Genomic DNA, 251916 nt, shown 5'->3' with positions numbered 1-251916 from the left:
CTGAGAGAAGAGAGAAAAAAGATATGTCTAGAAGGCTAATAAATCTGTTGGCTGGCAGATCAAAGGAAAGGGGTGAATTCCAGAACAGAGCGACTCTCGCAGAGAATGCCCTACCAACAGCCCCTCTTGTGTGTAAAGGGGATCTTCCACGGTAGATCACCTCCGTCCCAATCTGCTTTCTGAAAATTTGGTATCTGCAGAGGGAGTAGGAGGGGACTGGGATAAATGGAGAGCAGACCTGTAATGGTTGGGGCTGGAAGAATGCACTTTTCGAAGCTGTCACCTCTACCCCCAACCAACTTTGCAGATAGTCACCAGGCTCAGGCTTTATTCATTTTCCTGCAAAGATCTCTGCAGTGAAGAGTCCCCAGAGCAGCAGTGGTCAGTGCGAGTCCCTGTTAGCATAGTCCCACTAGAGCTGGGCTACCAGGAAAATGAGGGGCTGTCAGAGAACAGACTCAATTCAGAGGCATAGAACTTCCATGCTACTGAGCTGGTTTCCCACAGATCTATGGGGCTTGAAAGTAGACCCCCAGCTCATTCTGTAAGGATCAAATCCCACCCTCCCATCTGAATGATGGGGGAGAAATTCCGTGAGGGGATTGTGACAGAGTGTGCAAAACTCACACAGGCCAGGAACGAGTTAATGAACTGCTACAAGCTCAGTCAGTCCTACTATGCTATGCCTGCAATACATGCCAGGCTTGGAAGGAGGGGTAAAAAGGGGAGCTGAGCACATAATTTATTTGGTGGCTGAAGGGGAGCACACTTGTAAGGCTTGCTCTATGAGAAGTGTGACTGGGGCCAGAAACTAGAGCGTACTGCCTGCCAGAGCCTCCCCGAGAGAGTGTAGGCCTGATGCAGGACTCTTGGTTTGATTTGCTACCTTGTCTTGCCTACTGATGTTGAGTAAGACTGCTGCAAGAGTTGCCCTGCCAGAAGGGGGCAACAGCCAAATAAAACCTTTTTGTCTTTTGTGCCCAGCTGGGCATGCAGCAGTGGTTTTGTGTGAGCTCATGTGTGATGGTGGCAGATGACAAAACAAGGAACAATGGTTTCAAATTGCAGTGGGGGAGGTCTAGTTTGGATATTAGGAAAAACTTTCACTAGGAGAGTGGTGAAGCACTGGAATGGGTTACCTAGGGAGATGGTGGAATCTCCATCCTTAGAGGTTTTTAAGGTCCGGCTTGATAAAGCCCTGGCTGGGATGATTTAGTTGGGGTTGGTCCTGCTTTGAGCAGGGGGTTGGACTAGATGACCTCCCGAGGTCTCTTCTAACCCTAATCTTCTATGATTCTATGACACTGTCACAGAGATCTTCAGTTTTCCTCACCATGGACCTCTTTCTCATGGGAAGGAGTGATTCAGTCCAAGGACAGCAATGTATCATTATCCAAAGGAACTGGTGGGACAGGTGATGAAGAGGATGAAATTAAAGCCTTAACTTTCTGGCTGTTCTCTGACAGGCATATTCTGTGCAAGATGCTGTGATTTTATCCCTGAACTTTCATAACAGTTATTTAGACAAATGAAAACTTGACTCAGTGATTTTAAACATTTTCAGTGTTATTCACTACAAGATACTGGAAATGTTTTAATACAACCTTTACACTCCATTTAGCGGCTGCTATAATGGGGCTGGTTTGATTATTCTAGCGAACATAACATTTGCAAGAAAAGAATGGAAGAAAATAAGCTACAGATCTGTCAGAAAAAACCTTCACAACAAAGGCCCTCTTTCTTCCTAAGTGGGGGGTGGGGAGAAGCAATAAATGTCACTAAAGCTTAAAAATATGGCTGCTTCCTTGACCTTTGCTGACCATAATAGGGTGTTAATTACAAGAGATTAGCACATTTCATGATGAATCATGCAAGACCCCATCCAATTAACAGATGGTGACAAAGTGCTCCTAGAATCTTTAGGAATCTATTGGTTCTTGGTGAAGCATTTAAGCATATGCTTAATTTAGATGTGCGTAAGTCCCATGAACTCGAATGGGACTTGAGCACATGCTTTAAATTAATCCCCTTTTGAAATATTTTGCTAAACAGGGATGAATGAACTGAGGCTAAAGAGGTACTGGAAAGAAGAGGTGAAGGAGAGAATGGGAGAAAGATAAAGGAAGCTGTTGAGTGATAAATCACAGAGAAACATAGATAGAAAATAGAGGTGTTGGATGAAAAGGAGCAGAAATGTAGGTAGTGCTGGGAATAGACTTGTGCAGCAATGTTAGGTGTGGATTAGGAACTGTCTGTAAGGCCAAATATTGCGCCCTCCCAGGTACAACAGTCAAGGGAAGGGCAGCAATGTCAGGAAGTCATACAAGGTCCTTCTCTCTATGATGGTTGATCAGTAAGACTGCAGAGTCAACTCCAGCCATTAGAGATAGCTTCTCTAAGTAGTGTCTCTCCTCTACAGCTTGAGTGAGAGGATTCCTCCATAGTCAAGATTTACCCATAGTTAATACACAATATCTGAGATACCACTGTTTGCTATTCCAAGTGTAAGAAAATATTGTGCTACCTGAGATATTACTGCTTAGGATAAGGTAACTGCTGAGCATTTAATAGTGACTTCTTTATGTATTTTTGGTGCACTTTTAGGGGAAAAAATATATATACACAAGATGGCAAATCTCATCAGCCCAAGTAATTGCCACAGTTCTGACCACTCTGTGAATGTGACTGGTGAAGCCTGCTTCCTCTCGGTGACTGACCTATTCTGTGGGCTGCTGCAGGGCATGAAGAGATTGGGCCATGGGATCAGGTGAGCTGAAGGACTGTGATTGTGACCAATTTCTGAGCTGGGGGTGCAAAAAGGGGAAGCGGGCAATAAGCCTTCTCTATCTTATACACTCACACCATGAATATTTGACCCTTATACTTACATTCTAATAGGAAAAATAATTTTCCATTACAGTAAACTGTGCCATTTTGTGTATGTGTTCTGTAAGTGAAGTGTCTTTTCTAAAATATTATCAATCTCTATAGAAATCAACTCTGTCCTAAAAATCACACATCCACTCATTTTTCTAATAGTGTATTGCGGCTTTTAGACTTTATTTAGGATTCATTCTATTTTGATTTAAAGTCACATTTTTTACAAACCTGATGTCTACATCCTCAAACTTGCACTGGGCTACATGTACTCTAAGGCAGAGGTTCTCAACCAGGGGTCTGGGACCTCCTGGGGGGCCATGAGCAGGTTTCAGGGCAGGCCTCCAAAATAAACCAGAGAGCAAAGCCAGCGTTAGACTCCACGAGCCCAGGGCAGAAAGCTGAAGCCAGAGCCCTGCCATGTGAGGCTGAAGCCAAAGCCTGAGCAACTTGGGCCTCCTGTGGCTCCTACCCTGCTTGCTACCTGCTAATGCTGGCTCTGGCTTTTAATCTAGAAAAACAGTTGCTGTGGCACAGGTGGGCTGTGGAGTTTTTATAGCATGTTGTGAGGGTGGGCCTCAGAAAGAAAAAAGTTGAGAACCCTTGCTTTAAGGGATTTTAGTGCAGAATTGGGATCTTTGGTTCCAGATCATATTTCAATATACAGCACCAGATTAATATGAACTGAGAATCCTCATTGGTCCTATGCATTAATTTACTGAATTCATTCTATGGCTAATTTTACACCATCATAAGAGGTTAAATTTGCTAATGTAGATTCCACTGCCTAGCTTTGCTAAAAATTGTAAGGCTTTTGAGTGGCATTTGTATTCCAAAATGCTTTTAAAATTTTCACAGAGGATTTTTAATACTGCCTTGTAAACGTACTCCATGTTGACACTGTTTAACTTTTATAAATAATGACATCTTTAGTGTATTTTGGCTCCTAATTCTGTTTCATGTTTGGCCTGTTGTATATACTGTACTGGACTTATGTACCCAAAGACTTCATTATAGTAATCTAATGTAATGTGGCTTGGGTAAGCAATACAAGATTTAATCTAAATTGTGGAATACATATGTGTAGTATTTACAGGCTGATTTAAAGCCAAATTCAATCAAATGGGGTCTTTTCATTGACTTCAATGGGCTTTGGCTCAGGCCCTTCCCTTTTTATGGTTCTCAGGTATCTTTCCTGTTTACTACATAATGGCTTGAAACCTAACACATGCACGTCTATAAATAGTGTATTCAGAATGTGCCAGGACATCTGAGTCTGGAAACATAAAGCCCTCTGGTTTATGGGATTCTAATTTTTATTTTTTATTAACCTAATGTGGTATAGCAGTGACATGTGTAATTGTACCAATCATTTAGGTGTGGTATGCTCCCACACATTCATTTTATCTTTTTGTGTTTATCTTTGTGTGTGCACTCAACTTGCTTAACTATAATGAAAATAAAGTGGGGGGAAAAATAGGCCTGTATGATGGTTCTCTGCGTTTCCAGGACTGCAAGTCACTGAAGTACCGCCTGCCTCTAGCAAGATATACCTTTGCCTGTAGCGGCAGCCCTCATGCCACCAGCCTGTTAGCTACTCAAGCACTCTCTTTTGGTCTGTGCTAGCCTGTTTTTGCATTACAGGTGCACCCCAGTCCCTGAATCCCTTTGAAACTTTCTCTTGTAACAACTAGCCCTTGGGTTTGGCTACTCAGAGAATTCCCAGATCCTCTGCCACAAAGGAGCTATATACCCCAGTTTACTACTTTTACCTTAAATCATCACTCCTGTGTAATGGACAGCACTTATGAGCACTTATAATAGAACAAAGATTCATTTAAGTGAGAACAGAGGTTCCACTAGAAACAAGATAGCAATAGAAACAAAAGGCTACAATACAAAACAAAATAATAAAACAAACTAGGGCCTATACTTATTAATAGTTACCTTTCTTATCTAATAAAGTAGGGTCTCCCCCAAAGTTCAGTCGGTTGTAGAGCTTGCTGGCTTCACAGGAACCAGGATCCAAACTTTCATGGAAAACTCCTGCTCCACAAGATGTTTCCTCAGTGAATGGATGCAGAAGACCTCTCCCTCCTCTGTGATACAGAAACAATTGTTTTGTCTGTATTCAGAGACAGGGTGATCTCATGGCTATTGTAATGTCACTTTTTAACCTCCACGTGGTTTTGATTGTTTGCAGTTGTCTCTGATGGTTTCCATTGATAGTCTTGGGATAGAGCAAAGCTACACAAATGAGCCTTGCATTACATCACTGGCTAACCAGGGAGGGGTAACATCTCCCTCTTTGAATGGGCCAGCACCAAGGCATATTATCCCCGGTGACTAACTTTTACCTCAAGACTATAAAGCATACTTTCAGTATAGTTATGTTATTCCTTAAATATTACCTGTACATGACTGAGTTTTGATAAGCTATGAGCTTTCTGCAGTTACCTTACATGTTAGCCCTTATGGGTTTGGTGTAGTGGGTTTGTCATGTTTAAAACAAGAGTTGTTTGCATAGAACAAGGGATCCTTCGCCAAGGGATCTCTGCATCACAGCCTGAGTCTGTAATCATTACTCACATGGGCCCTTATACAGGAAAGCACTTTAGCATGTGCTTATGTCTTAATGATTTCAGTGGGACTTAAATATGTGGTTAAAGTTAAGCATGTGGTTAAACATTCTCTTCCTGAATAGGGATGATTTCCAGAATCAGGGCCATACATTTCAGAAAGGCTGCTCATGGGAGTAAAGATTAGGCCCAATAGCCTTGATCTTGCAAACTCTTGTGTACATACTTAACTTTATGCTCATGAATAGTCCCATCGACTTGAATACTAAGCACGTGTGTTTGCAGGATTGAGGCCTAAGTTTGTCCTTGTCACTTTGATATTTGTCAAAGAGAATCACATATTACTGAATAAAATCTCTTGGCTTCATTCAAAATTAACTAAATTGTGCATTCCAATATTTTATTTCTGCTCAAATACCCAGGAGAAAAAGGTATTCTGTTACAAAATACTTACGTTACACATACTGAAGTGATGAACAAACAACATTTGATCATCAAATTCAGAATTGTCTCTGTTAATATCATAGGCCTTGATCCTACAAAGATTTCTGCGTGTGCTTAATTTTAAGGATGCAAGTTGTCCTACTGAAGTCAGCGGGATTACTCATGCTTAAACTTAATCATGTATAAGATTTTTTTCAAGATCGGAGCCTTTAGTGGTTTTTTTTAAAACTGGATCCAATTGAAAAAAATATTCTACACAAAAATAATTTCCACAACAGGCATTTCTCAGGTTTAGCTTCTCAAGAAAATCCAGAAGAAGAGAATGTTTGGTTTCACTTTTTTCCTGAAAACTAAGATTCACACCATTTAATAAATGTACTAATCAGCCTCCTTTGTTGCTAAAAGTGATCCACAAAAATTCCATTGTCAACAATATTAACTACAAGTAGAAAAATCCAGCAACGTTTTTTGGTTCTTATTCAATGGTTCCATCGTGGTAACCTTTTAAGACTTGAGTTTCTTCTACTCTCAATAAGTGTCATTCAGGAGTATCTTGGTCTTCTCATCTTCCTTTTGGTAGCCTGTCTTTAACTATGATGGCTTGCTGCTCTACCTCTCCCCCTTCAGCTGGCATTGCATCTCTGATTACTGGATTGTTCTACCACCAATGGAAACTTAGCAAAGTTGCAGAATGGTGCAGAATGAAGAGGGGTCCCTCCCCTAATTTCCTCTGATGGATTGGGTTCTGGCCACTGCTGGACGTAGAACAGTGTAGGTTTACCAGAGTAGCCATTAGATGAATACATGCTGTGAAATCAAATGAAAACTCTGATGTCCTTGCAGCATAACAGATTGCTAAATTATAATTATTCATAGCAGCATGCATAACCATTATAGTTTGTGACCAATCTGTTAGGACCTCATATTCAAATCTGAGGGTGAAAGTTTGGCAATTATCGCACTGTTTTCTTGTTGGCCTATATAGTGCCCTGGTCTTGGAATCTGGAGGTCCTGACTTCAGGTCCTGGGCATGCACTGGCCACGGGGAATACAGAGGTGTCCTTAATTTTTTCTGTGAAGTCCAATAAGCAGTTAGCTATTGCTATTGATTTTTTTTTTAAACATGGAAGGCACTCAGATACTATGGTGACAGGTGGCAGTTTAAAAGCCTGAGACAGAGCATGCAAAATGCAGTGATATGCTAAAGCAGGAGTTCCACAGATGGAAGGCTTGCAGGATCAGATCCATTCAGTTGATTAGAAGTTCAAGTGACAAATACTCAAATCCAATGCAGAAGATCCCAGTCCAGATTTTATTCTGTCAAAACTTTTTGAAGTCAGTTATCTGAGTAAATAAATGAGTAAAATTTCAGGATTTGACTCTAATAATACTTAGAATGTGTGTAGTACTTTTCCTACTCCAATTGAAATCAGTGGGAATTTGTCTAATCAGAAGTAGAACTGTAGAAACAGATGTACTCTTAATGGCCAGTCCTCAGCTGGTAATACTTGAATGGAGTTACACCAGTTGAGGACTGGGTCCAAAGTTTCTGTTTTTATGCAAATATTACTAATAAGAAATTATGGAATTAAAACAGAAAATGAATTACAGAGAAGCAGAACACATTCTGAACAGATTTTTCAGTTTACCATCAGGAAGCCAAACTGGTAAGCCTTTAAGCAAGAATTTAAAGGAACATATATTCTCCCTATATCTCACCAATGGAAAAATAAGTTTTGTGTGTTTCCTATACAGATTACAATTGTATATTTTTCTTGGACTGAATGTAGACTTCTGACTGCAGACAGCACCTTTCTTTTAGCAAAGTAAAGTATGCATAGCTCTTTTTGGCACATCTAGTTTGGCTGTGTTGGAATGATATTCTAATGTTTTGTTAACCCTCTGTCTTTAGCTGTTGTTGGGGTCTGAGTATTTAGGTTAAAGAAATGGTGTTCTTTAAAGTGCTTAAAAGAACAGGGTATGACTTTTAAAAGGACACACATTGGTTTACACAAGAATGTAGAACTTAGCACAGACTTCATTAATCTGAAGTGTTTATTGTAAACAAAATGCTCCACATTTGTCCTACAGGAATGCACAAAGTAACATGGTTAGGTTTTCGTATTTTTTAAATAATCAAATATGAAAATTAGCTGCTATGTTTTTTCTGAACTACACCAAGTTTGAAAGAGCTGGGCTAAATTCATTACATCATAATGTACCTACAACTTGCCTGTGTTAAAACAAATTAATATAAATTTCAGTTATTTTGCATTACAGTAATGTCTAGAAGCCCCAGTGAGTACTGAAGGGCCCATTGTACTAGATTCTGTAACAACAGACAATCCTTGAGTTCAGTGGGACTATGCAAGTGCAGTTATGCAGGTCCCAAAGTACTGCAGAATCAGGCTCATTATAGTACTGAGTAATTTAATTTTTAAGCTATTAAATAAATACCGCAAAGAATCCTGTGGCACCTTATAGACTAACAGACGTTTTGCAGCATGAGCTTTCGTGGGTGAATACCCACTTCTTCAGATGCAAGACTGTTAGTCTATAAGGTGCCACAGGATTCTTTGCTGCTTCTACAGAACCAGACTAACACGGCTACCCCTCTGATACTTAAATAAATACCGTATTCCTTAAATCTCTGTATCAGGTTTCTTCAGGATTATTCTATGAAAACAGCCAAATGGTTCTGTTTGCTATCTATTCAATACTGGCTGTTGTTGTTGTATTTTTATTGTGATGGCCTCTTAGGGTATATCTACACAGCAGCTAAACACCAGCAGCTGGCCTGTGCCACTCGACTCTGGCTCGGGCTACAGGGTTGTATTATTGCTGTATGGAGACTTCCTGGCATAGTGTGGAGCTTGGACTCGAGGACCCTCCCACAGCGCCAGGTCCTAGGGCCCAGGCTCCAGCCAGAGCCTGGAAGTCAACACAACAATGACACAGCCCCGCAGCTCGAGCCCTGCCAGCCTGAGTCAGCTGGCATGGGCCAGCCGCGGTGTCTAGTTGCAGTGTAGACATACCCGTAGGTCCTAATCAAGGATGGGGGCTCCATTGTGTTAGGCACTATACAGACATATACCTTAGACTGTAAGCCAGAGATCGGCAACCTTTGGCAGCGGCCAGCACATCCCTCGGCCCGTGCCACTTCCCACAGCCCACTTTGGCCTGGGACGGAGAACCGTGGCCAGTGGGAGCTGTGACCAGCCAAACCTGCAGACGTGGCAGGTAAACAAACTGGCCTGGCCCGCCAGGGTGCTTACCCTGGCAAGCTGTGTGCCAAAGATTGCCGATCCCTGCTGTAAGCTCTTGTTATGTCTACACTACAGCTGGAAGCATGCTTTCCAGCTCAGATAGACAGACCTAGCTCAGCTCAAGCTAACATGGTAGAAATAACAGTGTAGCCTGGCAGAGCATGGGCAGGTATATGTACGTACCCATGAAGTCTGAGCAGGTTTATACTCAGGTGGCTAGCCCAAGCTGTTGTCCGTGCTACCCTTGGCTACATTGCTACTTTTAGTGCACTAGTTCAAGAAGAGGTAATGCATGTCCCCAAGATGGAAAGCATATTCCCAGCTGCAAAATAGGTGTTCTCTAAGTATAAGAGCAGAGACAATAGGCAGAGACAAACAGCACAAGATAACAATGAGGTGAGGTATTTAGTGATCACAGCCCATCCCCTGCTTAATAATAGTCAGACCTGCCACAGTGGCCTTAAGGTCTTATGAATCTAGCCTCTTCCTTGACTAAGGCCCCCAATCCTGCAAACATGCACAGACTTGGATTATTCACATGCTTAAAGTCAGTCAGCCTGTTCATGTTTAAGATTAAGCAGGTGCACAAATGTTTGCCTGGTTGGGACTTTACTACTTTAGAGATGAAAAGCTAAAAATGTAACTATAGAGAAAAGAAATGGGGTTCAGCCTGGAAAATTCAAGCTAATACACACAAATCATCTTATACATGGGCATTCTATGGGGGGGGAAAACCTACAAATCAGTATTGCCACAAAGAAAAAGAAGCAAGTGAACCATTAATAATGCTTATGTTCCTGATCCAGTACCACTGGACTACATATGTCTTTGACTTCCATGGGCTTTGAATTAGATTTAGGACCCTGATCCTGCAAAGATTTATGCACGTGCGTAACTTAATACACGTGTGACCCAGTGAAGTCAATGAGACTAGTCAAGTGCTTAAAGTTAAGTACATGAATAAGCATTTGGAGCATTGGATCCATTCCCTCTTTCCCTGTTGGTAAATGTCTAACAACTTACAATTTTCTCAGCTTTATACTTCATTCAAAATTACTCACAGAAGTTGTGACTAAATATTGGATTCACATTACTGTTGCAAATATTTTAAGCACACTTTAAAATTTGTAAATGTGTCGATGCCAAGAACATTCCTTCCAGCAAACTATGTATTAAAGTATCTGCAGAAATTGTACATGACTCCATTCGAAGTCAAATCTTTTAAACACTAGAAGAAATATCTGCAAAAAATATTTTTGCAGTATTTACATATCTCTACCTACAAATGATTATGCAGTGGATTAGGGTATGTCTACACTACAAGAGTAATTCGATTCAACTTAATTCGAATTTGTGGAATCGACCTTACGAAGTCGAATTTGTGTATCCACACTAAGGACACTAATTCGACTTTGTGATTCCACACTAACGGGGCCAGCATCGACTTTGGAAGCGGTGCACTGTGGGAAGCTATCCCACAGTTCCCACAGTCCCCGCTGCCCATTGGAATGCTGGGTAGAGCCCCCAATGCCTGCTGGGGGAAAAATGTGTCGAGGGTGGTTTTGGGTAACTGTCATCATTGAACCGTCAATCACGCCCTCCCTCCCCGAAAGCGCCTGCGGGCAATCTGTTCGTGCACTTTTCTGGTCAGTGACAGCGCGGACACCACAGCACTGCAAGCATGGAGCCCGCTGCAGTTATGGCCGTTTTCACCTCCTAGCACCTTATCGTCCACCTCTTCCACAGTCAGCTGCTGAGAAATCGGGCTACTTTTCAATGGTGCTGCAAGCACTGGTGGACCATAGGGGACGTTTAACCAACATCAACGTCGGGTGGCCAGGCAAGATTCATGACGTGCGTGTTTTCAGGAACTGTGGTCTGTTTAGACACCTGCAGGAAGGTAGTTTCTTCCCGGACCACAAAATAACTGTTGGGGATGTGCAGATGCCTATAGTGATCCTCAGGGACCCAGCCTACCCGCTAATGCCCTGGCTCATGAAGCCCTATACAGGCGCCTTGGACAGCGACAAGGAACTCTTCAAGTACCAGTGAGCAGCGAGCAGCGTGACCTGTGACTGTTCAGTTTCTTTACAGAGAAGCTGAACCTGCCCCTGTTTCTTTACCCAGTTACTGTTGACTATCCTCTGCAGTTACATACCCCGTTCACCCCGTTTCCCCCACTTCCAACACACGTGTAAAAATAAAATACATGTTCCATTGTTACTTAACAAACGTTTCTTTATTAATGACTTTGAATTAAAGGGTTGAAATTGGGACGCAGACTGTGCTGCGTAGGGTGTGCAGTGATGTAAAGACCGCCTCTAAACTCGAGGAATGACAGGCTCCTGCTCCTAGAGCGGTCCGCAGTGCCAGACTGGTTGTTTCAACGGAGCCTGCCATCCCTCCTTTTTGGGATTCTGTGTGCGGGGGCTATGTGACCTTGTGGCGGAGGAGGACGGATATAGATTCCTCTGCTGCGTGACTCTGCGGTCCAGGACAAGGACCGCTGCATAAGATCTGTAACCGCCCTCCCCCGCTACAAAGTCACGTCCCCCCACACCCACACAGAACCTGGAAACCACCTCCCATACTGACCAGGGTGCCTACTGACTGCACTGTGTGTGTGACCTGCTGCTGATCCTGCCCCCGTGTCTGTACCCTGGTAAAGGTGACCGTCCTATGCAATTACCAACCCCCTTCCCCACCCCCCACCCCTTCAAACACAGTCTTCTGTAAAAAAACATGACGGAAACAGTAATTAACAGCAAAGTATTTTTAATAATTAACTAGACAGTTAGGGGATGAAACTGGGATTTGGGCTTGGGTGAGTCAGGAAGGGAAGGACTTCTCAAAATTTAGGCTATGAGAGCTTTTGGGTAATTGAGCACTCTGCTGGGGTGCAGTGACAGTTTTCACGGCTCCTGGCGCCCCTCCTTCTGGTTATTTTGGGTGAGGGGGGTATGGGACTTTGTGGCGGGGGAGGGCGGTTGCAGATACACTGCAGGGGGGCTCTGTCCTCCTGCCTGTGGTCCTGCAGAACATCCACAAGGCGCCGGAGCGTGTCCGTTTGCTCCCTCATTAGTCCAAGCAGCGTTTGAGTCGCCTGCTGGTCCTCTTGACGCCACCTGTCCTCCCGTTCGCTGTGTGAGCGCTGGTACTGAGAGAGGTTCTCCCTCCTGGGGCATTTCCTGTGTGGCTGGTCAGAGCATCCAAGCTCGGACTGCTGTCCAGAGCGTCAACAGAGTGGTGCACTGTGGGATAGCTCCCGGAGCTACTAAGGTTGATTTCCGTCCACACCTAGCCTAATTCGACATGGCCATGTCGAATTTAGCGCTACTCCCCTCGTCGGGGAGGAGTACAGAAGTCGAACTAAAGAGCCCTCTATGTCGAATTAAATAGCTTCGTGGTGTGGACGGGTGCACGGTTAATTCGAATTAACGCTGCTAAATTTGAATTAAAGTCCTAGTGTGGACCAGGCCTTAGATATGAACGTGCAATGTCACATGATGGCAAGAAAAGTCAATGCAATTTTTGGAGTGTGGACAGATATATTCCATCCCATGAAGGTGATAATTCTTCCCCTGTACAACATTGGTGACCATGAACCCACAGCATGTTGTACAGGTGTAAGTATCTTGGAGTCAGTAAATTAGAGGGAATTCAGAGAACAGTGATTGTTTTACAGGGAAATATTTAAAGAACTAAAAAAAGTCAATCCCTCTAGATATAGAGCCTGATCTTCCCACTTATTTTATTGAGAATTGGTTGTACAAGTGTAAGTATCTTGGAGTCAGTAAATTAGAGGATTTTCAATCTAGTACTTTTTTTAAGGCATATAGTTCAGAATTTAAATAAAATGCATGAATACAGTAACAAATTTTATCGTGAGGTTCTTGGGCTCCATAATTATCATCTGTGGCCTATATTAGTCAGATCCTCAAATATGGCTGTGGTGTGATATAACATCAGAGATGCTGTACAGAGCTTTCTTTTGATTGAATTACCTGGAAAACTAGGGCCTGCTACTGCTGCTTCTCCAGCTGAAGTCTGTGGTCTGGTTTGTTGCTCTGATATGTATCTCTGTAGGTGTTACTCAACTTCAACTCTTCTGTTTTTATATAATTTGAGTTCACATTAAGGGCAATAATCCTTTGAAGAAAATTCCTCATTTTGTCTTGAAAATCAAATGAGGTTGAGATCCATCTATTGTGGGCAAGACCTCCAGGACTCTGATTTTCACCTTTAAAAAAAATAAAAAAATACCTTTTGGTGTGGAGTAGAGTACAAGTGTGCTCACATCACTAGAGGGTAGTGGGTGAGTGGTTATTTTGTGCAGTGGTGCCCGTATATTATCGAAAGAGCTTTCATGCTGGTTCTGCATAAGCCATCACCGAGGGCAGTGGGCCAAGAGAAGCCTGGAGTAGGCCTCACAGGATGCAATGGCACCAGCACCCCTACACGAGGTGCAAAGAGGCTGTGGTCGCTACTCCAACCCAAAGGATGGATGAGGGAAGGAGTGCTGCATTTAAACCCCATGCCCTGCCTGGGTTTACAGAATGGTTTTCACCTCCTAAATCACCTGCACTGTCACACACAGCCTGATTACTTTGTCTTTATTATGCAGAAGTGGAGTTCCTTCTAAGCAGAACGATCCTCTGGTTATCAAGAGAGTTTTCTGATTTGTAAGAGTGTGTGCTGTTCCTGTGAAGGCAGGCCTCAAATCCTTCTGTGCAGGGTTTGTAGAATTGTCAATCCCAGGGCTGTTTGGGATTTGAGACATAGCAAGAAACACTGGCAAGGACTTCTGTGGAATACAGAAAGCAGTCTGAGGGGCTTTTGAAGAAGCCAGGGAAAGGGCTTGGGAAGATGCTGGAAAATTGAATGGCTGGTTGGGTAAGATATCTCGATAAAGGGATGAATATTAAGAGAACCAGCTTCTGAGAGGGGAATTAAGGGACTATGGCAGAGAAGCATTTTGAAAAGGAATGACTCTGACTTTTTTTTTTTAAAATAACTGAATTCTTGGCTTTTTTGAGAGAAAAAAATGTCTCTGCTCTTCTCCAGTGCCTTTTACAGTGGTAAAGCGTAAAGAGGATAGAAGTAGGGGGGAGGGGGGAGTGAAGCAATGTAAATTTGCATGCATTTTTTATTTTCAAAAGGCCCCTGTTTTTAAAAAATGGCTGTAATTGCCTCTGGGTCAATTCTGCCACCCCTTACTCATGCTGAGTAGTCTATTATTCACCAAGTTGTTCCACTCAGTGGGATGGCTTGTGGAGACAGGTACGTGAGTAAGGATGGGGAAAAGCTGGACCTCTGTTTTGTACCATGCTGCACACTCTCAATTCATAATATTCTTAATTGGACTATTAACATTTTAGAAACAGAAAATATTGTCAACCTCTGAGCAGTCCAGGAGAGTTAGGACAGAGAGGGTGGATTATTTCCTTGCTGGGGGAGAAATAAGTAGGCTTCAGTTCAGAATATTCCTTCCTACTCCATCTTTATTTACAACTTTGACAAAGTGCTAGAGTTCCATCTCAAATGGCTCTGTGGTGTGTTCCAGCACTTTATCCAAGCTGCTTGTCTCACACAAACTGTCTCCAGAGTCCAGACGTTGCTGTGTTTCTGCCTTAACCCCAGGGACATTACAATCTCTTATGTTGAAGCATTCAGTCAAAAACCACTCAGCCAGGCAGTTCGTGTCACTAAAAAACACCTGGGGCTTGGAGTCACTAGGTCTGTAACTGTGGTCTGGACAAAGGGAAACCATTTTAACCTATTACAATTCAATAGGAGCATCTGCTTTTGAGAAATGAGATGAACCAATGTGTTAATAATTAGCTAACTTCCCTGCTCCAGTGCCTCAAGCAATGAGTCACTACCCTAACCTGTTTGGACACCTTGAGCTCTTCTGCAATGGCCCTTATGTTTACCTTTCTTTGGGGAGGCTTGTCTCAGGTGTTTTTTATAGCATTAACACTGCTGAGTGTTTTACAGAAAGGTATGAAGATGGGCCTGTCTCAAAGAAACTCTGATCTAATCAAATACTGCATACATGTCGGGAGAAGGATATTTAAATATAGTTATTGATTTAATGCTTTCTCTGTATTAGCTATGATAGTGTATTGAAAATTCCAATACACAAAGATGTCCACACTCACCCCCTTGGTACAACAACTCCATTGATTTCATGTTCTGCTCTTGAGAATTCCCTCCCATTTTGCAGACCTGGAGAGCCTCAGATATGAGGTTCAAATGCCAGGCTAATAGATTCTGCTATTGCATACCAAGGAAAAATGCTTTGGATGAACTCCTGAAATTTTTTGTTGCTTAAACAGGTCAAAGCTGTGAACCTTTTGTGGTTCCCCTGTCACTAAGGCCTTCTGATTAAAGAAACAAGCCTTTCAATTATCAGAGGGGTAGCCGTGTTAGTCTGGATCTGTAAAAAGCGACAAAGAGTCCTGTGGCACCTTATAGACTAACAGAAGTATTGGATGAAGTGGGTATTCACCCACGAAAGCTTATGCTCCATTACTTCTGTAAGCCTTTTAATCTTATTCCCAAACAGACTTCCTGTTTGATTTTAAGTAAACTTAATTTATCAATGTTAGTACAGTGCTTTGAGCTGCTGTGATGTAAGGACCCATAGGACTGTTAAATGTTCTTATCAATAATAGTATTCAACTGTGTCTCCAATTCCTCTTTTGAGTCTAACCTAGAAAAATATGAAACAGAATAAATGTATCCTTCTCTTGCTAATCTCCTGTTATGCCTATTGGTCTCTAGCCCTGTCCAGCTTTCAATTCCCATGCTGTACAGTTCAAAGACCACCCATGGGTTTGGGGAATGCTTTGAGCAACTCATTGCTGAAACTGTCAGCTGAAATCAGTGTAAAGGACACCAGGCAATCTGCAAGAAGCAGAGCTGAACTGAACAGCATTCTGAATGGTGGCTGAGAACACAGATTGGCGATTATGGTTGAGGGGGGGAAGAGAGGAAAATGTTCATTATAATAGCCATGAATTCTGCTATATGCAGTGTTGCTGTAGTCATGTTGGTCCCAAGGTGTTAACTGCTTATGTTAAAAAATCTGTTCCACGTTTTATTTAGTTGTGACACTCTTTGAGTACATTTCCCAGACCTAAAGGAGAGCTCTGTGAAGGCTCAAAAGCTTCTCTCTCTCACCAACAAAAGTTGGTCCTGTAAAAGATATTATCTCACCCACCTTCTCTCTCCAAATTCTGATGTCAGTTAGATCAGCATAACCCCTTTGAAGTCTATGACTTTGCACTGGCGTAAGCTGGCCCATAGGGAAGGATGTAGAAAAAGGATGGGCACATTCCCAAGGAAGGGTAAAGTAAGTTTAGCTTTTCATTAATTCAAACAGAATGGTAGCTTTTTGAATGAGAAGGCTGCCGGGGGAAGGAAACAGGAAAGGGGGATGCAACGGAACTACTGGTGATATTATTACCATCTTGTATTCAGCTGAGCAGTTCTGCAGGGAAAATCTGACAGCAGCTCTGGGTTTTGAAAACTTTGGTTTAGTATAACAGTAATAATGAGCTGATCTTGTCAGTTACAAGAGAGCAAACAAATTAGAGCCACAAGAAGATGCTGAGTCACCTTCAATAACTGCAAGTAAATCTGTAGTCAGCCTTCATCTGTGTTGATATAAATGTTCCTTTGTTTAGTGCATATGTGTTTTTTATGCATATACATGTTTTTCTTTTGACAAAAATAACATAAAACATGCCTATCCCAGAGTCTACAGTCATCAGTTAAAAATACAGTCCTCAGGAATAAAATCAAAATGGCAACAAATATTACCTATATAGAGGAACTGGCCAGAAAGAAAAACATTGTACAACAAAATCACCCACACCTTCAACATTCCCCACATGACTGTTAAAATTTAGTTTTGCAATATGCCCTGAAACTCAACAAAGATCAATATATATAAACTTTTTTGGATTAAGTGTGTGGGTAGTGAATTCCAAAGCCATAGCACCCTTATGGAGAATGCTAGCAACTCCTTCTCTATATACCGAGGACACTTCATCTCCAGCACCCCCACTGATTTCACCTTTTGCAGTAGGGCATGGAGAAAAAGGCAGTCTCTCAAGTAGACAAGTCCCAGGCCATTTTAGGGCTTTGTAGTCAACACCAACCCCTTAAACTTCACCCAAAAGCCAACAGGTAGGGAAAATCCCAGAGAATTTAAGTCATGAACTCATGGAAATACACCAGGCTGCTGCATCCTATGCTATCATTATTTGTATTACTGTAGCACCTAGGAGCCGTTGTCATGGACTAGGACCCCATTGAGCTAGATGCTGTATAAACAGTAGCAAAAAGATGATCAGCTTTAGTTTTTGAATGGATTTAAGGTCTAGGCCAACCTAGAGATGACAAAGGCCTGGATCACAGTAGGAAAAACCATATCTGTTAGGAATAGGCACATTCTAGTAGTCAGATGAAGGGAGGAGAAGCCATCCTGGTCACTGTTGCTGTTTGATTTTCTAGAAGCACGTGACTGTCTAATAACCCCAAATTGCAAATGCTGGTGATAAATGATGAAGATAGAACTACAGGAAACCAATATAATCAGCCAAATCCTTCTGTTGCTTCTTTCAACTCCCCTATTATTACTTTAGTCTTATCTGGATTGAGTCTTCAGATATTCCCTGCAACCTGCAGATAAAGAGTTAATCAAAATATGCTCAGTTTTATCTGCTAAGTAATACGATATTTCTTCACACCAGGAGGGACTCACAAGCAAGTGGAGATGATGTAGGTTAACCAGACTGTCCATAACAAATCTGCTGATTGACACTTTGCAGATGTTATGGTGGCAAAGACAAGTTTCTTTGCCTCATGAACAGTTGAAGTATAGGAAATAAAAAAGAATCTGACAATCTATAATTTTCAGTGTAAGACTTCCTCTGCTAGCACTCTGTCTTAGGTGCCTGAGGGAAAAAGGCCATTTTTAAATGGCCTCAGCCCACTGATAATGGTCTGATGACACAATATTCTGTCTTAGAGGCCTCTGGAAAACCTCAGGTTCCATTAGCCTTCAAAAGCCTGCACCCTGACATCTCAAACAGGAGGCAATGATTGCTCTGTAATCCTGAACTATACCAGACCCAGAATGTGGCCAGCTGCATGAGATGAGCATGCACTTGCCTGGAGTAATACCATTGATCATACGGTGGCCACGAAATCCTGGCTTGTTAGAATCATTATTACTTACATGTTAAAATATCCAAAGTCCATCAAGGCTTGATGACTACAACATCACTGCAATGAAGAGCTTCATCAGTTCATGCAAGGACTTTGCAGTGCAACAGTGCAATCTGCATACCAGCACTAGTGCCATTTTAACTCTGTCTTGGGACTCTCATATGAAGTGGACTAAGTGTGAGTTTTGGGGCAGGAGACCTCCTACAGTTTAGGTTGGATATAAACAACACAGCTACACAACTCTTTATGTTGAAAGCGAGTTTCTTATGGCTTCTCAGCATGTTCTCTTTTGTTGTCAGAACTAATGCACTATACTACCTGATTATCATTGGGCCTATTTGCTTAGGCCTGAATCTTGGCTCCAACTTAGTAAGTGGAGGAGTGTGAACAGCTTTGTATCAGTCTGACTGATCCTGGGGGTGATGGTCTGAGGAGGAAGAGGGACTCCCTCTGTGGTTGGGAACCCGGGAGCTTCTTAGCAGAAGATGCTGTTCTTGGCATGATGAGCATCTCATTGCCACTGTCCCCACCACCTTCCTTCCTTCTGCAGATTCTGTCTCTCTTCTTTACACACAAAGCCTGTGGATGGAAAAAACCCTTCATGACATTACCGGTGCTACAGTGGCACAGCTGCAGCTATACCACTGTAGTATAGACATGTATTACAGCAATGGAAGGGTTTTTTCATGTTGCTTGAGAGGCGGAAGCTAATCTAGACAGAAGAACTCTTCCACTGATTTAGCAGTGTCTGTACTGGGGCTTATGTCAACTTAACTGTATCTCTCAAGTGTGAATTTTTCACACCCCTGAGTGATGTAACTAGGTCGACCTAAGTTTTAGGTGTAGACCAGCCCTTAGTGTTGTGCCTTTGAGGATAATCTTCAGACCATCAGCATTTTGTCAGTGTCTGCAGGGGTTTGGCTTTTGACAGTCATCTTTTTTTGTGTTTTGTTTCATAAAAGATTGTATAACCCAAATTTAACAATCATTCTTGTAAATCATTTTCAAACTGTTTAGGTCTTCCTGTTTCACTTGGTGTTGCATAGGCCTTAAAAAAAGACTTATCAGTAATATAGTCTGTATCATTTTAAGACCCTGATCCTGCAATTTAATCATGTGCTTAACTTTATACATGTATGTAGTCCCATTGACTTCTAATCAATCTCCATTAGGGCTGCTCCTAACATTCCAGACTTCTGAGAAGTTTTCAGTCTGCTGACTTCATAAATAAATTTAAAGAGCCAACAGAGGAATGTTCTCTTTTCTTCATATGTGGAGTTCCCTCCTCAGCTCCTCCCCTCAAACAAATTAGGCTGGTCAGAGATGCAACTCAACCAGTATCCCTCATGAACTATATATATGAATAAACTATGTAGATACACTCTAACCTTGACCACATATACATGTATTTTCCAGAAGAATAGAATACATGAGGCATAGGCTGATCTAAATATTTTACTGGTATGGTTTTGGATGAAGCTATGAATAAGATATATAAATCATCCCAAACAGGTCCTCATATTGCATTCTGTCATGTTAAAGAGGCTATTTTAGAAATATCTTGTAAAGATTAAAATAAAATATTACTCTCCTGCTGCTTGAGCTTATGTGGGTGAATAGTTGTGAGGAGGAAGGCATGGTACATCTCACGAGGGATGTGTGTGATCTTTCTTTCTCTCTATCTGCAGTAAAAGGGGTATTGGTCCTGTCTTAAGGTACAAGCTAAAGAAGCCATAAGGCTGCTTAATTGCATATGTTGGTGATAACCTACAAGGACTTCAACTAAGTACCTGGCTACAAGGGGGTGGTATAGGAGCTATTATCCCACCTGGGCATTCTCTCATGTTGACAGTAATAATTTAAGCTGTATTTACAGCTGCTTTGCACTGGTTAACTGCACCACAGCAGCTCCAGGTTGGGGAGCATTGTAAGTTGTTTAGAAAATGGTTGGAAGTGGCAAAGTAGTGAAACTTGTACCAATTTGGCTGACTATGCAAAGTGAATGTAATTGCCATATTAGGGTAATTTTGTGGTGATCAAATTCAGCCCTGGTTTAAGCAGGTCCAACTCTCTTTGAAGTCAATTGACACTGTTTTTCTGACCTACTTATACCACCATTTTATATCACTGACAAATTAGTATGTCTGGGCGTTAGGCTCAACACCTGCCCCCTTCACCCCCCCCACACCAAAAAAAAAGCTGTGTGACATATACTGTAGGGCATGTGACAATGTTATAACCAAAAAGACAAAAGCAAAACATACATCTGCAATATTCTACTTGCCATACGGCCATTGGATGTTGCCACAGGAATTCCTCCATGGGAGGGATTCCAAAGCAAATTGTTGTTCTCTCCTTCAGTTATCATACAGAAAATCCTGGCTTCACTGCAACAGCTAAGACACTGAAGGATTAATCACTAAGAGGGGAAGACCTCTGATGATGAGTCCGGTGTGTATGTGTTAGAAAGGAGAGGTCAGTGCTTCATAGGTAATTTTCTGTTTTAATTTTGGTGTTTGGACATACACAGTGAGGGAAAGTATATCTGAATCTCTTAGGCAACTTCTGGGATTTTGTCTATCAGCTGTAGAGTGCTGTATTTCACATGTTGGTTGATTACACATTACAGGGATCATCAGAACTCTCCTTTTTGTTGTGCTACTCTTTGATTTCTGGATGCCCTAGAAAACTAGTATTGTGGGAATAGCTATGCAGCATTTGAAGGGAACAGAATCCACCCTCCAACCCATAGGCAGCTGCCCAGCCCTTCTGAGACCATTGTTCCAGCCCTTTTAAAATCAAAACTGGAGGAAGCAACAACTCCTTAACAACATTTTTAAAATTTGTTTTTCCCTTTATCAGTTTCTTTTAAAGGATGCAATGTCTTTTCTAAGAAATCCAACATGTTGATTACAAGATCAGGCACCAGTTAATCACATTAATCATAGATGACACTATCTTGGCCTCCAAAAAGTATAATAATCCTAACAGCAGGTTCCAGGAGAATTGGTTGCAAAGTTAGTCTCTTGGATGACAAGATAATTTTTCTGTCAATCAGTGCTGCTCTTTGTTACATTTTGGCCAGTATTGAATTCACCTTAGTAGATGACTAATGTCATGCTTTGTTTGAAAATCTTGGCAAGCAGCCTATTACCTGGCTATCTGATTACTTAGCATTGTTGAGGAGCCATGAATTCATGTGATGAATCCACAAAGGTAAGGCGAATCTACATTTAGATTTTCCACTGAATGTAGAAATAATGTGTGTGTTTTATAACACATCTATGCACCATGCTACAATATTCTTCCTCTTTTTTTAATTGACATTATTTGCAGTGCAATAGTTAGATGAAGGTTCTGTGCATGCTACATTTGAAACTAGGATATTCATCATGTTTAAACACTCATGTTGTGGCTTACGCAGTTGTAAGTCAGTTTCCTTCAGTTTACTCTTCTGAGAACTACACAGGGAAGAGGAGATATCCGCAGACCGAGTGTCCTCTGTATATGGATCTTGGGGTATAACATCAAATCCTAAAGTCCTTACTTAGACAAACCTACCATTGATTTTGGTGGGAGTTTTATCTAAGTAAAGCCAGAGCAAAGTGAAGAGGCACTTGGAAAGCAAGCTGCAGTATATGACTCTGACTCAAATTTATGAACTATTATTTCCCCTCTCCGGTGGCTGAGGTAAACAAACGTTACATATAAAGCCTGATTTTTGTCTCAGTCAATGGCAAAACTCCCATCTTCAATAGGAGCAGCACAGGGCTTACAATTTATATTGGGCTTAATCAATAGGGGCAAATTAAATAATGTACCACAGAAATTACTACAGCTTTCACTGACTCTCTTATAACCTAACATAGCTATGGCTGGCCAAAACATCTCTCTGGATTTAGCCAAACTATTTGCTTTTTACATCAAAATGGTCTAATCCTAGACCAATAGACAGGTTTTATAACTTCCAAATAACGTCAGCATGAAGAATTCATCATTTCAATTTCTCATGACGTTTTTGTGAACATTGGTAAGCTACAGGCTGTAACCAAGTCAATTACCTAATAAAAATTGTCAAAACTGATTAAGGAAACATTTCTCAGCTGCTCAGGGATTGGTTGTTTTGTCAGCAGTTTAGTACTGAGACATGCTATCCTGACTTTGGCTCCATATTAGTCTTACACTTTGTATTATAACCACTTGGCACTGCGAATACAATGAAGGCATTCCATACAGGACTGCTATGGCTATGGGTTTGTTGGTGTGTATGTTTATTTCAGTGGTTCTGTATAACAGGACTTCCACAAAAGTCTCACTACAAACTTTAAAACCCACAAAGACTAGATGAGATGGCCGAAAGCTGTTGAGACCCATTTGTTCTAGAAAATATACAAACATCTGTTTTTGTATTTGTAAAGCTTTTCCATCAAGGGTTTTTCATCCGTGCTTTCCAAAAAATATCTGGGCACTTGCCATTACTCACAGCAGTATGATAATGAAATAAAATCAGCGTTTTGTTGTTGATATTGATTAGATCAGATTTTTCTTTCATTAACTTATTGGTTTCTGTGTTTTCTTTCCTGAAATGGCAAGGATAAGGGGAACTAACCCTTGTTTCCTCCCATGGCTAGAAAGGTAGTTGCCTATACAAATATTTGTAACCTAACAACATGCATAGGGTCAGATTCTGCCACTTACTTGGGTTGAATAGTACCATTATGCCCAGGTCCTGCAAAAACTTAAGCACATACTTAATTTTATGCACCACAAGCACTCCAGTTGACTTAAAGTTAAGCCTGTGTGTAAATCTTCCCAGGGTCTGTACCATATTTCATAGGCAGTACCATTCATTACAATGGAACATCTCATGGAGTAAAGCACTACTATAAGCCTGGAATTTTCAAAAGAGCCTAAGTTATGATTTAGGATCACTAGTTCCACTGACTTCTTTGCAAATTCCACCCCAAGTAAATAATGTTGTCAAAATCTGGCCCTTAGATACTAATAATAATAAGAGAAAGATGGGAGTCAAAATAGCATCTTGAAACTTTTTTTAAATGCCAAACATAATTTCAGACTACTCAAGTAAAAAAGGATATTGATAAATTGGGATGGGTTCAGAGAATGGCCACAAGAATGATTAAAGGATTAGAAAACATGCCATATAGCAGGGATCGGCAACCTTTGGCATGCAGTTCGCCAAGGTAAGCACCTTGGCGGGCCGGGCCAGGTTGTTTACCTGCTGTGTCTGCAGGTTGGACCGATCGCGGCTCCCACTGTCAGTGGTTCACCGCTCCAGGCCAATGGGGACTGAGGGAAGTGGTGCAGGCTGAGGGATGTGCTGGCCGCCCTTCCTGCAGCCCCCATTGGCTTGGAGCGGTGAACCATTGCCAGTCGGAACTGCGATCGGCCGAACCTGCGGATGCAGCAGGTAAACAAACCAGCCCGGATGGCCAGGGTGCTTACCTTGGCGAGCCATGTACCAAGGGTTGCCGATCTCTGCCATACAGTGATAGTCTCTAGGACAGGGGTCGTCAACCGGTGGCTCGCGGCTCGCCAGGGTAAGCACCCTGGCGGGCCGGCCCGGTTTGTTTATCTGCCGCGTCGGCAAGTTCGGCCGATCGCGGCTCCCACTGGCCGCGGTTCGCGGTCCCAGGCCAATGTGGGAGGCAGGAAGCCGCGGCCAGAACATCCCTCGGTTCGCGCCGCTTCCTGCCTCCCACATTGGCCTGGGACCGCGAACCGCGGCCAGTGGGAGCCGCGATCGGCCGAACTTGCCGACGCGGCAGATAAACAAACCGGGCCGGCCTGCCAGGGTGCTTACCCTGGCGAGCCGCGAGCCACCGGTTGCCGACCCCTGCTCTAGGAGATCAATCTTAACAAACGGAAGGTTAAGGGGTGACTTGATTGCAATCTGCAAGTACCTACATGGGGAACAAATGTTTAATAATGGGCTCTTCAATTGTGGAGAAAGTTGAAGCTAAACAAATTCAGACTGGAAATAAGGCATACAATTTTGCTAGTGAGAGTAATTAACCATTACAACAATTTACCATAGATATTGGTGCATTCTCCCTCACTGACCGTTTTTAAATCAAGATTGGATTTTTTTTTCTAAAATATGCGCTAGAAATTATTTTGGGGAAATTCCATAGACTGCATTATACAAGAGGTCAGACTAGATTATCACAATGGTCCCTTCTGGTCTTGGAATCTGTGAACTGTGTCAACAAAAGAGGTATCTCAGTTTAAATCTGTATTTGCTGTCTTAAAATACAAGGTATTTCCTACTTTCCTTCTCTGGAATAGCTTTGATTTTGGGATACTCTCCTAAATACAGATCTGGGTAATGGAAAAGATTTGGGCCACCAGGTTTCTTCACCACTGTAAGGTTATTTTGTATGCATATTAATCTAAAAACCTAAGGTGCTGAGTCCCTACAATGCCAGTAGACTTCAGTAGAAACTTAGGATGCTCAATATCTGTGAAAATTGATCTCTAGAAGATTAATCTATTTTTGCTAGATTAGCCAGTTTAGGTCATGACCTTTTAAAATTCTACAATAACTTTACACACACTTTCTAAGGCTCTTCCTAAATAGGAGGAGATAGTGATGCAGAAGTTGCATAGAATGCTACATGTGTCTAAAGGGGCATGTGGCTTCTTGTAAAAGATGCCATTTAAAACAACAGCAGTAATGATAGTCTTCAGACAATAATGAAGGCTTTGAAATTACTCTGTTTTCCCTACCAAGGCAAATGTAGAATTTTGCTTCAGGGCATCGGCTTTTCTGGCTGTCCTTCTTTTCTGCCTTAGAGATGGCTGGTTTAGTAGCAGTTTCTCTTTCCAGCAGTAATGAAAATAGCATGTTGACAAAGGACTGCAATAAAGGATTTTGCAGATGGATGATCCTATCTTTTGAATTAAACATTGAGCAGCTGTGTAGCTTCTTATCTTGTCCATTCAACTCTTATTACTCAAAATGAAGCATAATGTCCTACTTTCAGCTCTGATTTTTGTGCGTGTGGCAGAACTGTCTGATCATACTGGTGGTAGAATATTGTGTTCAGCCTTCAATAGCAATATATACAACATAGTGTATAAGAAATATTATTGATGCAAAAGGAGGCTGTGTCTTCTATTGATCTTGGGCTTTTGCCTTTCTGATTCCATTACACACCTGTAAAATAGAACTGTAATGCGGATGTGTCAGAATTTAATTTATAGCCATGGTGCTCTTGATTTGAATACTTCAGCAAATATAAATACCAAAAGATCAATACTCCGTTATTGGTCTGCTACATCAGTCAATGTAAAACAAGAAAGGCAAAGTCTGGCATTCAGTCCTTTCCAAAGCCATTTCTTTGGGTAGGGAGGGGAGACTCAAAATAGTGAGTTAAGGATGAAGGACCCAGTTCTCCCTTTGGTTATGTACACACAACTAGCTAAATTTAATGGGAGTTATACTGAAATATCTGTGAACAGCTCTGGCCCCTGAGCATTCACCTTAACTCTCATAATATTTGGCTTGTTTTTTCCTCTTCAGAAAGTGGCTTCCTTTTAAAAATTATCTGATGCCCAAGAATTTATTTTTGAGGCCTAGTGTAATCCTCTTTACATATGTGTGAACGAAATAAGGTTGACAAGAAATCTTCAAAAAATGTAAAGGAAACTTCCTTATCCTCTTGATCTACCTATAAATATGTCCTCCTATAAGTCTTTTTTTCTTTAAAAAAAAATTAATGCTGGTGAAGAAGACTTCATGAAAACTTTTTTTCTACAGCAAAATGAATTTTTTTCCAGAAAGTTCCTGTTTTCCTCAATTTTTTGTTCTTATAATAATCAATAAAAAGAGAAATGTTGGTTGCCAAAAAAGAAAATTTTCACTTTTCAGCCAAACTTTTGCTTTTTAATGAAGTCAAGATTTTCCACTGAAATTCAGTTTGTTTTAACTTTTTTTCATTTTTGTCTAAATCTTCTGCTGGAGAAAGGGAGAGATTTCCATTTCTCACCAGCTGTAAACATTATGCATTATTAAAGTCTAGGGAGATTAAAATTGATCCAATTCTGCTCCAACTGAAATCAATGCTAAATCACCATCTGGTTCAATGGAAACAGCACTGGGCACAATAAGTATAATTCTGCTTGCTTTATTCTTGTATGTAGTCCCTTTGGTATCAGTCAGATTACTCATAAGATACAGGTGAATAGGATTTGGTCCATTATCTTGTTTAAGAAAAAAATCTTCTTAGGATCCAATCTTGCATTCCTTATGTACTATAAACTCCCAATGATTTGGATAGGGGTACACAAGTTTGGGCCTTAAATTTCCTTTCAACTCATTGATTTATGATTGGTCTACAGTGTTGATACAACATTATTCCAGTAAGACCAGTCTTGTTCCCATTGATTTCAGTGCTAGCAGGATCATGCCAATAATGACAAATGTGTTAATGTGGAAAGCAGAGAGTATGGAAAACATTTTGGGGGTTATGGTGGATAATCAGCTGAATATGAGCTCCCAGTGCAAGGCTGTGGCCAAAAGGGCTAATGCAATCCTTGGATGAACAAACAGGAGAATCTTAAGTAGTAGTACAGAGAGATTATTTTACCTCTGTATTTGGCACTTGTGTGACTGCTGTAGGAATATTCTGTCCAGTGCTGAGGTCTGCAATTCAAGAAGGATGTTGATAAACTGGAGAGGGTTCCGAAAGAGACATGAGAATGATTAAAGGATTAGAAAACAGACCCAAATTGCTCAATCTATTTAACTTAACAAAGAGAAGACTCAGGGTGATTTTGATTACAGTCTATTACTACTTACATGGGGAGAAAATATTTAATAGGCTCCTCAGTCTAGCAGAGAAAGGTATAACATGATCCAGTAGCAGGAAGTTGAAGCCCGACAAATTCAGACAGGAAATAAAAGTGTATATTTTTAACACTGAGGGTAATTAACCACAGTTTAACATGGGTTGTGGAGGATTCTCTGTCACTGGCATTTTAAAAATCAATATTAGATATTTTCCTAAAAGATCTGCTCTAGGAATTTATTTTGGGGGAAATTCTATACAGAAGGTCAGACTAGATTATAACAATGGTCTCTTCTGGGTTTGGAGTCTCTAAATCTCTTAAAATGTTACATGAATAGGATTACTGTCTACAATCTGCATTACTTACATCTCTTTTTGTTTGTTTTTGTACTGTCTTGGGGTAAATAGTTTTATATAATTCATCATGGATAGGGAACTGAACCTGCCAAAACTTGTATATGTGAGTAAGTTTATGCATATGAGTAACAAGGCTGAACTCAGTGAGATTAATCAAGTACACAAAGTTAAGTGCATAAGAGGTTGCAGGATCATGGCCTATGAATATGTATGTAATAATAGTGTAGAATGTTTAGGTTCCTATTTATTTTAAAATCTTTAACAGATACTCTTGAGCTATTATATGCTAGTCTATGGATATGTAACTAATTATTTTTGTTAATCTCGGTGTCCATGAGAGAGTTTGTATTTAGAGACATTTTAAACACACAATATCCTGATGAGATTTTAATGCCCTTCCGTATCGTATGTAGCCTTTTAGGAACTTGCTTTATTTACCCAGATGACTGTAAGGCTCTGCATGTATTTAGTAATAAATATCCAAACAATTATATGAAGCACAAAACATTCACAATATTTTTTTTAATTGATGTGGAGGTTCTTTTCTATCCTGGGGTTTCAAACTGCTGCTCATCACAGTATCTGACCATCTTTCATGGAAGATCAGTAGTCATAGCATAGTGTAGTTGAATACTTGAAGTCTATGGCACTTCTTCCTTTCCAGGATCAGAACTCTGTTTAGGATATCGTTTTTTTTATAAGCGTAAACTAAGGGCAAACCAAGAGGCAGGCAGGGTGAATTACCAGGAGATCAGCAGCAGGCTGTAGGAGCAGGTATTGCATGGGAAGCAGTCTGAAGAGAACCCACTTGCAAGGACAGCTTCCTGTTCCTGAACTTGAGTTAAATAGAGGGTAGGGACCAATCAGCACCCCCAGAGTTCCACCAATCAGATCCCAAGTCTGGAGTCCTCTGCTAGAGTTCAGCTGCTATTCTGGCAGCTACCAGCAGCCCCATGTGGGCCAGGGTTTGAGACCTGTGGTCCCTGACATCCTTGCCCCCTGCTGCCTCCAGCAGAGGGGTGTACTGGAAATAAGGAAAGGTATGGGCAGAGTGCTCTGGCTATCCTCCACTAATGCACTGTCCACTGGAGACTGTTGCCTGCTGACAAACATTACAGCTCCTCTCAGACTACTCTAGCATGTATTGGGGAAGTGAATTAGAAACTTAAAACCATATCCCTGATGTGTGCATATGTAGGAAGTGGTGCCCATTGACTATGGGTTGCAATTGTTTAATGATACCCCATATAGGTTCTGGTGTGGGGTAGTGTCTGACAATTAGGGTTGTCAAGTATCAGAGGGGTAGCCGTGTTAGTGTTTAGGGTGCCACCAGACTCCTCATTGTTTTTGTGGATACAGACTAACAGATTCATTTGGACATAAGCTTTCATGGGTAAAAAAATCCCACTTCTTCAGATGCAATTGGGGCTGTGTGGTTGGACGGGGTTTTGTTTCAATATTGAAACACAGATTCTCTCGATATATTCAGGTGGCCCAGTCCATGATGCAATCTATTTCTCTAGTGGAGTCTCCTAGTTTGGTGAAGGTGGTTTAAGTGTGAGGTGTATATCCTAGATTGTCTCCTTGGAGCACGTGCTGTGGTATCTGAGTGGCTGGCTGTAAATATCAGATTTCTTGGCATGGCTACTGGATCTGTGAAGGTAGATGTAGTGATCTGTGGGTTTCTTGTGTATAGTTGTCTATAGGGTTCTATTGCTGAAACTGATTATGTTGTCCAGGAAGCTGATGCTAGTGTGGCAGTGTTCTAGAGAGAGTTTAATGAAGGGGTGGTGGTTGTTGAAGTTGTGGTGGAAATCTGTGAGGGAGTTTAGGTCATCTGTCCAGAGGATGAAAATAATACATTGATGTATATCAGTGGTTTCACGGTGCATTTATCCAGAAATTCTTCTTTGTGGTGGCCCATGAAGAGATTGACATACTGGGGAGTCCTCCTAGTACCCATGGTTGTTCCTGTGATTTGGACAAAATGTTTGTTGTTGAATGTAAAATTATGAGGTGAGGATGAAATGGATGAGTTTGATGATGTGTTTGGGGTGGATATCTGAGGGCTGTCCATTGTCTTATAGATATTTGAGGCAGGCAGCAATGGCATCATTGTGAGGGATGTGGGAGTATAGGGAGGTGACATCCATAATGGCAAGGATGGGGTTCTGAGGGAGGCTGTTAATGTTGCAGAGTTCCTGGAGGAAGCTGATTATGATGTGAAGGGAGCTGGCCCTTTATGTTGTGAGTGGTTTGAGGATGGTTTCCTTCAGTCAGAGTGTTGTGGCCAGATATGTGGGTCTACCTGGGTTCCCTTGTTTGTGCATCTTGGGAAGCATGTAGAAGGTTCCTGGGGTGGATTCATTGGAGTTGGAGGTTGTAGAGTTACTCTTGAAGTTGTTTGGGGAAGAATTTGATGATCTCCCTAAATTCCTGGGTAAATTATGGTATGGGGTCTTCCCTGAATTGTTTTTTTATAGTAGGTGGTATCAGAGAATTGTCAGTTGGCTTTGTTAACATAGTCATCATGAGTGAGGATTACAATGGTGCCCCCTTTGTCTGCTGGTTTGATAACTATCTGATGGTCGGATGTGAAGGACTGAATAGCTGTCCTCTTAGCAGTGGAGAGATTGTGGTGGATATGATGTTTAAGGATTTCAGTCAGTCAATGTAATGATAGAGAGTGTGGTCTGTCTACTGTGGGTTTCCAATCAGATGGCATTTCCCCCCTCCCCAATCACTGTTAGCAGGGATATGGTAATTTGGGCAATGTTATTGTTGTGAAAGAATTCTTTGGGGTAAAGTCAGTGGCAGAATTCTAGTTCTCTGCATGTTAGAATGGTATCAGGTTCTGTGGAGGACAGAAGTTCAGTCCTTTGGAGAGTACAGATAATTCAGCACTGTTGTCTTAATAAACTGATGTTGGGGTGACATGTAGCATCTATGTGGTGGGTACTGGTTCCAAAGTTTCTCATGGAGGTGGTCATCTGTGGATTGTGGAGGAGTTGTAGCAGGTTCCACATTTTGTTTTTGTGTTGGACGACTGTCATCAGGTTTTTTTGATAGTTGTTTTGGGGGTTTTGCATGATTTCCAGGTACGTTTCCTGTTTGTTTGTTTTTTGTTTTTGTTTTGTTTTTTAAAATTCCACTGTGTGGAAGCATGTGATTTCTTGTTTGTGGCAGTCTCTTCTGCATATAAAATAGCTTTTAAGCAATCTTCTGAATTTGCATTATTGTTTCCATTTATATGTACATTTGGACAAATAATATGTTTAGTTAGAGCAGTAACTTGTTAGGACAACTGTTCTTTACTGATTATTTGTCTGCCTTTGCAATAACACAAGCAATCAGGTCCAGGAAAAGTGCTCTTATTTATAACTAGTTGATAATTCGATTGTGTCAATCTGTCATTTCCTCCCATTAGTAAAGTTAGAAAAGCTGTTTTTATCTCCTCTTGGAGATTTATAGCTGTGGAGTCCAAGACAAGTCTGATCTTCCTTCCCATGGTTTTCCAATTATATATGCTAATGACTGTTCATGTCCATAGACGGCAGCAACCTCCTCAAGCTATTGTTTCAGAAAATTACATTCTTCAGAGAACTGATGACAGTTAAAAATTCCACCTTTTTAATTAAAAAGCTAGCGTCGTATTGGTAATGTGAGCTAATGCTGACAAAAACAATGCAAATTAATAGGAAAACTTAAGAAACAAGTACATCACCAAAAATAATGTAGTGCACATAATGAAATTTTATTACAGTCATTCAGATCAAAACACATGCAGGCTGAACAGTATGGCAATTGTTGCAAAATGTTGCAAACAGCAAGGGCAACAGAGTTAGGCCACTCCAAAAACATCAAATCACTTTTACCTTTCATAAGTAGAAACATAACTGTTGCCTTAAATAGCAAAATCATATAGAATGAAGGTTTTGTTAACCTTTAGGGATATCAGTTAGAGGCCTACAGAAATTAAATAAGAAAAGCAAAACAGCACACAGAGAAATGCATTCATCCACTATCGTATATTCTGATTTGTATATTTCTCTTCCAAAATAATATGTAATGGACTTTAGTCTACTCTCCCTACGTACCTCAAAGGAAGATGTGGGCAAAGGGGAAGGAATGTCTATGGCTCTGATCCAACAAAGAGCTCCTGTTGGTGCAGGGTTCCACCCAATGCCAGTAAAGTGCTTTTGGGATCTACTGATGAAAAGCACTGGATAAGAAATATGTATTATTTGTAGTGCTTACAGTTAGTTATTTGATGTTTTTAAAGAAATAATGGCAATCTTTACACCAAAAGGTGTGTGTATATATACTGCTATATTTCAACATCCAGGTATTGGTTAGACATTGATAATTGACTGTAGCAATTCCTTAGGGCACAGCCCTAATCAGGGGTTAGTGTGTAGCTGCACAGCCACAGGACACCATGTTTCCTAGAGTTCCTGGAGAACACAGCTACAATGCTACCCCTTTAGAAGAGCATCGGTATATGTTTTCATCTGGAAGGCAATACAGAAGCTGGGTGAGTCCATGCTCCCTTTAGGGCAGGCTAGCCACCTTGATAGCACTAGCTCTGTACAGTCCTTCTACCCAAGGACTGCAACTGTGGCCAGATCCTGTGCAAGGGACACAATGGGTGAAATCACCCTGTCAGCCCTAATTTGATCATTTGCACAGAGCTAGCTGCAATCTCATCTTATTTATGTAGGAAAATCTTTGATTGTGTGAAAGGTACATGTCATTTACATGTACATTTCCAATTAAAATATAGCATCACAAGTTAGGTCTTGAAGACTACAACTCCTCACTCCAGATGACCATGGCTATGAGCCTCACTGTAGCATTCCATGTGTTGTTTTTCAGTGGTTCTCAACCAGGAGTATATGTACCCCTGGGGCTATACAGAGGTCTTCCAGAGGGTACTTATCATTGAATCATAGAATATCAGGGTTGGAAGGGACCTCAGGAGGTCATCTAGTCCAACCCCCTGCTCAAAGCAGGACCAATCCCCAGACAGATTTTTGTCTCAAATACCTAAATGGCCCCCTCAAGGATTGAATTTACAACCTGGGTTTAGCAGGCCAAGGCTCAAACCACTGAGCTACCCCTCTCCCACAAATAATATATGGAGATATACCTATCTCAGAGAACTGGAAGGGACCCTGAAAGGTCATTGAGTCCAGCCTCCCTACATCAACTCATCTAGATATTTCCCTAGTTTTACAACAGTCTACATAAAAAACACTAACTAAGTCAGTACAAACTAAAATTTCATACAGACAATGATTGTTCTACATACTATATCTACAGTTCTCAAACTGTGGGCAAGTTTGTTTTAATGGGGTCACCAGGGCCAGCGTTCGACTCGTTGAGACGCAGAGCAGAAAGCTGAAGCCAGAGTCCCACTGTGCAGGGCTGAAGCCAAAACCTGAGTTTTTAAGTGAGGTGAAACTTGGGACAAATCAGACTTCTGAAAGGGTACAGGAGTTTGGAAAGGTTGAGAACCACTGCTGTATTTGACCCAATACTGCTAGGCAACACCTTGATCACATCAGGTATATCCAGTTTGAGTGGTGGAAGGCCTATTCAAAAACGACTTTATCATGAATTTGAAATGAGATAACTAAATTCATTTGTGGGCCTCAGGGAACAGGTGCTGGATTTCTTGAACTAGGATTTCCTTTATTCCTTCGTAACTGATCATGTGTGGCATACTTAATGAGAGTGCATTTCAGATGTCTCGCTCTTGTGTTGCCAGTCTAAAATTAAAGCAATGCCTGCTTTGGGTTTAATGTCAGGAAGCTCAGGAGGATTCACAATTTTTATTAAACTTTCTGTTCATTGCTAATTTATTCCTCGATCCTCGTGGATTAAAGCAAATCATTAATCCCGTAAACCACCCAGATCTCAGTAATGGTATTCTTAATCATTCTTCTGTTCTATGTCCGGGTGCTCTGTGTGTCTGTGGTAAAACATCTGGGAGGTTTCATGGCTAAGCTTCTGCAGTAAGTTGATTATCTTGGGGCAGCAAACTTATTCTTCCAGAATATAGTTTGAGATCATTAGTAATTTCAATAAATTGTTAAATGAGAAATATTCAGCGGGCTAAATTCTTCTGTGATTTATAGCACCCTCTGTGTAACCTCATCGTCTTCAGTAAATTTGCACAGGGCATAACTCAGGGCAACAAAGGATCCAGTTTGCGGCAAGTAATTTATAAATTCCCCTTGACTATGATATACATTTGGTATGGGGCAGGCTTGCAGGATTGGGCCCCACGTTCTACTGTGTGTTTGCTTTTCTGAGTCATTTCATGTAAATTTTGTATTTTCAAGATGCAGCATGCAGTTCACATTCTTTAAATCCAAGGGTTTTTTTTGTTTGTTTGTTTGTTTTTGAGATTCAAGTTTGTTTTCAAGATGCTGTGGCTAGAATTAGATGTGCATGACCTTTACCGAGAGGGTGCAAGTATCTTAAAGCTTTTGCATGCATGTCTAAAAATTGGGTGGATGCTAAGTAGAGCTAGCAGAAATGTAAAATGTAGAATTTACATTTTTCTCACTTGTCAACCAGAATGAGACTTCCTAAAATTACAGAAATAACAAAAAAACATTCTCAACACTTTTACAAGGAAGTTGGATTGAGAGCTGTGAAACATTCTCAATCACGCTTTCTGTAAAGGTGTTTGGAAACCGTCCTGTCTCATCAGAAGTTAAATCATTTCCAACATCAGTTAAGAGAAGGACATGAGGATTCATTGTCAGCAACAAACCATATTCTTAGTATAGATTGATCCTAGGAGTTTATGTTAGAATAATTGTTACAAGGATCAGGAGGCAATTCATGGGGCAATTTTTTTGGCGGGGGAAGAGTGGAGGAAGGAGGCGCTCAGAGAAACAGATCAGATTTCTGTAAGATGTGCAGCCAAATACAGAGGCCTTTTCCTTACTCGCACAGACCTTTTAAGCAACATGCTTATTTTACACAATATTAGCTCTAAGTTTTCAAAGAACCAATTGTGCGTACAGAGAGACAAAGGACACATATTGTGCCCCCAGAATGGCTGTTTTCAGAAGGCAGGATGAAACCTAATCCATACAAGAGTATATCCAGGATGCTGATGTTCACAGATTCTAGGCTTTTGCACAGCAAAGGTATTTTGAAATAGTTTTCGAAGTACCAGGTGGCTATATGGACAGTTGTCTTTACACCTTTTCTGCTCACCCTTGTCCTAACAGGTCCAAGAGCAGCTGAGGCACTTATGAGGAGACCTTTTAAATTAATTTTGTACTTATGTAGCTATATATTTTTCTCCAAATTTTGAAAAATCAATTATAAAAACAAATAAACAAGGACCTAATAGTGTGTGGGTAAAGGTTTCCCATACCAATGGGACTATGAGCATAAGTGCTCACCAAAGTTAGGGCAGTTGTACAATCGCACCCCAAAATCTGTTCTGACAAGAAGCAGATTTCTAATAAAACCACATAAAGACACTTTAAAAATCAGACTCTAAATCTGTACACCCAAAGCCTTGCACCTAAGACTTTTCAAGTCCCAAACTCTGACTTGCCCAGCAAATGAAATTTGCTGCTGAAAACTGGGTAGATAGACAGATGTCTGACCACTTAGCTGATCCAAGAATTCAAACACTGTTTAGACTTACAAAACTGAGTGCAATGAATTAGATGCCCCAAACTGTGTACCCACAAATTTGATGCCAAGACTGAGCCACTGTAAAATTGTGTCCCTGTTCATTAATTCAGCAACTCTTCTTCCATATGGTGTGGTTGGTACAATTAAAGTCGAGTGCCATCTTTAAAATAAGTTTAATTCTTTTGGTGCATTCTAGTCATATGGTAAATTTTTATAAGCGACAAGTAATGGTGCTTTATTTGCTCTCCCAGTAGGGCATGGCTGAGAGACAACAATATTTCACAGCAGGGTTGTCTTATCCCACAAAATATTTCACTGTGTCTTTGGAGACATCTCTTACTAATCAGATTTCCCACCGATGTGCACACCCATCCAAATCAAATGTGGTCAGTAGAGTTGGTAGGTTAACATTCTCGGAGCAGTTTAATGAATATCTAGCCATTTAATTCTGCTGAAGAAGAGCCAGCAGGGTGGCCAAACAGGGTAGGATTATTGCCTCTGCACCCTGTTGCTCTGAACTGTGGGTTTTAATTCACCATGCTACAATTTGAGTTGGTAATTGGAATCCCTGAGAACACATTTGATCTTGCTGCTTCTGGCAATGGAATCCCAGGGAGGTCCCTACTCCCAATGAAGTTTTTTTAAGCATAAATATTGCATGTCATGCAATAAGCATATCAAGCTAAACTACAACAGCTGGCATGCTGAGGATATATTCATTTGCACCCTTCTGCACTGCCTTAAGCAGAATATTGCTGTAGGTACAAAGAATGGAGAAAATGACAGATTAAAAAACATTGTTCATAGAGACACAGTTTGTTTCCACAGCTGTTTTCAGTTCTCTTCTCTTATGCCCTGTCTTCATGTGTTTTTAAATTTCCTTTCATTCCAGCTTCCAGGGTGGCAATAAGATTCCTCTGATATATGGTAGCATTCATTACAGAAGACTCCAATCTAAATTGATATTTGTTTTAGGAACCAAGTGTTAGGTCATTATTATTTATATGGTGCTCAAAAGTGTGCCAGACATTCTACAGGCATCTAATTGGACAGATCTCTGGCCCAAAGAGCTTAGAATCTAAGCAGACCAAAACCAGATGAGGCATAAAAGAAGGGGTAAATTCATGCAATGAAGGTGATAGTAGGCACAAGTCACTCATTCCACTATATGTGTAGTTTCTTTCAGCAATCTTACCAGTATTCAAACTCTCAACCACTACATTAAAATACCAAATACTTGGTGTGTCACCAATACATAGGGCTAAATCTTCTGCCAAAATTGAGGTGAAAGATTCGTGTCTGTATCATGTATTAGTGCTTGAAACTGTGACATGTAGTTCCAGGATGGGGGATCATAAAATATACCTCTTCCACAACTACATGCATCAGCCCATCCTCTGTGAGATGCTTTTCCAGCTCCATTAGTAACAAGCCACTTGGAGCATCAGCATCTCCAAAACAAGCCACCCATGTCTGGCCCTTGCTAGCTACCAGTCCAGATCTCCTTGTACCTTCCCCTTTTTAGCTCTATGACTTATTTCAGGTTAAATCGAAATAAGTTACACCACTTGCTGGCTGAATAGGAGGAACTGCATGTGTGCAGCCTGAGCATGGGTGAAACATGGCTACTTCCTTAAAAATCCTATCCCTTTGCTGTTTGCACAAACAGGCCACCGTGGTGATTCCTGTCTCCTTTGAACTTGAGTAGCCAGGCACCTGGATGGACTCCTAGACATCCACCCTGTCCCTTACACAATACAAGGCCCCTCAGCAGCTGGCCTGAATTGTTTAGGAAATCTAAATCCTATTTATGTGACATGAGGGTTTTTGCAATTGTTTTCCAATTTAATAATTTTAGGATCCAATTCTGCACTCAGTTATGAGTGTAATTTCCATTCAAGTCCCTAAGATATGTAGTCAGCTAACTGAAGGCAGAATTTGGTCCCGGGAGACTAGAGCAGAAAAGGAGATATGGCTGTATCCAAACAGAGTGAAAAATATTCAGATGAGAACCCACGTACTAATCACAGATTCTTCTAATGCAATATTAAAAATCACTTGGGATGCATGTGGGGATTTTTTTAAACCTAAAGTGAATTACCAAGAGATGCAATAATAACTCCTTGTTTTTTGTGATTTTTCTTCTATTTATATTCGATAAAGTTACGCTTCCTTCCACTCTACCTCCTATAGTGGTGGGATTTCAGGAACGCTACTTTCCAAACATAGTTCACAGAAATGTCTTTAACATACCATGTTGTGAATACAACACTTGCTTTGTTCATACCTAACCAACCACAATATGAAACTTTTCAGTATGGCTGTGCTGAGACAGGATCTTGGGCTTCACCGATTGCCAGGAAAAGTGGTGTTCAAAAGCAGCATGAGTCAAATCACAAAATAGCAATACACACTAACTGAACAGCCAACTGGTCCCACTGATGCTGTGGGACTAACATAATTGGACATTCAGGTGAGAATCGCAGAGGAACTGTGTGTTAGTCACAACAGAAAACAAACACATCCTTTACACAAATTATAAATTCAGATAGGAAACCCCATAAGCCAATGTTAGTTATTAATGATTTTATATTCTAATATCCACCAGTGCCAAATCACTAGATAATTATTGTAGCTTTTTGGAATGTGTCCGTGAACAAGCTCTCTTCAGTGGACTGTCCCATCATTAGGATAGGAGTTTTGCCTAGTTGACAATTCCCTTAGACTGTCATGACAAATCCCTTTGTTTCAAGGGCATAGCAAAAGAAAGGATGCTCCATTGGTTTGGACATTAGCTTAGCACTTGAGAGACTTAGGGCTGGTCCACACTAAGAAGCGGGGTTGAACTAGGGTACGCAAATTCAGTTACGTGAATAGCGTAGCTGAATTCGAAGTACCCTAGTTCGAACTACTCACCCGTCCAGACGCCGCGGAATCGAAGTCCGCGGCTCCAAGGTCGACTCCGCCACCGCCGTTTGCAGTGGTGGAGTACCGGAGTCGACCGCGGCGCTTCCGGAGTTCGAACTATCGCGTCCAGATTAGACGCAATAGTTCGAACTCCGAGAAGTCGAGCTCACCGCGTCGACCCGGCTGGTAAGTGTAGACTAGCCCTTAGGTTCAATCCTTTGCTCCGTCACAGACTTCTTGTGAGGCTTTGGGCAAATCACTTAGGTAACTGAGGCTCAGAGAGACTATCTGTAAAATGGGGGCAACAGTACTTCCCTACCTTACAGAAGTGTTGTAAGGATAAATGCATGAAAGACTGAGTTGCTCAGATGCTATGGTAATGGGGACCATATGCCTCCCTTAGATAGACAAGCAGCAGCATGGTAGCACTAGCCATACAGAGCAAACTTGATGGGGGAAGCTGGTGTGTTCTCTGATGATTCCTGAGACAAGCTGTGTATTCTTTTGAAGGCAAATGTGTAGTTGCCGATGTTCCATGATGGTGTGGTTCCACTGTGCAAGAGAACAGGGCAGGATTTTGCAATATGTGAGCACTGAGTTCAGTTCTCCCCTTGGGCTTGTTAGCCACAGGGCAGATGGAGTGATGTGAGTTGGCCGATGGCGGGGGAACCTGTAATGATAGTGGGAACCACTGTAGCCTCAAGACTGCAGTAATGGCCACGAGTGGTTCTGAAGCTGGTCTGAGTCCTCAGGGAGGGAGAGATCCCCTTCCTCCACCCAATCCTCTTGCAGAGCTACCCCATGCCTATTACTTCACTAAGATTGTGTATTGCGTGCGTTTGCCTAAGAAGCTAATCCTAACTTCATAAAACTCTGTGGTTTTACCATTGCCTTCATCTAGCCCTAGGTCACTTAAATCTGCAACTTCTTTCTAGCAAACCTGCAAGGAAGAAACCTGAATATATTAAAAGAAAAACTCTGCTACTTCATTCTCTATTTTAAAAAATACTGTGTGTTTTGGCATAGTTATTTGGAAGGTACACAATAAAGCAATACAGCTGGATTTCAGGTTGGTTATCATGATGCCTCCATTTTGGCTTGACAGGGACCTCGATGCAAAGCAGAGCCACATCTAGGAGCAGAACTTCAGATCAATGCTATTGGTAGTTCGATCAGAATTACCCCTGATTTAGAAGATGAGAGTTTCATAAGTCAAATTTTGGAGGTGCACTGTCAATACTGAGAGCTGCAAAGGAGAGAACAAGATGGGTTCCTAACATAATCATAATAGAGTATATATTGGTAGGAGTGAGGTGGTATCCTCCTGCACTGATTGCCACCCATAGTCTCCTGTGGCATCCCATTTTGGAACAGTCAGCTGGGAGAGTGCTGTTGTTACTATAGGGTTCCATTCTGTCTCGCTGACCATTGGTCAGCTGGAGAAGAAACTGACCTCACAGGGAGATAGTTGGCTCTGCAGAAACTCGTTTTCCCTGGTATCATCCTCCATTGTATTGATAGGGCAGAAAAGCTTAATTGACTCTCAATGTCACAAGCAAGGCAGTGTGAGAGCCACCTGGAAGGGAGCCCAGACAGCAACTCCCCAACAGCTATGAAATGGTCTGGAGTTCCCTGCAAAATTGATCCACCTGGGGTCATCACTTCATCGATCTCAAAAACCGCCTGTGAGTGGCTGTTAGGGACAGACTTGGAGTAACTTGTGATCTTTAAGAAAAATCAGTGGAAAGCTTGCAATGCAACTGATCAGCTTATATCATCTTTGTAACAAAAAGAGTTAAATTTAAAAAAAAAAAATTAATGAGATCACTGTAGATGTTTCTGGTCCCCCACATCAGGGGGCTCCTCTTTGCCACAAGTTCTACAGCTCTAAAATCTGGCTTTACTCAATATTTTTGGTTACAATGCTAAAGCAACTTGGTTACCCCACTATTCACCAGGCAGTTATGTCTCACAGAGAACAAAAAAAGTTTTAACCAGTTAATGAATATGGTGAGACTGTTCATTGTCTTGTTTTACTGAGCTACTCCCGTCTTGCTCAGCCTCAAAAGAATACAAGAAAAACTTACTAATATATTTGTTCATGAAAGAATAATTCTTTAAAGAAAATCACGGCATTGCAACTGAAAAAGGAAAATAAAGATCTTTGGGGAATGGGAAAATAAAAAACATTCATGGCCTAGTTAAGAATCTCTTTTTATCTAGTGCCCTCCAACCCTAAACCTCAGGGTTGGAGGGCACTAACTAATATGTTAAATTTCCTGGCACTGGGTAGTTGCTCATAACAGACCAGCCCAGAGTATATTTCCTGTTCATGGAAATGCTGAGCTCCTGAAAGAAATCAATAGTAGTTTTTGTCCCTTAGGACCATTTTAGAAAGGACACCATTGAAGAGATGCTGTCAAACCTGAATGCTTTGCTTCTCAGAGCTTAAAAAAATACTGTTTATAATTATATATAACATCAGGGGGTTAAAAATAATGAATACCAAAAAAAATCCCCTTCCTTTTTCAAGAGGTAAGATGATGGCAAGTGCCTGGTTATGTATGGGGTCATTGTGATGTGGTCTCCATGAACAGAAGGAAGTTCACAGAGCCAATATACAGAAGGACGGCAAGCTTTATAGCCAAATGCTAAATTCTCTGTACAACATCCAGACAAATCCTGTTCTAAGCTATTGGGCCATATAGCAATAATACTTTGTCCTAATCTAGTACCTTCCTTCTGAGGATCAGAAAGTGTTTACTAACATTAATGAATTAAGCATTACCTCTCTGAGAAGCAGATGGTTGGGATTTTCAGGGTGCCATGAGGAGTCAGGCACCCAATTCCCATTGCCTTCCCATTGCTTGAGAGTACACCACAAAGAGGGGAAAACTCAAAGAACAAGTAGTAGTAGGAATAAGTAGCATTAGTTGTGGATATCACAGACTCTTGTTCTAACATTGTAAGAGAGGGAATAATGTGAGCAAGAGCTGGTGTGTGGAGTTAGTCAATCTGTCTCTCTCTTTCTCTCTGGGCTTGATCCAACTCTCATTAAAGTGCACGGAAAGGCTCCCATTCATTTCAGTGGCAGTTGGGTCTGACCCTTACTGAAGGCCTCTGAAACTCTCATGTTCAGGTAGGAATCTAACACTGGTTCTCCAGAGTCCTACCACCACCCTCCTCCCAGTATGCAGAGCAATAACCATTGGGGAAAAAACAAACCTTTACAAGCAATTTTCAAGAGTCATAAATCCTGGATCCACACACAACTCCTGCTGAGTTTAGGCATTAACAACCCTAATGAAATAATGTTTAACAAGGAAACACAGGATTATCAACCCCATGCTGAAATTCACTCATTTAAAAGGGATTGTTGAGGATTAGAAAACAACTGATATAACACCATCCTTTGAAAAAACTATCAAGGGGTAGACCAGGAAACTGTACTCCTTCATTGTTCTTGCATTTCACTAGCTAGACTTATGGAGAGGATATTTTTCCTTCTTATTCGTATCTGAAGGCTTTTAACATAGCATAAATGCTCTCCAACCAGCTGTCATCAGACACATAGGTTGTAACCTCCCTCCCTACCTGATTGGTATGAAATGACACCATCAGTCTTCTCAGAAGGATCCCTTGTGCTCTTTATCCTCCAGCCTCATTGTTACCATAACTGTCTCTCCATATCTTATAAACCGCTGGAACACAGCATTTATCATTTCATACTAATAAATAATCTTGTTACCTTACTGGGTATCCTCAGAGCAGGATGTTGTTGCTAATCAGGGCTGGATTACCCAATAGGCAGACTAAGCAAGTGCTTAGGGCACCAGCAAAGCAGGGGGCACCAAAAAAAGGAGTTGTTTTTTTTTTGGAAAAAATTTGATATTTTGATATTTCAAAAAAAGCATTGAAGTAGTCATCATGGGAAAAATCAGAAATTTGTTAGACTTCCTTACACTCCACTACACACTCTTCCCCCGTTTTTCTGTTCTCTTTTTATTACTTATCCCCACCTAAACCAGGAGGACATCTTACTAACGTAGATCAAAATAATGCAAGGAAATCAGAGACTGTGACTGATCATCCTACTCCTGGTGGTAAAACAGATGTTGTTCTATAAGGTGTGGATGTGTCAGAGACTGAACCTGCTAATGCTGTAAATATTAGGAGAAAAGATCGTGGTATGTGGGTTGATTTTCAGTACTGATGATGTAGCTTACTGGATAGATCGTGGATCAAATGACGGTCAACACCACACTGGGCCATTTGAGAAATCACATCGGACTTTTACCAATGGCAAACAAACAAGATATTGTCCACAAAAAATATTTTTGGCATGAAAGCAAATGGTGAAAAATACACTCGAGAATGGCTACTGTATTCACCATCAACAGGGTCTGTGTACTGTTTTGTTTTCAAACTTTTTGCATATAAACCTTAACATCCCGGTTTGCTGCAGATGGATTTAGTTACTGGCGGAATACTGTTTTAATTGAACAACATGGAAATAGCACTATTCACAGAGATTCAATGTTGACATATTTAAATCGAAGACAGGGCTTTGGATTGACACAAAAATTGGAAGAACAAATTAAAGGGGAGCGTGAATACTTGCAACATGTCTTGCACCGTGTTATAGCTGTTATTCAAACATTAGCTGAACGTGATCTGCGTTTCTGGGGATCAAATGACACATTTGGATCATTGCAGAATGGAAATTTCTTGGGATTGTTGGAGCTTGTGGCTCAGTTTGACCCATTTTTAGCAGGCCATATCTCAAATTATGGGAATGCTGGCAAAGGTAACCCATCACATTTATCCAAGACAATATGTGATGAACTCATTGGTCTAATGAGTGACAAAGTTCATTTAGCTATTGTGGATGAAATAAGTACTGCTGGGTACTTCAGTTTATCTGTCGACTCTACACCTGATCTTTCACATATTGATCGATTGAGTATTGTACTAAGATTTATGTCTCCCACAGATGGAAAACCAGTTGAACAATTTATAACATTCCTCAATTTGAAAAGCCACACTGGTGAAGAAATGGCAAATCAAATACTGCATTATCTGTGCCAAGTTTGCAAAATAGATGTCTCAAAGTGCAGAGATCAATCTTATGACAACGCTGCCAACATGTCAGGGCATTATCAAGGAACGCAGAAGAAGCATTTAGAACAGAACAAATATGCCATATTCATACCATGTGCTGCACACATTTTTTCAATCTTGTTGGCCGCAGTGTTGTTCACTGTTGTCCAGTGGCAGTAAGGTTTTTCTCAACAGTCTAGTTACTTTATACATTTTTCTCTGCCTCAACACACCAATGGGCAGTTCTTAAGACCTATTTGGGCAATGATAGTGTGTTGAAATCTCTTTCTAATACTCGCTGGGAGGCACATGCAGTAGCAACAAGTCCAATTTTGGAGTCCTACTCAAAGATTGTGGATGCATTAGAAAGTATAGCTGAAGACCAATCACAAGGGGGAGAAACTATACGAGAGGCAGAAAACATTGCAAACAAGATGCAAGAACTAGAGTTTGTATTCATATTGACCATGTGGAATGAAATTTTACAACACTTTTACCACACAAGTCAAGCTCTCCAAGAAAAAGAATTGGATTTGAAAACATGTGCAATCCCACAAGCGAATCAGGAAAAAAACAAGCAAATGATAGCAGTGCAACAGAAACAGCATTGAATCCTAAATTTCGTGTATCTACTTATTACGCTATAATTGATACACTTGAAGCTCATATGAAGAGGAGAGGTGAAGTGTACAAAGAAGTATCAAGTAGATTTTCTTTTCTAAATGATATGAACTTATCTGATGAACAATATTCACAAGGTTACCAAAAGCTAGTTGACTCATATCCTGTTGACTTGAACATGAATCTCTGTGGAGAAGTACGGCAGTTCCACTGTTATATGCTTGCAAAGTTTAATGAAACAGGAAAAATGAAATTCAGTCACATTGATTTTCATGACACAATGTTGAAAGATGGAATACAATGTGTATTTCCAAATGTAGAGATTGCACTACATATTTTTCTAACATTGATTACTAACTGCTCCACAGAACGCTCTTTTTCTCAGCTGAAAAGAATAAAAAACCCTCAGAACAATGTGTCAGACTTGATTCACTTTCCCTATTGTGTATGGAAGCGGACATGCTTCATCGAGTCAGCTTCGATTAACTTATCCAGAATTTTGCAATCAGAAAATCTAGAAAGAAGCTATTTTAATTTCAGCATACATGTAAGTTTTGTGTCATTTCAAAAAATAGAATTTTATTTTATGGTATAGTATTGTTTTTATTTTGAATTACATATGGAGGGGGCACCATAATCTTTTAACTGCTTAGGGTCTCTAAACGTCTTAATCCGGCCCTGTTGCTAATAGATTCCCTTGAGCATTTTCAATCTGTGTCCTTCATTAACTGGATCCTAGGTGTCATGCATGTAAACATCTCATCTATAATTTCTTTTGTTGGCTAAGCAATCTCTTAAGTCCTCAGTAAAAACACAATACATTTTTTGTATCACTTCACTAGAAAAGGCGCTTTTTTTGTGTGTGAAGGGTGCTTATCAATTACTTAGAGTTTATTAATTGTGTTTCCAAAAAGCTGACAAGGGACTATGATGATAAAACTAATTGGATGGATTATTTTTTAAATGGGCAAGGGAAAATAAATGACACCTGCTTGACACTGTTTGTTTATTAACAGAACCTAAGTAATAGGCATTCTTTTTTTCTGAGTACATGGTAATTTATCAAAACCAGATCAACACTGCTTGGTAACTTCTAACTAAGGTAATGCATCAACTGTAATATGGGGAATCATCACATTTCATATCCAGTGTAGATATAAAATTATATAAATGAATCCCTCCAATTCTGTAAATATTATTCAGTAATTACTGAATAAGAGATACTGGCTATTTGGGGGCCTAATTCTGATTATTCTTGCATACTTAGAAGTTTTGAGTGCACCAAGAAAGAAAGAACTAGCTCAAGCTCTTTATTTACATAAAACAGACAAGATGGTTGGTGTATCTGTACCATGCCATCCTATGACCATTTGGACATCTGGAGATTATTTTAAAGATGTTTGCTTAGCCACACTACTGCATCATGAGCCCTGGGTGGTAATTAAAGTATCTTTCGTTTATGTGAAAGTTGTATAAGTAGGTTACAAGAAATTATCTCATGTACATAATTAATAGTCTCTTCTATGCATTCTATTAGACTGACTTCATATACAGTTGGATTGTTGAAGTCGGTCAATCACCAACCTTTTAACTGATCAATGACTGTGTACTTTCAAATATGGTTAGTTATTTCAGAAAACTGCATATTAACATACATACCTTATTACATGATTTCAGTCTGTAACATCATATGCAATAATAAGGGCTAGATTCATTTAGCCCTGACCAAAGGGTGTGCATTAGCCCAGGCAGGAACCACTGTGACTTTCTCACCTCTGACGTCAGTACTTTGTTAGAAAACTTCTCATTTCCAGTCTAATTTTTTTTCTTCTGACTGCTCTGCCAAACGAACCCTGGTTATTGAGAATTTTCTTTGCATTTTTAAGCAGCACTACCCTGATTCTGAATGGCCCAATCCTGCAATCTTCACTACGTCAAAATTGCCATTGGCATCACAGAGGTCTTTGGCTGAATAAGGCAGGTTGGATTGGGTCAGGTGTGTTTTTCGTTTTGTGTATTGTCATGCAGATAAGCCCGCCAAGGATGTCTCAATGAAAGGGCCGTGGCTGCTGAAAAAATCAAGGTTCTTGCTTAAAATACCCTAGACTATCCAAGTAGGTTGGCCCCATAGTTCAAGGGTAATAAGACCATGTTTTACCAGCAAACTTCATGAGAAAACTTACATCCTGTTTATCAGACACACTTTGCTGTTCAGAGCCAGGCTCATACAATTCAAAACATGAAACATTTGAAGTGGGGATGGTATTTTTGAACATTAAAAATCTTCAGGAATAAAAAAAAAACTTCTTTGACTCTGGAAAAACTCTATCTCTGTTTCATTGTATCACTGCTTTCTTGTTTCTTTTGGTCTGATGTCATCTAGGGCAGCAATTTTTCCCTTGATAAAACATGGCTGTGCTGCTGCAAAAACATCTTTCTTTGGTATTAATGGAACATGGTCAGTTTCTTCATGCAGAAAATACGGGCTAAATTCTACTCAGAGTAATGCTAGAATAAATCCAGAGTAACTCCTTTCATGCCAATGGAGTTACATTGGCGTAAGTCTGGAGTAATGATGATACTATAGTAATGGGGCCCGTGTAAAACAGATTGAAAGGCTAAGGACTGAATCAACTGAGAATGAATTATCCCTTTTCCCCATAGGTGGTTCTTCTAAAACAAGGTTGATGCTTATTTGAGCAGTGAGGAAAAGTTTACACTGCTCCCTGTGACCATGCTCTGCTTGTTCTGTGAAGAGATGGGCCTTAGGGAAAGAGTTCAGATTGGGATTTCCACACAGTGTGGAACTAGAAGTTTAGGCCCATCTCTAAACAGGGGGACTTCATTTTCCAGACCTGTCCACCTGACCACTTTGATGAAACCTAAATTCAGATTTTAAACTGGAGCCAATTGTTTACACCAGGGATCGGCAACCTTTGGCGTGCAGCCTGCCAGGGTAAGTACTCTGGTGGGCTGGGCCAGTTTATTTACATGCCGCGTCCGCAGGTTCAGCAAATCGCGGCTCCCACTGGCTACGGTTCACCGCTCCAGGCCAAAGGGGGCTGCAGGAAGTGGCGCGGGCCGACGGATGTGCTGGCCCCCTTCCTGCAGCCCCCATTGGCCTGGAGCGGTGAACTGCGGCCAGTGGGAGCTGCGATCGGCCAAACCTGCGGATGTGGCAGGTAAACAAACCAGCCCGGCCCTCCAGGGTGCTTACCCTGGCAGGCTGTGGCCAAAGGTTGCCGATCTCTGGTTTACACAATATAGTGAGCATGGGCTCTGGCTGGAGCGGGGCACTAGGCCTCAGGACTCCTGGGCCCGTATTTCCCTCTAACAGGACATTGTTAATTCTCTCATAGAAGTCATAATTGTTACTTGAATCTTGAGAATTGGGCTCCTCCTGAGTTTTATTCCTGGTTCTTTCATTCACTTATTTGACCCTGGATAAGTCACCTAACTTTCTCTATGCTTCATTTTCCCCATTTAGGGCAAACAACTTAATTAGTTTTAAGAGAGAGCGGGGACAAATTTATGAGTGCAATTGTATGATAGGGTTGCTTGTGATAGTGGGGGGCAGGGCTCTGATTTTATTGCTTATGTTCCTAAAGCTCATGCTTCAGGGTTTCTCCTGGCCACCAGCAGGAGAATATTTTACCCCTAGTGTGTTCTAGGAGTGTTTTGTTTTCTTCCATTGAAGCATCCAGGATGGCCACTTTGGAGATGGGGAGACAGGGTGGGGTAGGCCAGGGCTCTGAGGTGGCACCAAGCATTCTCTGTCTCAGGTGCTTGGCTGGCTGGTTCTTGCTCGCATGCTAAAGGTCTAACTGATTACCATATGTGGGGTTTAAAAGGAATTTTCCTCCATGTCAGATTGGCAGTGTCCTTGGGGTTTTTGGGTGGTGGTTTTTTTTGTTTGTTTTTGCCTTCTTCTGCAGAATGGGGGTGTAGGTCACTTGCCAAAATTATCTGGATATATCTCACTTAATCATTTCTCTGCTATTGCACTGTGCACTTTGGTCCCTCCTATTCTTTGCCTGTGGCACAAAATAATCTAGTCTCCAGTGGGTCTTATATACTTTGGTCTCGTTTCCATTGTTGGGGTTAGTGTGTGGGTGCTGGGTAGTGGTGGTGGCTCGTGGTATATAGGAAGCCAGTCTAGATGAACTAGTGGTCCCTTTCAGCCTTAAACTCTGACTCTATGATTCATAAATAAGGAAGACTAAGATGTACCTGCCTCATGTCATAGAAGGGAGCGGCAAGATTTATTATTTTTTTGTAAACTGATTGAAGGTATTGTAAAAGGGTGAAATATTTCATTAACAATATAAACTATATATATTAGGGATGGAAGAATCCTATCTCTGCAAGCAATGAATCAAAAAAAATTGTTTTCACAGAAAGGGCCCATAGTTTTTTGTGAATGAATAACTAAAGGAATGGTCAGTCTTACTGTATCTACTAAGAATGAAATTTGGCTTTCCATTTCATAACTTAAGCATGGTTTTCTTATTATATTATGACTGGAACTTTGCAAACAAATCCAGAGATGTCTTCAGGGAGTGAAAAATAAGAGTGTTGGCATAGTCTGATGCTCATAAAAAAGCTGGTTTTTGCAGGTGTGCCAGGTCAGGCCATTGAAGCTGTCAGGTTACAGAAAACTAATTTCTGGACTGCACTTTGCCATGGAGTTGTAAAAAGCACTTTGATGTTCACAGGGCCTAGTTATATGGATTTCAGTTAGGTACACAGATAGGCAGGAACAAGAATTGTTCAGCTGTGAACTAAAGTCAGTTGTGAACCAATGACTTGTCGTAAATCTTCTGACAAAATAATTAATTTTAAAGGCCTTAGACATATGGAAGTCTTAACTATGGTTCTCATCATGATACATCCAGAGAATTTCCAAACTATAGAAGATGGAAGGATTTTTAGTCTGTACTGAAATGCTACTTCAGTTTGTTAGGCAAAGCCTACAGTAAATAAGACAAATAAGGGCTTGTCTACACAGCGTGACAAAGTGTTCTAGAGGGGTGTGATTTGTAAAGCACTCTAATGTGCTGCACTCTTAACTGGCCTGTTTAGACCCTGCTGGCACACACTGAAGGGTACTTAGTTTGAATTAATGTAGTTCCTGCTAACACAAAGTAGGTACCTTTTAGAGTGTGCCAGTAGCGTCTACATAGGCCAGTTAGAATGAAGCATGTTAGAATGCTTCACAAAGCACACCCCTCTAGAGCACTTTGCTGGCACCATGTAGACAAGCCATTAGAGATTTTTGTGACTTCCATCCCACATTACTATCTTTTTAATATTTTTTTATGTTTCCTGGATTTACTGCTAAATGTAAGGGCCCAGCCCTGCAAACACTTACACACATGAATACCTTTTATTCACATGATTATCCCAACTGACATACATTCTCTGGGTGAAATCCTGGTCCCATGGAAGTCAATGGGAGTTTTGCCACTGATTTCAGTAGGCATTTACCCTCTGTGTACAGTGTGGAAAGAATGACTGAAGACATTTTAGCTAACTCTCTGAGGCAGGACAACAGCATCTCATAGTCAATTACATGAAATGCAGCTGAAGTCCAGCAGTATGAGTATGGATGTGAGGTAATAAATGCATAAACCAGTCCCATCAGCTTGTAGTAGTTCTCTATCAACATTCATATAGTACAGGTATTTACAATTGCTTTAGCAACATAAGCACTGTCCAGCATTCCTCATTAGGCAGAAATACGACACACCTTCTTTTCTGTGGGGGGTAGGAAATGCATGCAGTATTCCTTGCTGTAATTAGCTATATGCAGCAAGTGGCTTTCTTGGGAGGAAATTTCTTTGAACATTATGGCAATCACCTTATGCCATGATACATAAGATTTGATTGCCTTTATCTCTTGCACTTTGGATGGGAAGATGCCGACAGAAAAATGCTTTCTTGAGAAACTGCACAAAACTTTCCTGTAGTAAGATTGAAAGTCAATTATAATAACTTCTCTTTATGCTTCTTAACTTCCCCGGGCAGGGCTTTCCTTCCTGGACAGAGCTCTTCTGCATCTTGATTTGGCTTGAACACCTTTGAATTGGGTTTCTGTCTGTCAGCTTCTCCAATAAACGGGGAAAACCCCGTTATGCTGAAAGCCCCAGTCATTTCTCCACACTCACTAACCCCAGTTTCTCATTCCCTGTCATATTTCCAGACATAGCATAAATAATCTACACAAATAAGTTGCACAAATACAGCCTCATTCTTCCAGGGCCCTCATATGCTTTATGACAAAGTTTATTTGTCATAAAATTATCAAGCCTTATGACAAAATGCAACTACAGTATTTGATTCCACATCCTTTCCTTTTATTTCTTGCAAATTTACCAGACATTCATTTCATTTCATGAAATTATCCACAAAAACACCTAAGGCTGAAATTTTCAAAGCTGCTTTTTAGAGATTTGGACTCCCGATTCCTATTAGAGTTAATGAGAATTGAACATCTACACCTCCCTGGGCAGCTTTGAAAATATCAACCTAGTTTTTTTTCCCCCTCGAAAATCCCTGCAAATTCAAGACCTAATCCAAAAAATAGAGAAGTCAGTGGAAGGACTCTGACTTCAATGGACTTTGGATCAGACAGTCAGAGCTCACTTGTACATACATGAAGTGTAGGCTTCTGGTCAATGTGTACTGCCTTACCCTATGTAAGTTGAATTTTCATCTTCTGTTATGTTGCCCAATCCCTCTTTTACTCTCTGACCCAAAGACTATTTAAGTATTTATCCACCGTGGAATGGTCATTGTACCAGAAAGACTCTCAGTCCATGTGTTAGGGCTTCCACCTTGGAAGTGAAAGACCCTGGGTCCAGTTCCCCTGCTCCAATGCCTTTCACTATTTATCCACAGTGGAACAGCTTCAACAGGCATATCTCAAAGCTCAGTGGCTAGTGCACTCTCCTGAGACATAGGATTTGAGCAGGGCATCTGGGTGCCTAGAGGAAGAAAGCAGTGTGCATGCTCAGAGGCCGAAACAAAGGCACATAGGGAGCTCTTACTGCAGAAACTTAAACACTGAGTGAGTTTAGGCAACTGCAGGGCTCTGCAGGAGTTTTGTGGATCACAGTGAAGCCAAAACTGGGACTGGGATTTAGGTACCTAAACTCCAGATTTAGGGGCCTAAATCTGGAGTTTAGGCACCTAAATACCTTTGTGGATCTGGACTACAGTGATTAGAGCTGTGTGTGTATATCTTTGGGTACATACGAAGCCTCTCAAATCCTTGGAAGTGATGTATTTTTATTACAGTCTTTGTAATCATGTACATTATACTTGACCTAGACTATGAATCACAGAACAAAGTACCCAAGGAAGCTCAGAACTGTTAACTCTTTATAGTACAGTCTATATTCAAGTTCACTGGTGATTACGTGGATTGTCTTACTGAAATCAGTCCAGTTTAACTAAAATATGAGCCAGGTTTTAATGGTAAAATGTTGTATTTAAGATATAAAATATTCAGTATTGCAAATCTGTAGTACCCAAACATTGGACACTTGGATGTTTCATTAAACTGTTCTTCACTGAAGGAATGTAATGGCCTACATTTGCCTAACAAAGCTGCAATAATTATTCTCATCTGCTAAAGATATAAGGGGATTACTGAAAAATTCATTTGAAAGAGGAAACACTCTATTATGTCATTAAAGAATTGTCCATATTAAGTAATTATTTATTTCTGGTAAGCTAAGATTTGAGAGATCCTACAAAGAAAAATATCCTGCAGCAAATTACTCTTATCTTCAGTTGGCAAATACAGAACAATGTAATTAGAACTTGTCTTCATAGAAAACTTAAGATCCCTCATCTTCTTACAAGAAGGATGTGGATAAATTGGAGAGAGTCCAGCGGAGGGCAACAAAAATGATTAGGGGGCTGGAGCACATGACTTATGAGGAGAGGCTGAGGGAACTGGGATTGTTTAGTCTGCAGAAGAGAAGAATGAGGGGGGATTTGATAGCTGCTTTCAACTACCTGAAAGGGGGTTCCAAAGAGGATGGATCTAGACTGTTTTCAGTGGTAGAAGATGACAGAACAAGGAGTAATGGTCTCAAGTTGCAGAGGGGGAGGTTTAGGCTGGATATTAGGAAAAACTTTTTCACTAGTAGGGTGGTGAAGAACTGGAATGGGTTACCTAGGGAGGTAGTGGAATCTCCTTCCTTAGAGGTTTTTAAGGTCAGGCTTGACAAAGACCTGGCTGGGACGATTTAGTTGGGTTTGGTCCTGCTTTGAGCAGGGGGTTGGACTAGATGACCTCCTGAGGTCCCTTCCAACCCTGAGATTCTATGATTCTATGATTCTATGGGAGGCCTCTCCCTTGCTATTCTGGTAGTCCCAGTTCAATGGTGAGGTAATGTTGGCTTTCTGGTCCCCCCATTTCCAAGTTTGCAGTTCATGCATGATGGAGTTACAGATACTGAAAGTGTCAAGTGTAATGAGCCAGTGAACTTTTGTTATATACTGGCTATCCTGTGCACCGAATGAAGCAGGGTCCCTATGTGGAAAAAAGTGGTGATCATGCAATTAAAGACTATCATGAATAGAAACAAGGGAGTTGAATAAAGGCTGAACAAACAATCTTAATGTTGGCGTTTCCTAACTTTTTAGTGCTCGAATTTGCAACCTTGACATTCTTTTAACATTTTTTTTGTGTGTGTAACCTCATAGGTTAAAAAAATCCATCATGTAGCATTATGTTGACCTCACATGGGTCCTCAGCAGGCCTGGAATCTTTCAATCCACTGTGTAGATATTTGTGCAAAAGTGTTTTTCAAAGGAGAATGGCAGCAATAGAAGGAAGGATCAGCAATTAGAGAACTGGAGAGAGAAGAAACTGAAGAAAGCAACTGGCAGTTTGTGACCAAGAGGGGAAAGAGAACCAGGTGGCTTTCATCCCAGATAGAAGTATTGAATCACTATCAGATAATCAGCAAGTCAACCATCAAGGAATCTCTTTCTGTAGGAATGGAATAGAAGGCTCCAGAGGATGTACCTGATGGGTGTCCTTGCTACTGCTTGAGTCATGCTGCAACACTCTGAGATGCCATTCCATCACTTCCTTTGGGAGCCAGAAGGTCATCTTATGGCACTTCCGGTACTTCTTGAGTGCTGACCTCCTCCATTGTGTCCTTAAAGTATGAAGTGAGCAGCTACAGAGAGAAGTCCTTCAATCTTCCTGAGAAGGAAAGCAATTGTCATTGGTGACTCCATACTAAAATGAGTGGACTAAGAATTACGGAAGGGAAACAAGGATGGTGTGCTGTCTCTCTGCAGTGAAAATCTGAGATAGAATCTGTAGGATGTCAAAAAATTGGAAAAGGTATAGAGAAGAGCCCCCCAAATGATTTGAGGACTGGAGAAAATGCCTTACAGTGAGACTTAGAACTCAATCTGTATAGTTTATCAAAAGAAAATTGAGAGGTGACTTGATCCCAGTATATTGGAAAAAACAGAAGGTGTATTTATTTTTAGACGTGTTAAACCCTCCTGACTGTGCTTGAGATAATCTCCCTATTTCTACAAGAACGCTTTGGCCTCCTATACTTGCTGGAATTAGAAAAATAAGTGAGTTGGAATGTAAGCATACATACCAAAGGGATAAGAGTTACAGTTAACAGTCCAGTGACTGTAGATACATTGTGGTTATTCTTTTTGATAACTATAATTACCACTAACTTATATAGACAGGTTAGCTAATGATAGAGAAATTACAATGGAAATATAGTGTAGTTAATGTACCTGAACTCTAAAAATAAATATATTAAGTGTGAAACAAAGAGGCAGCACGGTTAACCTTCTGATTGTATGGATTGACTAATCTGTAGGAATCAAAAAACATAACCACACTGTAATTGAAACACACAGACTAGTTTGCTATTTACTGTATTCTGTGCCTGGCTAAACAGAGAAGTCTTGCATTGCTCTTATGCAACAGGCCTCTGTGAGGTCACTGCCTCTCTGTGTATACGTGTAGGATTGCTCATTTGCCACAGGCCTTTGTGAGCTCACTGTCTCAGCCTCATCAGGAGCACTGTGTTTGGTTGTGTGTGTCTCCCTCTCTCTTTGCAAAGGAGCTGTGCCTCTCTCCTTCGTCTCTCTGCCCAGGGACATGTATTAAGGTAGATGCTGTGTTGGTGCTGTGAAATGGTTTTGTTGCGTTTTTCTGTGATTGAGCATTATTAATATGATCTGAATCTAGAGACCAAATAATAACTAATACTCCCATACTTGTTTGGGCCAAAATTTAAATAATTTGACCCATGCATATCCATATAATGCAGCAGCATGTCTACATTAGAGAGAGATTGGAATGAGAAGTATCAGAGGGGTAGCCATGTTAGTCTGGATCTGTAAAAGCAGCAAAGAGTCCTGTGGCACCTTATAGACTAACAGACGTATTGGAGCATGAGCTTTCGTGGGTGAACACCCACTTCGTCGGCTGCATGTCCGACGAAGTGGGTATTCACCCACGAAAGCTCATGCTCCAATACGTCTGTTAGTCTATAAGGGATGCCACAGGACTCTTTGTTGCTTTTATTGGAATGACAGTAAATCTCAGCAATGTCCCTAATGGACAATATAGTCCTCACAAGCACCAAGACTATGTAAACTTTCAGCATGAGGACTTGGTTTGCAAGTAAAACTCCCCACTTTTCCTTTCTCATGGAAAAGAATGTTGTTGTTGTTTTTTTTCCCTAGGTGACAATTTGGTTACAGATATTCCCTTGAACCTCTTTCATGAAATGTGCTGTGTAAATGTGTCCATTTCTTTGGATTGGTTATCATTTTCAGTATTTATTTTTTAAAATAAATTCTCTGACCTTTTCATGAGGCAGTGAATCATGCTGCATTGCTAGTTTTTATAGAGATGGACTAGAACCACAGAGTTCTGATCCAGATCTGTAAGTCTCCAAAGTTTTAAGGGGTCCAGATTTTGTGGTCCAGTTCAGGTTCATTGATGTTTTAAATATTTTTTTAAAAGGGGGTTATACCTTCAGTACCCTATGGGTGCACAAAATGCTGCTGTGTCCTGCAGTATAGCTGTAGGAATGTACGTCATTCTATAGCCTTAAAACAAATATTATATCACAAATGTACACCCCTAAGGAATGCAGAATACATCTGCCATGTTTTCCACATACGTTTCTCATAGATGACATTAGAACTGGTTGAGTTATTTGTTGTGACTGAGAGTCATTGAATTTAGCCCCTTTTTTCCGTTTATGAATGAACCTGATTTCTGTTAATATGTATGTGGTATTCGTAGAAGGATACAGACAACTTTCACCCTATGATTCAGTTGCAAACTGTTCTCTTTGATCTTTGGCAATTTAGTATTAGAAGGGGCAATGGGTAATTGGATTTTTTGAGTTGCGTGGTTTGCTGGTAGTGGGTTATACTGAATTATGCTGCTGCAGTTTAGCTGTTTGGGAATTAATTTTGGTGTATATGTCAAGAATGCCGAGAGCATGTAAGTCAGTGCTTGTGTGCTCGTGTGTGTGTGTGTGTGTGTGTGTGTGTGTATGAATAAATCTAAAAAAAAAATCATGTTTGGTCACTTAAATCACATGATGCTGTTTATTGATTAATAATTATTCTAGGGCTGTCAAGCGATTAAAAAATTAATCACGATTAATCGTGCAATTAAAAATAATTAATGATTAATCACATGGTTAATCGCGCTGTTAAACAATAATTGAATACCATTTACTTAACTATTTTTGGATGTTTTCTTCATTTTCAAATTGATTTCAATTACAATACAGAATACAAAGTGTACAATTCGCCACCTCATGCAAGTACTATAGTGCAATCTCTTTATCATGAAAGTTGAACTTAGAATTATGTACAAAAATACTGCATTCAAAAACAAAACAATGTAAAACTTTAGAGCCTACAAATCCACTCAGTCCTACTTCTTGTTCAGCCAATCACGCAGACAAACATATCCCTTGAGTGCCACCATCTCCTGCCAGACTGCACATTAATAAGGTGCTTAGCAGGAGGAAAAAGGGAGTGACCTAGCCTGACAATGCCCTGCTCTGAATGCCCTCTGAGCCAGCAGAGAATAGAAAGACCCATCAAACAGACTGCTTTGAGTTCAGAAGAGTATCTCTAACCAGCCTATCTACTGAGTGGATGGTCAGTAACTATTGCAGGAAGCCATGGAGCCTCTATTTCTGGCCATAGGAAGGGGTGCTGTGTAGGCTGGCAGGCCGAAAGTAAAAGCAAAAATATAGCTCCAAATTAAAGAAGCAATGAATGATTTCCCTCTTACATTTCTGCCCTTGGGACTCATAATAAACCAATTAAAATAAAGAATGAGACCCTAGAGAGTAGGAGTTAGGAATAAAGAAATAGTTGCCAATAAAGCAGAATGGATCATAGCATCTTGTTTGCAATGCTTTTGTTAAGCTTGTCTCAACTGTTCTGTGCATTTTATTGGTGGATGTAAAGGGTGAATTCCTGGCAAAAGTCCCATTGACTTCAGAGGGGCCAGGATTTCGCCCAAGAGGTGACTCTGAAAGCGAAACTGGCACGCAGGCTTGCAGCTGGTCAGCTCAGCTTTTTTAAAACTGTGAACAAAATCCATCCAAATGGCACTGTAAGATCTTTGGGAATGGGGACTGTCTGCTCAGTGGGTTCAATATGGTTCCTATTTGCACACTGCAGGTAGAACTGGTTAATATGACACCTGGAGCCTGTCCCCACTTCAGGAGAGGGGGCTGTGATAGAAATCACAGATTCACCAAACTCCAGCCAAGCAGAATACCCCAGGCTAAAAATGTGGCTCTTGGACATCCAAATCTTAAATGCTGCTTAACGTTGTCTGAACGATCGCTACTTAGACTTTGCCCTCTTTTAAATGACTGTATTAGAATAAGTACAGACATGTTTGTTTTACTTTCCATAAAGCCTGCATCCTAGTTATCTTGGTATCTCTGGGCAAATCTGGTATGGAAATGCTATCAAGTCTGAAAGTCTTCTGGGGAATTTTATTGGCTCCTTGTTCTATAAATAATAATTGCATTGCTTGGATTAGACATACATGTTCCTTTGATATCTGCTCCATCTGTAGAAATTGTAACATCCAACACAGGATCTCCAGGAGACTTATATGATAACAAGATTTACCACAAGTTCATTCTTGGGAAAGCCAGAAACTCAGTTATATACCACAGCAGAGGGTCAGTGGATAGGCATCCAGAGGACACTTGCTGATAGTGTTGATGGCAAGTTGGTCATATAGTGCTGCCTCTGCTCCTTGCTTCTAGCAGCTAAATTTCATTTAGAAGCAGTTGAAAATACAATAAAACTGTCCTGTTATGATTTTTCCACATACACAATTCCTGTGGTTGCCAGAGATTCTTACAAGATTACCAATGTTCCATATATATGTGAGGTGGTTCCTCAAAATAGTCCCTTTAAAATGTGGCCCACACTTAATGCAGATGTTTGAGAATCCCTGGACTGTAAGGATTCTCCTGCAGAAGTGCAGCAGCTGGAAATTCTCCAAACATCCTGCTTAATTAGCTGTAACAAAATCTACCAGTCCTCTGACCCTAGCATTCATCCAGTCATCAAACAGCTGTTAAATGTGTGGCTGTCAAAACCCTGCCACCCAAGGAAGTCTGTATATTGAAGCATCTTGTGTGCGTGAAATTGAGTCAAGTAGGGCACATCAATCACGAGCAAAGGAACCAGGAAAAATAAGAGGTAAATGTAGAATGTTGAAGTTATTTAGCTCAGAGGAGACATGCTGAGTTCTTTAAACAAAAAACAATAATGCAGTAAGTATATACTGAAACCCTGTCATCTATCTTCCATACACTGTAAGTTCCAGTTAATTCAAAACCTGTGGCCATCCAAATTCCATTAGATTCAGAACACTGAAAAAAAGAATAATTGATTTAACAATAACTAATAATGGCTTCAAAGCCACAGTATGATTATGATATAGAATCACTATGTTTTAGGTTTTGTCAGCAGTTCCAGTGTGCAAAATCTTATTTGCAAGGGTTTGTAGTTTTTTCTTTTAAAATATAGAAAGTGTATAAGGTTCAACAGCTTTTATTCACACCCAGTAGCTTAAAAACTGATTCTTCTTTTACCACTGTATGTTGTCTACTTTCTCCTGAAAGCAGCCTATAGTGAATCTTATTGCTCTGCATATAAAAGCCCTTTTGTTGTTCCCCTTCCCTGATGTCTGTCTGTCCAAAAGTCTAAGCTCCTCAGGGCAAGTACCCATCCATTCCTATGCGTCTGGAAAGCCCCAGCATATTGGGGGATTACCATAAACAAATCAATGAAATTAATAAGCATTCTTGGGTAGGGGGGTTTTAAAGACTTTTTCCTCTTTAAAAAATATGTTTAAAAAGAAGGGAGACAATCTTACAATGTGCTGAATGCCCTCAATGGCACTGAATGTCAAATGATTGGATGGTACTCAGCAGAGCAGGAGAAATACGATGGGTGGGGGTTATTTGTCTGAATAAAATCTTTAATTTGACTATATTCAGAACTCCTTTCATTCACTTTCTGTAAATGTTTATATATTGTTACAATAATTTATTATATATCTATTTGTGCTGCAGTAGGGGCCATAATAACTGATTGTGCTAGGCGCTGTACAAATACATGACAAAAAATCCCTGCCCCAAAGAGCTTAGTGTAAATATAAGACAAGAAACAACATGTGGATACAATAACCAGACGGAAGCTAAGAAGGAAATAATGGAAGAATGCTGCTCAGCAGTCACAGCACATCACTTTCCCAACCACTGTCAAGTCCTTTATATGCACCACGGCCGAGAAGAGCTTTGGTTTGTGAGAATGCCCACAAAAAGGAAAAAGCGCAGGGACTACACAAGCGATCCAGGCCTGAACTATTTGCAGATCCATCTAGAAAGTGCCTTGTCATTTGAGAGTCGTCTAGTGAGGGAGTAGAAAAGAATGTCACACATGATTTAGGTGACCAATCACACAGCCCAAATAGTGAATTACAAACCCCAAACACTCAAAGCCAGAGCAGCCATGTTGGGTAACTGGTAAGGGAACATGAACATAGGTCTCTGGGGTACTACCCTAGCCAGCCCCCAAGCCATGCCGCTCTGCACTTGATTTCTAGCACAGCTGGGGATGTTGTCTTTTCATATAATTCAAGGGTACAGTGGGTCACAGCACTGTAACAGCAGCTTGCACTTCTGAGGATCAGCTGAGAGACTGTACATGGCAGATTGGCTTCTGATTTTCTTTTTCCATTCATTTTTGGCCATAAACTTAGCAATTTAGAAGTTGTGGGGTTTGTGCGCACAATACAGACAGGTGGAAAGTCTACTTAAACAGATCTTATTAAAACCCTTTTGAAGAATGGTGGTGAAGATCAAGTCATGGTTAGTGACATATCTGCAGTGTGACAGTTAAGGTATTCAGGAGGTCAGAGTCTGAATAGCAACATTAAAATGTATTGCTGTGTACACCAGCAGGCAAACTCACAGGCCAGTGAGACTCAGACCACTCTCACCAGGCACAGGGATTCAATCCCTTTCTTCCAAGTTTTATTTCTCCAAATAAAACAGTGCAGCATATAAATCATGGCCTTTCCATTGACCCAGGGGCACCTGCAGGAGACCATCTACTCCCCTCAGATATCACTTCTCAGGCCATCCACCTGGGCCTCTTGACTCCCTTCTCTTTCTTAGCCTACTCTCTGCAGGATTACAGCCCCCAAGCCATCTGCCTGAGAGGCACATATAAACAACAAAAAGAACAGGAGTACTTGTGGCACCTTAGAGACTAACAAATTTATTTGAGCATAAGCTTTCGTGGGCTACAGCCCACTTCATCGGATGCATGGAATGGAACATATAGTAAGAAGATATTTATACATACAGAGAACATGAAAACCTCTCCAGCGCATCATCAAAGATTTACAACCTATCCTGAAAGATGATCCCTCACTCTCACAGACCTTGGGAGACAGGCCAGTCCTCGCTTACAGACAGCCCCCCAACCTGAAGCAAATACTCACCAGCAACCACACACCATACAACAAAAACACTAACCCAGGAACCTAGCCTTGCAACAAAGCCCGATGCCAACTCTGTCTATGTATCTATTCAAGTGACACCATCATAGGACCTAATCACATCAGCCACGCCATCAGGGGCTCATTCACCTGCACATCTACCAACGTGATATATGCCATCATGTGCAGCAATGCCTCTCTGACATGTACATTGGCCAAACCAGACAGTCTCTACGCAAAAGAATAAACGGACACAAATCTGACATCAGGAATCATAACATTCAAAAACCAGTAGGAGAACACTTCAACCTCTCTAATCACTCAGACACAGGTGTTGGGCAATTTTGCAACAGAAAAGTTTCAAAAACAGACTCCAACAAGAAGCTGATGAACTTTAATTAATATGCAAACTAGATACCATTAACTTAGGTTTGAACAGAGACTGGGAATGGCTCAGTCATTACACAAATTGAATCTATTTCCCCATGTTAAAGTATCCTCACACCTTCGTGTCAACTGTCCAAAATGGGCCATCTTAATTATCACTCCTAAAGTTTTTCTCCCCTGCTGATAATAGCGTCTCTTAATTAATTAGCCTCTTACAGTTGGTATAGGTACTTCCACCTTTTCGTGTTCTCTGTATGTATAAATATCTTCTTACTGTATGTTCCATTCTATGCATCCGATTAAGTGAGCTGTAGCCCATGAAAGCTTATGCTCAAATAAATTTGTTAGTCTCTAAGGTGCCACAAGTACTCCTGTTCTTTTTGCGGATACAGACTAACAGGGCTGCTACTCTGAAACCTGTCATATAAACAGTCTTTCCTATGAACCAGGGTCTCCAGGAGACACCTGCCTACTTCCTGCAGATCAGACAGACAGCTGAGCAGCTTGTTGGTCTTTTATCTGACCACCTGGGAGGCAGCTGATTAGTCACAGGTGGGAACTAAACCAAACTCTCTCTTAAAAGCCAATCCACCCTATAATAGGCTGGGATTTGGTAAGTCACTGTGAATTATGATGGCTTCATTATTAATTTCACCTGCTGCCAAGCGCTTGTTTGTTTTGCTTTTACTTTTCAGCCCTATTTTGCATTTTGGAAAACCCACCATACAGAGGTACCAGAATTGGCTGGAAAAGGACAATTTTATTTTTCATTCAAATTTATAATTTTTCTAAACTTCCCATAAAAATGTTTTATTGTTTGCTTGGGAAAAAAACTCCAGAAAAGTTTTTTGTTTTTTTTCCCCAATGTTTGTTGATTAAAATGTAACAGCTCAAAGGACAATTAGTGTCTGGCAGGGTGAGAGACAAGGGGATTAAAAGAGGTGGGAGTGAATGAATTAAATTCTGGGAGTTGGGAGAAATGGGCTAAGGTGGCTTTGCAGTCTGTCCTGAATAGCCTCATTCTGGGAATAGCAGCTGTGGTTCTTCAAAGGCTGCCTTAAGGGAACCAGAAAGGCTGAACAATTGCTGGGGATATGGAGGCTTTGGGTCCCTTGAGCCTAGGGTAATAAGCCGGGGATGGACAAGGCAGGGAAAAAACACATGTATGGCATAGTCCCAAGTGAAAATGTTTAATCTTAGCTGTGCTGCTCTTGCCTGTAGTGAATGCTCTCAAGAGGCAGAGGGGTTGCAGACAGAGCCTTGTCTTAGCTCCATGCTGTAAAATGCAAGATTAGTGGCAATGAAGTTTCAGCTATTCAGGATTTCATTAGAAATGAGGCCCCTGATCTTCCTTGTTTTACCCAAACTTGGTTCACTGACATTCTTGGGCTGGCTTGGCACAGCTGGTTCCAGCTGCATATTCAGTACAGTATCAATTTGGCCAGGAGGTGTAGCCTTCTACCGACACACACACACACACACCAGCAGCTGGCAATTAGCAGGGATATCTTCACTTTGCCCTCTTTCTCCTGGCCACTCTCCCCACATTGGTGGCTGGGAGGGAGGCAGCCTAGAAACCACTACAATGGCTCTATACCTCCTCTCCCTTCAGGATTCCCATATGCACTGGAGTAGTGCAAAGCTGCTGCAAGCACTGGATAATCAAACCAATACCTTATAAAGGAGATGAAAAATACCCTCCAAACCCAACTGAAACCACTGAGGTTGGAGGATGGAAATGTGATATGTATGGGCAGGGTTGCAATTTACTTTTTCTGGTTTCCTGGCCATCCAAAATATTCCACCTGTCTGTTACTCCTGAAGCTTACCTCACATCTCTGGGCAAAGCATATGGGTGATCAGGAAATGATCTCCCAGAGACCTGAGTTTGGAGAGCTGTTCCCCAGAGTAGATGAGACAGTGGGCAATATTCTACTCTCAAATACACTGCTGTAACTCTGGAGTGACCCTGTCTAGTCAGCAATTGGATTCCAAGGAGTAAGAAGAAAGTTTATTCTCAGGGCCGGTGCAACCATTTAGGCGACCTAGGCGGTTGCCTAGGGCGCTAGGATTTGGGGGGTGGCATTTTCTTTGGCAGTGACCGTGGCGGCCAGATCTTCGGCCGCTCTGGTTGCCACCGGCATTTAGGCGGAGGGAGCTGGGGCAGGGGAGCGCAGGGAGGGACGCCTGCAGCAAGTAAGGGCGGGGAGCGGCATGCAGGGGAACTCCCCGCCCCAGCTCACCCCTGCCCCGTCTCCTCCCCGAGCACGCCGTGGCTGCTTCACTTCTCCCACCTCCCAGGCTTGCGGCGCCTAAGCTGATTTGCTCCGCAAGCCTGGGAGGCGGGAGAAGTGAAGCAGCCACGGCGTGCTCAGGGAGGAGGCGGGGCAGGGGTGAGCTGGGGCTAGGAGGATGGGGAGCTGCCATGGGGGGGCGCCTCAGGGCAGGGGTTCAAGGACGGGGGAGGGCACAAGGTGGAAGTTTCACCTAAGGCGCAAAACATCTTTGCACCGGCCCTGTTTATTCCATATTTACATCAGTGTAGCAGAGAGCAAAATCTGGTCCATAATGTCCTTGCCCAAATCCCACTCCATAGGCATGAGGGGAAAGGAAACCTTTCCCTGACATCAGAGGATTAGCATTATGCTCTGATATGTGAGGATGGTAGTACTTATGATTATATCCTGTTTGGTGCAGCTTCCAATACTTTTCTACTAAGTGCCTAATCCTGATCTCACACTTTTACATTGACTATAACATCATTGGTTCAATGTGGTTACTAATATTTTGCACCAGTGCGAGATCAGAATCAGATTCATAAGTATCCAATGGGGTCCACGTGAATTTCCTGACAAAGAATCTACGTCTCTCATAGCCTGGAGAGTGTTTATAATGAAGAAGTGTATCTGCCTTGAAAATCAATAGTAAAACTCCTTTCATGATTCCATGAATTTTTGGAATAAAGTTACTGCAATGGGAGTCCATATTGCATAATGCATGCTGGGGGGAGGGATAGCTCAGTGGTTTGAGCCATTAGCCTGCTAAACCCAGGGTTGTGAGTTCAATCCGTGAGGGGGCTATTTGGGGGAATGGTCCTGCTTTGAGCAGGGGGTTGGACTAGATGATCTCCTGAGGTCCCTTCTAACCCTAATGATTCTATGATAAGAAAAGCTCAAGGAAAACTAAAACTAGCACATGTGAAAAGTCATTTTAATGATATAAAATGAAATAGTTTTTCTTAAAGCAGTGTTTGGATGATGTTGCCTTTTCTAGTGTTGACAAAACAGAATACAAACAATACAAGTAAAATAATTAAAAATAAATGGTGGTCTGGAATCATTTTTTCAGACATTTATTTTCTGAAGGAGAAGCTATTAATAGGCATAGCTCAGTTCAATTGCAGCATGTGGTTTTCAGTGTGAGATCCTCTTTACATAATTTTCCAGCCATGTACAGTCACACACAGGTGATTTTCCCAAGATCTCACAATGATTTAATGTCTCAGATTAAAATCCTCTTCGTTTCCCACCTTGCTCTATCTGCTGTACTACATGGTCTGCTTAATCATATTTAATTGTAATAGTGGATTGCATTTAGATGCACATTTATGGTTATTTTGATTAGAAAAATATCACGCTCACTTGCACTGCAGATCTAGATCAAAAAGGTCCTTTCCTAATTTTCACAGTGCTTTACTCTTTGATATAGCAAGTAATAGGCTGCCATCTAGTGGCAATCAAAATTATTTCAAATTAGTTTAAAAATTTATGATGTGAAATTAAATTATGGTTGAAGGCATTTTCTCTTCAATGAAACTGCAACCTCAGTAGTGCTGGTTTGCAGAAGATTAATGCAAATGCATCCCCTGATTTTAACTCAGCATGCCTGCATGATCTTTCCTTCAAAGCCAAAACCTTATCACACATCTCAGCTGAAACTGCCAACTTGGTTTTGGGTTGAAGCCATGAGAAGCTGCATTTTGCTTTACTATCTATTTATATAAACACTAAACAAAAATATTAAAGGACAAAGGTCCTGCCTGCCTGGATGAAGTTACAATCTAATGGCCAGATTCTGATCAATTACACCAATGTAAATCTGGAGCAACTCCACTGAAGTCAATGGAGTTGCTCCAGATTGACATGTGGTAAGTCAGAACCAAATCTGGCTGTTCTTTTGGAGGTGTGCTCTGTGTGAGAATAATAAGGCCAGGGAAATGGTCACTCAGTTTTGGTGGTAGCACAGCTGGATGTCTCCATTATGTTTTTGGGATTTTTCACCCCCAGTTGAGTCCGTTATGAATAGACTCACTGTAGTTTTGTTTGGTTTCCTCCAAGAATAAGAAACTACCAAGGTTTACCAAGGTGAAAGCCATAACTCAGACCAGTCTTGCTCAAAGCTTGGCCTAGAGTTGCAATGTTTTCTGGGGTCCTGGCCTGAGGTTAAAATTTGCACTGAAATCTGAAACAGGTTTTGTAACTAAATGTTTGTACCATACTTGGTTTTCCTATGTGAATTAATCACAGGACATCAAGGTGGGCAGGCATTATAATGTATTTATAACTTCACACTTTGTCATTGGCAATTCCTTATGCTGAAGGCATGCCATGAGCACACATTGCAAATACTCTGTGTATGGTGCATGCGTGTGTGCGCATGTTTGCGTGTGTGTGTGTGTATTTTTCCTTAAAGTTATATAATCTATAAAATTGTAGGATAGTGTACTTTGGAGGGTGGGGGGTGGTAATCAGTAAATGAGTTAGACTAGTTACCAACTGAAATACAAATGGAAGACTTGATACTCTGTTACCCTGCACCTTATAGTCACTTACATCAGTGAAAAGTGAATGTTATATTGGTGCAAAACATCACCATTCTCATTCACAGCTGCATTGCACACACTGTGCACTACTATATGACTAAACAAGGTGCAGAGCAGCAAAGATTCTGGCCCTATGTTTCCAGAAAAAAGTGTGTTCAGCAAAATTCCATCGCTTGACGCCATACAAAATGCCACAGATCTGCTCTCCTTTCAACTTGCTGCTCTCTCCCCCTGGATCATATTTCCTTTATAATATCTTTGTTTTCTAACATTTGAAACAATTGCAATGAACTTGTGGTCTTGTTGCTAGGTTTCAAGTTTAATTTTATGCAGCCAACTGAGGCACTATTTTCCTTTCTGAATTCTCAATCAAGCCCTGAGGCGAAATTAGCCTGTTTCTTAGCAACCCAGATGGGCAGAGCCAGATTATACATTTGAGCTCTTTTGTACAACAAAAGAATAAATAGTTCCCAGAATAAACATGTACTGTGAGTTCATCTCTTTGCTCAGCGTCCCCTAGCACTGTAGAGAAGAGAAGCCCGGCTGTGTGATACAACACGTGAAGCTGGGCAGAGAAACCTGACTTTACAGAGTGGTGAGTGGTGTCTCTTAACCTCTTCTGTTAAATGCGTCTCTTTGGGGCTGCTTTTGTGGTTGTCACCACATGTATGAATCTGTGTGCACCCGGCGATTAGTGTGTCCGTTTCTAAGCTACTAAAACATGCACTGTAAACAGGGCCGGCTCCAGGGGTTTTGCCGCCCCAAGCAGCCCAAAAAAAAAAAAAAAGCCACGATCGCGATCTGCGGCAATTCAGTGGGAGGTCCTTCGCTCCGAGCGGGAGTGAGGGACCCTCCACCAAATTGCCGACGAATACCTGAACCTGCCGCCCCGCTCCAGAGTGGCCGCCCCAAGCACCTGCTTGCTAAGCTTGTGCCTGGAGCCGGCCCTTACCGTAAATCAATAGTGCAGACTTTGCAGAGCCGAGAGGGTAACCACGTTGGTAAGTGTGATAACTGTTTCTTTGGTGAAGTTTATGGATAATCCCAACCTCTTCCTTTTGCCCAATTAAAGCCTAAAAACAGGACCTAGAAACACTCTGTGGCTGTAATACACAAGGAGATAGTTCTAAGTAAATGAATAATCTAGGAAGAATTTTGTTAAGTATTAAAAACAAGTGAAATATACATGATGGTTACTCATCATGAGGCAAATTATCTATTCTCCTCCTTGTTTCTCTTCCCATAGGGCCTGCCTGCATGCAGTTCTATTGGGCAGGAGTGGGGCAGGACTCTGGAAGGCCACCAGAGGGGTTGCAAACCTCCTGACTACCATAAGGCCTTGCTGTGAGGGGACAAGGAAGGCTGGTTGAGGAACAGGGTCAGTAGAGCCATGACAATCTGCATCCTCTTTCTAGATGATAATGGTAGAATTATCAATAATAATGCAGAAAGGGAAGAAGGGTTCTATAAATATTCCTATTCTGTGTTTGGAAAACAGCCAGATGATGTAGACATCATATGAGGATGCTCTTTCTGTTCCAATAGTAACTCATAAGTATCCTAAACAGCATTTAGACATTTTTAAATTAGCAGTTGTGAATAACTTGCATTCAAGTGTTTTAAAAGAGCTGACTGAGGAGCTTGCTGAACCATTATTGCTGATTTTTTCAATAGGTCTTGGAGTCCTGGGGAAGTTCCAGTAGACTGGAAGAAAGCTAATGTTGTGCCAATGTTTAAAAAGGGTAGACTGGGATGACCTGATAAATAATAGGCCTGTCGGTCTGACATTGATAATGGGCAAGATGATGGAGCAGCTGAAATGAGACTTCTTTAATAAAGAATTAAAGGAGGGAAATGTGATTAATGCCAATCAACATTGATTTATGGAAAATAGATCCTGTCAAACTAACTTGATATTTTTGAAGAGATTATAAGTTTGATAAAGGCAATAGTGATATCCAATATTTAGACTTCTGTAAGGCGTTTTACAAGGTACCACATGACATTTTAATTTAAAAAGCTAGAATTATGCAAAACTAATATGGCACACATTAAATGGATTAAACACTGGCTAACTGATAGGTCTCATAATGTAATTGTAAATGGGGAACTATCATCAAGTGGGTGTGTTTTCTATTGGGGTCCTACATGGATTGGTTCTTGGCCCTATGCTATTCAACATCATTAATGACCTGAAGAAAACATAAAATCATCAGTGATAGTTTGCAGAGATCACAAAAATTGGAGAAGTGGTAAATGAAGAGGACAGGTCACTGATACAAAGTGATCTGGATTGCTTCGTAAACTGACCACAAGCAAACAATATGAATTTTTAATATGGCTACATGTAAATGTGTACAACTAGGAACAAAGAATGTAGACCATACTTACAAGATAGGGGTCTCTATCCTGGGAAGCAGTAACTCTGAAAAACATTTTGGGGAGACATTGTGGATCATCAGCTGAACATGAGCTCCCAGTGTGATGCTATGCCCAAAAGAGCTAATGCGATCATAGGGGAATCTTGAATAGGAGTAGAGAGATTATTTTTACCTCTGTGTTTGGCAGTAGTGGGACCTCTGCTGGAATGCTGTATCCATTCTGGTGCTCACAATTCAAGGATGTTGATCAGTTGGAAAGGATTCAAAGAAGAGCCACGAGAATGATTAAAAGATTATAAAACATGCCTTAAAGCAGTGTTTCTCAACCCTTTTGAAACCAGGGACTGGTTTTCTGCCTTCCTAAACTATATCAGGAAGATCTCAGGGTCTGGTGCTGGTCCATGGATCAGTCATTGAGAAACACTGCCTTAAAGAGATAGACTCAAGGAACTCTATTTATTTACCTTATCAAAGAGAAGGTTTGATTATCAAATATTTGTCCCCATGTAGATACTTACAATGAGCTCTTCAATGTGGCAGACTAAGGTATAATAAGGTCCAAATGGCAGGAAGTTTGAAGCTAGAGAAATTGAGACTGGAAATAAGGTGTGTACTTTTAACAGGGAGGATAACTAACCATTGAAACAACTTAGCAAGGAACATAGTGGATTCTTCATCAGTGACAAAAAAAAATCCAGTCTTGATTTCAGATATGCTCTCGTTCAAAATAATTATGTTGGGGAAATTCTATGGCTTGTGTTATACAGGAGGCCAGACTAGATGATCACAAATAACAATGGTCCTGTCTGGCCTTTAAATGTATAAATCTCTTTCCATTTGCCCTGCAGAGTGGAGAAAGCAAAAGTTGCAAGGGCTATTGTAGGCTTGAAGAAGCAGCACTGCTGCTGCCTCATGGCCTGATGCTAGGATTCTTCAGCCCAAGCCTCCAGTAATCTCCCAAGCCCAGAACTGGGTACCTAGGTAGTGCACTTGGGTCAGGAGTTGCTTCATGATGAGTGTTTGATATTCTGAGGATAATTTGATTGTGGTCAGGACATAAATCTGAGACCCAATCCTGCATTGAAATGAATATTAACTGGTCCACTGGAACCTGCAATGAGACCACTCCAGATGTTGGAGTCTAGGAATTTCTCTTACCCCACTTCCTAATGCCCTGGACAGTTACGTTAAGATGAAACTTTAGTTGTTCGGGAATTCATCTGGCCCCGCTACTTATCCTTCACTTGAAGTTGTAATTAGGTATGTCTACATTAAGGAAACCTACACTGGAGCAATTTACACTGGTGCAAACCTCCTAATGCGTAGGTCTGTACTAGTGCAGAGCATGACTTTTGCTGGTAAAATTTTGCTCTCATAGTTATTCATTGAAGCCATATCAACATAAACCATAACTGGCACAGCATATTTATGAATTTCCTTAATGCAGATAGAGTCCTGAGGGTGGGCTCAAATCACACTGAATTGACTTTGCAGATGTTCAGTTCTGGAGTTCAAATCCAGATGCATACTACCTGTAAAATTCTGACCTGGCTTCAGATGTCAAATGGCCTCCAAAAATTTTGGGGTGGGGATTCAGCTCTGGTGTTTTCACTTGGGCCATTCTCTACTCATAATCCTCTGTGATCTCATGCAGATATGTCCACAGTAACAAACTGTGATGTCATAGAAGATTATGACTTCAAAGAGATAAATAATAAGTAGCAAGAACAGATGAACAGCTAAGCAGTAAGGTTCCAGTTTTTATGTAGGCTTCCTTAGTAATATTAAAGAAGGGGCGGTGGAGAGGGGGAAATCTTAACATTATGATTTTTTGGTATCCTAATATGTTAGCCAAGTTCCTGATGTAATGCCATTAAAAACAAATGCAGTTTTTCAAAACTTTGCCTGAGACTCCAGGAATTCATTAAAAACTACTTTTAAAAATACAATGTAAAACGAAAAGGAAATTAGCTATAGAACTGTCTTTGAGATCAATGGGAATTCCTCTGTGGATTGAGCCAAGCAGTATGTAACTAGGGGGACTGGGATAAATTATCTATTGCCCGTCGTCCGATTAATGTCGCTTCAGTGGTGTAAGGGGTCTATAAGAGGATCAGTTGCACACTACCCATCCTTGGCTGATGCAACAGTTTCTAGCTGGACATTGCAGCTGGGCACAAATCGGAGCAGTGCAGTGTGGGCAGATCCAAGAATGTGGAGAATCCCAAAGATGGCACAAAAGCCGCCTTTATCCTGCCCCAGTTCTGTTCCTGCACCAAGCAGGATGGAGAATGTGGCCATGGGCTTGATTCTTCTCAGCCTTGCACTTAATGTAGTCATTTATACTTGATCAAAGTGGGTGTAAAACTCTACCAACTCTGCCTACAGATCCTAGCTGACATCAAGGCACCATTGTGCTGGATGATGTATGTACACATACTAAGAGACAGAGGCTTCCTTGTATCCTCTGGGCTTGTCTAAATGAACAGGTAGTGCATGGCAGGCTGGGGTATAAATCTACAGTGCACTGCTATGCCATGCAATAACAGTCTGAGTGGACATCACTGCTGAGTACTAAAAGTTCCTTAGTGTGTTTCAATCTGCTTTGAAACAGGAGTACGTCAATACGCCCTTGGGTCCCCATGGAGAGTTAGTGTGGGGCAAGGCTAGTATAGGGTTACCAACTTTCTAATCACAGAAAATGGAACACCCTTGCCCAGCCCCTTCCCTGAGGCCATGCCCCTTTTCCTAGGCCTCGCCCCCGCTCTCTCCATCCCCACTCCCTCCGTCGCTCACTCCCCCCCACTCACCCTCACTCGCTCATTTTCACCAGGCTGGGACAGGGAGTTGTGGTGTAGGAGGGGTTGAGGGCTCTGGCTGGGGATGCAGGCTTTGCGGTGGGCCCGGGGATGAGGTGTTTGGGGTTCAGGAAGGGGCTCTGCACTGGAATGTAGGACCGAAGTGTTCATAGCGTGGGAAGGGGCTCTGAACTTAGGCAGGGCATGGGGTGTGGGAGGGGGCACGGGCTCTGGGCTGGGGGTGCAGGCTCCGGGCTGGAGCCAGAAATGGGGGGTTCAGGGTGCAGGAGGGGGCTCTGGGCTGGGGGTTGGGGTGCAGAAGGAGGTGAGGAGGCGAGGGCTCCGGCTGGGGGTGCGGGCTCTGGGATGGGGCCAGGGATGAGGGATTTGGGGTGCAGGAGGGGGATCTGGGATGGGGTCTGGGGTTGGAGCAGGGGGCTGAGATGTGGGAGAGGACTCAGGGCTGGGACAGGGGCTTGCGATGCAGGAGGGGGTCAGATGTGCAGGCTCAGGGCGGCGCTTACCTCAGGCTGCTCCCAGAAGCAGCTTGCATGTCCCTCTGGCTCGTAGGCCAATTGCTTCCTGGCCCATGGGAGCTGCGGAGCCGGCGCTCGGGGCGGGGGAAGTGCATGGAGCCCCTGTGGCCGCCCCTACACCTAGGAGCTGGATATGCTGGCAGCTTCCTGGGAGCCCACGAAGCTGGGCAGGGAGCCTGCTAGCCTCACTGCGCTGCCAACCGGACTTTTAATGCCTGATCAGCAGTGCTGATGGAGCCACCAGGGTTCCTTTTCAACCGGGTGTGCCAATCGAAAACTGGACACTTGGCAACCCTAGGCTAGTGTGCTGTAGACTTACACCCCAGCTTGCCACATGCTGTTTGTCTAGACAAGTCCTAAATAGACAAGAAAAACAAATGGTGGGAGAAGGGCAGCACTACTATCTCCATTCTAAAGATGGGGAGCTGAGGCACAGAAAGATCAAAATCCTGATCTTACAAGCTGACACGTACAGACGGATCCCTGTGCTCATACCTAAGGCTACAATTATGTGACAGAGGTCACAGAAGTCACGGAATCCATGACTTCCAGACACCTCTGTGACATTTTCCACTTCAGCCCCAGGGCGGCGGGGCTGGAGCTGTCAGCCAGCAGTGGTTCTGGGGCTCCCAGTCGCCACGGACAGTGGGGAGACCCTGGATTTCCCATCATCCCCAGGGGGGAAGGGAGGGGTCCACAGCTCTGAGCCACCAGTGGCACTGGTAGGATTTCAGAGTGCTCAGCTGTCCCCTTCAGCTCCCAGCCACCGCCCTGGAACTCCCAGCCGCCCCCTGGACTCGACCATACCCATTTTATCATGGATATTTTTAGCAAAAGTCAGGTACAGGTCATGGGCTTCTGTGACTTTTTTGTTTTGTTTTGTTTTTTTTGTTGGTTGTCTGTGACTTGTCTGTGATGTTTACTAAAAATAACCATGACAAATTCTTAACCTTATTCATATCCAGTTCACTTTAATGGGGCTGTAAGTGGGCTTTAGGGTTCACCTGTTCAGATCAGCTTACAGAATTGAGGCCTATGGGACTCATCCAGGGCAATGCAGCTACTATGGAGATTCAGTGAGGTATAGGAACCTATGTAGAATGGAATAGAATCTCTGGTGGAGCAAGAAGTTGAACCCAGCTCCAGAGTCCCAGTTTGGTGCCATAACTACAAAATCATCCTTCCCCGGTTCCCAGCTATAACCACCCAATGACATTATTCTAAATACTGATATTGAATGAAATGTAATGAAATCCAAAGTTTTACAGACATTCATTTATCTTAACTACAATAATACTGTGCAGCACTGGATACGCAGTCAGTGCTAAACTCATGCAAAACAATCATTAATCATATGCATTTTTTTCCAGGGGTTAAAATACCTGTGAGGAAAAATCCCATAATGCTCACCACTAGCTACAAAGGCAAACAGCCCACCTTCTCTTTTGAAAGACAAATCAAATTTTCTGCATGCCTGGATTTGGCCTTTGCACAGAATCAAAGTTTTGTGCAGCAGCTCCGACCCACCCCGCAGAGGGATATATGGCAAAAGCAGCCTCCCGATTTTAGCCACAAATTCTATAAATCTTCCAGGCCTTCACGAAAACCACCAGAAAAGGAAAAGGAAAAGGAAGATCTGAAGAAGGCCAATAGCACAGAATCTGAGACTAAGCAACAGCTGCCAAAGATAAAGTCCAGACAGTGCCACGCTGCTTTGGAAAGGAAGAAAGAGTTGCCCAAGATTGTCACAAGGTTTCCACACGTGGGCTCATATGAACTGGATATAATGTTTGTGAAGAATGGAAAATATAAGACTGGCATATACCAAGATCCCAAACCACATGATTTTAGGCAGGTAAGGTATGTAAGAGTATGTCATAGTGGTATGTCTACACAGCACTTTGGAATAAGTGGGAAAGAGCCTCCCAGCCAAGGTGAAGGAGAGTTGTGTGCAAGCTTGTCTCTCTCACTAGCAAAAGTTGGTCCAATAAAAGATATTACCTCACCCACCTTCTCTCTCTAATATCCTGGGACCAACACGGCTACACCACTCACTACATAGGCCACTAGATGTCACTCTTGCAACAAAAACTTTGACCAAACAAGGAAGTGCAGTAGTTAACATCTAACTTTGCTGTACCCAGCTGAATACAAGCTATAATTAAGAAAAAAATAGTCTCTGAAAAGCTTTGTTGAAAGCACAGGGGTTCCCTGATGAATCTAGCTTTTGGAGCTCTCCATGAATTTTGCATAAGAGATTGAAATTAAAAAAATGAATATGACTTGTTCATGACTAATTCATTCTCCCTTACCTTATGATTTTTCCTCTCTCCTTACTGGCTGCAATGTCTGGTCTCCAGCAGCAGTGCCTGAATTCCACAACTAACTGGAGGGGAAAGCTTATTCTCACATTTATTATTTGTATTTATTATTTATTTGCATTAGAGTAGAATGGGGTGAACATTTTCAACCAACCCCCACCCCCCCCAAAAAATAAAAATAAAATAAAGCACACAGATTCAGGTATACTGAAACATTTTGTGAATTCATGTCAATTTTGGCCAATTGCTTTGGTAAAAAAAAAAAGAATTTGGAAATATAGAAATGAATCATTTCAGTTGTTCAGGCTAGATTCACCTAGAGATTGAGATGCCAATCATAAAACAGACATTGTGGTGGTGCGGATGACCTAAGATCTATTCAAGTATTTTATACCAAGTGGAATAGCTTCAACAGGTGAGATTAAGGCCTTGTCTACACCTCAAAGTTTTGTCTGCAAAGCGACGACAGCTAGGAGTGTGGAAAAAATCAACCAGGAAAAATAGAAGATTTCTAAGGTGAAAAACAGCAACTTCCCCTCCTCTCTCCAAAACAAATTTTTAAACCTTTGTTATAATTAACAAAGAAACCAAAAAAAGCAGCATTTGTTTTCTTTGATAGGTCCCATTTATCAGGAAAACAATAAATAACTTTTCTCCAGTTTCTTTCAGTCACAGCTATAACCCCGGGCCAAATTCCTTTGCCAAATTGCTTTCACAGGAATTTATCTTCCCTATTCTTTGTGTTTACTCAGATTAACTGAAAGCTGATTCTCAGGCCCATGTCTACTCGGAGTATTTAAGTAATACTGGTCTCCTAGGGTGGACACAAATATATCGGCAAAGCTACAGTTTGTACCAGCATGCTGAAAGCACCGCCCATGAGTGAAACAAGCTAGACTGGTGAAAACACAGCTTTGCCAGTATAGCTGCATCTACAATAGGGGGCTTTGACAGTCACGGAGCGCCCCTGATCAACACAGTTGTGCTGGCAGAAGATTGTAGTGTAGACCTGGCTTCAGTCCCTTCTTGTTGGCAAAGGAACATTGTCTAACTGAATGCTGTCTCAATGGAAATCCCCTTGTGCTTCAACACCTTCATTCTACAGGAATCCTAGTGAAAAACTGATTTCCACTAAAATCCACAAATCCAAACTTTTCTCCTTCAACTAAATAGTTCAGAGAGGGAGGCTTTTTCCTCACACCTCTGCCTCCCAGGCAAAACTCTACCACTGACAGAAAGAAACCATATGCACCTAGCCACTCTGATTCCAACCTTGCACTGAGAGTCAGCTCATGCTAAGAGGTAAGTATCCTCAGCACCCATTGGCTTCAGGATCAGGCCCAAGGGTTGGTCCCCCACTCTAACAGGCCGAGGAATGCAGAACTAAGCATCTAAGGGTCTGTTTCAGTGCTTAATTTGTGCCAGTAAGCTTGCCAGGGCTGAGCCCCAGCACCTCTAGCGCTTGGCAGTTCATAGCCCCAGCACCTCTGGGCTTGCTGCATCTGTTACGAATGTAAAAACAATTGCTTGAGCCCCAGCACCTCTTTCATTACAAGGTAAGAACTGGTATGTTCACACAGCGGATGTGGGGAGTGGTGATTCCTAGCTCAGGTAGACATACACATGCTAATTCTACTCAAGTTAGTGGGTTCAAAATTATAGTGTGGCCGTGGCGGCATGGGCAGTGGCTCAGGCTAGCCACCCGAGTCTGTGCCCAGGGGTTTGGAGGGAACTGTACTCAGGCAGCCACTGCCTGTGTTGTCATGGCCATGCTGCTATTTTTAGTGCACTAACGGGAGCAGAGCTAGTGCATGTCTGTGTATCCATGCTGGGAATCGCTCTCCCAGCTGCTGAGTAGACATACTCCAATTGGCTAAACTTTATCATACCACCACAGTTGTCGCCCATTGGCAAACAAACTGCACAAGTCTAGTAAGCTCTAGAATATTTTTCTGGATGTGATGCAAGTTTGAGAGATACAAAGGGCTAGTCTGCCTAGGAAATTTTACAGGCACAATTATACCGACATAATTATACCAGTAAAAATCTCCATGAAGACAAGCCCTTACAATCTCAGTCCCAGGTGCTCCCCTGTGTCAGGACTGCTTTGTGCATTGCCATCAGGGCAAAGCTGCCTTTTAAGCCATGGCAGAATCAGACCAGCATAAACTGGTGAAGAGCTGTTTTAGTGGTTTAAAGCCACATTTGCACCCTGTTCTGCTGCGTTTTCCTAGGATCAGGATCAGGATGGTTAGGCCTTGTCCATTGATGTATCTGCACGAGTTTGGTAATGAGGTAAGCAACATTAGTGCAAGTCACTTTTTTACACCAGTGCAGTGCATCTAGGTTAAAAATGTGCAGGGGTGTAGTTATATTGGCCCCCAAACCTCCAGTGTTGACAGGTTCTGAGACAAAAGAACAAGGTACAAAATTCAGAGGTGAGGTAAATGTTGATGCAGATTATATTATAGTAAGTGGATGTAAATGGCTTTAATTTGGTGGGTTTTTTACACACTAAAAGCCCAGTTACCCTCTCTTACATGGTGTAACTCCCATTGAAATCAGTGGGAGTTGCACCCTGTAACTGAAGGCAGAATTGGGCCTCATAGGATTGGAAGCAGGTGCTGCTAATAGAGTTTAAGGTCATACTCCTATTAGTAGCTTTTCCTGCTGTCCTCCATTCTGACCCACTGATGTGTATATTACACTACATTCCATCAGTTCATAGTTTCACATCTGCTTTCATCAAATTACCAGCCTATTGTTTACACTGCCATTTAGGTGACCTCTGAATTTGGCCCTGGGACTATTTCTGCTGCACAAGCCCTCACCATTTCAGTTTTCACATGTCCAGTTAACTAAGGCATAATGTCCTCATAACTTACACAGATCATTAACCCAGATGCCACTAAACCTTGTGGTTACCAATTTTCTTCCAAAATACTGGATTACTCACTGCCTAGACACGGGTATGTTTATATCCGTTACAGCTTGTGGAGGTCTGAGAAACTTGTGAATTTGGTTTGTGTTTCTACCTAAGGCCCTGGCATACACTACAAAGTTAGGTTGATATAAGTCACCCTGTATCAACCTACTTGTGCACTCAAATTTGTCTCCAGCCGACATAAATATCCCATTACAGTGATGCTGTAAAATCATCTCCCCAAATGGCATAGAGACATGGTCAACCTACTGAAGTCAATGCAGTGCCAGGATACAAACTGTGGGACAGGTCTACCCTAACAGTCCTTCAGCAGCTGTCCCACAATGCTCCATTCCCTGTGACAGTGATTACTCTGACCATAATTATAAACTCCACTGCCCAGGGGTCACTGAGACAAGAAGCTATCCTCTCCGCACCCCCTTAAAGCCCTGTGTGTGTTTTTTTAAATGTCTTTTCCTGATTGCTCACCTTCGCAAGCACACTTAGGAACTCATTCTTGTTGTGTGCAACTGTCCAGTCAACCATGCCAGCAATCCAACTGGAAGCAGCAGGCTTCAACAAGGAAGTGTTCTTCTTCTTCCTAGTATTGCTTTCCACAGATCTCCAAAATTAAGTGAAAGAGCTTACCCTAATGAAAGTCTCTTTTCCCTGCAGACTTCTAAGTCCACTTTATTAGGGCCAAATCTTGTCCTATGCACATGAGGACTCTGTTTGGAGAAAGGTTATTAATTCAGACAAAAGCTGCTACCTTCATGCCCTCTTGTTGCAAATTCCAGGACATTTTGTTTGTTTATTTTAAATCTGATCTATTTGGAACCCAGAGTCTTTTTTTTTTTTTTTTTACTAAATACATCCTTTCGAATAAAGCATCTCTTTGAAGCTCCTTGGCTGCTTTGTTCGAGCATTGTTTCTAGCACGTCTTAGTTCTCCTGCAACAGGATTCTCTTAAACATGCTAACTGGAATCCAGATTACAGCAGCGTGGGAAACAGTTTCCCATTCTTTGAAAATTTTTGACATTTCCAATAATTTTCCCAATCTCCACTGAGACAAAACTGAGATGCCATGATCAGAAACCCCATTTTGGACCTGAGAAAGTTGCGTTGAAATTAAGACATTTCTGCAAAAAGTTTTGGGTTTCAATGAACCAGCGTTCTTTGGTTGATAAAGACCATTTTGTTTGAAAAATCCCTGACCAGCTCTAGTACAAGATGTCTATTCATGATGCTCCTTAAGTCAACTAAATGGGGTTGATGGAGGATGGTCCTAAGTACTCCCTCTGTACAGAGAACTCAACATATTGACTCCAAGACATCCTCATCCTTAGCTGTTTTAGGACCTGGACTCCCTTCTGTGGAAAAATGCTGCACTGCTATTATTAATTATACTGTGGTAGTGTTTAGGAGCCCCACTCATGGACCAGGATCCCATTGTGCTAGATGCTGTATGAACAGAATATAAAGATGGTTCCTACCTCAGAGAGCTTATCTCTGGGCAAATAAGCTAATGACCAGATGTTTAGCTGGTGTAGTGCCATTGGCACTATACCGATTTAGCCAGCTGGAGATCTAACCCTAAATCTTTTGTTTTATGAATTGAAAAGCCATTAAAGCTATTTTTGATGTACTGGTATATCTTGCCCTTTGTCTAATTTCAGCACATAAGGGCTTCTCTGACTCTTGGTTTTAGTATGATGACACGTCTGACATTGCAATGTTCCCTTGTCTTGTGCAGTATGAAACTAATATACCAGACTTTGTGACAAGTTACCCCAGAGACCCTTTCAATTTAAAGTTCAAATCTCAGCATTTAAATGCAGGTAAGTCTTTGCTGATATGCAAACTCATTGTACTGTAGAAGTTAGCTATTGATGTGGTAACTTCAGAGGATAGGAATAAGGCTGTGAGGTAAATGACCTTAGGGGAGGTTAAGTAGCCTCAAATGAAGCATAAGGCACTGAATGCCAATATGTCTGGACAATTAGTATACAAATTAAAGTTTATTCCCCTAATTAACATATGGGACCTGTGGCACAGACCTGACTCATGCACATCATCTCATTGTCTCAGAATACCTCATGAGGGCAGGGTCGAGTCCTCATCCTAGATCACTGGATTCTGGCAGTGGGAGTAGCATTCATATATGAAAGTAACAGCGGATGGATAAATTGCTTCTAGACATAGATTTACTGTAGATAGCAGTTCCTAAGTCAGCTAAATTTCACTGTTAGAGCTAGATTGTGCCTGACCCATGTGAAAGTGTATGGCAGGGGGAGAGGGCACAAGAGATCTTTGAGTCACTTGCATGGCCTGCATAATGGACAGGCACAACTGCAGTCTCTGCCCTTAGGGGAGCACAGGGTCTGATTGTTCTCTTCCACCCTGCAGGGGCATCCACAATCCTAGAGTGCAGTGAGGAAGCAGGGCCAGGCCTCTCTGCTCCTCAATACCAGCCCTCTGAATTAGGCCTGCTCAGAAGGGGTGCAAGCTGACTCCCTGGAGACGGATAGCTGCAGGTGTGCTTGCCTGCATGTGGGGAAGTTCAGGGAGGAATTCTTCAGGGGCACTGCAGCTCCACACGCTCTTAATGCAGGGCCATAATTACATGGCACAGCTGAGGCTTAGAATTTGAGATCTGTGGATTTGAACTCAATGTATGTGCTCTTCCTTATGCAAACTCTGCCCAGAGTTATCTTGTGCTATCTTATATTAAGCAGATGGAACATGGGAAGAGTGCTCTTACTGTAATTGCACAGCTTTCAAGTCATATGTTTCTTGTCAACAATTACACAATAGTTATGGCCACCATACATATATACCCTGTACAGTAAAACATTAATATCATCAAACATTTACAGCAGTGGGATGGGCAGGGCGTTCACAAGGGTTTTGCATTTACACATTTCACATACTCCTCTTTCTGGGACGCTCTCCCAAACTTCCATCTGCTTACAACTCCCCAAACCCCGATGATCCTAAAGCTCCTGGCGATAGTGATGTAAGATATAACTCCAGAGCACAGACTGCCTGTTTTATAACTGCTAGCATGTTGTTTACTTAACTTCTTCAGTTCATGCACTTCAGCCATTGAAAGACAAGCAAAAGGACACCAAGGGGAGATTCATTACGTACAAGCCTCATGAATGCAAATGGGAATCCAGGCTAATTCTGCCAAAGAATGCTTGGCCACCGAAGTCTGCTTCATTTACGGTTAGTTGAACCTTGAGCCAAGCTCCCTGTCTCTCTGTTGTACTCCAGTGGGCTTCAGATCAGGCCCTTAGGGACATTGTAGGTACACCTCTACCTCGATATAATGAGACCTGATATAACACGGTAAAGCAGTGCTCAGGGGGGCGGGGCTGCACACTCCGGTGGATCAAAGCAAGTTCGATATAACATGGTTTCACCTATAATGCGGTAAGATTTTTTTGGCTCCCGAGGACAGTGTTATATCAAGGTAGAGGTGTAGTTTTGATGCAGCTAATGAGGGCACCAGGCTGCTGGAGAGTTTAGGAGACTCAGTAGATAGATTGTCGGGTTCTCCCCTGTCCCTGGATGTAGTTTGTACCTGGTGTGGGGGTTAGGTGTGGGACTCCCACTGATCATGGTGGAAGTTGGGAGGATAATTATCTTGGGGTTGCTTTGAAAATTAAGCCCTTAATGTTAAATTATACAACACAGCACATGGCAATAGCACATACCCTTATATCTTCAAACTGTCAGGGGACCATGTGGAAGGAAGTTCATTACTGGGGTCTGGGGGTGTGTGTCATATTCTCTGTGCAAGACATTGACTATTTCTGAAGGTGTGGGGGAGGGAATGATATTGGGAAAGCTTAGAAACATAAACCAAGCACTTAAAGCTAAAATGTCTCTAAACGTAAAAGGATCTCTGCTCCCAGTGCATGCACTCAACTCCCATTAATGTTAATGGAGAATGTATTGAACACGGATATTGTTTGGGTAGCAGATGCCCCAAGTTATGAAGTTGTCCTCTTGTGTAATGATGAGAGACATTAGATCATCTGTACCAAATCTATTTGCAGCAATAGTTTTGCTATTTAAAAGTAATACTTGTAATATTTGCACAAGCAAATAAGGTGATTGCACATACAAATGTGCCTGAATAGACATTTGGATGCCCTATTCCCTGATTCAGATGTGTAAGCATGTCTGAGATTCTGGTTCTTTAACCCTCCCATCAAAGACCATAGGAGCATTCTCATGCCCTGTGTATCATTTAATTGCTCTAATTAATCCTTATTATTCTATTCCTAGAGACACAGAAGGCGACGTGGTGTCCACACAGCATTCCTAGATCGTGTGAATGAAAAGCTACGTACAATATGGCAGGAGGAAGTAGGTGGTGATGTTGTATTGTTCCCTATGGAGCAAACCCAGTGTCTCCTTAGGGCCACATGATGGTTGCTTGTGCAGGGGGTAGCCAGGTTACAATTATTTGTTCCTCATGAACTCCAGGAGGCAGGGAGTGCTGGTGCTGCCAGAAGCACTCCATACCACAGCAGGGGGCATGGCTGGGTAGAGTGAAGGAAGGTTAAACACAACAAATCCAACCCCCTCCTGGAGGATGGAGTGGAGAGAGCTGCAGACATCCTCAGGTGTTCACTTAGAATGTGGGATGTGCTCAGACCTGGACTGATACCAATAGTTATGATCTCACCCCTCTGCACACTGGCAGAGAAAGGGAACAACAAGGGCCACTGATGACTGTGCTCTGTAAAATGCCTGGGAGAATTCGAAGTGCCGTGGGAGATATTATGCCTGCTGCTGTCCTATACAGGCATGATGTCTCCATCCATTAACATGCAGGCAGTGCACCTCCTCCCTTCTTGCAGTGGTTCTCAGATCCATAACGGTGTGGTTAAAAAGCAGAGCTGGGTGACCTGCTGATTAAAGCAGGAGATGTATAATGAGTCACTCGTTTTCAGATGCAGAGTCACCTTCTGCCAAATTGCATTCTTCTATTTCTAGCCAGAATATGATTCAGAAAAGCTGCTCTCGGAGACTAGAACACTGCTGACATTAACTTTGCTTACATACGTGCATTCCAAACTGACAATGGGAATCAAATCCAAAACCAAGGACATCTTTTATATCCTAAAACACCGCCAAGCACTTCTTTAAATAGAGGGCACCTTTCTAGGGAAAGTTTAGTATTTTTATCTGATGCTGGTTTTGTGATTAACTCAATTAAAATTCTTTTTTTACTCTGTATTTCAGGTGGAAATTCACCCCAGTATTGAGGGCCTGCAAAGCCCACATCCCATTGTGCCCTTAACGTGGGTCTTGCATACTTTATAAAGCCTTATCCTATCCTGCTGGATAGAAGTGAATTTCACTCTGGTGTACTAGCCTCCCCATATTAGCTCTTGCAATCTTCTAAAACCAGAGCCACCCTAACCAGGGCCGGCTCCAGACCCCAGCGTGCCAAGCGCATGCTTGGGGTGACGTGCCGCGGGAGGGCGGCAGGCGGATCCGGTGGACCTCCCTCAGGCATGCCTGCGGAGGGTCCGCTGGTCCTGTGGCTTCGGTGGAGCATCCGCAGGCGTGCCTGCAGGAGGTCCACCGGAGCCGCGGGACCAGTGGACCCTCCGCAGGCACGTCTGTAGGAGGTCCACCGGAACCGCGGGACCGGCGACTGCCAAAGCGCCCCCCGCGGCGTGCCGCCCTGCTTGAGGCGGCGCAATTCCTAGAGCCGCCTCTGACCCTAACCTAGTGCTGTGGTGAATAAAGTGTCAGAAAGGCTGGTGGGAACTATCCTGCTAATGCTGTTCACTGCAGTCTCAGTGCTTCAGTGATTCTCTGAAGTGCCAAAATGGCAGCCCTGGGAGTTGTGCTTAGCTCCACGTACATTTTTGTCCTGATCAGTTAGGGCAGCAATGCAGCACTTAAAAAATCTGTCTCCTGAGATATTTCTCCTAGCACGCCTCTCCTGCTGTGTTCCATCTGTGGACTTTTTAGGAGTCTCCTCCAAGTTGTTTCAAGTCATCTCTGTCCAAATGGTCGGCCCCCTGGGAGGAACAGAACATTCCAACAAATACTTTGAATCTTTGAATGCAGCGCTTCGGTATTCCCACATAGCTGTGATCATTAACATTTCAAAAGCAAATTTTTGATCTTTCAGCAGGTGCAATCATGGAATCATAGCAATGTTGGACTGGAAGGGACCTCAGTAGGTCATCTAGTCCAGTCCCCTGCACTGAAGTTGGACTAAGTATTATCTAGAACATCCCTGACGAGGTGTCTGGTTAACCTGCCCTGAAAAACCTCCAATCACGTGGATTCCACAACCTCCTTACATAATTAGTTCCAGTGCTTAATTACACTGACAGCAGGGGTGGCTCTAGCCATTTTGCCGCCCAAAGCACGGTGGCACGCCGCAGGGGGCGCTCTGCCGGTCGCCGGTCCCGCGGCTCTGGTGGACCTCCCACAGGTACGCCTGCGGGAGGTCCACCAAAGCCGCCTGCTGCCCTCCCGGTGACCGGCAGAGAGCCCCCCGCGGCATGCCGCCCCAAGCACGCGCTTGGCGTGCTGGGGCCTGGAGCCGCCCCTGACTGACAGGAAGTTTTTTCCTAATGTCTAACCTACATCTCTCTTGCTGCAATTTAAGCCCGTTATTTCTTGCCCTGTCCTCAGTGCATAGGGAGAACAATTTATTAACCTCTTTATAACAGGCTTTTATGTACTTGAAACATGCCCCATCTCAGTTTTCTCCTCTCCAGATTAAACAAAGCCATTTTTTTCACTTTTTCCTCATTGGTCATGTTTTCTAGACCTTTAATCATTTTTGTTGCTCTCCTCTGAATTTTCTCCAATTTCTCCACATCTTTCCCAAAGCGTGGTGCCCAGAACTGGACACAGTTGAGGCCTGGTCAATGCTGAATAGAGTTGAAGAATTATTTCTTGTGCCTTGATTACTACACTCCTGCTAAAACAGCCCAGAATGATGTTTGCTTTCTTTGCAACAATGTTACATTGTTGACTCATACTTAGTTTTGTGATGCACTACAAAACTCAAATACTTTTCTGCAGTACTCCTTCCTAAGCAGTCATTTCTCACTTTTTATTTGTGCATTTGATTATTCCTTCCTACATGCAGTACTTTGCATTTTCCTTATTGAATTTCATCCAAGTTATAGCAAACCAGTTTCTCCAGTTTGTCAAGCTCATTTTGAATTCTAATCCTACCTTCCAAAGCACTCGCAACCCCTCCCAGCTTGGTATAATCCACAAACTTTATAAGTGTACTCTCCATGCCATTATCCAAATCATTTTTGAAGATATTGAGTAGAACCAGATCCATGAAGATTCCTGCAGGACCCAACTCAATATGCACTTCCAGTTTGAACCAGTGATAATTACTCTCCGGGTATGGTTTTCCAAGCAGTTGTGCACCCACCTCATAGTAGGTTCATATAGACTATATTTCCCTAATATGCTTATGATAAGATCATGTTAGACAGTATCAAAAGCCTGCCTAAAGTTGAGATATATCACATCTACTCTTTTCTCCCATCCTCCACAAGGTCTGTTACCCTGTCAAAGAAGGCTATTAGGTTGGTTTGACATAATATGCTCTTGACAAATCCATGTTGACTGTTACTTATCTTAATATTTTCTAGGTGCTTACAAATTGATTATCTATTGCTTCATATTTGTGCCTAAGGTACCAAAGTCAAGCTGACTGGTCTATGATTCTCAGGTTGTCCTTATTTTCCTTTTTATAGTTCAGTCCTTTGTAAATATTCTGTTCTTTGCTTTCAATTTCATGGGGTCTATTACAAACCCAATGCAGCCTTATATTGTATATTGCACTAAAGGAGACTGTCTTAATTTCACAGGCATGCCAGCCCAAATAGCAGGAAGAGGGAAAAGCAATGCAGCTGAAGTTTTCTAGCAGGATCCAAGTCATTGCACCAAGTCCAGCCTTATGAAATGCATAAACCTCAGCAAATCCTGTGAAAGATACTAGTGGTGCTTCGCTGCATTTCTTGTATGTCCTGTTGTGTCAGATGTCAAATTTCTGAGAACTCCAACCTGGAAAAACTACCTAGGGCTAGATCCTGAGCTGTTGTAAATCAGCATAGATAGCTCCATTGACTGAGGAGCTCAAACATCTTTAGCACAATGCCGCAGGCATAACTTTAAATTTATACCAGTATAAAATGGAAACCCTAAATCTACTACAGTTTTGCTAAGCTTTGTGTCGTCTTATCTTTATAACTGACCATGGCAACTCTCTCCCTTATGGAGTTTTTATTCCTGAAGGAATGAAGTGGTTGATACTATGACTTTCTCATCCCTAAGAATGTCTTTTTATTTTGCTTTCTCCTTCCTGCTCCTCAGTCTCTTCCCCTTCTCATTAACCCACATTCCCCTCATATTTACTTCCAACACTTTCCCAACACATCCACTCCCTCTTCTCTCTATCTAGGCGCCTCCTTTTTTATTTTCTCTCCAAGTTACTCTCCTTTTTCTCCAACATTTTATATGAAGGAAGGGAAGAGTGAAAGGGGATGAAGCAAGGGAGCACCACATTGCTCTTGTTCTCCTCTTAATGGCACTCAGTAGATTCACAGTCTGCAGCAGGGGTAGGCAACCTATGGCACGGGTGCCGAAGGCGGCACGTGAGCTGATTTTCAGTGGCACTCACAGTGCCTGGGTCCTGGCCACTGGTCCGGGGGGGCTCTGCATTTTAAATGAAGCGTCTTAAACATTTTAAAAACCTTATTTACTAAAGTCATAAGTAATCTGTGTAGTATGATACACATCAATGGTGATTTAGTATGAGAAAACTGCATGCAGGATTGAATTGCACTTTCAGGCTGATGACAATGCACGTGCTGCTTTGGAAAGACGGAGACTCCAATTTAACTCTCACCAGTGATACTCCCCTGTGCAATGATCTCACAGCTCTGCATGTACCGCTTTCTCATTAAGTGTCTCTCCAATACTTCCCAGAGGCAGAAGTGTGTATTAAATGACCTTTTACATATTAAACACCAACATCTGCCTTCATGTAATACCAGGCAGGGAGCAAATTCATTATATCTCCAGACCCTTGTCTGGTTTGAAATGTAGAGTTCACTGTGTAACTTTCAAGGGCTGAATCTCGACCCAGAATGAACCATATTCCAGGCATGTTTGTGATTTTTCTTCTTCTCTGTGTGCTGAATAGGAACAATGCCATTCCTCCTCATCCTTTTTTTTTTTTTTTTTTAACTTGCTTTGTACAGTTCTTAGCACTACAAGGCCTTGGTAAAAACTGAGTCAGGACATCCGGATTTGACCTCATGCTTTTATATACAATACTAGAACCTAGCACTCATATACCACTTAGCAAATGTGATCTGAGCCTTCTCAAACCCTGTGAACTAAGGAAATAATACATAGTATTTGTGGTGTGCCTAGCATTCCTCCAGCACTATAATCAAGAATCATTTACAGATGGGGAAACAGGCACAGAGACATTAAATGACTTGTCACGGCCACAGAAAAAATCCATTTCACATCTTAGATTAGAAAGTTCTCAGCTGTCAGGATTGTGCTCAGTTCATTAAACCATAAGAACATAAGAATGGCCAAACTGAGTAAGACAAATGGTCCTTCTAACCCAGTATCTTGTCTTCCGACAGTGGCCAATGCCTGGTGCTTCAGAGGGAATGAACAGAATAGGTAAACATCAAGTGATCCATTTCCTGTCTCCCATTCCCAGCTTCTGGCAAACCATAGTACTCTTTCTTAAAATATACCTTTTAACAGATCCCCTAAGAAATAAGGCTGAGATTTTGAGCCTATCTCCATTGCACTCCTTTGGAAAAATCCAGCTCAAATCCTTTTCTTGCTTTGATGGAATTATTACAGTATGTGAAGGAGTGAGTGGAAGAACCTGTTTCTATTAAGAACTCACTGGAAAAAAAATATAGAACTCACAAAACTTTCTGGGTTTTTTTCCCCCCAGCATTCCAACACCAGCACTGCTGTGCAATAACTGTGAGCTTGATGTGCACTCTGGATGTTCACAGGCCAGTAAACACACCAAACCTCCCACCTAGTATCCAAATTTTCATATCAACGTGACCAGAATTAATGGTTTTAGAAATTGAGCAGGCATTACCATGGCCAGGTGTCCAGCCATGAACACATTTAACTCTGCAGGACTCATCCAGTACACTCCAGTCATTTGATCTGGGGATGTGAGATTGGTATGGTACAACATACGACCCAAACACTGGTGCTAATTGGAAAGAGCCGTCCACAATTACAATTGGCAAAGTGCGGATAGAAGAATGTGCTGCACTCTACTGTTCAGCAGAATGAGAAAAAAGCATGATTTTTATAAGGTTTTCACTACTGCTTTATGATACAGGAAAACCACTCACATACACAAAGAACTGTGTCTGCTGTTAGGGTTTGTCTCCACTTACCGGGGGGTTGACATGCGGTGATCGATCCACCATGGGTCGATTTAATGGATCTTAGACTAAATTGACTGTCGATCACTCTCCTGTTGCATTGACTGAGGGCAGGGTTACACTATGGGGCTAAGTCAACCTAAGTTACGCAACTCTCCTATTGACTTACCTTATGCTTCTCATTCCGATGGAGTACTGGAGTCGATGGGAGAGTGATCAGCGGTTGATTTAGTGGGTATTCACTAGACCTGCTAAATCGACTCCTGGTGGATCAATTGCTGCATGTCGATCCCCCGGTAAGTGGATACAAGCCCTAAAACAGTCACTTTGTCCTTGTATCCTAGGTCTGAATCCACTCACAAAGCAAAAGATCCTGTGATTCCATCTCAAAAATTTTTGCCACTCAAATTGACCTCCATCTCCACTGACATGCTTCAAAAAGCCTTTAAATCTCAAAGAAAGTGCAGTATGTTTTGTGTAGCAAGCACTGGCTAGAATGTGTTGTTCTTATGCCTCAACAATCATTGGTGCTAGAGATTCTAGCAAAATCTTTTAATCCTTTTAACTTTTTCACTCTCTCACTGAGCAATGCATTTTAAATCTTGCCCATGCTGGGATGCAGTCAGCTGAAGTGCGAACACCATTTTGCACAGTGTAGGAAGAACAGTCAATATCCATTACTGTAAAATCTCTTTAAAAGTATAAGGTCTGATCCAAACCCCATTATGGTCAATGACCGTCTTTCCATTGACTTCAGTGGGCTGTGGATTAGACTCAGAAAGGATGAATTTACTCCTTTGTTTTGTTTGGGATGGTACAAGTATTATCCACATGGCATAAATCTGAGTTGGATTGCATTTTCTGGTATTTTTACACAGTGCTTTTATACAACCCTCTGCTGCCTCATTATACATGTATGTAGAGCAAATCTGAGAACTTTTGGTTTCAGTCCTTTTAAAACAGGTATGTGCAAACTTTTTGGCTCGAGGACCACATCTGGGTGGAGAAATTGTATACAGGGCCGTGAATCTAGGGCTGGGGCAGGGGGTTCGGGTGCAGGAGGAAGTGTGACATGTGAGGGGGGGTGCGGGAAGGGGCTCAGGCAAGGCATTGGGGTGCAGGAGGGGGTACGGGAGGGGGTTAGTGGGCTCAGGGCAGGGGGTTGTGGTGCAGGAGAGTTTCAGAATGCAGGCTCTGGCCTGGTTCCGCTTACCTTGAGCAGCTCCAGGGTGGCAGCAGCATGCAACGGGGCGAAGGCAGGCTCCGTGCCTGCCCTGGCCCCGTGCTGCTCCTGGAAGTGGCCAGCATGTCCGGCAGTGGCTCCTGGGGATGGTGTGGGGCAGGCGGCTCCACCGCATGCTGCCCTTGCCTGTCGGTACCACCTCTGAAGCTCCCATTGGCCGCAGTTCCCCGTTTCTGGCCAACAGGAGCTGCGGGGGGTGGTGCCTGCAGTTGAGGGCAGCACACGGAGCCCTCTGCCTCTCCCTCCCCCAGGGGCCACAAGGACATGGTGCTGGCTGCTTCCGGGAGCAGGGTGGGACCAAGGCAGGCAGGGAGCCTGCCTTAGCCCTGCTGCGCTAAGGGGCTGGCAATCCTGCAGCCTGGATTGAAAGCCCTGACGGGCCGGATCCAGCCCGCAGGCTGTAGTTTGCCCTCCCCTGTTTTAAAAGATTGAAGAAAAATAACTTCCAGACATTCACATTAATTAATGTTATATGGTATGAGCTGAAACATGCCCTGAAATCAGAGTGCTGAACAAGAGTATGGGCAAATCTACCTTCCAAGACAACTTGATATTTAAAAGGAAAAATCAGCAGGCTCATGGTCTATTACTAATACTTGACATTTAAATAGTATTTTTTTCTATAGATCTTAACGTACTTCACGGATCTTTAATAACTCCATTCTAGAGACAGGAAAACTGAGGAGGACAGATTTTAAGGCCTCTCAGTTCAGGAAAACATCCCTATTTAGGACAGTCCTTAAACACATGTTTAAAGTAAAGCATATGCTTAAATGCTGTCCTAATCAGGGCTGGACTTAAGCACGTGTTTAAATGGTTTCTTGAATTGGGGCATACGGCCCAGATCCTCAAAGATATTTAGGTGCCTAACTTCCATTGATTTCAATCAGAGCTAGGAGAGTAAGTATCTTTGAGGTTCTAGGTCTAAGTGACTTGTCCAAGATATCACAGCATGTTGGTGCCAGGGTCTAGATTAGAACCCAAATGTCCTGACTCACAGCCCATGTTTGATCCAATTTAACTATTAGAGTAATTTTATTGTTTGTACAGTATCAGTTTTCATATATAACTGCCATCTAGGATCACTTGAAAGAAATTTGCATAGTCTCCACCCATCTCAGTCATTTTATATTTAAAAATCAAAACACGTGTAAAATTCTGTTTTCTCTATTGCTAACTATCACCATCAGTTTGTTTGTTTTTTTTAACTATTGTGTATTGGTTTTTGTCTGTTCCGTGCTGGAGGACAAGCTGGCTGATCTCTCGAGATTGTATCCCTGTCCTAATACAGGAGAAGTGACAGCCTGTGTACGAGTCTTGGGCATGGCTAAGGTTACTGTCTTCCCTCTTGAATGGTGCCAGGAAAGGACCTGGGAGAATCATTGTGAGCACAATGGCCCAGAGCCTCAAAAGCATTTGTATCTAACTCCCATTTATTTCAATGGGAGTTACACACCTCAGTACTTTTGAGGATCTGAGTTAGACTAACCACCTGACAGTTCAAGAAGCCACCATCATTTTTAATTCATTATATAATTTAGCTGAGATAAAGAGCCACTGATCAGGAATCCTGAGGGCCTAATTTGCCAAAATTTGTAATGCTGGTGCACAGTTTATTGCAGATTTTCTTGGGCGGAGGATCAATGTGGCATGGTCCAAATCAGCATTTACTTTGAGCGAATAATATTGTAATAGTGAATGCTTTGTTGCCAGTCACTACTCTAGAATAGAAAATGCCATTTGTATCTCTCTGTGTTGTACACTATTGTTGCTGGTGTTTTCTTAACAGTTAACTTGTATCACACACAAGTATGCCAGATGCTTCCTGTAAAACAGGAAGGGAGATCCCTGCCTCAAAGAGCTTACTGTAAGAGGCCCACTCCTGCACTGAGAACCACACAAGCATGTCGGGGCAGAGCTCAAGGCAGGGTTGGGGCCTAAAGAAGAAATGCCTTGGGCCTGTGCCTCCTTTCACGTACACAAGTTTTACACTTTGTAACAACATGGACTTCAGTGGAGCTACTTAGCAGAGATGAGAACCAGGTCTGTTATTAAGACCCTCATCCCTAGAGCAGCCAGTAGGTATTGGAAATACTCTTGCTGAATTTTACATATCTGCATTGCAGAGGAGGACCTGTGCTGCACTCACTTGATGCACAAAGATTTATAAACAGACAAGTGCTGGGTTTCTTACAAAAACACTGATTCTTCTTAGTTGGAAAAATATGACAAGGAAATGTCTGTCATGTAGGTTGTACTAAAATTGTACTCAGTCCAAGGCACTTTGGTGCGTGCTCTCATTGTCTTTTTGTTAATCTTTCACGTTCTACATGAAAATTGCAGCAGTTTCTTTTCAATTTGCATCCTTGTTTAGCTCAAGAGAATTATATCTGCGCAGTGGTCTTATACTCGGTTTCCTTCTTTGGAACACAACAATCCCATGGCACACAGTGGAAAGTTAAATCACAATGCAGTAAACAGATACATTCTGGTGCATATTTTTCCAAAGAGGAAAAGTCCCTCCCATTGCCAGTAATGCACCTTTGTAAGAAAGTCCACTGTTAATAGTCAATCATAATTAGAACCAGACAAAGCCAAAGAACATAACAGAGATTTTTTTTTCAATTAAGGAAATATTCTGAGCTTGTGAAGGAGACTACGTAAAAGGAAAAATAGTGGTCTGATTTATCCTAAAGTACCAGAATGATATGTACACTGTCCATTGATCACGTCTATAGCATATGGGTGGAGGGGGGATTGTGCAACAATTTATGATTCCATTAACTCCTTGCATCATAGTCAGTGGAAGAACTTTCATAGAATTCAATAAGAATTGGATCAGGCCCTAGTGCATTAGCTGCATGACCTGGACCTGGGACCTGGGACACAGTCCATCCTCATGGTGTTGTGTTGTGGTTTAAGTATTGTACAAAAACACTACATAAATCTAACATGTGTATTTATTGAATTTGTTGGGCTCCTATTTTTATCACCTATTATCATAGTCATTGTCACTGACTGTACCAGAGTATCTGGGCCCTCTAACAGTGGGCACCACCAATCCCACTTTTAGTGGGAATTTGGCTCTTTATGGTGGAGGAGCCCTGGGAAATGTAGTCCTAGAGGGAAGTCAGTAACATCTGCCACTCCCTCTAAAGCAAGCATGGAGCTCAGTTTAAAAGTGATTTGGTTGGAGGTAAAATTTAGGGTTGGTTGCTTTGCAGGGCCTAGGCAGGAGGGCTTGAGGAATGGAGCCTGGAGGGCCCTGGGGGGTTAAAAGATAGGATGTAGAAAGACTCCTGGAATGGATGATGAGAAAAGAAAAAGGCCCTGGAAGGAGAATACAGAGTGTGTTCAGACATGAGCTGACACTTGCATTCACTTAGCAATCTGGGACATGGCCTCTGGTGAGGGTGAGAGGAAGTTCCTCTTATCTATCTCTGAACAAACAGGGCAAATGAGCTGCTGAGTTAGGGAAAGGAGCTGTGGGTACTATTCAGTGTGGAGGGGCGCTAAATCGACTATTGTAGCCTGGAGAAGGCACAAAGAGGAGCTGCAACCTGAGGAGGATGCACCCTATGATGACAGGAGTAAAGAACTACTGATGGCTAGGAGGCTGTTTCATGGTGTTGGGCTTCTACTTAACTCTAGAAGGGGTGGACATTTTGGGCTTTTGACCAGAGACCTAAAAGCCTATGGAAGACTGAAAATGGAGGAAATGAGGTGCAGGTATGTGATGGTTACTGTAGAGGTAAGTCCCTTGCTTAACAACCACAAATGATTAATTCTGGTGCCTAGGTACATTGGTAGTTGGGAAGGGTGCGTTTATATCACTGGAAAAGCCTTCACATCAGGGCTGTGCCCAGGAAAGCAGGGACGACTCAAGCAGGTATGTCCTTGTGTTGTGTTAATTAAGCATTCTGATATTTGTACCTGCTGGCTGGTTGTCAGCATACACAGTGAAATTGACAGGGAACAGTCAGAACAAAGGAGTTTGCTGAAAAGACAATTTATGCCCCAGGAGGTTTGTCTTTGGTAGAAAATTAGGTTGTGTTAGCATATGAGCTTAAGGAGATGTATCCACTAACACAAAGGAGGCAAACTACGGCCTGCCCGTCACATCCAGCCCACAGGACCTTTCTCTGGCCCCGAAGCTCCTGCCAGGGAGCAGGGTCAGGACAGGCTTGTGGAGGAGCCAGCCCAACTCTCTGCAGTGAACGGGATGGAGGCTAGCCCCGGCCCCTCCCCTTCTGCTCCCCTCTCTCCCTGCCTCCCTCGCAGTCACAGTTCCCCCAGCGCCTGGGCAGCATGGCTGCAGCTCCGGCCGGACAGCAAGGCTATAGGGTCACCAGACTGGTGCTCCAGGGCAGCACAGTCAGGGGGTGGGGAGCAGAGGGAGTTCTGGGGTGGCGGGGGAGGCGAGGAGCAGGGGGGCGGTCAAGGGGCCTGTCCCCAGCAGCAGGGCCCAGGGGCAGAGCAAGCCAGGACCCTCCTCCACCCCCAGCATGCTTGGCCCCTGTGCCCAGCAGCCAAGCCCAGACAGGGAGCGAGCCCTGCCCGACTGCCAGGGAGAGCAGCCAAATGAGCAGGGGAAACACACAGGGAAAGGACTGAGCCCCCCCACCCCACAGGTAACATGGGACGGGGAGAGCAGGGAGGGTTGGATTGAAGGCAGGGGGCCCAAAGGGGGGCTGTCAGAGGGTGGGGAGCAGGGGGGATTGGATAGGAGATGGGTGACCCGTGGGGATGGTCAGGGGGCAGAGAGCAGGGGTGTTTGGATAGGATGCAGGAGTCCCGGGAGGCAGTCAGTGGTGGGGAGCGGGGGGGTTGGATGGGGGTGAGGGTTCCAGGGGGCTGGATAGGGGGCAGGGGCCAGGCCATGCCTCGCTGTTTAGGGAGGCATAGCCTCCCCCAGCCTTCCCTACCTGGTCCTCCATACAATTTCTGTACCCGATGTGGCCCTAGGGCCAAAATGTTTGCCTGACCCTGCACTAACATGATGCTAACTGTGACCTGGCAGCTAGTGCAGATAGGGTTTGACATCTTATCAGCTAATCATGGGTAAATTGTGATTCCAGTAAAATTTATCTCCGAGAGTCTGACAGCGTTAAACATGATGGTCCCTGAATGCGAGACTATGCTTAACATAATGTTTCCCCTAATTTGTATGTTTTATTATTTAATTCTGGTGCATGGGCCTGGAATGGAGGATGGATGCATTTTGAAATATACAAATCAAAATAAGCACCTCTAACATGCCCAGTTGTCAGTAAAAATCATCTAGTGCATTTTATAAGTTAATGTGATATATCCTGGTGTCCCCATTTGTCCTTTAAGCCTGTGAAATAAACTTGAAAAGGATTTTATTTTGATAATGTGCCTTCCAATGTCAGAGCACCTTGCCCATGCTTCTGAGGGTCACTGGTAGTCAGAAAAGGGACAGGAAAAAATGTGCCATTTTCCACTAAATGTGTTTATCAGTATCTGGAAACAGGAACCAATCCCAAGCTTTGATTTAAAATAGACCTTCCTCTAGGTTTAAGTGTTTGCCTGGACCATATCCTATCAATAGGCTTGGAAGAATTAGATTTATATTGGTAAATGTCAATTTCATTGTACATGCCCAAACAAAGGAAAAAATATCTCCATCGACGATTATCAACATTTACAGATAAGCCAACATCAGAAAAATGCTGCTGGAGACCTTATTAGAGTTCGATTTTAAAATATTTACTTTGTATATTTTTACATGCAGTGTTGACAATTTGGGTTTGAATGGTTATAACGCTTTAACTTTTTAATCTCAATGACTTCTGTCATTACATGATTATTATCTGATCCCCCTCCATTATTTCCAGCAGCTGTGAAAAATGCTTAAAAATAAACATCTGTCAAAATGATTAAATAAATAAAGATTGACTTCTGCCAAGCCGGCCTATCAGCAGAGGTTTGCTTCAGACGCTGCTCCCCACAGCTCCAAGGAGCTCTGCAGAAGAAGAATACCCTTTATTGCTTCATAGAGGTACAGGAGGGGCAGTTTCCCTCTAAATTATATTTCAGGCTGACTTAACCTGAAAATGGAAATGTCCATCTCTGGACTTATCTATTCTGGCTGTGGCCCACTTTTGGGCCTGACTGAAAGCCCATTGAATTCAATGGAAGGACTCCCATTAACACCAGATCCTTGGTGTGGAAGGCTGATCAATGGGACTGAGCTCATTTCCTGTCTCAGTCCAAGTGGAATCAAAATCATCCAAAATTCAATGTGTGCATTCATGCTAAGAGACTCTCTTTTAGGAGAGCAGTGCTCACCAGAGCTCCTCTCAACAGGCTGTCAGCATCTTGGATATGTATAACTAACTTGGTTGTTAACATTTGTTTTCAGGCTGACACTAAACATCAAAGTTAATGACCCATCTCTACATTTTTAAAACAGTATTTTTAAATGTAGTTTGAAACCATTTTGACCTTTATTAGTTGAACATGGCCAAAACCACAGTAGTATTTAGTCAAACAAACATGAGTCTGAAACTAGCTTCTTTAAATACTGGGTGTAAGAATTCTGATGCCTTGAACAAACTGGAAAATGTTCACCCCTCTAGCCCCACAGTCAGCAACACACCATAAAGGGTTTATAAGTAACTTCTGCCCAAGCTCTCTGGACATAGTTGACACTGGTTTTATACCGACTTACTGCACTGACTTACTTATGTCACTGGATCCTGGAGTTACGCTGGTATAAAAACTTATGCAAATGATCACTGAGCCCATATTATTTGTGTTTCTAAAGAGATCTGCAAAAATGTAAAAAAACCTTCTAGATTTCAGAAAGGGTCACATTAATGTTTAGAACATCCCAAGTAAAATCTCTTCCCTGCCAGTGTGCGCTGTAGGTCTCATCATGACACATGCTTTTTTCTTGCTTGTCCATGAATTACTATAAAATAGAAGGATCTGTAAACTGACATTTCTATTTTTTTTTAAGATTCATACAAATGTTATGTAAGCAGAGTCTGAATGAGCTCTCCCCTGACATTTAGTGATGAGCTGTGGAAAAGGACTTCAGGAGCTGATCTCGTTTGCATGGGCACACCCACCGTGCCTAGGTGCTCAGCAGGACTGGCTTTATGACTCACGGGACCCAATTGGAATACTTGGCAGTGGTCCGGGGCCTTGGCGGCACTTCGGCAGCTGGGGGTCCACTCCGGGTCTTCCGTGGCACCAAAGGACCCTCCACCACCGAAATGCCACCAAAGACCCTCGGAGCGGGGTCCCCTTAGGCATGGGTGCAGGGCCCTCTTCGGCATGGGGCCTGATTCCAGGGAATCGGGGGAATTGGTGTAAAGCCAGCCCTGGTGCTCAGCATGATGGGATTGCTTCCCCAAATGATCACTTTTGGCTGGTGTTGGATTCCCAGTCTCCTTGTTATTGGGCCAGGAGTAATAAAGCATAGTTATCCTTGTGTAAATCGAGGACAGTAGAACTGTACTTGGCATGCCCCGATAGAGGGACTCACCCTCAACTAAACAGCTCTTGTAGGCATGAGACATGGATTCCAAAGCCCATTGAGTTGAGAGGGGGTGGGGATAGGTACCTATACCTGGTGGTGTGGGCCTTGCTTAAGGGTCTAAGACAGCATTTAATGCTTTTTCTCTCTCCACTGTGTAATAAAAGAGCTAATTTAGACTCAATTGAGAGTCTTGTAACATACTACAGAACTGAAATCACTGATACCTAGCTTTAAATATTAGACCTGATTGGGGACAGTGTCACTGATGCCAGAGACTGTGCAGTGTGCACCAGCAGCTGAAATCACTGAGAACTATTGTAAGTGGTGGGACCTGAAGACATCTGGGTGATAGGCTGGCAGGGCAGCCAGTGGAGAGGTATTGCAATTGGCCTGCAAGGCAGCAGGCAGAGAGGGCCAGAGCGGACCCCTGCAGAGAGGCATGGTGATCAGCCAGCAGGACAGCTAGTGGAGAAGAGTGGAGCCTGTGGTGATTGGCCAGCAGGGCAGTGGGCAGAGAGGTGTGACAAGCAAGTGCCTGGGCAGCAGAGCAAGTAAGGTGCTTTCTTACACCCCCCTCCACCCAGGGTAGGAGGTGAACTCTGCAGCTGCACCTCTGATCTCTGGGTCTGCACTGACCAAGGCCAGCAACTGTGAGTCAGGTGCAGAGAAGGGACGGGCATGTTAAAGGGACCTTGGGTTACTGGACTTAAGAACCTGAGGGAAGGGTGGGTTTTTGCTCATGGTTTGTGTTTATGGACCATGTTTATGGTGTTTCCCCAAATTAATGCTGAGTTAACTTACTTCCCTCCTTTTATTAAAAGTTTTGCTACACTCAGACTCTGTGCTTGCAAGTGTGGAATTATTGCCTCTTAGAGGTGTCCAGGGAGTGGTGTGTAATTGTCCCAGGTCACTGAGTGGGGGCTCAAGACAGTTTTGTGTTGTATTGTTGAAAAGGAACCCCTAGATACTGAACCAATTCTGCTGCTAACTCTGACTGGTAGAAGGGTTACAGTTACAAGGGTTAAAAACAACACATCAAAGACAACGAAGAAAAGATACATGTAAAATAAAATACAATGAAATCAAAAGCTAATTTAAAAAAAAATTTTTTTTTAACATTTAAGTGAAAGTTGCCGACCTCCGCTAGCAAGGACCTAACCATGTGTTTAAATGCCCAGAGACACCATTACACATTGGTTGCCCTATGTCTTTCTGGTGATGCAAAACAGTTTATTACCCAGTTCAGCTGGCCAGTTAAACTAAGCTTACAACTTTGCATCACCAGACCATAGTGGTGAATCTGTCTCAGACCTTTAAAATTGCAAATAAACTAACACAAAGAAGCTTGTTTCTTGTATCAGTGCCTTGGACCTAAATGAAACACATACTTAATATACCCTGCATTGAAAAGTGTGCAGACATTGATATAGCACTTTCATCCAGAAGGATCCCAAAACACTTCACAGAAAGTAAATGGGATAAGTCCAGCTATTACTGAAATGTAGCCACCTCTAGGGAGCATCAGTACACAAGAGTTTGAGAAGAGGAAGTGAAGAACAGCTTCTCCACTAAAAACTAAAGAGCTGTGTTGGCATCCTCCGTGGCTATTAGCATTGACACTAAGAAGTATGTTTCCCAGCACTTCAGGGTACAGGTGAAGTAAGAAATCTGATATTGTTTCTTTCCTGATAAAGGAATTAGGCTCCTATTTTTTAGTAATCTCCATAACTGCTAATGCTACACTCCACCATTTTAAAATTTTATAATACGGTGCTGAATCTTGGATTAGTCCTGAGTGTGACTATTTATTTATTTTTAATCATTTGAAAAAGCTTTCAGAGAAAGGGAGCTAGACAAGAGAGTTTATCATTATGATTTCCCTACAGCAAAATTAGATACAATTAGGATATTTTTCTGTAACTGTCTCTTTAATGCCACCGTATGGCTGTATCTCAAAAACCACAGTACTGCTGGTTGGAATGAGAGTTCATGGGCTGTTGCAGACTGTGAAGCAAACTGCTTAGTATTGGTTGAAAACTTTTTGTCAGGAAATATCGGTTTGTTGAAAATGAACGTTTTAATTTTCCTTTTTTTTCAAAATAAAAAATGTTAGGAAAAACTGAATTTTCAAAACTAATTTTTTAAATTTGTTTTGAAATGGAGCTGCTTTTCACATCTTTTTATTGTTTTAATTAAACAGTAAAAGGAGTAAACACTGAGCTTTTCTCCTCTTCCTCACACTTTCCCTCCCTTTTTCCATTTGAGAGAAAGTAAAAAATAGAGGTACCTCCAAACTCTAAACAACATATTTTAGTTTTTAGAAAAAACACACCTAAATTTTGTAGTCTAAATGAAATACCCTCCCCCCTTTGTTTGTTGATTTGTTTTTTAAAACAAAATGACAAATTTGAAATTTTTTGGTTTTAAAAAAAATTGGATAGGGGAAACTTTACCAACAAGAAAAACTCATCCTGGAAAAAGAAATCTCATTTTCCAACTTGCTCTACAGCTGCTGGAAAACTCCCAAGGAAACACATTGAATCTGTTAATGTGTGTGCCAGTAATATAAGCTGCTTGGGACAGAAGTTCTCTTAGATTCATTGTACCTGATGATGAAACTCTTTATTATGGATGGAGAAGGTTGCTATCTTTTTCATATTTAATGCTTGCATCATTACCAGGACTGAGTAAAGGTAAAGTAAAGCTTAGCAGACAGTTGATTTATGAGTATGATGGATATTGCATTGAATGGGCCTGGAAGAAGATTGTGCTTTCTGTAAATTGTTGTCGATTGCTGTGTAGTGTGTTTTCCAGAATTTCACTTGCTTTCCTAGGGTTTTTTCCTAGGGTAGTTGTTCAGTCTAATTCTAAAAAATGAGTTTTCTGGATGTTATTTTTATTTTGTTGTTATTTACATTTATTTATTTTAATTATCCCATTGCTAAAAGCACAGCAATGTGACAATTTCTCCTTCTCTAGTTTCTAAAGATTCAGACCAATAAAAAGAGAAATAATCAAATCTCTGTCAGCAGCACATCAGCACTTCTTGGCTCTAAAAATAACATTCAGAAAACTCATTTTTTCCTTTGCATAAAATACTGCCAATCTGATTTGGAATTTGCAGCGTTGTAACCGTGTTGATTCTAGGATATTAGAGATAAGGTGTGTGAGGTAACATCTTTTACTGGACCAGCTTCTGTTGGTGAGAGAGACCAGCTTTCAAGCTACACAAAGCTCTGAAGAAGAGCTCAAAAGCTGGTCTCTCTCTCACCAACAGAAGTTGGTCCAATAAAAGATATTACTTCACCCACCTTGTCTATCTGATTTGGTTTTTTACCTACGAAAGCTTATGCCCAAATAAATCTGTTAGTCTTTAAAGTGCCACCGGACTCCTTGTTGATTTGGTAATGTTACCCACACCTTGACTTGTCTGTTACACCTGAGCAAAGTACAGTTGAACCCTGTTATGTCGCCGGCCTAGGGGTTTGCCAAAAATAGTCGAGATAACCGATGATCGAGATAAACCCCTATCCACCCCCCCACCCCTGAACTCCCCTGCCCTCTCTCCAACACCCCCTCCCTGCCCCCTTACCGCGGTGCCTGCACGTGGCTGGATCTGGCGAAGCGGGACGGGGAAGCGGGGCCGGGCGGCCGTGGACGGGGACCCGGAGCCGGGCAGCCAAAGAAGTGGGACCCGGTAAGCGGGCTGGGCGGCAGGCGAAGCAGGACCGGGTAAGCGGGGCCGGGCGGCAGGCGAAGCGGGGACCGGGTAAGCGGGGCCGGGCGGGCGGGCAGCAGGCGAAGCGGGGACCGGGTAAGCCGGGCCGGGCGGCCGGGCGGCAGGCGAAGCGGGGACCGGGGAGGCGGGGCCGGGCGGGCGGGGCGGCAGGCGGGCGAAGCGGGGACCGGGTATGCGGGGCCGGGCGGCGGGGGGGGGACGGGGTAAGCGGGGCCGAGGGGGGACCGGGGAAGCGGGGCCGGGCGGGTGGCGAAGCAGGGACCGGCGAAGCGGGGCCGGGTGGACGGGCGGGCGGGCGGCGAAGCGGGGACCGGGTATGCGGGGCCGGGAGGGCGGGCGGGCGGGGACCGGGGAAGCGGGGCCGGGCAGGCGGGGACCGGGGAAGCGGGGCCGGGCGGACGGGCGGGCGGCGAAGCGGGGACCGGGTATGCGGGGCCGGGCGGGCAGGCGGGCGGGGACCGGGGAAGCGGGGCCGGGCGGGCGGGCGGGCGGGGACCGGGGAAGCGGGCCGGGCGGGGACCGGGGAAGCGGGGCCGGGCGGGCGGCGAAGCGGGGACCGGCGAAACGGGGCCGGGCGGACGGGCGGGCGGCGAAGCGGGGACCGGGTATGCGGGGCCGGGCAGGCGGGCGGGGACCGGGTATGCGGGGCTGGGCGGGCGGGCGGCGAAGCGGGGCCGGGCAGACGGGCGGGCGGCGACGCGGGGACCAGGGAAGTCGGGCCGGGCGGGCGGGCGGCAGGCGAAGCGGGGACCGGGTATGCGGGGCCAGGCGGGCGGGTGGGGCCCGGGGCAGCGGGGCCGGGCGGGGACCGGGGCAGCGGGGCCCGGCGGGCGGCGAAGTGGGGACCGGCGAAGCGGGGCCGGGCGGACGGGCGGGCGGCGAAGCGGGGACCGGCGAAGCGGGGCCGGGCGGACGGGCGGGCGGCGAAGCAGGGACCGGCGAAGCGGGGCCGGGCGGGCGGGTACGCGGGGAACCACGGGGCTGGGGAGCCGGGGCTAGGGCAGGAGTCGCGTGGCCGGGGAGGGATGCGGCAGGAGCCGGGCAGGGCCGCCGCCGGAGTTACAGTCAAACCCATTTATCTCGACCTCGGTTAGTGGCAAAAGCTCTTCTGTGCTCGAGATATTAGGGTTCGGCGAGATTAAAGAATCGACATAACCGATGAGAAACCGATAAGACAAAGAGGGAGTTTGGCAGTTCCACTACTAAAATGTCGACTTAATAGGATTGGCAAGTTAACCGAGGTCGAGATAAATGGGTTCGACTGTAGATCAGTAGCCAGTGGAGCCAATGAATACTGGTCCATGCCATATAATCCTGACCCATGTCATGTGACTGGAATCAGTCACTAAAGATCAGTCTCTTACTTGCTCTCTTGTCTGTTGCACCCTTATTACTCAAGTCAGTGGAAAATAAGGCCCCAGGTGACCCTTTGGTCAACAAATGAAGGGGAGGGGAAGCCCTCTCATAATGGGTCAAATCCTCAGCAGATGTAAATTGTTTTAGCTCCACTGACTTCAGTGCAAATATGCTGACTTACACCAGCTGAGGATCTAGCCTAGTGCCCTGAATCTTTCTCAAATCAGACCACTTAATTTTCCATTTTTCTCTATTTCCTGGCTTTTCTCCAAGTTTCGTGTTAAGAAACACTAGCTCATTGTACGCTTGATCTTCCCTGTGGCAAAGATCTCCAGTCTTTCCCCATAGAACTCCTGACAGCGTGCCCAAATGCAGGCAAGCAAACTCTAGTCCTGCTGGGATGATTTTGGTGAAAACCTTTCAAACTAAGTGCAGTTATCACCATATCTTCATGCACTATTTAGTATCAGGATAGGACAACTGAGCCAGAAACTTGTATGGTCTTATAACTTACTAGAGTGAACATAACCCTATTTCTCTGCTTTCATCTCAGGACCCCATACTTGTAAACAGTTTGTCCAAGAATATTTCTGTTGTCTAATGTCTTGTGACCATGTAATGAAAGACTCTATCATAACACATAAAAGCAAGGGAGGCAGATATGCTGGGAAACCAAGGCAGTTGTCTCTGATTCCTTATCTCTGACCTCTTGTGGTTTTAAATATTGGTATTAGCATGCAATTGAATTTGTTTTATGGGTTGGGTTGAGCACAACTGTAAATTATTAATCAAACTGTTAATGTAGGTATAAAATCTTCATCAAAACAATTCCTTGGAACAGGAGGAAACTGTATAAAAAGGCATTGCTATACCATATTCAATTCCTGACATTTCACTTCTCTCTGATACAGCATTAAAAATGTTTTATCCAGACTTAGATTCAAACTGTCAAATGGTTCACACTTGTGGCAATTGACATTGTTCAAATAGATGTAGTTTAAGATCTGATTATGGACAGTTGTGTTTTTTAAACTTTAAAGAATTGTATATACAGATTAAGGATCAAATTCACTTCTCATTAAATACTACGTAGCTCTTATATAACACTTTTCATAAATTGATCTCAAAGTGCGTTCCAAAGGAGGTCAGTATCATTATCTCCATTTTACAGATTAGGAAATTGAGGCAGAAGAAAGGAAAGTGACTTGCCCAAGATCACTTAGCAGGCAGCGGCAGAGCTGGGACTAGCACCTAGGTCTCCTCAGTTCCACTCCAGCACACTGTGGGCTGCAGCACCCCTAGTGCACGTCACCAAAGTCTTTGAGGATTGCACTGGGAGGAGAGTTTGCTCTTTTATACTGGTATAAATCCAGAATAACTCCATTGACTTCCAGGGATTTACCCTTAATCTACAGTGTAATCAAAAGCAGAAATTGGCCTGTGTTTTGGTATTTGGCCAAGTTCATACTCTTGACATATTTACTTAGTGTGAAACAAACTGTAAGGTGTAACCAATGCTCAAAAATGGGAAGAAAGAAGAAGAAGCTCATGTAATCCCACAGTTCAGATTTGGACTGTGGAGTAGAGTGAAGTGGGAATGTGGTGAAGTGGGAATGAACCCTGTAGAACAGGCCCCTGTAGACCCTTGTGTAACCTCTGTCTTAGTTCCTCCTTTTCTTAGCTTCAAATATTATTTCCTTTTACCTTCTTGATTCATCCAATGAATAGTTTTCCCTTATTCAGTGAAAAAAATCAACTATCTACCTATCAAAACAAAGCTTGAGGTGCTGTGATGGAAGAATTATTTTGTCAACCTAGCTGTGTTTACAGTGGGGGTTAGATTGACTTAACTGCAGTGCTCAGGGCATGAAATTTTTCACATCCCTGAGCAACATAACTAGGTCAATCTAATTTTTAAGTGTAAACCTTGCTTATCTTCAACAAGCCTGAATGGACTTTCTGAGGTAGTTTTGAAAACAGTAATGCAATTGCTAATGAGTAAAGTCAGCATGATGTGACCCATAGTTTCTGGAAAACAAAAGCTGATGATATAAATTATATGACCTCCCATATTGTTGGTGGCACGAATTACAACTAATTTTAACAAAGCCAGTGCTCAAGACTGTCTGAATTACATTTAAATGAGCAAAGAGAAGTAGCACAAAGGTCCAGATGTAGATGCTTACCTCAGATTGAAATCGATGGGAGTTAGACACCTTTGAGGATCTGACCCTAAGACTATAATCAAATGACAGTTATATATGATAGGAGGTAGATTGCAAAAGATCAGCCAGAAGGACTGAAAATAATGGTGGATATAGAATTTAGACTGTGGTGCAAGTAATCAAATAAATATGTGTGGCAATTGCGCTAAAAGTACTAATGGTTCCTTTACTAATAAACTAATATAACTAATTACCTGGTACCAGGGGCGGCTCTAGGTATTTTGCCGCCCCAAGCACGGCAGGCAGGCTGCCTTTGGCGGCTTGCCTGTGGGAGGTCCCCAGTCCCACGGATTCGGCGGCAGCCTGCGGGAGGTCTGCTAAAGCCACGGGACCAGTGGACCGTCCGAAGGCATGCTGCCAAAGGCAACCTGCCTGTCGCCCTCGTGGTGACCGGCAGAGCGCCCCCCATGGCTTGCCGCCCCAGGCACGCACTTGGCGTGCGGGTGCCTGGAGCCACCCGTCTGGTACTTAAACCTGCTAAGGCATATTTGTGTAAATAAACTAAAGGTCATATTCTGCCTTCCTTACTCACACTGAGCAATACCTTACTGCAGGGGTGGGCAAACCACAACTTGTGGGCCGGCTCCGGCTCCTCAGGCCTTTGGATCTGGCCCATGGGATTGCCCCCCGTGGTGCTGGGGGCCCTGTGCTGCTCTCAGAAGTGTCTGGCACCGCTTCCCTGAGGCCCCCAGGTTGGGGGGCAGAGGGCTCCATGCGTTGCTCTTGCCTCCAGGCACCACCCCTGCAGCTCCCATTGGCTGGGAATGGGGAACCGCGGCCAATGGGAGCTTCAGAGGAGGTACCTGGAGGAGCGGCAAGGGTAGTACACGTGGAGCCCACCACCCCCTTTCTCGCAGGGGCCGCAGCTTCCTGGAGTGGCGCGGGGCTGGGGACAGGGCAGGCATGCAGGGAGCCTGCCCTGGCCCCGGTGTGCACCGCTGCCAACCTGGAGCCACTTTAGATAAGCGGCGCCGGGCTGAAGCCCGAACCCTGCCTGCATTCTGCCCCCCAACTTCCTGCCCTAAGCCCCCTGCCGCACCCCTCACCCTTCCTGCACCCAACTCCCTGCCCTGAGCCCCCTCGTACACCCCGCACCTCTCCTGCACCCCTGCCCTGAGCCCCCTTCTGCACCCCACACCCTCCTGCATGCCAACCCCCTGCCCTGATCCCCCTGCCACAGTCCGAACTTCTCCTGCACCCCTAACTCCCTGCCCTGAGCCCCTTAACCCCCTGCCACACCCCTCCTGCACCCCAACTCCCTGGCCTGAGCCCCTTAACCCCCTGCCACACCCCTCCTGCACCCCAACTCCCTGCCCTGAGTTCCCTGCCGCACCCTGCACCCCTCCTGCACCCCTGCCCTGAGCCCCTTTCTGCACTCCACACTCCTCCTGCACCGCAACCCCCTTCCCTGAGCCCCTCATACACCCTGCACCCCTCTGTTACCCCAATCCCTTGCCTTGAACCCCTTCTTGCACACCGCACCCCCTCCCACACCCTGCACTCCCTCCCACACCCCAATCCCCTGCCTCAGCCCTGCATACAATTTCCCCACCCAGATGTGGCCCTCAGCCCAAAAAGTTTGCCCAGCCCTGCCTTACTGTGGGAGTAGTCCCATTGACTTCAGTCTTAAATCAATCAGTTAAAATTGCACTAGCAGATTTAATCTTGTTTATATATATTGTGCAGGAGGAACAAGCACCTTGTCAATGTTCACCAAAACACACCCACCCTTATTGAGGTCAATGGGGCTAGACACATGCAACTCAGAGCAGAATTTGACCAGCCATTTGAAAATTTTAAATAAACAGATCAGTTGGAATAGAAAGATGTAAGATTTGATTTCCACTATGTTAGGTTTTCTGGCTCAGTAGAATTCCCTATGTGAGTATAAACACCTTTATCTCTATACGCAGAACCAGGTAGAAGAGATGTGGGACTGTACTAGAGTTGGCTGGTTTGCTTTTCATCTTTGGGCAAAGACACTTCCAGTGTAATGGCAGCCAAGAGATAAAATCAATTTTCAGTTCATTTAGATGTAGAGAATGCAGCAAGTAATGCTGACACTGGCACAGGCTAACTAATATGAAGAAAGTGTTTTACTAACTCCCTTAGCATAGGCAAGTTAGCAGAAGTGCAAGGAAGAGTTGATATAGACAGGAAGTGGCCAATCTAAGTGGGAGCTAGATAAGCATGAAACATTGTTAAAAATGTTCTAGGATGTCAAACTGAAACTGCACTTGGTTGAATCTGTTGGCCTAAGAGTCCTAAAACTTTTCTATTTCTACCTTATTTCAAATGGTTTGGTGTCCCTGGGGAACTGCACGGTGAAGGAAACGGTGGAAAGATATATGGCTAAGAGGAGAGCACTTTACGCTGAGTCATAGTGTGGGTTTACTCACCAAAGAGAGAGAGACGCACCCGAAAGTAACCCAAATGCCTTGTATTGTTCTTTATATATTAGAGAGACTGTCCAGTGTGGTGCATTGGGCCAAGCTGAATCACTCAATAAGGAGTCAGACACAATTTCTGTACTATCTGTACAAGACAACACTGAGGAAGAGGGAACTAGAAACAATTCTGCCAGTCCAAGTCATGGGCAGAACAAGGGATCAAGTGTTTATTCCTGAAGTGATCGTACCAGCAGAGGAAGATGAGGTGAGTAACCCCCAACCCTCAGGATGACCCTAGAGATAGAGCCATGCAAATCTGCAAATATCTGCTTTATATCCGTGGATGGGGATATCCATGGAGCATGTTTGCAGATCATGGATTGGATGTGGATACAAATTTTGTATCTGCGCAGGGCTCTACCTAGAAAATTCACTTCTATCCATAAATATGACAAGCCAATGCTAAGGTTTAGAAGTGACTGAAAGTGATTTGATGGGAACATATGTTTGGGAACAAATGTTTTGGGGCATGTGGGAGCAGTATAATGGGTTTTGCTTTCCTCATGAGCTAGGTTGTATATGGGAGGGTTTAGAGAGATGGTGAAGGAAAGGAAAGTAAAAGAAAATGTTTTGAGGTGTGGTGTTACTTGTAACTAACTCTTTGGGAGACAATCACTGTCATCTGAGGGCTCTAGCTTCATTAAAAGACTGTAGGATTTAAGGACAGCGTGGTCTCACTTCATTCATACATAAGAACATAAGAATGGCCGTACCGGGTCAGACCAAAGGTCCATCTAGCCCAGTATCTGTCTACCGACAGTGGCCAATGCCAGGTGCCCCAGAGGGAGTGAATCTAACAGGCAATGATCAAGTGATCTCTCTCCTGCCATCCATCTCCATCCTCTGACGAACAGAGGCTAGAGACACCATTCTTACTCATCCTAGCTAATAGCCATTTATGGACTTAGCCACCATGAATTTATCCAGTCCCCTTTTAAACATTGTTATAGTCCTAGCCTTCACAACCTCCTCAGGTAAGGAGTTCCACAAGTTGACTGTGCGCTGCGTGAAGAAGAACTTCCTTTTATTTGTTTTAAACCTGCTGCCTATTAATTTCATTTGGTGACCCCTAATTCTTGTATTATGGGAATAAGTAAATAACTTTTCCTTATCCACTTTCTCGACATCACTCATGATTCAGGCTATGTCTACACTACAACCTGTGGTTGACACAAGTTTCATTGGTGTACAACTGCAGAAGTTTGTATATCACTCAGGTGCATGCATACTTGGCCGCTTGTATCAGCATTGTGTGCACTCACCAGGAGTGCTTGTGTTAATGCAAAGTAGGTATGAGTAGGTATCCCGGTATGTCACATGCCACTGTCCAGCACAATGACTTTGGGGAAATTTTTGCAATGTGTTGTGGGATAGAAATGACTCGCCTAAGCATTTCTGGGAGCTAGCAGTCAAGTTTCCAGCATGCAACTTTCTCCAGCCATAGTTCATAATTTTTGTGACTTTTAAAAAAACATCCCACAAACCCACATGACACTTTTTGCTGTTCGCCATCTTTGACAGAACCATGGAGCCCCCACAGCTCTGCACTATGCTCATTAATAGCCCAAGAAGGTAACACTTGTAGATCCAATTTCATATTTTTCCTTTTTGATTCGAATCCCTGACTTTTCGAATTGGTGCAAGACTTCTTTAAGGTGCTTGGCAAGTTCAACCTTGGATGATCCCATAATCAGGATGTCATCAAAATATGGTATGGTCTCTGGAATTCTGGGAAGTAGAGTTTCCATGAAGTATTGGAAAGTTCTCGATGCAATACAAATTCCAAACTGGAGACACTTGACTCGAAATGCTCCTCGATGACTGATAATAATCTGCGCATCTCTAGCATCTTCACTGACAATTAGTTGTTGATACACATGCGCAAGGTTGAGTTTTGCAAAGTCTCTTCCTCCAGCAAGCACAGTGAGCAGTTGGTTAACAGCAGGCACAGTGTAAGGGTGCTGTTTGAATTCCTCTTGTTCAAAGTGCACTTACAATCTCCACAGATTCACCCGTTGCTGTTTGGCTTGAGTATGGGTAGGATTGGTGTAGCCCATTTCATATGTATAACTCATTCAAGGATTTCCTGTGCAATGAGTTGCTCTCACTCTGTGTCAATCTTTTGATGTAGGGCAAAAGGTATACTCCTGACCTTCATGTGGATCAGTACTACTGTTGGATCCAGGTGGAATAATAGTGGTCCCTTGTGATGGGGATTTTCAGGGACCCCACATGCCTTGCCCCGAACTGTGTCCCAAGCTAAGCTAGCAACAGTAGGCCATGGCAGGCCTGCTTGACATTAAGGCATAGGCAAGATTTGTAAGAGCTCGTGTGGCACAATCAGGAGCCTGTATGGCTTAATCAAAAGGCCAACAGGAGAAAAAGGGAACCCATGCCTACTGGTAATTGGGTAACCTGACCTGGGATAACAGCATTTTAGCAGAAGAGTCTTGTACAATGAAAACTGCAAGCAGATGGGCATACAGTTAAAAAGTGCTTATTTTACAACTCTATTGGAAAATAATTGCATTAGGTAATTTAGTACTCCATAAGATATGCAAGAGAAGGTAACGCAAGAAGGAGGACGTGACAAAAGCAGGAGCCTCTAGGCCCAATAACAGGAAAACCCCTAGATGGTAAAGGATCCGAATCACGGCCCCAGAGGGGCTCTGATTGGCTTGCTGATAAGAATTATACCAAATAAGGCTGATAAAATTTGTAATGTATGATTACGTGTTGTGGTTTTTACCTTTATAAGCTTAAAGCTATGTGATTTATGTAAGGCGGCTGACCCCCCCTTGTATGGGGACTCGCCGACCTTCCCTTTATGCATAATTGAAATAAAGGTGCATCAATGTGTGTCTGACCTAAAATCAAAGGTGTGGTCAATTTTTCCACGACACTTGTAAGCTCCCAATTCTTCAGAAAACAGTCAGAGGGAATTCATCAGTAATCATTGTTAGTTGCTCTTCTTTGATGGCATAAATTCCTTGGATGCTGATTACTAATGGTGTGAACTAGTTCCTACCTAAGAGACTTTTACATTGACCTTTTGTGACAATGAGAAGCAATCTTGCACAGAAAGAGCCATAGCATGCATTCACATCACAGCTTCTGGTGAGGTTGACATTTTGTCCATTGCAGCCTTGAAAACTTGGGAGGATGATGTGAAATAAAAGACAATGTGTCTTCCTTGACATTCGACACTTCCAAACCAGAGTTGACTTTCATTTCACACTCATGGCCATTGATGAACACTGTCATGAACATTTCAGAACCTCAAGACTCCTTGTCGCAAACACTCAATGTGGTAAAGCTTCCTGACATCATTTTTGATGGAAGTGTCAAGTTTGCTTGATGCTTGAGGATGAGAATACTTGTCACAGTCTTTTTGCTTCATACTGTTGACCTTTGATTGGCAGACTTTGTTCAAGGTGATCTCTCCTGCAGAAATGGTACTCAGAATGTTTGAATATATAAGCAGAACATTGATGCCATAGGTCGCTGACTTCCCAAGTTCCCGGGTGGAGCTCGATCCCCACTTCACCCCCCTTCCCACCTCTTCCCACCCCCACCCCGGCCCCTTCCCACCTCTTCCTGCTGCCGTTCCTCCCCCTCCTCCCCAGTGCCTCCTGCATGCTGCTGAACAGCGATCGCGATGGGCAGGAGGCGCTGGGTGGGAGGGAGGGAGATGATTGGTGGGGCCTGCTGGCAGACAGAAGGGCTGGGGTGGGGAGGAGCTGATCTGCAGGGCTGCCAGTGGGTGTTGAGCATCCACTTTTTTTTTCTGTGGGTGCTCGAGCCCTGGAGCCTGATAAGATGTTGTGATGGTTAATCTTGTCTGTGGACACTGATGATTTTGAATTCCCATTGTTTCAATAGACATATTGGAGCATAAACTTTTGTGGGTGAATACTCACTTCATCAGATGCATTCACCCACGAAAGCTTATGCTCCAATACGTCTGTTAGTTTATAAGGTGCCACAGGTCTCTTTGTCACTTTTTACAGATCCAGACTAACATGGCTACCCCTCTGATACTTGACATTTATTGCAATGAATTTGTTGATGATGATCATCTTTCTGACTGTGGTGGAGAGTGTTCACATTAGTTACTATGACAAATTTCAAATTCAAGTCAGCATGGAGACAGCATTGAAGTGCTTTGTTGTAAACTCCACAGACAAGGCCATCTCACAGCATCTCATTGAGAAGATTACCAAAGTTACAATGTTTGGCGCTGTGACGTTGGTCGGCAACATAGGGAGCAATGCCCTCGTCAGCTTGTTGATTTTGTTTATATAACTGACATCTCCGAACAATGACAGATGGCATAGGAGATAAATATGCCTTCAGCAATGCTACAATTTCATTGCATGTCTTAATCCTTGGGCAAAGCAGGTTCAACAACGATCACATAATGTCAAATGTCTTGGTCCTGTAGACTGTCAACAGAAGGACCTGTTTCTGTTTGGGGTAGTTGATCTTATTTGCTTCAAGATAATAAAATCTTCTTGAATAAGAATCCCATGGTTCAGGGTGATTTACATTAAAGTCCTCAACATGTCCTAGCATAGCCATTTCAAGTTACAGGTGAACAACATTAGTTCAGATTCTGAAAAGGTGGCCTTCAAACTTGAATGCTTGCTGATTGTTTTAGATCATGATTTGCTGCTGGATATGGTTCCAGAACTCTGCTGCTTGCCTTAATCTTCAACAGTATCCCATTCTTATCACCCAAAAAGTAACATGAGGCAGGGAGAGTGTGGTGGCCTGAGCTGAGTGCAGGGAGGGTAGGTCACTAGGCAGAGGAGACACATGGAGGTCACATGTCCTCCCCTTTAGATTGTGCCCCCCCACTACGGGGAGGTATGAGTCAGTTATGACCCTCACTCTGCTCCTGCCTAGCTTTGCCTGAGGCCTGTCTCCAGCCTTGCATCTGCCTCCTGATCCCCCCGCCAAACCTTCAGACTCTGACTATCTGGTTTTGACCCTTGGCATGTATCTGAGTTCCAGCTTTCATATCAATTTGGCTTGTCTTTGGACTCTGATCACCTGGCTTCGACCTCTGGCCTGCACCTGGATTCTGGCTACAGTTCTGATTCTGGTTTCCTACAGGCTCTGATCTCAGTTTTGACTCTGGTCTGTCCCCGGAGCTTGGTTCCAGGACCACTGCTGGCCCAGGACCAATCCTACACCTTGCTGTGATCCATGCTCCTACCACTAGGCCTGAGCAGCAGGGGCAGAGCCCAACAACAAGGCTTGCCAGGTTCCTCTTCACTCAGCATGTCACTCCCTGCCTGACTACCAGAGTTAGCCCAGCAGGGACAACGGCTTAAGACATGCCTGGACTGTCTCAACACCAACCTATCTGAGGAATTGCAACACAAACAGGAACAGGCTTTGGATTCCTCCCTGTCACCATCTACCCTGCGTTCCTTCACACCAAAAGGATGTGTATTTGCTAAAAGTTACAAAGCTACACCAAGGTGGGTTGCTTCAACAATCATTGAGGGCACTGGAGCCATCTCATATAAGGTCCAGACTGCCAAAGGAAAAGTTTAGTGTTGCCGTATTGATCAGCTGAGACCATCACCCACAAGCAACATTGCCCCAGAGGAGACTTCAGATGCACCTACTCTAGAGCCAACCATTGATTCATCATCGATACTGCTTCTAGTCTCTGACACCCCAAGCTGATCTTTGGAGAGGACAGTGCTTCTGTCTTGGCTCGGATTCATGTTGAATCAGTCACCAAAGACACCTGCCATACTGAGCATCACCACAGCACAGGTGAGAGCACCCATGATGGCTGAGTGATTATGTTGCCTATGGAGTGGGGGTAGGGTTACCAGATGTCCCGATTTTATAGGGGCAGTCCTGATTTTGGGGTATTTTTCTTATATAGGCTCCTATTACCCCCCACCCCACCCCAATTTTTCACACTTGCTGTCTGGTCACCCTAAGTGGGGTGTGTGTGTGTGTCAGGGCTCTAATGTATGTATACGGAGTGCTTTAGTTTTTTGTGTGGGTGACTATGCTCACCAAGGATGCTGCTATTAGTACTCCTGTGAGTTGTCGGGGGGGAGATTCACTCCAGTTAGTCCCTACAGTGTTTCCTCCATGCTAGTGGGCAGTTATCTGTGGTTTTCCTGTTTGCTTCCCTCACCCCCGAAAAAAAAAATGAGTTCATTGTCACCACTGACTATATTGTGATTATGTGTGTTCCTCATCACACAAATACAACACTTTTAAACCTCTGAAGGAAGAAAAGCTATGGTATAGGAACTGTCCTGGACAGGGAGTAGTCTATTTTTTTCCTTGGGTTTCTTTGAGAAACCTTTGCCCCAGAACAAGCAAAGTAAAAGTATGGAATGGAGGGAAGATAGATGTGAGCTGCTTTCCAGGAATGCACGTACACATCCTGAGGAAATACAGCCCTGCAACAAGAGAAAGCTGTAAGAACTCTATGCACTCGGGTAAGAGTTGCTCACAAAACCAATCCTGATGTGAAATAATGATCTAGGCAAACAGAGCAGCATGACACCTATGATTCATGACTCAGTTGTATTTTGCTTTCCTGGCTTCTTTTTTTATTTACTTTCTTTTGATTTAGAATAAAGAAGTGCCCATACAAAGCTCGGAGCGCCATGCCAATTACCTGCCTTACATCTTGGCTGTGTAACTTGGTGGGTTACTGGGCATTCATGGTCCTTTCTTTGCCCCTAACTAGGCACTCCGGAGAAAAACCAGTCTTTACTGCTCCGTGTAATAGAAGCAAAAAGGCCTGAAAGATTCAGCTCAGGGCTCTTGAACAATGTGACACCCCCACTGATTTCCATGGGATAGAGGCATTATTTGACAGAGAAGCCAGGCAGGGCCACGCGGGGGGGGGGGAAAGTGAGGCAATTTGCCCTGGGCCCCACAAGGGCCCCCACGAGAATATAGTATGCTATAATATTGCAACTTTTTTTTAATGGAAGGGGCCCCCAAAATTGCTTTGCCCCAGGCCCCCTGAATCCTCTGGGCGGCCCTGATGCCAGGTGCACAATTACCTGCTGAGCGCTGACCTGAAGGTGTGCTCAGTGTCACACCAGGGCTTTGACTGGGCTGCCAGCGAGGGCAGGGTCAGCCCTGGAGCCTGGCCGAAGACTCCTCCTCAAAGACTCTCCTGTTCTCCAGCACAAGCTGCCTTTGACCAGCGCTAACCGCAGCCGCGGGCAAGTGGCCCCGGGCTCTGCAGGCGCCGCCCGGGAACCCCCCCGGCCGGCTGCCGAGCGGCTCCCAGCCCCAGCGGGGAGGCAGCAAGCGGAGTCCCAGGCCCCGCCCCTTGAGCGCAGCTAGGCCAATCGGGTTCGCTTTATAAAGCTGCCCGGCCCGGCCCCGCGGCTCAGAGTCAGGAGCGGAGCCGGAGCGGGACTTGGACTTTCTCTGGTTACTTGGGTCCAGCGCGGCGTCGCTTCCGCGTCTCTCTCTCGCCCGCCCGCCCCTGTGGCGTTGCCTGCCGGACCATGGCCCCCGAGCTGTACCACAAGGAGTTTGCCAGCGCTGGCCAGAAGAGTGGCCTGCAGATCTGGAGGATCGAGAAGATGGACCTGGTGCCGGTGCCTGAGAACTTGCACGGCAATTTCTACGTGGGGGATGCGTACCTGGTGCTCCACACCCTGAAGAAGAGCAACGCCACCTACTACAATCTGCACTACTGGCTAGGTAAGGAGGTGGGGGAGATCGGGCGCAGGGAGAGGGCTCGTCCCTGGTCCTGTCCCGGTACGCGGACCGCCTTTTCTGTCGGTCTCGCCCAGGATCTGAGAGCTGCACGTGATTTAAATGCCCCGGGAGCGCTCAGTTGTGAAGACTCCCAGGAGACGCCAAGAACTTGCTTGCAAAAAGTAGACGGGGAGAAGTGGCATTTGTACTTCGCTTAGATGCTGAAGGGGGTGGAGGTGCTGCCAAAAACTAGCTGGATCCAGCAGGAAACCGGTACCAAATGTGGGGCTTTGCAGTTCTTGTACCGGGATGTCTTGGAGTGCAGCTTTTGTGTTGGTGGAGCAGTAGAAGTAGCACTTGCTGGCTATTTCGATAATACACTTTCTAGGTTTGTAGCCAAAACTTAACAGGCTCGACGTGCCAGATGATCTCATGGTTGTGTTTGTAGCACAACAAAGTCTAAATTGTTAAGGTGGAACTGGAGAAGCTAAACAGCTTCTCTACTTAAGCAATGGAACTGGAACCAAAACCAAGCAGGATCCAGCTAGTGCCAGCTCCGGCTTGTTGTGGGGCTCTTGTGCCTGCATACCTTGGGATCCAGATTGCTTTAGTAAAAGAGGATCTTGCTGTTCACGGAGTATAAATTGGGATGTGGCCGGGAGAGAAGAAGAGAGGTGATGCGGTCAAAAGGTGGTTGGATCTAGCTACATCCAGGAGTGAAATCTTGGACCCATTGAAGTCAATGGGAGTTTTGCCTTCAACTTCAGTGTGGACAGGTTTTCTTCCCAGCTGCAGGGTCTGGGGTTTTGCAGTGCTGCTGCACTGGGATGTGTGAAGGTCTAGAATTATTTGTAGTAGAGCCATTAGACTTGGTTTCTATTTTAATGGTACAATTTAGAGAAGCTTGGGTGCAAAATCAACAGGATGTGACTACTATATCTATCTTTAACTCAGACTCTTCCCACTCTCCATTTTAGCATATCTGCAACAATTTCTTCCCGCAGCAAGTGGAACTGCTGGGATTCATGTCTGTCAACTCCATCTATACTCTCTTCCAGTAAAGTGTTTAGAATGAAAATAGGAGCCTAACATCAGGATGCTGGGATGAAGACGTTTTGTTTTGTTTTTGTGTTCAGGGTATTGAGACTTTCCCTCTTGGCCACCAAAAGGTCATCTAGCTTTCCCAGTTACTTGTGCAGCTGAATGAAAAGTTTTGCAGTGTTTCCCACAAGTTTTCTCTGAATTCACACAGACACACAGCTAAATGCAGACAAGTAAAATCAGTTTTAATACCAAGAATTAATAACAATTTTGTGTTTGAAGCTTCATTTCCCATGGATTCTAAATGCAATGATTGCATATGAGACACAAAATATTGATTTATTAACTGGTATTTTCGATATGTTGGATCTGTGTGGCTCCTTGGGAGGAAATTCCAAAGCAAAGTGGTGGAGCTTGGGCTGTTCACCTTCAGATGTTTGTGGAGATCATACTGGGCTCACCCTGGGTAACTGTTATCCAATCAGAAATGAGAAGTGTTGTCTGCTTGGGGTACTGAACAACAGGTGTCAGAGCCAGAAGTGTTATAAGAACTGAATGAATAATTGATTTTGCAGTAAAAAAAAAAGCTTTTTTCTGAACCAAACCTGCATTGTTTATTTTGTTTTTGTTTTTTGTTTTATCTCCCAAAATGAAAACCCGAACAAATGTTATTTGAGTCAAACAAAATGTTTCAACATTGCCAATAAAAAAAAATCAGTTTTTTTTCTGCTGTAACTGTTTTCTGAATTTGACCCAAATTCGCAAATAGTTTGTGTCCCCTAAAATGCATTTTTTGGCAAACCTACTATTTTCCAAAATTTTTTACCCTGCTCTGGTTAGATGGGAGTGCATTTTGGCAGATATTCACTGGGCTTCAGGCAATAGAGGTTGTTAGTAGAATGTGGTAATTAGCACCTTTACCAGTTAACTCTGTATTTTGTATTACCCATACTTTATCATTGATAGGGTGGCCAAAGTGTAGTAGGCACTTTACAGTTAAAGATGGAGAAAAAGTTCTTTCTGCCTTAGGGCTTACAATCTAAATAAGAATTGACATTCTAAAAACTAACCATTTGTGTTCTGTTTGTCAAACTTCCAACAAATGTAGGAAACAAATACTGTCTACATTGTGATGATGCTGTGACAAGAGTGTGGAGAAATTTTTATTTTCTATTAAAATGGAAAACAAATGAACGCTTAACACAAATACATGTTGCAGTTCTTGTAAAAGCTTGCCCCTAACAAGTGTGCTGACACTCATATGCTCTAGAAGATGACTTCAAACGGTGTAGGTCTACTTCATTTATGCAAATGAACATTGGACAGCAGTGTGTAGTTAGGTTTTAAAGCCCCCCCTTCCCCAGTTAGCTATTTTGAGTTTCTTGACAACAGGAAATGTTCTCTTGAGGTATAACTAAACAAAGTCTGTTTGCAACAGAAGACCTTGAGTGAGATCTTCAATGCTTAAATCACTTGACTTTCAATGGCAGTTTGGCACGTAATGTCATTTTTGCTGTTGAGAACCCCCCCATATTATAAGCAAATTAATGGGATATTGCAAGTAGAAAAGGCTACTAGTGTACAAAAGGATGGGTGTGTATGGCGGAAGCAGACAGAAATAACTTTATATGTGAGTTACTTGAGCTTCATCTTTCAAGCTGTGTTAGTGTGGATGGTGTTGTTCAGTAAAATATCTCTGGTTAGATTCACATTCCCGTCTTAAAAATATGCTACCCATGTAGTAAATATGCACATTATGCTTGCTTATTAGAGCTAATAGAATGTATCTGTCAGTATAATAAAGCAACAAAAATAACCTGGTTAACCTGATACTAATTTATTTTAAAATTGTGGGCTTATACAGTTATTGAGCAAATGGCTCCCTTGATCAGTTTGATTAAAAGCCAACCTTTAATAGCTAAGGTTTAATATTCTTGGTTTTCAGGTGTCTGAGGAGTTTCCATTAGTGTGCTGCAGTTGGTGGTTGGTAGAAATGTTTCTAGAGGTGGTTGTGAACAGGGCTGCCCAGAGGATTCAGGGGGCCTGGGGCAAAGCAATTTCGGGGTCCCCTTCCTTAAAAAAAAGTTGCAATACTATAGAATACTATATTCTCATGGGGGCTTCTGTGGGACCCGGGGCCTGGGGCAAATTGCCCCACTTCCCCCCCCCACTCCCCCAGGCGGCCCTGGTTATGAATAAGGTCTCTGCACTTGTAAAATTCTTTGTGGTCCTGTAAGTAAATTGTCATCTGTCAAAGCCGAAGAAATAATATGCTAGAGCTGAAATGGCCTGTGATGCACTGAACTTGCTTTTCTTTATTAGGCAAAACCTTCAACAAAAACATTTGTGTAGGTATGTCTTTTCAGAACAGTGAGCAAGTGCAGCTCCCCTTCACGCCAATGGAAGGGATACTGCTAAAACCCCAAAATGTATTTGAAAATGGAAGGCAGTTTGGGCCCTATGTCACCTCTCATTAAAGTCCGCATCAAAACTCCCTTTGACTTCGAGGAGAGCAGAACTGGGCCCTCTGCCTTCAGTGCTTAAGGAACAGTGAATTATAGTAAATTGAAACAATCTTCTCCCAGGGTTTCTATTAACAATAGAAAGAGGGATTTGCTCCTCTCGGGCTACTCAGCTGTGTGGCAAGGCACTTCCTCTGTCTCGCTGGACTTAGCACTTCGCCCTCTGGCAGTGGCAGGGCCTGGGATAAACCAGTCCCACTCTGGACAGTGTTTTGTCTTCCCCCTCTGTATTTACTGATCAGTATTTTCAAGGTAGGCCTGAGGCAGGCCCAATGAGTGTTCCTCCTCCAAACAAAAGAAACCAATTTACGCAAACAGAAAAAAGGGGGAGGCTACCTTTCCCTGCCTCCTCACTTGGGGAGTGTTGCCCTGTTGTTGGCCACAGGGTGTCAGTCCTTCCCTAAACAGGCACTCAGTTTTGGGTTGTTGACCCTGTAGAGAGAGGAGTAGCTCCTCACCCTAGAATAGTCTATCTTCCTGCAGCAGCTTGTCTCTCCTCCTCCTCTCACCAGAGGAAGAGTCTTTTAAAGGTCTGGGGCAGCCCTTAATTGGACCAGGTGTCCCTAATTGACCTGCTGTAGCTTTTTTTTGAGCTTATAGGAAAAAGAACCTTTATCGTTCTAGGGCTAACATACCCACCCTATTCCCGGAACACAATAAGGACCACTCTCTTGCAGCTACCCAGCCTGACTTTGTCACAGCTTGGGTGTGGAGGACAGTCCAGAATAAATGATATTATCTGGTCCTCTTATAATTAAGGATTTTTTAAAAAACCAAATAAACAAAACAGAAAACAACTCCCCCAAAAACACAAACCCAGAAATAATAATAATAATATAGAAATAAATTCCCTAACAGTAATTGTTTCTCTTTAGGGATTGGACATTTTCATCCTCCCAGCCATACATCTGTGATGATGTCCTGGCCAAATATAGTGGAATGCACACTTGTGTTTAAAACCCTGAATGAGAAAAATGAATGACCTGAAACTAGTAGCAACTGAAGGATGGTGTTGTGGGGCATATACTGCACTGGGATCCAGGAGATTTTAGTTCACTTCCTGGCTCTGTCACGGACTTCTTGTATGACATTGATCAAGTCACGCAGGCTATGTCTATACTGCCTGTGGCAGCGAGCATCCCAGACTGGGTTGACAGACTCCAGCTCATGCTGCTTCACAGAAAACACCCGTGTAGATAGTTCTTTTATGTTACGACTCAGGCTAGAGCAGGAGCTCTGGAGCCCACTCACCTCCCTAGGCTTCAGAGCCCGAGCTCCAGCCCAAGCTACAACATCTACAGTTATTTATAGCCCGAGCCCAAATCTGCTGACCTGGGCTGAGAGGTCAGCTGTTGCAGGCTTGTGTAGACATACCCCCAGGTCCTAAGCCATCAAAGAATAGTTAATGGGACTACTTACATGCTTAAAGTTAAGCACACACTTAAGTGGTTTACAGGATCATAGCTTTAATCTCTGCAGTTTTGTTCCCTATCTGTAAAATGGGGGTAATATTTCCTTTGTCCATCTTGTCTGTCTAGATTAAAAGTGCTTTGGGGCAGGGACTGTCACTTTGTTATCTTTGTACAGTTCACAAAGGGTCTGGGTCTTGGCTGAGGCCTCTAGGTTCTACTTAAAAAAAAACACCAAACAAACCAACAACCTTGGCTTATTTATATTAGTGGTTTGTTTTTGTTTTGTTTTTTTAAAGCATGGTGTTTAGTTCATAACTTTCCCATGCCTCAAGCTATTAACAAGACTGTGCTTTGTTCTCTCTTTTCACCAGTGTCGGATGTACTCTAACAAAAGAGTAGGCTTTCAGAAATAAGGAACTAAATAATAACTTTGTGGCATTTACAATATACAGGCTCTACTCAGCAAACGCACTAAATGTCTCTGGCTATAGAGGTCCCTTCATATCTTGGAATCCACAAGACTCATCCTCATTCTGGAATCAGATAGGTTTTGGTTTGACTGCAATGTTCTGAAAGGATCCACCATTCAAATATTCTGTCTAAACAAAAGTGTAATCCAATTTAGAGACATGTGGTATTGCTGTCACAATACAATTCTAGGAGAGGAAACTTCCAGCATTATGTAATTGGCCTAACCCTACCCTATGCCTCTTTTGCCTTAGAAAAACGTAAGCCCTGTGCACTCTAAAAACATGACTCTGGCCACACCATGTTAACATGGTTTATTCTTGGTTCCCTCGAGTCTTAACAGACTACCACAAACTTCTAATTTGCTTTTGGCATTTGTTTTGGGGGGTTTTTTTCCTCACCTTTTCCTAGCTGTCTTTGCTCTGCAGTTGTGAAGGCTTCAAGCCCATGTAGCAGTAAAAGATCAATTCCAGTCTGTTAACCCAAGAGCCTGTGAAGCAATGGAAAAGTGGAGCAAAGATGCTTGCCAGTGTATAAAGAATATTTTTGGTTCTGGGTAGGATGTCACTGTTGCCCAGTTTAGCGCTCCTTTCAGCAAGTGTAACACAGACAGAGCCTGGTTGTTGTTGGGCAGGATTGACCTGGGGACCTTGAGAGCTTAGTGCATGAGCCTCTACCACATGAGCTAAAGGCCAACTGGCTACTAGCTAAGGCTGTAGAGCAAACTCATTAATCTCTCTCTAAGTGGTCTCAGTGCCACTAGATGGGACAGAACACCACATCCAGGAGGTGTGTGGGTTACACAAACACCAGTTGTGGTCATGGTTACAGCTTGTGCTTGCTACTATGGGTAGCATAGTCAGAGTCTGTTTTAGGGATTAGCCATCAAACCATGCCCCATTAGGACATAGTTAAAGCCCTTGCATGCTAGCCAGACAGGTCTCTTAGCTCACCCTTCTATCTAATGGAAAATCTCTACCGGTTGCTGAGATCATGAGACTTGCCGTTTGTATGTGGTTTTTGTGGCAGACCTCCCTGCCCACCCCTTCCCCCCATTGCCTACCGGCAATGCTAATGAGAGGATTTCATAACTTTATAGTTTTAATATTCTGGGTTCTTAGTTATCTGGAATACTAGTCATCTGTTACCAGGATGGCACTCTCCTTGAGACCATCTTTACCAAGATTGCCATGGCCTCTGGTTTTTCAAGGTTTAGTTCTAAAGGCCATTTTGTTTTCCCAGAGTTGAATTATCTACACAAAAATGGATGAGCCAGAATCAGCCCTGAGGTAAATCCTCTGGGCCCGATTGTCTTCTTGCTTGCACTTGCTTTAACGGAGCCATTCCCAGCATACATGTGTGTATGAGTGTGGAATCAGGCCCACTAGCTTCAACTGAGTTTGAGCTGTGTACGCCAGGCTGAATTTACCTGATATCTTAAACAATCTTAAATTTATTATAACAATTTTATTGCAAGACTTGATGTAGAAAGAGACTCTTATCTATAACAATATTTCAGGGCCTATTTCCTGGACCCTATGGTATAATTACATGCTATAAACTTAAAGTATGTGCCTTACGGAAATGAATGTCCATAAATTAATTTTTAAAAGCAATTTTTAACAGTTGCTCAGTGATGTATATGAAAGTGTTTCAGCACCAGTCTGTCTGTGCCTATACTGCTTATGGAGTTAACTGTCCTGACCTTGGCTTTTGTGCTGGGGCACCCAGTTTACAACTTTCCACTTGCTGGTCTAGTACCTGGAAATTAATGAAGCTCTGATCGTTAGAATCAAATTGTCAGGATTCCACTGGTCTGTTCTACCCTCAAAAAGCGGGGAAACCCCATTGACGGATTCTCTCTTTCCTCTGGGCTGGCATGGTTCCTTCAAACTGTCTGCTTGCTGGCTTCATCTGATCTAAAGCTGCTTCTATAAAGTCGGGCAGCTATATGATTCCACCCTCCAGAGGATTCTGCATAAGTTGTTATTACTCCTCCCTTTGATTCCCTGAGAACCAGGGTTTTCTCCATTTCAAAAGCAGCTCCAGCAGTTCTTCTCTCCCACTTGAGTCACACAAGCATTCTCTAAATCTGCAAAGCAAGGCAGGATGCATATTGATGTGAGAGGCTAGTTAAGTGGCCATCCTTATGAAATGTAGTCCCCTTTCTCTGCTTCTCCTTGCCCTCTCCCAGTACATGCAGGAGGGGAGGACAGTTGTCTGGCCTCCTGTGATATGACACTTGGCTGGAGCTTCATCTTTTCCTCCATCTTTTTCTCTCTGTGCAAACCCTGAAAGATCTCTTGGCATAGACTGTCTGGAGACTGATGCTGGAAGTAAAGTCTTAGTTTTGTCACTTCTCACCCACCTAGGGTTGCCAACTTTCTGATTGCAGAAAACCGAACACCCCTTGCCCTGCTCTGCCCCTTCTCCAAGGCTCTGTGCTCACGCACTCCATCCGCCCTCTCTCCGTTGCTTGCTCTCCCCCACCCTCACTCACTCACTTTCACCAGGCTGGGGCAGAAGGTTAGAGTGAGAGAGGAGGTGAGGGCTCCGGCTGGGGGTGTGATCTCTGGAGTGGGGCCGGGGATACAGATTTGAGGTGTAGGAGGGGGCTCCAGGCTGGAGCAGGGAGTTGGGGTGTGAGAGGGGTATGGGCTCTGGGGTGGGGTCAGAAATGAGGGGCTCAGGGTGTGGGAAGGGGCTCCGGGCTGGGGCATAGGGGTGGGGTGTGAGGTCTGGCTGGGGATATGGGCTCTGGGGTGGGGCCGGGTGTGATGGGTTTGGTCACAGAGACCCCCTTGGGACTGCCACCTGATATGCTGAGACTACCTCTGAGCCAGTTTTCCCTGACAGCTTGGGACTTCAGTACCCTCTCTTGTTGAGACAGACACGCAAGCCTGCTGCAAACACAGACCCAGGTCTGAACCACATCCCCCAAAAGCTGCAGACTTAACTGAAAACAGCTTAAGAAGTGCTCTTATCTCTAGCACCCAGATACCCAGTTCCCAATGGGGTCCAAACCCCAAATAAATCTGTTTTACTCCGTATAAAGCTTGTACAGGGTAAACTCATAAATTGTCCGCCTTCTATAACACTGAGAGGGAGAGATGCACAGCTGTTTGCTCCCCCCACGAATTCTGGGTTAATAAGCAAAAAGTGATTTTTATTAAGTATAACAAGTAGGATTTCAGTTGGTACAAGTAATAACAGACAGAACAAAGTAAGTTACCAAACAAAATAAAACAAAAACACGCAAGTCTAAGCCTAATACAGTAAGAAACTGATTACAGATGAAATCTCACCCTCAGGTGTTCTAATAAGCTTCTTTCACAGACTAGACTCCTTTCTAGTCTGGGCCCAATCCTTTCCCCGGTACAGTCCTTGTTCCAGCTCTGGTGGTAGCTAGGGGATTTCTCATGATTACAGCCCCCTTTTTTCTGTTTCACCCCCTTACATAGCTTTGGCACAAGGTAGGAATCTTTTGTCTCTCTGGGTCCCCACTCCTCCTTCTAAATGGAAAAGCACCAGGTTTAAGATGGATTCCAGTACCAGGTGACATTGTTGCATATCCTGTGAGACCCCAAGCCTTCATTCGTCCTGGCCTGACTCACAGGAAGGCTTGCAAGTAAACAGAGCTATTTACAACGAATTGTCCTAGTTGATGGGAGCCATCAAGATTCCAAACCACCATTAATGGCCCACACTTTGCATAATTATAATAGGACCTCAGAGTTGTATTTCATATTTCTAGTTTCAGATACAAGAATGATACATTTATACCAATAGGATGAACACACTCAGTAGATAGTAAGATTTGTAATGATACCTTACAAGAGACCTTTTGCGTGAAGTGTATTCCAGTTACATTATATCACACTCATTAGCATATTTTCATAAAATCAGAATCATAGAATATCAGGGTTGGAAGGGACCTCAGGAGGTCATCTAGTCCAACCCTCTGCTCAAAGCAGGACCAATTCCCAACGAAATCATCCCAGCCAGGACTTTGTCAAGCCTGACCTTAAAAACCTCTAAGAAAGGAGATTCCACCACCTCCCTAGGTAACCCATTCCAGTGCTTCACCACCCTACTAGTGAAAAAGTTTTTCCTAGTGTCCAACCTAAACCTCCCCCTCTGCAACTTGAGACCATTACTCCTTGTTCTGTCATCTTCTACCACTGAGAACAGTCTAGATCCATCCTCTTTGGAACCCCCTTTCAGGTAGTTGAAAGCAGGTATCAAATCATATGGAGTGCAACGTAACACCGGGGCCAAGGGGTTCAGAATGCAGTAAGGGGCTCAGGGCTGGGTCAGCAGGTTGGTGTGTGGTCTCCAGGAGGAAGTTTGCTTGCGGAAGTGAGTTCGGGGCTGGGGTTGGGGTGCTGGAGGGAGTATGGGTTCTGGGAGGGAGTTTGGGTGCGGCAGGGCTGGGGCAGGAGGTTGGGGCAGGGGGGTTCCAGCCAATGGATGCTGAGGAGCCAGTGCTCGGGGCAGTGCCTGCGCCACAGGCAGGGGCAGCATGTGGAGGCCTCCTGGCTGCCCTGCGCATAGGAGACAGTGGGACATGCCAGCCACTTCCGGGAGCCATGCAGAGCCGGCCGCTGTGGCCAACTGGACTTTTAGTGGCCTGGTCAGCAGTGTGTTTTCAGCCAAGTGTTCTTCAGTCAGCTAGCAGCAAGGCAACAGCCGAGTTCAGTGGTTCTCTGCTATTGATGACTCAGCTGAAAGCACACAACTATTTCCATTTAAAAAAACAACAAACTTGCCCCTTATGTGATTGCTTCAGAATTTCTGAATACTGCTTCACCTCAGTGCCAGAAACCAGGCACAGGCACTGCCAATGATGGAATAAAAGCACTCTCTGACGAGACCAGTGACTACTGGTCTCTTTCCAGAGAATTAAACTTAAACACCTGTCTTACTAAACTTGTGCAACCTGGGTTTCTTGGACTGTAGAGACACTCTAATCAGGCTACAAAGGGGTTTTTACAAAGCATGCAATAGTAGACTAAGGCTATGGCTACACTTGCACTTCAAAGCGCTGCCGCGGCAGCGCTTTGAAGCGCTAAGTGTAGTCAAAGCGCCAGCGCTGGGAGAGAGCTCTCCCAGCGCTGTCCGTACTCCACCGCCCTGTGGGGAATAACGTACAGTGCTGGGAGCCGCGCTCCCAGCGCTGGGGCTTTGACCACACTGGCGCTTTGCAGCGCTGCAATTTGCAACACCCTGCTGCAGCGCTGCAAATTTGCAAGTGTAGCCATGGCCAAAGATGAGCCTTAACCATAAATGTGGTCACACATTCCTGGTAAGAACTGTTGTGCGCTATTCTCTGAAAAGATAACACACCAAACTCAGTGTAAGTGGAACTAGTGCATTAGCAAACTTGATATCCTCCTCCCATCTCAAATATTGCCCCAGGTAACTATTTTCTGCTCCCTGGCCCTCCCAAGGGTTTTCCATGCTCACGCTCAAAACAAGTCACTTTGGAAAGCCAGAAGTAGCTTTCAGAGCCATTTTTCAGGCTTGAATTTGTCTCATTAAACTAGAATGTTACTCAAGAAGATTGAGAGAGGTACTGTTTAGACATTTTTACTTCCTGTTTCTGTAGAAAGCCAGTACTGCAAGTGGCTACGAAATAGTCCTGAAGGGTGTCCGTGTTTTTGCTGAAAGGGTCCAAAGGAGGACAGGCTGGGTGCATTTTCTCAGAATATAGACAGGCTTTTGTTCTGCTGAATGTAGCCTCAGGATATCATCACACATCTGATTATTGGGTCAGGGAAAACTATTTGCAAAACAAAAATCTAGGCTACCCATTTTATTACGCTAGGATGACTTGCTCAGTAAGGGTAATATTTTATCTTATTTCAGGAAAAGAATGCAGCCAGGATGAAAGCACAGCTGCGGCAATCTTCACTGTTCAGATGGATGACTATCTAGGTGGGAAACCTGTGCAGAGTAGAGAAATTCAAGGACACGAGTCTACTGACTTCGTTGGATATTTCAAAGGAGGGATTAAGTACAAGGTAAACAGTCAGCTATGAAAATGTTTCTCCAAAACCAAACACAACTTCCCTCCTTCCCCCCCAAAAAGGTCAAAACATATCTTTGTTGGATTCTGGGATACGTTCTGCTTTCTACTTAGCTTTAATACAAAGTAACCATATTAACACAATGACTATTAGAATTTTTGAAAAAATCACAAACACAATTTCTTGACAACTTTTACGGGTATTAAAAACAAACAAACAAAAGAACCATCTTTGCCTGTGGTAATTATATAGGATTACATTCTACCATGGTTACTCATATAGACTAGTACCTTTCTCTGCAAGTAGCATTTATTTCAGTGGGAATATTCTCAGCGTAAGGTATTGCTTGACATAAGTGGCAGAATAAGTGCGCAATAAAAAGTAGGCATGAAAAGATTTGAAGGTCTTTGTCTAAGGATGTCCCAGCTCACAAAAAGAGTGCCTGCTTGTGATATTGGAACCAACGGTTCTGTTCAAATAAGCTCTCAACTTAAGATTGCAAAACTGGGCTGTTAAACCGCATGTGAGCTTGCAGTCTTGCGATTCTTGGTACTTTCTGCTTCTGGGTAAGCTATCAGTACCAGAGGAATGACCCCAGCCTCACTGGTTTGGGGTACCTCTGCTTTTGGCCTCGTACAGAACCCAGTGTTTGGAGGTGTATAAAAAAGAAAAACATGGAAGATACCCAGAACCTCCTTTGGTTTTTGCTTCAAAAAGTTTGGTTTCCATCCTGTATGGAGGGGTTTGCCCACTCCTGTTACATTGGAGTTTTGTATGTGTAGTAGAGCTGGCTGAAAAACAGCAAGCATTTTTCATGAAACTTTCACTGAAATTTCAAAAATTCCAACCATCACCAGTGTCTTCCTCATTTCCAGATGTAGTGCTTCCAACAACAATAACTTCTTATCTTTGGTGTTGCCTGCAGTAAGTTGTCATACCAGTTACTACAGAAATTCTCCTGGGCAGCAGTAGCTAATTAGTCATTTGGAGGGATGGAAACATCTCTGGGTATTAAGAATATTGTTTTGTTAATTCAGCTGCTGCTTGCTGAGAAATAAATAGTCTGTGCCTTTAGGCACAACCCTGAGCAAGGGGTGTTGTGTGAACTACGCAGCTCCAGGAGTAGCCCCATGACTTGTATCTCAGTCATAATTCTTATTTTGCTTCCTCCTTGAACTGGAGACTAGTAACTCACTACTATTCTGATCTATCCAGTCAGATATCACCCCCAGTCTGTGCTGGCTCAGGTACAGTGACTATTGAACAGAGGAGCCGGAATCCAAGTTGCACCCATTCCCCACTTCTCCTTGACCATTTGCTTGAGGAAGGGAGTAGATGGGTGCTGGCACCCAAGGTCTGGGACCCTTTGTTCTCAAGTGCTTATTCCCCTGTGCAGGCACATAGGCCAAGTCAGTCAAGCCCCAAGGGAATCAATTTAAACTCACGAAAGCTCAAACCAGTGTTTTCGATTTTCCCTATGTGGGCAGCACACTGGGTCCGATTGCTTCCTAGGTGGTAAACATCCACCTCAGGGACAAGTAGATTACTCACAGAATTACCTTGGAATTGTCTCTCCTTCCCACACAGAACAGCATCTTGAAACCAGGACATCTCTTGAGAACGGAGGAGGGTAGGGTCATTTGTAGAGAAGTGTCAGTAATGGCTTTTTTGGTGTGCTGGCAATTTTGTAAAATCAGCGGGGGGGGAATCATTTTGGTCAAACTGAAAATGAATTTTTTCAAATAAAATATGGTTGGTTGGTTTGTTCTGTGTCGGAACAAAATGTTTTGTTTTGAAAAAAAATAAGAATGTTATGTGATTTTGACCATTTTTTAACATTTGATTTAAAAAAAAAATGAAATTAAAGAAAATTTTGAACCAAATTCATTTTGAATAAAAAAAATTCAAATGTTTTGTTTCAATTTTTTAAAAAAAATTTTAGATTTCTTTTGAAACAATTGAGCAAAACCAACATGAACTCTCAGATCATTTTAGTGTTTCCAAATCTGCATTTTTTTTCATCTGCTGGGGGGGAGTTTTGCCCATCCCTAGTCATCTGTGCAGAGGCCTTATGCCTCCATACCTCCTCCTAGCCCCTATGGGCTCCCATCTTGAGTCCTGCCCAGACAGTCTGGGTCAGCATTACCTTAAGCTGGGTTTCCTCACATGGTTGTGGGGAATAGTGATGGAGAGAGCAGCCAGTGCCATTCTCTGCTTCCCGCTTTCAGAGGGTCTTCATAGGAACAGGGGAAGGGATGTAATGATACTGACACCCATCCCTTCTGTGGTAGTTCCACACACTGGTGTATCTGAATTATAGCTGCATCCCCTCTGTTCATAGAAGTGCAGGAGTTGATCTGACCCATTGTCTCTTTTCTTCTGGGCTGCAGTCAGTGTTGGTAATCCCAAGCAGCATGCCACATATCTCTCATTTCGTACATGTCTGATGTCTCAATAATGCTGTAGAAAGCAAACCAAACTTAATCAAAGTTTCCGTATTTGTTTTTTGTATTTAGGCAGGTGGTATTGCATCTGGATTTAAACACGTAGTCACTAACGACTTGAGTGCACAGAGGCTTCTGCATATTAAGGGCCGGAGGGTAGTGAGAGCTACAGAAGTTCCTCTCAGCTGGGCCAGTTTCAACAAAGGAGACTGTTTCATTGTTGATCTCGGAACTGTAAGTTTTTATAGAACTAAGTCTTTGAAAAATAACAGCAACATTCCTCCTAAGGTCTGAATGATAGAATGGTCTGTATAACTGATCTTGTCATGGTCCCATGAACTGAATAAAAGACCCAAGCTGATGTAGTATCACATGAGGATTTGAAGGTCCTATGATAAATGACTGACAAAGGCTAACTTTAGAAAGTTAGTTTTATTTTCTTTACCAATATCAGTCTTGTATAAGCATATTCTGATTTAGGACCCAGTCTTCCTAGTCACTGAAGGCTCTGATGTCATAGACCTTGATGTCAGTATGAGCAGGATTTTACTTAAGTCTTTATTGAGTTGTCTACAATGACACCCAGGTCCCTTTCTGACTTTCCTGTCTTGCCAGGGTTATACATTTTAAAGTTGCATTCTCCAAACTGTATGTGTGGATTTGGTCTCCTATGTTCTGCTCTCCCTGTGTGCATGATGCCTATTGATATCAGGGGCAAAATATTGGAGTTGAAATCCATGTATGGAATGATGACACGGTTTTTGCCTTAAATGCAGTTCTTAATGTTCATTATCTCTTTTCATTTATCCTCTACAAACAATGCACTTAATTCATTTCACGGTTATGTTTCATCATAACAAGCTTACAATATATATTAAACAATGATAGGCTCGCTGTAGAACTGTTTAGGTAATCTGAGACCAATTATAATTCAGAAGACACTTGTAAACAATGTTCATTTAGAGTTGAGAATATTTAAACCTTTAAACATGATCCTTTGAAGAGACAGGAGATGGGGATTATGAGAAACAGTCCTCTATCTTGAGGCTTTCAAGTGAAAATAAACAGACTGATTTACAGCAGATGTCTTCCTTTTTATATTACATAATTGCATATCCATACAGAAGTCTGCCTGTGTTTCCAGATCTTATCTGCACTAGTATAATGTTGCCTTCATGGAATTAATGTCTGAATTGTAGTTTAATGTTTTTATATTAAAACAAATTCCTGGGATGTAATCCATACCAGTTAAACATTACATCAATTGTCATCAGTTTAAACTTATTCACATACCTTAACTATGTCAGTGTCAGTTATGAGAACACATGAAAGAAAATAACTGGACTCTCCTCTTTGCAGGAGATCTTGAGTCTAAACTCACATTAGAAACCTGACTGATTCTTTACTCTGAAAGAGAATCCTATACCTCTGCCGAGTATGCAACTTGGGTTAGGTAATGTAGACCTGACCCTTTTGGGGAGGCTAGCATAGGCCCTGATCACTTTTCTGATTGTATTTATAAACTGCATGTGTGTAACATAAGCAAAAAGGGACCTAAATCTCATTTCTGTGTCTGTCACTTTTTTTAAATGTGAAAAAATAGATTTGGTTGGGAAAAATTCATGAGTCCCATAAGTGGGCTTCTACTCTCCAATATAACCGTGATAGCCAGAAGGTAGACGATGAGGGATACTGTGACAATGTACAGTGAGTGTACGGCATCTTTCACATTCAACTCTAGGGAAAGCAAAGCTTACCAAAAAAAAAACGGTTAGTTGGAGCAAGGGACAGTATTAGAGTGAAACATAGGCTAAGGAGACGTGAAGTCCCAGCGAATATCTCTGCAATGGAAAATGCTTGTTGGTGGTGGTGCTAGACATGCAGAAGATTCCTGCACACTTTCAGGTAACTAGCAGTCAGAACAGTGCTGGATTAAGATCTAAGCTACAATTTAGGGCCTTGCAATATGAGGGGCCTCTAAAAAAATAAAAAATCTGACTCCATTTCAAATTTTATCAACCGATTGTGATAAATAAAGGAGACATGGGAAAAAGAAGATTCTAAATATAGACATTTTCATTCAAATATGACAAAAATATGCACATCTGGCTATACAGATACCCTTACCCTTAACCTTACCCTTCACTAATTGTTCATTATTGACAGGCGAGGGGCCAGGGCTGAGGGAAAAAACAATAATTGCACTTGTAAAATTAGCAGACTTACTCATAGAAATACTATCAGTCACCTAAGGCAGCATTTCGTTGACCAGCTGCTACTGGAAAAATTCTGACCATGTCTTCATAACTTATTTAAATAAATAAATCTCACTGCCGATAAAATCAGAGAAAATGTGAGGTCGGAGACGGCAATGTCGTGAAGCAATCCTGCCAAGTTCACGCTTGTATGTTAGTGTGTTCTTTCTTCTTTTGATCTATACATACATACTGTGTATTTTAGTGTGCATGCCGCTTTCTGCTTCATGTGCTATCCATGCTTCACATGATTGAGTTTGCAGGTGATGATCTTATGGACTTGGATCCAGTGGATCTTGAGGAGGATAAATTTTGTGTTGGCTTCCCTCCGTCAGTTTCAGGAACCTTCATAGTAAATATCAGAGAGTGCTGATAAAAGGATAAATAGAGGGTTTTGAGAGAAGTGAAGGAAGATATACATAGATATCAAAATATTCTGAGTATTTAATTTGAAATAACTTGCCCACCATGTGCATATATAATTTATAGGCTATTAAAGCCTATAATATTCATTATATTTGCTTGAATATAGGCTAGTTTTTTCTCATTTTCTCAATGGCTTTCTAGAGATTACCAGTCTTTTTTTCTGGTAAATTCTTTCTTTCTCTTTTGCACATCTAGCTTGTTGTCACTCTGTGTCCAAGGTGTTTACTCAAGATTAATTAGTGGTCCTGGGGGAGACACAGGATAGAAAAGTGAATGTGAAGAGAGATGTTTGCCTAGAAAAGACTGGGATTTTCTGCTTGGCAGGTTTGGAGTGCGCAAGATAATATTTTATTATAGGTATTATGCTATGTAAAAATTCTTATATAGACTTATAAATCACACATATGCATAATACATTGTATTTTTATAGTATGGCAAAAGAAAAATCCCAACAATTCATTGTTTCACAGTGAAAATTAAATCGGAATAAAAATTTGTAAATATATTTTATATATAGTCTGGATAATCTTTATATTTCCCTAACAAAATTTAATCAAATGGTTTTTTTTCATTTATTCATATGAAAAGGAGGTTAATTTTCTTTATTCATGGTGTAAAAAAATTATATATCCTTTCTTGTTTTCCTGTGAGAACATAGCACTAACTTTCACAGAAATATGTTGGTAAAATAACACAGCTTTTTGGTATGTGTATAATTTATTTATAATATAGTAAAAAAAATTTTTTTTACTGGTTTCAATAAAAATTTTCTGCTACTAATTTTAGTACCAATGCTAGGTAATTCAGCATAACCTTCTATAAAAACACAACAAATCAAATTATTGGAAAAATACAACTTGCCTACAATTTTCTGATGGTTTGCTTATTACTTGGGTGTAATTCATATCAATATAACTAATAGTTGAGCTTTAAGCCTGTGGGTTATGTGCATCATGTATCCTCTATTGCCATCTTATATCCTCTCAGAGTCTTATTGCCTATTCAGATAAGGAATTCCACAATTTAGATGCCCTGTCAGAGAAGAAAAATTTCTTGAGAACTCTTCTGGTACATTGTATTATTTACTGTATTTTTTTATATTGTTTACTTTACTTTACTTACATACGCAATTAGTTCGAAGAATTTGTCTAAAATTTATTTCTGTCATGTCATCGTTACAGAGAGGACTGCTGAAAATGAAGATTATTATTCTATTTTTACAACTTCACCTGTGTATATATATGCAAATATAAAGCTTTCGTGTTTATATATTCAATGTCCTTTCTGTGAAAATAATAAACTTTTTTTTTCTTTTTTATGGTATGGGGCCGGTTTCACTTAACATAATTTAGGGCTTTAGAATGTCATAATCCGGCCTTTACAACATCCCACCGGCTGACTGTGCATTGGGTGAAAAAGTACTTCCTTATGTTTGTTTTAAACCTGCTGCCTATTAATTTCCATTGGGTGATCTCTCAGTATCTTTTTTTTTCCCCCTAAGCTGAATAGTTTGTCTTTTTAATCTCTCTAAATGTAGAAGCTGTTCCATACCCCTAATCATTTTTGTTGCCCTTCTCTGTATTTTTTCCACTTCTATCTTTTTTGAGATGGTGTGACCAGAACTGCACACAATATTCAAAGTTTAGGCATATCATGGATTTATATAGAGGCATTATGATATTTCATGTCTTCTTATCTATCTCTTTCCTAATGGTTCCTAATGTTGTCAGCTTTTTTTGAGGAGCTTTCTATTTTTCTGCTGCTGCACATTGAGCAGATGTTTTCAGAGAACTATCCATGATGATTCCAAGATCTTTCTTGAGTGTTACCAGCTAATTTAGACCTACCTCATCATTTTGTATGGATAGTTGGGATTATGTTTTCCAATGTGCATTACTTGGCAAATAAGTAATTTAAATGAGGAAAATCTTCCCAAACAGCCCACAATAACCATGCAAAATCAGAGCATTCTGCGGTATCAATATATTTATTTATACTTACCTTCATTAGACAGTGTAAATGAGCTAGTGGAAAGCTGGTGTAAGCACATGACATAACTAAATGGTAAAATCCAAATTACTCTTCACTGTTTGTGCTGATTGTTCGGTTGGTTTTTCACTCTCTTTTGGGACAGTGAAAAACAATGACATAATTCATGCTTTTATATTTAGTCATCTTCATTTTTCACTTCCAGAGGTTGCAGTGTTCGAGTTGGATGTTTAGTGAGGTGATGGAATTTTGTTTTAAAACTAGTTCTATTGAAACTTTAAAAAAAAAATGTGGAACTATTTCTATTGGTCTCTACTTTTGTAAAAACAAGCTTTTGCAAAACTAAACTTGAGACCCAATTTGTATTGCCATTGCCCCTTAAATCTATACTTTCCTTTCCCATTACCTTTTTATTTATTTATTTATTTATATATATATATATATATATATATATATATATATATATATATAATATAAATACTTTAAAAATTAGGAATCCTTTCACAGAAAAAAAGTAACTCTAAACTTTTTAATAAATCATAGTGTACATGAACAAGAAGAGAATATGTGATGTCCCAAACAGGGGGATGTGTTTTATCAGACACTCTGAGAGTCATGTGTAGAGGTCTGCAGAGCCTTTGTGTATATTCCAACTGGCTGTAACATCAGTAGCTCTTGCCCAGCCTCTCAAAAGTGTAATCCTGACCCACTGAAGTCAATGGCAAGAATCCCATTTTATTTTTTAGGGTCAGGATTTCACCTCAGATGTTCTCTCTGGCTTCGGTCTGGCCTTCTTCTTTTTGACACTTTCAGTTCTCTACAGTTTTTGTTTTTTTCTGTTTCATTCCCATTCAGTCTTTGGCTTCACTGCAGAGATTTACCAACAAGGGGGGAATTGCAGTGATGGTTTTTGAGATGTGGCTATTTGTCCCTGGACTCTGACCTGCTTAAATTTAACAATGGAGAAAATACTGGGGGTAGGGAGGTGAAGGGATTGGGGAATTAAACCAATATATTTGTAAAAGACAGCTTGAAGGGGAGTCTCAGAAAATGAAAACAACACAGGAGGAAAATAGAGAAAAGCCAGTCAAACTAAAATGGTATGCTTTCACTTGGAGGAAAAAAAAACCCGGTGTCCAGACCACGCTAGTTAATTGTAGTTAGCCTGAGGTAAAATCCTAAGTGAAGACAAGGCAGTTTGTAGGGTTCACACCAGTTACTATGAGGGAGTCTGGGGTGTACCTTGACCTGCTGACAAATGTGAAAACTGCAAAACACTTTGTCTTCACTGGAATTTTACCTCACGTTAGCTAACCTGAACTAGCCAACGTGGTAAGAACACAGCTGTTCTCTTAGGGAAGAGAAGTGAGATGAGGTGGGGGTGGAAGGAGTGGAAAACATTGCAAAATTAGTGGGAAGTAATGTAAATATTTTATACTTTATTACTTTCAAGTTTTTGAAAATCACCCTGCTTTATACCACGCAGGAAACAGGTTACTGAGTGTAATTTTATTTGATAATCAAAAATCTGATAGTGTTAATGCCCCTTTGGTCCAGTTTATGTGATCTTCCATTACATATCTTATTGTGGTTATTCTTGCCTCCGTACCAGTATAATCTAATCCAGGCACTGCAATTTCCTTCAAGCTCGTTTTTAAAAAGACCACACCGAGACTGAAATTGTGTTTATATATTTTGTTTTCACTTTTGCCCAAACTAAGGGCAACATATTCTACCCTCAGTAATCTTCATGTAATTGAGAGTAATGTCTACACTGCAGTTGAAAACCCATAGCCGACCCATGCCAGCTGACTTGGTCTTAGAGGCTCAGGCTAAGGGGCTGTTTAATTGCAATATAGATGTTTGGGCTTGGGCTGGAGTCTGGGCTTCAGGACCCTACGAGGTAGAAGGGTCCCAGAACTCGGACTGCAGCTGGAGCCCAAAAGTTTACACTGTAGTTAAACAGTCTCTTAGCCTGAGTCCCACAGGCTCTCCATGGGTGTCTAATTGCAGTATAGACATACCTTGATTGCCCAACTCTGGCTCCTCCATCCCCTTCCCCCCTCCCAAAAACCCCCCCCAACACCTAGCTTAATTTTATGTGATTTGTTTTATTACCTGGGATTTGAAGTCAATGGGGATTTTATTGGTGTAACAGAAAACCAAATTTTGTGTACGTAAGTAAGTGAATGAACAGCAGTTTTGTGTGTGTGTATGTATCTACAGAGAGGCAAAGTTGGGATCTGGATCCAAACTTCCCCAAAGTCTGGGGCTGTCTGTATCTGGAGCTTTGGTTTGGGCTTGTTTCTACTACTGCATCCGATTTCAAAGAGGAGGGGCCAGACATTCATGTTCTCTTTTCTATTTAAGTGATCAGAACATGCGACTTCTGAGTTGCCTAGCATATGGTTACTGAACAATGTATAATTTAAGGAACAAGATGTGGAAATAGTACTTACCACAGGGAGGGTGTACATGGAAAAGCAGCTAGTGAAAACTGTTCATTCAATTTATTCACTTCCTCCTTATCAACTTCTCACAGTAGTTAATTCTGCTCATTCCATGAGCACACGTTTTTACTCCAAATACTCTACAGCTTGTGTTATTTAAACTCTAATCTCAAAGCCTTTAAAAGGTGAGGTTTAAAGAAGCCGTGAAAGATAGTGTCCAATGTGGGTTTTTTCTCTGCGGTATAGTGCATCTGTTTTTGCTATGAATTATCATGCAGCAGCTGAAACTACTGAAATGGGAAGTGTAATGTGCTCAGTGGTCTGTCATTTGTAGGGGAGAAAGTCTCTATCGCTGACTAGCATGGGATCAGCGCAGTATCAAGAGTAAGATATAGGCTCGATAGATACTAAGAACTTGGCGAAACAGATTATGGAACAAAAACTTTGTTCACCAGTCCTTGGATGCCCTTGCTGTGAAATTATTGTAGTTATTAGAATTTTTATGGCACTTGTTTTTGGCTTTCTTAGCTTTTCTCTTTTTAGCCCTGGCTAGGTTTTATAGTACATGAACAGTGCACATATTTTCATTTGCCTTCAATCAGGACAGGGTGCCAACTGAATACAAAGTGCACTGTATGTGGAGAAAGACGAGGGGAAAAATTCATACCAAACCTGCTCTGAATGGAGCAAGTGTTTTTGCCTGTACTGTTATTAATAACTCCACACCCAGTTCAGAGCCTGAAATGGATGCACTGGGATGTGCTTTCATAATTTCTGTCCGGTAATAATTGTTTGCATTATTCATTTTAAGATCTCAGAGTTCTTTGCAAACTGTGCGTAATCAAGCCTCAGAACACTTTTGTTTAGCAGGTAAGTGTTGCTATATCATTCTTTCAAATGGCACAGAGAACTCATGTCACTCAGCATGCCACTAGCAGTCAGAAGAAGAGCCCAGGATACTGATTCCTAGTTGCATACTGTAGTAGAACCATAGGTTTAGTTTAGTGGTGGAGTAGTTGGATGCCTTGTGTGATGTCCTTACCAGGGTTCAAGCATTGTCCATCGTGTGGGGAAAGCCATTCCCAATAGTGATCCCCACAAGAGGTGCTTGTTGTGTCTCAGTGATTGACATATTAAGGAATAGTGCTCCATCTGTAAGTCGTTCAAAAAGAGGATACAAGTGTTGAGAGACTTATGGCTGAAGCAGTACCTTCCGAAGCAGGCCATGAGGCCAGCTTTGGCACTGAGGCCCTCGTGTGATTGGCGGTCACCTGTGGAACTGGCAAGTGATGCTGCACCATGTTCGGACCCTGCAATTTCCCCCAAGAGGAGGAGGATTCATTCTCCCTCTGATGCAGTGAGGAAGAAGTCCTGTTGTTCTAATCAGGATCACTCCCTAGTTCAGGTAGACTCTTCCTCATCATCTACGGGGAGTACAGACGGCACCATACTCCTTCCTACATGCGGATGGAACAGGGCCATCTAATCACTTACCAGTACCCTGATGAGGTCAGCAAGAGCCCATATCATCGACTCCAGTTCTGGCCTTGGAGGGGTCCGTTGAGTCCAGTACTGAAGAAATTGGGACCAGCACCGACTGTTTTCACATCAGTGGGTTTTCAGTTTTGCTTTGCCTCTCAGTACCTGAGTCTCCAGTAGTTCAGGAGTTTTCCAGTATTTTCTGGTGTTTCCAGGAGTTTCTAGCACTTCATCCTCCATTTTGTCCTTGGCACCTTTTGTATTGTGACAGCATACAAAATAGCTCAGATTGCATCTGCTCAAAGGGCATAAACTCTTTCCATGAGGGCCCTGGCAACATTTTGAAAACCACTGATTTAGACACTGCAGGTCATGACCCAGAACTGGAATTGAAGGCACTGAGTCGTGGCGGCTCCAGTCAGCACTGCCGACCGGGCCGTTAAAAGTCCCATCGGTGGTGCTGCCTGGCTAAGGAAAGTTAGGTCCTACGTTCTGATGCTGCACTGCACCCCGGAAGTGGCCAGCAGCAGGTCTGGCTCCTGGGTGGGGGGCCATGGGGCTCAGCGCGCTACCCCCGCCCAAGCACTGGCTCCATACTCCCATTGGCCAGGAACCGGCCAATGGGAGCTGGGGGGCAGTACCTGCAGGTTAGAGCCACACTGAGCCACTTGCGTGCCTCCACCTCGGAGCCGGACCTGCTGCTGGCCGCTTCCGGGGCGCAGCACAGTCTGCGGTGCCAGGACAGGCCAGAAGTCTGCCTTAGCACCCCAGCTGTGCCGCTGACTGGGAGCCACCTGAGGTAAGCCTGTGCCCCAATCCCTTGCCCCAGCCTCGAGTCCCCCCCCGAAACCCAGAGCCCCCTCCTGCATGCCAAACCCCTCATCCCTGGCTCCACCCCAGAGCCCGCACCCAGAGCCCTGACCCCCTCCCGCATCCTGACCCCCAGCCCTGAGCTCCCCCCCAACCCCTCATCCCTGGCCCCATCCCAGAGCCTGCACCCTCAGCCCAGAGCCCTGACCCCCTCCCACATCCCAACCCCTCATTCCCAGCTCTCTTGGGTCGCGGGCATCAACAATTTTCTTCAACTGGGTCGCCAGAAAAAAGGTTTGAAAACCACTGGCCTAATGACGTTCCTATATTGGACATTTTACAGGGCTGCCACTTGGTCCTCTGTACATGTTTACAAACCATTGTCCATTACTACTAACACCTCCAGATCAGATGCAAGCTTTGGGAAGGCAATCCTGCAGTCCATGTTTAAATAGACTGAGTCCCACCTCCTGCGAGTAGTGCTTGTGAGTCTTCTACATGGAATACATGGCTGCATCTACTCAAAGAAGAAAACATAGCTACTGCCCTGTTGTTCTTTGAGATGTGATGCAGACATGTATTCTGCAACTCATCCTCCATCCCTTCTGCACTGAGGTCCTTACTTTTGGTGTTTGGTGCGAAGGAACTGAGGGAGGATGGGGGCAGTGCTGCCTTTATGTACCTAGAGGAGGGGCTAGGGCCATAGGGCATGAGCGCTGCCCCTATGGGTACTGCTAGGCAAAGTTCTCTGGCTTCAGGTTACTGGGGGCACACATACCTACATGGAATACATGTGCACATCCAGAGACTACCTGTACCTGCCGATAGTGGAGCGGGGGGGGGGGGGACAGAGTGAGGGCAGCAGCGGGGGTACGTGACCATAAATGCCCCCTCCCCCCACATGCATCATCTCTGTGTGCATCATATCTCAAAGAACAACAGGTACGATACAGGTAAATAACTGTTTTATCCTGAGGAACTAGATGCTTCCTTCACACAAAAGCAGCAGGACAGAGCACTAGAAATATGGACTTGTTCCTATGCCAGTTTGTACACTGCAGCTCTAAGGAGGAAAGGTCTGCTGGCAAGTATCTGCGGCCAGACACCCATTGGTCCTGGCCATTGGTCAGTACATAAAGTGCAGTCAACAGTGCACCGTTATGGAGAAAAGATGGAAACTGTAACCCAATTTCACCTTAAACTTGAAAACCAGAAGGCAAATAACAAAAAAATCAACAATTATTTTTTTCAAATTGTTATTTTAAAGTCAGTCATGATTTTTTAGAGGCCTGACTCAGACTTTTGAACTCTTACACTTGACAATAGTCTAATCCTGCCCTCGCTGGGAGGATTGTGGTAGGAGATGTAACATGGGACAGCAGCCATGCATCTCCTGCCTGCATCAGCCAGGACAGGATTTGAATCTCTCATTATTTTAGCATGTGACCTCCATGCATGCATTGGTGACCAGTTACGCACACAAGTAGTCCCATAGACTTGAATTCAGTGAAATTGCTCATGTGAATAGCTGCTCACCAATGTGAGGAAGGAGATAATTTGTCCCACAGTGACACTGAAAGTATATAATAGAGATGGATATAAAGCACCATTCATACTAGTAACAAAACACAGCTCTGAAACATACATAGTCACTTTGATTCCTCTCAAGCTAACTGTTAATATAGTTTCAGAAATGGACTTCTGAAAAATAAACAGAGTATAGCATAGGAATTACACATGAATTAAGTTGCTGTTTTGAGAAGAGTGAGCATTTGAAGGCTATTTTCACTCTAACAGATATTTGATTTGTCAGCCTTCCAATTCCCAATAACTCTAGTAAAGTAAGACTAAAAATAGTTTAAGTAAATTCTATTAAATTATGTATCCTGTACCTGAAATTCAGCATGTAACATTTTTCCTTTAAACAATGTTTTATATTACATGAATTTTAATGTATATTCTAATTCTGTTGCTTAGATGGAGATAGTAAAAAATAATACTTTGAATGTAAAACACTCAAATTAATTTTCACAACAGTCCTGTGTGATTGGCACATTATGTATCATCCATTTGACAGATGACTCAATTGAAATAGAGCGACTAACTTGCTTGAGGTTGCCTAGCTAACCACTGAAAGGCTAAGAATAAGACTGACTATCTACTGTACTAGCTTGGTCCCTAATGTATTCATTTCCTGTGTGAACTCCCTCACCTCTTCCTGGGCCTCTCACTTGACTAAGAACATTCTAAAACTTGAAAATTGATTGACAAGCTCGACAATCTAGGGCTAACTCTTTTTTTTTATGGTCGTATTGTTTTCTTCCACAAATTTCAAATTGAATCACAATTTTTTTTTTTGTAAAACTGAACGGTTGCAAAACCCACTAACCTGTTTTTCTTTGCTTTCTTGCAATCATCTTTTTACTAAATCAATTGAAATTAAGTTGGAGGCTGCTAGTCCATCATGTGGACTGTGCCTTACAGTGATTTCTAACAATGGAAATTGAAAAGGATCACATAAGTTGCTGTACATATGGAATAGTATTATAAATTATATTCATATTTTTATTTAAATTTTCTGTACACACTAATTAGACTGGAAGCACAAGTGTATAATATCCTGGATAACATTTCCTTGATTTCCATATTTTTCCTTTGCCACTTTAGATAAATGAGTCCCAACAGGCCAGTCAGGTTCAGCATAGCCCTGAGCTTTGGCACCTGTGTCACCCACTTGTACCTTGTTAGAAACTGTTACAGTGCTTGAAGCCCCAAGGGGTGTGCTGTTCCTGGGAGATCGTGGGATGGGGGCGTCTCCTGCCCTGGTAGCTTAGTGGCCCACTGTGGAACACTGATTCCCACCTTAAACCTGTGACAGTGTTGCCCCTCCATCTGGGCAACCAAGGCCAACAATCTTACCAAATCATCTCAAAGCCTGTGCGTTAGGTGGCATGGCCAAGGTAGGTGGGATCTGGGTGGCTACCTCTGGCATGGTGCACAGCATACCACAGCCAGTGCCTTCCCCTACTGGGGGCCATTGACCCCCATTCTTGGAATCCAGAGGCCTCAGATGGCCTCCCTGCTGGCTACAGGAGAGAGAGGCACAACCCAGAGACAGTCTCACCCTCTCCATACTCCAAATCAACCTCAGTCAGTTTGAGACCCTCGCTTCCTCCAGACTCAGACCCCTGTGAAAGGGATTTGGGCTCCCACCTGAAAGAGAGGTGCCCATCACCCGAGTCACTAACTACTGTAAGATGAACATTTCCAGCAGTGGTCATGAGGTGTTCATCCTCCAGCTCCCGACCTCCAGTAACTCTTTCTCACCATTGGGGGCATGCCAGTAGGGCTCTCTGCTCTGAAGTCTTGTGGCAACCGAGAATCTCTCTCCCCACGGGGCAGCCAGCCTAGGCCCACAATGCCCTGGCAAAACTACATAAAGAAACCCTCACCCACCTCAGATGCAACCACCCCTTAATGCATCTGGGAGGGCTGGACTGGCCCCTTCCAGGCCATGAGAAGGGAGACCCCCTCAAGAAGCCCTGTCCCCTTCTGTGGCCTTTCTTCCCCAAACACAACAGACTCCTGCTGTGGCAGCACAGGAAGGGACCGCTGCCAGAGAGGCAGCCAGCGCTGCTGCCTGCCCCATATCCCAGGACGCCCTGCAGCTACAGGCTGGGTCCCACTGAGTGAGTGGGGGAATGGCCCAAGGCCATCCCTGCACTAGCTTCCCCACCATGGGGGCCCTGACATACCCCCTCACCCCATGAGCTGAGGTGGAGGGGAGGGGACTCAGCAGCAGGCCGAGTCCCAGTCAAGCAGCTCCTGGAGCGGGCACCCTCAGTAGCAGCATGGCCCGCATCCCTCTCTCTTGTGAGCAGATGGAGGGGGGCAGCAGCGTGCCCAGGCTCAGCTGCAGGCCCTGGGGGCCTGGAGCCAGACACATCAGCCCCCTCCTCCCAGCACGGCTTCTTCTCTTCAACAGGCTGTGCTGCCAGCTTGGAGACCAGGAGTACAACCCCTGTGGAGGACAAAGACCCCTCTGACAGGGTGCACCCCACAAGCAGAAAGGGGGGTCCCAGAGCTTCTACTTTTCTCTTCACATGTTGCCTCTACTGGGTGCAGAAGCTGCCTCAATTCTTCCTTGTCCTGGCATCCTGGAGCTGGGAACTTAAAAAAAATCCAGGGGAAAAAAAATTAGGAATCTTGGATCTGGGGAACCCAAAAAGTAACCTTGCTGCTGCTTAAATAGAGCAAAAAGCCTCCATTCCCACCCACCCCCTCAATGTCCTGGGCTAGGCTTTAAATTAATGGGGAGAAGGAACACCAATCTGCTTCCCTCCTTCCCCAGCTGGTTAATGGGTGGCTAGAACCTCTGGAGTGCATCCCCTAGTGAGTGCTTTCCTCCCCCTTTCTATTAGGGCAGTCCTAATGACTGCTCGTCCCTTCAAATTTTCCATCCATTCATGCAGGTGGGTGCAGATGAAAAAGATATCTGTGCAGATGGAGCTGGCTTCCTAGGATATGGCTACCTTGCAATTAAACACCCACGGCTGGCCTGTGTCAGCTGAGTCGAGCTTGCGGGGCTGTAAGATTTTTTCAAAAGTGATTTAAGGTACCTCGATTTTTGGGTGTCTAACTTCAGCCTTAAAGGGGCTTGGTTTTCAGAATGTGCTGAACACCAGGCCCCCTTAAGATGCATTAAGATGGCACCCCAAATCATTAGTCACTTTAGATAATCTTGGCCTTATTTTTTTTTAAATGCAAATGACAGCTCAGTGTCAATATTGTCAATATTGTAGTATATATTTATAGAGCTGCAGTCATCCTCCAAGACTGGACTTCACACAGCTAGGTAATGCTTATTTAAAGAAGAGAGTCAAAGTGCAAAGAATATTACTCACATGTGGTGTAGTAGAAACCTGGTGAACTTTTACCTTAATGAAAGTGCTGGAGAGAGAGATTCTTTGAACTTGCAAAGCACACAGTGATAAGGCAAGACTTCTTTAATCTCTCCAGTTAATTTTTTAGAAACATATTTTGTTTCTCCTCCTTATTGCTTCTGTATCTCGTGAGAAATAACAAACTCTTATTTATTGCTGATACATCTTCAGTGGTCCCAGCGTGTGTCATTGATGTTTGAAATCAGCTAAATTGGGAGCAACAAAGAGAAAAGCCAAGATGAGAATGAAAACTAAACCTGAAATATGGTATTTGAGTGTTTCACTTCTGCAGAAGTGTAATATGAACAAAAGGGATATATGCACACAGAAAGCCTTTGAGAATTTAGGAAGCCATTGAAAAAAAATTCAAATGCGAGTATACATGAGAAACAGATCAGGGGGGAAACAGTTTGGATAAAATTCTAGATCCTTTATCTTTCACTTAAACTTAAAGCAAACCTTTACTGAAGTTTCAAAAAGCTTGGTTACTTCTCTCTTTTGATTACCTTGACCTCCATGGTTCTACTTCTTGTGAGAAAACCAGAAGTATTGAAATGGAGACTATTTTTTTTTTCAGGGTTTGCAGCGTAATTCATAGTAGTACCAAAAATCTTGCAGGTGCGATTTCTTAAAAGATTTCCAGTTGGGTTCTGCAGATCTAAGAAATTTTGATAAAGAAGTGAACTTCTGGGTGCTTCTCAGAACCAAATTCTAAATCTTTTGAGATCTATCCATCACTGAGGCCCTGTTTACAAACTGATCAAATTGACTGGCATAGCTATTGCAAAATAAACTTTTCCACTATAGCTATTTCAGAATAACTCTCCATGCAGACACTATTCCAGAAAAAAGTGACTTTATTCCACAGTAATTACTCCATTCACAAAGCCAAGTAATTATTCTGGAATACAATCAATTTTATTCTGGAATAGAGTGTCCAAATGGAACAGTTAAACTGGAATAGCTCTGTGTGAGAGCTTTTAGGAAGAAAATAAAAAGGTGAATGGAGTTATCGGTGTGCGAAGGATTTCTGAGAAGAGACATCTTGTTTATAGCTCCTCTTTCTCTCTCTCTCCTCCATTCAACGAATGAGCAATAAAACAACACTAAACAATCCATTTGAGATCGCCCGATATCTTCATATGGGTTGTCATATTTGTTTACAACGAGTGTTAATTTTATGCAGTATGATTACAAAGAAAAAATATTTGTTTCTCAGTATTGATTTGTTACCTTATGCTTTACTAAGTCTCAGTGTCTTTTCTCTGTCGTTCATTAGGTTCACCTTATTTGTTCAGTATTTATGTTTTTAATACATCCTTCTAATATTTTTGGCTTTGGTAAACGTTTTGCCTACATTTGTTGAGTGGGGTTAATTAAGTGGATGCTACATGGTCTTTCGAAGACATCCCTGATTTCCTAACCTCACCCTTAGTTTTGTGGTAATACGTGATTGTTTTTGAATAAAAAAAAATATGGTAAATGAGACTGGATTTGCAATGGTTTTTACTCTATACTTAGGTTTGGCAGAATTCAATTTTTTTGAATAATTTGGATGATATAAATGTTTGTTTTAAAGCATTTTTTCCTTTTTATCATTTTTTTTTTAAAAATGTGCACAGTTGAAAGAAAATATGGGAGGCAGGCAACAGAATGGGTCAGTCAATTATTTAATGACAGTAGACATTGATTTTAAAAAGTTAAAGCTTTGTAACTGCTAAAACACAAATTGTAAACATCACATGTCAAAATATAAGAAGTAAATATCCTTAAATCAAACTTTAATAAGAACACAACTAGCATTTTTCTTTCTTTGCCTCCTATCTTTATCATTTTTTCATGTTTCTTTGTGTACAGTGAAATTGTTTACTGAAATTTACCAATAAAAGTATAATCCTTCCACGCCTACCTATGCTCAGTGTAGCACAGTTCTAAACAATAACTTTATCTGACTTCTCTTGATACAGATTTGAATACTTCCTAACAAAATCTTGTTTTAAAGGTGGATCAAGATGGCACTATTTGAATCAGATTAGATTTAGCCAAATTTGAAGGCAAGATTTTGGCCCCAGATCGTGGATTGCTCACAAAGTACACATCCAAACCAGAATGGGGAAAACAGGCCCATCTGCTTTTGACTCAGGCCTAGGATCAAAATTATAAAGGCAGGTTCAAAGATATAGAGATTCAAAAATGAGCCCCCTGAAATTTGAAGAGGTCCAGATTTGAGCTTCTGGTTGTAGCTTACCTCTACTCTTAATGATAGTCTACACAGCTGGTAGGTGGCAGATTCCAAACATGGGTAACCACTTGGTGGGGAAGGGACTAGGGCCTAGGCTGTGAGATCACATATATTTTAGTCTCCTTTAATCAGTCAAAGACAGACATTTGAAATAAACTTTGGGTACGTCTATACTACCCGCTGGATCAGCAGGTAGTGTTCGATGTATCGGGGCTCGATTTATCTTGTCTCGTCTGGACGCGATAAATCGATCCACTAATCGACGCCCGTGCTACACCTCGGCAGGAGGAGTAAGTGGAGTCAACAGGGGAGCTGCGGCAGTCGACTTGCCGCCGTAAGGACGGCCAGGTAAATCAAACTATGATACTTCGACTTCAGCTATGCGAATAGTGTAGCTGAAGTTGCGTATCTTAGTTTGAACCCCCCCGCTAGTGTAGCCCAGGCCATAGAGTAGATTATCTACTGCCTGTTCTACACACAGCAAGTTAGCATTTTCAAGAAGGTACTTGCATTGACTTGCACGAAGAAGTAATATTTCATAACCCGTGTGTCAGAAACTGATACTTATGTGACTACAACTCTTGCATGGGAGTAATAGAGGCAGTCTGCAAGGAAGAGTTTAAAATTGTGATAAAAATTTGAGCCACATTATTTTTATTATATTGACCTAAACTTTACAAACAGGTTATTTACCTGTGAAAGTACCAACAAACAGTGCATCTCTTACTATTTGTACCATATCCAGAGACACCAGCCTGCTCAGCCAATTGTTTAACCTCCTTTTTGAAAGATGAATATATTAATTATTTAGTGATGATCCTTGTTCTTAAAAATGTGATATGTATATTGTGTAGCTTTTGCCATTGCTACTGTATTGGAGTCCCTGCAGAATTATTGATTTTTTTTTTCATATTAACACTGTCCAAAAAGAAATGGAAAAAAATAACTAGAAATACTAACTGACTAATTCCCTTTTGACTAGCTCCTTCCAGTTCAACCTCCAGAATTTCTTCACCCTCTTCTATTCTGCGTATGTTTTCAGCAAGTACTGCAAAGACCTAAATCTCTTTTCTTTACCCCGACACATAGTCTGCATCTAGGATAGATTATCTGACTTGTGAAACATTTCTGATGCTCTAAACAAACATTAATCATTGTGACACTGTCAACTGAAGGATCCCCATAGTGATAACTAGATCCTGGAAGGGCCTGCCAAGGACCTGACCTAGACTCAGTGAGAGTCTTTGCATTGACTTCACATGGTTTTGGATCAGAACGGTGGTGAGCAAACTCTCCAATTCAGAGGAGCTTTATTGAAGGCGAATATGCATTTCCTCTCTTGGAAATGCCTTTGAGTGAACCCGACTTTAGTGATGTGTCAAAGCAGGAGTGGGCCTACATGAGAATAGCAATCTAAAATGAAGGGTCCCCAAAACAGGAATTAGCAGACCAAATTGAAGGACTTTTGTCCATTTTTGAGAACCAGACTCAAAATTCTGAAATGTTTGGGTGAGGTTTCTTTGGCTCTGGTTTCTGGCTGGAATCAGAACTGGAACTGTCAAAGTCCCTGTGATAAATGAGAGGGAGGTGGGGATGAGGGCTCCCTTTTATGGATACCCAGCCAGCCAGTAGCTATAAAATCCTTCTTAGTAGCTGTTCTCCAATTGTTCTACCTATAAAGCATTAAAAAGTCTCACTGCTATGCATAGGTAAAAGGAAATGAGTGGGCACCTGGCCAAAAGAGCCAATGGGAAGGCTAGAACTTTTTAAAATTGAAAAAAGACTCCCCTTTTGTCTGTCTGTTGTTGTTCTCCCGGGGAGAGGCGGACAGAGCAGCAGCTATGCTGTAAGAAACTTGGGCCAGGTATGAAAAAATCATCAGTATCATACCTAGAAACTACTCATTTAAAACTCCAGATATGTAAGTAGATCAGGAAATGTCTAGGAAGACGTGATTAGGTTTATTCCTTTTATTTCGTTATAGCTTGTGGATTCCTCTGTGCTAAATCCAGGTGCTTTTGTTTTGCTTGTAACCTTTAAGCTGGACCTCAAGAAAGCTATTCTTGGTGCTTAATCCTTGTAGTTGCTCTTTTAAAATCTAGCAATAGCCTGAGTTCCCAGATGTATTTTCTTTCCTTTTTTTAATTAATAAAATTTAGCTTTTTTAAGAACAGAATTGGACTTTTGTGTCTTAAGAGGTTTGTACACATGTTGTTTAATTAGCTGGTGACACAGCTGATTTCCTGTTTTTTCTTTTCTTTCTCAGCTCTTCCCCAAATGAGGGGGGTGAAAGGGCTTGAGAGTACCTCACAGGAAGGAATTCCCAATTGCGCCCTCCTGGGCTCTCAAAGGGGTCCTGCACTTGGGTAGTGGCAGCATCTACCAATCCAAGATCAGAGAAAAACTGTAACCTTGGGAGTTTAATACAAGCCTGGAGTGGCCAGTATAAATTTTTAGAATCCTTGCGGGCCCCCACCTTCTGCACTCGAAGTGCCAGAGTGGGGAATTAGCCTTGACAGTCCTGTACAAGGGGCTGAACTCTGAGTGTTCCTCACTGGAAGAAGAAGTGCCAGAAATTTCATTTCTGAGACTGGGAAAGAAATTTCTTGTGAAGAATCTCAAGAGATTCAGCTTGTTTAGATAAGCTTCAGATAACAGCCAGATTTTTGCACTTCTGAACCAAATCCAAGCCCTAGCACATAGACACTATGGTGAGTGAGGCTACATGAATACTTCAGTTATGGCACTAGTCTATATGACATGGAAACAGTCTTTGATCCAGATCCTCAGCTGGTGTAATTTGGGGTAACTCCATTAAATTCAATGGTGCTGTGCTGATTTACACAACCTGACAGTCTGGCCCTTTGTGTTTTAGTAACTGCTCTAAAGTATTTCATAATTCTGCCCTATGTTGATTCTGATGGCTGAAGTATCTGTTCTCATTTATTCTAGGAAATTTACCAGTGGTGTGGCTCAACATGCAATAAATTTGAGCGTCTGAAGGCTTCTCAAGTTGCTGTTGGCATTCGGGACAATGAGAGGAATGGAAGATCTCAGCTAATTGTTGTAGAAGAAGGAAGTGAGCCAAGACAACTTACAAAGGTATTGTAAATGTATCGCTGGTTCAAATACACTGTTATCCAGACTTCTGGGCATGTCCTGCCGCCATACTACTTCACCTCAGGATATGTCATCAAATCTCATAATCTAAGCAGGACTGGACCCAGTCTTTACATAGAGGAGATCCTCACCGGACACCCAGCAACTTCATTGCTCTGTCGTAAGAGTGCTGTATACACAACAGCTGCTAGGTGCTCTTCCCCCCTCAGTCAGGACTGAGCTAGTGCCCCAGCATAGTGCTATGAGATGATTTACTCCCTTTAAGTGCTATCTTTCATGGCCCCCTTTTTGGAAATGTAAGAATATTAGCCCTTGTGTCTTGAACAAATCCCAGTTGAGTAATTACATTCTACAGTCATAAATTAATCCAGCAGTTTCCCTAGCAAAGTTATTCCTTTCCTCTCCTAAATAAACAATACTCATATAGGGCTTGGTCCTATGCTCTTTGAAGTCAATGGCAAAGCTCCCTCAGTGGTGCAGGATCAGAGCTATATAGAGTTGTGGGAAGGTTTATGGAGGGGAGAGATGAGTAGTAGGTGTGCCTTGAAAAGCTTGTGAGAGAACTGGTGAAGGGAGCGTAACAAACAAATTGAAGGACTTGGGAGGGAGGGCAAAGGTCTTTGTGCCTTGCTTTGGAATATCACAGCTACTAGAAACACCTTTGTACTATGGAGCTAGCCCACGGGACGTGAGTAAGTCCCATTGTATTATATATGGCAAAGTTATTTTTCATACACAGAGATGTTTAAAATAATAACACAGACTTTGAATACGGTCATATGTAAAAAGATTATCAGCTGAGTCAGGTCACGTCTACACTCTGGGGACTGTACTGGCATAGCTACAGCACTGTAGCTATCCTAGTATGACCCATAGGCCTTGGCTACACTTGCAAATTTGCAGCGCTGCAGCAGGGTGTGAAAACACACCCTCTCCAGCGCTGCACATTGCGGCGCTGCAAAGCGCAGTGTTTATTGCTCTGATTGCTCACGACTGTGGCAAGTCTTCTTCTGTGATCAGCAGTGCCAGGGAAGTTCTGTGGGCAGTACTTCAGGTGTCAAGGATGAGGGTGTTGTCTCTATAAAGAAATATGGGGCTGCGTCTGCAGTGCCTCCATAGCACTCACAGTCATTGCAAGCTTTAGGGAAATGTGCTACCATATAGCCACTAGGCCAGGGGTTCTCACCACAATTTTTTTGGTAGCCTCAAAGTGCGGCCACCAAATCTTGCTAGTGGCCACTATGACAATTTTCCCTAAAATAATTAATTTAGGAAAAACAAATAAATATGCACAAATCATAGTTATTTATGTAGGGTTTTTATTTGCACACTCAATAGTAATAATAATAATTTATTCTTTACTGGACCTAAACAGAATAGAAACACAAATAAGGTGTTTTGCATGTTCTGGTCTTTTTTGTTGTTGTTGGGTTTTTTGCTCTTTTGGTTGTGGTTTGGGGTTTTTTTAGACTTGCTAGCTAGTAAGTCTGCTCCTGTGAAAAGTGATATTTGTTAATATCACTTTTCAGAGCAGCAGACTTGTTATCACTTATCACTGTCTCAGAGCTAGATATTTACAAACATACACATACCACTTTTCACAGCAGACTTACTCAGCCCTGGCAAGCCAGGGGACAAATTAAGCCCTGGATGGGGAGGTGGGTATGGAGACAGCAGGGGCCAAGGGTGATGGGGTGGATGGGTGAGGGGCTGGGGGCAGTAGTGGGGGCCAGGGGTGATGAGGGGGATGGTGAACCCAGAGGCCAGGGAAACAGAGCCTGCCGCTGCACAGCCAAAACCCAGAGCCGAAAGCCCCATGGTTGGAGCCCGTGGCTGGAGCCTGCCGCTTGCCACCTGCCATCCCAGGCCTGAAGCTGGAAGCCTGAGCCCCACTGCCCCTGGGAATGTAGGGAACTCACACTGGCTGTCTGCTCCTCTGGCACTTGTGGCTCCAAAGGGGGGCAGGGCTCAACCCGTCCTTGTAGCCCAAGGGGAGGAACCACTGCTTTGCCCCCCACTCCCACCCCCAATCACTGCCCAGGAGGCTGTGGCCACAAGGAAAACCCCTGTCCTCTGTGGTTGTCTATTTGTTTGATCCTTTGTGTCTTACCCTTGCTGCCCATGAAAGAGTGCCCCATGCTTCTGCTCATAACACTCCCCTAATGCTGTTGGGTAGATCAGAAACATCAATGTATTTGTTCACTTTGGTGCCACAGAAGTGTCATAGGCTGGAGCGGAGGAAGGTGCCAACCATTTCCCTAAAAGAAAAATTATAAAATGAGTGGGTGGGGAAAAGGTGAGATTCTTATGATCCTGTACCAGAATGGAACTCCTGAGGGATTTTTCTCCCTTGGATGTGGGCACATGACTCTTTCTGTTGCTTGTGAACACTCACAAATAGATCCTATTCTGGTAGGCAGTTTTTCTCGCTGATAAGATGCCAGGCTGCTGCTATATAAGTACATGTTTGCAATGCAAATATAGATGAAGAATTTACAACAGAATTGCTGCCTGGGTTGTAGGAATTAGTTGTTTGCCTCTTGGAGAAAGCCATGCCCTGCGTTTGGCTTAATGCACAAGTGTAGTTTTTTGTAGTTTGCAGAAATCTCTTCAGTCTAAGCTTCAGTTGTCTGTCACGGAAACTTCTCCCCAACCTGAAAAACTTTCCAGGGGCTTTCAGTGAGATTTGCTCTCCTAAATCCCTTAGGAGCCTTTGAAAATCTTAGTGATCGAGTTTACAAGTACTAATGTTTGTGGGGAGGCAAACTTTACTATTCATGCTGGCAGAGCTTGTGCTTCTGCTTGAAGAACAAGAACAGTACCATGTGACTCAGCTGACCAATCACAACTAAGCATGAATATTCTAAATTTGTGCTGTGCTGGTCAATCTACAGAGTAAAAAAAAATATTGAACATTGAATTAGAAAATGTTGGCTAAGGCCTGATGTACACTTAACATTTATATCAACATAACTGTGTCACTCAGGGGTGTGAAAAATCCACACTCTGAGTGCAGTAGCAATGCTACATAACTTCCAGTGTAGCCAATGTACAATGCTTCCATCAACCTAGCTACTGTCGCTTGGGGAGGCGGTGTTCCTACACTGACAGAAAAACCCCTTTGCGTCTACACTATGGGGTTGTGTTGGCACAGCTACGGTGCCATACCTATGCTGCTTTAGACCCTCTAGGGTAGACATGGCCTGAATTAACTACATTGATCACTTTTCAGAGGGGTAGCCGTGTTAGTCTGTATCAGCAAAAACAATGAGGAGTCCTTGTGGCACCTTAGAGACTAACAAATTTATTTGGGCATAAGCTTTTGTGGGCTAAAACCCACTTGGTCAGATGCATGGAGTGGAAAATACAGGCAACAGGTATATACACACAGTACATCAGGGATCGGCAACCTTTGGCACACAGCTCGCCAGGGTAAGCACCCTGGCGGGCCAGGCTGGTTTGTTTACCTGCCGCGTCCACAGGTTCAGCCGATCAGCAGCGGCCAGTACATCCCTCAGCCCGCGCCGCTTCCTGCCACTCCCATTGGCCTGGAGCGGCGAACCGCGGCCTGTGGGAGCCAAGATCGGCTGAACCTGTGGACGCGGCAGGTAAACAAACTGGCCCAGCCTGCCAGGGCGCTTACCCTGGTGAGCCACGTCCAAAGGTTGCCGATCCCTGTAGTACATGAAAAGATGGGAGTTGCCTTACCAAGTGGGTGGTCACTGCTAACGATACAATTCAAATAAAGTGGAAGTGGGCTATTCTCAACAGTAGAATACCAAGGGAGGAAAAATCCCTTTTGTAGTGGTAATGAGGGCAATGTAATCAGGGTGGCCCATTTCAAACAGTTGACAAAAAGGTGTAACAGTAGGGGGAAATTAGTATGGAGAAAGACATTAGTTTCTGTAGTGACCCATCCACTCCCAGTCTTTATTCAGGCCTAATTTGATGGTGTCCAGTTTGCAAATTAATTCCAGTTCTGCAGTTTCTTATTGGAGTAAACAGACTAAGGTGCCACAAGTACTCCTCATTGTTTTTACATTGATCACTGTGAGTTATTCACTTAGTTCTGTGATTGAATCTGATTCTCAGCTACTGCTGGGGGTGATCAGAGAACGGGAAGAGACCCTATTCTTTCATCTCTAGCAGCCCTATCTGCAGTAGATGATTTAATCTGTTGGCTGTATTACACCATCACACAGTGCATTCTCTTCCTAGCACTAGCGCTGGGACTGGAGGAGCAGTAGAGAGAAACTCTAATATTGTCAGTTTCATTCTGCTTCTGCTGTTGCTACTTTAACTAAGGGAAACCTTACGAACTAGGTTCTCTGAGGTTGTAAATTGGAGAAGCTCCACTGAAGTTAACGGATCTACTGTAGTGACAGTTTTACACAGCAAATATAGTGGCCTTATGTGACCAGAAGCAGGGGTGCAATAATCCCTTGAGATTCTGCTGGAGGAACTCTACAAACTTGAGGGAAGGGTCCGGCAAAACGTTGGATTCCCGTGATCTCACACAGAAGTTAACAACCAGTGTTGCCACCTGTTATGGTAACTTTTATCACAAATATCATGAGACTTTTTCCTAAAAGTGTCAAACAAAAGAAGTAATTTTCTAGCCCCCCTGGTTGTGGGGAAAACAAAGCCTGTGTAAGCTCAAAACCCAAAAGGCAAATAAAAGAACCCAAAATCGATTTGTTTAATAATCTCATCATTTGGGGGAGGTGTGTTTGACTCATTATTTTTTAACTTTGGGTTGGCAGTAATGTGACTCTAATGTAGAGAACCAGACTTTCATAGGTATGGGTTATTTCCTCACTCTTCAGTCTTTGGAAGGAGAGTCTTATCTTTCAAATGAACAGCTTTATTTGCCAGTTGGCATCTTTTCCAAGTCATAGTAACTTCCCTGTAGATTCTACCCAGCTGTAAATGTCAGGAAAATTGATTACCTCATCAGTTAATTTGCTGAAAAGTAGTTACACATCCTTCTTGAGTGGCGGTGTTTGAAAAGAAACAGTCACATGTCAAAAATTAATATGTATAAATATATGTAGTAAACACTATAAGCTGATACTGATCCCATCTGTTGCTTACCAGTGTAATGGTACTGTAGTCACCTTTCAGTGACAATCCAGATCTCAATAAGGAGAGCAGTTACAACAAATGTTCTTTTATGGTCTCTTGCACCTTCAATATATTTTTCTGTCCCATTTGAAAAATAACAGGAACTGAAACTTTAGCCATTGCCCAGCAGTGTTTCTTTCTTAACATGGTCACATCGGGTGTTGGGTTTTTTTTAAGGCAAACCCTGTTTAAATAATCTCCCATGGTTTTTTTTGAGCTGTGATGGTTTTGGATCTGTGGGGGAATAGCTGGTGAGTATGTTCTTTTGATTCATGTTCTGTAGTTCACAGAATTATAGAAATGTAGGGCCGGAAGAGAGACCTTGAGGGTATGTCTACACTGCAATTAAAAACCCGCAGCTGCCCTTGCCAGCTGACAGGCTTGTGTGGCTCGGGCTAAGCTGTTTAATTGTGACATACACATTTGGTCTCAGGCTGGAGCCTGGGCTCTAGGAACCTGCAAAGTGGGAGAGTCCCAGAGCTCGGGCTGCAGCCCGCGTATGAATGGCTACACGGCAGTTAAACAGCCCCTTAGCCTGAGCCCCAGGAGCCAGAGTCAGCTGGTATGGGCCAGCCGCAGGTGTCTAACTGCAGTGTTGTAGACATAACCGGAGAGGTCATCTATTACAGACCCTTGTGCTGAGGCAGGGCCAAGTATACCTAGACCATCGGATTATGGCTTTTATTGTCGTCCATCTTTTATACTTTTAAAGAGTACAGAGTTTTGGTTAAAGCATTAAACATTCATAGTTATATTGTCAGACACTGTTCCTGTGTTAAGAATTTCTTGATAGGAAATTAAGGTCTTGTCTACATGGGGAAAAATTTCTGGCATTGCTATGGCTGTTCTGGTAGGTGGGGACACTATTCTATGATAAAAGTGATTTTATTCTGGAATAGAATCTCTGCTCCACTACAGCTATGCTGGGAAATTTCCCTGTGTAGACAAGGCCTAAGGTATCTTGTAAAATAGATTAAGGGTCTGTCTGCACTGCAAGTGTTGTAGCTGCCCTGCTGTAGTGTAGATGCTCACTACAGTGATGGAAGGGGTTTATCCATCACTGTAGTAAATCCGCCCCTCTGAGAGGCGGTAGCTAGGTCCACAGAATCCATCGACCTAGCAGTGTCTACACAGGGGCTTAAGCCATCTTAACTATGTCTCTCATAGGAGTGAATTTTTCACACCCCTGACCAATGTAGCTAGGTAAACCTAAATTTTACATGTAGCTAATGCGTAAATAACTCTCTTCACTCTTCTTTGAGCCTGCTAAGCAAGTCCATTTTAGAGTGAAACACTGATTAGCAAGGTACTTGAGCACTTGCATATGAATAGCTGAATAGCATTCCTCATGTTCTTCAATACTGGGCTGAATCCCAGAGCCTGAGTGGCAAGTTCAGTGTTTACAGGGATCTTTAGCTGAACTCCATAGAATCTTACAAATACCTCCTCCTTAAGGGTCAAACTTTCCTCCTGTGCAGTCTCGTTAGGGCTAGTCAGATGGTTGAAGGAGGCTTTTCTAAGTGAAAGGATTAAATTGGACTGGGACTTAGGAGTTCAATTTGTAGCACTGCTGCTGTCTTGCTGTGCGACTTTGTGCAATTATTTAGCCACTTTGGTAAACTCTTCCACCTTTTGGTGATGTAGGGTATGTCTTCACTAGCCATGTTAAAGGGCTGCCGCTGCAGCACTTTAATGTGGCTGTGTAGTTGCGGCACCAGCATTGGGAGAGATGTCTCAGCGCTTGTAAAAAGAGAGCCACCCCCACAAGGGGAGTAGCTACCAGCTAGCTATTGTCAGATACTTAAGATATGGCATTTTCTGAAAATCATGGGTTGAATATCACATATAATTTCTCAAGGAATAAGATTGGGGATATCTGGCAACATAAATAAGTTATTAAAAATTGCATAATAAATTATCTGTTTCTATTCAGTGGCATTTTGATCTTTTGTCTATTAAAACTGTCTGACTGATGAGCATGTGGGTTATTGACTGGCTCAAGTATAGTAGTTTCTGCTTCCAATGAAGTTATTTTATTGCTCAGTTTATGGCAGCTGAAAGAATATGCTGTCACTTTATCTCTTCACAGCATTCTGGCTGCACTGTAAACTGCAAATATAAATAAATTAGTCACCTAGTTGACCTGCTTTTCATGCAGTGTCTACTTGGTGGAGTGGCTGAAATTATTAACTGTAGTGTAGGTGGTGTGCATAAATATGCTTACGGGGTTCAGACATGTCTCAGCAGAGCTCTGTGCAGGAGGATGCAAACCACCCACATCTCAATGCAAGGCATTGTTATTTCTACGTAAGACTCAAAAGGCAAATATAAATTTGGGCTCTTTTTTATTGTTTTAAAATCTCATGATTTGTAAGCTAATCTCACAATGTTTGGAGGCCCTACTCAGGATTCATAAGTGGTTGGTGTTGGTGTTACTGGTTTTATTAGAACGTTAGTAACCTCCCAGCAAACTCTGGCACTGATACTCAGTTTTCTCCTATGTGTGAACACAATTCTTGTGAAAGGCTGTATGTAACTTATTTAAGCACTAGCTTGTTTTGCTGCTTTCAGAGTTTGGTAATAAAAGGAATGAGCAACATTTTTCTTGATCCCTTGCTCATAAAGGTTAGTGATGTTTTTTTTCCCTTTCTCTGAGACACCTTAATAAGGAAGCATATCTTGAAAAGCCCAGACCTTCGAAAATAAGCTTTGTTAATTATGTGCCATTGTGCGTCATAAACCCCAGGAAAGTTTGCCTGACTGACCTGTGAATAAATATTAGAAATGAAAGTATGGAAATGGTTGGATCATTCTCCACAGCCAGACATAGGTGAACCTTTTTAACTGGAGAGACTGTAGTGTCGTGATGCAGTTCAAGGCATTTGCCAAGTAAAAGCCACACTAAATGTTGATCAAGAAGGTGCTTTGGATCAAATTTCATGCAAATAAGATAATGATGCGTTTACCTAAGTTCTATGCCAGGGGTAGGCAACCTATGGCAAAGCACCTGAGCTGATTTTCAGTGGCATTCACACTGCTGGGATCCTGGCCACTGGAGGGCTCTGAATTTTAATTTAATTTTAAATGAAGCTTTTTAAACATTTTAAAAACCTTACTTATTTTACATACAACAATAGTTTAGTTATATATTATAGACTTATAGAAAGAGACCTTCTAAAAATGTTAAAATGTATTACTGGCACCCGAAACCTTAAATTAGAGTGAATAAAGGAAGACTCAGCACACCACTTCTGAAAGGTTGCTGACCCCTGGTCTAGGCTATAATAAAGACAGCTGTGAAGACTAGTTCATGTGACTGGCATGAAGAGGTGTGGCCTATCTCAAGGGTATGCATATGTGCAGGTTTCTGCATTCAAGCAGCTGCATGGGATGTGCAGTTTCCTCTGAACAGGGTGACCACCTGTCCTTTATTTTAAGGGACTGTCCCTTAGTGCATTGATTTGTCTCTTCCTTAGGGGGACCACCTGTCCCTTATTTTAAGATGTATTGAAACGTATTAAAACTAGTACGTACCATTTTAAACATTATATTGAAGCTTATGGTAATTCTACTGAGGGCAGTAGAAATGTACAATTGAGAGAAAAATACATGGTGTATTAAGGGAAATGGTTTTTCCCTAAAATGTCCCTAAAATTAAAGCAATGCCCCTTATTTTTCATGTAGTTTTCCCTTATATCCATCCAACAAAGGTGATCACCCTACCTCTGAAGCTTCCAGCATTATCACACTACATGTTGGTCACTGGGAAGGGCTCTAAGAGCAGGGTCTATGGGCACAAAGGTACTGAGGCACCTCACCACCAGATTTAAGTGCCTAAGTCCCAGTTTTAGACACCACTTTGACTCACAAAACTGCTCGACTGCTGCCTAACCCTGTAGGTCAGGGGTAGGCAAACTTTTTTTGTAAGAGGGCCACATCTGGGTATGGAAATTGTATAGCAGATCATGAATGCTCATGAAATTAACAATTCAGAAATAGTCAAATAAACTATGTTTATTTTAGTGGAAATAAACATAAAATGTTACTTACTATTATAAATATACCATCATAACAACATATTATAATAATTAAACAAAACTTACCCCCTTTCCACATCCTCTTTGATTAATATGGGGGAGGGGGGACCCTATGAGATGTAGCACGGGGGGCCTCTATAAGAGATGTTACCAAGGTGGAAGGTGGGGGGACTCATGGGGTGTGGCACGGGGGGGGGCACTCTACAGGGGTGGTACCAGGGAATCCTAGGGGCCCTGCCAGCAGTGACACCAAGGTCGCCATACCAGACACTGCCACGGGTGGAGGCACCCTAGCTGGGACGGGTGCAGCCCCTGAGTGGTTTCGATAGTCTCGAGGGTGTGGCTGTAGGAGACCAGGAGGGTCCAGGCCGCGGTGATTGGCCGATGAGTAATGAGGCGAGTCTCTCGGAGGAGCAGTGCCTCAGGGATTGGTCAATGAAGGAGCTTGCGGTTCCTAATTGGACTCGATGCTGCTGCAATGGACTCCTGCGATGCTGCTGACCTTGATCAGTGGCTAGTTTGGGGAGGCTGGTGCGAGGAGGCTGGCGCTTCAGGGATTGGGCGCGCTAGCACATAGGGGCATGGTTCCGATCCCGGAAACAGCGTGATGAAGTCTGGGTAAGCGGTGCCGGTCGCGCAATGTGGCTCTGCATGCGGGAGGATGGTGCTCCTCAAGGAACTGTGAGTTGGGGGCTGGGGAGCGCTGGGTGGGCGGAGCGGGGCAAGCCCCCAACCCCGCTCACCGGCAGGAGCTCGAGAGCTGGATTAAAAGGTCTGACGTGGCCTGCAGGCCATAGTTTGTCCACCCCTGGTCTACAGAATCATAGTCTCTCTTTCTCTCGGGCCCAATGACTCTTTAAGTATTTATACAAAGTGGAACAGCTTCAACAGGAGAGAGTGAGGGAGCCACCCTCCCTCCTCGCCATCAGGATGTGCCACAGCTCAGAGGTTAGCATACCTCTTCTGAGAGGTGGGAGATTCCTCTTCAACTCCTGTCTCGTGCTTATGCAGAGGTGGGAATTGTAATTGGGTCTCACACATCCCGGGTGAGTGCTCTAACCACTGGGCCACAAGGTGGGCTCCTCCTCTGGTTTTGTGTGGAATGAGGCAGGCACCTAACTCATTTGCACAGAAAGTGACCTAAGTGCCTGAGCCCCCTGATTCCAGGAGAGGGATTCCTGGTTGTAGAATGTAAACAGAGATAGGTGCCTTCCTGAACCTGGGACTTAGGTGCCTGTCTTTGTGAGGGGGCAGGGAACACTCATCTTGTCAGCATCTCCTATTAGATTGCTTAGACTGCTCAGTGTGCTGTCTTTTGTGGATAACATTCTTGGGTGCCTATCGCGTCCCATTCATTGTATAAGGAGCCTGGGCACCTAACTCGGGCTTTGTGGATTGCAGTGTTATTCCTGGCACCCAAAAGTTAGGTGTTGCAGTTCTCAGCATTACAACACCCAAGGTTCCTTTGTGAATCTGGGCCTCTCTCTAACTCATGTATCCTGAGCTCATAGGTTTATCAAGAGCTTGCTTCTTCCATATAGGGAAAAATGACATGGTTGCTGCCATCACAGCACTGAGAAAGCAATAATTTCTAATACCGCCCTTAAAATACCTTTATTTCCTCTAGGAATATAAAAAAGGGGATTACCTGGTCTAGAAATGGAGTATAAGCAGTTCTCTTGAGAGACTTCATTCCTTTTCCTGAACAATATATAGCATCGGAGACCCCTCAAAACTTTCACCAGGTGCCAGAGACTGTGAATGACTTATAGATATAGCCCCACATGATAAACCAGATAGCAAAGAATTCATCTATATACTTTAGAGAAATCATTTGACCAAATTAAATGATGATATGGGAATAAGTAACGGTGAAAACAAGTTGCTTCCATCCAGAAACAGCCCCATATCAAAGAGACAATGAGAACAAACATTTGCAAAGGAGAATTGAGATCTCATTAAGCAACCAAGATGTAGGAGAGATGGAAACAATTAAAATCACACCAGTTTCTTTTGAGACCACTCACATGCAGCCAAATATAAATAAATAGGGACGAAGGAGAAATTAAACTTTCATGAGAATGTAAAGACTTTAGAGGAGAAGTCACCTTATCATGCATGAAAACTACTGTCAGCTTATTATGCAATAAAGGGAATGAAATGATACTTAAAGCTTATGAGTTACTATTACAGTGGTCACCTTTGATGATATACTGTGCAGTTAGACCGCACACACCTAATATAAAAGGTGAACTGATAGCCATTTCACCTTCCAAGATTCCAATTTAGGATGTCAGATTTCTGCCTGCATGCCTCTCACTGGTTTCAGGCATTAGTGATTGTAAACTAAGCTCTTCTCTGTTAGTGATGGAGAAACTAATTCTAAACCATTTTTTAAAATTTGAAATGTACTCCATAAACTGCAACTCCCTGTAAGAAATCAATTTGGAAAAGAATTTTCAATTTCATGATTTTAAAATGCATTTCAGCTCTCTCTAATCATTTGACTGCTCTAGGTATTGTATATCCAGCTGAATGCACGTGGTGTGCTCCACAGTGCATCAGGCACACCCAAACTTACATTCTGCTAATTTAAACAAACAAAAATGTACAAAGGTAGCACAGCAGGTGTTGTCGAAGACCAATGATAAAACTATTAATCTATCAAACTAGTGAGCAGTGAACTGGTGGCTGTTATCAAAGTCTGCCATTAAAGATTTTAAAGGTGCAAATCTCTATTTTGCAGAGAATTACATTTTAACATAGTGTTTTATTTTAATAGAAATTGTGGCAGGAAATAGATCAGGATAAGCCTAAAGAACAATCCAATAAATATTTACAGGTCAATTTGTAAAATTCTGGCCACAACATTGGCAGGCTATTACAGACCTCTTCCATGCTATAGGCCAAATTCGGCTCTTAGTAGCACTGGTATAAATCTGGATTAACTCCATTTACTTCAGTGAAGTTGCTGTGAATTTACATCAGTATTACTGAGAGCAGAATTTGGGCCTACATAAAGCTGTAAATAAGAATTTGTAACACTGAGAGTCAATAGAGTTAGGGAAAGAATACTGCCAATGTTTTATATTGGTTTATAAACATTTAATCGGTTTGAATCGTATTTTATTTTTAAAAAGGTGTATTTTATAAGATAAAGAATATGTGACAGAGAGTCAAAATTGGTATTGTCATATTTGTGTGTGTGTGTGTCACACACACACACACACACACACACACACACACACACACACAAATATGACAATACCAACTTTGGCTCTGTGTCACATATACTCTGTGTCTCTATGGCTCTATGTCACGTGTATATATGCCATATTTAATATATACATATATTTATGTAAATGTTTGAAAACTAAATAGTGACAACACAGTAGTCTGACTCGAGTCTTGTTTCTTGAGAAGTGTGTAACTAAACACCTACTTACCTTGTATAAATCAAACCATACTTTTTTTTGTTGGTAACGTGGATGTTCACTGTAAACACACAAACCAACAGAAAAATATAACTGAAATTTACAAAGTAAGAAAAATGTTGCTCAAGAACACATTGCAGTTTGACTGAAAAACATTTATTTTTGCATATTTTGACATGTGGGGTTAGCAAGTTGTATTTTAATATTCTAAAGACTTAACTTTTTGAATCTCAATATCTGCTGTCATTAAATAATTGTCTAGCTCCCCACCACCCATAATTTCCCACAATTATGAAAATTTGAATAGATAAAAACAGGAAAAAATGCTTAAAGCCCATAGTTTTCTACGACTGAAAATTTAAATCAATAAAAATTGAAAAATGCTTGAAGATCAATATTAGTATTATTCATCTCCATTTTTATATATATAAAATTCTGCCAAGGTAATTAGTAATGAACACAAAAGTTGTTTCCAGCATCTGTGCTTCTTAAGAAAAAATACCTGCAGGGACGTGGTGCTGGCTGCTTCCGGGAGCAGCGCGGGGCCAGGGCAGGCAGGGAGCCTGCCTTAGCCCCTCTGCGCACTTCTGCCACCCCAGAGCCACTCAAGGTAAGCGGTGCCAGGCCGTATCCTGCACCCCAACCCCCTGCCCTGAGCCCACTGCTGCACCTACGGTGACCAGACAGTAAGTGTGAAAAATTGGGATGGGGGGGGGGGTAATAGGAGCCTATATAAGAAAAAGACCCCAAAATCAGGACTGTCCCTATAAAATTGAGATATCTGGTCACCCTAGCCACACCCCTCCTGCACCTCCGTACCCTGCACCCTAGCCCCCTGCCCTGAACCCCCTGCCATACCCCACACCATTCCTGCACCCAACCCCCTGCCCTGAGCCCCCTGCTTCACCCCAAACCCTGACCTCAGCCCCCTCCCACACTCTGCACCCCAGCCCCCTGCCCTGAGCCCCCTCCTGCCCCCTAACTACTTGCTCTGAGCCCCTGCCACACCCCCTCCCACACTCCGCACTCCCTCCCGCACCCCAACCCCCTGCCCCAGACCTACATTCATGGCCCTGCATGCAATTTCCCCACCCAGATGTGGCCGTTGGGCCAAAAGGTTTGCCCACCCCGATGTGGAGCGTCATAGGAAGGGAGCCCCAGTATGATGTTACATAGATGCTGTATTTATTAGTCATCAGTACAATTTTGTAAATGTCTTATATGCAGATATTTGTTTCAGTGATCCAAAAGATCCAAATGTACTTGATCTTATCTTGGAAAATAAAATAATCCGTAGGAAGGTTATGATGAATTAGATGAGTGTGCCTTATTTTTAATAGTAACTTTTTAACAACAAAAATCCAATGAAAATTAAACCATTAAAAATACATTCAAACAATATTGTAGACTGAATTTTAGCTTACAAGAACCAGGAAATTCAGAATGTGAAAAATCAATTACCTCAGATTTCCAGATAAATGTAGGAATGTAATGTAACACCGAGATAGCAAGTTTTCTTAAGCACCAAGGGATGAGAGATACTAGGAGGCCAATTTCTTGTTTAATGCAAATAGGTACAGCCCCTTTGGTTTCAGTGGAAAGTTGTCTGTTTACACATGCTGAGAACTTGGCTCAGAGTTTCAACCACTGCATTTCCCTGTTTTCTATGGGTTTAAAGGCAGATCTCTAATGCTACCTGAACACAGCTTTGGGTCCCTGAATAATTGATAAATATGGAAGTAGAAAAGGTTGCATTATATCCTTGGCTGCCCCTATCAACTCCCTGGAAAAACAGGGACCTTAGGGTGCATACTAACAGATGCCTCAGGCCAAAGTAACATTCATAATGGGAAAATGCTTACTTTAAAAATAATTGATAGGGTGCTTATTTAGAGTGCATTGATTTCATCCCAGCAGTGATCGTTCAGCAATACGTCCAGTATGGATCAGACGCTGGATTGTAGCCGTGGGCTTGCACTGTGGGCCGTGCAGAGCTACACACCTTGGCAGAACTTCTGGGAGGGATTGTGCTTCAAAAGAGAACCATATGTGGGGTGAGGAAGGACTTTTACCTCATGTCAGATTGGCGGTGTCCTTGGTGGAGGGGGTGGCCTTCCTCTGCATTGCAGGGTGTGCTGGGATCATCTGCGTATCTCTCACTTAATGAAGTCCCTGCTACTGTTGGGACCTTGGGCACTGGTGTACCTCAGTCCCTCCTGTTCTCTGCCTGTGGCACTCAATAGTTTAGTCTCCTGAGATGTGTAATCTTGTAATACTTTGATCTAATTCTGATTGTTGCTTGTAGGGGTTAGTGTGTGGGTACTGGGAGGTGTTGGTGGCCTGCAATGCACGGGATGTCAGACTAGCTGGCCTTAAAAACTCTTTGTCTGTCTTACTGTGCTGCAAACATTTTAACTAGGGGTCCCTCAAATAGCGTCCACCTCAGTTGAGGTAGAATGCTCTAGCCTTCCCCTGCCAAATCCCTCAATCCCACCAGCTCCTTCACCCAACCTATTAATTCAGCCATCCTCACCCTCTCCCAATGTATCATGCTTCCCCTTGCCCAGGGAGGTTCTTCCTGGGAACTCTTCCTCACAGCAGCAGTGGTAGCACTCAAGTATCCAGAAGCTTTGCTGGCAGTATGATTGTTATTTTTCTTATGGTAGCAATTAGGGGCCCCAGTCATGGACCAGGACCCCATTGTGCTGGGTGCTGAACAGAGAGGGAAAAGAGGGTCCCTGCTCCAAAGAGCTCACAGTCAATGGAATCCCCGGCAGGTCATCCAGTGAGTGGGAGAGTGGGTGGGTGAGGAGCAGGTCCTCTCTGGGGGTGGGCTGGGTGACCCCAGCTCCCTGAGATATGATTATAACCTTCTGCTGTGGACTACTTGGTTATAATTCATTTTCCATAGTACTTGGCTATCGTAATAGCTTGCAGAAGGGTAATGCACACTTTGGTTTATCATTTTCTCTGTCTGCTCTTCAGGTAAATCTTGCTACTGTAGCAGTCATTTGCCTCAAATATAGTAAATGCAATTAATTTAAAGTGTACAGTGTGCAAAGCCTAGGAATTTAGTAACACAAGCCTAGGAACTTAGTAACACAACACAAGGTTTTCAAGTGTTGAAGCCTAAAATTCGGTGCCTACATAAGTAGCTTGGTTTTCAGAGGTGTGAGATGCCCATATCTCCTTTTGAAGTAATGGGGAACTTAGCTGAGTCAGCAACTCTGAACATTAGGCCACTCTGATTAAGATGGCTAACTTTAGCGTCCTACATCTGAATACGTTGGCCACAAATGCCAGTGAGTCTAGCCTTTTTCCAAACATGAATTGGTAGTCTCTCCACATTCTTGGGAAGTAGACATAATCATTATCTTTTTATTTTTCCAGTAATAAAACATGTTTCTGTCCAACCCCTTAGCCGCACTTTACTAATGTGTAAACAGCAGCACACAGAGATCAAATCATTTGCCCAAGGTCACACAGCAAATCCAGACTCTTATTCCAACCACTCAGATTCACTCACAAAAAGAAATCATGAGTAAATCCCCCTATACGTCCAGGTTGAAAATTTTCTACTTCAAGGCCTCAGTCCTGGAGTCTTTATTCAGACCAAACACCCAAGACCCAGTTCGTCAAGTGGTGTAAATTAACGTCGCTCCATTGAAGCCAATGGGGCTATGCTGATATACCATTGATTTCAGCAGATATGAATAGATAGTTGGTGGGAGGTTTGCCTGAGTAAGGAATGTAGGATTGGGTGATGAGTGTGACATCTTTTGTAAAGATGTATGTTACAATAACGTAATGCAGGCTAATTTTTTTAAACTTGGCCCCTATGGCTAGGCACCTCAGCAGGACTGAACTCAGTGGGAGCTGTGGGTGCCTGTTACATCTGAAAAACAGCCCAGATCTCTTATGCAAGTGCCTAAATATGAATTTGGGTGCTTAACTTCAAGGCATTCCCTCTGAAAATGTTTAGGCGTAGTGCATCATTACAGTACATGATATTCATGCTATACTTTATGAAGATCTCTAAGATACATGGTTGCAAAACCTGTAAATTCATATGCTAGAAGAGCTACCCAGAGCTTAGGTAGGTAAACTGCTTTCTGAAGTAATTATACAGTTCTGGAAGTACTTACAATTAAATCATAGTGTGCCTCACTTGCATTCATGCAGGTGAGAAAACCACTCATCTTTCCTTATGAGATCTCCTAGGCAGCAACCAGAATGCCCCCAAGGCTGGCCTGTTAGTCAATTATAAGTACTTCCCCAAATTTATAATTAGAGATTAGAAAATTAACAGAAGTGGTAATGGCTTTTTTCCTCTAAACTATTACGACTCTGTTGATTAAAGAAAAGCTATTATAATTCACAGTAACTTATTATGGCGTGGATTGTTAGGAAGAATAGGCTAAAGAAAAAGAGTTGTTTGCTGTCATTTCCATGTGCATCTCATCCTGTGGATATTTTCATGGTGGGGGGGACCTCACAGAGGAAGGGATGGGGTTTCCTCCCCCATGGAATGAACTGCAGTTCAGCCCCTCCAGAATCCAGTGAATCCCCACAATCCATACAATGCCTCATGTGGAGACCTTGCATTTTCTGCACCGGCCCCAGGACTCCCGGCCTGCTCTCTTATGTCCTGACAACATGCTTCCAATGGCACCACACCCATCAGGGCCTCCCCTGACCAGTGTTGCCTTGAGAACCCCCCTTAAGTGGATGTTCTCCAGTACAGAGGAGTTCAGTGGAAAAACGTATGTATCCTGCAGTTGTATTAACTTTTCCTAGTAATCCTCATATCCCCAGATTTCCCACTCCCAAGTAGTCCACCCTGCTCCCTTCCCCAGCTCTGCTCACTCTCCACTCCTACATTGCCAGAATCCTAACAACCCAACTTCTGCCCCCCAAAAGAGTCCTCCATGAGAGCCTAAGAAGGGAGTCAGTTCCTTGGTGGCATATATCCTTTCACTTCTGCAAAAGGGAAAAGGAGATCTGTATAGAGAAGCCCTCTTCATATCAGGGGCCTGACTGGTGAATCCATAACAGTGCAGAAATATGTAAACACAGTTATTGTGAACAGAATATTAAGGACCAGATTCCCTGCCAGCATAGCTCCATTGACTTCAATATCTGTAGCCCTAAATGCCAAGACTCTGCCCTGCAAAGCTTTCAAACTTTCCCCAGTCCTGCAGAAACTTGCATGTGCCTAACTTTACACACTGTGAGTAGATCCCCTGAAGGCAATGGGACTACTCACAGGACACACAGTTAAGCGCTTTTGTGAAACTTGGCATGATCCAGCCCCAATTTCAGGCATGGCATAAAATAAAAAAATAACAGGAGTCGGGTGAGGTGAAAGGTCAGGAGTTAAGGTGATAAAGGTACAGGCTACAGCTGCACTTGGAGCTGGGGGTGCCATTCCCAGTTCAAGTAGATATACACATGCTAACACAGTACATGGGCTGCGGCAAGTGGCGGCAGGAGCTAGTCACCCTGAGTACAAACCCACCTGAACGACGCGGGTACGTACTCAGAGCAGCTATCCCGTGCTGCCGCTCACTGCTGCTTGTGCTACTGCAGCTGGACCCCTATTTTTAGCGCACTAGCTCGATGAGAGCTAGCATGAGTATTTCTAGGTGAGCGGGGAATCACACCCAGCTCCAAGCATAGCTATAGCCACAGTGAAAACAGTGGAATGTGATTCAGAATGAATGAGAGCGGAGGGAGGACCCGCAATAAAGTGGTTAAAATAATGTGGTGTATAGCTAATATTGACGTTACAAGTAAGCATTCAGGGTAAACCATTAAATCCAAGATGGCTCAGTAATGAAAGCTGGGATGCTTTCTTCCTCTGCATAACTGAATTATTTATTCTTTATTATGCTGAGCAGGTAAATAGCCCCATTTTCATTATCCAGCTTCTGTGGCTCTAATAGTGAGCTCTGGGGTGTTTGCATACACTGACAAGTGTTTTTTATGACTGGCCATCCTTCCTCCTAGAGACATCCCAGAGAGTTAAACATTTGCAAGTCAGACAGACCGGAGGGAGTGTCCTCCCAGATCTTTATCATTTGAAGCATTTTATCAGCAATAACGGGATAACATGAACTTCAGAGTAGAATTGAAGCTACTTTATAGTGACTCCAGATATAAAGAAGTTCTGGAGCTGTTTCTCATGTATGCTAAGACCCATTTACATCAGCCTGGCAGTGTTAAGGGGCCTGAAAGGGGGAATTAATTACATTCCCACTCACCTTAACATAAAATGAGATTCAGACCCTCTCTGTATAGTGAAGCAGGATGAAATTCCCAGATTGTTTCAATACCTTATGATGTACTAGATCCAATTACGGTGGCCAGTTAGGATATAATGACTTTACATGAGCAAACCTTCTTAGTCATAAGAGAGTTTTGCTGCATTATAATGGAGCAACATGATGGGATTTTTGAAAGCGCTCCGTGTTGGCTTAACTCAGCTGCCACCAAAATCAACAGCAAAACTCCCCTTGACTTGAATGGGAGTAGTTAGGCCAACACTAAGCATTGGAAAACCCCACCCATCCTGGCCATTTTAAAATACAGTTTGTAAATTCTTACTGGAACTGGGAATTTCCCCTATATTGTATAAAATTTCACTGTTTGGGGCCTAGTCCTGGTCCCATTGACATCAATGGGAACGCTCCTGTTGACTTCAATCACTGCACGCATCAGCGTTCACATCGCAGTCCCCGACAGTATCCGGCCCAGGCTGGGGGAGCTAATGATCTAATAAGCAGACCAAATTTGGTGGTGAATCCTGGTCATGTGCCACCTGAGGCATATTGTGCATATGCTAAGAAGAAGAAGCACATGATCAGGCCATTGGGGCTTGCTTTGAAGTATTTAACAAACCATTCTAAAATATGCAACTCTCTTTGAAGATTTGGTTTGACCATATTGTTAGAAGCATAAGCCCCTACCACCATAAATCATACAGAACTTCACAGGAAACAAATGCGTGTCTTTCAGGCTAGATGCAACATGAATTTCCAATATAAAAAGCAGGTCCTACTCCCAAAACATCTTTTAAAAATCCCTTTCTGGCTTCTTTCATGCTACATGAAGAAGCTAAAAAGGGCGCAAGGGTTAGGTGACCTCCAAAGGTTTTTTTAAAAAGACAAAGCTCCTAGAAAGCCATTCAAAATCTCCCAGATGCCACTGCTATTTGAGCTAGGCCAGTGACACTCAGACTGAGGCTTGTGAGCCTCAAGTGGCTCTTTAATGTGTCTCCTGCAGCTCTTTGCAGCACTAAATATTAAAATACTCTGTGATTTAATTATTAACCAATCTAAGTTATTAACCAATCAGGATGCTTTTACTATGTTATTTACCAGTTGTAGCTGATAAAATAATAATACTGGTCAGTCATTTTGCTGTGAGAATAATATATATAAACTAAATATTTTCCCTGTTGTACTGTTTAAATATGAATACATTGTACTGTAGTCAATGAAACAATGAATTCACACTGCTGTGGCTCTTTTTGGTAATGTTGGTTGCTAATTTGGCTCCTGAACCACTAAGGTCTGAGTATCAGTGAGCTGGGCACTCACTGGGTTGTGCAGCTGCAGTGGTATACTAGAGCACAAGTGTGGATGAGAAGGAAAACTGCACCCCACCTTGTCTCTAATATCATGGCTACAGCAACACTGCCCATAACACCATAACAGATGCAGTCTAAGAAAGAGGTTGAGAAGGAAGGCAGCTGGAGCCTACCATGCCCGTGCTCAGACATGGAATAAGGTATCCTGCCTTGCTGATGTGCTGCTGTAAGTACCCCACTGCTAATAATGCATAACCACAGGCAGGAAGCACATTTAAGGGGATGAAGGTGGTAGAAGGATAATGTGCCTTGCTCCCTCTGACCCAGGAACCTGTTGATGTCAACTAGCAGACGGCACAGAGATGCATAAGGGTTACAGGGATCCCCTGGATCTGGTTTGGTGATCTAATTCACCAAAGAGTGTTATGTAAGATCTCTGATGGAAGCCGGTGTCTCAGTGGTTGTTATAATCACTGCAAGATGTATGTACAGACAATATGTAAGGAGTTTTTTATATACACGCGTGCACACACACATATTGAAAATTATATTCTTCAGGTCTAAAGAATGAGAAGTACTTGTGCCCAAATAAATGTGTTAGTTTCTAAGGTGCCACAAGTACTCCCCGTTGTTTTTGTTGATACAGGCTAACACGGCACCCACTCTGAAACCATTCTTCAGGTCTGTGAGTTAAGGCAGGTCACCAGAAGGTGATCTACATACTCCTGTCAGGCAAGAGGGAAGAGATGCTTATCTCACTGGGCATGTGTGTATTGGATGAGGTCCATTCACAATGGAAGCCTATCTACAGTTTGAGCCAAATGCTAATCAAAATTGTAAAAACCGACAAGAAAGAAGCACACAGGGGAAAAAACAACTACAGGGGGTACACCCCACCCTGAACAGTAAGTGCCCCCGCCTCCTCCCTCCCCCACTGGGGTAGCAGCAGCAGCCTGTGGCTCGGGGGCTATTTAAAGGGCCCAGGGCTCCCCTGCTTCTACCGCCCCGGCCCTTTAAATAGCCGTGGGAGCCCTGGGGAAGCGGCAAGGCTCCTGCAGCTATTTAAAGGACCGGGGTGGCAGAGGCAGCTGGAGCCCCCCGCTACCCCAGGGTTCTGGGGGCTATTTAAAGGGCCTGGGGCTCCCCTGCCTCTACCACCCCGGCCCTTTAAATAGCCAAAGGAGCCCTGGGGAAGCGGCGGGGCTTTGGCGGCTATTTAAAGGGCCAGGGCAGTAGAAGCAATGGGAGTCCCGGACTTTTTAAATAGCCCCCAGAGCCCTGCGGCCCTACCCCAGGGCTCCAGCAGTGGGGCTTTAGTGGCAATTTAAAGGGCCTGGGGCTCCAGCCCCTGCTTGGAGCCCCAGGCCCTTTAAATTGCCCCCTGGGGAAGGCGGGCCACCCTGGTGCAGTGCACCGGCTCTTGCCGGTACGCCGTACCGGGGCTTGGGCGCGGGGCCCTCTTAGGTGCACGGCCTGATTCAGGGGAATCTGGTGAATCGGCCTAAAGCCGGCCCTGACTAACCTGTACAGAGCGCTTGTGGCCTATGGAGGCCTGGAAGACTGTGCTTCTGTGGTCAGTTGGCAGGAGGGACAATTTCCTGCTCCACTGCAAATTGCCATGAGCTCTGTTCTCTGATATAAAATGTTGTGAACTTGCCTTGCAATTCTGAGCAAGTAATCCCCAGGAAGGTGGAAAATGTTTTGGTATCAGAAGTCTTCCTTTCTGTCCTGCGCTGTCCAACTTTCTCCTCTTAGCAGCTGTGCTGCACCACCCAGGCTATGATCTATTACCCTCCGTAGCATCCCACGTAGGCATAAAGGCTGAATATAAATATTTGGTTTTGTAGTGTGGTTAGCTGGAACAGAATAAGTTGCAAATCTGAGTGCCACAATGAAACTTTCTTCCGTGAGAATTTAAAGAGTGTGCAGGCATGCGAAAGGCGTTCCTAAGTGTGATTATTTGCATAGCAGAGAGAAACAAAGGAAGGTAGGTACACATAAGAAAATGTTAGGGCTGTCTGGAAAAAAAAAGGCACCTTATTATCTATACATTATTGCTTAGAAGTAACTAGGGGGAAATTTTTCAAAGGTGCTTAAGTCCCATTTTCAAATGCAACTTAAGGCCAGATTTGAAAAAGGTATATTATGTGCTTAAAGATGCAAATAGATGCCTAATGGGATTTTCAAAAGTGCCCAGATGCCTATCTGCCTATTTTCAAAAGTGCCTCGATACCTATTTAAGCATATAAATACCTTTAAAAATCTTTAGGTAAGTCACTTCTGAAAATGGGACTTAGGATCCTAGGTCACTTAGGTGCTTTTCAAAATGTTACCCAAGGTCTGTTTTTAAAGTGTTGCAGATTAATGACAGCATGTTTTACCACATCAGAATAGTAAAGAGTTTATATTCAAATTACCCTGTACAATATGTCTGCAAAGCTGCAAAGTACTGTTTGATGGAAAGCTGCCAAAGCACAGTGCCCCACTTTTAGGAAGCCAAGCATAGCACCAGGAATCAAATTAAGATTTATGATTGAAACTCCAGAGACAACAGAAACCTGATCAATTGTAGCCTGTAATTTAAATATTAGAAATCCTTTTATTATTTCCTCCACTGTATTCTCAACCTCCACTGAGCTCAATGGGAGGTCTCCTGCTGTTCTGGGAGAGGTGCAGACATGAGGAAGTCTGTTACTGCTCCGAATACCACAGGTAGATAACTGCAGTCAGAACCTGCTGTCTGTGCGGCAGCTTAGGAAAGCTTCCTTCTCTTGAGCCTGCCTCCCTTTCTCCAAGGACACGAATCTATGTGCAGTCTCAAAGATTGTAACTTTCTCAGTGGATAACCAATCAAATAGATTTATTCTGCTATTCCTCAGTTGACCATCCAGTGTCAAAGGAGGTTTTTGCTGGTAATGCTGTGTTTGTGCTAATGCCTGAGAAGCAGAAAGTGATCATGGCTCGAGGTGAGCGCGCTGTCGGTCACTGCAGCAGCACAGCAGCAGCACAGCCCTGCAGCCACAAAACCCAGTCACCCTCTGGGCAGTAAGAGGTGGTGGCAGCACTAGTGGCTGCGTTTGAGAGTGCTGCCTGACAAGGAATGAGGTAGTTGGGAGAAAAAGGGGCTTCTTGCTTTCTTCTGTCACCCTCAGCCCTTAAAGCTTGGTTCTACTTTGTGGTCATGAAGCATTTCCTATGGCTCTTTAGGACCTTGGCCCTTATAGTGGGACACCAGCGGGCGGCACTGTAGCTCATGCCCAAGCAGGGTAGGCTCCTGACATGCTTCTTTTATTCTTTCTTAGGGCTAGTCTACAATGGCAGCGCTTTAACCTGGCTTGTGTGGTCGCGGTGCACCACCTCTACGAGGGGCGTAGCTACCAGCGCTGGGGCACTGTGTACACTGGCGCTTTACAGCACTGCAACTTGCTGCGCTCGGAGAAGGGGTGGGGGGGAGAGGTATTGTTTTCACAGCCCTGAGCAAGAAAGTTGCAGCGCCGTAAATTGCCAGTGTAGACAAGCCCTTAGACTGCATCTGCTACAAGCAGGTGGATGGGGGGTGGGAAGAGGAGGGACGAGGGACAGGTAGTGGGAGGAGCCTTGGCTATGCTTCCCTACTTACTGGCCAGAGTAGCACAGAAAGGGATAAATAATTTACAGGCTGCCCCCTTAAAATTGAGTAAAAATTGTGGCCCTGAGGCTCAATTCTTTTTCAGATCATCTTCTGGGGCAATGCAACTCCCCACCATCCCTTACTCTGGGCTGGGCCTAATGGCTCAGTCTGGCCCATTAACAGAGGAGAGCAGTTTCCCCCTGTTCTGTGTGCAAAGGGCAGCAACGCTTTAGTCATGGAAATAGAGTGAGTTACTGCTGCTTTTGTATTGGTAAGTGGAGGTCAAAATAGATGATGAATGCTGTGTCCAGTGTAGCTGTGCTGACCCAGGAGGCCAGGGAAGAAACTGTGACTCAGGGTTACCAATCCTTATCTGCTTCCGCTTTGCTCTAGAAGGGGAGATAAGTTGCCACATCCCTTTTCAGGGTGAAGCTGTGGCTGCTCTGCTTTACCCCACCTACTGGTCTACAGGAGGGGCAAAAGAGCATGGGACAAGCCACTTCTCCTCAGCTCCGAGTTGTAAGCTGGGCAAGCCTTCGTGTGGTCACACAGGGAAGGGGATAGAGTTCTTACTCCCCTCAGTGGCCCTGTTAGGGGTAGGAACAATCTAGCCCTGAGCAATTTTATTTACTGTAACAGATTGGTTCATTGCAATGAGAATTTGTCTCCATGCAAAGCACTGGAATTGAACTGAGATTTGAGGTGATTTTTATTGTAGAGGCATATTCTCTGTGACAGCCTCCTCTCTGTTTAGGAGATTAACACGCAACCCCCTGTGAGCGCTAATGAGTTCACACAGAGATAGTGTAGCTCAACACTAATCATTCTGCATCCACTATGAGGGATCCCCAGTGCATGTGTATATCTTGCATTCACACAAATGGGTGATAGATATCTGTGCACATTGGGAGGGCTTGAAATCCATAGTGCTAGGAAATGGCAGTATCTCCTTGTGTCAGTGAGTTAAGCAAGAAAATAACAAACTCTCCTAATCCTGTTTCTTTTCAAAGGCATAGAGCAGTAAAATATCATCAAACCTATGAGACAATATTGACTTCTGTAAATTTCTGACTTTCTTTTCTTTATCTTGCTCTTTGGACAGTAAATTAATCTCCTTATGTATGTAAGATGGAAATTTGAGTTTTCTGAGATATACTTTGGCTCACAGCCACAAGAAACGGCCCAGCTTCAGCCCCAGAGGCTGATTATCTATAATAAAGAGGAAACACGAATATTGTTATGGTGCTAGTGTTCAACAAATTCAACAACATAAAACTGGTTTGGTCATTGCAGATTAGCCTGAATTAACCTTTGTCTGACTTATTGTTTCAGGGGATTCACACTTCGTTTTTTATCTGTCCTCTCCTTCAACTGTAATATTTCCAGCCAGACTTTCAGCTCCCCACAATCTTTGTGTTCCCATTCAATCAGTGTCTGCTTTGTTAGGATGTGTGCCTGCATTTCAAGGCAGGAAACTCCTGTAGCTAAAACAGCAAGAAATTGACTCTCGCTTCTGCTGAAATGTGTTTAGCCAGGATTCATTACCCTAGTATTCCTACAGGGTAGAAAGTTTCTCTTTGTTTGGTTTTGCTTAAGAGTGAACCTTGCTTTTGTATTTTGCACCTTTCCCGGAAGGCTGGCAGATGCACACTGAGGTAGGGTGATTAAACAAGGACAGATAACACTGCTGAAAATTTAAGTTGTACCTCAAATATTCGGAGGAGAAACATGAAACCATTAGAAATCAGGGAGAATTCAGGGTTCCATTAAAATCTCAAACAGCATTGCAGGTTCACAAATACCTCATGAGTCATGGCTTGATGCCATTGACAGCCAACTTCTTGTCTCCCTCAAAAACTGTCCGTTCACAAACATTTTTGTCTTCAGGTTGACTTCACCTCCTTGGATCCAGTGGTCCCTTCATAGTCTTCAGAAGGAAGCAAGTGGCCAATTCCTACTCTTCCCCATTCACTGGAGGATGTTCAGGACCTCCCCAGATAAGAGCCTTTCCCCCCAGCCAATCTAAAATGTTTTCTGGGAGGCAGAATTCCCTTCTAGGTGACTGCAAGAAGAGTGAAGAGTTACTGAATTCCACTGTACCTGTGGTGTTAAGTAAGGATTATGGGGCTTCAGTTCCAACCAAAGGAATACAAACTTTAGTGGGACTGCTTGTGTAAGAGTTTATAGAATCAGGTCCTATGTGACCAGCTATCACAGTTTTCACTACTAACCTGGAAATGTACGTAAATCAGGGCCATAAAAAAAATTCCCATTTACCTAAATGGCTTCATTGGGTAGCTCTGCTGAAAGATCAATGGCCTGAGAGAGCCTTTTCCCTGCAGCTGGTAAACCGCCGTGGCATGACTAGTTTTCCTTTTGATGTACAGCACAGAGACTACTGCTATAAAAAGGTGAAGAATTATGTGGAATAGAAGTCTAGCCAACCATATGCAGATATAATTATACAACAAAATTCTGATTAACCTACTATCTCTGATACACCAAAATTCAGTACAGGCTTTATCTTATTGATAAAATTGTCACTTTTATAGCATCATACTAAATTATTTCCACTCAATTGACTTTGCAGAGGATTTTTTTCTTCCGTTTTCAGTTCCCAGAAGCAATAAAGGAGATGATGTTGACAGAGTCATACAGTGCCTGCACCCACCAGACACTAACCCTGTTAGGAAACAGGGTATTGTGAACCTGACATAAATATGGTTCATTTAATCATTGTAGATCAAGTAAAACATTATAAAGTTGATTTAGGCCTGGTCTCCACATGTTTTTTATATCAGTTTCACTGTTTTGGTTAGGGGTGTGTGTGTGATTTTTGATTTTGTAATATAATCTATAATGTGGACATAGTTATAACCATAGTTCTTGAGGATGCATCCCTATTTAGGATTGACTATATTACTTCAGGCAGTCCTCCCTCTGCTATCCCACACTGCACTATTTCACACCTGGACCAGCCTGTGTTTTTCCCAGTGTGCCCTCCACTATTCCCCAGGTCATCTTGACCAGATGTCACCTTCTTATTTAAATCCTGGCACACACCCAAGTATGCCCCTTTGCGATTCTAGCTTGTGACAAGTTTGCATTCCTTGAGTTCATTTTAGCAGCCATGCCCCATGCTCCCCTTGGAAGACTGTTCCAGAACTTAACTCCTCCGATGGTTAGAAATTTTCATCTAATTTCAAGCCTAAACTTGTTGATGGCCAGTTTATACCAATTTGTTCTTGGGCCAATACAGACCCTTAAGATAAATAACTCCTCTGCCTCTCCGGTGTTTATCCCTGGGATGTATCTATAGAGAGCAACCATATCTCCCCTCAGCCTTCATTTGGTTAGGTTAAACAAGCCAGGCTCCTTAAATCTCCTCTCATAAGGTACGGTCTGTTCCTCAGATCATCCTAGTAGCCCTTCTCTGCACCTGTTCAGTTTGAATTCATCTTAAACATGGAAGACCAGAATTGCACACAGTATTTCAGGTGAGGTCTCACCCATGCCTTGTATAATGGTGATAACACTTCCCTCTCTCTACTGGAAATACCTCACCTGATGCATTTTAGGACTGCATTAGCCTTTTTCATTGCTGCATCATGTTGGCAGCTTATAGTCATCCTGTTATCAGCCAGTACACCCAGGTCTTTCTCCTCCTCTGTCACTTCCAAGTGATAACTCCCCAGTTCATAGCAAAAATTCTTATTAGTCCCCAAGTGCATTACCTTGCACTTTGCACTATTAAATTTCATCCCATTTCTGTTACTGAGGAACAACCTACCCTGAATGCTCAGTTACTGAAGGACAATCTACACTAATGCTATACTTGCTTCCCATAAGCTACACTGGGTATAACTTTTTATGAGTGATGTACCCAAATATTTGGATGCTAATATTTTAACTGTATCTTACATTTATTAACCTTACTTTGAGATATTGCAGATTATGTATTATGTGTATTTTATGACTTTTAAACCAAACTTAGTATTTTTGGATAACTTAAGCATTATACCAAGATGTATAGAAATTCTTTCCTTAACCTGTGTATTAGCTAATTTTAACATTATCTTTAATAAAAACAGTTAAATCTGTTTGTATTGAGTGTGGGGTGATGAAATGGTGTTATCCCTGTTGTATGAGTAATGAGCAGCAGAATTGTACTTAGCCTGCCCTGATTGAAGGGGTCATCCTAAATTAAATCTTCCTTGTTAAGTTTGGGTGGAAGAAGATTTTATTAATATGAGCACTTCATCCTCTAGAATGATCTTCACAGACATTTCAGTATTACATAGCCTCAAATATATCCCATATCTGCTTACATAAAGACATGTGCCTATTGCCTATTGTTGTCTGACTTTTCTGTAAAAAAAAGCCAGTGGTCATAGCCTGTTGAGGCTTCATACAGCTGTAACTTAATGTGAAAGTGCATGATGGGGAGTATTTTCAATTCTGCCAGTTATTGCCATATATTCCCATTGATTATAATGTGTCATTCAGCTACACGGCCTGTACACCAATCTGAAAATTTACTCCTAATTACCTTAAATATCATTAAATCTGCAGCCATTGTAAATCCATACAGTGAACCCTATTAGCTGTGGAAAAGCTAATGGGAACATCTCTTTAAAGGCTAAAGCATTGTTTTCTTGTTTTTTATCCAGTTAGAAGTGAACTACTTGAGGTTAACCTAGGACAATCATATCCAGCTTACATGATATAGTCAAGGCAGAAAATCATACAGATGGCTGATGATTTTTATTAAATATTTATGGTATTTTTCCTCCGAATTCTTTGCAACTGTGTGCTTTGTGCCGCATCCCTGTAATCAAATATTTACAGTGTTTTAGCATGGCTCTATGCAAATCTACTGTCAACAGAAAAGTTTTTACTGTCATATTTGATTTTAACAATTCATTATCAGATACTAAGCCATATCCTGGTGCCCTGACTCATGAGAGTAATCCCATTGAAATTATTGGCCTGAGTAAGGCTTGCTGGATTTGGCCATACGTGAATCAAAAAGGAAACATCTTATTAAAATGAGGGTTGTTAGGAAGAGGGTCTGACAATCAGTCAAAAAGCCAGTTAATACCTGTAGTGGTGTTGTAGCCACGTTGGTCCCAGGATGTGAGAGAGACAAGGTGTATGAGGTAATATCTTTTATTGGACCAACTTCTGTCAGGGGAAGGTACAAGCTTTCAAGCTTCACAGAGCTCTTCTTCAGGTCTGGGGACCTTCCAAAGCTTGTACCTTCCACCAACAGAAGTTGGTCCAGTAAAAGTCATTACCTCACCCGCCTTGTCTCTCTCATATCTGGGACCAGCATGGCTACAACAATCCCAGACCCAAAGAAGAGTTCTGTGAAGCTTGAAAGCTTGTACCTTCCCCTGACGGAAGTTGGTCAAATAAAAGTCATTACCTCACTTGCCTTGTCTCTCTCAATGAACACCTGGACATTTCAGTCTTAATGTATACTCTTAATGTAGCATTGTGAATTTGTTTTAAAGATACATTAGTATAAAACTAGCCCTGGTGTAAAACTGGCCACTTAAAGTACTGGTGGTTAACTAGGTAACAGCTGAGTCGGAAATGGGTTTTTCATCCCATGAGAGCATTTGAGATTTAGAAAAATTTTCCCCACCTGAAATGGGACAGAAAATTGAAATCTTGAAAGTTTTCACAAACTAATAATCTGTTAAAAAATGGATTGGATCAACTGAAACATTTTGTTTAGATAATTATTTCAAAATATTTTGTTTCAGTTTTGACCTTTTTTTATTTTTAACCCTTTTTAAGTACAAATGAACTAAAATTTTGAAATGAAAAGTCATTTTAACTTGAAAAATAAAGCTTTTTTTTTTTAATGTTGAAACAGGATATTTTAACAATTCTGAGATTTTTTTTTCAAAAATTCTTTGAATCGGGAGATGCATCGAAACCGGCCCTTTCTCACAAACATTTTTGTTTCAACGAATCTACATTTTCTGATAAAACATTTTTGGGGGAAAATTTCAACTAGCTCTACTGACATGACCCCCCAGAGGTGGATGTCTTTTGTTTAGTAACCAGACATCAGGGTCTGCTCAGTGTCTGGCAATGCCAAAGCAAGAATGACCAAAACTGGAATGTAGGGAAACAAACAGAAAGCACCAAGAAGGTGAAAAACGAAGTTGGTTCTTAATTATCTTGTGGCCTGGCTCTCTCAATGAATCCCCTTCCCAACGTACCCAAAACCAAGGAGCTGGCATGTGGGGAAGATGGCACATAGCAATGTAGCATACTGCTGCAAATCTGGCAACACACCTGTATGTTTGCAGTCAAGCCAGCCAACAGATGGGATTTATATTTCTTCAGAATAATATAGAGAGATGATCCAGTCTAATTGCTGAGTTACCAGATATTAAAAATATGTAAGTACCTTTACTAAGAAACCCCTGTTGCTTTTACAGCAAAGTTGTTTTTCTTCTGGTATACAGGTTTTAGGGACTAAGCCACTGCTTCGTGAGGGTGATGATAATGATGATGAGGCAGCTGATATCACAAACAGGAGAATTGCTAAACTATACATGGTAAGCACCAAAGTTTTCAATTTCTTTTGTGGCTAGATATACTGAAACAGTGATGTTCAGACATGCAATATCCCTTGTATGCTAAACTCAGTTTTTAGGCTGTAGACACCTGTTATTTCCTTTAGTTTGCAGCCGCTGGTGTAAATCAGTATAGCTCAAGTTAAATTCAATAGAGCTATAATGATTTATGCTAGCCAAGGATTTGGTCTAGGAAATGTTTTTAACCATGCTGTTCAAAACTGTGGCCCTAATCCAAGGAGGGGCTTTAAGCCAGCCTCCCTTTTTGCACCTCCAAGTGATTGTACCTGCAGTTAGTTGTGCATGCGAATAGGTAGCTAGAGCAGGCTTTAAATGACTAATTCCCATTGCATAAGAATAATTCATGAGTGTAGGTGTATTTATCCACAATTATCTATTTTGAATGATCCACATATTTTTAATTATATAAGGTATTCATAGAACGTGTATTTAAGCAGGGGTGGGGTAGAAAGTGATTTATTAATAAGATTGTGAGAAAGGAAGCTGATAAAAATCACAATGCTAATAGCATAGCTCCCTCTGTTGGATGTAATGTGAAATGAAACAATTTTTTTAAAAGTTTTCATTAGCTTCACAGCTTTCCAGTAACGCACGGATTATATGAAGTCACTTATACAGGATTAGTAAAGCAATAGCTAATGTAGTTTGGGGAGCGGAAAGTGATCTGAGTGTGAAAGCTCGGGCTGGTCTAAATCTGAAATTACTGCTTCATCAGGTGTCAGATGCAAGTGGGTCCATGAAGGTGTCGGTGGTTGCAGAGGAAAACCCCTTCTCTAGGGCTATGCTTTTGTCTGAAGAGTGTTTCATTTTGGACCATGGTGCTGCAAGAAAGATCTTTGTGTGGAAAGGTAAGAGATGACCAACACTGCTTCTCAGTGACTAGAGAGTTCGCTCAGGAACCAATGCTGCCAGAACCTGGGGAGTTCACACAGCACATGTGGGTACATAGATGGGCCACATACTGCCTGAGCACAGAATCCTACAAACCCTTTTTCACCTGAGCAGTCCTTTCTCAGTTTTGTCGGTAGATAAGGACTGCTCACATGAGGATGGGTTTGCAAGGAGTGGGTCCAGTCTATGTATCTTGGGTATTTATCAGCTTAGTGCCTAAGATCTGAACCGCAGTTATGAAGAAAGCATAAAGAATCATGTAGAATCTTGTTTGTGGGATGGCAAATCATCATGATCAGGGACAAAATCCAGAGGCTGAGTGCTTAATAATTAACGTAAACTGTACCTTGCTCTCACATACACAGTATTGTTAGATACAGCTGAGAGGTTGTAAGGCCAGCACTGAAACGCAACATGTCACGCATCATTAAAAGCATATGTTTATCATTACTTTATTGCTTCTTTGCTTGTTTTAAACATTTCTCTGTGCCAACACAGGTGCTTGCACACGCTACATTGATGCACATTTCCCTGTAATAGAACAGTATTGGAAAATCAAGAATACCTGAACTCCTTGGAGCTGGGCAGATTTCAGAGCTCCCATTAGATCCAGTATAAAGTGTGTTCTGTTCTCTGACTGAGCACGGTTCTTAATAAAGTTGCTTTGTAGCATTTGCATTAGAAATAATACATCGCCAGTCATCTGCAGCCAACCCAGGAAGTATTGAAAACATTTTGCCAGACTAAAATCTCACCTGCATGTGTCCAGGCATCTTTTAAATAGCGAAGAGCTGGGAAGCACCTGTGTGTCCCCTTGGGTACACTGGTGCTGCTCCAGGCATCCTCTCTTTGTTGACTTATGTTAGTAACACAATTGGTTATAACCCTTATTATCCAGTGAGTTTATTATTGTCTCAGTCCTCACGCTTGTACTGGGGGCAGCAATGACTGTCTGTGAAGATGCAGGCCGTCCCTGGTGGCCTGGTGTGGCATTTCAGGTGTGTCCCTCCTAGAAATACCAAAGTGGAGCAGCAATAGATTCCATTTTAACAGCCCAGGGGCAAGGGGAAGTCAATGCACATTAACCATGTCCCTTTTACTAAGGCTTCAACCCAGGGACCATTAGAGCAAACAGTTCATCAGGTCAGGTATCTTTACAACACAGTTCCTGGGTCCAGGAATCATTACCACAATCATTTCATCAGGATGCCAAACTTACAGTCCACACCCAGGTCTCTGAATCAGGTTAGGCTTGTCTCCAGATGCCTCAGGAAGCAACTGCCACCCACTGCTGCCTGCCTGGTTTCTACTCCACTCTCTTTCTGTAGGCTCCAGCCTGGCCTTAAAGGGATAGCACCACTTTCCCAATGCTCTCTTTCACACCTCTCTTGCAAAAGCTACATTCAGAGGAGACAGCTTTAAAGAAGTGCTACACAGGCTGCTTCAGCAACTGTCTCGTTCAAAATCAAACGTACTGAGGCTCCAGCAGAACAGTTCAGTAGACTCAGATCTAGGCCTTAGAGAGCAATTATTGATGGCGCTGTGGGGAACAGAACCAGGATCCAGTGCAGTGCCAGACAGTGTTTCAGGAATGTCGAAAAAACTTTGGAGCCCAACAAGGAGCAATGTGTGAAGAACAGTGGTGGCATGTGACATCCCGAAGTCTGGCTAATAGGGAGTTTCATTTAACCAAGTTATGGAACAGAGGGGCTGATGGGCAATGGGTTTGGCAGGTTGTGGAAAGCAACCTTATTTACCACCTCCCCCTTCCAGCAATGCAGGTAGCCAGTGAGCTTTCGCAGGACGAGCCTTTCTAAACACAGCACACATCATGATAATTGATTATCTGGACCCAGGCAACAGACACATTTTAAAAAAGTGAACAAATTATTTTTATTCATTTTCAAAATCAGTAGAAATCCGATTCTTGGCAGTTTGCCATGGTGTGAATCTTTTTGCCTACCTCTGTTAGCGGACTTTAGTTTTGTAATTGTGCAGCTTTGAGGCAAACAAAATGTAAGATTGAACTATGCTAAAGGATACCTCATTCAGTTGCAACTCCTCCCAGAGATTTTTCTTTTACACCTTCTGAGAACTTTACACCTTCCGTTTCCCCTGCTGTAATCTTCTCGTGTGTTTTAATCAGGCAAAGATGCTAACCCACGTGAGAGAAAGGCAGCCATGAAGACTGCCGAAGAATTCATACAACAAATGAACTACCCTGCCAATACCCAGGTGCAGTACGTTTGTGAGATAAATAATACAATAAATTATTATTTTTTTAATATTGGTCAGTTGTTGAAAGTGCATGTGGTTCTATTAATCAGTTTAGCCAATCATTTTGTTAAGGTTTGGGGGGGGGTTAATTGATCAAAATAAATCTCATAACTTTGCCTATAAATTGTGATGTGTGACTCTCCAAATGTTTGGTGCACACAAATATCCAAAAGTTTGAAAAGTCAGTGAAAGGGCTCACTAATGTAGAAAGCTTCTTATTCATTCATTTGAAGTAAGATAGTTCATACAAACCTTACTCATTCAATGCCTGGCTTCAGTTCCACACCTCATTTTTTAGATTACAACAACAGTAAGAAATTTATCTCGTATGTGGAATGCCCCATAATAGGATCCTTGCTCTTCACTCTCTCCCCCATCACAACTTCTTGCCTGAAGGATCAGACTCGAAGTGGAGTGAGGCATCTTCATCCCTCCTTTTAGGAAAACTCCTCTGTGAAGAAACAGATCATGCAGCATGCCTTAAAAGCAGTCAGATTCAGGTCAGCTTAATCTCCACCAGGAGCTTGCTCCACTGCAGTCAGATCTCTCCCTGGAGAGCTCTGTCTCTGGACCTGGCAAGATGGACTCTAGGTTCTGTCGGCCACTGTGCCCAGTTGATTATTGTAACTATCTATCGAATTTGTGCAACAAGGCCCAGTCCATATAGGATTTTGTAAACGAGGAGTAGCTCTTTGAATTGGGTTTGGAAGTGGATAGCCAGCCAGTATTTAGTGCTAAGAGCTGGTGTGATACGTTCTCAATGCTCTGTCTTGATCAGCAGGTGTATTGCTCCAGGCAGTACTAGCTTTAATTTCTGGATAGACTCTTTGGCTACCTGCAGATTGAGAACATTACCAATAAGCCTAAACTGGAGGTCAGAAAGGCATGGATCACAGTGGCCACATGTCATTTGAGAGGGCCACACAAAAAGTGGCCACAGAAAAATTAAAACAATTAGTAACCAGTGGACCATCAGCTGCCCAAAATATTCTACTTCACTCCACTAAAGGGACAGTAATAGTAATGTTTCGGCTTTTCCCTCACACATTTCTTACCTGCAGATTCAAGTGCTTCCAGAAGGAGGGGAAACTCCAATCTTCAAACAGTTCTTCAGAGACTGGAAGGATAAATATCAAAGTGAAGGCTTTGGGAAAGTCTATGTCACTGAGAGAGTGGCTAGAATTGAGCAGATTGAATTTGATGCTACCAAGTTACATGAATCTCCACAAATGGCTGCCCAACACAATATGGTTGATGATGGTTCAGGGAAAGTGGAGGTAATTTTATCATTTTAAAATACATATATATTTCAGCTACCTACATTCTCTTGTTACTTTTACTGGATAGGTTGTTATTTTGCAGGTTTAAACTGTTGAGCAGTTTTGTTGCAAAATCTGCAACTTCACATCTCAAGAGCCTTTTGCTGGAGAGGGAATGAATCACTATGTCATCTATGTGCTGTAGTTCGTTCTTCAGTAAAGTGCTTTAATGCCCATGAAAAATGCTATATCAGTCATTCTGTACAAAAGTAGAACTGTCACCTCTCTTACATAATTAGGCTTAGCAGAATTTGATTTTGTTGTTGTTGTTGTTTTATATATAATTTTAATGGATATCACTGTTTCTTTTTAAGCATTTTAATTTTTTTTATCTATTTAAATTTTTATAGTTGCACAGAATTATGGGTTTTGAGCACTTTTTTTCAATTTTTGTCTATTTAAATTGTCACAATTGCTGGAAATTATTGTGGGGGTCAGACAGTTATTTAATGACAGTAGAAATTGAGATGACTTTATAAACCATTTAAACACAAATTGTCAACATCACATATCAAAGTGTACAACGTTAATAGCTTTAAATTAAATGATAATAAGTTCTCAAGCAGCATGTTTCCTACTTTGCCTATCTGTAAATTTCAGGTATTATTGATGGAAATGTTTGACAGTTTGTGCGTATATGGTGAAATCGATGGTTATCGACATTTACCGATAAAAATTTAATCCTTCCAAGCCTTACTTTAAATATGACACTTATTCTAAAGTGACACTTCTCCCTTCTCTCTACTTGAAAGCCTACCTGTTAAAGAGTATGGGTGAAATCCCAGAAGTCAAAAGTCAATGGGAATTTTACTCATTCACTCTATATCTGTAAGTCCTTCATACACCAGGTCTGTTCTCTGAAGGCAGTCTTCAACTCATGGCTAGAGAGATCCCTCACAGAAGCAGAATCAGTGGGTTCCATTGCCCAACTGTGAGGACTGGACTCAGAGAGGGCAAGATGGCACGATGTGCACTGTGTGTGGGGTTCCAAACATGACTGCAAATCCTCGAGTCTTTGCCCCCATGGTGAGGAAACACTGGGGCAACAGAGGGCTATATTAGCCATTGGGCTGACATAACAGAACAGCTCTACAGCTTGTGGGGCGTATTCCTCTTGTTCCTTATGGGATTACTCTGTGCACTGCCTGTTGTTCGAGGTGGCCAATGGATCCCTGGGCTTAGACCTGGTTGAATAGTGTTCTTAGCCTTTAGCAACTCAGGTCTCAAGCGTTAATCATATGACATAGAATTGAACTATACAAGATCAAGTGGAGGATAATGTGTGCAGCAGTGGGTACTTGTCTGGAGTGCAGCATACTTTTCCCTTGTGGTATTTTAGTTCTGTTGCTACTTATCATTCTATTTCATTAATGTTGTACCATTAACCTATGAAGTGAAGGAAAGGAACGGGAATGGATTAGTGTAAGTGACATTACATGATGTGATATCAAAATGTCAAGAGGAAAGCACAATATTTTCTAATTGACTTCCCGCCACCATTCATTTAGTCAGCAGTGCTGGGCCAAGTGCACTGCAAGATGGTTCAGTCTCTGTCATTTAGGATCACCTGATCTTTTCTGATAGTAGTTAGGTTAACATAGTATTTGGAGACCGGAAACAAGTGTTCCTCAAGAAGGTAACATAGTAACTCATTTGACCACTTCCCTGATATTCAGCTTCAAGTCGAATGCTGATGAATTCCAATATTTTCCAGTGATGTCTTTGGTTTCCTAGGTCTGGCGTGTTGAAAGTAATGGCAGAATCCCTGTGGGGTCTGAGACATACGGAGAGTTTTTTGGCGGTGACTGCTACATTATACTTTATACTTATCCTAAAGGACAGATCATCTACACATGGTATGTTTAGGCTGCATTGATTTTCAGCCCATGAATATTGTATTATTTGCTGGCTTTATGTGAGTTGTCCCACTGAAACCAGTGGGATGAGTCACATGTCTCATCTCACAAGGGTCCCAGGGTTGGGGAAGGGGTCCCAGCCACATGTCCCTGCACAAACGCCTACCCTCCCTCCTAGGGAACCAGAGTTAACTCTGGAGTAAGAACCACATTAACTTTTATCTAACCTAGGCAGAGCCAGGAGCAGGTCAGGATCTCAAGCGGGGGGTTAGAGAGACTCCCTTGCCCTGGCACTGCATACAGCAAAACAGCACCCCACACCCATCCCACCATGCCTGGCTAGACAGACACAGACTCTCTGGCCTGAGTCAATGGAAATCTCCACCTCCCCTCAGTCATTCCAGTCTGTCTGTGCACTTTGATACTGGCACCTGAATTGGGAGCACAGACGAGTGGGTCTTGTAGTGTGGTCTCAGCTGTCCTGTCGGCTCCAGGCAGTGTACCTCTAAGAGTCCCCTTTTGGAAGCAGCTGGCTCCCCTGCAAGATGTGTGCTTTGCTTGAAATATATGTCCTGGATCATTTTGAAACTGGGCTTCAGCTTCGTTTCTTTCTTCTTCACTCTCAGGCAAGGTGCACATGCAACAAAAGACGAGCTGACTGCATCTGCATTCCTGACTGTTCAGCTTGATCGGTCACTAAATGGACAGGCTGTCCAGGTTTGTGTCTCTCTAAGGAATAAATGTGACCTAGTTTTCCTTTAAAAGAGGTATCCAACCTTAGTAACACCCCAGGCCACACAGACAACTTGTCTGGTGTATGGAGGCCACATCTGTGTTGCACTAAGTGAATGTAAACAAACATGTCCTCACAGAGCTGTATTTTCTTCCCCCTGTAGCTTACTTTGGAGATGAAATGAAATTGCTTGTCATTTGAGTTCACCAGAAATAACAGTGGTTGATCCAGGCATCCTCCCTACTTCCTCAATAATTCCACATATTCTCCCTTTCTTGTTGTGACATGGCTTGACTTAGCCTGTAAGCTTTGGAAGCAGGGAACTTGTCGTCTTCTATATTTGAAAAGCACCATATGCATTTGCACCACTAACTGGCTAATTTGTATTTTTCTTCTCATTGTTACTACTCATAATAATCATCACCATCATTTTTCTCACCATGCAGAGGGAAGCTGTGGAGCACATTTTAGGACTCCATTAATATATTGGCTTTTTTCCCCTCTGGAAACCTGTGATCAGATCACAAGTAAAGAGTTCAGACTCTCCACAGTCCTTAATGAAAGGGCTTGTTTCCTATGCCTTTTAGTTTTTCACACCTGCTTTGTCAATGGCACAAATCACTTTGCAACAGAATTTTCCAGCATAAAGTCAAAGAATTCCTCCTTCCTGCCAATCCCAGTCCATCCCTTTCAGCCATTTAAAACCTTTTCATCATGCACCTGCCATTCTACTGGAGGTTTCCTTGCCCACTTTGACTCTTGATGTTTACTAAGGGCATATGAGTGTTCCCCCCAGCAACCTTCATGCCATTTTTGAAGTTGCTGAGAATGGCTAACCCTATGGAGCTGCTCTTTGTCAGACCTGATGACATGCTAGGGGCCATATTGTGCCATTGAGATACTGTCTTGCATTGGTGGGATAGAGACTTACCACCACAGGCAGAGCACCTGCTTCAGGGTCTGATTTGTTCTTGTCACTTGCACGGGAGATTACTTGTGCCTTTCCTCCCTTGTGCACCTGCACAAAGGCCAGTCACACTCTGGCCCTACGGTAGTGCTCCCATCTGCAGAAACGCAGGATGAGATATCAGATACAACTCCTTACCTGAAGGAATGTGGTATGCAGGAGAGGACAAAGGCTGCTAAGAGGTGTGGCTGGGGCAAGGCCAGTTCTGATGTGACCCACTGTTCCCCTGCTAAAAATGCCTCCTGCTCCTCTGGCCTTCTCTCATTCTGTCCTGCCTTCCATCACCCACTGGTCCCACTCCCTACCTCAGAGGCAGCAGAGGTAGCTGCGGGGGTCGACTTCCTGCCACAGAGCCCAGAAACAGTTCTGTGCTGGAGAAGTGGCTAACAGGGAAGGCATAGCAGGTGGGAGTGTTAGACCTGCTGCCCACTGGGACAAGCCTTCACTTCCATCAGGGGTGACATGCAGCTCAGGAGGTGGGAGGGCTCTCCTTTGAAAGAGGGAATAGAGGAGGAGAAGGAGGAGGACTAGGGAGAGAAGTGGGGTTACTAGGCAGGGGATGAGAGCAGGAAAGTGTTTGACTCCCATCCTTTAAGTACAAGTGTGAAGATCCATCATTTTTCTCAAGTTTATAATTAATTTAGATTGCAGGGGATAGTTGTAAATGTTAAATCAATAGCAATTGATTATTGACATCCTACTAAGTGAGGGTTAAAATCTCTTGATGTAATTACTTAGTTGAAATCTTCTTAAATACATGTTAAATAATCAATTATTCTATAACTTTCTTTCATTAAGCTAAAAGAGTTCCATCTAATTGCAATGACTGTAATATTTAAAAGCTACTTACTTTCAACATATATATGCTAAAGCTTAATATGTAAAACAATATTTAGCATAATTTGTAGCATTTTCCAGTGTAACCATCTTTTTAGACACTAGATGGCACTACAATCCACATTACACTAAAGAGTGACTGAAACTTTAGTTACTGCCCCGTATTTCCTAACAGTATCTCTTTGCCATATTAGAGTCTTTGGGGCAGATTTTTAAAGTGTGGCCTCTCTTTTTGAACTTGCAGATCATTGCCATGATTTTGAATCCACAAGTGGCAGATTCAGTTGATTTCATTCAGCTGTCTCACTCTCTGACTGCACCTGCCTGTCCGGTAGTGAGACATCGAAATGGGATAGTGCCCACCATTGCTGCCACCTGCAACACTGTGGGAGCAAAAGGAAGGCCAGGCTGAGGCTGGCCTGAAAAGGAGCCCTTTATCTCTGGAGGGATCAAAATGTTTCTCCAGTTTGTTAAAATGCTTGTTTTGGGTTGGACTAGGGAGCCGGCATTCAGGGTGAGGGCAGCATGCGGAGCCTCTCTGGCCGCCCATCCGCCTAGGGACCGCAAGGACCTGGCGGCCGCTTCCGGGAGCCACGTGGAGCCAGATCAGACAGGGAGCCTGCCTTAGCCCTGGGCCCGCACTGCGCTGCCGACTGGACTTTTAACGGCCCAGTCGGCAGTGCCAACCAGAGCTGCCAGGTCCCTTTTCGACTGGGCATTCCAGTTGAAACCCGGACGCCTGGCCTGGCAACCTTAGGTTGGACTGCAGTCCTACAATCCAGCCATAGTAAGGGGTGCTCTGCCCCAGTTGGAGGGTAGGAATACCGTCACAATCTGCTTCTTGCTTCCCCCGTGCTCCTAGCTCTTTTGTTGGCACAGATTACTCCCCACTCTTCACCTGCTCTGATGCACTCACTGATATGCCACGGCTCTTCCCATTCCCCATCCTTGCCTGTTCTCTCCCCACTCACCTGCACAGGAGAAGCAGCAGGAGCCTGACAGTGGCTCTGCTCCTCCCCTGCTCAAGCTCGTGTGCTGTGGGTAGCCCACACAGGGTAATAAGGCATCCCCTTGCTCCTTTGCACTGGCTTGAAGCCATGCACCCTATCCAGCAGACAGTTCTCAGCCACTCAGTGCATCAGCATGCACCCGTCTCGCACAAACTCCTCACCAACACCTCACAGGCTCTGCTCCTCCCAGAGTCTGAGTGCCAGGCTCCTCAGCAGCAGCCAGCTCTTCCTCATCTGCCTTTCCTCCAGCAGGCAGTGCTGAGAAGTTTGCTTCTTTGCTGCTGGTGGAGGCTGGCACTCAGACTCTGTGCTGGGCTGGTATTGAGGATCTTTCCCTATCTCAGCTGAACACTCCCTTCTCTGGCCCTCTGTTCCTTTTCTTGGATGAGGGGAAGCCATTATCAGGGGGAAAGGAGGGAATCTGACATCTGGCCCAAAAGGCAGAGAACCCAGCTAGTAGGCTGATGTACCAGGGCTCAAAGCAGAAGTCTCAGGTCAAAAAACAGAGGTTAGGGACAGGGACGGCACCAGCACGCCAAGCACGTGCCTGGGGCAGCAAACTATGGGGAGCGCTCTGCCGGTCGCCGCAAGGGCGGCAGGCAGGTTGCCTTCGGCAGCATGCCTGCGGAGGGTCCGCTGGTCCCGCGGCTTCGGCGGACCTCCCGCAGGCGTGCCGCTGAATCCGCGGGACCGGGGACCTCCCACAGGCAAGCCGCTGAAGGCAGCCTGCCTGCCGTGCTTGGGACGGCAAAATACCTAGAGCCGCCCCTTGTTAGGGAGCTCTGTTTCTATGTATGTTTCAATCTTTGAAGGAATGTATCAGACTTGCTCATGGGCATATAAGCTCCCTCTGCTGGCTAAGCTGGTTGCTCTGCACATTCAGGACACCAAGTAGAAGTGTGTGTTTCTGGCATCTGAAGTAATGACTTTTCTTTCCCATGCCAGCTGTATCAAGTGGTCTTCTTTGCTGTTTTCTCTCCCCTCATCTCCCTCTTCTCCTCTGTATTGCTCTTTTTTAAAGAAAGATTTTAGCCAATTCCCTGTACCATCCCTTTTCTTCTCTCTTTTCTTCTCATCTATCCTCCATCATGCATTCCTCTGATGCATACAGTACTTGATACGTATGTGGTATACTTCAAATCATGCTTAAAGTATGCTGCTCTTGTATACTGCAAGAGGGAAGGAAAACAGAAAAAAGTCTCTGGGCAGAATGTAGCCTTTAGTTGTCAGCTTTTTGTTTCCTCCAGAGTGAAGAAATAGAGAATTCTGCTGTACAATAATAAATAAATATGTTATTTTTATATTAAGATTCCCTGAAAATTAGAGGCATTTGCCAGTTCAGTTTTAAATGCCATCTTTTCCCATATACACTAGAAGTTTATATTGTCAGCCTAGTTATCCATCACCTGGTGGATTTATGCTCCCTTTTTCATTCTCATGCAGACATACAGACCTAGAAATAATGGTTATGATGAAAAACCCATTTTTCCTACTTCATTTAAATACAAATCCCCTAAACTTCAGAACCAGAGGCTTCCAGGAAAATTAAATGCCTACTTAAAACCTCTGTAAAGAGGCAATTTTTTTTCAAAAAGGAACAGTTTTCTTATTAAAGTAAATGGCAACCATCAGCGTTTTAATCCCTTAGAAACTAAATGTACAAGTCCCAATCCCAATGTTCTATAAGAAATATTAGTGTGTGTGTGTGTATGAATGTATGAGTGACAAAACAGCTTATGAATGCTACAGCTACAGTGCCTCTGAAATTATGGGTGTTTAGCTGAGACAGCTTGCCATTAGTAATTCTTCCTAACCTACTTACCCTGTTAGCTATCGTCACCTTGGGCTTCAGTCATGCCAAAACTAATGTAAAATCCTTTAATTTCTTTTCCTTTATTTGTACAGATCCGGGTCTCCCAAGGAAAAGAACCTGCACATTTGCTGAGTTTGTTCAAAGACAAACCACTCATTGTCTACAAGGATGGAACATCCAAGAAAGGAGGTCAGAAACCCGCTCCCCCCACACGTCTCTTTCAAATTCGCAGGAACCTGGCGTCCATCACCAGGATTGTGGAGGTAAAAATCACATGTTCAGTAAAATATTCCCCATGTAACATAGTACAGTTGGAATGAGCACCAGAATGGCAAGCGTCAGTTAAAATCACTTCTCTTTGATAGTTATAGTATGAGTAGGAACATAGGAGCTCGCATTCTGGATTGGATCAGATGCCATTCCAGGTCTAGTCCAGTATGACATCTCTGACAGTGGCCAGTACTAGATTCTTCAGAGGAAGTTGCAAGAAACCCCATAGTGGATAATTAAAGAATAAGCTGAGCGTATGGAAAATTTCTTGCTAACCAGAACACAGACCTGAAGAAGAGCTGTATGTAAGCTGGAAAGCTCATCTCTCTCACCAACGAAGTTGGTCCAATAAAAGATATTACCAAATCCACCTTGTCTTCCTAACCCTAGGCAGCTAGTTAAAATTCTTCTCTCAGGCCAATTATCAATTTTAAGTGAAAAACGAATGGTACGTCTACGCTGGAGCTGGAGGTGTAATTTTCAGTTTGGGTAGCATATGCATGCTAGTTTTGATCAAACTAGTGCACTAAAAATAGCAGTGTAGCTGCAGCAGGTCAGGCTAGCTGCCCATGTACAAACTTAAGGTCTTGGATAGGATCATACTTGGGTGGTTAGCCTTTGCCACCATGGCTATACTGCTATTTCTAGTGCACTGGATAAAAACTAGTGTTCTTATGTCTGCCTGGGATGGAAGTTACAGCTGCAGCTCCAGTGTAGATGTGCCCCAAGCTAGTGCAGTGTAAATCTAGAGAAACACCCCAGCAGACAGTGCAGTTACTCTGGATTTACACCAGTATTACAGGTGTACGTCAGTGTGTAGAAAAGTGAATGTGTGGGTTATTTAAAAATCAGAAGAATGAAACAATCTCACTCCTGCTCTAGGTTGATGTTGACGCAACTTCATTGAACTCCAATGATGTTTTTGTTTTGAAACTGCCAACGAACTCCGGCTACACCTGGGTCGGAAAAGGAGCAAGCAGAGAAGAGGAAAAAGGAGCTCAATATGTAGCCAGCATTCTGAAATGTCAAACCACTAGGATTGAGGAAAGCCGGGAACCAGGTTAGTACTGGGCAATCTGGCTGCTCAGTGGGACTGAGGCTGCACAATACCAGACAGGATTGGGTCCCAAATGTGCATACAAATGTTTTTTTTGCAAATACACACTTTTGTGGACAAACCAGTTACACTCCCCTTTCTCTGAAAATCTGGCTGTGTTTTGCAATAAGGATATTTGTCCAGAATCTGAGCTGATTTACAAGTAGTGCTATCTTATAGAAGTCAATTGAGTTGCATTGGGTGCAACAGAATTTAGCCCTTACCACATACTGAGTGACTAAAACAAATAGAGAGAGGGAGAGAGAGCGCAAGGTGGGATTACGTGTAATCACATGAATATCTGCATTGGCTTTTATAAACAGTGGGAAGAATAGAACTATTAAAGAAAAACTTACACATTATGAGCCAGGCAAAGGGAATATTGTTTGGGGATTTTTGAAACAGTATCCATCAAGTTAAAGAAGAAAACATAAAACTCAGTGCCAAGTAGATTGTGTCATGTATATTCCAGAGGAATTCTGGAGAGCCCTTGGAGGTAAGAAAAAATACCAGACTTCAGCACAGCTGCTAACTGAGTCTGAAGACCACCCGCCTCATCTCTATGGCTGTTCCAATAAGACTGGCAGGTTTATTGTAAGTATATGATGGATACTTTCCCCTCTGATAATTCTGTACTCTGACATATTGGGAAGCAATAGACACTAAATGAAACACCACCTGAGGCCTCCATTGACACAGCATGGTACCTTTGTGAATTGCTAGTCTACTATCCCAATGCTTACCAAGCAGCACAAGATAAAAATGGTGTAGAGTGTTTGGACTAGTCCTGAAGGAATACAAACCAGTGACTGCTAGAGGGAAATAAAAGTTCAAGACTATTTCCTTCTCATTTTGTTATATGCAGATCGATGTGTTGGGAGAAAAAAAGTTTGATGGAAAAGATGAATGTGTCAAAACCAGACTTGCACATTAGTAGGTTTATTTAAGAATTCAAAATCATGGCCTACATTACTGCTCTCTGTAGAGGTGGTGATGGTGGTGGCAGGTGGAAAGCTAGAGGGGATGAGCGGTGCTCTGAAGACATAGGCAGACACAGGCATGAATGTCTTAGGGAATTCTGGGGAGAGCCCTGCTTCTGGAGGAAGTAGCTTGTACTCCTACTAGTGTCTGCTACCTGCAACTAGAAGGTGCACTGATAGGTAAGGCCCCGACCAAACCCTCCTAGCCATGTTTTCATGGAGCCCTGAAGAATTGCCATATATGCTAACTGAGCCCACAGCCAGTTGTTCAGGAAAATGCTAGGTCTATATCATGCCTGGGTCCTTCAAGTGTTGCTAGTGGTGGTGGGGAAAGGGAAGGTTCCTTGACCCCTCATTAACCCATAGTGCCGGAGGGAGATGGAAGTTTTCCTGTAATTGTTCCTTTAAGGCTCTGAGTATTGAGGGAGGTGAGGAGGCATGCTTCCCCAGCAGGCATTTCCAGAGCAGGTTTGTGTGACTGAGGCACATTGACTTAGGGATTTCTGAGAGCACAGGCACTGCACCACACTTGGTAAGGAGGCACTCTCTCTTGGGCGAACACTGCTGACTAGCATGGAGGGAGTGGAGCTTCTCCCTACTCATGTCCCTTGCGGAAAGGTCCCATCCAATTTAAAAGAGATGAAACCAATAAAGTTCTTAGAAAAGTACTAGGATCTTATAAAATGTAATGGAGAGGTATGTCTTTCTTGCAGCCTTTTCAAACCCTCCCATGGAAATCCACAGGGGAATAGAATTTTCTATAAAGTCTACAAGATGGTTTTAAAAAAAAAACCTATATCCAAAGTTATCACTTTCTATTAAATTCCATAGGACCTGGCCTCACTTTAGTGCTCACCTTCCCATGTCTTTGCACTCAGGACAGCACAAGGAGCCAATCCTTCCCAGCTCCGGCACATGCTCACAAAAGAGAGGAGGGAGAAAAGGTTCTTTGCACCTTCTGTCCCCTCCTCACCTCAGCATTGCCAAGCACAGACAAGCCTTTCAGTCACATCAAACAATGGCAGCCTGACCACTAGCTGAACTATTACCTCTCCTGCTTGATAGAAACCAAAATGGAACTGCTTTCCTACTTGCCTTTAACACATCTGAAGAAGTTAGCCTCTGATTCTCTAGAGGCCCAACCTTGAACTCCTTAGTCAAGCAAAAGGTCCCATTTTTTTAAGTCAGTGGGAGTTTTGCCATTTCAGGACTGAGCCCATGGACTGCACATCAAAACTATTGCCTTCCTTCACTTAATCGGTGTTGTGGTACCTGGTAAATATTAATGCCCATGAATATACAAGCTGAAAGTTTGGCTCTGTCCAGGCATTTAGTGTAGGTAGGCACTAAGCGGATTTCCCTACCCCGGTCCGCCAGTGCATCTCAGTCCCAATTTACCACACTCACTGCTACCATTTGAAAGCTGTGCCTCTCCTGAGCACAGACTCCCAATTGTGCCAAACTGAAAGATGGGTTTATGATGTGGCCAGATGTCTGATTTGCTGCTACCAGTCTACTGCATTTCACTCATAGATCAACATCAGTTTTGAACCTGCTTCTACAGAAGGGAGAGGGGGAGGGGGGGAAAAAAAGCAAATGCATGACTGTTTTTAGAGTCATCCATTTCAAAAGTCTCATCTTTGTCCAAACTCAAGCATGAAAATCTTGAATGGGCCTACAATACCAATTTTATTATCCATTTTAGATTGAGGAGGTCCCAGGAGAATTCACTCAGGATGATTTAGCTGAAGATGATGTCATGTTGTTAGATACTTGGGAGCAGGTAAGCTATGTACTTAATGTTTTATGTGGTGACAAAAAGTATTTACTCCTAACAACAATTTACGGATGGACAACCAGCGAGAAGACAGTAAGAGAATGACCATAAAAGCAGAGGAGTAACGATAATTACATACAAAAAGTACCATGTTTTGAAGCTAGAAGGGATTTTGCTTATTGAAATTATAACCGAGGAAGAAAATAGAGCTATGTTTTCTCTTGAGGTATTTGACATGCAACTATGAATATCCACTATGTTTTCAAGCCATCATGCAAGATTATGGTTGCATTTCCCATTAATGCTAATGGAAGTTGCATGACTATAAGCCACCACAGTGCAATGCAAATCAGTCCAACAATGTTCTGGAGATTTCTGTTTGTCTTCAAAATTCTTGTACAAAAACCTTTCCAAACCTACAGAAGCCTCCAGAAGAACATAGCAGTATGTGGCAGAAAAAGCACTTGAGTAGAGAATGGGCCAAATCGTAGGATCCTGCTGAGCACCTCTGCAAACTGGCCTTCTTCAGGGGAACTTCACAGGGATTGGAGAAAACAGAACCTCACTCCTTTCCGCCAGCTTGTGGGAGACCAGCACAGTTGTTCAGCAGCTATTACTGCCTCCGAAGGGTGGCATACACCCAAAACAAATGGGGTTGGCTTTTAGATCCATCATGCCCCTACACCCTCACCCCCATCCACACTGCTATATAAAGAGTTGTTATGGAGCACTTTTTCACAGTATATAGGGAGTGAGGAATCGCCTGCATTGCAGAACCAGGGCTGGATTTGGCCCAACAAACATAAAAACTAAAGATGTTTCTCATATTTTTTAATCACACACTGAAAAAGTCTGATTACTAGAAACACATGCACATGCAGAACACATTGCCCTGGTTTGTGATCTATACAAGCTGTGGGGAGGAGGGGATTTCAGCATGGGTTATAAATAATTAGCCTGATTCTCCTATTCCTTCCATCTGTGCAAAGTAATACCTAGAATTCTGTTTGGTTGTGTTTTTCATCCATTCTGCATGACTACACAAGGTGCAAGGCAGAAGGGAATCAGGCCCAACATTTTTAGTTTAACCTAAAAAAGTTTGCAAAACACTAGGACAAATCTATGAAGAGAGAGGGTCTAACAAATGTCCCTGAAATTATAGGATTTAGCACTGAACTTGCAAATGTCCAGGATGTGGAGGGATTTTGAAGCATTGAACTGTGTCTATAGAAAACTTAAGTATCAGAGGGGTAGCCGTGTTAGTCTGGTTCTGTAGAAGGAGCAAAGAATCCTGTGGCACCTTATAGACTAACAGACGTTTTGCAGCATGAGCTTTCGTGGGTGAATACCCACTTCTTCAGAAGAAGTGGGTATTCACCCACGAAAGCTCATGCTGCAAAACGTCTGTTAGTCTATAAGGTGCCACAGGATTCTTTGCTGCTTCTATAGAAAACTTGTGTCTTTAAATATGATGGGCAAGATTCTGATCTCATTTACACTCGTGTAACTCTGGAGTCACTGCATTGATGCCTGCTTTTTCTCCTAATGGAGTCAGTGGAATTACTCTGGATTTCAATGATGTAAATAAGATCAGAATCTGAGCCAATCTCCATAACAATATGACAACTAAACTTTTCAATTGTCTATTTACAGGTGTTTGTCTGGATTGGTAAAGATGCTAATGAAACTGAGCGAAATGAATCTGTGAAATCTGGTAAGAAATGTGTTTGACAAAATGCTGATTGAAATGGATTGAGTGGTGATTAAAGAAATGAATGAAAGAGGAGATGTGAAATGGTCAACACTCTAATTATACCAAAAGTGGTGTTTTAAAGAGTTAGTCAGCTTGAGTAGCAATTACCTCTGAAGATTCCATGTTTAGGTTATTCCCTCTTTATGTGCCATTTTAAACCATGCAACAGTCACCAAAAACTCAACTCTAACTCAAAAACTCTATTCTTCTTAAATGTAATTTTCTATAAAGAATGAAATTCATCAACATGGTGTTACTAGACAGCAAAATATCGTTAAAAAGTATAAAGGACCCGTGTCTGTAGAAACCTGCTCTGGGAGTTTTGTATGTGGAGTGGCTATAGAATTTGACCCTAAACCATTTATAGCCAGAGAAATAAATAAAGCTTCCAAGACTGCTCATTGTTGCCCTTCTCTAATTCTGTCATAATGGGCTAAATTCTGCTCCCAGAATTTACATGGGTGCAAATCTGTTGTGTGCCTAAACTACTTGAGCAGCCTGAAATCCAATTTTTTTAAATGCTCCTCTATTGTAAAACATGTGCCAGCAGTGATGTGAATTAACCCATCCTAGCTATCATACTAAGATTTATATTGAAAATGCTGGCACACCCTCCCCTCCCCACAGACATAGTTACCTAGCTTGTTTTCAGACATTTACTAGCATCACTTAGTGATACCAAGGCAAACCATTGGATTCAGCCGTAAGGCTCTTCCTTGGAAAAACCATGAGTGAAGCATCTACATTCCAGTAGCAGTACCTGAGGCCTTCACCCGTTCCAGAGCTAAAGAGCTATTAAATGGTAGGACCCAAATGACCAGGGCAAAGACCACTGTGCCTGAATCTTGTTTGTTTGTTTTTTTAAACTGACATCTGAGCTGACAATTCAGAAAATTTGACTGGCAGCTGAGAGAAAGCAATAATTATTTGATCATTTGATGTAATTAAGCTGAATCAATGTAATAACAACTTAGTTTATTTTCCTGAGTATTTTAATTATTTTTCTCCTGGTGAATGGACTAATATTTTCCATGTTTTACTGTTATCTCTTAAGCCAAACGCTATATTGAGACAGATCCTTCTGGAAGAGACAAGGGGACCCCACTTGTTATTGTGAAGCAAGGATATGAACCCCCTACATTCACAGGCTGGTTCCTGGGCTGGGATTACAACAAATGGAAAAACTGATCTATCAGTGAAGGCCTCTGCTACAAACAGAATGCAATCAGAGCACAACTATTCTCTAGCATTCTTAAGCATTAGCTTGTAAAACTATATTGATGCAGCAGTTGTCACCCATTCCACAGCGTTCGTATATTCCTCTGAGTAAACTAGCATGTCTTAGCTTTGGAAAGGTTAAATGAGATGATAAAGTAGTAACATAACTTCTTGGTGGCGGGTTGGGTTTTTTACACAGTATCTATGTGGAGTGATACCATTGGTTTGGTTCTAAAATGCCTTTTTCTAAACAAAAACTGTAGATCAGTTACACATTAATATACAATTTACAAGCTAACATTCATCAGTGGGCCAAATTCTGCTTTTTACACCAGAATAAGTGAGAGCAGAATTTGGCCCACCCAGGACCCATTGAAGTTGAGGGGAAAGAATCCCAGCAGCAGGATTGGGCCCTAATTTACCTAAAGTGTCAAAATCCTGCGGTCCTTACTAGTACAAAACTTCCATTGCAGTCTGAATCAGGAGTGGGAGCTCTGTCCTGCAGGGTGCGGATCAGGAGTCCGAGAGAGCCAATGTGAAAATGGTACTTTGTTACATGTGGTTCAGGAAATGGATATAATCTGAGTGGAGCAGATGCTATAGGCTTGAATGAATGTGATGTGAACATATATCATCATGAGGCCCGGCACAGTTGGCTGTGACAGACACTGTTTCTATAGAGCCCTCAGACACATACTGGCTGCGTGTTATCCATGTTAGGGGTGGGCAAACTTTTTGGCCTGAGGGCCACATTGGGGTTCAGAAACTGTACGGAGGGCCAGGTAGAGAAGGCTGTACCTCCCCAAACAGCCTGGCCCCTGCCCCATCAACTCCCTCCCACTTCCTGCCCCCTGACTGCCCCTCTCAGAACCCCCGACCATCCAACTCCCCCTGCTCCTTGTCCCCTGACTGCCCCCTCCTGGGGCCCCCCTACCCCCAACTGCCCCCTCCCAGGACTCCCACGCCTATCCAACCACCCCCTGCTCCCTGCCCCCTGACTGCCCCGACCCCTATCCACACCCCTGCTCCCCATCCCCTTACCATGCCGCTCAGAGCACCAGGACTGGCAGCCGTGCCACCCCGCCGGAGCCAGCCACACCGCCGCACAGTCTAGAACACCGGGGCAGGCCGGCGGCTTTTGCAGCCACGCTGCCCAGCAGGAGTTCACAGCCCCACCAACCAGAGCGCTGGCAGCACGGCGAGCTGAGGCTGCAAGGAGGGGGGACAGCAGGGGAGGGGCTGGGGGCTAGCCTCCCTGGCTGGGAGCTCAAGGCCCGGGCAGGACCGTCCCACAGGCCAGATTTGGCCCGCGGGCTGTAGTTTGCCCACATTTGCTCTAACTGCTGCTCTTAAACACACTTAAGTGAGCTATTGCTCCTGAATGGCAGCAGGAGTCACTGACACCTTTAAAAATGGATCAGCGCACATCATTTCATTCACCAGACTGCAGGCACACACTGAATATCCCAGCCACAAGTTACCTCAGGCTGCACCAGTCTCATTTTTTCCCCTACTCATCAGTGCTCAGTTCTGTGCAAGTGTAGAGATTTGCTCATATGACCAAACGTGTTGCATGTTTTTCCTCAATGGGCAGAAGACTGGAACTCTTCACACACGTGCTGAGCAGACTTTGAATGTGCTGTGCCAATGCTTTGGGGAACCACTTTTCTTTCAGCAGCACTGAGTATCCTGGGAACAGGGCCGGCTCCAGACACCAGCCTACCAAGCATGTGCTTTGGGGCGGCACCTTGGGACAGGGCGGCGCTTGGGGTTTGTTTTTGGTTTTTCTGGTTTGGCCGGGCAGCGCTGGGGGGGGGGGGCCTTGGGTGGCGTGGCACGGTGCTTGGGGGGCGGGGACTTGGGCGGCGTGGTGCTTGGCGGGGGTGGGCTTCAGCAGCATGGCATGGGGGGGCGGCGGGCTTGGGCGACGCGACGCTCGGGGGGGGCGGGGGGCTTGGGCGGCACGGCGCTCGGGGTTGCGGGGACTTGGGCAGCGCAGTGCGGTGCTCAGGAGGGGCGGGGGGCTTGGGCGGCGTTACGCGACGCTAGCGGGGACAGGGACTTGGGCGACGTGACGATCAGGGGGGGTTCAGCAGCACTCACGAGGGCAGGGCGGCGCTCTTTTTTTTTTTTTGCTTGGGGCGGCAAAAATGTTAGAGCCGGCCCTGCCTGGGAAGATGGAGCTCTGAGTAAGCACTGTAGAATGTGGTCCAGGGTCTCTCTCAAAAATTGCAAAGAATCACATAGTCATGCTGGTGTAAAGAATGCAGCTTATTTTTATTCTTGTGAATTTAGAAAAACACTTTCAAACAGTGTGTGTGTTTGTGGTTTAACCACACAACTCCCCGTAAAGTTAGCAGGGACCATTCCGCTTCAAACCCTTTGCAATGCTTTGAACATTTATCCCGTAGCGTTCATTTTAATGCCAACATGTACAGCAGTAAATCATATGGGCTCTGTGCCAATTTGGATTTTTAAACAAGGAATTCTGATTGTGTTTTTTAATTGTACTTTTAAATGAGTTTGAAAATAGAATTTTAAAATTGGTTTTTATATTTTTTCTATATGGTTAATGGTGAATTTGAAGCTCAGTAAAGCCAAAGGAGTGAAAACAGTCTCAACTGCATTAGTCAATATTATTGAACAAAGTTGCACAGCTGGGTAACTGACAGCGTAAGAACCAGGGAATACTGCACCATATTAAAATATAAGAATCTAATTCTATTTTTTAAGGGTTGGGAGGGTGAAGAGGGTAAATTCTGAAAATCTGTTAGCTTTACATGTTTGTTTAAATCTATATTAATGCAACTTGGCTGTATTTGGATGTGTCATTTCGTGTAAATAAATTATAAAACACAGTATTATAACTATTTGTGGAAAGCTGATTTTTTTTTTCCTCCGGAAACATTCTTGTTTATTTTGTGTTCCCATTGATATTTAAAAGAATGGCAAACACTCATTTCCTTGTTAGGGGGACAATTTAATTAGCCAGTAATTAATCCTTTGTGCCAATTTACACCCACAGAGAGTTGACCCATCATATCAGCTCATCCAGCGACATTACAAAGTTATACGAAACATGCTTTGACTAATGTATGAGCAGCCAAGAAGTGCATGCTTATCAGCATATTATTTCATCTTTAAGGAAAGTTAATAACATTGTGATCAAATTAGTCAGCCAATTATTAATTTCCTCTTTGCAGCCCTCTTTGCAGGACACACTATGGGTAATGTGTGTAAAGATCATTTTATGAAAAAGGAAACAGCATGTTTTTTAAAAAGGATGTCCTCTGCACTTTTCTAAGAGACTGCAATTAGGCTAAAAAGAAGGAATATTAAAAAGAAGAACATACAACCTCAATTGATTAGTTAATGGGGTTCTCTACAGCCTATGGACAATCAGCAACCTGTTGCCTACTCACGATTTTAGCAATCTTTGCCATGTCAGAAGAGTGTGTTATAAAATATAATAATGCCTTAATTGTATTATAAACAGAATTTAGTCTCACTTATGTAGCTGGGATCAAAGTCAAACTATGTTTTAATTGTGTTCCAGAACACTGTTACAGCTCTGATCTTCACAAGGGTCTGTCAATATATTCCAAAACACAGATAAAACAAAGTTTTGGTTCACATGCAAGATAAAATGTGTTATAACTTGGGCAGGGCATTATGGTGTTACAAGTAGTCCTTCTGACACAGTGATTACTGCTAGGTAGATGGGCATTAGGGCCTTATGACCAAAACAATTCTATCAATTGTGTTTAAGCACAATAGTTGCTAGCAAGGCTCCACAACATTTCTCCAACCAGTGAGGGCTTTAAAAAAAAAAATCTTGTTATAAATTCCTTAAAAAAGAAAAACATCTTTGACCACATTGGTCAGTGAAGCTGTGCTCAGTTCTATTTAGTTGCCTAACTCTAAGCACCCGGATATGGAAATGGGGGCCTATTTGTCTCTGGCAATGCCCACAATGTGCTAGGTGCTGTGCAAATAGGATTTTCAGTTTCCTTTACAGCTTCAGATATATTGGACACTGATTAAGGCAGGTCTCCAGAAAGCATGGACCAATAGTCTCATCTAATGTGGCAAATCCTGTAACTAAAGTATGTATTATCGATGAGAGCTGTGAGTGCTCAACACCTCTGAAAATAAGGCTACTTTTATTTAAGGGCTTAAGTAACTAGTTTTAAGGTCCCATGCGGCAAACACATCTGTCTTGTTGCACAGAGGTTAGAAAGGAAAAATGTGGGCATAGAAACACTCAGAACTGCACCCAAGGATGAGCCACATTTTGCATTATTACCGAACAGGAGAGGGCACTCTTTGTCCATTTATAATAGCAAATTATTGCAGTAGTGTTACCTGTACTAGAAGACCAGTCTAAATCACTAGTGATCATATGTGCTGCTGCTGGTAAATATAGTATCATAACTCATCGGCATATACTAAATTGAAATGGAAAGATAACAATTGAAATCATGTAGAAGCAGCAAAGAATCCTGTGGCACCTTATAGACTAACGGACGTTTTGCAGCATGAGCTTTCGTGGGTGAATACCCACTTCTTCGGATGCATCCGAAGAAGTGGGTATTCACCCACGAAAACTCATGCTGCAAAACGTCCGTTAGTCTATAAGGTGCCACAGGATTCTTTGCTGCTTCTACAGAACCAGACTAACACGGCTACCCGTCTGATAATTGAAATCATTAGGCCCAAAAGGTCATTTTATGATTACAAATGGTATTAGTAATTTAGATCTATAATAACGTGGCCAATTTCAGAATCTCAGCAAACATTACACATGGCAGGGAAGCCTGCTTCCAGGATCAGATAAGTATATTTTAAATATACACTTTGCCCTATAGCATTCTGTGATATCTAGCCGCAGTTCTGCTCTGAAAGGTGACTATAAAAAGGGTTGGTTTTTACTCAACAGTCTGTTCAGTGTGTGTGTGGGGGGGAGTGTTTCAGAACTGTGTGCTTATATGTGTGACAAAAAGCATGTTATTCCTTTAGTCCTGAAGAGCCAAAACAGCTATGGGAGAGAGGGTAGCTTCTCCTCTTTCTCACACAGCAACAAAATTGTCAACGTTCCAGCTGCAGAATCAGAGAGCCTAGAGGAGGTGAGACCATGGCCCTGCCCTCTAGCCATCTGTCAGCAGAATTGAGAGGAGGCATATAGTGGGGGAGTATGTTGCACTCTGGCTAGTGGCAGCAGGTGTACTCCCCCTACATACCTGAGAGAGAGTCTGTGGCCTGGTCTACACTAGGCGTTTAAACCGGTTTTAGGAGCGTAAAACTGATTTAACGCCACACCCGTCCACACTGAGAGGCCCTTTATATCGATATAAAGGGCTCTTTAAACTAGTTTCTGTACTCCTCCCTAACGAGAGGAGTAGCGCTAGTATCGGTATTACCATATCGGATTAGGTTTAGTGTGGCCGCAAATCGACAGTATTGGCCTCCGGGCGGTATCCCACAGTGCACCACTGACCGCTCTGGACAGCAATCTGAACTCGGATGCAGTGGCCAGGTAGACAGGAAAAGCCCCGCGAACTTTTGAATATTTCCTGTTTGCCCAGCGTGGAGCTCCGATCAGCACGGGTGGCGATGCAGTCCGAAATCAAAAAAATAAAATAAAAAAAGAGCTCCAGCATGGACCATGCGGATGTGATCGCAGTAAGGGCAGGCAAATCTGTTCTATCAGCGCTCCGTTACAGAAGACGAAATTCAAAATCATTTTTAAAAAATCTCCAGACAGACGCCATAGCAGGGACTCAGCGCACTGCAGCGTGACAAGCGTAACGGAAAGCCAAAGAATCAAATGGACGCTCATGGACTGGAGGACTCAAGCTATCCCACAGATCCTGCAGTATCCGAAAAGCATTTGCATTCTTGGCTGAGCTCCAAATGCTTCTAGGGTCAAAAACAGTGTCCGCGGTGGGTCAGGGCATAGCTCAGCAATTTACGCACCTCCCCCACCCACCCCCAGAAGTGAAAGGGAAAACAATCCTCTCTTGACTCTTTTACATGTCACCCTATCTTTACTGAATGCTGCAGATAGACACGATGCTGCAGCACTCAACACCAACATCCTTGCTCCCCCCCCCGCCATGGGTGGCTGATGGTACAATATGACTGATACCCATCGTCATCATCAGCCTATTGGCACATGGGGCAGTGCAAAACGACTGGTAACCATGCATACTAGCATCCGTTAGGTCGATCAAGGGCGCCTGGCCCTAATTGTTCCTTGTAGATGGTGCAGTATGGCTGGTAACCGTCCTCATCATAGCAACAGGGGGCTGAGCTCCATCAGCCCCCACCCTTCATGTGTAAAGAAAAGATTCAATTGCCCCTGGACTAGCAGCGCAATGCTGGGCTCCTCTCCTCCACACTTCTTAATGTCCTGTCTGGACTATCATAGCAGCTGGAGGCTGCCTTCCACTCATTTCTCACTAACAAGTCACTGTGTCTTATTCCTGCATTCTTTATTACTTCATCACACAAGTGGGGGGACAATGCTACGGTAGCCCAGGAAGGCTGGGGGAAGAACGGAATCAACAGGTGGGGTTGTTGCAGGAGCACCCCCTGTGAATAGCATACAGCTCATAATTTCTGCTGGATCTGACACAGAGCAGCTGTGCTCTCTGGTTCTATGATACAGTGGTTCTCTAGTACACTTGCCCAAATTCTAGACAGGACTGATTCTATTTTTAGATACCAAAAAGGAGGGATTGACTCAGGGAGTCATTCCCAATTTTGGCTTTTGCGCCCCTGGCTAAGAGCAGCCAGGGGCACTTATGACAGCAACAGATGGTGCAGTGCAAAAGGACTGGTAACCATGATCATCTTTTTACCAATTTATGGATTGGTAGATGGTACAGTATGGCTGGTAACCATCTCTGCTGTCATGCAAAAGCAAAAGCATGCTGCTGTGTAGCGCTGCTGAATCGCCTCTGTCAGCGGCATCTAGTACACATACGGTGACAGTCACAAAAGGCAAAACAGGCTCCATGATTGCCATGCTATGGCATCTGCCAGGGCAATCCAGGGAAAAAAGGCGCGAAATGCTTGTCTGCCGTTGCTTTCCCAGAGGAAGGAGTGACTGACGACATTTACCCAGAACCACCCGCGACAATGATTTTTGCCCCATCAGGCACTGGGATCTCAACCCGGAAATTCCAAGGGGCGGGGGAGGCTGCGGGAACTATGGGATAGCTACGGAATAGTTACCCACAGTGCAACGCTCCAGAAGTCGATGGTAGCCTCGGACCGTGGACGCACACCACCGATTTAATGTGTTTAGTGTGGCCGCGCGCACTCGATTTTATAAAATCTGTTTTACAAAACCAGTTTATGCAAATTCAGAATAGTCCCGTAGTGTAGATGTACCCTGTGTCGCAGTTGCTGATTACTTCCCTGAGCTCTCCCTGGAGCAGTGCAGCTCCTTGCCATGCCCAATGTGGGGCTGTGCCTTAAGGCAGGCTTGAGCCTAAAGTGAGAGTACATGATGGAAGTCACTAGTAGCCTAGAAAAACATTTTAATAATCACACTTCCAAGCAGAACCCCTGTTCTGTAACAGGTTCCATTTGACACACTGTGCCTCAGTGTGAGGCCCACAGTCTTCCCCCCAAAATGTTTGCTCTCTTTTTCTTTCTCAATGACCCTTGGCCCCTCTTAAGGTGTGAACCCTAGGCCACTAAAATCAGTGGGAGTTCTGACTTAAGTGGAAGCAAGATCAGAGCCTTAGCACTCCCCAATTACCTAACATCATATTCCCCTTTTTATGCTATATTGATTCGTTAATCACAGTCATCACCATAGTATCTGAGTGCCTTCCAGTGGTGCATTAAGAAACGTGACATAACATTTAACATCCCTGGGGTGGGAAGAACATCTCAACAGCCCAATACTGTAGCATTTAATTTAAAAAAGGGGAACTATGAAAATATGAGGGGGTTAGTTAAACAGAAATTAAAAGGTACAGTGACTAAAGTGAAATCCCTGCAAGCCACATAGATGCTTTTTAAAGACACCATAATAGAGGCCCAACTGAACTGTATACCCCAAATTAAAAAACACAGTAAAAGAACTAAAAAAGAGCCACCGTGGCTTAACAACCATGTAAAAGAAGCAGTGAGAGATAAAAAGGCATCCTTTAAAAAGTGGAAGTCAAATCTTAGGTAAATAGAAAGGAGCATAAACACTGTCAAATTAAGTGTAAAAATGTAATATGAAAAGCCAAAGAGACATTTGAAGAATGGCTAGCCAAAAACTCAAAAAGGTAATAACAAAATGTTTTTAAGTACATCAGACGCAGGAAGCCTGCTAAGCAACCAGTGGGGCCCCTCAATGTTGAGATATAAAAGGAGCGCTTAAAGACGATAAAGTCATTGCAGAGAAACTAAACAAATTCTTTACTTCAGTCTTCACGGCTGAGGATGTTAGGGAGATTCCCAAACCTGAGTCGGCTTTTGTAGGTGACAAATCTGAGGAACTGTCACAGATTGAAGTGTCACTAGAGGAGGTTTTGGAATTAATTGATAAACTTAACATTAACAAGTCACTGGGACCAGATGGCATTCACCCAAGAGTTCTGAAAGAACTCAAATGTGAAGTTGCGGAACTATTAACTAGGGTTTGTAACTTGTCCTTTAAATCGGCTTCTATACCCAATGACTGGAAGATAGGTAATGTAACGCCAATATTTAAAAAGGGCTCTAGAAGTGATCCCGGCAATTACAGACCGGTAAGTCTAACGTCTGTACCGGGCAAATTAGTTAAAACAATAGTAAAGAATAAAATTGTCAGACACCTAGACGAACATAAATTGTTGGGCAAAAGTCAACATGGTTTCTGTAAAGGAAAATCGTGTCTTACTAATCTATTAGAGTTCTTTGAAGGGGTCAAACATGTGGACAAGGGGGATCCAGTGAACATAGTGTACTTAGATTTCCAGAAAGCCTTTGACAAGGTCCCTCACCAAAGGCTCTTACATAAATTGTCATGGGATAAAAGGGAAGGTCCTTTCATGGATTGAGAACTGGTTAAAAGACAGGGAACAAAGGGTAGGAATAAATGGTAAATTCTCAGAATGGAGAGGGGTAATTAGTGGTGTTCCCCAAGGGTCTGTCCTAGGACCCATCCTATTCAACTTATTCATATTTGATCTGGAGAAAGGGGTAAAAAGTGAGGTGGCAAAGTCTGCAGTTGATACTAAACTGCTCACGATAGTTAGGACCAAAGCAGACTGTGAAGAACTTCAAAAAGATCTTACAAAACATAAGTGTTTGGGCAACAAAATGGCAAATGAAATTTAATGTGAATACATGTAAAGTAATGCACATTGGAAAAAATAACCCCAACTATACATACAATATGATGGGGGCTAATTTAGCTACAACAAATCAGGAAAAAGATCTTAGAGTCATCATGGATAGTTTTCTGAAGACATCCATGCAATGTGCAGCAGCAGTCAAAAAAGCAAACAGGATGTTAGGAATCATTAAAAAGGGGATAGAGAATAAGACGGAGAATATATTATTGCCCTTATATAAATCATTGGTATGCCCACATCTTGAATACTCGTACAGATGTGGTCTCCTCATCTCAAAAAAAGATATACTGGCACTAAAAAAGGTTCAGAGAAGGGCAACTAAAATGATTAGGGGTTTGGAATGGGTCCCATATGAGGAGAGATTAAAGAGGCTAGAACTTTTCAGCTTGGAAAAGAGGAGACTAAGGGGGGATATGATAGAGGTGTATAAAATCATGAGTGATGTGGAGAAAGTAGCTAAGGAAAAGTTATTTACTTATTCCCATAATGCAAGAACTAGGGGCCACCAAATGAAATTAATGGGCAGCAGGTTTAAAACAAATAAAAGGAAGTTCTTCTTCACACAGCGCACAGTCAACTTGTGGAACTCCTTGCCTGAGGAGGTTGTGAAGGCTAAGACTATAACAGCGTTTAAAAGAGAACTGGATAAATTCATGGTGGTTAAGTCCATTATCCAGGATGGCTAAGGAATGATGTCCCTAGCCCCTGTTTGTCAGACTGTGGAGATGGATGGCAGGAGAGAGATCACTTGACCATTACCTGTTAGGTTCACTCCCTCTGGGGCACCTGGCATTGGCCACTGTCAGTAGACAGGATACTGGGCTAGATGGACCATTGGTCTGACCCATTACGGCCGTTCTTATGTGACTACACATCTGTTCTTGTATCCTCTCTCCGTGGGAAAAGGGTGTGTGCAGTGAAGTTTCTTTTTTGGTAGGGTTTCTTTCTTTCTTTTTTTTTTTTAACCTGATTGCTGTGTGTTTGCTAGAGAAGGCAAAGTCATAGAACTGTACCTGCTTTAAAAAATTACTCCATCCCTGTCCTGTACAGTCTAAATTAAAAATGTGCTGGCTGGGGTTTCTCCAATTTACTTTTATTATTCCTCTGAAATAATTAGCAGCTCAGTGATTCTTCAGAGGATAAGTAGCTGGGATTACAAAAGCATCTCATGCAAAGGTACTTGTCAATTAAATAAATAAATCTCTGCTACAAAAAAACACTATAGGGACAGTGAGATCAAAAAAGTCGATGCCCTCTTTCCACCCCAAATTCCAGATTTCACCAGAGTGCCATGTAATCTGGGATTCGTGGCATATAAAAAAAAACACTAAAGGGCAGAGCCTCCCCCAAGAAACTATTAATTTTTTTCTCAGATTGATTTCTTTGCTATAATTACAAGCATAACAGTTATTCAACAGATAGGCAGACATCTCACAATCTATTAACGCTTGGATGATATTCTGAACCAGATCAGTGCTGGTGTAAACTGGTGCTGTGAGGACTTGTGTCACTGGAAGCCAAGAGGCTGGGGGAGGCACTAGGCAAACACTGTACAGTGAAGCAGAATGACTGAGATTATCCTGAGTGGTGATACTGTTTTCTTTATTCTAATAAAGATCTGTGTTCGGTATTGGAAGAAAGCTACTCTGTCTGTGAAACATTAACATTATCATGAAACAGGCGTTGCACCTGTTTATGCCAACGCTGAATTTGGTCATCTGACTGGGCTGATTTAACCAAAAGCCAAAAATAGGTCTGTGCTGTTAGGCCGTTTCTATGCTAGTAGTAACCTGCTGCCCATTAATTTCATACATTAGCAACAACTGCATTTAAACAAGATCGTTGCTAGTTGGTGTCTAACAGGCTTTCCCTCTGGGCAGGGATTTTTACAGCGCTGCCAAGTTTCATGCATTCTGTGTGACACATATTTGGCAGTCCTGTCGTGCAGCACCTCTGAGGCCACAGGCAGGCATCTGTAGTTTTTCCTGATGCTGATGCTAAAGGTCACTTCAGGCAGCCAGAAGGCTTGTCGGCTCTCCACTCACCCTCCCTCCTCCCACAACCCATGCATCTGAGCAGGAGGAGCAATTGCAGCAGTAGCATCAAGAGAAGTCAGCAGTAGTGGTGAGTGTCTAACAAGTGGGACTAACAGATGAAGGGACTTAAACTGACCCCACTTTCCCAGACAGCCCCAGCCTGATGTCAGACAGACCTCAGCGTCCCTCCCATTCAAAACTCATGCATATATCCCACCTCTCTCAGACATCCCAGCACCCACTCAGCCTTGACAGCACTCAGGATCACATCACCACAGCGCCCATCCATCTACCCAGACACATCTGATAGCACCCAGCCCACTCAGCAACCAATCACCACACCTACCGCAGCACCCATCCATCCCAGCACTATCAGACACTCCGCTATCCACTGACAAAAATTCTCCAGCACCCACCCATCTAACCTAGCATCCCTAAACATCCTCTCTCCCAGCCACCCCCTTCCTTCCCTGCCCCAGTCTCATGGCTGCCATGGTTTTTGCAGCTCCATGTCCTACCACCACCTTTGAGGGACAGTGTATCATGTAACTTCATCACCGTACAATGAAGTTTATGGTTATATGCAAATTATTTCCTTCCATAAAATTTCCCATCATTGGTGCCACTGGTTGAGTGCCACCGGTAGGAGCAATGATGGGTGGCATGCAAGACTCCAGGTGACGTTTGAGGGGTGATGTGAAGTCTTGTGGTTAAAGTACTGGATGACGACTCTGCAGATCGGCCCCAGTCTCCCTGTGTGACCTTAGGTAAATCACTTAATCTCTCTGTGCCCCAGTTCCCCGTCTATTAAATGAGGATAATAAGTCATGGTTCCCACCCTTTGCCTGGCCGTTTAGACTGTAAGCTCCTCTAGCTAGGGACTGTCTTTTATAATGTGGTTGTACAATGAGGCCTTGATCTCAGTCGGGTCCTCTAGGCTCTACTGTCTCATAAATACTGATGATTATCCAGACAGCTGCAAGGGTTGCTCGTGGCATGTCAAGTTAGAACTGCTTTCAGCAGGGTTAGACAACTTGGCATTTAAAAACAGATGCAGCTGCATGGAGCCTTTTCTACGCTGTGCTAACATTGGTTCAGCTTCACTGTGACAGCAAGTGTGGAAAACTTTATAAGGGAAAAAAGGCTAGTGTCAGCTTGGCTGGGTAGACAAAAGCACAGTTTAGTGACATGACACAGTTCTAATGAAAAAAATCCCTGGCAATACTAGTTAGGGTAACTTTGCCAGCGAACCTTGTTAGCAACGACGCTAGGTGCATCTGCACTAGATAATGGTATTTCCCCTTTTTAATAAGAGCGGCTGCCCTTATGAAAGCAAGCACTAAGGTAGCCAAGACCACCTGGGCATGAAAACCCTAAGGCTCATCTCTACTTAGGATCCAGTATATTTGCTTTCAGGATGTCAACCCTCCCCCCATCACCTGTATACACTAGTGTTCACACTGGAAAATGAGGTCTGAATTTTTTGGTGTAGACAAGGACTGTGTTTAAATGTGACTGCTGCTGTCTTGGTTCTACTGTTGACAGGGCCTTAGTTTTGCCTCTTTTCCACCACCTCCATTTCATGGGTTAGCAAACATACGTTTATGTGGTTTCAGTACATTGATCTAATGTGCCATGGGGGGACTATAGCCTGCAAAATGTGTGAGCTGAAGGGAACATTGAGTTCATGCTGACCACAGGCAGTACAATCAATATAATTGATGAGATTCCTATTCATTTTGATGCTTTTTGCTTTTGCCTTTGTACTGGCTTTTCCCTGTTGAATATTGCTCTGGTGGCTCTTTTTGTTTCACATGGTTTCGTAATAGCAAAAGACTAAAGCTAGGGACTCTAGAATTGCCTGGAATTTTGTTTGTTTAAATCTTCAGCTATCAGGGATTAAGAAACACTCAAAGAAATGTTGTGTACTGCATGTGCTAGACCGCTGGACCCCCCACATCACTTCACAATAGCAGCTCAGAGACCAGTAATGTTAAGGGAGTCCAAAGGTTGCTCCCCTAAAAGCCTTAGTGTGGAGTAGTCCTGAGATGAAAGCTCAGATGTAGGGCTGGGTTTGTAAATGGGAAGGCTAGGTTCTGAACTATAGCCCCGCATGTAGGGTCTGCCCAGATGTCTAGCCGACAGTTCTAGGGTTTCAGCAGCAAACCCTGAGATGGAGGCCTTTGGATATTAGGTTTTGTCTACACCGGCAACTGAAAGACAAAGCTTTTGTCATTCAGAGGTGTTACAAACACACACACACACACACCCCAAAAGACAAAAGTTCTGTTGACAAGTGCCAGTGTGAACAGCGCTTTGTTGGCAGGAGCGCTCATTGAGGGTGGAAGTTTTTGGTTGGCAGAAGAGCCGACAAACAGCGGCTACACTGCGCGCCTTTTAGTGGCCAGGCTGTAGCAGCACAGCTGTGTGGCTAAAAGCTGTGCAGTGTAGTCTTAATGTAGGGGGGAATCAGTGGCCACAACTGTCCCTTCTCCATAAAATGCTCTGTTGCTCCACCTTGAGCCTTGGATTGGGCCTGTATATACCTATCCGCTGTACCAGCACCTTTCTGAACTGCCCACCATCTTACCCTGCCTCCTTCCTGCCACCAATTCTGCCACTAGCCCATCAGAGCCAGAGATGCCAAAATTAAGAAGTGTTGCCGCGTAAGACTGGGGTATGAAAGCCTCAGATCAGGCATCTGATTTGCCAGCAGCAGGAACACCCTCCTTCCACAGCCTCTCAGCTTCTACTGAGGCAGGAGAGCAGGCAGCACAGCCACTAGAGTCCTTTCTCTGCAAGCAGGCCTGGGGCAACAGGACAGGATCTGCCAGTCCACAAGTCACCAGGAGCTGGTCCAAAGTACTGCAGTTCCAGAAGAGAAGCATGTGCCTGCAGGCTCCGCAGCAGCCGTGCCCTGCCTTTGCAGCTGGAGAGGAGACACAGCCACTTAGGAGGAGCAGTAACACAGGACGGAGAGACTCCAGGCCAAGATCAGCACAGCTCCGTTTCAGCCAAGGAGAGCAGCGTTCTTCCCAGCACAGAGGAACAGAGACCCTGCTACACGTCCTAAGGAGGACGACTTAGGATACCCAGCATTTGAACCCACGAACCCCAGCACAGGGAATCTGAGACCACCCAGAGGGAGGGATAATTTTAGTTTTCTACCCAATCTCTAATGAGTGAAATTCACACCTATTCTATTCTGTCTCTGGAAATGTTTACACTTAAGCCGAGAGCGTACTCCCCAACTCTGCTTGAACTAGTGCATCCAGTTTAGCAGAGTAGCTGGGGGTAGCACAGGAGGTGGCTCAGACTAGCTGCCCATGTAAGTAACTATGGGTCCCGGTTGTTTTCTACTTGGACAGCTAACCCAAGCTGGCACTCGTGCTACCCTCAGCTACACTTCTATTTTTAGCACTCTAGCTCCAGCAGAGCTAGCATGTCTGTCTGCCTGAGTTGGGAAGCAGACTCCTAGCTACCGTGTAAACGTACCCTATGTGTTGATGTGGAGCCCATCACGCTTCCCTCTGCTCATCAACATATTATCTCAGAATACTAGTAAGCAGAGCTTTGGTGCTGAGTGGAACTTGGGACTATGACCTGGTTTTCATTTTTTTTTTCCAAATTTGCTGCTTCGCTGCATCCTAACCCTAGCATGGGTAAGCAGCACTTCTCCACAGTTCTTCCTTGGCAGGTGCAATGAGACTTCTCTTCTGTTTCTATCTACAGTAACCACTGCTCCTATGAGTTGGGAATTTGAGACCCCATCTAACATCACATTATCCAGCACCACCATGACCATCACCTTAATGTCACCCTTTCTCAGCCACTGTCCCCTGCATCTTCACCTACTGCAAAATGTTAGACCCATCCCTGTTTAAAAAGATTACATTTCAAAGCACAGTTTTAATACTTAGAACTAGAGATGGGCCTGAACTGGAACATCAACTGCAAAATCCCTTGAACTCTCTGAATTTTGGAGAAGTGCAGATCCAAACGTCTCAGCTTTGTTCTGTTTCCATAAAAGATGGATTTGTTTTAGAACGATGAATCTAAACCTCTTTGAACTTTGCTAAAATCCAGACCTCAATCTGATCTTCATGGTTCAGGCTCAACTCTCCTTAGAAGATGAAGGATTAGCATTCTTGTCAGTATCACAACCCATCTTGCTTCCCCTCCCTCCCCCGTAAAGTTCAGATACCCTTCCATAAACACCATGAACACCCACCCACATTGGTCAGCTTCTTTACACTCCCTGCCCATTTCTTAATCACCAGCCCCACTTCCTGTTCAGAGCTGCTCTAAGCTCCATGTTGGTTCTTCATTGACCCAATCTTATTTTTCAATGTGATCTACCTCTCACTCACTAATTCCAGCAGCTGGGAGGATGTGTCATATAGGAAGCGTAGGCTGGAGCAGGCGAGGATCTTAGCTTGGGAGGACATAGGCCAGGCTCGTTCTTCCTTAGACTCCAGATCTGGCCTCAATAGCTAGAAACCCTCTCTTCTCCTGCTGTAGAAGAACAAGAACAATAGCTAGATGCCAGCTATCATCCTCACGAGGATTAGCTAGCTTTCTATTTTATTCTAGTAGCTACTAGAATCCAATGGCTTGATTGCAGGATAGCACAATTTGTAGAATTTTTCAACTTGCACCCAAAATATGCAGAACAAACAGATTTGGATGGCTCCCTTCCTCATCATGGAAGAAAATTGCTTGCACAATTTAAGTGTTGGAGGTCATCTTTCAGACACTAACTTTTTTTTTTAAATTTTGCTATAAGACAAGAATGAAAGGACTGATTAGCAATTTCCTTGTATAATGCAATCAGTAAAGAGGCAAATCAAAGGCATTTCTATTTTTTTTCCTCAGTAAGCAATTTACATTATGCTCTGGTTTCACAGATGCTGATGTCAAAAATAGCTGAAGACTAAGAATTGCCAGCATCAGTTCCTTATTAAAATGTAGCTCTGGTGGATATAATTGACTATATATGTGTATGTGTGTGTTCTGTTAAGTCTCCATCACGCTAGGGAAAATGCATTTGTACCGCTCTTTGCTAATCTGGTGATAAACATCCTGTAGCCATAATATTTCTGTGACCGAATATAAATCTTCTTTAATTTTACATGCATTATTAGAAACACTATGATGTTACAAGAGACCAAATTCAGTGCTGAAATAATGGATGTGACATCATTATTAAAACTATGGGAATAGGAAAGGTTGTTATTAAATAGTACAATGATTATACAAACATGAAAATAAAGGGCTGCATACATGCTCGCTGTTATTCAGGGTGATATGGACAATAAATATAAACTTTCAGTTTAGCTTTCATTTTCTATTTCATTTACTATTTGAAATAATTCGTATGAGATCAATGAAAATATTTTTGTCTTTGCCCAGATCATCTGGAAGTTAAATTACAATTTTCCTTTTTTCAGATAACAAATTCTTGGTGATGCTTTTCTCAAAGTACCATTAGTTTAAGGTAGTCTCCGCTTTATTAGTAAGTATTTGGAATCTACAGAGTCTCTTTGTGCCCCTATTTTGTATTTAGGTTTTATGTGTTGTTGTTTTTTTTAAATGTTAAGCTGAGCAATTTTGGCTATAATATGTAGAGTAGAAGGAATAGTAGGAGACATACTGTAATCATGCCCTCGCTGCTAATCTGTCATCCCAGATACACACTGAATTTATTTAGGGAGTTCCATGTAGAGTTTAGAGACTGGGATCAGGACTCTTAGTTTCTAGTCCAGCTTCAGCTGTTGATCCAGCATGTGACCGTGGACAAGACATTACACCTCAGTTTAGTCACCTGTACTTTAGTCATTCATAATGCTTTGCATTTGTACAATCCTTTTCTTCTAAGCGTCTCAATCAGGTTTAAGAAATTATTTCATAGGAAGTGTTCTTGTTTGTGAAATGCTTTGAGAACCATGGGTGAGTCAAGTGATGATGAAGAACCTCCGAAAGTCACTTTCTTCTAACACCTATTCTATACTGAAAAGTTTTGCATACATAGCTATGTCAGTTAGGGGGGTGATTTTTGGTGACATAGGTGTGCCAACAAAACCTCCAGTGTAGACAAGGCATAAGACAGAAAAAGGAACTTAATTACAATAAATAAAAAGGGATGATCATTATAGCTACTCTGATTCTGGCCAGGGGTATATTACACAGTTTTGCTGGCATAGCTGTGTCCATTAGGGGCGTGAAAAAGGCACAACTCTGACCAACATAGCTATGCCAGCAAAATGCCCCATGTAGATGCAGCTCATACCAGCAAAAGAACTCCTTTTGCTGGTATCTGCCATTTGAACAAGGGGAATTGCTGGGGTAGCTATACCTGTATACCTTTACCAGCAAAGCTTTTGTGGTGGAGACTAGCCCTCTCTCTCTCTGCTTCATTGTAGAGCTTCTGCTAAGAATCTTCCCCAGCCCCACTGCTGCATCCCTTCCTGCTACAGATTTAGGATGAGTTTTTCAAAGGGACAAAAGGCAGTTAGGTGCCTAACTCTCACTGAAAGCATTGTTGCCAACTGTTTTCATTTAATCTCCAGCTCCTGGAGTCATGTGAATATATGTGAATTTCAGCTCTTTTTTTTTAAGGAAGATTCTAGTCCCCATGGCTGCAGAGAAATGCTGAGAAGTGTGTCAATGTGACCACAGTGCATTCTAAAAGGCTCTAAACCACCAGCCAAATAAAGAGCCCCAAATTCATTTTTTTAAAGATCTCATGATTTTGAGAGGGGAGTGGCTGACTCGTAATTTTTGAATGTTTGAGGTTTGCAATACTGTAAAAGACTGAAACTTGGTGCCAAACTTCATTTTGGGCTTTTGAAAATGTTGCCTTTAAGGGGACAGTGCACCAATCCTCACAGAATGAAAGATGCTATGTGCATGCAAATAACTTACAGGTTTCCCTGAGCTGGAAGGGCACAGAAAAACACTAAGGGCTTGTAGACATGAGAAAGTTTTTTCAATATACATTTTTCCACTATGATTATACCAATTTATAATGATAAAGAAACAGTGCATCCACATCACTTTGTTTAAATTGGCTTAAGCTGCTTCTCTTCTGAGTGATTGTATCCACACAGCTCCGTGCTTTTTCAAAGTAATCACACAGCATTCTTGGCAGGTATTCTATGGTGCAATGTTCCACCTTTAGGCTCTGTGCACGCTGGGGATTTTTCTCGCAGGGCATTGTAGGATTCCAGTAGGTGCTGGTAGGTATTTTGGAAAACTCTAATGATTCCTTTCCTGATATCTCATAATTCATCTGGGTTTAGTGGGTAAGTGTCATTTTCAAATGGCCATCAGGCAGTTTGAAGAAAGCACTGCTGAGCACCACAGTCCTGTCTATTACTATGAACAGGCTGCTCTAGCTGTATTGGCAATCATGCTGATAAGTGGCTTTGGATGAATTGGCAAAGGATCATTGGCTTGATGTTGGGCACCTCGGCTGTCCAGGGAAATCTCCTCCTCACTTGGGTCCCTGGTTGAATGGCTGCCTTTCGATGCCATGGACAAATTGACCCACAAATACTGGGGTTCCATGATGGTCTCCCTGGCAGAAATCCAGGCCAGGTCCCTATAGTGAGTATGTGTACTGGGAACAGAGGTTGCTTTTTTGGCGGCGGGGATGTGGGGGTTGGGTAATTCTGCCTGTGCTCCTTGGCTTTTGAGTAGCACTGGTTCGAGTCCTCAGATGGCCCCTTCTCCTGAATTTACTGTGATAGCTGCTAATAAATTTTCAAATTCCAGTGACTCCTGTTACGATGGGACTAGACATTTTCCTCTCCGCAGAGGGCAACAAAGTCCAGCTCCAGATAGGATGACAGAAGCACAGGGCCTGACTGCTACAATGGACTCCAGGTATGTGAATTTGCCAGGAGCTGGAATGACAAAGGGATGCACAAGAGCATGTGCCAGCACTTAAACAAGCATGTGACATCCCTGGAGCAATATAGGGCACATTGATAACCAGGCAGGCTCATGCAGGTGTGAAGCAATGCAGTATGGGGTAGCCTGAAGCAGTATAGATAATTTGAAATGGGGATGCATCCACACAAACCTTATAACAGCCTAACTCATTCCAGAAAAGAGCCCTATCACTTTCAAAGCAGATTAATTAAAGTGGGATAAGGTACCAGTTAAAGGAAATTTGTATGTGGCCACAAGGCAGTTTATATGGAAAAGCTAGTAATACTGAAAAAGCTTTCCTGGGAAGATAAACACTAACTTGATATCAATACTGCAATCTGACTAGGCAACAAGGAACCTACTCACAATCCACAGCATGTGAGCCTAACAGGCCAGAACCTCAGTAAGTGTTCATAGCTCATTTAGTTATACCAATTTACACTGGCTGAGAATCTGCTTCTATTATGTTTTTTATTATGTTTTTCATATTTGTAACACCTTTAGAATTGCGTTTAAAATGACCCCTGCTGTGATGATGACACATAACCCCCAAATCAGCACAATCTTCCAGTACTGACCCTCAGTTTAAAAAACAAACAAACTAAATTTCACTCATATGTTGCTTTTTTCTGTTAAAGCTGGTGACAGTCTTAAAATGTCAGCTAGCTTTATTTTTTCAATGTTCAAAAAATCACAGCTGTGTGTTTGGTCCATCCAAACAATTCCTGCCTCCATCAGGTTTCTGCCACTATTGTTTTTCTCTTTTAAAAAAGTGGGGGTTGGGAGAGGATCAGAAATGCAAGCCACCGTCAGCAGGGTGAATCATCATAGGCATCAACATCAAAACCCTAGGAGGATATCTGTATTTTTCTATCGGGTGACTAGATCAGACATCAACAAAAGGCATCAATACATTCAGACTGGTTTTGCTTTTAGGGAAACACCTGCCAAAACTTGGACTTACAACTCCAGTGGCAAGAGCTGATGATTGATAGAGTCACTGGATTAATCATCTTTTAGTCCTCTTCACTGATAACATGAAACCGCAATGTATAAATGTGTTTTTAAAAATCATGTTATCTGTAAGCTGAAAGAAAATGATGTTTTGTGCATATATCCACTTACAAATCCCTCCAAGTGGGTTTACTGTTGTTATATGCAAGAACTGAAGTCTTGCAGTGTAACAGAAGAATTTCTGCTTGGCATGTTGATGATTTACTGCCAAGTCAGTCTTCAGTTGTCTATGCATTTTACCCTTAATGAACAATCAGTCTGATTCTGCACTTATTGAAGTCAATTGGAATTTTTCCCATTAGCTTCAAAGGAAGCAGTATCAGGCCCAAGATCTTCCAAGGCCTACAAAACTCTTCTAATGCTGAGGCAGGTGGCGAGCTGAGACCACTTTTTATCAGGCATAACACGTTCATAGCACGGTTATCTTGTCCTGCCGTCCTCCTCTCTTCCCTTTTGTCTGTTTCTTTCACTTGTTTTATCTTAATTCTAGACGGTGAGCTCCCTGACGCAAGGAATGTCTTTTTATGTGTTTGTACAGCACCTAGCACAATACAGCCCTGATCCTTGATTGGGGCCTATAGGCACCACTGTCATAACCAATATACACAACGATGATAATACTGATCCCAAATCTATTTTGTCTGAAGCCCTAGAAACTGTGAGTGTCAAGGGTCCATGCAAGCATCATGTGCCTCCATGAATGAAATTCCTCACACAGCAGCTTAAGCAAATTCTTGAAACTCTGTCAATGGTAACAGAAAAATCTCTTTGGCTCCAGATGACAATCAAGTGCAGCCAATCAAGATTGTTTAGGCTTGAGGAAAACCCAACCCAGACTGACTAAAGCGGGAATGTTTTATAGTAACTGAAGCGCATTGGTAATACTATCTGTCAAGCAAGAGAGCAATTCATTTTTTTTAAATTGGATCCTAACACCCTTCTGTTCAAACAAAGAAGCATGCTATAATGGCCTGAATACTGCACCCATTAAAGCCAGTGGGAATTTTGCAACTGACTACAATGGAAATTAATTGGGCCTTTTGTTGTGTAATTCTGCTTAATTTTACACTGGTATTATTTTGGGGGAATAAGAACATAAGAATGGCCATACTGAGTCAGATCAGTGGTCTATCTAGCCCAGTAACCTGTCTTCCAACAGTAGCCAATGCCAGATTATCCAGAGAGAATGAACAGAACAGGGCAATTATCAAATGATTGATGTCATCCAGTACCAGCTTCTGGCATGAATACAACATGTATTTACATAGGCTCAAATGAAGTCTCCCACCCTCTGCAAGTGCCTAAAGTTTGAAAGGCAATGGAACAGATGCAAATGTGCTGCACAGGGGAATAGGTCTTGGAGAGCTCATACAGGTACACCAGAGCTGTGCTTCTAAATCACACAGCAGTGGAGGGGAGTATAAGTGGTTAACTCACTGCTAGGGCACCTCCTCCTGGCTGCTCTGGGGATTAGCTCCTTCCAGGTCTAATGTGCCCTTCTGTCACTCGTTCTTGCACCCTGCCACCTCTCTCTTTGCAATTTAGGGTGCTCTCTCTTTATGGCTTAGCCCTCTGGCCAGGTCAACGTGTGTTTTCCCCTTCCAGGGCTTATCAAAGGCTCTCTATCCAAATGACAGTCTTCGTTCTCCCTGTGCCACTTCCCCTGTGGGTAGTAGGGGAACTCGGGCCCACCCTCTATTCTGGGTTTCAGCTCAGGAACCCTCTAATCAGCAGCCCAAGACTTGCAGTGTCCCACCTTGCAGTCATTTCCCTGAGCCTTTTCCTCTCTCAGATTTTTGCTCCACCACCCTTCTGGATTAACCTTTCATTCAGGGCCTAGATTCCTTGAGGTTTCTACTTTTCCCCTGGGTTTCCTTCCTTCCCTAATATGTAGCAAATGGCCACAGGATTCCCTCACTGCAACCCCCTTCTGCTGCAAGCTTCCGGGCTTTATACTGGCCCTGCCTGTTCATTCTCATGGGCTCCATCATCAATCAACTTTTCAGTCCCTGGCTCTTCCCCAGATGCAGCCTATCAGATTAATTAACTTTATTTAGTCTGCTTTGCCTTGTGTGGGGTGGACACCCCATCACAAGGAGCTTTGGTTAAGAAGGTAGTGGGTGTTGGACAGGATGCAGCTAGTTGATCTGCAGCTACGTGAATCCACCACATTCCCTAGCCTTTGTTTGTCAGAGGATGGAGATGGATGGCAGGAGAGAGATCACTTGATCATTACCTGTTAGGTTTACTTCCTCTGGGGCACCTGGCATTGGCCACTGTCAGTAGACAGGATACTGGGCTGTATGGACCTTTGGTCTGACTCAGTATGGCCATTTTAATGTTCTTATGTACAGGGGCGGCTCTAGGGATTTTGCCGCCCCAAGCATGGCAGGCAGGCTGCCTCCGGCGGTTTGCCTGCGGGAGGTCCACCAAAGCCGCGGGACCAGCGGACCCTCCTCAGGCAAGCCGCCAAAGGCAGCCTGCCTGCCACCCTCGCGGCGCCGGCACAGCGCCCCCCGCGGCTTGCCGCCCCAAGCACACACTTGGCGTGCTGGGGACTGGAGCCGCCCCTGCTTATGTACATTTGGGACATTACAGTAGTTTTGGAGCATGGTCTAAGGGAAAGTTTCCATTTCTCCAACCCCTGTGGAAAAATTCCTGTGCAAAGTGTGATGGCTCAGGTTTGTGCAGGGAAGGAGGATAGCTTTCATCATTTTTGGTTATGTATTGTTCTTGAAACAACAAGTTAATTTATATGATATAGTATTTGCTGTGAGGTTTTTATCTTCAAGAAGATAATCCATTAATTGGCACATTCAAAAAATTACAACTGCGCTTGAGCTAGAGTACACTGATTCCACCTTTTTAACATTAATACTGAAAAAACAGTATATCTAACAAGTCAGTAGTTCTTTTTCTTTCCCCAGTCAGGAGACCACAGCATAAGAGAGATCCTTTCATCAACCCAAGTCCCAAACTTCTACTTCACTTCTTGAGTATCAGTATTTTTATTCTGTATACCATCCAGAAGGGTTCTACAGACCATTAGTTGTCCATAGGCCACTAGTTTGAGAGCCATTTGTAATAAACTATTATTCCACTTCAGTACCTCTGCAATGATTTCTACTAGCTATTCAATTCCAGTTGAATACCAAGCTGTCGCATTACCAGTATATTACCTACAGCATTGTATATTGGAGCAGAAAGATTGAGATTTTCAAATGACTCATGGGAATATAAACACATCTCCCAATAAAATGATATATCCATATAATACAATCTCTATATAATCTTTTCTATTTCTACTATCTTTTATTTTCAGATGAGATGACCAACTGAATACTATATTCAAGGTGAGCACTTCTGACTGATTTACACAAAGTTGTTATTACAGCCTAACAACTTACTTTAACAGTTGACACTGCATATGGAGCAGGTGTCTTTGTTCAGCTGTTGTCCACAATGATGCCTATGTCATTTTCCCAAAGAGGTCACAACTAATTCAGAAGCCATCTACATGTACAAGACTAAAGGCACACAACTCCTGCCTCTGCAGATTGGGGGCAAGTGGGTCACAGGGATTCATGGGCATTACCTTATACTAACTCTGGAGGGTCCCAAGCCTCTCCCTCTTAAGGGGGCGTATTCTTCAAGAAGCAGAGTCTCAGGTTTCAGTGAAATGTATCTAATGCTTACATCCACTACATCATGGATTAAACCAGATTCAGTGTCTTACTCTATGAAACTCTAAATATTGCATGTCTCCTTGTCTCTTTCCAGCTAACTTCCTCCTTTCTTTACACTTCCTGCTAGATACATGCAGTGGCCACAAGATGGCACTATGCCATAACATGCTTAGCAGGAAAGTATAAGCAGAACCTTGCAGGGATTTTTTCTGCCCTTCTAGTCCATTCTTGGTCTATGGGAAGGAAGCAATGTATCACAGGACTTTACATCTCAGAATTTTGTAAGCAAATTTCCAGATTAGTCTTTAGTAGGAGACTTCATTGACAGCAAGTTGGAAGTCTAAATAAATTATATCCACATTTTCCTCTTTATTAAGTATTTTATTGGTTCTTAGCATTCTATATAAGTAGACTCATAGACTCATAGCATATGATTTACATTTACAAAAGTCATGCTGACTTATTCCCTATCTTACCTATTTTCATGGTACCATGATGATGGCAGTTGTGCCTAATGGTAAGAGCAGGAGTCAGGGCTAATGTTTACAACAGGAGTCAGTAACAAGGAATCAAAGCCAGAGTCAGATCCAAGGGAGTAGGAAGTCTTGAATCTGAGCCAAGGGTCAGATCCAGGTTATCTGAAGTGAGACAAGGCAGGAGCAGAGCTGGGACCAAGCAGGCACAGGAGATATCACAGCTATGGGTGAATGCTTTGAGCAACCACTAAACTTCTTCTTTATGGTGAAGCAGACTCACCTACTGAATCTATAACCATCACCTACTATGTTCCTCATACATTCGTGCCACTACACTCTCTTACCCTGCTCTGTGTCATTAAAAAAAATAGTAGAGCTTAGCCACTGAACTACTGCTGCTGCTGGGCTTAAGAGCCAATCTGCTGACTCTTCCAACCAACCAGGCAATATGACCAATCAGGCCGCCCACAACATGCATATGATAGGTTGCCTGGCCACTGGCTCTGCTGCAGGCCTGGATTCTTGACACCTACAGTAAATCTTTAATGGTTTTTCAACTAGTTTTCCCAGTACTAAAATACAATTTTCAGATTCACATTAATTATATTTTTTTTAAGTTGGGAACGTTTTGCTCATTCCAGTTCTCTGGTACAATGACTAATTTTAATGATAAATACAGATTTGAGAACATGATCTGTGATCATCAATTTGTATATTCCTTTAGCTTTTTCCTATGGGCCCCATTCAGCAAAGCAATGTTGTGTGCTTAAGTATGTAGCTTATGCACATGCTTAAATGTAAGCATGTACTTCAGTTATTTGCTAACCTGGGCCTTGAGTAAGAATTATTTGCTTAAAAACTGCTAATTTATACCTCCTGGGAAGGGACTAGGAGGATTGGAATCTTTAAAAAGTTTGTTGTAACTTTTACCATTCTTTTTATATTTCTAAATTACTTTGACACTTTTAAAATGTCTTCGTATGAAATCAGAAATTATTTAAAAGATGTGGGTAATGATATGTAGTATCATATCTACAGTATTTTAGGAATTACTTGTATAGACTGGATAATTACATGACTATTCCAAGATAATTTCATTTAGAGGAATTAAATATTTTGAGTCTCATAATTCATTCAAGGAAATAGCTGTCTCATAATAAATAACCTCTCTGTTGTACTTTATTGCTTAACAAAGAACATTAAAATGCATAATAAGCATTGCCATCTGGATTTATAATTGAAATGGTCAGGACTATACAAGAAAAGTTTTTGTCTCCTTGGTGAGAATATTAGCTCAGCAGTGTCACTCTATATACATTACAGAATGTCATACAAATGTGAAATACTGTCTAGGTCATATATGGTGAAGTTAGCTTTTTTGCAAGGGCTAGCATCTCTTATGTCCATACCTCAACCTGCTGAGACCTAATGTGGGACATGCTATATGTGACAAAGTGAGGAACACAAAAAATTACTCATGCAGAGGAGACTTTAAATGCTATGGGCTTCCTTTCTTAAGTTCTGTAATTCTTTATTACTGATGTAAATAATCTTCATAATAAAAGTGAGGGACTCACCACATTTGTGTGGGATGTAGGTAAATTTGGTGCCTAAGGGCTTGATGCTATACCATTCAAGTAAGTGAGAGTTTTTCCATTGACTTGAATGGGAGCAGGATCGAGCACTAAATGATTGATGGTGCTCAAAATGAGAGGCACTTGAGTGGTATGCATAAAACACGTTCAAGCCCTCAAATTATCATCATCACCATGGGAAATCCCAAAGCCACATGGCCTCCTTGCAAATCAAGTACCACCCAGATCAATAAGGCATTCTGGAGGGATATTCATTTTATGTCCATCACTGACAATCTTATCATGCCCAGCTATGGAGTGGCATTCCTTGGTACACATGCTTTGGAAGCCATCAAAATAGGACACCTTAAGTGGCATGTAGGCCTTGTACTGGCTCCCTGCACAGGTTTTTTTTTAATTAAATAGCCAAAATTTGGTTCTAAAAGTATGTGAATGACAAATTGTGACCAGAGGTGCCTAGGGTAGCCCACAATGAAAATGCCAAGGTCAGGGCAGGCTGCAAAAAAAATGGTGGTTAACACTGTAATTAGATTCACCAACCAGTCATAAAGTGTGCTCCTGGCCCTCCACACTGGTTATCAAGAAACTGGAGGGGGGGGGGGAATCACACAGCCCCCTTTATTGCATTTCAGTTTCTGGCTCCCAATCAGCAAATAGGTCCAGTAAAGTGAGAAGTTATTTAAAACTCTATTCACTATACAAAATGTTCTTCTGATCCCCAAAAGGCCAGCCACATTATCAGATCAATACTAGTTTGGATCTTACGCAAAATACCACATGGCCAGCCAATCCTTTAGTATCTAAAATCAAAGGTTTATTAGAAAAGAAAAGAACAAGAAGAGAGTTGTTAAATGTTAAAAGACTTCTTCTTTTCAAGTAGGTGCTCCACCCCCTCTCCGCCCCAAGGCCACGCTCCCAACTCTGTCCCTTCGCCCAAGGCCCCTCCTCCTTCCTGAGGCCCTGCCCCCTAAGTGTCCCCCACTATCCCTCACCTCTTCCCACCCCTGCTCTGCCCCCTCCCCTGAGCATGCCCCACACTCGCCCTTCCTCTTCCCACCCCTGCTCCGCCACCTCCCCTCAGTGCTTTCTGCCCACTGCCAAACAGCTGATTGGTGGGTGCTGAGCACCCACTATTTTTTTCCATGGGTGCTCCAGTCCTAGAGCACCCACAGAGTTGGCACCTATGTGGCTTATACATCCTTTGTCCCAAACACAACCTCACAGCACATGGGTATGGAAAAGTATTTGGGGTCCCCTGTCCATAGGCATGTTCCTACATGTCCTACTGATGCATAGCTGTAGCCTCTGGCTTCTCTCAATGGGTTCATTGTAGAGCTGATTACTCTTGATGGGCCATCAAGTAGACTGGATAGTGCTGATGACAAATCTGTCTGGGAGGGTCACCCAGAAACACACACAAATTTGAGCTACAAATTTATCACACATATTTATAACTCATGATATAAAGATGATACAGACATATAAACAAACTTATATTTAGCAAATCATAACTTTTCCACAGATACGTTACATGGCATATCTTGTACAAGATTCATTGCAATTTTGTAATATTGGTATCAATAATAGTAAATCGTCACCTATATTCCATACAGCGTCACACAAATCACCAAGTCATGGGGGGGAAAGATGGTCAATATAAACTTCAACTGCCCCTAACAGACGGCAGCTTATCACTCTACTCAATGATAACTTTGTAACCACACTAAACTTTGTAAAGTGTTTTTGGATTTGATTTGTGTGAGGGATATGACACAAAAGAAGTTAAATTATATTGTCCAATGGTAACACTGCATTTTGGGGGATAAACATAGGAATTAGCATCCTGTTCCTGCAAATGGCTAGCACCAGATTCTTTAGAGGAAGGTACAAGAAGCCCTGTGGTGGACAGGACTAATCTGTTGAGAGAGAGATTTCTTCTTACCACCCTTCAGTTAGTAGTTGGCTTATGTTCTGAAGTGTAAGAGCTTATATCCCATTTTTTTATCCTACCTAATGTAACTGTGGATAGTGTCATCCAGATAAATTTTAAATCTAATATTTATTTGAATCCTCTGAAGCTCTTGGCTTCAATGCTATATTGTTGCAGTGAGTTACACAGGTCACCTATATATTATTTTTAATGTATTTGTTTTTATAAATTTTAATTTAGTTGTCTTTCAGATTCCTTCAATATCACTTTGTCCAATTTACTTTTGATATGCCTGTTAGTCTGGACTGGAGAAAATATCTGCCAATATTAGGCAGGACTGTACAGTAACAAAATAAAGTAGATACCTTCGGGCATTATTGCACTTGTATTTGAAACAGTAATGCCTTAAAAAAACCAAGGAGTCCGATGGCACCTTAAAGACTAACAGATTTATTTGGGCATAAGCTTTCATGGATAAAAAAACACTTCTTCAGATGCATAATGAGTAATGCCTTAGTCAGCTTGAAAGCTACTTAGAATCATAGGACTCATCAGAGGTCATCTGGTGCAGTCCGCTACATTCGTGGCAGACTTAGAGGGGTGAAAACATTATCTACTTCCAATGTATTAAGGAAAAGCAAATATAGACCCTTGTTCAAAAGATGCACTGTAAAGAGACCATAGCTTACAATGAAACCTCAGCTTGATAACATTTTTAAGAGGTTTAGAATAACTCTGGCATGCAATCAAGCTTCAAAGTCGTAACATTCCAGAAAAAGTATTGAAAAAAATATTTTTTTCTCAAAAGGCTTTGGAGGCCAGACCAGTGACTGAAAGGATTTCAGCATGGTAAAATTGAGGGACCTTACATGTCTAGCTCAACACAGCAGTTCAGAACAAATATACCGGTAAATGTCACTGTGACAGGGTAGACTATGCCTTGATGCCCCCTGTTGGAGGCCTTGTGGCCCTGCCACACCCCACCCCAGAAAAGGGTAGTAGAGAGGTCCCCCATGCTGCCTAGAGCAGCTGTGTGGGAAGCAGCTAATCAGGTCCCAGCAGGCTAATATAAGAAGAGCTGCAAGGCTAGACTGAGATCAGTTCCTTGCTAGAGTTGAAGGAGAGTGGATGGTTCTCTGGGCTGGCTGCTGGGACTCTACCAGGACAAGGCCCTGAGGTAAGTGTGAAGAATGTGCTGGAGCAAAGCACATCCACTATTTCCTGCACATTGCTCAGAGTCACAGCCCTTCTTGGCAGGATGCAATTAATGACCCTGCATTGCATGACCACAACCCCCACAGTGGACTTCCCAACTCCAAACTGATTTGCAACTGACCACTAGCAGTCTGGAATTGCCAGCTTCCACACAGCGATTGCCACACTCTTCTCCACTGAGAGGGCAGCTCTCATTTTGGTGTCCTTGCACCAGAGGGCAGGGCAGAGCTCCGCGCACAGTTCTATGAAGGTGGTTTTGCACATCCAAAAGTTCTGCAGCCCATACCTGCATAATAATGCAATCCCACCACTCAGTGCTTGTTTTCCCCAAGTCCAATAGCAACAGTCCATGATGTGCAGCTGCTCTGTGAATGCCAAAAGCAATCTGAAATTGTTTCTTTCCATGGCACACAGCAGGGCAGGCACTACAGATTCATTTTCAGATTCAAAGCACATGAAATACTGCATGATCACTGCATTGTGTTCACAATGCTTATCAAAAAACTGGAGAGCAGTGTGGGATCCATGCTTTCAGACAGAGTTGGTGGGCACACCGTTTATAGGGGCTGTTGAAAAATGGCACAAAATGTAGTTGGAAGCCCATGGAACGATAGGACAGAGAACTGCATCAAGGGACAGTGAGCCTGCACCCAGCATGCACTGTGATCCATTCCCAGAACTCCTAGTGGCTGAAGGTGGTGAATTGCACGTAGGATAGCTACCCATGGTGCACTTCTTTCTCTATTTTTGCTACAACACCAACAGTAGACATACTACGCTGACACCAGAAGCATTGTGTGAACATGCACAAGCAATGTAATTATAGTGATTTATGATAGTATAACTTGAGTTGACTTAACTACATATCTACACATATGGCCTCAGGGCCCAATCCTGCTATCACTAGGCATGACTTACTATTGCCTTGAACACTGTGTGGTCATTTATACCTGTGCAAAGTGAGTGTAAAATACTACAAAATCAGAATTATCCATTCCCTTATACTGGGGGAGCATTTTACACCTATTTTGAAGAGAGGGAAGGCCCCTATCCTGTGATTGACTACACACAAGCAGGTCACTCTGAGCAGATGGAGTCAGTGGTAAGATCCAGACCTAAATAACTACATAACGTGCAAAGCACTGCAGAATCAAACTCAGATGAGTGAATGGGAGTTTTGTCACTTTTAGTGGAAGCAAGATTAGGGCCTTAACACTTTAATAACATGAAGACTCAACTACAACACATAGTGGATTTCAATTTCTGCTGCTACTCCAATATATTTTTACCACACGATTACATTTTATTTTACACATATTTTGCTATTTCAATTTCTAAAATATAAAGTGTAGGCTTTGAAAGGAAAAAATGAATTATAATTGCCAGAAATTTGGCAAAAGTGCCTTTTCTTTTAAATTCCCTGGCGTGACTGCTGGGAAGTGCTCTGGAAACCAAAAGATAAGTGTAATTTTGAGCATGACACCATTTCTCTTCCATCAAAACATAGCAGGTCAGTGACCCAAGGCCCCGATTCTCTCCCTATACTTATGTAAAGACCTAATTGAGTTAAGCACATAAGCATATGCTCAATTTTGACTTCACTGGCTCTAAATAGAGTCAATGATGACAAGGAAGACATTGACCCTATAATGCTGCTCGGCATCGGATTCAGTAGGTAAGTTGTGATTAGTGGAGAACACAGATGAAATGCCAATATTCTGTACTACTAATTTGGCATCAGTCAGGATCACATCCCATTGTTCATGAAACTGCTGAATGTCATTGATAAGACTTTCAATGTTATCCCTCTCAACATCAAGTGTAGCATTGTGTGCTTCAATTACCAGATTAGTTTGCTGGATAATTGTAAGTAGCTTCATCCACAAAGATGACATCAGAATGCATTCAAATTTGGACATGTGCTTCTGAATAGACTGAAGTTCAGTTTGAGCCTGTGCAGTGAGATTGAGAGATTCAAGCTCATTTAAAGCCTTTCTCACTGAATTCAAATGCTGCACAACTGGTTGAATACCATCAATCCCTGCAGACCATCTAGTTTTGGACATCCCATGCAGTGAATCAGGAAGATATTGCTTCAGAATTTCCTACCTTTATGAACTGCTACTGAAAAGATTGTACATTTGCTGAATAGTTCTAAAGTAAGTAATTGCCTCCTTGCATGATTCAGCACAGTCAACACCTACAAGGTTTGGTGTGTGGTTTCCACAGCTGGAGAAAATACAGTTTGAATTATGCTCAAGCAGAACTGCTTGTACACTTTTGTACTTCACAGACATATTAGATCCATTGTCATAGGCTTGACCAATGCAGATTTGAAAAATCTAACCTTCTAGAATTGCTAGTACTCGAGCAGCAATTTATTTTCCAGTTTTTCTCGTGAAACCATCAAACAAAATAAACTTCTCTTCAACTGAAAATTTTGAGCTGTCTACAATCTTAACATATCAAATAATCATAGTAGTATGTTCCTTGTGAGAACAATCATTTAGAGTACTGGTGAGGCCTCATTTGGAGTACTGTGTCCAGTTTTGGGCCCCACACTACAAGAAGGATGTGGATAAATTGGAGAGAGTCCAGCGGAGGGCAACAAAAATGATTAGGGGGCTGGAGCACATGACTTATGAGGAGAGGCTGAGGGAACTGAGATTGTTTAGCCTGCAGAAGAGAAGAATGAGGGGGGATTTGATACCTGCTTTCAACTACCTGAAAGGGGGTTCCAAAGAGGATGGATCTAGACTGTTCTCAGTGGTAGAAGATGACAGAACTAGAAGCAATGGTCTCAAGTTGCAGAGGGGGAGGTTTAGGTTGGACATTAGGAAAAACTTTTTCACTAGTAGGGTGGTGAAGAACTGGAATGGGTTACCTAGGGAGGTGGTGGAATCTCCTTCCTTAGAGGTTTTTAAGGTCAGGCTTGACAAAGCCCTGGCTGGGATGATTTAGTTGGGTTTGGTCCTGCTTTGAGCAGGGGGTTGGACTAGATGACCTCCTGAGGTCCCTTCCAACCCTGAGATTCTATGATTCTATGAATCTGGAGTGGCATCAACAATGATTGAAAAATACTTGGCATTTCGAATCTCATCAAGAATTGTTGTTTGTATGAATGATACACATAGCTCAATAAACTCATTTTGTATGCGTGTGGAGAGTAGATAATGGACTTGCATGTGCTTTTGACTCTCTTGCAATTCTCGAACACGTTTAACATGCTCTGATAAAAGTGGGTCATATTTGAACTATGCCTAGAAAGTTTCCATTTGCATGATCACCAATATGTTGACTGGAACCAAAGAAAGCCAATCCCCGCTCAGGAAGAAAAAAAGGATGACATTTAGGATGTGCTCAAGAAGTTTTTTCCAGTTATTAGCTTCTATAGAGAGTTCAGTCAAGAGTAAATACTCAACTGAACTTTCAGCTGATGCTGCCCTACTGGCTGATTTCCATGCAACATAGTTTTCTTTGTCATTGAACTCTCATGTGATGGCATTCGGTCTCTCAACTTCCTCCAACCTCTGTTGATGCTCCATCCTGATTGAGCAGAGAGAACTGATGCATTTGCAGCACTTTTGTTCAAAATGAAGCAGGGTGCACAGTACAGAGATTGTTTTTCTGTACTCCAACATAACCAGTCTCTAGTGAAGGTCTCACCATTTTGAAGAGTTTTTGTCAGCAGACGAGTAGGGAAAGCATGATTATCAGCATCTTGTGGACTGTTACTTGGAATTTCAAAACTACACCTCTACCCCGATATAACGCTGTCCTCGAGAGCCAAAAAATCTTACCATGTTATAGGTGAAACCGCGTTATATCGAACTTGCTTTGGCCTCGAGCATTTCCATTATTAATAGTCAGCAAATCATTTTTGTTAGAACTAACATAGTGTATGCAGTAAATAAATCTGTTCCACAATGGTTAAATTGTTTCTCCTTTCTTTAATTACAACAATTATTTTATAAGCTTACTTAAAAGATACAGTATATTAACAACACAGGTACTAAACACTGCTAAATGCAACCATGTGGGTTAGGTTTCATCATACATCAATCGTTTGGTCTGTGTGTAATGCTTAGGAAAATGCCAAATTCACAAAATATCAGAAAATGCTTTTAATTACACATCCTTACAAATTGTTGTAAAAAAGGATTTTGGTATTTTAGCAAATAGGAGCATGGACCACTTTGTCACTTAGCCAACTATGTTGTACATAGATTGTTACGTAATATGAACTGTTAACTATTAAATACACTGTAGTTTGAAAACTTTTTTGGGGGTACAAAATGCTTCCTTATTTAAGATGCACCCCTTAACATTTTTTTAATTTAAAAAAAAATTGTTATATTTTGTTGCTTCATGCTACTGCGAGCCACCTTCTTCGCCAGGTCAATTACGGATTTTAACTGCAGTATTCTCTCCACATCCTGCCTTTCTAGCCACTTAAGATCAATCTCTAACCTTACAACTGCATCAGCAGCTTTGGACGGTGGCTCTGAGGGTTCTTTGTCACTATCCTCAGGGTTAGACACATTTTCTGAGGCACCAGGTGGTTGGGGGCAACATTATGAATTATATCTATATCTGTAAGTTGTTCATAGGTTGGACACATAGCATCCACCTCCATCCACTCTTGAACATCAGCTACCCCACTTTGAGCCATAAGTTCCCTGTAGACTCATTCTGCCTCCATGGCCTCTTCTTCCGTAAAACCTTCAAAGTTGTTCTCATCTTCGTCTTCTTCCTCATCTTGGTTGTTGTCGCTTTCAGTAACAAAAGCACTTTTGAGACCACGATGCCAACATTTCTCTATCATTGACAGAGTGATTCCTAGCCAGGCTGTCTCGCCTAAGTTAAATACATCCAGCAAATTCAATTTCTTGATTCTTGAAATAAGGAAACAAATCAACAGAGGCAGATGTGTACCCAGAAACCTCCTGCTGCAAGACAAGCCCAAGAAAGAAACCAACAGAACTCCACTGGCCATCACCTACAGTCTTCAGCTAAAACCTCTCCAACGCATCATCAGTGATCTACAACCCATCCTGGACAACGATCCCTCGCTTTCGCAGGCCTTGGGAGGCAGGCCAGTCCTTGCCCACAGACAACCTGCCAACCTTAAGGATATTCTCACCAGCAACCACACACCGCACCATAGTAACTCTAACTCAGGAACCAATCCATGCAACAAACCTCAATGCCAATTCTGCCCAGATATTTACACCAGCGACACCATCACAGGACCTAACCAAATCAGCCACAACATCACCGGTTCATTCACCTAAACATCCACTGTGATAGACCCAGGCCAGTTGGGAACAGCAGAGTAGCAGAAGGGAGATATACTGGCCACTGAATAAGCAGTTTTCTGTTCCCTGAGTGACCAGAGCAGGGGCTGCTCCAGGCTAATGAGAACATCTGACTCCAATTAACCTGCTAAGAGTCAGGTGAAGCTGTTAAGCACCTGACTCTAATTAAGGCCCCTCTGATGCTATAAAAGGGCTCACTCCAGTCAGGCCAAAGGGAACCAGAGGAGAGGAAGTGCCTGCGAGGAACTGGGAGCAAGAGGCATGCAAGAAGCTGAGAGTGAGTAGGCATACTGCTGGAGGACTGAGAAGTACAAGTGTTATCAGACATCAGGAGGAAGGTCCGGTGGTGAGGACAAAGAAGGTGTTGGGAGGAGGCCATGGGAAAGTAGCCCAGGGAGTTGTAGCTGTCGCACAGCTGTACCAGGAGGCACCCTAGACAGCTGCAGTCCATAGAGCCCTGGGCTGGAACCCGGAGTAGAGGACAGGCCCGGGTTCCCCCCAAACCTCCCAACTCCTGATCAAACATAGGAGGAATTGACCTAGACTGTGGCTTCTACCAGAGGGGAAGGTCTCTGGGCTGTTTCCCGACCCACAGGGTGGATCTGTGAGGTGAGAAAATCCGCCAATAAGCACAGGACCCACCAAGGTAGAGGAGGAACTTTGTCATACTACCAATATAATATACACCATCATGTGCCAGCAATGCCCCTCTGCTATGTATATCGGCCAAACTGGACAATCCCTACGTAAAAGAATAAATAGACACAAGTCAGATATTAGGAATAGCAATATACAAAAACCTGTAGGCGAACACTTCAACCTCCCTGGACACACAAAAGCAGATTTAAAGGTAGCCATCCTGAAGCAAAAAATCTTCAGGACCAGACTTCAAAGAGAAACTGCTGAACTTCTTACTTGCATCTGAAGAAGTGGGTATTCACCCACGAAAGCTCATGCTGCAAAACGTCTGTTAGTCTATAAGGTGCCACAGGATTCTTTGCTGCTTCTACAGAACCAGACTAACACGGCTACCCCTCTGATACTTGCTGAACTTCAGTTCATTTGCAAATTTGACACCATCAGCTCAGGATTAAACAAAGACTGTGAATGGCTAGCCAATGACAAAAGCAGTTTCTCCTCCCTTGGTGTTCACACTTCAACTACTAGAAGAGAGCCTCATCCTCCCTGATTGAACTAACCTTGTTATCTCTAGACTGATTCTTGCCTGCATATTTATACCTGCCTCTGGAAATTTCCGCTACGTGCATCCTGATGAAGTGGGTATTCACCCACGAAAGCTTATGCTCCAATACTTCTGTTAGTCTCTAAGGTGCCACAAGACTCTTTGTCACTTTTTACAGATCCAGACTAACACGGCTACCCCTCTGATACTTGCCAAATGCCATGACGTTTTTTAAAATGATTAAGCCATCCACTGCTAGCTTTAAATTCGTTACCTTGATATGCAGAAAGTCCTTGCCCGAGCATCTAAAATAGAGATCCTTCTTCAATTTCTCCGCTTGTTTCCTCATAATGTCACCAGAAATTAGCGTGCCTTCAGAGCATTCTTGGGTAAACCGCGTAAATACTGCTCTATCTAGTTGGTTATCCTGGGCAGTTTTTAGGCGCTTCCTTTCCAGGCCTTCATTTTCAACCAGTTCAACAAGCATTGATTGTAATTTTGATCTACCCTCTTAGTGTTGATTTCCCCCACTCCTAGTTCTTTTGAGACTTTTGCTTGGCTCATTCCTGATTTCAGTCTGGCCAAAGCTTCCAATTTTTTTTTGACTGTCCATGCCTTTTGTTTCTGTGGCTGTGAACTACTTGCCATCACGTCAATGGTATTTTAATACTGTAGTAATGCAAACAATTTTTTTGTTTTGTTTAGAGTGTCAGCACAGAGTTACAATGTTTTCAAAATACAACTAGTGAGACAACTTAAGTTTAGTCTATACTGCACACAATTTAGAAACGGATTAAAATAGGTGGGAGAGATAAGAACGCCTAATGCATTGGTGGGCAATTTTTTTGGCCCGAGGCCACATCGGGGTTCAAAACTGTATAGAGGGCCAGGTAGGGAAGGCTGTGCCTCCCCAAGCAGCCTGGCCCCATCCCCTATCCGACCCCCACCTACTTCCCGCCCTCTGACTGACCCCTCAGAACCTCCAATGCCCCCAATCCCCCCTTCTCCCCTGACTACTCCCTTCAGAGACCTCCTGCCCCTAGTCACCCCTACCATGACCTCATCCTCTATCTAAGCCCCCCTGCTCCTTGTTCCCTGACTGCCTCGACTCCTATCCACACCTCCGCCTTGACAGGCCCCCCATGCCCTATCCAACACCCGCATTCCCTATCCCCTGACTGTCTCACCCCCAGAACCTTCAAACCATCCAACCCCCCCCTGCTCCCTGACCACCACCCCCCGAGACCCTCTGCCACTTATCCAACCTCTTGGCTCCAGCCCGGCACCCTTAACACATGGCTCAGAGCAGTGTGTCAGAGCCAGACACACTGACAGGCTGATACGCTGGAGTGCGCAGCCCTTCCCCCCAGAGCACCGCTTTACCACGTTGTATGTGAACCCGTGTTATCTCAGGTCGCGTTATATGGGGGAGAGGTGTAATTTGAAGAAAAGATTGCATTTGGGCAGCACTGCTCTTGTCAATAACTCCATTGTCAGTCACAATCAAACCTGCAGAACTCCTGAATTGCCCTTGCTGCGAACGAGCTACATGTTCCTGTGGCTCTTGAGTTTCTTGACCGTACGCAGCCTCTTCTGCTGCACAGTTACTGTTGGCACATTTCCTTCTGGACTCCTGGCCTCAGGGTTATTAGGTATTGGCATTGAACTAGCAGCGCTACCTATAGCGCTTTGTTTATTGGGGAAGAGGTGCCCCCCCCCACTTCAGGACCACGTGGCTGGGCGGGCGCGGGCTGTAGCGGGTACGAGGGGGTGTCCGCGCTCGCGCAGAGGGCGTGACCTGAGCACAACAGGGCGGACGGAGGAGTTGGCGCAAGGGGGCCGAGAACGCGCCAGAGCCGTTTGAAGCGGGTTGCTAGGAGACTGATGTGCGCGGGGCCAATGGGGAGGCCCTTGGCGATGACGCTACGGGTGTGCGAGCGCGCGGGAAGCCTCAAACCCCTCCCTCCCTCGGGAGTTGGTGGGTCCGGGTGAATTTCCGCGCTTCTCCCCGAGGGCGAGGGCGAGGGCGCGGGGCAGGGGCCCAGGGAAGGAGGCTAACCGGGCCCCTCCCTTCCCGTGTCGGGTGGAGCTCCTGGCGCGGAGCGGAGCGCTGGGTCTCTACGGCTTAAAGGTGCAGCCCCCACGCCCTGGGCTAAGGGCGGGCGCCGGCGACCGGACGGAGGCGCGGGGCTCTTGGGGCGCGGGCGGGGCGCCTCCTGCTGGGGCACGTGCCGGGCTATGCAGCAGGGAGGGGTGTTGCTCCATCCACCGCCCATGAGGCGGGCAGGTTGGGGGCGTGGCTGCGTTGGAGCTCCGCGGCCACGGACGGGGGACGTAGTGTGCACTGAGCGCCCTGCCTTGAGGGCACAACGTACAGACCCCGCCTCTGCCCCCGCCCCGCCCCGCACCCTCGTGTGTAAACCCGGCAGGACGGGAACGCGCCGCGGCGACCCCTGGTGAGTGGCGGATGCCTGCGCCAATGGGAGGCGGCTCTCGCTTTACTCCCCACCCCGCATTTCCCCGCGGCCAATGAGCGGCGCGCTGCGGGCAGGGGGGCGGGGTTCGGCCAGTGACGGGTGGAGCAGGCGCTGCCTCGGACTCCGGCAGACGCTGAGGAGGCGGCGTTGCGGCGAGTCGGGAGTCGCTGCGGGGCTGGGCGCTCGGCAGGGACATGGGGCCGCCAGCGGCGTGAGGTGCGGGCTGCGCCAGCCGGGGTACGTGCGCGCGGCGTGTGGTGGGGCTGAGCGCGGACCTCGGTCCCGGCTCCCCTCAGCGCGGGGCGGGGCGGCCGGTCACCGGGGCTAACGCCTCTCTTGTCGCTGGCAGGGTCTGAGCGCGGCTCGGCGGCCGAGGGGAGCCCGGCTGTGCCTGTGTCGGCGGCGGCTCGCTGTCCCCCCGCCGCCGGCGATGGGGAATGGGCTCTCGGACCAGACGCCGATCCTCTCCAGCCTGCCCTCCTTCCAGTGCTTCCACATCGTGATCCTGGGGCTCGACTCGGCGGGCAAGACCACCGTGCTCTACAGGCTGCAGTTCAACGAGTTCGTCAACACGGTGCCAACCAAGGGCTTTAACACGGAGAAAATCAAAGTGACGCTGGGCAGCTCGAAAACGGTCACCTTCCACTTCTGGGACGTGGGAGGCCAGGAGAAGCTGAGGCCCCTGTGGAAGTCCTACACCAGGTGCACGGATGGCATCGTGTTTGTGGTGGACTCTGTCGACATCGAAAGGATGGAGGAAGCCAAGACAGAACTTCATAAAATTACTAGGATATCTGAAAATCAGGGCGTGCCTGTCCTTATAGTGGCTAACAAACAGGACCTGAGGAATTCCCTCTCTCTCTCAGAAATCGAGAAGATGTTAGCAATGAGCGAGCTGAGCTCTTCTACTCCCTGGCATCTGCAGCCTACCTGTGCGATCATAGGGGATGGACTCAAAGAGGGACTTGAAAAACTACATGATATGATAATTAAGCGAAGAAAAATGTTGAGACAGCAGAAAAAGAAGAGATGAGTTCTGTTTCCACACTTCTGTCTTAGAGTAGTTCCATGGTCAGAATTTGACATAACAGCTTCCAAAGCCTGACCTGCTTGCTTGGATGCTGTTAAAGCTTAGTTATGTTAAACAATCAGTTGCACAACCTTGCCTTGTGGAAGTTGTGCAGTCACAGAACCTTTTGAAAAGCAGAAACAGAAAATAGTTTTTCCAAGGTTTCTGGCACTGTATTATTTCGGATGCCCTATAAAGTAATATAAAGCTATCAGGAAACAGATGGGTGGGTAAATGTGACCTGGATATCTAAATAGCCAAATAAAATGAGGTTTTTTTGCTTGGTGTTTGTATTCATATATTTGAGGGTGCGTTTTTACAAGAAATTTGCATTGAAGGCGTTCAGTGTTTTTAAATTTCTAATGCTCGTAAGTTGACTGTTTTAGGTGAATATATACAGCTTTAAAAATATTGATTTCAACAAGGTGTATGGAATTAGCAATCCATTATATCACGAGACTGTGAGCCTTGGGGGTTTTTATCTTCTTTGGTAATGATTTCCATGAGAGAGTTTGACTGTGGTATGTTTTTTTTAATTTGGCACTTTTGAAGTTAAATCACTTTTAGTTCTAATACTTGAAACTTCAGTGCTGTGGATTCTGCAACCGGTAGAGGAAATAATACTTGTTAGACAAGTACACAACATGCAAGAGCATGGATTAGTTTTCCCAACATGTAGCATGATTTGGTGTGTAGTCTTCTTAGAAATAGCTATGCATTTAGAATATGCTTATGTCATTTGGAGACTTGTTCCAGAAACCTTGTTTGCTGTTGAAAGAATTAAGTTACTCTGACATCCCCAAGTTATCAACACAAAAGTTAATTTGTTGTTGCAGTAAAGGAGATGCATACAGCGACTTAGGTCTCCCAAGACTTTTAGCAGTGCAGCATTCTGGGCTCTTTAGATTATGGCAATAAAACTTGATCATAATGAAGTATAAAGAGAGCTAAAGTCAACAGAGCACACTTTTTGTATCTGCAAAAATGCCCAGGTTTGTTACTTATACTGCTAGGTCACTTTCTATATAGCCTTTTTATTACAGTTTTTGTAGTGCTTGTGGTTAGGAATGTAAAGGAGCTTTATACACTTGAAACACTTTGACACTGGGAAAACATGAGTTTAAAGATGGCCTGTGTTCTGCTCTAATTATGCTTTAAGCTGTTCTTGTTTACAAAGTGCGCAAACAGTATTAACTGGGCAGGACAGTATGTCTAATGAGAAGGGAGAATAGTTTTTCTTACTGGTACAGAACTTCAAACAATTGTCTAGACATCTTGATTAGCAAATGAAAAGGGCTAAACTAGAGCCTGAATTTTAAGATTAACTTTATTGATGCTGTAAAACAGAATGTTAGATTATCTTGAAACTTCCATTAGAAATATCAGTCTTAAAAGAACAATGCAAGAATCATTTCCTCTTACTCACTCAACCAGCAAAGTTACTGCATTCTTATCTACTGCCATGTATTAAGAGGATAACAGCTGAATGTCAATCAATGTACGGTATTGATATCTGTATAAAATCAAACTTCATGGCCAGCAGCTGTTTGTCCATAAGGTAACCAAAAATGCACTTTAGTTTTTTCATAATTGAAAGTGACAGCTTTTTTTTATTATTATTAAATGACACCCTGGTCCTTTTGAAAATTGAAGTAGCTTCCAGTGGAGCTTTTGTACGTTGGTTATATATGTACCTGCACTAGTGACATTGAAAGTCACTTACTCAGTAATGTCTATATTTATAGAAATGTGGATAACTTCTTAAACCTCAATAAACAGAACTCAAAACAAGTCTGCAGGGAGAAGGTGTTTGACTTCCTTGAGTTGCAGTGAAGTGTTCTTGTTGGCCTCTATGTGCAAATCTCGCTCTCAATAGCAGTAGAACAATCTGCATGAAAATCAAACTCTTATAAATGTGGTGAGATTCGTAAATGTGACAATGTTATAAATCACAGGTATCTCATTAAAGACTTAATATCAATGGCATACTTGTATTATGTTCCATATGTTTGTAACAGAACACTTTGCTTCTAGCTATAGCCATTTCTCTCCTTGTGCAGTGGTTGTGTGTATTGTAAACCTTCCCTTCTCATGAACAGATTTACATGTTGCATACGTATTTTCTGGAGCAGCTCTCAAATTCTCAAAGTTCTGAAATCATGTACCGTATTAACAGACTACAATGGTAGTATTAAATTCTTTAATCAGCTGAGTAACATTTTTACTTGGTTTAGCATTTATGCTAGAAAGGTGAGGGTTTTTACTATGTAGATGAAATATGTTGCACTTCTCATACCTATACAAGGGTACTTCTTCATTGTAAACAGAAGTAGATTGAAATTTTCAAAGCAGTGCAGAGGATTCAGCCACACTGCTTCTTGATTTTTTTTTTAATGGAGAATGTGAGTAAATCCCTTGCACTGACTTGGAAATCTCAATGGCAGTACCCATACAAAGTGCCCCATAATTGCTGTCAAACACTTGTGTACACTATTCTGATTTCAAGGTCATTCAGTTTTGATAGAGAAACATGTAGGGCTACTTCCCCCCCCCCCCAAATTAGGTGGGTACAGTTGTACAACTGGAAGCACGTAGCTCAAAAAAATAAAAATCCCTCACCTTTGAAGTTTTTGGATGAAACTGTTCCAAATGTAGTGGATCGTTGCCCACCAAAACTGATTCTACATCTTTATGTTGTACCTTTTTATCCCCAAAGGGCTGAGGCCAGTTTGGCTTATATTGGCAAACCTCCAGCTCCCCTCCCCCCTCCATGCCCTAATTAGCAGGTTGTACAGTACTATTGTACAAGGAGGCATTGAAATGCCAGTCTCTTTCTTATGGCTCATGAGTGAGGGTTGCATGCTGTGGAACATGCCCTGCTTCATCTGAGAGCTTAATAGTTCGTAAAGTAAATTTTGTGGGGAACTGATTGTGCTTCTTGCCCCAAAGCCATGTAAACAATCTTCCTTCTTTCCTATCTACCCAACCTGTTCTGAATAGTGTCTAAAGGATACTATATAATGCTGTCAATGGGAGTTAGGGTTGATCTTTCAAGCTACTGTACACTTATTTCCCTTAACTGTATCAAGAAATACTAGTGTTAATGCACTCCCTGTTGGTACCCCACTCCTTGGTAACTTTATGAAGAACAGTTGGAGGCAGTGGGATGTGAACATGGTTGCACATTATATCTTGAGCCTCATAATGAGTGCAGTAAGATACTTTCTGCAGGAGATCCTGACTGTTCTTAAAGTAGCCTTGTTCATGTACGAATCACTATTCCCCTTATTATAATGTAGTATTACATAATGTTGACTGGGAGCAGTGTTATCATTTGACATAAGAAAACTTCAACCCAGAGCTATGATTTCTATAGTAAGCCGAAGTTGGGATGTGTAAGGAAGTCTTTATTTGAAATAAACTAAAGTTAAAACAAACTTTTGTTTAAATTCAAGTTACTCCACTGTTATAGAAATTAAAGGTTTGGTAAATGTCTTTTGTTAATGTAGATTACTTTATAAACTGGTTTAATAAAAGTAACAGCTATTTCATATAAGGACATTTTAAACACACTAGGAAATACCTAGAAATGTGAAACTGCTTGGAGCAGTTGTGTCAAAGGGAATGAGTTACATCAGTAACTTTACCTACGTTATTTGAGTCTCGGAGGATAATTATACTTAAATCAACAATTACTGTGTGAGGAACAAAGAAAACAAACATGGTGAGACCCAATCAAAGAAACTGTTAATTTCTCAGGTTTTATCTTTAAAAATGTGGAGTTTCTTCGATTGATTGTACAGGCTTAATCACTTTATGTACACTATATTTTTCATTGAAGAATATGAATTAATATCTGTTTTAGCTAGCAAATACTGTTGATCTGTGGTACATTGCAGGTCTTGGCCTTACATTAAGCAGAGTGTTGCTTTGAACATATATTGGCTATTCAGTTTTTCAGTACTCTGAATTTTAGCCACGATACATGTCAGCAAACCAACATTTGAGAGGTTACAGTTTGGTAACCTAAATCATTCTTCCCTCTTCTCCCCCCCCTCCTCCCCCCAGCAAAATAAAAATCTTTGTATCAACAGAACAATAGCTATATGTATTTACTGCTGTCTACAAACAATGTCTAAAAGAGGGGTTCTCAGGGTGGTGAGGTTATAACATAGGGGGTTGCAAGCTGTCAGCCCTACCCAAACCCCACTTTGCCTCCAGCATTTATAATGGTGTTAAATACAATGGAGGAGGGATAGCTCAATGGTTTTGAGCATTAGCCTGCTAAACCCAGGGTTATGAGTTCAATCATTGAGGGGGCCACTTAGGGATCTGGGGCAAAATCAGTACTTGGTCCTGCTAGTGAAGATTGGGGGATGGATTTAATGATCCTGCAGGGTCCCTTCCAGTTCTATGAGATAGGTATATCTCCATATATTGTATAAAGTGTTTTTAATTTATAAGGGGGTATTGCATTCAGAGGCTTGCTATGTGAAAGGGGTCGCCAGTACAATAGTTTGAGAACCACTGATCTAAAAGACAACACACAGTTCTTATATCTCTGCCGCTGGTATTTGTATATAATATTGTAATATAAGAAGTGTGTACTGATGTAACAAATCAAGACTAACAGTGGGATCCACAAATGTACTTAGGAGCCTCCTAAACTTAGGTGCCTAAGATTTAAGCACCAAGTCTCCCTCTACCCTTCCCCCCTCCACTATGATCCACAAAATCGCTGCTGACCCCTCTCGGTGCCTAAACTCACTTGCTGGCTAAATTTCAGAGGTGCCTATGTTTCAGCCTCTGGGCACAAGCACTGCCTCACACTAGGTATCTCTTCCCTTCCCCATCTTCCTGTTTAATCCCCAAAGCTAGTCACAAACCAGGGGAAGCCCCCTAAAATTGTGGCTGGAGCCCAATCCAGTAGGTGTGCTCAGTCTGCTTACTGGTTTGGTTCCCATTCAAAGTCTGGCCAGAGGAGGAGGAATTGTACCTTTTAACTCATCTGGGATGTAGGAGACCCAGGTTCAATTCACTCCCCCTCCCCGTGTGCCAGAGAGAGAGAGAATTTGAATAGGGGTCTCCCACTTCTCAGGAGAGAGCTTTAGCCACTGGGCTATGTGATATGCTGATGTGGGTCTTCCTCGGTGTCTCCCGTTGAAGTTCTAGTAATTAAAGAGTGATTGGTGCAGGAGGATTGGATATGGGGTTTCCCACTTCCTAGGTGCTTTCCCCAAACACTGAACTACAGAATCATTCTCGCACACTCTCAGGCCCCTAGGTAGTTCTACTGTGGCTAAATGCTTAAATTGTCATTGAGCTGGGAATTATTGTGTGGTCTAATGGTTAGGGTACCCACCTGAGAGGTGGGAGACCCTGGGTCTAATTTCCCTGGCCCACTTAGTCTTTCATTATTCATTAGAAGTGGCACCGCTTCACCAGAAGATATTGAGGGGGCCCCCATCAGAATATTCAACACTGCAGTGATTAAAGCCCCTCCGTAGTTAAAGTTTGGTGGAGACCCCTGCTTAAATTCTTTCGCCTCTGCTGCAAGAGGGGGGAATTGAACCTTGATCTCCCACATCCTCCATGAATACTCTAACCACTGGGCTAAAAGTTATAAGGTGGCAGTGGTGGCACTACCCCACCTCCTCTGGCCACTTTGTGTGACTCAAGGCAAAGAAGAGCTTAGGCACTTAAGCTGCCTGACTCCAGGAGAGGGGATCCTACTTGTGGATTGCTAAACAGAGCTCTGGGCCTCTCTGCAGCCCAGATTTCTGTCTATTTTTGAGAGGAGGGTGAGGCTTAGCACACATCTGTCTGGCCAGCATCTCCATTAGCTAGTTTAAGTGGCTCCTGCCACTAGCTGGCTTTTGTGGATCACATTGATTGTATAGGGAACCTAAACACTTAATTCAGCTTTGTGGATTGCGGTATCATTCCTGTGATTTTCTAGTCACCGAGAAGTTAGGTGCCATAGTGCTCAGCTTGGCAATGTCAGTCCCTTGGTGGATTCCACCCTTAAGCTTCACCTCTGAGAGTGGGAGGAAGTAAAAGTATAGGGAAACAGGAGCCTCTCTATGCAATTAACAATTCAGCTGTAGACAGATTAGGTGGTGGCAGAGAGGATGGATTAACGACAGTGATGGAAAAAACCCTTTTGTCACTGTAGCAAGCATCTACATGATGGTGCTTCAGTGGCACAGGTGCAGCACTGTAGCTGTGCTGCCATAATGTCTGTAGTGTAGACAAGATGCAAGCTAAAAAGAGAAACACTTGGCCTTAAAGCAATTTGTAAGGACCTGGCTGAAAAACAACCATAAAAAATAATACCTAGAAGTAAATTGGAGATTGGGTGAATTAAGGGGTAGGAAACCCAGCCATGTAATTCTTTTTACAGATCTTTACCTCATGTAAAATTATATATGAACAATTATCACAGTAACAAAAGATAAGAAAATTGATAAAGGCTATACACCCTCAACTTCAGGACATAAACCAAGCATTAGCTAGCTGTGATCAGGAAGAAACTTCCCTTTCAGGGATACTATTCTCTAGTTGCCTATCATAGAATATCAGGGTTGGAAGGGACCTCAGGAGGTCATCTAGTGCAACCTCCTGCTCAAAACAGGACCAATTCTCAACTAAATCAGCCCAGCCAGGGCTTTGTCAAGCCTGACCTTAAAAACCTCTAAGGAAGGAGATTCCACCACCTCCCTAGGTAACCCATTCCAGTGCTTCACCACTCTCCGAGTGAAAAAGTGTTTCCTAATATCCTACCTAAACTTCCCGCATTGCAATTTGAGACCGTTACTTCTTGTTCTGTCATCTGGTACCACTGAGAACAGTCTAGATCCATCCTTTTTGGAACCCCCTTTCAAGTAGTTGAAAGCAGCTATCAAATCCCCCCATATTCATCTCTTCTACAGACTAAACATTCCCAGTTCTCTCAGCCTCTCCTCATAAGTCACGTGCTCCAGCCCCCTAATCTTTTTTGTTGCCCTCCACTAGACTCTTTCCAATTTTTCCACATCCTTCTTGTAGTTTGGGGCCCAAAACTGGACACAGTACTCCAGATGAGTCTCACCAATGTCAAATAGAGGGGAATGATCACGTCCCTCGATCTACTGGCAATGCCCCTACTTATACAGCCCAAAATGCCGTTAGCCTTCTTGGCAACAAGGGCACACTGTTGACTCATATCCAGCTTCTCGTCTACTGTAACCCCTAGGTCCTTTTCTGCAGAACTGCTGCCTAGCCATTCGGTCCCTAGTCTGTAGCAGTGCATGGGATTCTTCCATCATAAGTGCAGGACTCTGTACTTGTCCTTGTTGAACCTCATCAGATTTCTTTTGGCCCAATCCTCTAATTTGTCTAGGTCCCTTTGTATCCTATCCCTACCCTCCAGTGTGTATCTACCACTTCCCCAAGTTTAATGTCATCTGCAAACTTGCACCTTCTTTTGAAGCATATATACAGGTGGCTGCTAGAAAAGGGATATTGGACTAAATGATCTGGTCTGGCAATTCCACCGTTTCTATAAGTACATTGATTATTATGTGTTTTATGTTGTATACTGAAGGCAGAGTCCTTAAAATCTTTGCATCAAGTATAAAAATACCCCATCATTCTGATCAAACAAAAATGTATATTTTAAACATGAAAGATAAAAGTGGTCCTTGGTAGCTAAAGGCAGGGTTAGTCAGGGAGAAATCAGATGCCAGCGATTAAAGGAAAAACTCAGTGAGTTAATTACTCTGCAACAGGTATAAATATTTTATCTTACCTTTAAATATTGTATTGAGTGTGGATTGGCAGGACAGACTATTCTCTACCATGGCATACAGCGTGTATTGTGTTGATAAATGTTTTAGAATGGTGTCACTTGTTTTTTTTTAAATTCTAGGAGCAATAGGATTTGAACTTTTGTCCATTTAAATCCTGTGATGCTGTACCCAGAGTTCTAGTAAAGAGGGATAGAAACTATATATAGCTGGAACCATTGATGTGTTACTGTCCTGCAGCATACACTTTGGCATGGGAGGGGAGAAATCCATTCAACTATGCCCCTTCAGTAGCTTTCTTTTTTTATCCATTGTCACAGAATAACCATTGGGAAAGGAGCAATTTCTATCTCTTCACCATTAGCTGATGAAGTAGATGACAGCACTACAACACCTTCCTTTGTGCTGGGCAGATGGTGGCTTAACAATCTGGTTAATGTGATTTTTCAACCACGGAAAAAGCAGCATGTGCAGATGCCAGGCATTTGTCATCATTTTGCCAACCTGTGGAACCAGTGCCTTGATATGATTAGTCTTGCTGGCTTGATCTAAGAATGCCTCAACTTCTTGGGACAGCTAGAACCTGCAGAAGCTTCTGCCCATTTAAACAAATCCTTCCTGAGGTACTAATGAGGATGCTTTTTCTCATTTATTGAGTTCAGTTTTTTAAACCTTTGAATCAGCTACTAAAATGTAGTTGCCACCCAATTCTTGTAGTGTAATTAGAGCCCAATTATGGTGTGTTTTGTCAATTTTTTTGACATCAAATTCCTACATTTAGTTTTTAGTAACTATATCACTTGTTTTTTTAAATCATATTCATATAAACGTAATTTTCACCTCTTTCCCCCCATTTTCCTTTGGCTGCCAAACTTTAATAGGCTTTGACATTCTGGTGAATGGGGCTCAGGTGAAGAGAGTTCACAAGTTAATAGGATCAGGCAGAGGACAGTTTCCACCTTTCCTGCTATTACTATTTAGCTGGAGATAGTCTTTTGCAAAGCTGGCTTAATGTGAGAGAAGAGGGAATCCCAAGCACTTCGGCCTTGTCTACAATAGGGAGATTTTCTAAAAATATCTCACTGTTGCTAGCATCAGTTGAACTCTACAGTGTTTAACAACATGGGAAGCCCTAGCCTACAGAGGCTGCTGGTATTTATAACATTGACTGGTGTTTAAAATTCCTGCAGCAGCTGATAACACGTTGACTTTGAGGTCTCCCAATGTGCTAATAACATACTGAGCTTGCAGTTCTTAGAGTGGAGGAGTATCACAGACCTGGCAATTTGTTTTGGTTTTTTTTGTAAAGGGGGGAGGGGGGAGGGGGGGAAAGCCAGGTCACTGAGTGCTGCATTTAAAGCACTATCTTTGCAAAGCTTCTACTGCCAGATTATGATAGATAGACCTACCCCCCACCCACACACACACCCTTTTTTCAGATCATTTTAAGCACTGTCAATTTGTATTAGCAATGATGGGAAATATTTCTAGTGCGGGACTCTTTGTTTTTCAATGAAATCCTTGATTCTGTAGAAAACATTGGAGAATATAATGAATGTCTCAGCTAATGCAATGTTCTTCTCAGTGTTTCCCCTCATAATTGTGAATAAAATGCAAATAGGCACTAATTTTACTCAGTTGTTTTGTTTTTAGTATTTTATATTGAATATTTTTTCCTGACCTGAAATGTTAAAAATAAACACTGAAACATTTCTGGGAAATATTTTAAAACTTGAAATCAATTTACAGGTATACTTAATAAAGGTAATCGGGGAGTATAAAACTGGCATAAGTTAATAGTCTTCTGCTGCTACATAAGTGCTGAGATATTATAGTTCCAAAGCAGGCGATTAACAAGATTATTTTATAATAATTTCCTATCAAAACCCCTAAATATTGAATGTAGATTTTATAATATTACATGATAAATGATATTACTAAAAAGCTGAATTCTGATTGGTTTATAAAACATATTTCTTCTGTGTTTTAGCTAGACAGAGATACATATCCCTCACTGTATTAAATATACTGTATCTTTATAAATGAGCTGGAGTTTACTCACAGCAGAATTATTGATCTACTACCTTTTAATTGTTATGGAAAGTAGACTTATTGGGCCAAGATCATATCTGATGTAGCCTCACTGAAATCAGCAGTTACTCTGTGCCTGCAGGCTGTGCCTACAGTGAATTGTGAAATTCTCCCTCGATTACCACAGCACCAATGCAGCTCCACATACAGTAACAATGGTGGGAGCACTAATGTAGTCTAGTCACCAGCATTTATACCTTTGTATCACATAATCCTGCTAAGAGGAGGTCTAGCCAATACACCGATTCAAATGCCTGCAGACAGTTTACAATTCATAGATTCCAAGGCCAGAAGGGACCATTGTGATTGTCTAGACTGATCTCCAGCCCTTAGAACTTCCCCAAAACTACAGCATGTCTCTGAGAAAAGCATCCAATCTTGAATGAAAAATTGTCAGTGATGGAGATTCCATGACTATCCTTCCTAAATTGTTCCAATGGTTAATTACTCTCACTGTTAAAAATGTGCACCTTATTTCCAGTCTGAATTTGTCTAGCCATGGGATCGTGTTATTCCTTTCTCTGTTAGATTGAAGAACCTGTTATTAAATATTTGTTTCCCATGTATGTACTTAAAGACTATAATCAAGTCACCCCTTAACCTTTCTTTGTTAAGGTAAATAGATTGAGCTCCTTAAATCCATCACTATAAATCATTTTCTCTAATCCTTTAGCAGGGGTGGCTCTAGGCATTTCACCGCCCCAAGCACGGCAGCATGCCGCGGGGGGCGCTCTGCCGATCGCCGGTCCCGCGGCTCTGGTGGACCTCCCGCAGGCGTGCCTGCGGATGCTCCACTGAAGCCGCGGGATCAGCGGACCCTCCGCAGGCATGTCTGCGGGAGGTCCACTGGAGCTGCCTGCCGCCCACCCGGCGACCGGCAGAGCGCCCCCGGCGGCATGCCACCCCAAGCACGCGCTTGGCGTGCTGGGGCCTGGAGCCGCCCCTGTCCTTTAGTCACTCTTGTGGTTCTTCTTTGAAACCACTACAGTTTATCCACATCCTTCTTGAATTGTGGATACCAGAACTGGACACAGTATTCCAGCAGTGGTCATACCAATGCCAAATATAGAGTAAAATAGCTTATCTACTCCTACTTGAGATTCCCCTGTTTATGCATCCCAGGATCACATTAGGCCTTTTGGCCACAACATAGCTCCCATTGTTACTACAGCAATGATAGAAGATTTGACGAAAAGGCTCAGTATAGACATGGCTCCTAGTGTACTGTAGTAATTAAAAAAAACAAAAGCAATCCTCTCCTCCTTCCCCATAGAGCAGAGGACTAGAAGTCAAGACTTGAATTTTATTCTTGGTCTGCAACTGACCTGCTATATCACCCTGCACAAGCCAGATTCAACCTTCGTGCCACACTTGACCCACCTGTAAAATGAGTATCATTGAAGTACTTTACTCACAGCATGCTGTTAAGCTTAAATTCATGTTTGAAAAGTGCTTTGAGATCCCTACATGAAAGATGCTATAGAAATCCAAAGTGATAGAAATTATTTAATAATAATTCTGGTTACTAGCTGGTTTGAAGTTTTAGTTTATTTCTATATTGCCAACCACAAGCATTCAAAATCAAAACACATGAGTCAGGGTCCCCAAAATCATGTAATTGGCTTAAAAAGCATGAGATTTAAAAAATAATACATTTTGGATTCTTTTTATTTGCTTCTGTTTTTTGAACCTTTAGGCCTCATATGTTCTCCACAATTATGAAGACTAGAAACTTACTTTCTCTTTTATTTTTTAAATGAAAGCTGAGCTTGTCATGTAATCACCTGACTCCAGGAACTGGGGCTTCAAAAAATATACCAAATATTGTGAGAGTTGGCAATGCTGATATTCTTTAATTTTGTCAGTGAATAATAATCACCCATTCAGAACGATGACAGTCTGCTGCTAATTCCATCTAGAATTAGGCCACAGATGTTCATTGATAGCAGTTAAAATATGCTTGTCATTGTGTATAGTTTTGGATTTAAAGCAAATTGGAATGAATATAGGATCTTCTAGCCCTAGAAAATGAATATTTCTGGGTACTGGTGATCAGCAAAGTTCTTGTGTTAGAACAGCATCTACTCAAAAGTTTTTTTTGAAGCAGCTAATGACAAAAATTGCTCAGTTTGTTTAAAATGAGTGGCTCATTTTGTACAGTACAGGAAAGTGGAGTGTTGTGCAGTACTTTCAAACCTGAGGATTCAGAGGTCCCCCGTTCTCTCTCTTTTGGCTATAATGAAGCAGGCTGCACAGGATGTGGCTGTTAACAGATGATAATGAAAAGTGAAGGGCTGGGCCATGGAAAGCCCCAGGGTGGCTCAGCACGGTGCTAAATTCTCAAGAATAGCTGATTGCTTTCCAAAAATAAGAGCAGGAACTAGGGCAGATAATGCCCATAAAGGCACTTGCAACTGTTACCCATTCACAAGTAGTGTATTGTTTTCAGAAATATGCATCCTTACACATTTGATTTTATATACATGTACACATACCATACACATACATAGACGTATACACCATAATAGGAGTCATTCAAGAATTGCTCCTCTACTAAAATATTATTTGTATTATTATATTTTACTGTTACTAGTGCATTTGAAAATATTAATACATTCATATTTTAAACCATTTAATTCCAAATGTGAAGTGCAAATGTCTAACTGAAACAAAAACCATTTGAAATAATGTGCTGTGTTTCAGATTACCTTCGCTTTATCATCAATAGGACAAAGGTTATCCTGATTTCGTATTTACCTTGTTCACACTATACATGAACCAAGCAATTCTAGTTTAGCTCTAAATTATGATGGCAATATTGCCATTGTTCAGAATTAGGGTTGTGTCGACACTTCTCTTATAAATATAAATGCTTGTTCCAGAAGCTTAATAACCTAATAAACCATGGAATTTCACACTTGCCTTGAAACTTGGCACAGAGGTTCTGTGCTTGTGGGCTAGTTTTGAGCTTTTCCACAATTTCTTTTAATTAACTGTATTTGATAGGAATGTAAATACATGAAAAAAGAAGCAAACTGTTTTTTAATGCTTGTTGTACTCCTAAAAGCTTAACAATGGCTTTGTTTATTAAAATGAAAACATATGAGATATGGTTCCTAGTGGAAACCCTTGGGAAATGTTTTTTTTTTTAAGTTTGAAATAGCAGCTGCTAATATTTGCAAATCACTAATTTTCAGGGTGGGTCAGCTTGTATCCTTATTCCTGAAAGTACTTTCAAGGCAGGTCTACACTGAAAACTTGCATCAGCATAGCTACATCTCTCAGGGGTGTGGATTTTTCACACTCCTGAGAGATTTAGCCATGCTGGCCTAATCCCCAGTGAAGACAGTGTTAGGTTGATGGAAGAATTTTTCTGTCTACCGACCTCCTGCCTCTTGGGGAGGTGGATTAACTGCAGTGATGAGAGAACCCGTTCTGTCACTGTAGTCAGTGTCCGCTGAAATGCTATAGTGGTACAGGTGCACCTATGCTGCTGTAGCATTTTGAGTATAAATATATCCTCATTAATTTCAGCAGGACTACTGATGACTACCTTCCTATTGTTTTTTACTAGACATACTGATGCAAAATATAAAACAAATGGAAATAATTCATCTACTGTGTGAGAAAGCTGACACCGTTGAGATTTCCAGTCTGATTTTTAAAGCAAAGAAATCTGAAGAAGAATCTGAAACCAGTAGGAAACATAGAACCTTTTGAGGGTTTGCTCAGCACTAGTCAACATAACCTTGAAGTTGTGTGAAAATTGTTATGGTTAGTGTGTGTTCCCTGTGCACAAAAGATTTTTTTCCTTTTAAAGGTGCATGTGACATGGAAATCTGCATTAATGACTTACTATTATGGGCCTGTCTTTACTCTGCCTTGTGCCTTGTGTACTCATTTACACCTGTACACAAGGAATTGGAACCTTCCTGTTCTGATTCGCTAGCATTTTACCCCCACTTTCCACTCACTTTAACCCTCTGTACATGACTGCACAAGGAAGCCACTGTATTTCTTTGTGGGGTAAGACAGTGTGACGGGTTCTCCCTAAGGTGCCACCTGGAACTGAGGTACTACTGTACTGCTGTGACAAGCTGCAAAACCCTCCAGCCTGCACTTTCACCAGAGTTCATACAAGTAAGGCCACACCCAGCTGCAGTTACATGCAGGCTCTCTCACCAGCCCATGCATAGGAAGGCTACACAGCCAAGGCAACTCCCAGCTCCCCATGCATGCACCCACTCTGGAGTATAAACCCAAAATTATACCATCTGGCGCTACACAGGGAACTGTACAGGGTAAGCTCAGAGTTCACCCCCTCCCTCAATGTGGAGAGGAATATGCAACAGCCTTTGCCCCTTGAACTAAGATTCCCACACACTTCACGCCAACTCACTGGTTTAGATAAAACAAAATCTATCTTCTGTAGTCAATAAACTTGTTTTTAAGTGATTATAAGGGATAGCAAACACATCAAAGAAGATTACCTAGGAAATAAATAAAAAATTCAAACTAAGCCTAGTATACTAGATAGATTGGATATGAATTAGCAGATTCTCACCCTAAGAGATAATACAAGCAGGTGCTGATTCTTAAGGGACAAGCTGCACTTGCTTTACAGCTTGGAATCCTTAGGTGTTTCACTTACAGGCTAGAAATCCCTTTAGCCTGGGTCCTGCACTGTCCCCAGTTCAGTCTTTGTTCTTCAGGTATTTCCAGGAGTCTTCTTGGGTGGGGAGTAAAGAACCACAGATGATGTCATTCACTGCCTTATATAGCTTTTACATATGGCGGGAACCATTTGTTCCCAAAGCTTGGTTCCCAGACCACTCTGTGGAAAAATACTGACATCCCAAGATGGAGTCCAGAGACATGTGGTCTGGTCACTTGTCCTTGCAGAGTCACAGCAGCCATTACTTGAAGGCTGTCTGTAGCATTCTCAGGAAGTTTCCCCAGGTGGGTTACCCCAGTGTAACTACATTTGAAATACAGATACTTAGTCAATATTCATAACTGCAGATACAAAAATGCTTCATGCATACAAACAGGATACTCATATTCAGCAAATCATAACTTTTCCAATGACACCTCGCATGACTTATCTTGCATGAAATGCATCATAATTATGCTATTATCATATCGTAATAATATGAAGAATATGGGGTGCTGGATCACAGAGAGACTATAAAAGAAGGGACGTGTTGTGTCGGGCTCCTCTTCCACACTCACCTAGCCCACCCCATTTTAGACTCAGCATATGGACTGTACAGCAAACATTCCACATCATCTCTTTTCTCCTACCTTAAAACAGCCTACCCCTGTTTCCTGTGGGATTAGCAAAATTATATTTTCTATGCCACCACCTGCCAACAGACATGTCCATTGACTTCCTTGGGCTTTCGATCTGGCCCAGAGTACCCTTTGAATTCTGTTTGCTGTGGTGTTGTAGCCATGTTACTCCCAGGATATTAGAGAAACAAGATGGGTGAAGTAATATCCTTCACAGGACCATCTTCTGTTGGTGAAGGAGACAAACTTTTGAGCTGACACTACACTCTTCTTCAGATCTAGCCTGAAGAAGAACTGTTTGTAAGTTCAAAAGCTTGTCTCTCTCACCAACAGAAATTGGTCCAACAAAAGATATTACCTCCCCTACCTTGTCTCTTTGAATTCTGGTCTACCGAATCATTCTTCTTTTGTCGTTGAACTCCCTAATCAAAACTCATCACCTCTGCGATGCCCACAAGAAATAAATCAATAGCCACAATTTTATATTATTTTTAAAAAGCAACTGAATCATGAAAATGCCTAACCTGAGTCACTGTTATTGTATTGTCCTTCCTCACCCCATCCTCTCCTCACTGCTTAATACCTTCATTTGTCACATTGTGTCTACATTTAGAAATGTAAGAAATCTGGGGCAGCGACCATGGGCCAGGTTCTCAGCTGGTGTAAATGGGTGCGATTCTATTGAAATCAATAGGGTTTGTTCCATTTTAAAAAAATGTAAATATCTGTTTGCATACTGTTATTGAGTCCAGCTTGATAGTCCAGCTACACCTGTGCCTGGTTTTCTCCCAATCCATGGGGTTTAGAGTCCAAAGATCTTGTGAACAACAGGGAGTCAGGTGATTATGGGAGAGCTGAGCATAGCCAAAGAGAGACCTGTGAAAGGCAGATGGAAAACCTGCCAGTTAGCTGTGAAGTACTCAGTTCAGGAGTCTGTAGAAACGGTCTAAGACAGGGGTGGCCAACCTGAGCCTGAGAAGGAGCCAGAATTTACCAATGTACATTGCCAAAGAGCTACAGTAATACATCAGCAGCACCCCCATCAGCGCCCCCCCCACTCCCAGCGCCTCCCGCCCACTGGCAGCCCCACCAATCAGCACCTCCCCCTCCCTCCCCACACCTCCCAATCAGCTGTTTTGTGGCATGCAGGAGGCTCTGGTGGGGGAGAGCGAGGAGTGAGGGCACTGCAGGCTTAGGGGAGGGTGCAGGAAGGGGTGGAGTGGGGGCAGGGCCAGGGGTTGAGCAGTGAGCACCCCTGGAACGTTGGAAAGTTGCTCCAATCCCGGAGTTGGTGCCTATACAAGGAGCCGCATATTAACTTCTGAAGAGCTGCATGTGGCTCCGGAGCCACAGGCTGGCCACCCCTAGTCTAAGAGAAGGCAGTACACAGATGATCTGGGGAGGGCTAACATATGAAGGAGGAGGCTGTCTATGCAGTATAGGACTGGAGGCCTGGTGTTGGTACCAGTTGTTTGTAGGGGACCATGTCTGGGCTTTCAGTGGATGATCAAGAAAGCCTCTTTAGAGCCTGCATTAGTAGGATAAGGACCATTTGAGTCTTGGATAAGGGCTGTTTGCTTTTGCTTATCTCTAGAAAGGAAGAACAACTTTTCAGGTGTGGTTAGTGACTCTGTCTGCTAAGCCCAACAAAGCTCGAGAAGACAGTCTCACTTGCTAGCCTCAGAAAGATAGTCTGTCTAGGTTGGGTGGTGGAGAAACTGAGGCAGAGTTGTGCTTGGTGAAGATCCGTTTTACTGAGCTATGGGATCCAGCGCTATTATTTAATGGCAGTTGGTTCTAGTAAGGAAATATTTTTATACACATC

At 43.1% G+C, this 251916-nt stretch overlaps 3 protein-coding genes across 10 annotated transcripts; all 3 read left to right on the top strand.

Annotated features, from left to right (window-relative positions):
• Positions 1 to 53914: 53914 nt before the first annotated feature.
• On the top strand, positions 53915 to 84315 carry LOC123364306. 5 transcript variants are annotated; one of them, XM_045006321.1, is made up of 7 exons: positions 53937 to 54041; positions 66406 to 66537; positions 72245 to 72729; positions 77873 to 77957; positions 79208 to 79347; positions 80416 to 80496; positions 84000 to 84315. In XM_045006321.1, exons 3-7 carry the CDS (start codon positions 72277 to 72279, stop codon positions 84015 to 84017), a joined length of 777 nt encoding a protein of 258 aa, XP_044862256.1. In that variant the 5' UTR covers positions 53937 to 54041; positions 66406 to 66537; positions 72245 to 72276; the 3' UTR covers positions 84018 to 84315. The 5 variants fall into 5 exon arrangements, with proteins under 5 accessions (XP_044862253.1, XP_044862256.1, XP_044862252.1 ...); XM_045006317.1 differs by lacking the exon at positions 84000 to 84315 and adding an exon at positions 81379 to 81501; XM_045006318.1 differs by lacking the exons at positions 66406 to 66537; positions 84000 to 84315 and adding an exon at positions 81379 to 81501 and having other exon boundaries at positions 53915 to 54041.
• On the top strand, positions 79310 to 196554 carry SCIN (scinderin). 3 transcript variants are annotated; one of them, XM_045006315.1, is made up of 17 exons: positions 79310 to 79347; positions 80416 to 80496; positions 124115 to 124269; positions 126792 to 126953; positions 146266 to 146415; positions 176715 to 176807; positions 177562 to 177694; positions 179884 to 179972; positions 181076 to 181291; positions 183068 to 183189; positions 183816 to 183906; positions 188642 to 188812; positions 189702 to 189879; positions 190388 to 190509; positions 192601 to 192678; positions 194326 to 194386; positions 195480 to 196554. In XM_045006315.1, the coding sequence occupies exons 2-17, from the start codon at positions 80484 to 80486 to the stop codon at positions 195611 to 195613; spliced, it is 1968 nt and encodes a 655-aa protein (XP_044862250.1). In that variant the 5' UTR covers positions 79310 to 79347; positions 80416 to 80483; the 3' UTR covers positions 195614 to 196554. The 3 variants fall into 3 exon arrangements, with proteins under 3 accessions (XP_044862250.1, XP_044862251.1, XP_044862249.1); XM_045006316.1 differs by lacking the exons at positions 79310 to 79347; positions 80416 to 80496 and adding an exon at positions 105235 to 105301; XM_045006314.1 differs by lacking the exons at positions 79310 to 79347; positions 80416 to 80496 and adding an exon at positions 112504 to 112806.
• A 37394-nt stretch (positions 196555 to 233948) lies between these two features.
• Positions 233949 to 238968, top strand: ARL4A (ADP ribosylation factor like GTPase 4A). 2 transcript variants are annotated; one of them, XM_045007209.1, is made up of 2 exons: positions 233949 to 234089; positions 234202 to 238968. In XM_045007209.1, exon 2 carries the CDS (start codon positions 234283 to 234285, stop codon positions 234883 to 234885), a length of 603 nt encoding a protein of 200 aa, XP_044863144.1. In that variant the 5' UTR covers positions 233949 to 234089; positions 234202 to 234282; the 3' UTR covers positions 234886 to 238968. The 2 variants fall into 2 exon arrangements, with proteins under 2 accessions (XP_044863144.1, XP_044863145.1); XM_045007210.1 differs by having other exon boundaries at positions 233979 to 234068.
• The last annotated feature ends 12948 nt before the right edge of the window (positions 238969 to 251916 follow it).

The sequence above is a fragment of the Mauremys mutica genome, chromosome 2 (assembly GCF_020497125.1).
Source record: "Mauremys mutica isolate MM-2020 ecotype Southern chromosome 2, ASM2049712v1, whole genome shotgun sequence".
Lineage (NCBI taxonomy): Eukaryota > Metazoa > Chordata > Testudines > Geoemydidae > Mauremys > Mauremys mutica.
The sequence above is the reverse complement of the archived record's forward strand: the minus strand, read 5'-3'. Positions and strand labels throughout refer to the sequence as shown.

Excerpts from the sequence above, each read along its gene's own strand:
- ARL4A (XM_045007209.1), top strand. The coding sequence starts at position 234,283 with ATGGGGAATGGGCTCTCGGACCAGACGCCGATCCTCTCCAGCCTGCCC.
- LOC123364306 (XM_045006319.1), top strand. The coding sequence starts at position 72,277 with ATGCTCACCACTAGCTACAAAGGCAAACAGCCCACCTTCTCTTTTGAA. Across the intron at positions 77,958-79,207 it reads ATCTCAGCATTTAAATGCAG|TTCATGCACTTCAGCCATTG; the intron begins GTAAGTCTTTGC and ends TAACTTCTTCAG. Across the intron at positions 79,348-80,415 it reads CGAAGTCTGCTTCATTTACG|AGACACAGAAGGCGACGTGG; the intron begins GTTAGTTGAACC and ends TTCTATTCCTAG.
- SCIN (XM_045006314.1), top strand. The coding sequence starts at position 112,608 with ATGGCCCCCGAGCTGTACCACAAGGAGTTTGCCAGCGCTGGCCAGAAG. Across the intron at positions 112,807-124,114 it reads CAATCTGCACTACTGGCTAG|GAAAAGAATGCAGCCAGGAT; the intron begins GTAAGGAGGTGG and ends ATCTTATTTCAG. Across the intron at positions 183,190-183,815 it reads GGACAGATCATCTACACATG|GCAAGGTGCACATGCAACAA; the intron begins GTATGTTTAGGC and ends CTTCACTCTCAG.